Raw genomic sequence first — 287,190 nt, 5'->3', positions numbered from 1 at the left:
AATATAGAATTGTACTTTTTTCAAAAAGGGGGAAAAACAGCCCAAAGAAAATTTGGTCGTTGAGTCCAAATGTGAAGTAACGACCTAGTCCTAACTTGTTTCACAGCACCTGTAAAATCGGGCAGGTGGCGCTCTCTGTGCCATTCTCTAACTGATGCATTTCCACATTTTTGTATGAATCACAAATTCTGCTTGCAGAAATAACCCACTGTTTTGCATCCTCATGCTGATAACATTTCTGAAATTTTGTAAATGTGAAACGCGTTGTCATGCTCAGCGTGTTAAACATCTTATGAACAGACTTGCAACCTGCCCGCCTGTCTGCTTCCCTGTCTGTACGCCACCTCGGGAGACGGGGATTAGAGGCCTTGGAGGACTGACTGTATGGATGGTGTATGAATAAGTTGGAGAGAGGTGACAGACGGGACAGATCGCGTCTCATCACCAGTAAAGCCTCGGGGCTCCCATAGGGGACCGGTGCATCACACAGAGAGCTACATAAAGGGCCGCCGCAGACGAAGGCCTGGTCAAGGCCTAAGCTATAGAAGCCCTGACATCTGGCTTTCTTCTATGTTTCACCGCCAACCTGCTACCCCAGTCTGGCAGCTATATGCACTTCATTATTGTGCCTTAATGCACTCTTGAATCACAGTCAAAATTTAGTCCTGATATGTGTCTTTATTGCCAATAAAAATCTACTTTATATGAAGTATCTACCATAAGATATATGGTGAGTTACAACAGCATGCAGTATATGACATTGGCAGTATCTTTATGCTGCCCATTTATGTACAAATGTGCAATGTGTGTTGCATTTTGGCCAACAAACTGTAAAGACAAAATTATGATGAGACAATAAAGGCAGGCTCAATCATTTTGAAGGGAAGATACACAGCAGGTGGTACGAAAAGCTCTGACAGAACCCCTGATTTGTGCAGAATTGTGTTGCTTAAAGGATATGGCCACCAGATGCCCATTTGGATGAAAATCTAGGTTTCAGTCTAATCTGTCAATTTCAGAAGCCAAAAACGTGTCAGCTTCATGAGCAATGCGAGAAACTTTGCTGTTAACACTGTTCCAGAGCACTTCTTTACTTTACTAGATTGAGAATTGTCAGACATTTGTTTGCAATTTGATGATTACAATTATATTTTATTAATCTTATTTACAAATAACAAGCCATACTTTTTTTTTCTCCTAGCAATACATGACTGCCTTTGTGCTGGGTGCACAGGACCTCAGCAGTCCTAGGAACATAGCCATAGATGGCAGTGTTTTGCCTTATTTTTAACAGCCCACTGAGTTCTGTGGCTGTGCAGAAATTAAATTTTGTTTCTGTGTAATATGCTTCCTGGTGGCAGTATATATATATATATAATACATTTATGTATACACAGAATACTGATCTGTTCCTGAACTGGAGATGAATCTCTAGATTTAAGCAAATCCTTTATGATATAAAGTTCCAGGTGGCATATTGTTACAATCACCTTTAAAATTTGCACTTTGCCTAAAGCTTTTCCCATATTTTTGTTTCTTTTTTTGTTTCCATTTTCTAATGTACTTTTTAAAATGACTGCAACAGTTTTCTTATTTACTGTACATAAACAGAAAAGAGGGAAACACATTATAAAACTCAGCTGTCTGTCTAGAGGTGCCGCATTTTTAATTTTCCCATTTACGGGATTATTGCCTAAATATTTTTATTTTTTTTTACTGTTAAATTACTACTTAAATAATAAAATCACCTATTGTACTTGATGAGGTAATCTCTGCTGCTTTTTGACTGAAACCTCCTGATATTCTTCTCGTATTTGCTGAGTTGAAGAAGATTTGTTGACAAGTTCTACTTGAATAAATTGTGTTTAAACAACAGTAAATTTCCTTGGTCTTTTGCTCCGACTGGGCCAAGGTCGGTTTTATATTCGAGCGAAATCATAAAATGACACTTGAGATAAACAGAATGTTTACCCTCCCCATGTGAGCTGAGGCTGATATGTAAATGCAGCCTTATTCTTTCATCAAATTTGCATTTACCCTCTTAACCAAACACTACAGGGCTCCAATTCAAACAGCACTAATGATGGCTGGCCCTTTATGACCGATTGCCGTATCGGCAAAAAAGGGGAAGAGCAATTTAGCCCGGAATGAAAGGAGTAAAGCATAGTAGCTATCTGTGAGTGGCTGACAATAATTGGATCAACTTTGCAGAGAAATGGATGTGTTTTGATGCTCTAGTGGCTGACTGGCAATCGGCTGGCTTTTCGCCTATTTATCATTCCCCTTTTATCTGCTGCTGCCAGACCTTTCCACTGCCTCCATTCCAGGGCCGGCTAATCAAACAACTTTTTAATAAGACCAAACGGCATCTCCGCAGCCGGAGAACAGAGCGGGGCTTCACAGAACAGCGAGGAGAATCTCGGGATGAATATCAATTAACACTCTGACATGCTGTTTTTCTGCACTGAAAAGTTTGACACAGTATCAAGAGCAGTCAGCTGACTTTGTTTGCTGCTTTCAGATCTGTCAAGCAAGCTGTGACTCACAGGGCCACAGCCTCTTCAAATTGGGCTGCTTACTGCTCATCAGCAAGAAAACATTCAGCTTAGCCGGATTTGACTTTTCGGCTCAAATGACGTCTTCCAGAACTGCTTTATTGGCTGCAGTTGAATTCAGCCTGGTGCTTCGAGGACCACGCTGCTGTCGTGTTTCCACACTGAGTCGGATTGGTCAGAACCTTCCAGTGAACCGTTATCAGCATGTAAGGTTTAGTGCAAATAAATGTCAGTATATTAAGTTGCCCAGGCCGGTGACACTTGTTGTGGTCGTGTGGCACCTTTGCACATCTCTCTGGTCACAAATGTAAGCTGGACTTATCGCTGCATAGAAATCTGGACAGATAGTATTGCAGGGAGGAGGTTCAAGGTCCTGCCTGGCTTGTTTTCTGGCTTTGTCCCACGGGTAAAATTGATGTCTCGCAGCCACTGCAAGATCACCAGCTGCCGCTTGTCCGTGTGGCTATAGAGAAGCTAACAATCTCCCACCAAAAACAAGTGACAAGATGCAACAAAGAACACCAAGGAGTGAACAGGGCTGTCTGTAAGGAGGAGCTCCCTGTTGGTCCCCTACCACCAAAGGAAGGCAGGGTAGAAAAGCAGACCTTGATTCGAGTCCTTGCTAGGTAACTGAGGGTCTCGTGTTTGGAATGTGTCCCCCTGTGCGTGTGATACGCCACCCTGCGAGTCCACTGGCCATAGGTCACACAATTTATCTTTGTTTTCAATGCCTCAATTATGTATTTCCTTTTCGATTTAAAAAGAAAAGATGAGGTGCCCTTGGAAGTGAACAACAAACCTCACATTTTGAGTGTGCCTGTCAAATTGCTATCTAATTGTTGCAGGGCTGCAGGGGGAGCTGATATCTGCTTTTCTCTTGCCGCCGGCTGCCGGCCCTGCCGTTCACAAAGCCAGGGATGCCACACACATTCTGTTTGTTCTACATGAGCAAACAGATTGTAAACTGGCTGATAATTTTTGTTCTGACAATGTCATTTACGGCTGTCAGCCTTTTGTCTGCTCTGTTTGCTTTATTCAAATATGAACCGAGTGGACCTCCCCTTCAGCGCTCACTTCTGCATTAAAATCACATCAATTCACTTCCATTTTGTCTTATCTGAAATTCATTGGAGGCAATCACTTGGTTGAATGCCCTGCCATTGCCATGGAGACCACAGGTCCCGTGTGGACTTCAGTAGGATTAGGAACTTGTAAGATTTAAGTCTTGAAGTACACAGTTGCTTTGTTGTGTTTCTCTTTGATTCGATGGGGAGGAATTTGCCTTTTCTAACTTTGGACTGAGGTGAAATAAATCTGTGTGGATATTAGCATCCTCTGCTAGGATTGATAAATATTCATCTAGTCCCCTTTGGACTGATTTATCTCTACATTTACCAGTCGCTTTAAAGGCACTTCTGTAGTTATTTGCCTGACCCTGATCTGCATTCATATGGCATGGGGACCTCAGCGGTGAACCACTCGGAAAATTACATTTTATTCAGGCACTGCTCAGCTTCATTTGTCAAGCAGCCACCTCTGTGCTGAAACTATGACAGTCCAAGTGGCATGCAGTGCCTGGGTGCCCCAGTGGCACCTCTCTGCCCCGCCGAAGGACAATAAGTCCAACTCAGCGAAACGAGCAGGGGTGCTCACTGGACGCTCGCCTCCCAGGGCGTCGCACTTCACTCCTGAGGCATCCCCCCCCCCCCCTTTGTTCGCCAAGGTCAGGGCACAAAGTGCTGAGTTATTCACATCAAACTGTCTGGTTGGAAGCGGCTGCAGATGTTACTGTTTTTGTGTTTGGTTTTGTCTCCTCGCTCCGTCTTTTCCCTCTCCCCCGCATCTTGTCAGAGCTGGCTGCCAGGGCGCTTGGCGTGTGAGGTTTTAAAAAGCTGAAAAAACGTGGCCCGTGAAAGAGAAGTTGAAGCCTTGGCTCCTGCACCTCATGAATTGTGTTTTTTTTTCTTTGCCAAAAGTACAAAGTAAACAGAGTGAAGTAAATGGATTCATTTTTAGTTGCACCAGGCAGTTTGTGCACAACAGAGAGACGCTTCTTTTTGTCCTCTTTACCACCAATGCTAACATCTATTAGGCCACCCTTTATTGTCAGCCATGACAGGCGGTTTTCAGAACTTAATGCATTCCAAATATTTCCTCCACTTTCTTACAAAGGTTAAGAACAAAAGAAATCTTTTGAATAGTTTGCACATTTTAACTAACAAAGGGATAGTCTAGATCAAACCACTAACAGTCCTAAAATATGCTGTAGATGTATGGAGTAATTTGCATCTAATTTCCTCATTGAATCGCACCGTAAACTCTGTACACTCGGGCCCGTTTAGACATCGGTGATACGTAAAGCAAGAGATGCACAGATAGATATTTTTATTTCAAGTACATCATTTATTTAAACGTTAAAATTTATACATCAAGTGCGCTTGACTCTAATTTTTATTTATCAGCGCAGACACTTTAGCAATATGTCAATAATTTTTTAGTGCCATTTCAACATTCTGTGAAATTTGAGATGTAAACAAAAGTTCTCTCTGCTGGCACGGTGTCACCTAGAGCATCTAAACAATCAATGCACATTTGCAACTTGGTATTTACCTGCTGTTGACATCAATGGCAGCCCTTTAAATTAAGGTCATTTTGTCAGATATTGCATGACATTACACATGGCATTTTGCAAGGATAACTATACACTGAATATAAAATAAAGGCAACCAAAAAAACGAAAGCAATTATATACATTAGTCATTTAGACAAATGCAAACTAGGTTTTCGCAGTAGAGCAAAGATTGCCTACAATTCTGCTTAATTTCACATTTCCTGTGTTCAAAGCCAGGTGGCACATTTACATCACTTGTTTTGTCATTAAAGAGACATTTTTTCAGCCTCCAACATTGCAGATCCTCCAAAGATTCACCCCTCAAAAAGGTTTTGACAGAGTCTTGCCGCTGCCTGTCGAGACACTATTTCATCTATGGAAGGAGGATTATTCTCAAATACCAGCCCCTGTTTGAACAAAAGAAGCTGATGATGGCAAATTAGGCTCAGGCTTTCTGTTGGGGAAAAAGAGGAGAAACCTCTAAAGTCTAACTTGGTGGTCTCCATTTATTCATAATGATATATTCACCTACAGTTTACGTGATTACAGAAGGGAACGATCAAAGCAAAAGCCACGGACAGTTAAGGCTGCGTTTCACTCTGTACGTTATTGCACCGCGAACGGGCCTTTATTGAGTTAAAAGCATCAAAGCAGACATTATATAACGGCGTGGGTTACACTTTAGTCAAGGACACGTCTCGGTGGTTCGTTGACAGTCTTTATTGTGCCAAGAGGCAATGGGAAATCAATGGCACTGACCTGTCCAAGCCAGTGTACCTATAAGCTGACGGAGGTCACTGTTAGGAAAGATCTGGCTCAGCAAAGTACACAGAAAACTTCAGAAGGTCTTCTGGGACGCTTTCGTCTAAATGGCGATATGGTGCGTCGATACTGCACCTCGACTGCAGTGTTTCATATTCAGCGAAACAAATGCGATGAAAAAAGTTCCGTGTGAAGGCAAAGTGCGTGCAAGCAGATCAAAGATCCAGATCAGACAATGTGCCCGATCTTCTCTGTCTTGCAGCTCCTGAGCGGCTGCTGCTGCCACTAGCTGCTGCACAGTTGGCCGCGCTATTGATCTCATTGTGGCTAAAGACACTTCATGTACCCTGAAAGACTGCTACACAAAGCTGTGACATTGATAGGGCCACACTGAGGTGGGTCTTTTTGTTCCTGCCTGTGTGTGGGAGTTGAGCTACAGCTGGGGGTGGGGGCAGTGCTTTGAGCTGACCCGCACAGGACAAAATTTAAACTTCAAGAAGCTGCTTAGGGGTTAAACTGAAATGCTGGGCCGTCTCTTAGTCGTCATGACACTTTTTCTTTTTTACTCATTTAGATTTTACAATGGCTAATCCAGTTAATCTGCTTTGTTGTCTAGACATGCCATCCCAAAATACCAAGCTGCAAATTTGATGTTTTGAAAAATGTAATAGATATTGTTTATTATCAAACACATAAACACAGCGTCTATCTGAAGTTCTGCCAGGTTCAGCTCCCACACTGTCAGCGATGTTTGTACATTTTGTTAGGACTGTTGGTTTAAACCTTTCTTTGTACAGTGAAAGGGAAAGTCGGCTTGCAAAGCAGTGGCTGTCGACAAGGCTGCCTTTGCGTCGTCACACACAAGTATCCTGCATGTAGCCACACGAGGCTCCTGCCTGCACATCTGGCTTTTATTTTCGTAGCTAAGGAGTATCTAAACAGGTCTGAATCCGAAAACGGCTTTGTTGTTTTAGTCCCAGGTGGAAGGGATGTTGGTTGCCGCAAAGAGGAATTTTCATTGCACGCTGATTTCTGTCTTTCCTGCATTCCGTGCGTAACATATCACTGTTGTTAGTGGGCACTTGCTTTTATTGTTTTTCTAAAAGGAGTCCATTTTGATAGGATTAACCATTGCTAGGAGCCTTGTTGTAGTAGACTTAGTTTATCCAAATGTAGGAGCTGTATTGTGCTGTTTTGAAAGCACCGTGGCCACCCAGATTTCTGGAGTTTCAGGGGATGACTTTGCAGGCAAGGCGTGACTGATGCGCCTCCCAGAGGAGAACAACAACTTCCGAAGGGCAAGTGGGTAATTGATTTGGTGCTTTGTTAATAGCTCATGACTAATTAAGCATACTATGAGTGGCAAAATCAAGTACAGAATGCTGAACACTGTCAAGAGGGCCGTTAGTTCAGTTCTTGCCTTTTCACCGCCTTTGCACCAAACTACATGCAAATAAAATACAACCAGTATCAATAAACGTTTTTTCATTTGTAAAACTGCTTGTAAAATATTGCTTGATCTACAATGTTTAACAGGCTTCAAACACACTGGTATTTCCTGGTATTTTTTGTAGGGTCAAACCAAGATGCCCCTTCATCATGTTCAGCCTTTTTCGGTTTGATTTCAGTGCCAACCTTTAGTGTTTACAATGGTCTCCCGTGTCACTTCAGTGGCACATAGGCGTCCCCTAATTAGATCATAAAGCTGATCTGTTGTCCTGATTAGCATTGAATGGACTTTGATCTGCATGTATTATCAGATTACTGTGATAACCCACCTTTGGATTAAGAAAAGGTCCGTGCTCATTGTGCTCTCTTGCTGGGAAGAAAGAAGGGGGTGTGGGTTGCTTGAGGATTAAGCCCGATGCCTCCTTTGTATGCGGGAAATACCACTTTATCAGGGAGGGCTGTGTCGAGCTGCAGGCTCTAGCAATGAGAAAGGGGGAGCGGGTTGCTCTTTCAGGGGAAGCGGTCTTCTGTACCCTGGCCTCTCTTCTAGGCCTCAGCCCCCTTTGTGGAAGCCCAGTGACCAGCAAGGATCACAAGGGATGACACACCCCAATCTGGCCTGTTTACTCAGGGAAATAATCACTAATTTTGGAATAATCATGCCTCCTACTGACCAAGACTAATTGAATGGTGGCATGCCATGGAGGCGCTGGACCAGCTTTACGTTGCGTCTGCCTTGTCAACGGTGTTTGGCTAGGCAGCTCAGAGTGATTGATCCCCACAGAGCTCCGAACACAGAGAGGCGGAGAAGAAAGATATAGAAACATAATTAGTCATGAATATGCCTCCATACCCCTGCTGTGATGATCCTGAGATTTTAGGATTGAGGAATGTTGGATTACCCATCGGCACTATTTGGACAAGTTGGCTGCATTGTGGTGCACAGGGATAGTCCGAAAAAATATGTGACCCAGCCTAACCCTATCGAGAAATCAATATTTCATATACGGGGATTGGCTATTCATAACCACTGAGAGCACTTGCATTTCTTCATTATGACGTGATGCTTCAATCTTACTGCCAGCTTTAGAAAAGAAAGAACCATCCCTTGCCAATAAACGGGTCAGCCCTGTTGACATTTTTCCCAGCGTGAGCCATTTTGATCACCCAAAATATTTCAGTTCCCAAGAAAGGGGATTTAGGAAAATTTTCTTTCATTCTGCTGATCAGTTCATCTCCCGTCATTTTGCCGTCAGGTAATTCACTGAAACTGAAAGAGAAGCTTTGAATGAAGTAATGGAAAATTTCAATCCATCTTTTCTTGCTGACAACCCTTCCCTCCTTTAAATGCAGCTTAATGCAACAAAAGAAGCTCATGCATGTGTTTCATGCTTTGTTTGGTATTTTTCAGAAGACAAAATGCCTCCAGGTTTGGATTACTGTGAGAGCCAAAGTTCAAATTCAGTCTCAGTCCAAGAATGTCATTTTATCTAACTATAGGAGCTTTTTAGGGTTACAAGGCTGCAAAAATAAATTAATAATAAATCAAACTTGTACTCTGCAAGTTGAAGCAGCGAGCAGAAAATATTGATATATGACCTATAATATTATTAGTGATTTAATCTCAGCACTGACAAAAAGGAAGTTTCCACCAAAGCTTGCAAATCATTTTATTTCAAATGAAATGTTGTAAACTGTCAGCCCATCTGCATTCATCTGCACTGCTGATGGAAGGACAAAGACTGTATGGAAAGACTGAAATTGGATGTGAGATATTCTGGATTAACTTCAGGCAAAACAAACACACAAAATATGGTTTTAAATATTTTCCTAAACACAAGAGTTCCAGCTCTAAGAGTACAGACACAGGAAAAGTGAATGGCTGATATCAAGGTTCCCATCTGCTGTCAGATCAATATTTTGTGCAAGCCTTGTAGGCCTGTCTGTTTACCCTAGGCATCTGTGCCTAGCATACCAACCCAGCGCAATGTTTGAGCATGTGACTGTGTAATAATGGCTAGATAGAGGAACTAATAGCCACTGCAATATCTGTAGCTTGACCCAGTGTGCCTCTACCTAATTGATCTATAGATTAACATCAGACACATCAGTCAGGGGTTAACCTTTTCTGTTTCCTGCACTGTCTTTGCTGTGGATTATAAAGCATTTGGAAAGCTGACAGCGGCTTGCAGGAAGGAAGCGATCCCTCTTCTTTGTTTTAACGCATTTCAAGCGAGGGGTGAAGGGAAATGGCACAAGCACTATCAGCATATTAAAAGAGATGTCAAAATACTTTTTTTTAAAAATTCACCCTACACTATATGTGCCACAGATGCTGTGCATACACTTTCCACATCATGCAAGTATTATATTTATAGTCAGCCACCCTTCCTTTTTGACCCACGTTTTTAAGCAATCTTCCTCTTCTGTGGCTTCGGTCACAAAGTGTCTTTTTCCCCAGTCCAGACTCACGGAGGTCAGCCTAGTTCAGTCCCAGTTGGCCCCACAGTTCCCCTGCCCTATATGTACACTTGGTCTGGCTATGTAAACTTTGACATGTGGGTGTCAATCTCTCCCGTATTTACCGTGGGCTTTATCAGACCATGATTAGTTTTCCGAGCAAATTTGGAGGTAAAAAGAAAAACACCACTAGCAGTATGTAAGCCAACACTGCGTGTGCCACTGTTGGGCACTGCATATTTACAAGGGTCCAGCTTGTTTTGTTAAGGCTTTCTCTGTAGGTACATGTCAACCGAGGGCTTCTGGAAGAAGCAGGGGTTTATCAACAAGCAAGAAAGGGTGCTTTCACGCATGCCGTCCACCCCGACAGGTTCGTGTTTGTTAGCTGTGCCGTTCCCTTACTTCTACTACAAATACTTGGAGTGCCGTGGATGTCAACAGCAGTATTTCTGTGAAACAATCACAATGTCATTGACGTGTTTTGCTATACCGGCTCAAACAAGTAGGCAAAAAGACTTCATAACGCACTCAAAAAAAGGAGTTAATTGAACATTAAAACAAGACAGATGGGATTATTTTCATTTATTGCATTAGGAAAACAATGGCACAGGACATCCTAAGATTGAACTTGATAGGATTATATTTGCGGACACCGGTCAATGACATACGAGGGCCCTAAGTGTTTGCCTCAAACAAATGGTCCCCACTAAACGTGTACTCAAGCCAGAGTAAATTTGATTGTGGCGACTGGAGAGAGGAGGGGTGATTTCGGCCATTCCTGTAAACACAGGAGAAAGAGAAACATTTGCTATGACACGGATAAAGCAAAGATGATAATAGCATGCAAATGTTGGCAGATGTAACAAAGCAGTTTGCTTTTACGGACCTTGAAGAGCCCTCATAGAATATTGACACTGACCTTAGCGCTCCTGGTAATCTGCAGTTGTGCAATTTTATTTTTTCAAATTTTCTAGACATCCAAGGCCTGGTAATGCAGAATACTGTGAATAACCCTGACTTTCAGTTTCCAGCTTTACCTCTGATTACACCCGTCTATGAACAGTCCTCTCTGCGCTAATCCAGAGTCGGCTCTCCATCGACACAAATCTTATCAAAAAGTATTCATGTTGAAGTTGTGCTTCCTCACTCCCAAGTTACCATCTAGTCTGGACAAATCCCACTCTGTGCTGCTCGGTGTCATGGCAACCGTGGGAACGCTTGGGCTCTGTTTAATAAACGTGGTCGGACGAGGAGCGAGGGTCCGATATTGACCACTCAAGAAAAGATTAAACGCTGGTGACATTTCCGAGGTGGAATTTGCAATTTCCACAAATATGAGGGCGTCCTCGAGCCCGGCATGACAGCACATAAAATCAATACAAATAACCTGAATCCCTAATACCTTGATCCCTGTTAGTGGAGGGATGCATTACAACTAAGACACTGGGAAGTGGGAGACACAGCTCTCCATAACCCCACCACCAGGCTCACTGCTGATTCCTATCGACTGTCTCCAGGCCAAACACAGACGCAATAACAATTAGGTGGGACACTGGGCCAATTCTCTCACTCACACACACAAACACACACTCGTACAGCACAAAAAAAGAAAAGAAATATAATAAAAATCATATCACTAATTCAAATGTTGTTTTCTGTGGGTCAGGTATATAAATATACACACGAGAGAAGGTGTTCATCCACCATTAGAAACTATTAAATGCCACACAACATGATTCACAAAGCCAACATAAACATTCCTATTGATATTCACACTGTGGAAAAGATATCTTTGGGAACACATTGGACACACCCGTTGTGAGTCATCACACCAAGAAGGATTAGCGGGCTTACCCCAGACTTAGCCGAGGGGAGATACTGAAAAGAAAACAGCTCTCCTTCTTTATATCTTCTTTTCTGTCTCCTGCAAGAGCCAAAATTGGGGGTGGGGGTTTGCTGCGCTGTACAGTAGCTACTAGGCAGGGTCTAGCTGTCACTGCAACTCTGGCGTTTTTTTATTCTCTAAGCTCTCACAGAAGGGCAGGTGAGCGGAGGCAGGTGGCTCTTTTACAGCACGGAGAGCAGTTGGCCTCTCTTCAAAGCAGGCACCCGTAAATGTCACACCACTTTGAGTCTAGGGAGAGCTCATAAACAAAAGGGATACTACAGCCAGGGAACAGGGTTAAGGAAAATTTCCCTTATTGAGAAAGTTAAGTGCCTAGCGTTGGCTTCAAACAGTTCGACGTGGGAGTCGTCTTGTGCGCTATCGATCGCCCCATCGTATGTAGACCCGTGTACATGACTAAAATATTGTTCGGCGCAGCAGAGTAGGCAATCAAGCTCAGCTGTGCCCTTCATTTCCTGCTGATTGTGGTGTGGTTTCATTACCTTTCTATGGAGGTGATAACAGTGCACCTGCTGTCTCTGCTTCCTGTGTCTGACCACAGCAAGGCAAGCCACTCCTAGTCAGCACAGTTGTCTGCCTACAGGTGGTGGTGGAGCTGCTGACCCTGCAGTGGTGCCGGATACACACAATTACCAACAGCTCTCATAATGGCCATGTTCTTTACTCAGGATTAACTGTTTCTATTCCCCTTCCAATCCAAGAATAAGGAACCGATTCCATTTACTGCCTTAAAGGGGAACTCAGCCTGTGAGAACAGTTAAGTAATGCCAGACTTCATGCTCTGGCAAATGACCCTGAAGAGTACGATGAACTCGTCTTGTTTTCTTAAGTGGTGCTCTAAATTAGTTGCCTTTTTTGCTCATTTTGCACAAAAAAATAAATATAAACTGTAAATCCTGAAATGCAATAAAGTAATTGCAGAAAAATAAAATGGATGTAAGAAGGAAAGCTAAACTCAACTGGATAGGTGGAATCTGTGAGAGTTTTAGTTTCCCAATGCGTCATGAAATTTTCCTCACATATTTAGGTGAGCTGTTTGGTGAAGGATCACCGATGGATGTGAGAATCTGAAGCCCGGCGCTAAAGCTCTCCTGTCAGGAGGCATTACTGCTCCGTGTTGTGCAGGAGGACAGTTGGAATCCTTCAACACTGATATCTTAATCTATGTCTTTCAGAAGTGCGACTCCTGATGAAGTGGTCACTAAAGTGGGAGGGAGGAGGTGCAGGGAATCCAGGTGGCCCGTGACGTTCACCGGCAGGTAAATCTGAAGGAAATGGCATGCCTTGACTCCTTTTACTCCCTCCCCATTCCAGGCGAGTGTTTGCAAGAGAGGCGTTTTAAAAGCTGTGCCCCAGCTAAAGCTGCCATCATCATTACACTAAGAGGCTGAACTGTGGTGGCATAATGTGTGTGCCGAGTTACTCTGTCTGTTTGAAGGGCCCTCAGCAGAAGTGTGTCTGCTGTTGACTCTCCCCATTTAATATTGTTTGAATTTTTCATCAAGATCCCAAGCCCTGTTACAAGAGCCCTTTGTTTTCTGACTTGTTTGTACATTCTTTGCGCACGCTTGTGCGCGCACGTGAACGGTAGTGTAAGTGCATGTTTGCAGAGAGGTAACAGACAATCATTTAGCGTTAAATGTAACAAAGTTAGTGCTGCTTTGCATGCCTCTGTACGTAATCGTATGTCACCTATTTATTTTTACTGCAATATTTCCTTGATTTCAAAGTATTGTCCATCCCAGAGGTCTGTGAGGGTCTACTGAGGAATTCCAGACTCAGGACTGGACATCCAGCTGCAGACTCCCCTGTCTCCCAGTGCCTTTTGTTCTGGGGACCCCGACGTAGCCTTGAATGCAGGTCACTGCAGGTTACTGACAAAGCTTGGTGAAAGGGGCGTTTTGTGAGCATGTCTGAAAGAAGTGCATACAATTAAAAATAGCCTGCCCTCCTGTCAATGTATCGCCATTAAAAACAGCTGGGCTGGGCTTCTGCCTGCATTCAGCCACGTGAAAGTTGATTCTCTCATTGTGCGCCGATCTTGTCACAACTCCCCCTTTACTGCCACCCTTTGTTGGCTGCTTTGTGCAAGCACCATCACGGAGGCAAAGTCAGCCTCATAAAAAGAGTTCATTTTGGATTCACTGGCCTCCGATGAACAGTGGGAACTTTCTTTATTGTGCCTTCATCCATAAATCGCTGCTAACTCACTGGGCCGTGTCAGTCTGTCTCAAAAGATTCTTTATGGGGCATTTCCTACTTCTTTCCCTGGATGCGTTTTGTAGGTGATTGTGAAGCTCAAGTTTCTAGGACGGTGCACGGCGGATGCTCCGTGCGTTTCTTTTATTGCAATAACAGGGGAAAGAATAAAAATGCCTTTTTATTTTCGATGGCGGGAATATATTTTGATTAATCAAACTTAATTAACCTCACCTGGCTGCCAGATGATCGTGCAGACCCGTGAGAGTGTTTTCATTTTGCTGTCAGTTATGACACATTGGAGCTATCATTGGCTTTAGGATCAGTCCTCTGAGCCTACAGGTAAAAGTAAACACACAGGATCCCACCCATGGAGCAGCTGTCAGTGGCTTCAATGAATCAGCTCTACCTGTGCAACCAGGCACTCTATGGGTTAATGGAAGTGGAGGCGGACAGTCTTGTCTGTATGGCATAGCCGCCTGTGTTAGATGTGGTGCTTTCAGGAAGACCTCCTTTACCAGGCTTGTCATTTTCCACCAGCCCTTATTGTTCCACCCCCGTCTCCGTCTCCGACTCTCTCTCTCTTTTTCTTTCTCCCCTGGGCCCTCTCTTCACTCTGTCCAAGGCCTTTTCTGATGCCAAGAAAACACACACAAGCAAGCAGCAACATGCACCCTCACACTGACACACTCTCATAAAGACAGAGACAGAAGCAGTCCAAGACACAGAAGACTCACACAAACAGAAAGTCAATAAATGGCCTTCTTATCTTATCAGTACTGTCATCGCTCTATCATCCACAGCCGGTCCTTTTGTCTCATTGCCTAGTGATTCCCAAACAATGGATGCAATTTATACTTAGAAGGTTTGAAATAAGCCAAACCTTTGAAATTTCACTAAATCAAAGATTAGTTTGCAGAAACGAAGAAAACATTTTTTTGTTTGTTTGGGTTTTTTTTTTTTTTCAAAAATGCAGAAGTCACCATTTGTAATCAAAGCAGGCGCACAAGAAGGCCTTTAAGTTGTTTATGAAAGAACAAATCTACAGGAGTGTTTAAACTTATTCTAATGCGCGAGTTTTATTTTTGCTCTACGTTTAGCTGAGGGGTCACCGCAGCGGGTAGCTCTGCATATTTGATTTGGCAGTCCTTACAAATGATACAATATGTAAAAACATGAGTTTATTCTTTTGTGATATGCTGTGAGGCCTGTGGGTTCCCTCCACTACTAAATCATCACATGTGTGAGCAATATACTCATTGGTAATAATAAGACGCATGTTCATTTTGCACAAATTTCTCTTATTGATATCCTCATATTTTTGCATTCATAGTTAAAGCAGATGCCATGGATTTAAAATCCAAGCACCCGTATACAAACATACTGCTGTGATAACATGAGAGGCCACTGTTGGAAAAAAAACCCTTAAATATTCACCCACCTCCCCATAATTAACTATTAGACATAACATTGTGTTGTTTTTGTTGATGTTAAAGCAGCTCTTTTAATGGTTACATAGACGGCGTTTTAAAGATAGGCTTCGCAGAAAATGTAAACTCCTCCTCTCACCCTGCTCATTTTCTCCCTCACGGCTCTCCGCCTCTCTGCTCTTTTGTTCTGTCTCTCTTTCTGCTTCGGCCTCTGCCGCCGCTGCACTGCTGATGGAAGGGATTGTCTAGTTTTATTAATATGACAGGTGAGCCTGCCCAGCTGCTACCTGAGTGCATCTGTTTGTGTGCGTGTGTGCGTATTTGTGTGTCTCTGTGTGTGTGTGTGTGTGTGTGTGTGTGTGTGTGTGTGTGTGTGTGTGTGTGTGTGTGTGTGTGTGTGTGTGAGTGTGCCAAAAAGCAGCAGCTGTCTCATACACGCAATGCACTCTCATGTGAACCCTTTCACTCGGGCATTATTGTGGCATATAGATTTTTATTTTATTGCACTTTTGATTCACAACAGCCGTTTGGAGGATGGTGCAAAGAAACTCGACACAGCCGGTGAAAAGCAACGACTGGCCAGATGCTCTTCATTCTGGATCCATATTTGTGCATTATTACCCTCGTATATGAGTGCTTTGTTTACTTCCTGGGCTGCAAATCACCAGTGTAATTTCCACTTCCCCACTGAGATGGCCATAACATCCCTGTGCTTGTATATACACTTTATGATTTGACTCATATGTTGGGGTTCAATACTTTCGTATTGACTCAGGTAATTGAACACGAGGGACACGATCTGTATTCATAAAAGAAGCAGGGAGACTCGGTGAATCCGGGTTATCCGAACGGTCGTGAGAAGCTCCTGGCAGCGCGATCGACACGCTTTTTTGCTTTGAGAGAAGCGTCAGGTTGTATGTCTGTCATTGACTGCAGTTCAGGCATGACCACGGCAGGACAGAGATCTTCCACCTGAGCAGCATTTTGTTCTGAGTCGCTCCATTACCTGAGCGAGCCTCCTTTGTCTTATAGCTCCATGTGGAAAATGAATACAAGCTGAAACGGTTCAGGTCACCAGGCATCGCGAGCATTGTTTGTATGTGTGCGTTTGGGGGGGGCTAAAAGCTGAGAATGTTTTTAATTTTATCCTTTTAAATCCAACAAACACCTGCTCTGTGGTTTCTGATCCTATCTGAGATGTTACCTGAAAATCATCAACCCACCAAAGATTTCTAAACTATGGTGTATTACAGTGTTTTAACAGACAGATGTCAATAGATTCCCACTCAGTAGAACAGAGCCATCACACTTATATATGTATATATTGTTTTTCTTTCTTTTTTTACTTTAAGGAGTCAGGCTGGCTAATGGGCAGCGTTTGTGCCGTCGTGGCCCTGCATTGCCCTCACTGCTGTTAATTTTTAAGTACTGTGATGTCATTATTAAAGGCTGCCTTCATTTCTATGATGCTTTGTGGCCATCACATTTATTATCAGACCTAAGAAATATTTACAGAAAAGAGTTAAATACATAAAACTTAAAGAACAGACAGAAATGTTGCTATATTGCCAAAAAGTCTAATTTTTCTTCTTTTTCTGCCTATCACTAAGGCAGCAGGTAGAATTAGGAGGTCATTACTCATCAAGTACATCCTCCATAGAGTTGGATATTACGTCTTTCTAGGTGTGGGCTTGTCAAAAGGCAGGAGGTTAATGCAGTGCACTGCTGCTTAAAGCACACTTTGCTCTTTTCAAATTTAGTCATTGTGCCCGGTGAGATCAAAGCGGCCCTTTCAACATGTTGCTGTTGTCAGTGAGCTTTCATGTCTTACCTCATTACTGGAAAACTTTTCTTTGATTGAGCCGAGGTCTGAGCTGAGTTTGGCCAGACAATAGGCCTGGACGACTTTCACCATAATACAATGAGGAGGCAACAAAGATGTTGTCTCAAATCCCTCTTGAGATGCTGGGCCTCCACGCTTTACTGTGGCCAAAAAGCCGGTGAATTACAGTAAGATCCCTAAAAATAAGGATTTGTAACTCCTCTGATCAAACTCAGCTCACGACCAGTAGAGGCTAAATCCCCGCAGGGTACCAGTGTCAGAGAAGAAGATGAGACGAGCTTCTCCAAATGCATCCCCTGCCCATTTCATTTTAAACCCCTTTGTGATAATGTCTGGAAAAATGGCTTGAAGAGGTTAAATGTAACTTTTTAAATATGCAAGCTTTAGCAGGCTTAAATATCCAAAGCACTGTCGGAATGAAAATCCTTTAATAGACAATTATATTTGTAATGAAGCACGACACCTTTCCTTAAAAATATTTTATTCATGCGGTTTCTAAACAGCTCCAACATTTTTTTTTACTTCTAACAAAAATGTCATAGCAGGGCACCAATATTTTTTCCAATCATTTTTTTGAGGAATAGAGCAAACAAAGCCTTGAGTGAATCCTTGAGTATACACGCCCCTCTCTGGCTCTGAGAATTGGGCTGCAAAAGTCAGAAAATACTGACAGAAGTGGCGTTTTATGGATCAGTAGAAAACTACTTTTGACCTTTTTTTATTTATTTTTTTTGCTTTACCCATTATTTCCCTCCTCACACAGACATTAGCACCACGCTTTCCTTTCTCCAATTTCTCTCGATTTCTTTCGCACCTCCTGTCTGACCTTTTTTTTTCCTGTCTGAGCTTCTCACTTTTACAACTTAATTTCCTCTCCTGCTGATTTAAGTGTTTGTTTTAAAATATTTTTATCATCTTTCCAGTGATAACTGCTTTACGGGCTCAGGTAATTGCAGACTGTCAAACCAAAATGCCCATAAGAGACAATATAAATATTTGAGTGATTAAAAAAAGAGCGTTTCCTGTGACCCGGCCTCTGCAGAAAATTGAAAATGAAATAAACTGCGCCTGTTGCAAATTTTCCACTCTGATAATTTTTCCTTTCTTTGGAGGAGCCGGCCAATAAGAGCCAAGCTTTTGTTCCTGTTATCACACGCTGTTCATTTGTCTCCCGGCCGGAAAGCTGTGTTAAGATAACGCCATCCTATCATCTGATTGTCTTATCAAAGTTGAGCGACACAGCACCTCCAGACACTCTGAACAATCAGTCGAGCTGGATGAAAAGGTTAAGTTCTGTAGACACATCTTGTTAAAAAGGCCACAATACTTGGATAGAAAAGCATTTAAAAACACAACTTATTCAAGATGTTTTCTGTTGCTTTTCTCTCCCGCTTTCAGGTACCTCACCACATCAGGCTCGTGTAGGCCAATACTCAAAGCCTGTTTAATTTCTTACAGCCTCCTCTCAAGATTTCAAGTGCAAGAGTGTGCAACCCTTATGCAGCGTTTGACACCAGGGTCAGTGGAATTGCCCCACTTGAACTAAAAGACTTTTAGTTTGGTTTGGAAAGTGAAAACTCGGACACCGTTAATTTGTTTGCTCTCCCACTAGTCATGACCGCAGCAAATGCCATCACCTCAAAGAAGTGGTCGGCCGTCCTCACTTTTATTTGTTTGTTTCTTTGGAGGGTTTCAGAAGTTGTGGAGCCCAGCTGTAGCAGACATTGGACTTGTGCAAGGGGGTGTGGTGACCGTCCAAAAGGAAGCCTTTGCAGGGAGAAAGCTATAGGGAGCTAGCAAACAAGCTAGCGACAGAACAGAGGGGGGTGGTGATGGTGCAGGGAGGAGTGGGGATTCATTTAGCCAGGCATAGCTGCTCTTGTTTGTGGTTGTCCCTGACAGCGTCGGCAACGCTGCTCCAAAGCACCTGTGTTTGCTCACTAGCTTTCCCCCAATCTGCTCGAAAAATGCTGTGAGCATGTCACATGGTGGCCAGATAGCCTGGGCACCATGGGAATACAAAAGCCAGGGCTTTTAGAACAGTTAATCATTAATGGAGGCCTCTCTTTTGTCCCCATTCAGTTCCACGCTGACAGAGGCTTTGATATTACATATAGCAGACAGGTCAGTCGTAGATATCGCCAAGTACATGGACAGGAAAGCGCTTTCAGGCCGCTTGATGACGGTAAGAGTTTCCTTACAAAGAAAAAGGATCTGTAAAGGACAAGGAGAACATATAAGTCAGTTTTATATAACACTGTAGGATTTTTTTTTTACTATTTAATTAACTGCACAGTAATTGTAAAGCAGCTTAGCAAATGCTATTGAGCTCAATTAGTGAGTACTGCCAACAAAAAATCAAGTAAGGGCCACAAGCTTCATGATTACGGCTCTGTCGGTGATCGTCAGGAATGCAATTAATAGAACGGGTCTTTTATAGAACTGAAGGCTGTTTTACCAACCCCACAATTAATTAACATGCCCTAATCTCAGTTTGCTCACCATCTCGAACTGTCAATGAAAAGTCCTGGGCTCATTTCATGCCTGTCAAAGTGGGCTTTAGAATAGAAGAAAAACGCAATGCGTGAACTTGCTTTCACAAAGCAAGGCCAAATTTATCTTGAGGAGAGATTAGGTCTGCACACCCACGTTCTTATAAAGCCCTAAAAGGGTCAGAGACAAACTCTTATCTTCCATTTACCTCAGCATGCCAACAGTCCTTTATTGAAAGTTAGAGCCTACCCCACCTTAACCCCCCCGGTGCTAATAATACTGTATGGGACTTGGAGAGCATAGTGGGGCCACAAACATTTACGGCTGAAAATGCAGCACAAGAGCAGGCAAAGTGGCCACTCAATGCAGGATGCTTGGTGTGCTGAGAGTCAATCATTAACGTGGCACTTTTAGCGATATCTGCTCTCTCTCACAAAGTAGAAGTCAAAAGATAAATGGAGGTGGTGTTTCAGGGAATGATGTAAGGCTCCAGCGTACCAACTTGGGTTGTTTGGCAAACATAGCAGGTTTCTTTTGAGATATTTGTGGATGGTTTTCATGCCTCTCTTAGATAATATGTTCCATAGCTGGCCACCAAAAGCGAAATGACTCAGGTTTATGTTTGTGTTAATATCACTAAAACACTTCCTGAAATCTCTAATGGAAACCTCTCAGCCTTTCCATTATCATGCAGTTTAAACTTCCCTGTTCTGTTATTAATGACCTGCCTGAAACCGTTCTCCGTCTACACAAAAACTATTTGAACTCAGGTGTATGGAACTAGTATGACTGCAGCATGATGCAGAGACGCCAGCAGAAAGTAAAAACAATTCCTTTGGCATGTGTGAGCGTCACGCAGCCATAAATTGTTCCCTTCCTTGGGTGCAGCTTGACCTCACTACAGCGTGTTTATTTGCAAACCCTGGTCACCGGCGATAAGAGGTACTGATGTCCCCAAACTGTAGCTCGCAATCTCTGCTACAAACACAGTAACAACACACCCATGTTTTTAACTCATTTGCACGGCACAACACACAATAAGGAAAAACACAGAGGCGCTAATAAATCCTCTGTCTCAGCTATAAGGAAATAAATCAGGTTGACTACAGTCAAAGGATGGGCTTAACAAGTGCATGTTTCAAACAAAAGTTCCTGTTTTAGGAGGGAAGGTGCACGGCTGATAGATGGCTTGGCAAACATAGTTGACATACCTGGCCAATGCCATGGGCCGGTCAAAACCCAGGACTGAGAGGGACATTGTGCGAGTGTTTGAGTGTGTGAGCGCATCAGTGTAGCTCTTCTACAGCCTTCCCTCTGAGGCTTCCTCTCCCTCCTCTTCTCCTCTCAGGCCGTGGGGATCACTTCAGTCAGCAGAGCCCTGTTTGACAGAGACTCAGCCTCCATATAAATCCCATCCTCCTATTTATTTGATGTGCAGTTCTACTAGGACGCCTTCGATCCGTCCTCAGGGAGCCCGCATCTCAAAACACTCAAATAGTCTGGGTGCACAGATAAGCACGGGGCTGGAATTATACTCCCAAATTCCCAAATCCTTATAGAGCATTGTTTCATCGCATTTTAAAGCACTTACATAGAAAGAAAAACTGCCATATGGTATAGGATCGTGAATGACTGCAACTGCTGTTTTCTGTAATTTAGTGTGTTAGTGTGTGTGATGGGAAAATGTGAAAAAGACCAAAAAAATAAGTAAATAAATAAAAGGAAAAGGGGGGCAAATATTCCAAATCCTTTTTCCATGAGTGCAATTTGGAGCATTGGAAATGGGTCAGTGCAGTCTGGTGGATGAGTGGTGAACCTTTACGGGGAACACCCAGGAATGTTTAGTTAACTCACCCGTCGCATTCAAGCATGTGTGTCAAAGGTGTTTACAGGGTGCTGACATTCACACACTGGAAGAGAAGTGTTGTCAGTGAAACAGCCGTGTGTGGCTGAACTGAATCTTTAACAGAAGTAATAAAAGAGATCTGGAGGAAAAATGTTCCCAAAACAAACAGCTGCATATGAATTAAGAGAGAAAAACAATTATTTTTAATAAAATGAAATACAAATGCAAAGGAACTGCAATCGTTAGCACAGCAGCCTTTTCACCAAAAAGCCTTAAATACAAGTTATTAATTTCATTAAAAAAATCATGAGATTAAATAATAAATTACATTTATATAATGTCATATTTTTATATTTATTTTTGCTCGAAATTCTATCCTGATATTTAATTCATTTATTCTTTCAGATATATTTGAATTAACGCTAAAATTCAGTAAATAAAAACTGACACAGCACTGACTCGATAAGGCAGAAGCACAAAAATGCGACCCCGTTCTCAAAGGTAAAAAATGGTCAGCGCAAAAGATTGTTTTGATCCAGCAGTCCAACATTAATCCAGCATGTAAATATCATCAGCGCGGTGTCACCGCAGCTGCTCGGTACTGGTTCACCCAGTATTGGATCGCACTGACCCCACGCTGGATACATTTTTAACTCAGTGATGCAGTGACACAAAAACATATTTGAATATTTCTCGTGTCATTTTTTAATTTATAGGATAAATTAAATAATTAAATATATTTGTTTAAAATTAAAGATTTTTAGTGCAGCCAAAGATGATGAAACAATTCTCTTTTTTTTTATTTATATTAATATTAGTTGTTCTATTCTACATAATCATAATTAAGCATCATCTTTTTATTCCAAAGTCATGGCATATTAATTTTAATTTTGTTTAATTTATGTTCTTATTGTTTTACATTTGTCTTTTCAAAAGTGGGGGGCAGGGGGCGGGGGGGGGGGGGGGTGTTTTCCATTTTCCATTTAAATTATGTTTTTGTTTGCTTTTTTTTTTAATATGTGTGTGGTTAAAATATGAACAAGGTATAATTACTCTAGTAGTAAATTTTATGATTAAGTAACATGTTGATCTGCTAATAAAACGAACTTGATAATATGTGGTTTAATTTCCCCTTATTTGATTCCCCGGCAATAAAACCCAATTATGCAGTCATATATCCAGCCGCTGTAACACAAGGCAAACACAAGATATGTGAATCTAAATGTTTAGTGATTTAAAACTGTGTGATTATGAATCATATTTCCACAGTTTAAAAAAATGCTATTTATATTTTAACACCAGCTCTTTTAATTAACGTGTTGGTGAGATATGGGTTGTTAACACTTTTATTTATAACAGATAAATGGAGACTGAATGAAGAACAGAGTTTATTTTGAAAATAATAGAAAATTAACTTTTTTTTATTCTTTGTATAATGTTTTGTATTTTTGTCTGACGTCTTTTTGAAAATACTAAATTTGGAAAAGGTCTTTTACTCTGTGTCTCAAATACAAATGTCAAAGACGTGCCCATGAGCAAACACTCAGTAAGTCCTCTCTGTCTGTCCGTGTGACCACCCACCGAGTGCTTTGGGGCATGAAGCGAATGACTTTAACCGTGTCCTACCAGCTCGCCACACTGACCCACAGGTGACAAAATGGCTAACCTGTTATAGTGCCTGTACACCCAATTACTTTAGGTCACATCGCGTCCACGTCTAGTGACTGAACCACACGCGAGAAAGCTGCAGACTTCACTCAGACTGGCATTGTTTAAGGTAATTGGAGGAGTGTTGTAAGTTTCCTATGACTCACAAGGCTCTTTTCTCCACCCATGAATGCTGGAAGATTGTAGGTCGTAGTTAACTTAAAAACGAAGTCCTCTCAACTCATAAATTACACGGTAACGGACAACCTTAAGCAGTGTTGAAATGCCTCGAACAGAGCTTTATTTCAGCGTTGCTGGAGCGTGAAGCTGAGAGCACCACCCCACAAGGAGCCTGGCTCTCACAACCACAAATAAGACAGCTATTTATCTTGCCATACCTGAGGTCTGACATGCTGGCAGAACGCTGGTGGTGCACCAAAGGTGGATGTGAAAACAAGCACTTACTGTTTCTTAATGGTGTTGCTCTTTGAGGTATTGCTTCCGTAACAGGTGATACCATTTTTATTGTTGTGAATAAAGTCAGGTCTTGAATTTAAAATTTCTGGCCTAAACAAAAGGGTTTTCCTTCCTGGGGCCTGTCTTGGCACAGCTACTGGCACTTTGAAATCTGATCTGATAGATTAAGAGCTTATCCATTAGAATAAACCATTGTGGAATCGTCGTGGGCTGGGTTTTCACTCGGCTGAAGAAAAGAACAGTTTTCATGCCATATCTTTGGGTGCAGACTGTATAGAAAGATGCACACACTTGTATAAAAGTGGCCTTACAAACACAGCCAGTGAAAAGCTTTCTTAAACGTTTCCTTCACAATGTCAAATTGTGTTGAAATTATCCTCCGTCTGACCACCCAGGGGGTCCCTGACATCACAACCTTTACAGAGGGGGAGGGGCTCAGTGTGTGTGTGTGTGTTTGTGTTTAGGCAAGTGTCTGCTCACATGCATGAATATGCTGCTTCATCTTATGTGTATTGATCCTCCGGTGACATCCCACTCCTGCTCTTTTCTGTTTGTTTGTTTGTTTGTGTGCGTTTCAGATTCATTTACCATTGTTACTTTATTCCCTGCAGATTCCGCGGGGAAGCACGCTACTTCCATTTCCTGCCACCCCGGCAGCATTACGCGGGCCGAGTGTGTGTGAATACACATTCAGCAGAGAACTGGTCAATGTAAATGCAAACACCAACCGACACACCAAAACAAAGGAGCACAATATGCTTCTCTCTGCCAGAGCCCCTACACTTGCTCTATTTGCCCTCTTTTCTGGTTGGAGTCGCCATTAGGTCATATAATGGCAGCATCAAGTGCCCTCAGCAGCTTCCTGCCTTTGACTGGAAAAGGACTTTTTGTTGGGCGCTACAAGCACGACTCCTGTCTTAGAGCTTTCCTTGCGCCATAAATCTAGATCCCCAAAAATTATTTAAACTAGGCCTCCTGCTAAAACCATCTAAGCGCCGTTATCACAGTCGGTGCTTGACTTGTGCTTCCTTCTCTAATACGAGAAGAGGGGTCACCCGTTATCCCCCTCCCACAGGCCTCAGCTGCCTTTTATGGTAAAGAGAGAGCAAATCGAGGCCAAAATGAGTACACATGCTAAGGTGAACAGAGATACACGAGTGATACCTCATTCAATTAGACAACACCATTAAGGCAGGCAGAATGCGGACAGATAAATGACCATACAGTATGGCGTACAATGGGAATTAAAAGTATAGGGCAGCTGTGCTCTTATCTGGCTGTGGTAGAAGAAACCAGGCAACAAAGGGAGGCCTAAGACTAAGAGGCTTGATGCATGGGAAAGCCATGGGCCAGCCATTGTGGCTGCCCTTCTGCTGAGCAAATAGTCCAAACTGTTCATTCCCCATCTCCCATTCTCTCGCTGGTACATTGTTTGTGTCCTTGCATTTCATTCTGACTGGGGAAGATTGCTCTCAGGGCCAGTGAGCAAACAGTCCAGAAAAGAGCCAGCTATCTCCTGCCGTTCCCAGGAGAACTAGCATTTTTATTTCAGCTCCAAGCTGTCAAAGGATTGGAGAGTTTATGTCAGGATCCTGAATTAATTGCTTTAAGCCTTGGGGCCGACGCCGGCGTTTTTATCACCAAATGTTCGGTAAAATGTTTCCTAGCAAATTATGCGGCCCCCTCCCCACCGTTTCCTCGCTCAGTCGCCAAACATTTGGTATTGGATACATACAGGATGAGTTTCTGCAACACAAATGATGTGTTTAGTTGTTGTGACAGCACAATGGTGTGAATAGTGATGGGCTATAGCACGGCTGTCAAGGATTTGGTGGAATGAAGGCGAACAGAAAACTTTTGTGTGTGTGTGTGTGTGTGTGTGTGTGTGTGTGTGTGTGTGTGTGTGTGTGTGTGTGTGTGTGTGTGTGTGTGTGTGTTTTCTCCCTCTCCATGACGGTAGGTGCACGAGCCAAGCTTGGCAATAAAATTAGTAAGCTTACAGATGCCTCAATAAAACATAGCTGCTCAGACATTTGGTGGACCGAGCTTTAAAGGCTCCAAACTGTCCCATGAACTGCCAAACTGACTTCGGAACCGTCTGTCATCCTCATATCCATCCCATGATACTGCTAGCTAAATAACTGTACACTGTATATCATAGATTTGGAGGTGAAAAACTCCTATGAGTGACCACAAGCCGTATATCCAACCGAGCAGCATGTAGAAACTGCTCATTTCAAAGAACCACTTTTTAAAATGAATTTTGCCTGCAATGAATGCATTCGTAGCTAACACTTGATACAGTTGATACATTTGGCTCCGTTCACTGTTTTAAATCTGGTGTATCTATCTCAATTATCCCAATTATTCTATGCATAATTTTTGGAATTAAAAAAAATGCTGTGGTATTTATGAACACACAATGTTGGCGTATCTGGATGTTGCGTTTTCACTTTTTGGGGCCAAAAACAACACAGCAACGGGAAATCCGACACTTCCAGTCCTTGGAGTTACACACCAATAACTGAACCTGGATCCACTGTGTGCGTGTTGTTTTTCTTTTTACCAGTCGTCACCCACTGTATTTGCGTCCAAAAAGGCATTAGTCCTTTTTCACTTTGCTGCATGATATTAAACTATTTGTATAAATAAGCCCTTTGACAAATTACCTGTCATCTATCCCTCACTGTCTACATCAAGGATTGCGTCGTCTGATCTACATGCTGACAGGGAGCTGTTCCCAAAGAAACATTTGCATATGACGGGATCTCAGTGGGAAATTTGCATCAGCGCATAAATACAGCTGTCTCTGACTCAGTGACCTCAAACAGTGGTTGCTTGTAACAAGTCTGAACCCACAGCAAATTTAACTGTAACCATGGCCCTTCACAAATGCTTTACGACACCTCTTTCTGCTGAGACTCCACCATAATAACCCGACTCTGACCAATAAATCTGCCAGTTGACTCCTTAATCTAAAAGGATATTAAGTGACAAACACCATGATGTTGCTGTCAGCATCAAGCAGGCGAGGGTTAAATAGTGTGTATCAGGGGACTACTCTGCAGTGGGGGAACATACAGGCCTCATCCTTCACAATAATCTGCTCAACAGCCCTATAGACACTTCCCAGCTTTCCTCAATCCTTCAACGGAGCATCCGTCTTTCCATTATAAATAACACAGCCATTTATATGGGATTAAATTGGGGATTAATTTGATTCAAGTCAGGGTATGGGAATTCATTAACGGGCTGACAGTGGCACTATACACGGGGAGAATTTAATTTGAATCCCCCAAGGGAAGCACTGTGAGGCGCTGGAGCTGTGTTGAAATGGAGGTCTGAAAGACAAGGAGGGATATTGTTCTTTAGATTTGGACACTTGTAAGGTGGCACTTTATTGCTGTTGATGGTTTGTTATCAAATTGAGAGCAGCACTGCTGTTAGCTGAGATGGCACTGAAACAGATAGAGCATACTGGACAGCAAGAGACGGGTTTATCTGGAGGAAAGGGCTCAGATTTCACCTTGTCTGTCTGCGTGGATCAAGAGTAGTTTTTGACACTCGCTTGACCGTGAAGAAGAATATAGAGGTTTTCTCACACAGACTTGGCTCTCACTCACATGGTATTAAAATGAGCACATTATTTGAATGTCAGTGATTCTCATGAATGTTGAAATGGCATATCTATAACAGCCATTCCCGACAAGCTATGCAGTGTAAAGTAAAGGCATTAAATTCAACTCGGATGCCCATTACAGAATTCGCCCCTGCAGAACACCATCCTGGCATTCTCTAAATTGGACAAGTCCCATTGTAAGATAGCCTATCAATGTGCACATGTCTGCATAGGAGAACATATGCAGGACAAAATATTCCATAGTTTGTTATTCCGAGGACAGCGCTGGGGGCACACAGGCTTGTTTGCCTTTGCTGGGAGAGGAGATTGGATTGGGGGTTTAAATGAATCGCTGGCGCACCACGTTTATAGGTTTCATTAACTTTTAATGAGTTAGGTGTCCTTCGTTGCGATTGGCTGGCAAAGCTCTGCCTTCACTTCCTGGAACTGGAGCTCAGGGGGAAGTGAGGAGATATTGCAGCATCCTGGCTTCCATGTTATGGCCGTGCGATGGCTAAATATGCCACAGTGTGTGGAAGTGGTTCAGAAAAGGGGATGTAACATGGCACTATATGCGATACCTCCCATCAACACTGCAAGAGCTGGGTCTAAAATATTGAGGTGCATGGTCTCAAGGGGAATAAAGACTCCACACCAGATCAATCACAGCCAAGCAAGCATCCCTTTACCACTGCTGACCGACACATCGCCCATGGCGGCTTTGCCAACAAGGTTTGAGCTAAAAGATCTGCTGGGAAATGTCTGAGGAATTACCAACAAGGGCTAAAAGCACGACTGTGTGCATGTACACAAATACATCAGCAGTCAGCCTGACTGATATCTAACTTCACATTGTAAGCATCTCTAATCTCCAACCAATATGATTTTTTTCTGCCTGGATGATCACACTTCTATTATCTTATGTGGAGGGTTGCTGTTTCTTTTTTCTGTTTCTCTTTGAAAACCTAATCTTCCCCTCCGCTGCTGGGCTGAGCCTCACGTCAGCGCTCAAGAGAAACAAAAGCTTTGATGGTCATCTCAATTTTATCTCGATTCCACCGACATAAGACGGAAAGCTCCTCTTCAGAAATTTACATCACCTTCCACACTCTTGATATTTAGCGGTTCCCATACAAGAACTTGATTGGTTTGGTGAGGTGCGGACTGCTTCTCTTCCATTTTCATGATGACAGACCTGTGCTGCGATACTATTTAAGGATAAACACTGACCATCCATCCACTTCCAGCCTTATAAAAGCAGGAGGGTAGTGAGAGGCACCCCGTTCTGGACTGAATAGATTGCCTTTAGGTCACTGCATGTCCCACCAGCTGCTGCCTCACAGTGCTCAATGGGCATTGTTGACGGACCCCTCTCTCTCTCTCTCCTTCTCTCTGAGAACATGATGGAGTCCTGCGCTGGAATGTCACACAGTCTTGTCAGGAAAGTGCGGACACATCACAGTTAGCGTCCGCATTCTCAGCCTCCATCCCTTCCTCTCTCTTTCTGCCTCTCGCTCGCTCTCACACACCCAGCTCTTCATCATCTTTGTAACAAATCTGCGTTCATCTACAGTCACCAAATAATATCTGCGTCTGTAACTCTGAGACTTTGCAAAAAATTAAGATGAAACATGTCAGCATTACAAATGACAATAAAGTGATTTGTAAATATAGAATAAATCTGCTTTGCCTTATCAAATAATCTGTATACGTAAAGATTTTTTTAAAAAGGGACAGAGCAAAATTAAAGCCAAATTTTAGTCAGAAATGATAAAAGTTGAGGTTTCACTTACATGCACATCTTGTAAATTCCTCATGATATTATTATATTCCAGGTCAGGAGGAGAAAAACAGGCTTTTCTATAAAATAGTTTCTGCCTGCTGTCTCATGCAGTTTGTACGAATTATCCACAACCCCCCAAATTACATAAAGAAACATTTTTAAAAAGCCAATTTTTTTTTTGCTGATATATATATTTTTAAAAATAAGGAACATTTGCAATTATTGAAACTCCATTTACTTTAACTGCACTGTTTTAATAGGAAAATTATTTATAAAAGCCAAATAGTTAATTCCTTGCTTGAAGGTCTGCCTGAGATTCATTTTAGGATTTTACTTTTTAATATTTCAAGTTTGTCTTATTAAAAACAAATATTCCACAGGAAAGAACGAAGCTCAAAAGTCATTTTAGAAAGCCAAACACACAATAAAACAATGTTTTCAACAGCTGCAACGCAAACTTATGTGGAATTAAAATGTAATTTATTAATAAATCATTCTTCCCTGCAGTAATCCTGTTTTCATTTCTACCTTTTTGTGCTAGAAATCCGTAATATGTTTGCAGAAGTGCGTATTTATGTGCAAATATCCTTTTAAATACAAACGTGTGGGCAGCCTATGAAACGGCAACAGAAGGAATGCATTTTCAATTGCAAATTAGCTGGTTAACTGATAGATGTGATTTCGATACATTTTAATATTTCAAATTTCGGACACTCTAAATGTATATTTTGGTTATGAGCTCATTTTAAATTCCTGTTAAATCAAATGTTTAACAACGATAGAAAATAGCAGACGTTCAGAAATGACAATAACGCAAACCGAACCGCAGTGCCGCCTCTGGAAAAAATAAGCCGTAAAATGTTTATTAATTTATCAACATAACAGAATTTATTTTCTACAATTTATTTATTTATTCTTTTATTTAAAGTTGAATTAATATTTAAATCTTCTGGGTTTATTTGCGCAAATTTGTCGAAATCACATAATAAAAAGTTATGATTACAAGTATTAATTTTCTGTAAATAGGCGCTGAGAAAACTGAAGACACGTACAGTGGCTGGCCGGACGGGACGGGACGGGGCAGCGATGCTCACACCGGGATGGGCCGCCTGCTGGGAAACCATGGGTGGCTTTAAGTTTTGACTTTGTGGCCTCTTTAATATACTGAGGGACGGCAGTTTGCCTTGCTAAGATATGGGATTAGGAGTATTTCTGGTGAAAGAGGAGTTAAGTCGGGCTAGTGTGGACGGTCCCTCCCCTGAAAAAGGCTGAGACAGAATTACAGCTTGTTGGACCGGTGTCCCGCCGTCGTCATGGAGACGGATCTACTTGGGTGTTCCAGTCCGCGGGCTGCAGCGCATGGAGAGCCTATAGGTGCGCCAGACACCTTTCTGTGTATATAACACATCTGACTCTTGAAAGAACACTGCTCCAGATTTAATATAGCCTACAGACACAGGCTGATGAACTGGGCAAGAATCGAAGAGGCTGTATTAGAAGGCCGATTGGAGGATTGATCACAAAACTACCCACTCTCACACACACGCGCACACACTTCTTATTGTTCTTCCCTTCCGAGGCCAGTGTTCATACGATAATTCCAATAATTTGTTGATATTATTTCAATTCTTTTATGCGTAAACCGATGGTGTAAATGGAGCCCCATCAGGCTGATATAGCCTATTCAGTTGACGCCCATGGGTGGATGCGCATATGGCTTATAGGGTACTGAGTCATTCATTGAAGACAGAGGCCCAAACTCGCCTAGGCATTAAAATACGTCGCCGTAGGGAAAATGTCTCACTTTGGAGGTCTGGTATTAGACGCTATTTAAAGTGATAAAAAGAAAAGGAGGTAAATCGTCTATTGTTGCAGTAAATATATCCTCCCCCCCCCCCCCCCCCCCAAAAAAAAAAAAGACTGAATTAAACAGCAGAAGACTTTATAGTACAATGATATTTGGTCTATTGTTTCCAGCTACGCTGATTTTTTTTAAAGATATATGATTTCCCATCGACGACCTGCAGTGAGAGTCAGAATGCCTGCCAGAGATGAGTGCCTCTGAGAAAAAGGGGGTCCTGTTTTCAGGCCCTAATCAAGAAATATGCAAATACGCTCACAAAAAAAGCAGAGAAATCAGGTTAGCGGGCTAAGAAAAAAAAAGGATCAACAGGCCGGGCCATCCTTTATTCAGTTGCTATAACAACAGATGTGCTCGTCTATGATGGCGCGGCCAGGAGCTCCAGAGGTATCCTCCCCGATGGAAAAACCTGAATAAAGTTAGGAGATGCATGAGCCCCGGCGCACTTTTGTGTGCCGGTACAGATTGAGGTTGGTTACCTTTGAACCGGCAAAGCTCCACAAGGCCATTCCCGGCTCAGTGCGCGCGAGAGGGGCTTGACTGGGGTTACCGCGCCTTCTGAGGGTCGGAGGAGAGCAGCGTTGGAATATAACTGTTATATATTGGCCGAGGAACAATTTGAAGGGCTCTCCATCTACTTCAGATTTTAAAGAATCAGTATTTTGGATGCAGTGTCTTGAACATCATTATTATTATTATTATTATTATTATTATTATTATTATTATTATTATTATTACATGTTTGTGTTTAATAAAACGGTAAAGATTCTAGCTTTAAAATTAAGACTTCCGGTTTTTGAATCCAGGAAAAAAAGGGGGGGGGGGGAATAAGATAAAGTACGTATTATCCTAATTTTCTTAAAATATTTTATTAAACGCGTTTTATTTTCATATATTACTTTACTTTTGATTAAAACTGGTGCTGGAAAATAAAAATCGATTCAGTGTATTTACATACCGGTACCAAATAATAAAAGCCGTAGAGTCAGTGTTGCAGGAAAGCTCGCTTTCAGGACGTAAGAGCAGCCACACTGATACCAATCAGCCGCACACTGCAAAAAATATCTGCACTCAGTCTCACATGTCTCTGAACAAGGAAAGAGTTCCGCTGGTTTCGTGTGTTTCCTCCAGTTTAAACAGTCGCTTTTCTCTAATGTGCTACAAGTTACAATTGTGGACAGAGTTCATCTATTTGGATGATTTACTTTTGCGAAATAACCACCAATTGAGGCGAGAGAAATTATCTAATCAACTGAAAACTTTTAATTAAAAACAAAAATTACGCAGTTGAAAGAGTAAAGCCAACCTAGTGTGTCCGTGGCAGTTTTTTGCAGTGCGCTAAGGTCTCTCCAACATGCAACTCAGAGACAGGGAAACTTGCAGCAATCACACAACCTGCATATCCTCTCAGCTTTGCACCACCCTGTCGTGAAATCAAATACGTCTCGTTTCGACTGAATTTAGGAAATCAGCCTCTGCCCCCTCCACCCCATGCACCCCCGGGAACGGCTGTCAAACCGTCTATCCCTCCAAGTAAAAGGAAAAAAACGATGTAAGAAGACAGATTTATAAAAATAAAAGCTTCATACCTGCGCAAAATAGCCGCTGCTTGTTGTTGGCAGGCCACACAGGAGCCCATTGTAGAAGCTCGCCTTCTGCCTTCTGCAAAGGGCTCCAGACATCACGGCATTTATTTGAGCTCAAACTCTGTCACTGTTGACTTTAGCACAAAGCAAAGATTTCACTGCCCCGCTAGTTTAAAAAAATGATTATTTTACAGAGATATCGATCAGTGTGCTATAAAAAAATCAGCTTAGCATTATATGTCTAAAATGAATAGAACGAAATTTAATGTCTGTGTAAATTTACAGAGCTGCGGCGTCCTATTCAAAGTTTACACTTGTGCAATTTGGTTTGTGTGTGTACTCTTCCTATATGTGAGCATAGCCTACACTCTATTGTTTACTGGCTTTGTTTATTCGCAGATCACGCTGTTTAAAGTACGATCTGTAAAGAGGGCCTGGAGAATAAACGCACACTTTAGGCCCTACGTGTTCAGAAGTCGAAGGGGTGTCATTTGGTTATAAGAGGAGCAGAAATGCTCCCAAACTCCCTGGCCTTGGATTTGAGCTCAGGAGGGGACTTGGAGTCATTTGGATGACAACTAGCCTATCTTATCTAACAAGTGGGGAGGGTCCCACTACTTTAAAAATAGGCAGAAGACAATGGTCCCCCAGATTGTGGGGAGAAAAGTTAGAGCATCGCATTGAGCCGGCTCTGTTCCCAAATCAGGCCCCTTTTGCAACTATTCTGCTGCGCCACGGGAGGCTGTTTTATGTGACAATGACACTAATCTTATTCAGTGATCCAAACTTTGCACTGTGCGCGTGCGTGCGCGCGCGCCAGTGTATGTGTGTGAGAGAGAGAGTATGTGTATGTGTGGGAATTTAATAGCTGGCATAATGCATGCATGTAGGCTGCATATAATCTCACCAACTGCAGCTGAAGATTGCGAGATTAAATGGGAACGTGTGCATTTCTGCCTTTGGATCGACTGTGTGGGGTCAATTTTGCTAAAAAAAAAAAATTAATTAATTAAAAAAACATTTTAATATATATATTTTTAAATTATCCTGCCGCTTTTTTTCTTTCAAACCTCCTTTTACCTCACTTTAGTTTAAAAATATTATAGAATGTGGCGCACTGGCTACATCTCCTTTTTTCATATAAATATTTGAATTTGTGGTTGGGATTAATGAGCATATATGTGTGTTGTTTACATTTCCTGAATGACAAATTGGGAGCATTGTTCCCGGTTTTATCCAGCAAAGCTATTAATCCAAGCTGACTGTGAGCCTTACGTGGGTAAGAATAAATTCCAGAATTTGAATTAAATAAATAAATACATCGTGAGAAACGTATTTTATGATCCCAAAGATGGATGAATGGATTCGTTTTTGTTATGATAATATAAACCAAAATTGGACTAAATTAATGCCGCCTCAAATTGTATCTTTCTCCTGCAAATTCTCCGTTTGAAGTTCGTTTTTTGGATAAAATCTAATTTTTCCTATAATAATAATAGTAATAATAATAATAATAATAGTAAGAATGATAGTAATAATAAATGGCCCAACACCGTGACATTCAGAAAACAAAACCAATAACACTTTAATATAGATTCTGTTCTTGTCACTACAAGAATACACATATACAAGCCATAAATAGGAATTACACAAATGATTGAACAAATCCAGCGAGGCATTTCGAGTCATTTACGAGTCCAGTTATGCGGACGCAGGCTATTTTACAGCAAGTTGTTGTTGGTTGTCTTTGGGTCCAGTCCTGAAACCAACTTCTGAGCAGATTTCCGTCACATTATCAGTGTTTTTAATCATTAATATCAGCATCCTCTCAAAATAATTAGGCTACTAACAAACTCGACAACTAAAACTGTGGGAAACGTCAAAAATATCTGAAATACATATTGTACACAAAGTCTATACTTTTTCTTTTACAAATGTACAAAGTGAATGGGAAGAAAGTCCACATTACATGAGGGAATAAAAGAGTTTATGAGGAGTTCATAATTGGTCTGGAATAGACACCTTGGTAGTAAGTTGTGTCAGGTATGGATGAAGAATCCAGACCGGCTTTCCCCGCCATGGAGCCCATGGAAAGAGGTCCCGCCATGGGGGAGCCATAGCCGGAGTAATGCATCACCTGCTCGTAAGTCTTTAAGTCCATTTTGTGATGCTGCTGCTCCGAGGACATGAGGTTATTTATGGAGAAAGGGTGGTTGAAGGAGTAGTGGTGCTCCGGCTTCAGGTGGGCTTCGTGCGCAAGAACCGAGTGATGCTGAGACATGAGGTGCTGCCCCTGCGTCACCGGGCTAGCAGCGGTGTGCTCCGGGCTCAGGGCCTGGCTCGTCTTCATGTCCGACAGGGACCTTTTGTGGTCGCTGGAGGAGGAGTTGGAGAGCGGGGACTCGTTGCCGTTGCAGCTCTCCGAGCTGCTGTTGGAGGAGCCGCCGTCCCCTGACTTGCGGCCCGGTTCCTTCATCTTCTTGTCGCACTTAAAGCGTTTCTGCCTCCTCAGGTAGCAGCCGTTCTCGAACATGTTCCCGGAGTCCGGGTGCAGAGTCCAAAACGAGCCTTTCCCCGGTTTATCCGGCGACCTGGGCACTTTGACGAAACAGTCATTGAAAGACAAAGAGTGGCGAATGGAGTTCTGCCAGCGCTGCTGGTTCTGTCGGTAAAACGGGAAGAGGTCCATTATCCACTGGTAGATCTCGGCTAGTGTCAGCATCTTGCTCGGGGACTGCTGGATGGCCATGGTGATAAGAGAAATGTAGGAGTACGGGGGTTTGGCGTGCGTGTAGCTCCTGCGGTAGGTCTTAGGGTCTCTGGACCTGTTGATGTTAGACTGTCCGTATATCGGGCTCATGGCGTTCATGTTTGAGTACGACGTGAGGGCGTTCATAGACGCGGGCTGTGCGGTCATGGGACTCATGCTGGGGCTCAGGGCTGCGCTCATTGCCGTCATCCCTGCGCCCATGCCGTTCATGGCGCCGGTTCCAGGTGACATGCCGGTCATGGAGGGGCTCATGCCCGTGTTGACGTATGACATATTCATGGAGTTGGCCGTCATGTTGGCAGTGGTGCTCATGCCGGACATGCTCATGTAGGTATTCATAGAGTTCATTCCCAGGCCCGCGTTCATGTTGCCAACCGAGGTGTAACACTGTCAGTGAGGGAAAGAGGCATTCGTGAGTTTCATCTGGCATTGCAGCGAGGAATAAAGCGGCACAGTGATTTCTAAACACGGCGAATCGTTATTATTTGAGCCTGATAAAAATCGCCTTATTCATCTCCATAAATAATACTTTATATTTTAAAGCTTCCCGGTTTCGTAAGTGTGAAGTGGCATTGTAGGCGTTTGCTCTCGCGCGAAGTATTTCCTAAAAATGAAAAACAGGGGTGTGTATATTTAACAATATATTTAACGCCAGTATTACAACAAAACATAAATAAATAAATAAATAAAATTGAGGTGACTATTCCTCTTAAAATGTGCAGCCTAGATGAAAATACTACTCGGTGTGCGTGTGTCCACTGAAAAATCTCCCCGAAATCAAACAGCACCCGTGTTTATTGGGTGGAAACCTGACCAACAATAACCCGATTTAGTAGAAACACGTAGAGACTTATGAAATTATAATCCGAGCGAAAAGTTTCTTCCCCTACATGTCAAGTAACTTTGTTAGGATAGTGCGCTGCGTGGAGATGGGGGAGGATTTGGAGGCGCCTCAAGTCAATATTTGATCACAAAGTTAATATTATCTCAGGGCTAATATTGAGTTGTATAAAATGGGATCGGCTTTAGACAGAAAAAAATATATATTTAAGGTACCCACCTCGGGCTCTCCGTAGTAGGTGCTCCAGTCGGTGTGTTCGTGTCCTTCCATTTTAACTGCTCCAAGCATCATGGAGGACTTTTACAAAGCGTCTCCCAGCAGAGGGAAAGCCGAAAGTCTCTCTAATAGCAGGTAACTGGGGACCACTGAGTGTATTTAGGTCGTCGGTCTGTCCCTTCGTCGAAGACTGGAGCATGTGTGTCTTATGGAGCCAGCCGTGAAATGCGTCTGTCAGTGACTGGAGTTCAAATGACGCTCCGTGCTGCTTGTTAACGCTGTGATATAGCTCTGTGCTCTAGGCAAGCCTCCAATCCCTACTTCTACGCCTTGGGCCCTATTTGAATAATCTCCTCGCACCTAGGCGTGAGACTCCTCGAGCATCCCCCCACCCCAATTGTACACCTGCGCTAACTGAAAAGAACAGTTTCATATGAAAAGCTTCATTATAAACTAATCTTATTGTATTTTGGTTGGGGCAGAAAAAGGGGGGGGAGAACTATAAAAGGAATGTTTGGCGCTCTTCCTTGGTGCGCTTTTCATTACGCACATACTCCAAAGTGCTTATTCCACTTCAGCTGAGCTCAAATCATAATCCATTTTATTGCGTTGCATTCAAGGAATTTATTGCCTAAGCCTACATATAAATTTTGACTATTTTACACCGAGAACACCAAAGAACACGAAAACGTTTAGAAATGAAGTAAAATCTCGTTTCAGCAAAAATCTCTACAGAGATTTAAGGCAGATTAAACCATTAACTGATACAGGATTAAATATTATTCTGCCATAGCTCTGTTGCTATATAAATCCAAGAACACGTGTTTATGGCTTACATAAATGATAAGACACAGTTTTAAACCTTTCTGATGTTCACCTGAAGAGGATTTCTCTTTCAGCTTTGCTTAGTCCACAGAAAAAGCAGCGAGATCCGTGTAAATGGCCGCAGCATGTTTGATATAATTGGTCATTTTAAACAATATCAAAACTTCCTACAAGCTAAAGTTTACATTTTGTCAGTACTAAAGTCCTTACCTCTTTCCCAACTAATGTAGGTGATATTTGCACAAAGGCACAGTTTAACCTGATTTCTTAACCTGGGAGACCGAATTACTGTTTCTAAATGTTTTAATTAGTGTCGAATACGCCAGGCACAGCTTCAGAGCGCCCTCTCTCGGATGCCACCTCCGACTGGCTCTACTGTCTGTGGCACGTAAAGTCATCCTTTGAACTCAAACGCCCGTTAAAAAAGAAAGCTGCGTGTTTTTTCTTTAGGTTGACTCAAAAGAAGAGATGAAAAATAACCGAAATCAAAAAAAACACGGAAGTGATGACGTTACAGCCCACATTCTTTTATTTAAATAGGTCGTTTGAGAGTGCGCGTGGGTGTATAGGCAGACAGCTTTTTTGATTTTGCTTGTTGGGGGACCTTTAAAGCACGAAACTCCTGTTTTTCATCAGACGTGCAGGCCTGTGTGTTGAGGGCCTCTCATTTTCGCAACCCGTACAGTATTTGTATGACACAAACATCAAGGTGAGGCTGCAGAGCGATGCCAGCCACGTGTCAGTAGTTGTACATCTATTTGACTGCATATTTACGCAAGAGCATAACTATCAGTATAGAGCCCCATTAGTAAAGGCGAGTAAACCTGTCGTGTTGACGAGGGACTAACACAGTCTGCTTAACTTGGAAATGAGATCATGAGAAAAAGCTCTGTGTGTTTGAGGATTTGGGATTGCACCGGCGGAGAGGTGGAAATGGAGAAAGCTGGAGATGGTCAAATCTGCGCTCTCCCGGCTCGACTGAGTTAACAACAATAAGTTTTGTGAAATGTTATTTTTGAAAGGGACAGTCGCTGCAAAATCACAAAACGCTTCAAACAAACAGCCATGTAATATTTGTATATAATAGGGCCTTTATAAAGTGTTGAGGGCGGAAGATTAGGCGCGTTGAATATTTTCGGTGTGAGCTCATTATGGAGTAACTGGATTTCAGAGAAGACATTTTTCGTAGATGTTAAAATATAATTTTTAAAGAGTTTTACAAATATTCTGACGCATTTCTGTTGCATAAATGTGCTAAAAAATCTGATCGTGAATGCTTGCATGGCCAGCAGGTATGTTTGTGTGTGTTACGCAACGATGTGGTGACGCTGAATGTGAAAAATGTTGCATATTTTCTTTAAAAAAGTATGAAAACGGATTTAAAAAGGACCTGGATTGGTTCTGGTACCGCTAAATCCATTATATATGAGTCAAAAATATTATTTCATGAAGTGCTTATTATAAAATTACAGAAACAAAAAACCGTGAGCGTTTTAAAAGGGTCCTTGACCTGTGTAACATTATGTTCCTGAACGAGACGTGAAGCTAAATCCATGGTTAATCATCAACTTTCCAGAGTCCTCTGACATGAGTGAAGGTCACATTTTGGAAAAACAAAAAACTCGTGCAGGGCTTTATGCAGATGTATTTTCTATTCAGTGTATTTTGTTTTTCTTCATTATTCTTTGGTGTAGTGTTTGCATCCTCACCCCAGAACAATAACTGGCCTTTTCACAAAAAAAATGTTACCTCCTCTCCATAGCAGACACTACATATCACTCTGACTCTATCTCACACGCTGTACAACTGCAACATTTTTATTTATGACCCACTCTGACTGTGTCAGTGGAATGAGGTAGCCAAAGAAATCACACGGTAAATTTAATATATGGTGGCTGACTTCAGTTTTTAGAAACAGAACACACAAAAAAAACAAGTAAAGAAAAAGTGTCAGCAAAGTAGTGACAAAATGTGGAGAATTTCAGAAATGTGAGCTCCGAAACAAAGTTTAAATGTTCCAGAGAATCAGAACAAGTTCCTCCCGTGGTAGCTTTAATTTGAATTTTAAAAGCCAGAGTAGTTAATCACTGCCTCTTTATGGTTGGTACAGAAAAGATGATTGAATCACCAAAGACTGAAAATCTTGCGTTGCGTTACACTCGGCTTAAATTCAGAAGGTTAATTACACGTGCATGTATATACTTGTAAGCTGGTCTGTTAGTGAATAAAAAATATGCCAAGTATCCATTCTTCTAGCGTAATTATGTAAAACGGGACTAAAAAAAAGCCGCAATATAAAATGAAAATCTTTATCCAAAGATTTCAGAGTCTTTGTGTTGTTTCACACTCAAATTAAAGTAATGCTGTAATGCATTTTGCTTATGATTGAGGTTCAGACCATGTAAACCTTTGGGTCAAATACAGGCAGTGTGTTCCCTTCAGTTTAACCTCTGGTTTATTCCATTGACACCAGCTTTAAATATGCACTTTAATAGTTCACTTCAACACACTGAGCAGGGAATCTAATGACCTGACGGTCATTGCTGCAATATGTACAAACCGCTGCCGCGTTTCTTGGCAGTTTTTCTGTTCCCAGCTGAAGCTTTCACAATCCGGCGTGCACTGAAAATGAGGCCAGGACTGCATTGACTTGTACTCATGAGATTGAGTCAGAACACAGCTCAGTGTGTTGTTATAAAATTTATATATTTCCAGTGAAAATTTACTTGAGGCACCTGAAGCAGCAGTGTAGCCCTCTTTCTCCTCCAGTTAGATTTGCCACACTCTTGATTAATTAGCCTTTAGAATGATGGGTGTTACATTTCACACATTTGGGTGTTATTCATTTACTCGTTATGATAAGGGAATCCACTAAGTGGTGAAAATAGTAATGACTGAGTTAAAGAGGTGAAAGCAAAGCACACACGTGGCCCCAAAATGACACCAGGAAGTTTTCTTGGGTGCAGGGCAGGGGGATGGAAACGGATAGATCTCTGCTCGGTGAGAGGAAGGTGGAACATTCCTTCAAACACCCAGGAGCTGTTGGCAGTTATGTGCTAGCTTTAGGTTTCGGCTTTCAAAGTAAGGATTTCTTTCTCAACTGAAATTAAAAGCTCTGCTGAAGAATGCACCTTTTTGTGCCTTTCTACCCTCCTGAGTACACCGAGCCACACAAAACGGCACAGGGCAAAGGGTTAAGCATGTGATTCATCAAAATAAAATTAATAACAAGAGAGTCTTCCTCTTGGAAAGTGCTGGAAAAAAAATGTTTGCAGCCAACTTGCCTGTGGTGACAGTAAACATTCCAGAGCCGGGCTGGAGTTTGGACCTGCCATTATCTGCCACAGCTGTGACAACGCCTGTTGGCTGCAGGTTTGTGGCTGGCCACACTGTGTTTACCTGGAAATGAATCTGAAAAGCGGCCGGACTGGGAAGGCACACAACCTAGCTAAATAAAAACTGAGAGTGGTCATTGCAACGAGATGCAGTGGGAGGCAGTCCAAAGTTATTGCACTGGCCCCAGTGGGTCAGGGCGCAAACACAGGCGTAAACGCAGCAAGGCTGTCCTCAAACACGCACCTTTTGATATTGAGAGGAATGCAGTGAGGAATGCCATTCGATATGTTTTATGTTGACTGTATCCAAGGCATTGTAGATGCAATACTTTCCTCTTGTCATGTTAAAAAAAGAACCTATGTTTACCTCTGGCCTTCATCTGTCAAACAAGGTGACAGTTTATCTATTGGACCACAGGAGTAGAATGAGGAAAATGAAATCCTGAGAGATGGAAGGATCCAATGCACTGAAATAGAATTTTGAGTGTTAATGTTGCTGCAGTTTATTCTTTTGACAGGTCTGGAAATTAATTTGACCGAGAAAAAAAGCTGCTTTATTTGTAATTAATACATGATTTGCAAAAACCTTCTAGATTATATTTGGTTTTCAGGTTGTGAGAGCAGCAAAATAATACAAACTTACTGCTGTATTAAGTGTTTTTAGTTCTTATAGCCGCACACTTAGTGGGTCATATAAGACTGAGACACACGTGGGCTTAAATTATGTTATTTAAATGAACCCAATTTAATCTCAACTGAAAGAAGTACAGGCTGAACCCTGTAACACCAAGTATGTCTTTTCAGAGCTTTTCAGACTTCTACATCATCAGTGTGATATTTTATTTTTCCCCAACCAAAATAAATTGATCAAATTATTTTAAGTAATAAACTGACAAACAAAAAGTGCCAGATGAACAAAAATATAATATAGATTAAAACTCATATATGCAAATAGATATTGAATTTGTCAGAAGGTTCAATAAAAACTTAATTTTCAAAATAAATTTGCATTTTTTGGCAATTATTTAATTGCTCAGGCTTTACAGGGTTGCTGGATATAAAGCTGCAGGTTAAAGGCTAAAATACTTATTTTGAGGGGGTAGGGGGGGGGATATATACCCACACTCTGATCAGATGCCACGACTCCTTGTGCCTTCTGAACTTTCTACAAAACGTGGATGGGTTGTGTATTAGAGCCAGAAGATTTAATATCACCAAATCAGCACATTGTTATTCATTAGTGGACCAACTGCAGAGTCAATACACATTTAATCACAGACTGAAGGCAATTAGAACAGGAGGAGAGCCACTGGTGCTATGTTAATTAAAGTGCCAGGCTCCCATGGGAAGCACTGTGTCTAAATATCACTACAATCAAGCCCGTGCAAGAGCTTGCTGTTCACACGCGGCCGCCATGCTGTCAGATCCCTGTCAGTGTGGACAAGAGGGCAAACCTGGCCTCGTGATTAAAAAGTTGCGTATCAGTAATGGTCTTTTTAATCCTAAGTGCCCTCAGCGTCTCACAGGGGACAGACCTCTGGTATCGTCCTTTCCGTGACAGTTAAATGAATTCATCAACTATTTTAATCTCGCGTTGATTTGTGAATGATGTTCAAACCTGCAGCACTGCAGTTGTTGCTGGGAGACCTCTCGAGAAAACACATCTCTGAATCTGAGTGGTCCATTTCCTTTTTCCATCAATCACTCAGTCAGTCAGAGTGAGGTTCAGATCTGCTGCAGTCTTATCTGTATTCCAGGCTGATGGGGAAATTCAAGTTTGGGATTACCTCTGACTGCTGACCCGAACCCATCACAAGCAACCGGCCAGCCGAGCGCTTTCATTATCTTCACGCTCCAAGGCTCCGTACAACAAAATCTTTCTCTCGAGCAAGAAATCGTTACCAGCATATCTAAAACACTGACTGTGCACGCTTTGTTTTGCATACATGAGAAATTAAAAGCTGGCGTTGGGGGGCCGGGGGGTTATTTGTTAGAGAGTCGATATCTTCAGCCTTCTTGCAGGCAGTTGTCTGCTTCCTGTATGGACTAAGGGCCCATCCATATGCAGATGGCTAATTTGTAGTGTTTACAGAGGAGCATAGAGGGGGCTGACAACTCATGAAGAGGTCTGAAAGAGCTGCCTTCGTGTCACCCCAGGAGCCTGGTGTTAAAGCCAGCTCTACCAGAGCAACAGCATAAGTGTCCAATCTGTGTTTGCTTACCCGTGGACACCGATGGCTGAGCCCTGGCCTGGGGCCAATAAATTTTGCCTTTTTTACAGGCTCTGACAGCTAACAGGCCATTGGGAACAGGGCCCCAATGACACAGCCACTCAACAGATTAGCACCTCATCAGCCTCCTGCAGCTTCGAACAAATATGGTGCCTGCCTCCTTAAGGACATAATAAGGCGGCCACATCTGAACAACCCCCCAACAAGAAAGCCCCTTCCCCTCTCCAGCCACAAAACTTCCCGGTCTGGCCACAGCTGCTTCGAGGAGGCCCTGCCCAGCCCCTGAGCCCACCCCTACCCCAATTGCTATGATGTGAGTATTTCAGGTGAGCAAATATTGCCACTTGCCTGAGAGTTCAATGACCGTTCCTTTCAGGGGGGTTGCGTATTGCGCCTGCCTGCTTTGCAACAGGGGCAGCCTACATTTTGCCTCACACAACAACCAGATCTTAGGATGGGTCAGGGGAATTCTCCAGGCACAGCTGGAGTCAGCAAATCAAACATACCTACATAGCTCATCTGCATTTTCCCAGACGAGGAAACCATTCCCGGCTTTCATTTCCTCTCCACAGCTTTTACAACAAAAGGATGACTGGATGTCCTTACAAGCCACCACACACACGGCTTTCACCTCCTTTTTTTTCTCCAATATACAGTCTAAAGTGATGCCAAAGCATTTAATTAACGTATTATACAACCTTTCGGTAAATTTCAATTATTAGTCAAACGGTAAACATGCAGTTGATCTTGTGAAGCACTCCCCACCCGTGTCTCCAATACACACCGGCCTCAAGGTAAAAAGCTCTCTGCGGAGGCATTCATTTACCACCTGGGTCTTAATGTGAAAAGAAGAGGGAAGAGTGCTTTTTGGGAGTGATGCCCTTTACAGAGGACACGGGAAGAAAACCGGAGCAGCGTGGCTAACGTGTGGGTTACAGCCTCTTCCAGGCAGAGTGCACTTGACTGATAATACGACAAAGAACATAATGCAGAAACAGGAAAAGATTTCACTTTAATCAGTTTAATATTAAACACCTATCTTGATCATTTCTTTGGCATTTGTGTTTTAGATTATTTATCACAGTCAACATTTACTTAAAGTTCATTATTTGCTGGCCATGGCTGAAAAACAGCTGTGTGAGGACGAAATGCCACACCAACAAGTCCCTCAGATAAAGGCCAAGACCACAGCTAACGAGTACAGGACCAGCCTAGGTAAAGGCTACAGGCCTGTGGCTGCAGCCAGCTGTGTATTGGATCAGAAGATGATGTGTCAGTGCAGAGTGAAGACCACCTTGATCCCCGTTGGAAGTCAAACACAAGTGTGGGTAGTAGTGTCCTGGGAGGCCTTTTCTGCCATCACAGTGAAATAGAACTGGCCCAGAGAGCAAACAAGAGCCATCCCCATCTCTCCCCCCAAGCCCAGCCCGACCTCATCCGGGTGATGGGTTTTTTCTGTTGTTCTGTTTGTTTGCTTGTTTGGTCTGAAGCTCATGGATACCCAGCATGGAGCGGAGAGGAGAAGCGGAGGAACGGATGACACGGAGCAGAAGCGAGAAGAAGCGGCCGTGGATGGGGGTTGCGAGGGTGCGTGACACGCGGACCTCCCCTCGAGGTGACGAGAGACCTGCCGAGAAGCTACCAGGCAAAGCTGCTCAACAAATACACACAGACGCTAGGATCAAGGCAACAAAGACAGATCGCTGTCTCTGATCCTTCAGCAGATGTTATTTCTGTGAGGGATCTTGTAGCTCGGTCTTCATGTGTAAATTTTATATCAGCCTTTCAGATGTGTGTCATAGTCTCCAAAAGAAGCTTCTATTCAGCTGTGATATGTGACTGATAACACTGTAGTTTTCAGTATATGCAAAGGCAAATTTTTAATGTTATAGACTGTAATACATTGATTATATATTTCTCTCATTTGTAAAGAAATAATAATCTGCTGGTTCCAGGATCATCTGTTTTCAGTAATAGCCACAACCAGCCTTCCTTTCAAATTTGAGTGGATAAACCAACAGAGAGTGACACCTCCTGGCAGCAAAGAGAACAGTTTTCTCTTTGGATACAGACAAAGTAAAAATACTGACACTGCTTAAGACTATCTAACAGTCTTGTTCTTCCATTCTGATAACGTCTCATAACACCGCCCTGTATGATTAGCACTCTATACTCAGTAACGTCATCCACGTAACTTCTGTGTCCTGGAGAAAACCCATCAGAACTGTGCAACTGATGCTAAAATCATCTTACAGTTTCACAATAAATATGACAGCAAGTGTTTAAAGACACTTTATAGGCACGTCGCTCTTGAGTAAATGATTTGTTTCTGGTTTGATTTTTCCAACAAAAATTCAAAAGCACAGTGTAAAACTTTAAAAAAAATCCAGCTTCTGTAAAAAGTTTAATGTACTTTCCTTATTACACCTCTGTAAGCTACACACAGGGCCATGAATGGCTTCTACAAAATAATGAAGTTGAGCTCAGAAAAAGGAGTAACACGGTTAAATGTTAGGGTTGAAAAAGTAAAATGTGTTTAGATAAGAGCAAAGGTTTGCTGGTGCTGCATGGGGCCACGACAGGTTAAAGGAACGCATGAATGACTGAAACCTTTACACCTCTGGGCAACCAGACGAGGGAGACATTGCCTGTTTTTTGCCTGATTCTTCTTACGCTGTATCCTCTAATTTAACGAAGACGAGCTACACTTTATTATGAGGTACGGTATGCGTTTTGAAAGAGAATAGATTTAAACGGTCCTGTTGTATTCGGGCCTGTTCAGCGTATCAGAGCCTCCGTGTCCCCCCCTCAGAGGTTAACGGGGTCATAAGGACTGCAAAGGAAGTGCACATCTTGAAAGCATTCATGCTAATAGATAGAGGTGAGCAGTATCATGTATCCTTAGAGAGAGAGGAAAAAAGAGCTGCAGCAGGGATAGTTGTGATTACTTCACAGTCTATATCCAGTGAAGGAAACTTCAAACACTTTTCTAAATTATTGACAGCTGTCTGTTCCCTGTAGCAGTTTATTGTGGGCCTACCTTACAATAGGCCCATCCATTACACTGGAGCTGATACTCGAAGGGATCTGTGATAGCTTTCATCCCGAGTGTTTTCAGAGTTTTCCACAACCCCCTTCCTCACTACCACCCTCTTTAACTATGTCATTACTCTCTTGTGGCGAGTGGCTGGCTCAGTAAACTGCTCGGTGTGGTGCAACAATCACATCCAGCTGCTGTGAACGGGATCCGACATGTGAAAACACGACGCACGCGCACATCTTGATGAATCACACAGAAAACTACGAGCCACTGCTGCCTCTGCGCACACATCCAAAGCCCGTCTTTATCTTTTATTGCACCTGGAGCCGTGATCTCCAGACAGCAGGTATATAACATAATACACCGCTAAAGAAAGCAGTGTGAACAGAGAGGATTTCAGAAATTTACCAAATGTTTCATTTAGGTTTTTTTTATTTCATTGGTATGTACTGAAATATACAAAACACTGACACCTGCCAATCCAGCGGCAACAAAGACAGAGAAAGGAAACTGGAACATACTCCCAAACACACCGACGGAGCAAATATAAACTCGCTCCCGTGTGAAATGATTGGACAACATAATGAACGTGGAACTCCTGATATTTTGTTCTATTTAAAAGCCAGTTTCGCCCACGTTGGTGATGAAACATTTCAGATAGCTGGGTTGAGGTCGAATAGTCGTTTTTTTCAAGGAGGGTGTGATAAGTGTTGGTTGAATTCTCTGCTGAGGAAAGGTGACGTTTAGGACACACGCTGACCTTCATTTAAGAAATGTGGGGACACGGCGGCTTCCCATAATTCAAAGCGTTGCATCATTAGATCAAAAATCATCTTATGCCATAACATCCTAATATGTTTATATGTTTTGAATCTTTAAGAATATATTAAAGCTAAAGCTGAGAGGTAAAGCACTTTTTAACGTGAGTTTGAAGCGTTTGTTGAAAATAAAGAATAGACTAAAATTATTAACTGTGTATCATCAGACTGAGCGTTAATGCTTTCACAGCTGAAGACAGCTCAGGTAAACTGGAACATCTGTTTAGTTTGAAGAACAAATAAAAAGGAGAACAGGACGAGTAACCGTTCTCAACGTGACAAACGTGTTTTTCACTGCGATGTTTAACTGCGATTTTTTAAAAATATTATTCATCAAATGTGATTTCAGGAGCTGTGTTGTCAGGGGCATTTGGCCCTGGTAGGGTCTCCCAAGGCAAATAGGTTCTTGGTAAGAGCACAGATTTACATTTACCCCTATGAAACAAACATCATGGGACAAGAGCTCAGGCCTGAGCCCATGGGGTCTGGCCGTGTACTCGCCGCCCTGTGAGCCTACCGCCCGAAGGAGGCGCCACAGGGTCGATCTCTGGTTGCTGAAACGGCAGACTGACGTGGTAGCAGCAATGATGAGGACGCTGTACCAATCTGCTGTAACGAACAGAAATCTGAGTGTAAAAGTGAAGCTGTTGATTACGTTTCCTACGCTCACCCATGGCCACGAGCTGGGTAAGAATGAGATCGCAGATGGCAGAAATGAGCTTCCTCCAAAGGGAGGCTGTACTCTCCCTGAGATGGGTGAGGAGTTGGGTCATTCAGGAGCTAGTTGGGGTGGTTTGTGCTTCTAACTAAGATGTTTTCTTAGTGCCTACTAGAAGAGGTGTTTTGGGCACACTGGGGGAAATGTATCTCTCCGCTGGCTTTGGCATGTCTCAGCCCTTACAGGAGCTTGCTGGTGACAGAGAGGTCTGGGCTCTCCTTAGACTGCCCCCCACAACCCAAACTCAGAACAGGAGCAGCCAGTGGGCGGATGGATGGAAAGATTTTCTATGTTTATACAGCCAGCATGAAAGCAAAGGGTGAACTTGATCTTAATCAACATTATTCATCATCGAGTGCTAAACAGCCTAGTGTGGACCCACCAGGTTCTCTGTGAATTCTCGTGCACACCTTTCCTTCACCTTGTGATGTTTTCTTAGAGAAACAAGAACATAGGACATGACTTTTTGACTATTCGACCGCAACCCCAGAGAACATCAAAGAACAGGTCCCAGCACTGGAGCGCTTCAACGGTCACATTCAAGAAAACAGTGAAAGTACAAAAATGTGATGCCGAACCAAAGAGTCCGTTCCTTGTTGTATTGCATTCAACTACACTTCAGGGTTACGGCCTTCACAAAAGATTCACAAAGTCAAAAAAGGAAAACAGTTGAAAGGAAACAGCGAAATGAAATGTAACATATTTGGTCAGGGTTTGTTGGTTTCTCTCTCTGAGAGCAAGCCGATAAAACTTGCACACTACTAGCTGCCATGAACAGATCACACTCTGAACACACGTAGGTTAAAAACACCTGCTGGGATCTGAGACAAAGGAGCTAATACTGCGTGACACCGTTTCTAACTTTGAATATTGACGGGAAATGTAAAAACAGTTTGCGTTCTGTAGCAGTGAATAGTGTTTTCTATTCAGTTGCTATGGAAATTGGTAATATAGTGCAAAAACCTACCACAATTACTAAAATACATTAAAAAACCCAGACAAATCTGCGTGATAGTTCCAGTTTCATGCCACAGGACAGTCTCACAAACAGTTTAGAAATGAGAACAAACTCGTGTGTTTAATTCTCAGGCTGTAAATCCCTTGCGAAAAGTGCCCTTTAATCCCGGCGTAAGCGCTTCACGCGACTCCTCTCTTACATCACGAGCACGGCCTTCATCCAGAACTGTGCGTGTTCATAAACATTGTTCTGCTAGTCCTTAAAAAATGAACCAAGATTGAACAAATTCATGGAATGTTTTCGTATTATTATACACCAAGGAAGAGGGAGCACTCGCCTCCTGTGACAGTGTCTTAATGCGTTTCTGTGACACGCATCTCCGCCTGCTTGTAGCGGTGCTTCACACTACAACCTCTGCTGGGTTTTCCCACTTTTCCAGCCTCTCCACCCGACTGGCTTATCTCTGTTTCGAGAGTTCTGGAGGGAAAACCTGCCACTTTCAAAGCTTCATGAAAACTCTGTGAGATACATGTGGTGTAGCAAGTCTCCCACTCCACTAGGGGTCCTCTTCCATGTCGTCCAGGTTGGGAGCCATGATAAAATGTTTAGGGTAAACAAGACTGTGCTCGTCCGCGTACTCCTCCCAGCGTGCGTCGTCGCTCTCGTGAGTGATATAGCGCTCGCCTCGCCGCGTCTCAAACTCCCTCAGGTCCAACCACGTCTGGTAGTCCTGACCAAAACAGACATGAAACTGTCAGTAAATCTGGCTCATTGTGGAGAAGCGGCTTCACATAAACTGATTCAGAGGTAAATCTGCATTCAGCTCACAGCATTTATACACAGTTTTCACTCCCTTTACTTTTCGGGCTTCCCGGTCCAGGTCTTGGCCACGTAAGCCAAACGCTGTTATTGACACAGTGTACTGATGTGCAGGGACAGCGCTGTTGTGGTTGTTTGACTTCTAGTTCACCACCAGGAAGTTTAATGGTGACATAACCACAAGTGGGCGGAACCTTTAACTCTATTCATGTTTTCCATGCTCTGACTATTAATGTTCACACAACTCATCTGTAGATTATTTTCAATGAAGGGAATTGATGACTTGACAGAATTATGACTCCGAGAATTAGCTCGAATTGCAATTTAAAGAGAGGAAAAAGCAAATGAGTCATACCTGTAACCAGGGATGGCTGAGACACTTGTCCACGCTGTACCTCTTTCTCATTTTGACTTGGAGGAGATTGTTGATCAGATCTGTGGCTGCGGAGGAATTAAGAGTACAAGAAGTGTAAGTGAACAAGATAAGTCAGAGGTGGTTTTGAGTTAAAGGGAACAAGACCTGCAAAAAGATATATCTATCAATATATATATATATTCAGTGTTTTTACCGCATAATATACTATATACAGTGAGTGGGAGGAGGTGCAACTTGGGCAGTTGGGGAGATTTGAAAGTGATTCATTTCAACCACAGACATAAAAAAGCTGACATAAAGTTCAGATGACCCAGACGTGTGGGTGGGGAGGAGCTACATGTGTGAATATCATTTAAGTTACAGGTGCAGCAGGCCGCCAACGGCTCACAGACGAGAAGGTCAGATTAGATCAAACATTTCTGAAAGCAAACAAACAAGTAGCTCTTTGTCTTCATACCCTCTGCAGAGATGTCCTTCCAGGGCGTAGGAGGGTACATGAAGGCCGCATTCTGGATCTGATCATTAATGTCCTCGTCCTCGTTAAACGGGAACGTGCCGCTCAAGCTGACGTACACGATCACTCCCACTGACCACATGTCTAAGGAGCGGTTGTAGCCTTTGCTGCGCAGCACTTCTGGAGCGAGGTAAGCCGGAGTTCCTACCACCGACCGCCGGAAGGACTTCTCCCCAATGATACGGGCAAAGCCAAAATCACACAGCTTCACCTGGAGAAGAAAAGCGGCGTGTTAACGTACACACGCTTGCGGACACACAGCTCCACACATGCAAAACACATAAATATATATGCTCTCACCTGAGGGAAAGGTTCTGCAGAGGCCAGCAGTACATTCTCAGGCTTCAAGTCACAGTGAACAATGTTTTTGAAGTGCAGATGTCTCAAGGCCACAAGGATCTGTTGCAAACACACAAGTCCCATAAGCACAGATTCAGCTAAAAAGATCAAAACACTGTAAAGTCTGTAAACCGTACGCTATGAACAGAGTGCTGTTTGTGTAATGTATGGAGGAGACTCTATGGTGCTGCCATGTGGAAAAATAGTAGCAATATAAACATACTAATGCCCTTAAATACTTGCATCTTTACCAGCACTGCCATATAAGGGACACATGATCTCATCTCATCATCTCATCTATATTCACAAGGCCTATTGTAAGTGAGCGCTGCATGCATGTCTGCCCATGGCCCTGCCCCAAGACCACAGAGGGCCTGGCTCGCCGATCCTGACCCTGGCTTTAGCAGAGGCCCTCCTGGCCACATCTGAGCCGAGCCTGCCGCAGCTAATGGGGTTGTTGTTAATGGCCCCGCTCCCGTTTGGTACCCGAGATCCACGGAGCCTGCTGCTCCTCTAATCAGGCCACAGAGCCACCAGTATACTGAAGGCTGTAATCCACAGCCAGGGAGGAGGCCGTGATGCCATACAGACCAAATCCCGTAAACAATTCCCTCCAATCAGCTCACCACAAGAATAAACAGGCCCCAGAGCTGGAGCACAGACCCATTACACCCCCAAAATAGGGCACAGAGAGAGAAGGGAAGGAAGACACAGCACTAAGAGGACTAAGAGGATGAAACATGCAGCAAAGCTGCTCGATTCTCAGTGACTGTCATTATCTGACTATTTCAGTGTTAGGACAGAATCTTGATTTGAGAACTGAGGGGTGAAGAAGGCTGCGTGAAAGGGCAGAGAGCCGTGTTTCAGCGGTGCAGACCTGCGTCACGAGGAACTTGGTGATTCGTTCAGGCAGTTTGCTCTTCTCGCTCGACAGGATCATCTCCAGCATGTCGCCGTGCAGCTTCTCCATGACGACAAACACCCGCTCAGGCGTCTCAAACATGCACTCCAAGTTAACGATACCCGGGTGATGCAGATTCTACAGAGAAACAGATCAAAGGCTTCAAACGAGGAATACGCTAAGAGTAAATGTAAACCAGTGACAAATGTAATGAGCGGGATTTTCTCTTAACTGTTATCAGTGATTACCTGTAATATGGCGACCTCATTCCGCAGCTGACTCTCCTGCTTGGTAGGAAATCTCATCTTGTCAATAACCTTGATGGCCACATCTCTGCCGCTCTTTCTGTGTTTGCCTGTGTTTGCCAAACAGAAAAAAACATCAATTCACAGCACAGACACTGAATATAAAATGTTCCTTTTAACTAAAGCACAAACATACCTCCATACACAATGCCAAACTGGCCCGATCCCAGCACTTCATCGGAGAATATTTGGTACACCGAGGCAATATCCTACACGGGCGTAATTTACACCGTTAATTTTCCTCTGCTTGTGGAAACATTCAAGTGAACTTTCCATGCTGCAACAGTTACATCATCTTTGGTTTTGGCAGAACTGCTGCCCTTCCAAAATGTTTTTCAGGTATTGCCAAATAGGCAACTTTCACTAAATGCAGAAGTGGAACTGAGACGAAAACTCCATGACCAAAAAATGAGTCTGCAGCTTCCCCATTTCTGCAGCGTAAAAGCTTCCACTGGATGTTTCGGCGACAGGCGCACTAGGATACCGTTTCTGATCTAACCACAGCAACTATTTTAATAGCATATGAATGCATAAATTTGCGAGCTGTGCTGGGAAATTGTGCAACAGCATCTAAGAGAAAAAAGAAGCTCCACTTACCACATTCTCCTGGACCTGGCAGTTGGACACAGATATGCTAATAGACAGCTCTTCTGCAGAGGGAAACACATGATATTTCCACATTCAACAAGTAACACAACATCACTCTGCCAATGCACAAAGCAGACACTAAATTCTTAAGCAACTGTAATCAGAGCTTACTCTACTTTTCTAAAACCTGCAATCTTATCACAGCTGCACGCAATAACTCACAGCCCCACATAATGAAGCATTTTATTACACAATGAATTGGCTATAAAATTGATCTGGAAAGCTATCTGTGACTGAATGCTGAAAGTATGCAATGCATTTCAAAACTGGGGATTCAGACAGCCGCAGAAACTAATTCTGCATACTAGGCATTGGACAGAAAGCCGGAGATAAAAGCCAGCAGAAAACTTTCTGTGAGGTAATGCTCGACACAAAGATGGAATTTCACTCTTAGACAATGCTTTGATTTTTCAATTAACAGAGACAAACACATACAGTACATCACGCTGTCATCTGCAGATTAAACGTTTCATCTACTGATAGTAAAGTGCGGCTTAGTTCATTAGTAAATGAATTCACATCTATGTAGTGAGTTTGAGTTATCTTATCAGGTTGGCTTCTAGCGTCTTTTCTCAGGTTTTCTCATGTCACGCTCGTTATCAGTTAACCTCAAACTGTGCACATTTCTCATTTCTCTCTCTTTTTTCGGCGACTGGGAGATATTATCGCTGCCCTGACCATCAAAAGCTCAGTTTCCATACAGTTATGTCACTTCACTACTTACACTACTGTCATCCCCAAACAGTGACTTCACAGCCCCACTTCCTTTGGCCTACAGACCCTGAGTCAGGGCTTTCCCAGGCTAGCAAAAGTTAACCGAGGACATCAACTTTAAGGTCATCAAAGTAGTTTAAAAATCGCCTACGACGGGGCACAGAGAGCCTTTTTCTTTCTATATGAGCAAACAGTTCTCGTTTGTCACGGCCGCGACAGGTAACAAGCCTGCTTCATGCGCTAACCAAAGACACATGCAAGCTGATTTCATTCCTACAAACACAAGATAAAAAAAACAAACAAGTTTTTCATCCGGAGACATATCAGCAGCATTTTTAGCACAAGAAAGTTCTGATAAATTCTACTTACTGTGATCTTTGCCTTGGCCGGCAGCGCTGGCTACACTGGGCTGAGGCGTGACGGGCATCAGGGCCTGTCTGATGGCCTTCTCCCAGCCTTGAGCCACCTCCATGCCGACTCCAGAGGCGGCCAGAGCAGGGCTGTGGTAGTGACTGCCGTTGTTCTCCCCTACATAGTAGACCATGGTGGCTGTGATGATCTCAAAGCAGTGAGGGTTGCTGCCCTGAGCCAGATTGCTGTAGTCTCTGCACTGCTCTACCTGGAGGATCTCAGACAGAGGGATTTCCTGTGGAAGCAGTGAAGGAGAACTGATAAGAAAAGCAGACGAAACATAAAAGAGCACAATCTGCATTTCTCAATGAAAGCTCGAGCAAGAATCAGAGTCTTCTTTTCTGTCTTTCTTAATGTTTCAGCCAGTAAACAATTTATGCAAGTCCAAGAGCACATGAACTTCTGAAGGAACCAAAACAAACAGATACACTCCCCCTCCACACAGTGCTGCACATATAAAGTGCTGGGATGGAGTGGTGGAGAAATAAAAATCTCTTATAGCCGATGCTGGCTGTAAACTAGAAGAATATGAAAAAATACTTTCTTCAATCAAAAACATATCATGCTACTAAATGAGCAAATCCACAATTAAGCAATGATACACAAAAGGTAAAGACAGAGGAAGTAACACTCACACACACGCCGCACTCAGTCGTCCCCGCTCTAACTTTCTGCCTTCCTCTTCGCTTGACTTGTGAGCACAAACAGAAAGTGGAGCCGCACTACACTTTAAAAGCCCCCCCCTCGCCCGTCTAACTCACTGTCAAATCAAAGGTGGGAGGGAGGGCCGAAATTACAAATACAGACAATTTCCAACCAATGGGGGCTCAAAGAGGCGCACGCCGTCTGCTCTGCGTGGCTCACCACACAGTATCAGATGAAGTGCTTGTGGTTAGCAGGGCCTGGTCACGTGAGCGCGCTCTGCGGCGGCTCAAGCGGTTCCCTGATTACAAGGCAGGGCCAGCAAGAGGCCCCATCTGAGCACGAGGCGCTGGCGCTACCACTAGCCACCAAGACAAAAGACCAAGCAACTACCGTTCCTCCACGGGGTCGTTTGTGAGTGGGCGTGTGTGATACTGTGACAGGGAGAAGCCCCCTCACCCCATGAAAGCTTCTTCAGAGAAAGCCACAAGTACAGGGGTCTCATCTTCAAACGAGGAGCTGTTATGGCTTCCAAATGGTGAAAATGGCTGCCATGCCTGGCGAGCGAGCCACCACGCGACCACCACTAATCAGATTGGAGGTATAAAGAAAAGGGGAGTGGGGAGGACGGCGGCCACACACTGATGAGCAGCAGGCTAGAAACTGGGGAGGAATGAAAGGAAAGAGCTCGAGGCAGACGGCTTTCCGGATACCAGCGGAGCTCATGGAGAAGCAGTGGTTTCGGTAGAAGACCCCCTCCCCCCAAAATACTACAGGAAATAATTTCATGTTATCTGTCCCAGATAAAAATCCTCTGCTCTGAAGCAAGAGGCAAAGACCAAACTTTGGAGCATAAAAAGGAGATTTACAGCAAGCCTTCAATTAGCCTCCTGAAGCTTTTAAACATAGCTGAGTGCCAAGTTGATAATAAAGAACCACATAAAGCTGCCCTGTAAACACACCCGAGGAGTCGGTCCCCGCTGAGGTTTCCTCTCTGAGGATTTAGTGGCCGGGGACGCAGGGTGTGACAGAATAATTGGGAGAGAAGGGGGAAGGAATACAGTTTTTCCAAAACTTGCTTCACAACAAATGCGGACGGAGAAAAAACAAAAAGAAGGCAGGCAGGACAATAAGCAGAGCTGTGAGCGAGACCACCTGTTTGAGACTCGCTCAACCGAAGTGGAAACTCTGCCGCGTCCTACTCAGCGCCCTGTTGCAACATACCTCTGACCACAATTCGAAGAGGTGTTAAAGTCTCAAAACGCACAAAGCGAGAAGAACAATAAGATAATTACACACTCCATCCTACACAGCACACACGACACACATGTGGAAGTCTTTACCTTGCAGCCTGTACTTCCCTCCCCCAGGCCTCACTGTGTAATTACTGTGCTATTAAGCCCCTGTGGCGGCGTAATGACTGACTACGGCGCTGCCACCGAGAGGGAAGTGTCACACATATTCTCCTCAACTCCATTTACACGTTTAAATCTTCACATTTCACTCAAAGTGAACACTGAGGATTAGAAAAAGAATCAAAGCCAGCATTCAACAGCTCGCAGCGTGACTTTTTAGAAATGTTTTCCCTTCCCTAAAATAAGAGCTAATCAAAACTCTTTTGTGTGACAGACGCAGTCTGACATTTTCTTCAAAACCCCATTTAAATGTCCCATCTCTGCTGTTAGTGATACTGAGGATGATGAAACGCAGAAACTCCGAGACTGCGACCCTTTCACTTCAAGCAGCGAAGAGACCAGGCGGCATTGTGAAAAACCACAGGGGGAATTTCAGTGGGACGAAGTGACCACAGGGTAGTTTACAGTTGTGAAGCGGCAGCCTTCAGCTGAGTCACGCGGCTGCCACCGGGTAGATTTTATTTACATATCACTCATAAGCATGACAGACAGCCTTTATACCTGAATATGAAAACAGATCTTTCCTAAATGACACGTTTGAATCATAAGACAGTAGAGCGGGTGAATTCTGTCTAAGCACTGTGGGGATTTTCATGATATAACTCTGCACAGACTGGACGCTGCAGCTTTTCTGATATTCTTATGAATAATAGTTCGTCGCACCAGATCGAGCTGAAGCCGTGGTTTTCCAAGAACACGGCAGAAATAATAGTTTTAATCTTACTTTGTAGAACTTGGCTCCGGTGTCGTTCTGGAAGAGACTCAGGCTTTTGCTGTCCAGCCTCCAGTAATGCCTCTTCCGCTGTTAAATGGAAACCCCGAGTTAGTCCTAGTGGCAAAATATGGACCACCTACCAATATTACGGAAGTTCAAAATTTTATTTCACAAGGAAAATACCTCGTGTGCTGATTTCAGCACATGTGAACAGTTTCCCCAGCATACATTTAGGGCAGAGCCGTTTCAGGCTAAGCTCCTCTGTTGGGCTTTGGGGTTATCAGTCTTACCAGGTTGTCCCTGCTCGTGTAATGAACCATCCAGCCCTCCTTCACCACCGTGGAGCTCCGCCTCTTGGTGTGTTTGATGGACTGGACCACCCGCATCAGAGGGATGTTGGTGCTAGTGGAGGGGCTGCAAACATAAAAGGAGGTTTTTTTTTTATTTAGTGATGATTATCACAATTACCGTAACTCAGAGTTATGATTTCATTAACGAAACACTATTCAGAGCACAGCAGGTACTTCCTGAGACATCCCTCATACGAAGTGAAGCGCTTTTTTTATGTTTTACGTAACACTCTAGGAAACATCCGACTCTGCTGCTGCAGCTGGAGAATAAACAGAGGAGTTGGAGCGTTAGACCTAGTAGTTAAAAAATAACCCCAAATTCCCCAGTTTAGATCAGAGTAGCAACCTTGAATGTCTTCCCCTCCTCTTCTTGTTTCTGATCCCTTTTTACTCAATTGTTCGATTACAGTAGAGTAGAACAAAAATACAAAAATGACAACAGAAACCAGGACTGGGTAGTTTGCATGAACTCTGACATTCATCCCACATCAGCTGATAGATTAGCCACCTGATTGGCCAATCCACCCTAGCTCTTCTTTTTAATCCCGTGTCTGACTTGTCTTCTAGGAATAATCCTTGAAGCTCTTTTCTGAACTGAGCGGTGTCTGTTCTATGTAAGGACTGCCTAGAGAACAAAGAAGTTAGTGAGGCTGATTTCTATCCCTTGAAAAAACCCACAAACTATCCTAACGGTCCCCAAACAACAACTTTACTGACATGAACTCAGGTGGCAAAACTGGTCAGCGTACAGGTGAGGTCGCCAGATGTCGTGTTTATGAAGGAAAGAGTTAAGCAGTCGTCCTTGTCCCTGGTGTCACTGGTGCCTCTTAGTCTCCATGGAACATCAAATGTAAACGACTGCAGTTTTGGGCTACAGCTGGCCTGGATTAACCAGTATGTTCATACCTAATAGTCTTGATGGGCTCTTCATCCTTCTCCCTGTCCAGCAACGGCGAGTCCATTTCAAACATCCTCTCATCCGGAGTGGATGGTTCATCTGGATCATCCATCCCTCTGCCACAATCCATGTAATTACTGTCTACCTCCATTGTATCCATGGTAGTGTCTGAGTCCGGCCCAGGGCTCGCTGGCTCTGCACAAGAACTTTTATTAGAATTACAAATATGAGAAATAAACAACTGTCAGTTTGAAAGATGATGTAGAACTTACCTCCATTGAAGTCCACCTCACCTAAACAGTCTCTTGGTACCTTTGAAGCACAGCGCTTATGGCAGTTGAATCTGCAGTCTAGGAAACAAAATGTTATGATAGTTATGGTAAAGCGCTGCTGTTCCACGTCCTCTGTAGCGGAATCTTCATTGGTCAGCCTACCTTTACACTGCATGCCCTGGCGGAAGAGACCTTTGAGCAGACGCTTGCAGTACTGGCAGATAGTAGGACGAGTGTAGGTGTGAATGGCGAACGTGTGTGGCACCTTAACCCGTGTCTTTTCCATCTTATCCATCCAAATAGGCCGGCCGCTCCAGGACGGGATGCGCTTCCCTGCCTCCTGATGGGACCTCTGCTGCTGGGGTTGGATGGGAAAAGGGGAAGACGGGGGGTATTCGGAAGAATTAAAAACCATATGCAGGAAGGAAGCGAAAGAGGAAAGATAAATAAATAAGATAAAAACAGAGGTAGAAGAGCCTCAGAGGGAGTATGTGAGTGACAGACAAAGAGAGTGAGTAATGACATGTGAGTAAAAGACATCAAAGAAAAAAGTGAGTAGTGTCTGCGCTTCTATTGGTCCAAACAGACGATCAGATTTGTCACTCTTGCCACACATTAGAGTTTAGTTGTGATTTTTTGGTGGATAAATGGAGCAGTCTGGAATCTGTCAGGAATGGAGTTTTCTTCACTTTTTGCCAACAAGTGAGCAGATACATAAACTTGGACTTCTATGGACTTTTAATGTCATTAACATAATTACATTTCCTGGTGACCTTTTGGAGAGACAAAGACAAGAGGGGAATATCTCAGTGTGGGCTTATGCAAAAACGGTTTCGTAAGACCTCGCTGAGGATCTCTCCACAGAGTTCTGTGCAGCACAATTCAATTTTCTGCATCAGTGGTATTCTACAACAGGGCCCAGGAGGTTCACTCGTGGAAAAGAGCCACATTTGATAAGTTTAGAAACATTTAACAGTGGAGGCAGAGCCTGTGAGCTGCATGTGGATTGCCTGCCACACATACTTGCTCCGAATATGTCTCTCTTCCTGCTTCTCCCTCATTTGTCTTCATTTTTTCCATTTAAGACAACGCTTCAGTGAGTTCATTTTACATATGGATAAAACAGTAATCCTCACATTTTCCCTTCTGTTCAGAGAATTCGCAGCTACTAAAATTCCTCTACGCTGCTCTTTCTCTATCCGAGCCCCTTCATCCAGTCACACTCACAGCAATCCGAGCTTACCTCATCCAGGACAACCACTGCATTTTCAGCAGGTAAAGGTCGGGGGACAGAGAGAGATGGTCCAGGCAGTGAAACATTGGACAGTCGCCTCTTCCTCACACCACTACAGTTATTTGGGATCTTGAAGGCACAGCGCTTGTGGTAGTTTAGCCCACATCCTTAATAAAGCAAAAAAACAGATCACATTAGTTACCGAACTCATGGAAAGATGACATCATCGTAAGAAATGCAGTGAAGAAACGTCTCATTTTGCAAATCAGCCACAAGATGGTCCTGCTGATAAACAGGCTTAGTACGAGAATTTATGGCCAGGAATGTTTCACTGGTGAATAAATCTTCTCTCTTTAAACTTAATTCGCTGTCAGCGGAGAACTTGACACGAAAACACAAGAACATATTTCAAGTATGATTCAACAATGTGAAAAAATGTAAGGAAAGCGAGCGCGACATGAGTCCACTGGGATCTGAATGTCAAGCATTTCAACGGCTACTGTGCCTGCGCCACATTGTTCTTGTTTGCCTCTATATCTCCCTGATACAGTTACAAGGTCAGATATGTGGTGTGTTTTTGGATCTGTGTTTGAGTGCGGATGCAATAAAAAGGAAGGTGCAGATAAAGGCCAAGTTCTTGGGAATTTGGTAGAATTGATCCAAGTGTGAGTGCCACTGTGTGCGCGAGCGTCTAACCTTCACATTTAAGCCCCTGCCGAACGAGACCCCATAGCATCTCGCCACAGTAGTCGCAGAAGGTGGGGGCCTTGTAGGAGTGGACGTAAAGGGCATGGGGTCGGATCTGGAAATCTTCAACTGTGGCTTGAGCTAGAAACAAAAAGCAGAGGTTGTTTGAGTAAAGATAGAAAATAGAAAAGTTCACAAAGAAACTTCTAATCTAAAGAAAATCATTAAAGATGAAGAATAAATATTTTTGAATACATTTTTTTAATGTAAGTAAGTAGGTGCATGTGAGCTTGCACAGGGAAGATCTACTCTACACGCTCCACTTTCTGCACATAAACACGGATGCTATGTCTCACTGCTGCAGTAGAGGGCATCACATCTGCACCACACGAGCGTGATCGAGTGATAGGGCACGCCCATAAGACACCAGAGACATGCATTTTATTCCTGTTTGTTATTAAGAACCGAATATCGAATCAGCAGAGCCGTGAATATGTCTCTCTTTCTGTTTCTCTCTTATTTGTCTTCATCTTTTCCACATTTCTGTGTCAAATGAGACACAGTGAGTTTGTCGCAACAAGACTTGGCTAATCACGGCTGTGAATCATCAAAGATGTGAAGATGAGTAAGATAAGGCTCATGCTGCCAAATATCCCTGAGTGTGTGACTGTGCCTCCTCTGTTCCTATGCAGTCACTTATGTGGCAGCAGTGACCAGCGAGGGGACGGTTAATATTTACTCTTGGGTTAAGCAGCAAATGTGCTAACGCCATTTCGTTGTGTTTGCCGATGAAGGCATTTTCAGCTTAAAAAAACAAATGTGAAACGTCCTTTGCTTAAAAGCAGCATCTGATATGAGTAAAGACGGGAGGAAACAAAAAGGCAGTTGGTTAAACGAATCCGATCTCTTAATTTGAGCAAAGAATGCAGGACAGGTCAAATGGGAAAGCAAACATTTTGATGTCATAATCCCTGGAATGGAAAATATTTACAGACATTTGCAGGAATATTAAAGATCTGAGACAATTCGGGGCGGCTGTTGAGAACTACAGCGGCTGGTGGGGTGATGTTGGCAGTTTGGGAAGAAGAGGAGAAAGAGCTCAGCGAGGTCACATGTCGAGAGGCGCGCAGCTTTCTCACACAGACACATGAAAGGCAGCCTTCATGAGCTTTCTGCACACGCGTCTGCAAAACAACTGGCCACTTCTTAGCAGTCACAGTGTTACGTAATGGTTATCGTGCTAATAAGTATCAAACAACTCCAAACATAAACTCGACACGTTGTTTTTCAGAGCGCTTCTCACGAGCGGCGGGGCTCGCATGAATGTGCTATCTGTTCGCTCGGAGGCACCGAGTTTCCATTCGGAGTCAAAAGTTTCCATCTCACAAAAACAAGTTAGTTATATTTATGACAAGCAGAAGGTGTTGTAAAATATCAATTTCACGTGGCCCGTGGCGGTGAATAAGGGGCTTGTGAAAGTGGGTGGGAATTTAGGAGGAGTGAGAAACAGAACAAAGGGACACTCGGTCAGGCCAAACCTCAAACCTCATGGGCCGAGATGGCCTGCGCAGCGTCCGCTGCATAGGGCCGCCCCGCACATCAGAGCGTGTTTACACTCCGCGGGTCTACTACAATCACTTACTGCAGGAAAAACAAGCCTTTTTCTTTGAGCTCGCAGCCAAGAAAAAGCCACTTCTGCCTGCTTCTTGCAGAGAAGGAGATATTCAGACCGTCCTTCTCCCACAGCCGCGCAATCCAAAAACAAGCTCGCCGAGGAAAAACTGAATGGAGACGAGGACGAGAGAGAAACTGCGCGGTGGGAAAAGGTTGTGTTTCACACGCAAAGATCAAGCGTCCGACATGCAAAGCGCCTCTCAAAAAGAAGGTCGCGTTCACAGACTGTGAGATGAAGCATGTGTCCATGTGTAGCAAATCTGAGATCTTCTACAGCCGTTTTCAGCAGGTATGTCTCAGGTTATAAATCGCCTGGCTCCACTGTTGGCGCTAACACCTGCAGACGGATTTGTTCAGGTAGGGGGGGGATTAGAGCGAGAGAAAGCGGGGAGGGAATTGCGAGCCACAGAGACTGACACAAAAGAGAGCACAAGACAAACACAGACAGAAACAAAAAGAAGGAAGTTCTCCAGTCTTTAGTCTACATTCCTCAGCCTGAAGTATCCTCAGATCCTGAAACTATACAATCATCCCCTGACTAAATCCCTGCAAACAATACTGTCAGCCCAGGAGAGAGGGGGGAACTCGGCACAGGTGGTGTCAGGTGCTTCCCAGTGGAGGCAGATGGAGCAGCAGCACAGATTGGAGCAGAACAGATATCCTAAGCCATTTGTTGGTCTCAGCACCGCAGAGGAAGCCGGCTCATTCATCGCAGGAAATAACAAAGAAAAACCGAGCACCTGTGTAGTTTTGCAAAGGTGGAAAATTATGGAAAGAAAAAACTCAAACGTCACACAGAAAGCAAGTGTTTGAGAGGACTGTCTGCTTGTATTCGTTCACTAATGACAGAAAATTGCTCAAGACTAATATTTATTTTGGGAGAGCACAGCGGACGCTCACAACAAGCATCTCAGCCCCAACGGGACCCCCGAACAAGACACAAAAGACCGTGTTTATGAAGGTGTGGCAACGACGGCTGGGCCCAAAATTTAAAAAAAATAAGCTGACTCGAATACTTGAAGCGTATTACTTTCAGACAATTGTTTAGACTTTGCAAACACGTGGTTTATACTGCTCGGAGGAGTTTTATATTCATTTTTCTCCTGTTTTGGAAGTCTAGAAGTCTAAAACAGCAGCAACACTGTGCCAGCAAACACACTGCACTGTATCACAGTTTGTATATAAGAAAAGACTGAAAAAACTGGGCAAATTGGAGGAAGTGCGCTGCCAGATTTAGAAGAATTTGGTTTATAGTATAATCCTCTAAATACATGAACAAGTCTGCTGCTGGGTTTATATTAGGGGAGTCACTGCAGGTAAATGGGTCACAACTTCCAACATATACCACAAGTAAAGCAGTTTATCACGTATGCTAAGACAATCATCCGTCCTATTAAAACCACTCAATACGCTGATGTCTAAGCTGCAAACAAGACACGTTTAGATATTTTTCCTAAAACAGAAATATGAACACTGGATGAAGCCAAGCTCAAAATTTTTTGTTTCCTTTGTTGAATTTAAGATTTAAAAAATCTCATTTTATCGCTCATAAATAAAAAATGATATCAAAAGGCAGGAAAAATAGTTTCCACCATGTTTTTAGGAACAGAATGTTCAGTGAATCCGTCTCTGAATAAAAGCTCTACAAACCCTTCAAAATCCCGAGAATATAAACAGAAATAACGCTGCGGAGCTTGGATGGATGTGAGATATCTGCCTTGGATAATGAGCCTCTGTATTTAGAGTTATGAGCTGTAAAATTACACACATTTTTTCTTAAAAGCAGTATTTAAGGTAAAAAAAAAATGTAAGTAACAGATAGCATCATCGTATTAAGGCTAAATACGATCACTAAATATGCAAATCAGGCACAAGCTCAATAATTATACATTAATTCTGCATAGACAACGAACAGAAGAAGTGCAGTAAAATAATTATGTTTGAGAGCAGAAGTCCAATCATCGAATATCTGTGCTTTTGCATGAAAAAACTGTGTTTGCATAAAGTCATCATCAGTGGCTCAAACTGTAACACTCTTTGTCTGCAGCTGCATTTAATTAAAATCAGTCCACATGTAGCTCTCACCTGAATGTGGCCGTAAGCTAAACTATCTGGATAACTAATCTGAAATGGGAAGTTTTATTTTCTACTCTTCAACAGCGCAGCTCTAGAATGTCTTTTTTTCCTTTACAAATATGCCAACTAACATTTCACTTAATGCTATTTTGACCTCTTAAATTAGAGGATGGAAAATGTGCATACACTGTACAAACACATTTACGGTGAGGTGCGAAATGACATCAGACTGCTTTGCATACCAGAAAGCACCACCTCAATGAGGTCTCCTTCATGGATGTCTTCAGCTGCAGTCAGCCTCTGCAGGATGTTCTCATCGTTTAAGTCGTGGCGGAATAGCAGGATCTTGTCGTACATGCCAAAGAAGCCGCACTCCGGGAACTGGAGAGAAAGGGAGATACAACAAAAAGAAATAAGCAAGTTTAATTGTAGGCATAACGAATACCGGTAAAGTTAAATGTCCCGAGACGCGATGCCCAGTACGTGGACATTTATGGTTATGCTCTGCAGTGGCTCAAATCTAATACAGAGCATTTAAAAAGGTATGGATCAGCCAGCTGTCTTGATTCTTTTTCAAGCACGCACACACTCACATTATGTCAGTTCCAGCAGCTTACATCACCGCTTGTGTGCAGTATTGTGAACCCAGTGGCTCAGGAAGAGAGCCCCTTTCCTCCCTCAGAGTAATCGACACTATATACTTGGAATAATTCAGTACAGACTAATTCAAAACGAGTGGCTTGCATTTAAACCCGTGTGTTCTGCATTGTGCACTTTGAGTGCTTTAGCTGTTGAAGTGTTTCCGCTGGATTTGAGCAGCTTTCTACTATAAGATGAATCACCATTATTCAAGCGTGTCTAAAACGCCCAACAGCAGCTATCACCGCTCACAGCGTGTTGACCAAAACAAACCTTGACAAGCTGGTCGTGAACTGCAGCTGAGTGTGCGACATAAAGTCACATGACCAGGGAAAGGGGCGGGGTAGAGGGTGGGAGAGGTAGACGGGGAGAAGGAGAAGGTAAACATCCTGAGAGGAGTTCAGAAGAATCAGCATACAGGAAGTGCAGCGCCAGTCAATACTGAGTCACTTCCTGTGGTGAGGGCAGCCCATAACCTCTTAGAAAGCCATGTTCTTGTCACAGGGATAGGCCTATAATGAAAATATCCACTGTCCATGCGGCGAAACGGCAGAGTTTGCCCAGTGTTGTCGTGCTGTGGCTCCGCAGCACGTCTGTCGTGTTTAAAAGGAGGAAACGCCATCAAAGGTCAAATCAAAGTGAAACTTACTGAACATCTACTTGGCAAGGATCTCTCCTCTTTGCTCAGACTTTTCAAAGCTCAAAGGAGAAATGCGCTTTGAATACCAGGAACCTGCGCAGCATAACAACACATCTGCACACCTGACACGGCGGAAAAAGTCCAGCGACCCTCAATGAATTTTCAAAGCTGTCCCTACACGGATTGGGAACTGTGACGCTGTAGTTTAACGCCAAGGCAAGAGCCCAGCCTTGATGCCAAGTAGGTTGGTACTGAAGAATCCACCAGCTGTTTCCCCCTGAACCAGGGTCACATTCAATGGGCCACACAGAACAATGCCACTGTGTCCTGGGAGTACCAGGGGTTGGTACAGTGTCTAGGCACAGGACACATAAGACACCTGGTGGCTTATAACTGCCAAGAAACACAGAGAGAGAGAGAAAGCGAGACAGATTGATGGCCTGGGGAAATCACGAGTGTATCACATGACTTGTGTCAACTAAGCCAGAAGGATGAAATGCCTAAAGGTAAAAATGTAAATTCTGCAAAGCAACCGATAACCGATGGTGCTTCAGTCAGCAGTGGAATATAGATGCATTGTAATAAAGGAGCTGGACCCCTGCCCCCAACATGCACTCGGAACTCCCGCTGTGGAGGGGAACAGTGTCCCCCAGGGGAAATTATACGGCAATGGTTTTTTCCACTGAAAGGCCCAACAGTGGGGTGCTTACAAAAGCATTCATGCACTTTCAACAGGCTCATTCCAAGAAAAAATTAAATGTCTTCTAATAACAAAAATTTTCAAATATGGTAGTGTGCAAAAGTCTTGAGCCACCCCTGATTCCCTTTCATTTTATTATGACATTGGCTGCTTTTTCTCCCATTTTCAGTCCATTTTCACAGGAACGTTATGGTTTCCTTGTTAAAGCACCACACAATCATTCGAGCATAAAAAGAGCGCCTAAATCAAGAAATGGACTTAGTACGCATCATTTGTTCTCATGTCTTCATCTGAATCTATGGAAAATGATAAAGATAACACAACTTAAGTCAAACAAATAGTTTTTGGAGCTATTTGCTGAAAACCTGGAGTATCTCAGGATGGTGTGAAATGTGTCCTTAAAAACATGAAAGGAAACAACAAGTGGAGGACAAAAGATGAAACAGCAGGCAGGCTTAAAAACCTACCTACAGCAGCTCAGCAGTATCTGAAGGTCATGTGCTTATGAATAAATAAAAATAAAGCCCAGTAAAGACCAGACACGGGACCTGAGAGATGAGACTTTCATCGGAAACGACTCAGTAGAAGGGGAGGTCAGGAGAGAGCTACAACAGTCAGTTTCTGTAAAGCACGGTGGAGGCGCTGTCATGGTTTCTGGCTGCATTTCATCCCGTGGTGTTGGAGGTGGGCTTATCAGCGTAGAAAAGCACCATTAGATTTTGATCCAGCATGCAGCACCATCTGGAACCTGTCTGATCAAACTGGGAATCATCAGAACAAAAGAAGTTGTAGCATGTGCAGCGACAGCCTGGATGTTCTCTTCCTGTTCTCCAGATGTTCCACTTTTGCACAAAATGCTTGCTGCTCACACGTTAACACTCTCGTTGGCTGACTACCTGTCAGGACAGACGCCTCCCTCCTTATTGCACGCTGGGCTAATTTTCCCCATGACTCCATGAATGACAAATGTATTTCTATTTGTATCCCTACTCCTGCTCAGTCATGACGTAAACCTGTGCACTGACCTCACAACAACAACTACGTGGCAACATAATCCATATATGAAGACTATTTCAGTTATATTCAAACTGCATGAGAAGCTGATTTTGCTCAGTGTAAAAACAAGGCACGCGACTGTAGAACGAAACCTTTCCAGCTCGATGCCTCGGCTGACATATCTACATCCTAATCCTGTCACGCTTTCAGGTGATTAATGCTGTATGGCTCAAACCATCAGCACCAAAGGCGGGAGGAGGGGGGCATCCTTCCTGAGCCGGCTGCAGTGTCACGGTAGGGTTTTCCTCCACCCGCCTGACACGCCTGCACTTGGACACACAAACACACGCACACACAAAAGCTGAGGTTGATGCCCATATCTAGCCAGCTTGAGTCACCTCCTCTTGGCTCCTCGTGCAGCACTTTCCACTGTACAGAATGAGTCCCATTCCAGAGCATCTGCATCTGCAGGCAAGAACATAGCAGCTCCAAGGGCAGAGGACATTACTTTTTTCCATGCCCTACTAAAGTAAGAGGAAGCCTATGGTACAAGAACAATAGACTGGCAGGTTTAGGACAACGTTTTAACAGTTTGTTGTTCTGATCGCAGGCGTAGAGGGAAAGCCGAAGGCCGACCTGCGGGTGGATGAACGTATAAAGCACTGCATTTATACATTCTCTCCTTCCCGCATGTAAAAATAAACCATTCACCTCCAGCGTGTGCCTGTGCACATATACGTCCTTACACACCATCACCCACACATGCTGCTGCATACATTTCCGAAGCCCGTAGTGACTAAGCACGTCTTTTGTCATCTTCGAACGAGAGTCCATTCAGCCGAGCAGCCGCGACCACACACGTACACCAAAGACCCCGGCGAGGAGAAGCTGTGTGAGGTCCACAAGTCAGGCTGGAAAGACAAAGACAAGCTTTTGTTAAACGAACTAATCCGCCATTGATATGCTAAATCCTGCTGTAAGGAAAGAGGGTAAGAGGCAGGAGATGAAGGAAAGAGCAGGACAGATTTGAAATATGGTCCCATTTTATTAGAAGCCAAAAACAAATTATCTCAAGACGGCCAAGAAAAAATGATCTGACTGGAAAAAGAAAAAAGGTGTAGCTTTGAGGAATATTGATGCTTATTCCTATCAGACACAAAATGATAAATGAGTGAAATGAATCACAAGTCGTAGCTCATGTATTCTGTGCGGCTGCTGTACAATTCCTGCACGAGGGCCTCAGTCACAGAGGACAATGAGTTTGTTGTGAAACAGGATGGCGTGCACCTGATTATGTGGTTAAACATTTGTGTTTCGCTGCATGTGAGGGTGAAGCGGCGCTAAGAGCATCGCGCAGGCTCTGACAGATGGCCGCGTGTTCGCAGTAAGGAAAAGCATGCAGCTTGACCTCGGGCTGCCTAACACCTTTATTGGTGTGGCAGCGGGCCAGACAGACGTGGAGGACAGCGACAGTTAAACGTCCAGCTCATCATCGCAGCGCCGGAGATAAAAGTTGGACGATGGAAACAATGCTGCTCGTGTGCAACACGCAGCACTGCACAAGAATGCAGAACTGCAAACCACGGTTATTTTCATCTAGTTGTCATTTTCTTGATTAATCCTTTGATGCTGTGGTTTATGGAAAGTAAGAAAAGTATGGCTAAAGTTTGACAACGCTGACGTGAAACCGCATATTTGTCTCATCGACGCTGCAAAATGTACGGATACTCAGGAAAACTGTAGAACTGTAAAATACGGAATAGCTGACATTATAATTATTATAGCCAATTTCATTCATTCTCATTCCAGCGTTTCAGGGCACCGACACGAGAAGCTTTCTAAATACTCTTCCTGGCAAAAGGATTATAAAATGCCAAAATTTAAAAAAAGGTCCTGTTACATCTGGCATCCCATGGTCATGTGAATATTTCTGGATACTCTGACTCAAACGATTGTGCCATTTTTCCTTATAACACTGCAAATAACTAAATCAGATATGGCCAGAAGCAGGATAGTTTAGAAAAAGCAAACAGAGCCCAGGTCTTCCAGGTGTCCAGATTCTTTCTGCTTTTCTAAAAGTCAAACTTCACCTCCCTACATGAGATATGAGACTGAAGTCGGTTACTATTATTTAGCATTTCAATCAAATGGTCACCTTAAGAGAAACAAAATGCTAGAGCGCACGGAAAACTTTACATCCAGCTTGGAAACTGTAGATGTTTCCTCTGCAATGTCCTTGAGCAGATATGTACTTAAAGGCCAGGGCAGCGTTCTCCGGTGTAAATGTGAAAACTAATGGATTTTCTTATACTGAACCACAGATATGTAAAAACATTACAGAAGCAAAGGGTAAAAGATTATCTAACCTCCAACACAACCTAAAACATTTCATCGGGATCCTTGTGAAACATTTAACCAGAGTCAGGAGGTAAAAGACTCTTGTTTATTTTGCTCGAGGTGGCAAGATAAACACTGTCACAAGATCGGCATGATACAAGGTGCTTTTATTCAGCAGATAAATAAATCTATTGACTGATAACCTTGCTAAGGCACAGATCGCTGTGGCCCAGAGACACCGAACCAGAAGACACAAGACGATGTTTTCTGTTGCTCTGTATCTGAGCGAGCATCATAATGAGAGGCCAATAAGAAAAGACGGCATCTGTTCAAACTGGGTTAACAGCTACAATCCTGACTTGATTCATTCTGATGCGTTGCACATTTAAAAGGCAGCGCGCGCTGTGCCGACGAGCCCCGCAGTCTGTTGTGAAACCGACAGACTGTAGTGAGGATTTCACAAATAGGACAACAGTGTTTTCATGTCAAAACAATGGGGAAACCATTGTTTGACTTTGACGTGCTTTTTAACTCCCACAACAGAGGAAAATACACTTCAATACTTCAACTAGTCCAACGGCTGCATTGGAAAATCCAATTATGTGCTCACACGAATCTTGGAGGAAAGCTGTGTAATTACTTTCTTCGAGTCACATCAAACGCGATGTGGAAACTTTGTTCATTTATTAAAGTCAACAGTGGAATTGTATTTGTTTTCGTTGCACATTATTAATGTAATACCAGGCAATTTTTTTCCACACAGCATGGCGCAAGTCACTCATGCACTGCAAATTACAAGAGCACTAGATGTGGGCAACGACGGCAGCCAAATAATGAATTTGTCACTTGGACGGATGCGTCAGAAGAGGGCATGTTGGAAACACTCTGGCTTTCCACTGTCTTCTGTAACATTATGTGTTTTGGCTCCTCCAGTAACAGTTTCCATTCACTTTAGCTGAATGGATTCACTTTGATGGTGAAGATGTCCTCACAGTATCAAGCTAATTAAGTAACGTGCTTCTTACCAGGTTTATGCAGCAGAGAAAGTCTATCCCACTAAATGCAGGAAGTAAGAAAAGATCTTGCGAGTCAATTCGAGCGTTCCCATAACCACCAATACATAAACAAACAAACACATGAATGAAATTCACATGCTGAACGACACATGTTGCATTGCACCTCTGAGTGATGTCACACACAAGGAGCAAGTGCAGTGGAATGAAAACCCTTTGGCTGCACGAAAGGAGGCGTGACGCTTTTGATATCACGGTATTAAAGGAACAGATCGACAGCCCATCCTGATACTTTCAATACCGGAATCAGGTGGAAAAATCTAGCCTGGATCTGTCCAGGCTGAGCTTCATCTCTTAAAGCTGTAACGTCACTGATTTTCAGGCAACTTCAAAATAAAGCTGGAGACGACCGAGTATAAAGTCGACCGATTTAATAAGGCAAAACATTTTCATATAGGATTATTTCTACATGTTTCAGAGACTCTGTCATCTATACAGAACCAGCATGACTCGACTGAGCTCGAATAAACGGTCCACGATGAATCAGGCGAATGCACAGAAAGTGCTTCGCTTCTGCTCTGCAGCCGGTGCACGAAACCGTCCGAGTGCATGAAACCGTCCGAGTGCACGAAACCGTCCGAGTGCATGCCTGATTTCTATAGCAAAACTGTTTGCTCCTCCGTTTGCATGCACAGGCCAAGAACAACACGCTGCAGCTGGAGGCAGAAGTAAAAGTGGGTTGGAAGGGATTTGAAAGGTACGTGCAGCTGACTGAAGAAGCACTCCCCTCAAATGGTTTACACTCAAGAAGGAATCTTTGCACATTTTTTTCAGATTAAGCAAATGGATCCCACCACTCTCCATAACATGTTCACGATGTGTTGGCGACGTCCGCTCCTTTTCTACTGCAAAAGGAAGACTTCACTGGGGGTAATCGACAGAAGCAGCCGCATGCAACGGAAAGGAAACTCACGTGGTGAATTAGCAGCAAGAGAAGCTGTGACTTTCTCACTCTAGAGGCTGACTAACGTGTTTTCTTCCATGTGGTCGCATACGACTCATGGTTCATTCATAGCTTTTACTGCATGAGGCTGTGTCATCATGGAACACAGCAGCAAGTTTTTCATATTAATAGAAACATGCCTGATTTTGTTTAAATATATCTGACAAATTTCAGCATGCATGACACAGAAACACAGCTCCTTCAAAGCCCTCGCAGCCCCCACTTTGCACAGAAGACAGACTCACTCTGCTTCTTTGTGCGGCCGCAGTTTGACCAGCGTCTCTGGACACTAAACAGCTTTTCACCCTGTGTACTTTCACATAAATCTGCGCCTGGTTTAGCCGTAGCTGACACGCTCTGCAAGATGATGAATGCACGGGTCTGAATTGGTGCCAAACGTACAGATGCAATTAATTCACTGCTGCTTTTCTTGTTTTTGTAGGTGGAAGGCTGTGTGCGTATATCTGTGTATCTATGTGAACATGTGTGCATCTACATTTCTGGTCCGGACTAGGAGGAATTGCAAGTCTAACCACTGAGTTTAGGTCAGCTGCCTGTTCCAGACCACAGCACAGTGGAAAACTCTACACCTGTCATTCTAGACCTCTTTCAATCACCAAGAGACTCTGGGAAAGCTATACCCCTTACCCGATTTACATCAACCACAAAAGCAGAACGTCCTCCTGCTTTTATCAAACGTAGCTGTGAAGCACTCCAAAGAAAATCCTACAGTAATTTCAGCAGGCTCTTCTGGATGTGGAGGAACAATGCCCTTCTATCGTTATTTGGCCTTAAGAACAAAAGCGCTGCAATGAAGTCGAGATAATGGTGGTGAGGTCACTGCTTGGTTACTAGCCACTGTATCCTCGACGAGAGCCAGGCGGCTTCCAACCGAACAACACCAAGTTTTTTTTATACATGCATGACAGAACCTGCCTCATCCCTCTTCAGTGACGCATCTCCAACACGTGTGGGTGTGCGCCAGCAAGCATCTCTGTGTGCGGGTTTTATATGCAACAGCGCCCAGAGGCCAGGCATAGGAGAGGAAGGCTGAGTCACAGGATCTAAGGCCTCGCAGGAAGACAGCAGTGTGATCTAAGACATGCTTGGCCAGGCCCCCGCACGCCACTGATGAGTTATTGCTCCGTTGCGATCCTCAGCCAGCACCTCCACCCCAAAGATATACTGCAGCACATACTCCATCTCCTCTCTGTGACCTGGAGAAGCGAGAGAGGGCCGCCAGATTCACCTCCACAGGGGGCAAATAAACAGGTGAACCTGGGGGGGATTTTTGTGAGATTGATGGCAACTGCACTTTCTCTTGTTCTGCTAGAGCAAAAGGTCAGAAGGTGTGCAATAATGGCAGGATGTAGAAACAGGCTGCTGTTGCTCAACAAAAGCATTAATAATTGCTGTGGGCTCTGCAGCAGAAAGTAGCTCAGGACTAGCTGCATAAGCTTTACTTTATTCCCGAGTAACAGTGAAGAATTGCTTTTACAGACATGCCTTTGTTTCACACAGTTTCGCGTAAATGTACCTCTGAAAAGGGAAAACTAAAGCTAAATAAGCAGTCCGGCCGAATTCCAACACTCTAGCTGTCACCTCCTTCAAAACAGCCACCGAGAGGCAATTTCTCTAAATGTTTAAACACGCAGACAAGAATAATAGCAAGTGCAGGGTAGAGAAAAGCCATTTGAACGCAGGCACACAAAGTGAACGGGCTGTGCTGCTCTGCCGACCACAGCAGATTGGAGAGCAGGAGCAGAGAGAATATGGAAACAGGGAGCGGCTCTGAGGGGAACTAACCAGCAAGCACGGCTGAAGAACGAGACAGAGTGACAAAAGGAGCCCAAATTAAGTGGCTGACTGCTCCCCTTGCATTCAGAAATGTTCAAACAAACCAAACTTTTCTTTCCCTTTTGCCTGGGGTGCTGCTTTTTCATAGATGTGCATTTCTTGAGACGTTTCCCAATTGTAAGTCGGAGAGCTTGTTGTTGTATTCTTGTTGTATCAACATGTAATTTCACTTCCTCTGCCACCTTCCTATCAGTCTGACAGATCACTCTCTGCACTGAGACAGGAAAGGCAAAGAGCGCTGAGAAAACAGCAGCGAACGAGACACTCTGTGACGTGCTCGTGCTGCAGGGATCGATAATAACGCCAAAGTGATACGACTGTACGGCCACTGCATGTCAGTCAGTGACGTGCACACGGTTCTGATGTTAACTGCTAAGGTCACAAACAAGCAACTTTCTGCATTTTCAGTTTACGAGCTCCTCGAGTCAGAGAAGTGACATTAGTGGTTAACTGCGTCGAGCAGACAAATGTGGTGTAGCGCAGAGTCCTCGTCACTACACCGGCTTTATCTGTTTCTCTTCAGCATTTGTCATGCTTGAAGTCCTCTAAGTATGCTGACATTGTCAGCAAGTGCAGTCAAGTTAGAAGCTGGTCAACAGAGGAAGGCCTGTTAATGAATACATGAATAGGTGAAGTAAGACATCCGTTATGCCACGGTAACAAATTTATGAATGGAAACTCGAGGAATCTCTCGGGAAGTGCTCCTAAATCACTTCATGTGGTTGGCTTTGCAAAGACAAAGTCACCAGCATGTACGAGCATTAAATAGCTCTGCGGTGCTCCTGCGTGCCACGTTAATATAATTGCGATGGAGCTCTTTGAGTCCGTATTAGCGGGGATTGGAGCGATGCCACGTTATCTCCCACCACTGGCTAAAATATGATGAAGGACATTTGAGCAACCAAGAAGCACAGACAGCCCAAGGCGAAGCCGTGATTGGTGGCAGAAGTGGCTTCTACTGATGGTTTTGGCACAGAACATCAGCCACGCAGTGCCCACAACCCCCTCTGCACCCCAAGCAGGGACTGCCAAGGGCTGTCCCAGCCTCCCCTGCTCCCTCTCCCCAGAGAGGACCACGCTTCTCCACTCTGTCATTCACTGACTTTTGTGGCCAGGCCCCGTGCTCTGCCTTGCCACTTTACATTTAAAGGAGAGCAAGGCGGTAGAAATGTGCACTGCAGATGGTAGAAATTACTTAGCTCACTTAACTTCAGAGATATTTTTTTTCCTTTTTCTTCTCTCTCTCCCTTTTCCACAAATTACTCCAAGACTGGGGAAATTGATAGATTCCTCGTGCACGTTGGCTTTTGATTTGTACATGGAGGACTTTTGTTCTTCGGCAATCCCATCCTGATATCCATTTAGCTGGCTATATGGCTTTGGAATACGATAGCGTGCCTTCAAACGAACACCAAAATGTTGGGGAAAAGGCTAAAAGCCAAAAGTTTGCTTTACACTGGAGAGACTCGTTTTTCCTTGAGAAGAAGCTCAATGTGCTTTCCAGGAAACGTCTGGCCCTATGCAGATCACACGTGTGATGTCGAGACGTCCTCTGGGGCGAAACATGTCAGCTAGCTTCATAGGAACATTTACATGTGGCCTTATAGCGTCGAAGAAAAGCAGCGAGGGAGACGGTGGTGATTTATTTCCCATGTGTTTCGGTTAGCGCTGGTCGATGTGAACTGCAGCCTCCATTTTCCATCTGTGCACTTCTTTGATGCTGTTTTCACCTCTTATTTCCTTCCCCTTATAACCTGTTTATGTCTCCTCTGCCTTTCTGTCAATGCTTTTCTTCCAGAAGGGGTATTTATGAGTTAGTGATACAAGCAAATAAAATAAACAGGTCTCACATTTGTACTTTATTACTGTAGCTGTAATCCTAAATGTATCAAAGACAGAAAGATACAGAAAGAAAGTGTTTTTTTTTCTTTTCATTTGAAAGTTTTTAAATATGTAACAAACAAGGAAGTAAAAACTGCAGATTAATACGATCGTTTTGTAGCTTCTGTCTAAACCAGCAGTCCCCAACGGACCGGTTTATGTCCGAGATATTTTCACGGACCGGCGTTTAAGGTGTCGCAGAAAAATTCAACAAAGTAAAACCAGTACCAAAAAAAAAGATTTATTCATAACACGGGAAAAGACCCAGGGAAACCGAGTTAACGATAAAACTGATAAAAATGCTGAAAACCATAAATTTCACACCCGTACCGCAACTCTCGCGGCCCGGTACCAAACGACTCACGGAGTGGTACCGGGCCGTGGCCCGGGGTTGGGGACCGCTGACCTAAACAACAGAATTCCTGCTGTTGTCACCAGACCTGCAGTAAACTTCACTGGGCATGTAATGCAGCTAGGCCGGGGTCACAGGGGTCAGCCACATGCAGCTCTTTACTCATTTTCAGCATCTTTTTCAAGCAGTTATGTGAATGTGAATATAGAAATAACCAACGTTGTGGGTTTTTAAATAAAAAAACGCCTAGCTTACTTTAAAATGTTTTCACATGTGCCTTATAGTCTTTTTCATTGATGTGTTAGCTGGATAGCTTCAGTAAAAGTCATATGCACAAACACTGGTAGCGCTCTATGGTGATTCTGTTTCAGTGTTATCAGCCAACATCATCTATTTGGTGATCGATCAGTGTGACTCGAGTCACTCAGAGGCACGCCATAACTTCTCTGTTAGCAACACACGTGTTTGAAATGTTTGTCCAAACCAGCTGATCCGAGTGTAAACGAGTTAAGTGAAAAACATGTTTATGTTCCATCTGTCTGAAAGAAGAAAACTACCAGTTGGTATATCGGAATATCGGATTTTGAAATCAACAAATCAAAAATGCTTCATCGGCTGGGCTCTAAAAGCATGGCATGTTCAAAAAAGTTCTAAATAACAGTGCTAAACAGTGCTGAAAGGTTTGAACTGCAAAGGTGACACACTAATTTACACGTAATCATCTGTTTCACTTTCACCGTGAGGCACAAATATATATTTTTTGGTCAAGAAAAAAAACAGCTCCTTTGGAAAAGGTGTTTTTAAAACAAAAACCACCAAAAAAACAATTATCAAAGCATGATTTATTAAAAAATTCTTAATTATTAATGGCAGTCAAAGAAAAAGTTCAGTATTAACAGGGGGAGCTACATAGACAGCTGTTTGTAGATCTGTGCAGTGCTGACAGGAAGTGCAAGGCAGGAACCTGTTCAGTGTTTTGTCACTGTCATGAGTGCGTCATGTTACGTTCAATAGCTCGGTTTATTGTTTGTAAAGCTCCAGCTCAGTTTGCTGACAGCAGTTTTAGTCATTATTCAAATCTTTCACTGCACAGCATTTTTATAATGTGCCCATGCTTCCTACAGGGCCTCCTGTGCGCTCAGCACAGGACAGATTCTATATCTCGCGGAGCCCGCGGGTATTAAAATGGCTCCATTCCCAGGCCTCGCTGTCCCGTACACGTACGAATGCAGACCAACACAAATCTTCTGCACTGTTGCAACTCAGTCTAATTAATCTTGGAGGAGAATTCTGAGCTGATCTTGTTTTCTCCGCCAGCTGTTACCTTGCATCATGTAAGTGATATTACTCAAAGGTTTAGAGCGATCCAAACCCTTCTGTTTTTATAATACTTTGCTTTTTTCCTGTGTGTTGTCCAACACGGCCCATTTCTGACTCAAAAAGGTCTTTGTCTGGCTAATTACAGAGGCAGCTGCAGAGCTCTGAACCAGAGACTGGGAGTTACAGTGCTGACAAAACCAATGGGGGAACCTGCGGCTGAGGCCTTTCATTGCATTTTCAGCTGTAGTGAAAAAGCATCAACATCCTAAGGGCTAAATTAAAGTATTCATAAAGCTAACATGCTCTCTTTCCATCTCCAGTGCCAAATAAAATCTAATTTCCTTCCTCCTGCTAAACTTTATCGTCGCCTTTGATAGAGAAACTTTTAACTGATGCCAAGTTCCCCTGTAAATTCAAACATATCAAACGTGCTGCTGCCGACATTCATCAGAAAATTCTATTGTTGCACTAAATACAGTTGAACAGGAATGAAAACTAATCTGTGTTAACCGTGAAATCGGCATTACAGCGCTCCTTACAACTTGTCAAATATTCACTCCGACCACAGCAAGAATTTAGCCTCACGCGTCTGAGTTTCATAACACTCGAATCCCACCCATACCCAGGAACATCACATCATCCTCCAAAAATGCCTGGGCAAAGAAGAATGCTCTGTAGCTGACTGGCTCACCAGGCTGACCAGCTGGCTAACTGGGAGTCGTGAACTTTTGTCCCGACGCTGCTCCCTTTGCTGGCTGCTAGAGAGGACTTGGGCGACACCAAACAGGAAGCATTCAACAACTGGACGCTTTGGATGTTTATCTCACGCCATTCATCAAACCCCCAAAACCAGAGGAGTCGGGACCCGGCTGGTGAAACAAGGCTGTGATCAGGGAGCCATCGCGGGGTTAGATCTGGGCTTCTTCGTACCCTGACAGGGGTTGGTCTCCTCCACCCTACGGCTGGCTCCCCTCCTCCTTTCTCACAGTCTTCAAGGAGCCTGGCTTAGGGTTGATGCTCTTGTGCCAAGTGGTGACAATAAAAAAGTTACACTTTTAAGCATTCAGCAGATCGCAAGAGCAGTGACCACAAAAGCTGCTCTAAAAGACTGAACTTATCAGCGTCAGGGTGCGCAAGAATAAGGTTGACCTAACCACTATAAGTTGGTAATTACGAGCCAAACCGCTACTATCAAAACCAACTTCACATCAACACAGAGAACAGAAAGAAAATCTATTCTGTAGAAGCAGCCAAGTCATGTGGTTGGTCGGGTGTTTAGCAGGAAGAAGAATGAGCCGAAGAAAAACTATACAATGCGCAGCTATTATAAAAGGTTGCACGACCCCATGTGAAACAGAGAGACTCATTCAATACTATAAGGATAGTTTACTAAATATTAACCTTTGAGGCATGATTCAGAGCCACAGCTGGACTAGAAATACAGTATATTCCAGATAAAAGTGAGCTCAAAAGGAAAACTATAGCAAAGTAAAGCACTCTGCTGATCAGAAAACAAGTTTTTCATCCTTAAGCTATGATCACAAGCTTTAAGGAGATACCAAAGGAATGTGACTGCAGATTTCACGATACCCTCCTAGAGCAACTGCAGCAGAAGAGTGTTTGTGCAGAGCGATGCGCTGCAAGCATTTTTCTATCTTAAATATTAAAGCACATAACGTACCGATTAGAGACAATATGTGTGTCTAAAGAGGCAGATCACATAAAACCTTCACAACAACCTGTAATAACAGCAATAATTCAAAAGATATTCTGTTAGTGGGACTCATTAAGTCCTGGTTTACTAATCAAGCCGGTCAGTGGGAGATAGGAGCTGGCTGTCTCAAGGGAAAAAACCCTGGCTCAGACAGCAGACAGTAGGGCATCGACTTCTTTATGCTATCTAAACAAAAGAGCTCAAGGACACCGCTGAGAAAGAAAAGTGGATCCAAGTTGCCATCCTGCCCTGCTGGCACAGCGGCCAGACCTGGATGATCAGCACAAAGGTGGACAGACTGTGCAGCCGTTTGAATACAAATGTATCGACTAACAAGACGTCAATGTTATATCCGCTGTGGTTTGTAAGCAACCAGATTCTACACTGAAAGCTCACAACAGCTGACACAGCAGAAAGGCTGACACTGAACTGCACAGATCTGAGTTGGGATAAGCATCCCTGTTTGTTGCATGGCTGAGCGGTGAGTCACTTGGTGAAGCAGGCCAGCTCTCAGCGGAGGAAACGGCACCACAGAGGGGGAATACGCTTCCATCCAAACTCCATCTCCGCGCAGATATTACAACATAAAGTCGAACGCTTTTTCCTGCCTCGGCCGCGCTGACAGACACCTGAAGTTGTGCTGACTGGAGACATCCTGGGACTGCTGTCAACGGCTAGACCGGCTAAGGTCAGAGATCCTCAGCTGGGAAAGTTGGCCGGGATGAGCGGACTCTGTATCGCTCACCGCTGTCATGCATATTCTAGAAAAGAAGGCAGGGATGGACTGAAAGCACACAAGGCCTACAGTCATATTTTCCACTGATATCAAAGCCATATGGCTGGATTTCATGAAATAGTTGAAGCAGTGCACTGCTTCTGGCAGTGTTTAATAGAAGCACTGCACACTAATGTGGATGAACAGACTGGATGTGTTCTGTGGTGATGATGTACAGTATATTATGATGAAAAGATATACAGCGTGGTCAGATGTTTATAGGCTCGCATGACTGCTGGCCATAAATTTTATAATCACCTGGCACATCTTATCAGACTGCCCGCCATCTTTGAATGAACGCATGTGATACAGAGATAAAGCCGGACCTTATCTCGGTTGGATCTCAACTCAAAATGCAGGCGCTGCACTGATTTTCTTTAAGGTGTGTTTCTAAAGCATCGTGTTTCCTCACCTTTTCCTGTTGCACATTCTGCACCAATATGTTACGAGATCCATGCAAATTTGTGCAGCGATGAGATTTTCTGCTCTGTGAACCAGAACTGTTCATAACCAGCTAGCTAGTGAGAATCAGCAGACCTCGTAAAGAACAACAACATTACCCTGCTCCTCTGGAATGTCAACTTGGACAACACGAAGCAAAGGACGCGGGCTCGGCGCACACAGCTCCCGCACAGTCTCCCATTTGTTCCACACAAATTTGCTCCTAATTCCTTTTTTTTTCCTTTTTAATTGTAATTATCATGACTTCAAAGACCAGCGCGGCTCTGACCTACATAAATGTTCAGATTCTAGTGGCTGATGAAAGTGCTTTTTTAATCACCCTCTCTTTTTATGCACTCAATGATAATTACACACACAAATGGAGTAATCATCATTATTTGCAAGAGGTTAAACATGTGCATGCACACAGAAGCCATTTCATTATTCCAATAGGCTTTGCATACTATTAATCCCTCACAACTGTTAAGTACAGCACCTATAAGAGCACCTATAAATGGTTAGAAACACCACACATTTAGCAGATAGATATGAACTACGATTTTTTTCACTGTGCAAATACAGTGTTTAACTTTCCAATTTATACCAAATACTATTTTTGTCCTTTTTGTAATTATTATATGATTATGGACAAGAAAACCACTTCACATGACGGCCATAACATCTGGGGTACTGCGGCTTTGCTGTGCTTATATGAGGTTGTTTCAGATGAAGGAAATTAAAATGTTTAACCCTCATTCTTACTTCACACATTATAAAAAGAGCCCACACACGCACATGCAGTATGACTATAAATTTCTGACCAGTTTCACCACAAAACAACAAGAACATAGAAAGTAAGGCGAGGTAAACGCGCCACAGCACTCGTTTGTTGAAAGATGCAACCTATACTTGTGCTTAAAGCCGGTTCTTCTGCTGAGGCTGAACTCCTTCACCAATACCATGTGAAAAAAAATGCTTCGAGATGCACAGCGGGCACAAAACCACTTCATATATGCGCGTGCATATGAGTTTGTACTTGCACTTGCATCGTGTCCAGTGACCTTACACAGCAGCATAAATAACAGGCGCTAGTAGACCGTAACTGGAGGAGCGTCGATGCTGTTGTGTGCATGCTTCTGCGGCGTTTGACTCATTGGGAGCCACATGGCGCAAATGTCTGCTTTGGAAAACAAAACCAAAACAGATGAATATGGTAGGAGATGGCAAAACACATGCTGGTGCTTCGTCACGTTGGTCCTCTTGAGCCTCTGATATCACGGCTGCACTGTGAAAAACAAGCTCCCTGCAGATAGCGAGCTTGTTTTTGTGCAATACACTTCATTTCAGAAGAGATTAAAGAAAACAATGAAGGTGAAGCACGTCCTTTATGACAGAAAATAGACTGTTAAGTATAATAAAGAATGAATGAAGACGTCCCTACCTTCTGATCCACTATGGAGCACACCAGGTCCTTCACAGCAGACAGCGACAGGTCACTGGCCTCCAGGTTCACCGTCTCTCTGGTCAGTCCGATCTGCAGCAGGAAGGACACCCCATGGAAAGAGCTGCGGGAGCTGGTGGGGCTGGGGGCGTTGTGACTGCCGTTGGACAGCCGTGTGTAGATGGGTCCAGACGGGGTGGATGGCAAGGACGGGTGGTGCAGATGGACAGAGTGGAGGAAGGCTCGAGGTAAGGATGGGGGAGAGGAGGCAGACATTGGGTTTCTTCCAGTTGCAACGTAAACGTCTGAACAGTGGAGGAATCAGTGAGGGCTGGCAGAAAAAAGCACAGCTGGGTTTCTGTGGATGAACTCCTGGTAGGGGGAATCTTTGGTCTTCATCAGTAACAGTCAGTTTATTGTCAAAATGATACTGTCCTTTTCAAACTAACAGCCTATCCACCCGCTGGAGCTCACACCGCCCGAGCTCTGTCACCAGACTGACAGGTGATGGAGGAGAAGTGTCTGAACAATACGCAGGCCTCTGCAGTGAAATCACAGCAACACACTTCATATCCTGGAGTTTTGTTCCTTCTCCTTAGTGAAGTCAGTAATCCACTCTGACCACAGGAAGCCTGTCACCACACACACGCACACACACACACACACTACTTTTTAACGAGAAGCATTCTCATATCTGAAAACAGTTGTGAAAAGCATTCAGGGTGTATGAATGAATCAGCTGCTGTTCTTACAGTGTAAAGACGCTGAGCTGGATTCACTAAGAGGACGTTTCATTTTACGTTTGTCACAAATCTTTATTCAGAGCTTTTTCAAATCAAATATAAAGTCATTTATTATTATCTGCAAGGTTCGGAGCAAAGCACGCCCCCAAAGTTTGGGGCTTGTCTATAATTTCAATTATTTTAAATTTTCTCGCTACATTTCTCGACTTGTGCTAACTGTGAGAAAGTTGTAAGTAGGCGACTGTACGCGAGCGCGTAAAACGCCAAAACAGCAGGCCACAAGACGCGCAAACGTCGATAAAGGGCATCACTTGTGTGTTTGTACGGATTCAAACCCCACAAACATCTGGAACCGAGGCTTCTGAACATCTGCTCCCCTCCCACTTTCGATTGGCTCGCTGGCAGAACACAACCCGAGCCGAGAATGCCAGCAAAACAAGTTATACAAGCCCCGAATCTGCGCTTTCTGAGCCTGGCCGCTGAACACTCTCTCTCCCGGTACAGTCGGGTTAAAGCCAAACGTCGAGTTAAACGTTTCTTACAGGATACTTTACCTTCGCTCTCGGCGCAGGGCGCTTTTCGATCCATTGTGAGAGGGCTGAAGAAACTTTTCGACTCCATCAAGTGAGGGAAGCACAGTCGGAACTTTATTCTTCTGCACTTTGTTACAAGTCACACAGAAAGCACTCCGGCACAGCCCACAGCTCACACATACTAACTTTAGTTTTGCAGCGAGTCTCGCTGAGACGAGCCGCTCCGTGCATTAATTTTCTCTTATCTTTTATTCCAGATTGTAAATTCATGCGCATCTTATTATCCTTCCAGCTGTGACTACTCCCCCTGCTCGACGAGAAAAAGAGCAGCGACCGTCGCTGGGGCTTGGAGTCTTTTTATTATGTCCGCATAACTGACTTTCCATGAGTGGGGAGGAAAACTTGAACTACACACCATGTGAAGCAATGGCGCCTCCGCTCGAGCTCGAACCAGTGCGCATGTGCCTTTTCTTTTCCGTTATTTCAACTTGGTCATGCCAAAAGAAAAAAAAAGAAAAAAAAACTTTACTCCACATGACCCGGATCGAATTGTAATAAATGGCTCTCCCAAGTAGGAAGCAAGAGTCGCAAGGGGACACTGAAGGAGTTCATACAAGTCGAGGTTTATTACCTAAAGTGCGCTCGGCTTAAGATAAAGGGACGTTGTCTATGAATAGATTAACTTTGAAGGGCTAATATGTTATTTAACTAATACTCGGAATATTACAGAACAAATTTCAGGAAATTGTCCAACAGTTCCACTGCATTGTGAGATTTTTCATTTGAGAACATTACAAACAGCCTCTCTCTAATCAGGATGCTCAGTTTAAAGAAAGCCAAGAACAACAGAGAAACAAACAGAAAGCAGCCTTTATTAACAGTAAAAACATAATAAATGCATTAATACTGCGGAAAAGTGCAGTCTATTCCCCTCGCCCAAGCCGTGAGGCCCCCACAGATGTCTTTTACGGTGACACGGTCCACTTCTGATCCACTCATCTTCTCCAGAATCTGCACGGCCTTCTGAGAATCGTTACCCTGCTTGCAGATCACGTAAACTGGAGAGAGAAGTCAAGAGAGACTGGTGGACTCATTACGTTTGATTGGTTGAAACACAACATCAGGTACAAGCAGGTGAATATTTAAAAATCGAGACAGAGTAAAGTCCAGGCTAAATTTATCTCACTGATTAAAGAACGTCACCAAAATAATGTTTTGAATGTTAATTTCTGTAAAGCGGGCCAGCTGCACAGGCTGACTGTACTTGTTTTGGAAAAGGCCTCACATAGCAACCCCATTACAGCCTGTTTCTAGCTGTCCAAAATAAGCCTCTGGCCCAGCAGTGTGAGACTACACAGTGGCCTCTGAATATGCACAAGTGACTGTACGTGCCCGTTCATTTCAAACAACACACCCTAAATGGTGTTTTTGCTGTGTTACCTGGCGGCTGGCAGTCACCTGCCATCTGGTGCTTCAGCTGGCTGATTCTCTCCCGGAGTAACTGGAGATGTTCCCTCTTCCTCTCCTCCAGACTTGAGAGTGGAATATCTGGCAGCAATGTAAGGCGAACAGCCACACAGACACGAGGCTCGCACGAAGAGAAAATACACGATTATGGTGCAGCCAGAACGATTTGTGTCTTAAAGGATACTGAGAGAGGAGGCTAAGTGGCATATATCCACCTCCACCAGAGGGCGTACATCCAACAGGAGATGGGGCTCTTCACTGTCCATTATCGATTTATAGTCCTGGAATCACATTAAAACAGCCCTTAATACACTTAAACTACCAGCTGCTACAATTACAGAGGTGCGGCTTCGCTTTTTGGGGAAAGGCGTGGATTTCTACGTAAGCAGGGAAACCAAAATTACTCATGTGCCTGGACTCGTAATTGTAGAGTAATATGAACGTTTTAACAGTTTTTCCTTAATTCACAGGAAGCAAAACTGTTTCTAACTGCAGCCTCTTGCACAATCTCAGCTGCACCCCAATCAATCATGATCCCCATCTCTGTGCTAAATGACTCAGTGGGTTTCAAAGCAGCAGTTCTGCAGAAACATAAACAGATGCAATCCACGCTCCTGCGCTCGGTGCCAAAGAGAACGTGTTATTCTTTCCCATAGAAAATTTACAGGCGCATTTTAAGTCATTTCCCATTTGGGGCTGGGTCAGCACCGAGATGCAATCAGTTTATGAATGCGCATGAAAACTGAGAAAATTGTGAGTAATCATATAATAAACAGCACTAAATACAGGGAGTCACGCAATGACCGAGCGCTCTGCACTATATAATCCCCACCTGCACTGTGATCCTCTGCTCTTTGGACAGCAGGTTTAGTTTGCGGCACTGAAAAGAGAATTTTCAGAGAATTAGGGATAATTATTTGCACTTTTAAAAATGTCACTTTAATATAAATCAAATTGATTTAGGAAACACGTTTGAAACCTTCAAAAACCAGCATTCCTCCGTAAATGGGCGTGACTGCAGAAAATGAGGAACTCCGTGAGTTTCTCTTATGACCAACCTTGTCTGTGGCAGCAGATCCACAGAAAGCCTCATAGTCCACCAGCCGGGTCACGCTGGGGTTTTCTCCACATACAGCACAGCCGGCCTGCTTTGGCCGCAGCCTGATCGACCTGAACCTGGCATCTTGGGCGTCAAACATCACCAGCTGCTGGCCGCAGGAAGCTGGCACGCCCGGTCAAGGTTACTAACAAGGCTACTTACTTCTGAGAAGCACCGTGTCGCTCGATTCAGAGGTTCAGAGTCTGGCACGTCTCCCACTGGTACATTAAAAGCCATAGCAACATTCGGGGATTTTGCTGGGAATATGGTGCAACACTTTCCCGGCTGACGCATCACGGGAGGTGTTAGCATCAGTACAACAATGCAATACAGAAGGCAGGACGGGGTGCGTCTATTCTCTCCCGTGACTCTCAGTACCAGCACGAGAACATGACAATGGCAAATAAATAGTCAACTCAGAGAATGCAAACAAAAATCTCCCTTCCCCTCCTTATCATTCAGCAGCTCATTGTTAATCAATTCTGGTGACTAAGCAAAAAAGCTCAGATGCAAAGAAGCACAATAACTAAACTATATATAACAAGAAGGTGAAGAAAAAAAGGATACAGCCCTGTCCAGAGGCAATCTTGAGGACTTCCAAAGCTTGGAAGCAGCCCATTATCCCTGGAACTTCAATACAAGCAGGAAATATTATAAAGAACGATCATTTACACCGACTGTGGCCTCTGGGAAGGTGAGGGAACAAGACTCACCCACTCCTAACACTCCTCCATCAGAGCAGTTGGTCACCGTCTCTGGAGGTGGAGGCACTGGATACAGACATCTGTAGCAGGGGCCTCCACGGTAGTTATACACCGTCAACTGCAGACACACAAAAGATACCGCATACTGTACCCACTGCACCGATGAGGAAAACGGGGGTCTGCCTTCTACCTTACCTGCCCTTCCATCCGTAAGGCACTCGCCGACACGAGAGGTTTGCCGCTGAGCACGCAGGCGTCGTTCACCAGATAACGAGTGGGGACGTTGTCTGAGCAATCAGCCACAATGTCATATATGAGGTCAGTGAAGTCAAGGCGTCCTCGCGGTTTATCAGACACGCATTACTTACAGCTTCTTCTGAATTTCTCTTCATGTGCGCTGATAAGTAATCACAGAACGAGACTTGGCAGATAGCAGCTATGTGACATATTCATGATTTTACAAGTAGAGGTCTGTGCAATAGAGGATACTGTTGAATAAGCTGTAAAGCGTTTTCCGGCGAGAGCTGCAGGTGGTAGGGAATGCACTCCACAGTGGAATTTAACCTGCAGAGATAAATGCAGATTCAAGTAATTCCCTATAAAGTCTGTGTCCTGCATAAACAGCACATTTAATACAAACACCTTAACTGTCCTGCAGCAGCACGAGAGCCAAGAAAGCAAAAAAAACGCAACATGTGAGTCCCGACTGTGGCAGCAGACCTGTCGGAAACCTGCTCGTGCTTCCTTCCTTCTCCATCTTTGCCATCTCGACTTCCAACGCAGAGGAAAAACACTGACAAACATTACAGTCGCACGTCATTTGCATCGTGCATGCAAGAAACGATCATTAAAGAGCAATTATTAACAACAAGGCTCAATAAAACTGGGGAACAAGTGCAGCCCAGCATTAAATTGATGTTTCAGTTCTTTGCTAGTCAGCGAACTGACGCCCTCGTGTGGCCGTAGGTTAAAGACGTGTGCGCGAAACCACAGAAGGCCTACTGTGTGGCAAAAAGGCACAAAAACAGCTGTCTCTAAAATAACATGTTTACAAAATATTTGTAGACTGGGGTGAAATACAAAACCAAATATAACCTGTGGTGAGACTGGAAAGCGCCGGTGTGCATTATAACGCAGCCCAATGTTTGCACAAAGCATAAAATACACTAATTATCACAGTTACTGAACATCTACTAATAATATCCAAACAGTAAGGTCTCTGTTTCCAGTTCGGGGCGGGAGGGCATTTTTAGACAGATTAGTAACAGTATACTCAAAAAATCTTTCATACTTGAAGTCCTAGATGATTTTGGTATTCTCTACACATCTGCATACCACGAATTATACGCAGTGTACACAGAGAGCAATCTGGGAAGCCGTCGCCTATCGTGTCAGACTGAGCCTGCAGGGCTGACAGCAAATGTCAAAGTAAGATGTCGTTACTGTTGTTGAATGTAGGAACTAAATGAAGAATAAGAGTTTAAACTGTGCTGGGATGAAGGACGGTGGTTTTGTGGCCACTGCACTATGTTTTAGTCCTTCACGCTTACCTGCATGCAACCAAGGCTTCCTTAAAGTGACCAGGACTAAAAAGAGAAATACCCAGTCTCTGGTTTCTTGCATAGATATTAGCAGTTGTTCACATGCAGACACTTGATTGCAGCAATAAAACAGTACCAAGTCTGTACCTCTGAACTGCACTGGCAGCAGAGAGCGCCTTGGCCTGGCCCTGGTTCTCCTCCCCATGAAGCACCTGTCTGTGCAGGTTACTCAGCTCCACTTCATCGTAGTCTAGCAGGCCGAGGCGACCTGGGGAGGCAAGAAAGGCTTTAAAACTCATCAAACACTGATACCAATGAGTATACTCATAAGGTACAAACTTTTAAATTATGCATCCAAAGTTTGCCTGACACCCCACCTGATAAAACAGGTAGTATAACTCTCTCTTATTTCAATTCACTAAATGTTAAATCTTAAATGTTATACCGTACGTTTTCTTGTCTCTTCAGCTTTAATCGTTTTACTCACCAAAAATTAACTTTTTATGGCTCAACATTATTTTAAGTAAACGCCACTTTTAATGAGCTGATTACTTTGGTGGTGATGTCCTCTAATCAACAAGCGTACCTACCAACACCTGCTGCTGCAAGATACTGCGCCAGGGGGCAGCCCAGTCCTCCACAGCCCACAATCAGCACGGATGTCTTGGACAGATTCAGCTGACCTGCAGATAATCAGTCCTCACTTGGTACGATGCTCTGAACATCAGACGAGTGTAATCTGCAGCCATCCGTACCTTGCACACCAAGCTCGGGCAGGAGGAGCTGTCGACTGTACCGCATGATGTCCTCGTTGGTGAGAGCCGCTTTGCCTGTGAGCGGAGTAAGGGGCGTCACTCTCTGATGTAGCTCCACCGATGCAGCTCGGCTCTGATGTCACACCAAATACATTTGCATAGTTTTTATTCACCAAAGTCTTCCACAGTTTCCCTCTAAAATCAATCCAGATGTGTTTTTTAAGGTTTTGAAGTATTTTGTGTTTTTCGATAAACTCTGATGTACAAATGTATCGCTGCACTCAGATTACAGCTGCACCATGTGACCACTCTCATTGAATTTTTACTTTGATTTTTCCTTATGTTAAAGAGCCAGTACTCAGACATGTTTTATGCATTTATATTAAATTACAGATCCTGGTTCACTTGAACATTTCACTCTTTTTCATGACAGCTTTCCAGCTATTCATGTTCAAAAGATTTCAGTCTATGAAAAAAGGTCAGAAAGTGAGTTGGATGAGTCTTTAAAAAAATCCAGGAAAGTATTTGATCCATGAAGCTGGAATGTCAAAGAAATCATGTCCAAACTTTGGATCATCTGGGCGAACAGAAAATGTTCTTAAAAAATGGATGATTTTGGATTGAATGATATTAACTCAAAACATGTGAAAACAGGAGGAAATAAAAAGGTTTGACCAGCAAAGGTCAAAGATTAAATGTTAGAAAGAGATAATAATTAATAACAGGCAGGCTAAAGTAAAGCACAAATAGGTGACATATTTAGAAGATAAGATAAACGATCAATAAACATGGTTAGATGGAGAAAACAAATTGTAGGCTCACATAAATGAATATATTAGGGATTTTTTTTATTTAAAATAAGGTTTAAAAACGTCAGGTAATAATATAATAATTAGACGCCTACAATGGGGAATCTTATTTTATAAGAATTAATGCAAACTTTTCATCTTAAACTCTGAGATTGTAAGGATCAGGTGAATATGAACTCTTGTCTCAATGATGCATTTAATATTAATTATGCAGCTGGTTGCTGTGGCGACACCTTGTGATAGCCGGATAAACTCTGAGGTGTTGGAGTAACATAACGTCCTTCCCCGATATCGTCACTAAACTAAGCTCCCATTATGCTCACGTTATAACTGCACCGTTAATGCCACACAAGAAATCAGGCACATACACACACCTAAACACACCGATACACAGACGTGAATTCACTTTCGCACCTTTTCCAGTTGCGCCAGTTTGTTCTTCAGAGCTGCGATCTCCTCCTCTTTCTCCCGCAGCTGCGCCTTCAGGCCGCACACCTCCTGCGCCATGGTGCAAAGAAAAAAACCCTACGGTTAGAAAAATGAAGCTCTAAAGCAGGAGACTCCTCTCAGACATGTTGACATGCCAAACACACGGTGCAGGCTTCCGGGTTGGTCACGTGGTAAAGACACCACGTGGTAGATGACGTCTGGAGCGCCGGTCAGAAAAAATATCAAAAAGTAGCTAAATAATAGAACATTTTAAGAAATAATAATACTAATATAATATAAACAGGAAAATCGTCAAATATTTTTGTGTTTATTTGTTTTTGCCAGGGCGTATTCTTAAAAACATTATAGGTGAAAAATTATGCATTTATTTAATTAAAATAAATAGAAACCTATTGGGGAGGGGGGGAGCCTAAGGATCTGTTTTAATGCAGTGAGTGCCAATTTACCGTCATGGTTTGGGTTCACGTGTCCTCTCGAAAGCGAAGGAAAAATAAAATGTAAAGTTGCTATGAGAGCTCACTATGCTAATCCTACACACCCCTGTACCAGTGTGCGGTGACAAGTGGCTGATAACTCATTTCCTATATGTCCCTGAACATACCGGGTTTTCACTGGGGTGCTATTGGGGGGGGGGGGGGGATTATAGAGGGGCTCATAGGAACCCAGGGAATCCTATCTACAAGAGAGAAAACCCAAACACAAGCACGTGAGTTTAACGATTTTAATGCGCACAGAGCTCGTGACTCCATAAACACAGATCAGGAGTTGCACTGGAACAATGCAGCTGCATCTCTAAATGGCAATGCTTTCATAATCCCATCAAAAAACAGAGAGCAACAAAATAATGCATTAAAAAAGATGAAAACGAAAACATCATTTAAGCATCATAAATATACTTCATTGTTATGTGTTTACGATAAATTGTGTGCATAAAACAATAAGGAGGGTGCACCAGAGTAAAGCTCCCGTTCACGTGGCTGGGCTTTACGCTGTGACCTGCAGCTTATGAACATACAGAATGTGCGGTTTGCTGCTCAAAATGAGCACCTATCAAATGACTCTGGGGTCACTGTGTCAGGCACCCATGCGGTTCCTGGGAGTGGAAAAAACACACACACACACACACACACACACACACACACACACACACACACACACAGACGGTGACGCGCTGCGGTTTAGAGTCCTCCCTCCTGCTCTTCACATGATCTGAAAGCTTTCACAGAGGAGAGACAGGAATGTGCAAAGGAGCGACTACATCAGTGGCTGATCGAAGCCACGCTGCCTCCACAATGTCTTTATTTCACACTGTGGCTGTCTGCGTGACCCTCATCCACTACACCAACGGAATCCCATGGACAGAAGAAAAGGTAAATATATTCAAAGGATCTGCTCGCGTTCTGGGCCTGAATGCACCGTGGTACTGCTTCACAGTCATGTGTTTAAACGCTGAGAGAAATCTGCTCCAAATATGAATCCATTAAAATAAGAACTTACCACGTGCTGTGTTTACTCTGACCATCAGTAACCTGCTTTCGACACGAGCATGACTGCTTACTGTCATTATTTCCTGTCTTTGTGATGCTTTTATCATTTAAAAGCATCTGTGCTGAATGATTTGATCGTTTTGGGACTAATAATTAACCATGTAGAAAAAAAATAATAGTAATTTTAGCATGTTAATGTCTTTATATTGTGATTATATTGTTTGTGGTTACCTGCACCGTTACTGCTGTTACATTACTCCATAAGAGAAAAAGAGAGGCTCTCAAGTAATCGGATACATCTTTATAATTAAGTGAAATATGTGTTCATGACGTTAGAACAATCCCCTGCGCTTTTAACACTGTTGTGTAATTCTCCTGAGGTACACCAGGGTATCCCTGGACATAAATCTTCTTCATATTCTTCTTCTCCTCTCCCCTGTGCTTGGTTGCTATGGCAGCACAGCCATCATCATTGATCCTCCAATTGTGGGTCTTGGTATTTATAGACCTTAAGTGGACCCCCTTTTAACCCTCTATGAGCTCAGTGAGCCCCAGCTCTTTGAAGGGCTGTATTCAGTCTGTGTGACCACATAATTATAGTTTTCCCTCTGCAAACACAGGCCTGCTGTATGAGTCAGCCACTATGGGCTTAAGACGTACTGGGAGCAGGTTTTGTAAGTGAATATTTGTGCCTCCGCTGAAATAAACAGACCTGGGGAACGTATCTTCTGTTGTTGTCTGCAAAGAAGAGCAAATGTTGTTGTTGGTTCTGCAGATGTAGCAGTGCCGAAGCAAAGAGTCAGTTAATCTGTCAGTTTGTTGCTTCAGCCATTTATTCCAACTCCAACAAACATAACATAAATATAAATGACTAATTCATTAAGTGAATAATGACCACATCAACTGATAATAACCTTAATATTATTCCTTTAAGCTCTGAATCTATATAAATATTTTATAACCTTGGAGTGCTGCTCGTTTCCACCACATTCCCAATTAAGTACTAGCTGAGGGCCTAATAGAAAAAATGGAGCCGCACACAGATTGGTCTCTGATATTTACTCTCAGCTGTTTCCCCCCCGATTCCCTGTTTATTACCAGGACAACAGTGTTTCTCAGCAGGTGAACTTTGTGACCAAATGAAACAGGACTGATTGGAAGATCAATGCGGTTTTTTAGGCCACGACTGTGAATCAGCAGTCATTGAACTGACTCTTATAGTTTGCACAAAACCGCAAACTGGCATTTTACTAAAGAAGAGTAATTCCATGTTAACAACTATGCTTGTCTTTGCCTCCTGTCTATTCATTAGATGCTTGCTTTTTTAAAGGAGCCACTCTGTAAACTTGTGTCTCTTCTCAAAGCTCTAATTAGCTCTTGTGTCCCGACAGGCTTTTTTCACAGCTTATTAAGGACACTGTCTTTTATTTAACAGCTTTACCATATGATCAAGTTACTCATAGCTCATATTTCCTTTATTTTTTCTGTTAAAAAAGCTACATTTATTCTTTCCTCCCCCAAAGTTCCTGCATATATGAAACATCCAAATTCCCCATGTTTGTAATCTTAGCGCTCTTTCCTGTCACATGACAGGATGAACGTATCATTATGACACAACAGCAGTCTATGCGTCACCCGCACAGTTACTTAACTTGAATCCATCACAGGCTTCTCTGCTACTATTAAACAGCTGCTGAGGAAAAAAGTGGACCATTGCACACGCTGTGTGAAAACAGATGTTTATGAATTGCTTGTTGTGTTCTATGCTCTGCAGTGATGAACAAAAACAAGCCGTAGGACTGCTGAGCAATACTTTTTTGTTGTTTTTCTGACAACCACTTATTTTAAGTATCAGTTGAATCCATTCATTTTATCTCTTGCTTCTTTGGTCCTGTCCAGTTGTACCACACAGCTGTCACGCTAACACAGGATGAGATGCGCGCTGCCCTGTCGCACACTGATGTAGAGCAAATGTGGCAGAGGGACCTGAGACCACTGCTCGTTACCAGGTATCCAGGGTCTGCTGGCAGCCAGGCTGTGCAGGACGTAAGTTGATCTGATACCAGATCTGTGTCTTTAACTAGAGGAACAGTCATCTTTACTATCATCATGTGTGCACACGTCTGGATGGCAGGAAAAATGTAAAAATAATGTTATATTTCCTCCAAAAAACCACAATGTTTTACACCTGGGAGGACACTTTCCACATTTGTAGTAAATGCAATTCCACTGGTAATAATAAAATGCTGTTTAATTCTGCAAAACAGGAATCAGGTCAGTATATTCAGTGGTTTAGCTAAGTAGTAAGGAGATGATAAGATGAAGGAGAGGCTAAATTACATAAAAACCTTTGCGTGTGTGTCCGCAGCACATCAAAACAACCCTCGGTTCGCTCGGAGCACAGTGGGACGTTACAGAGGACAAGTTTGTGTCACAAACACCATATGGACCTCTGCCCTTCACCAGCCTAATTGCCACCCTGAACCCATCAGCCAAACGCCGCCTGGTCCTAGCCTGTCACTACGACTCCAAGTACTACCCACCACAATGGCACGGAAGAGAGTTCCAAGGAGCCACGGATTCTGCCGTTCCCTGTGCCATGATGTTGGAGCTGGCAAGAGCCCTGGATCTGGATCTGAAAGCTCACAAGGTATAATTCTAAGTCATGATTTACAGCTGCAGGGCACAGTAAGCTAAAATGGTACATTATACATTATTAGTAACAGGCGTTTCATTGAAACCCAAGCCTTTTGGTGCTAGTCTGTAATGTGTTTGGTGTTTTAGAGGTTGTGATCAGCACTGACTTGACTGTGGTCATGAATCACGATGAACAACACAACATCACACAACAACAACACAAATGAAAGCTGAAAGGAAACCTGGCCAGAGGTAACAAAACACCAAGAGCATTCAATTTTCCTACCTGCAGCACTTTGATATAATATATTTTTATCTTAAACACCCAGGCTCTGTAGTTATTAGGAAAAGATTTCGCACCACTGTGAAAAACAATTTAAACTACGTCCTCATATAGGAATTAAGAGACAAGTGCTCAGGCGCTGCTAATCAGTCACACTTGATTGGCTGATCATCATCAGCGTGAGCGACTCAGGTGTGCATTAACACAATGCCAGGAATGAATGACATCAGCGATGAGCTTTGAGAAGCAACTGTTGCTGCTCATCAATCTGGGAAGGGTTACAAGGTCATTTCCAAACAGTTGGAAGTCCATCATTCTCCAGAGAGAAACATCAGTGACAAGCGGAAAACATTCAAAACAGCTGCCGGTCCTCCCAGCAGGGAGCATCCCACCGAATTCAAACCGAGGTCAGACCGTGTAATGGCCAGAGAGACCCCAGAGCTTTATCTCAGACTCTACAGGCCTCAGTTATCATGTAAAATGTTAAGGTTCAACCAAAACTAGGGCATACATCAGGACAATGATCCCAAGAACAGCAGCAAATCTATAACAGAACGGCTGAAAACAATCAAGGTTGTGCAACGGCAGAGTCAAAGTCCAGAACTCAGCCTGACTGAAATGCTCCGGTGGGACCATCGGTGAGTTGTGCATAAATGTCCACAGACTTCATGTTATTGCCACCACAGGTGGTGCTATAACCTGTTTCACAGGACTTGACGTAGCTGCCCATCATTGTGTGGTAATACAGCTCCCACCAGTACACCAGTGCATTTTAAACACCAGTTAGGATCTCTTGCAAAAAGGAAAATACGAGAGTTTGGCTCTATGTTTTACACTATGTTTTACACTTATTAAGATCAATTCACTGCTCGTATTGATCCTTACATGATGGAAATATAAGAATTTGCCCAGTGCCGTCTGCTAAGAGCTTTCACAGAGTCAGGGAATAAGAGGATGCAGACGTTTTTCACAGCAGAGATATGACACGTTGAGTTAACCAGCATTGATGAAGGCTGTAATCCATTTAGGTGAGACCAGAGCTATTGGTACTGCTCCAGCACTGCTGGCTTTCTATGCCTGATGTCAAAAAGGCATTTAAATGTTGCTCAAATGTAGCCTACACATTTCAAACACTAAATATTTTTTATATTCATTTGTGAACCTGCAGGCGTCCACACTACAACTCAAGATCGGGATAAGAGCAACATTTCAAGTTACATTCTGGATGTTTTAAATTAATTAGTACATACACGTTTTAATTGTTCTGCTCAGTATTAATGCATTAGAAAAGAAAAAAAACATTAGCATTCATGCAGCTAGCTCCTCTGCCCTTTTCCTGTTCCACAGCTGAGCTCAGCCTCCTGTCTGCTGGGCGGACAGTGACATCGTCTGTGACAGAGAGATCAGCCAGGGGACGTGTTTTCCACACTCAACTGTCTGTCACAGAGGTCACGGTGGAAATAGGAAGCACACTGAATTCAAATGCATTCTGTGGACGAGAGGACACATAATCAATATGAGAGCTGATAAATCGTGTGTTTAAAAAATCTGTTCTAGAAAAGAGCAATGAAGCAAAAGAATAAAATGAATATTTCCCTTGAAAAACATTTTTCTTAGTTTTCTGTCAAGTACTATGAAACAACACTAGATGGCAGCAAAACTCTTGGATAAAAAGTAATTCTACTGGTTTTTGTTTTTACTCTGTTTAGAGCTTAAATTCCAACCTGACCCTGCAGTTACTCTTCTTTGATGGGGAGGAGGCTCTTTTTCAGTGGACCGCCACAGACTCCCTGTATGGCTCTCGCCACCTTGCCCAGAAGATGGAGGCCACCGCGCATCCTCCAGGAGCCGCAGACACCAACCAACTGCACGGCATTGTAAACATCACTTCTCCTAATTCTTCTCTGTCCAAATCACGGAGGATTAGGATAATCACTTAAGCACACTCAAGATCATCCTTTTGTTAGCCAACATCAATTTCAGTACAATCTGCTTAGCCCTGATCTCCTCTTACACACTCGAACAACTGAAGTGCATTTCTTAAATAGTTTTGTATTTGAAAGAATTACACAGCCACTTATTTCATCACCAGGGAGGCTCGGAGGGCTTTATATGGAGCAGAAGTTATTACACGCTCTATAAAAGTATGATGTCACTGTACCCGGTATATATGTCCGTATCCACGCTATAAAGAGATAACTGTTATCCAAAAACTGGGGAGATAAAGTTTCCCAACATTGCTGGTGTGTGAGCGTGTGTGTGCATGCGTGTAGACAGACAGAAAGACAGATTGGTGTGTTTTATGTACAGCACCGTGGAGCACGTGATGTAATCACCTCAAAGCAGCACCGCTGAGGTGTGATTATTATGGGAATGAGCTGCTTAACGGGGAATTACCGCCGGGGTGTGTAGACAGAGTTTCTCATGAGAGATGGGCATCATTCATCCCGTCCTGTCTCTGCTCCTCCAGGATCTGTTTGTGTTGTTGGATTTGATCGGCGCTCCCAGTCCTCGCTTTGGCAACCAGTTTCCAAGCACAACAGCCTGGCTCTCCAGACTTCAGCACATCGGTGAATAATCATTCACTAATGCTTTATGTATAATATGCTGTCTTTGGTGCAGCGAGGTTGAGTGATCACCAAACATTAGCAGCTACATGAGTCTTGTTAGTCATCACCATATAGAAGCTATTCACCTTTGTAACACATTATCCTTTAATTGCAACATTTCAATGAGATTATGAATAAATTAATGTGATAACAGTCATGGGTTTGTGGCTTAAAGGGTTGTTAATGGAAACTAGTTAACCTGCATGGATCCTGTTACGGTCCTGGGCCTGGTGACCCAGTGTTTAGATTTAGAGCTTTCCGGGGTTTAGTCTTTTGTGTTTCTAGCTTCCAAAGTTCTTTGTGATTACAAGTTCTTAGGTTTTGTTTCTTTGCCTTCCACGTCTATAGTTTAGGTTTTGTTCTGTCTCCATGTTTACTCATCTGTCTTCCCTGTCAGCTGTGTCTCCTTAAGTCGTGTCTGTGTGTGTTATATGCTCAGTTTCTAGTCTCTAGTTTTCCATCGCTATGCCTGCCCTGTGTTCCACGTTTAGTTACTCTTGTCTCCATGTTTCATGTCTGATTCCCCTTGTCAGTCATGTCTCCTTGTCACAGTGAAGATCTCATGTTTCCTGTTTTATTTTGATAGTTTCTTGTTCTGTGTTCAGTGTATTCAGTTTTGCTTCCTCCCCGTTCGTTGTGTCTGACTAGTCCCAGCCGTGTTTCCCTCCTGTTTCCCTCATTACTCCCGTGTGTATTTAAGCCCTGTGTTTTCTTCTGTCTTTGTCATGTCATAAATCCTTTTTTCTGCGTGTTGCCGCTGTGCTCCTAGTAAATTCCTAGTTCTCTGGTTTCCAGTTCCTTGTTTTTGGGATGGTTTCTGTAAATGTGTAGAATTATTTCCAGCAATAAAGCTGCCGTTTTCAGTTAACTTCCCGTGTTGTAAATCCTGTGTTTGGGTCCTACATCCTGCCACCACGCAGCCGTACCTTGACAGATACAGCCATGTTGATTGGTGCAGGGAGAGAGGAGTTAGAGACAAAGTTAGAGAGACAAGGCTGAGATGGTTTGGGCATGTGCAGAGGAGAGATAAAAGACAAAGGTTGCTAAATATGGAGCAGGAGGAAAAGAGGAAGACCTGAGAGGAGGTATCGAAGGAGGAGATGCAGAGGGTTGGTGTGATAGGTTGGTGTGATAAGCATATAGTTAGGGCTGGACCAGGTGACCCTGAATCCTCCCTTAGTTATGCTGCAATAGACATAGGCCGCCGGGGGATTCCTATGATGCATTGAGTTATTCCTTTCCAGTCACCTTTCTCACTCACTATGTATTAACAGACCTCTCTGCATTGAATCATATCTGTTATTAACCTCTGTCTCTCTTCCACAGCATGTCTTTTATCCTGTCTTCCTTCTCTCACCCCAACCGGTCGCAGCAGATGGCCGCCCCTCCCTGAGCCTGGTTCTGCCGGAGGTTTCTTCCTGTTAAAAGGGAGTTTTTCCTTCCCACTGTTGCCAAAGTGCTTGCTCATAGGGGGTCATATGATTGTTGGGTTTTTCTCTGTATCTATGAAGCGCCTTGAGGCGACTTATGTTGTGATTTGGCGCTATATAAATAAAATTGAATTGAATTGAATTGAGGAGGAAACAGAGGCAGATGAGTAGCTGAAAGAAGAAAATACAGCAAATTGTTTGTTTATTTATTTATTTATTTATTTTTACTATTAATAATTAACATGTGAGGTGTTTTCACTAACCTTTGAACTTTTTATTTTCTGCTCTGCCTTTTCTAAACTTAGAAAAGCGTCTTCACTCCATGAGCCAGCTGGTGGACCATCCTAACAGCGTGCAGTATTTCTGGCCAAATCACCACGTGGGCCATGTGCTGGATGACCATATACCTTTCCTAAACAGAGGTATGACCCTCAAGCAACACAACAACTAAATCAGCAGTTGCCCTTACTGTGTTGTTCTCTTTGGTGATCCTCATAATGTGCCTCTCTGCCAGGTGTTCGGGTCCTTCACCTTATCCCCTCCCCCTTTCCGTCTGTGTGGCACACGTTTGATGACAACGAGCAAAACCTGGACCGTTCCACTATTGAGAACCTCAATAAGATCCTGCAGGTTTTTGTTTTGGAGTACCTCAGCGCCAGACCCACCGTTCCTTCAAATCCACAGAATGCCCCCTAAAGCTCCCTGTAAACCCTTCATCCTTTGATGTCTCACTGTAGTAAAGATCCTCAGCTGCCACTTTAAAGACACAGAGCATTCACTGCATTAACCTCTATTTATATACTGAGACGCATATGTACTGCTTAACTTAATGACTGAGATAAAAGGGTTAAATTGTGTGCATCAGACGAGTGCTTGTTGTAGAGAACATTTTCCATAGATGATCTTTAGAAATATTGATCTAACCTGCATTTTTATTTTGAAAGTCTGAAAGTTGTATGCGTGTAAAATGAAAGATGAGGCTCATCAGAGAGACTAAGGCTTCATAGCTTCTTCATTTCAAGCCCCCAGCAACAATCCGAGCACAAAGGACCATCAGTGTGTTTCTGCAACACTGCTCTCTTTGTATCAGTCAAAGGCCTTCCTTATACCGCGAGGATTCATCTCAGCGCCAACACTAACATCGAGGATCTTTACCACGCCTCAAAAAGTCGAAATAAGAGCAGCGCTGTGTTAAAAACAGTTTTCATTTTACACACTTTCTCAGTAACAATGAAGTAAATGAAGCCGCTAAGATCTAAATTGGAGATAATTTCATTATGGATTGCTTTTGGAATGCCCTCAAACACTTGCTTATAGTCATTTGATGACATTCAGAATCCCCAGTTGGGCATGCTGTGTGAGAAATATAGTCAGACCACCCACACAGCTGCTACCAAACATATTGAGTATATGGCGACACACATGCCACACTGTGCGAAATTTCCCCTCCTATATTAAACCTGTTCGGTGTTTAGAGAACAAACCTGTCAGTAGCAGGAAGTGTGGTTAATTTGTACTAAAACAACATCTTTAGCCTTTTATATTCTCTCATCTTAGGTGAAGTGGATGACTTCCTGTGCTGGTGTTTCATGTGCCTGTCTTTGTTTATATGACGTTATTAGCTTGGTTTTAATGTAAATGCCAGAATAATATACTCTGCCAAAACTGGACTTCCTGTATTTGGAGACTGAAATAAATGTTGATTCAGAAAACAAAGGAGAGAGTTGGTTTTTTGCGGGATTTTTAATCATTTGACAACTTTGTGTTTAAGCAGATCCAGACTACTGTACGTACTGCAGCTCCTCCTCTAAAGCATTTCTGTATTTCTGACCTGCAACAAGGAAAATTTGACTCTCCTTCCAGTCCAACATCTTTTCAAATCACTTTTTTGATTCCTCGGCTTCACCAGTCTTTCCCCTAATCCTATCAAGAGGCCATTCCCCAAATTCCACACCATCTAAATCCTCTTCAGTCCGGACCACTCGCATGTAACCACTCAAGGAGGTTTTTGTTTGCTGGAGGCAGAAATATTTATGATGCAGAGGTGATGAAGAGGTTTAGTTATATGTGAACCAAAGAGAGGGGTTGGATTCAAACTATATTTTGGAAAGCAGCACGTCTGAACAAAGAACAGAAGACCAGGCAAATCGAGAGTTGTATAACAGTGTATTGTGGCATCCAGTTTATGTGTGACAACAAATTGATGAATGCCCCAGTTTAATAACAGCAGAGCTTTAATCTGAGCTGATTAGAGAGCAGAGTGTGCAGCTGCACAATAGTGGATTGATGGGTAGGGCCCGAACTCTTTCTAGGTGTGTTTGAAACGGTTAGAAAACAAAGAAGCGAGCAGTGCTGTTTTCTTTGTAAGGTCGCTCGCTGGAGTTTGACTGAGAGGTTTTATAAATTTCTAAAAAAAAAAAAATCACAAAAGGGTTACACAACTTCACAACAAAGAAGCAACACTGTACTGCAGCCACCACGATGCTGCACCTTTTTTCCCACGAAAGGTCAAATTTTATATATCCCCTGGCTCATACTTTTAAACATACACATTCCCCATAACGTGACCTTTACGCTTTCTGTGCTGTTGTGCAGTGTCCACCTGTTGCAGCACTGTAAACCCACTGAACCAGCTGCTTTGTCCAATCCCAGTCTGCATCATGTTACCTATTATATGTCCCAGTTCTGTCATGCAAGAAAAAAAATCACAAATAAAGATTTTTAAAGGAAGACCTTCAGCATAGTCCTGATAATATTTTTCTGCATTTAAATTCCCCTTTTAAAAAGTCATTTTCTGCTCTTAAAATAATTTTTGAGAGAAAAAGAACAATATCGCAAGTAACTGATTCCCTCATCAGACCCAACGTAGCCTGCACTTCATTTTCTCTGCACTGCACAAGTGTGTCCATTCTAAATGAGCTAATGGGGAATATTAATTTATATTATTGCGTGTGCATAAAGAGATGCGTGCAGAGTGTACGCTGCAAAGAAGCAAGACACCAGCAGAGAGCAGTGCCGAGTCATGTTCAGGTTCCAGGAAAGCACAAGCAAAGCTCTGCTGCTCCTGTTTGTCTCACGATGTTGTATTTTGACGACTGCTCATTCAAATATAAGAGAACAAATTCAGCTAGTGTCACATTAGGTCAATAGCTTAATCATATCTATGAGGCCTTTCAAGTGCTCAACACAAACGGAGGAAAATGTTCTATTTTAATTATGATTGTTCACATTGTTCTGTATTTTCCTTTTTCTCCTGAAGCAACACAACACAAACCGGTCAGCACTGTTTCACGCCTCCACTTTCAAACGAGGGCGGCGAACACACGGAAACCTGCGTTCAGGTACTCTCCGTAAATTCATATCACCACTCGGGCGTTCTGGTGGTTTTTGGTTAGAAAATTGTAAAATTGGTTTATTACAAGAAAGAAAGAAAGAAAGAAAGAAAGAAAGAAAAACATGATGCAATGGTAACGAAATTCATATCTCGGTATTAGTTTTTGATACGTAAGCACTATTATGAAGGCATCTGCACTATGTGAAAATATAAACTGTGATATTTGTTAAGTGTATCAGTGTTTTATTAATCACCGGGGCTCACTGGGCATTTAAGGAATAATTGTGATTTTTCCGAGTATTCCCGGCAGTACGTGAATGCAGCATCAATCCCAACCCGAGCGGTGAGGACCTGAGGGGGATTTCAGTCCAGCCTCCCGGTCGAGTGTGCGCACAGTTGTTCATTTGGTGAACACAAACAGACGCTGAGAGCGAAGCTGGAGCGAAGAATGTGACAGAAAACAGTTCTCCGAGTTCTTCATCAGCGCCGCCACATTTCGGCTCATTTCTCTTTCTCTGATTTTATTCTGAGCACACCATGGAGCCGATAACCAAGTGGACGCCAAAGCAAGTTGTCGACTGGATGAGAGGTAAGTGAGGCACTTTGAAAAGATTAGATTTTAGTCTGGAAAAAAAAAATCTCATTGACTTCATTAAAAGAGAAGCTGTTCAAAGGCTTCTGTGCCCCAGCGCAGAGTCGCTCCTCGGTTATCTGCTCTTAGTTTCGTAGAAACTGCGTGACAGCATACCTTCACTGAGGCGCATAACAATGGGACTACATTTCTTTGACTCTCACTTACACAAGAAGGACAAAGAAATGACACTTGGCTGTGTAAGCAGTCCCCTGACATGCCAGTCGTACTACTGATAACACTTGATAATGAGATTTATTTTGTCACTGTGCTAACAAAGGAAATGTATTTGATTGGCTCTTAAATACACTGACTGTCCTAAGTTTGGTGTCACAAATCCCGAAGTCAGAAACAAACAGTATCCAAGTGTCTCTCATTATATTTGCTGCTGCTTTTTTATTTGTTTAAAGAAAGTGATATTGATGTGTAACAGTCACTGTACTCTGGACTTTTGGAGCTTTAAAATCTCTAAAGAAAGTCCGAATAATTTGTCTGTAAGTTTGCACTGATCTTTTTTTCTCCATTAAAAAATAAATTCTATTTCTAATTTTCTGAGAGGAATGAGAGGTATGCTAGTGGCATAAATATTCTCTGAACCAGACTTTAGTCACAGCATAGGTATGCATGGCGTGCGGCGCAAGAAGCTACGTAGTGGATGGAGTAGTTGCAGAGATGCCAAACTCAGAAACTGAAGTTTGTGGTCATCAGTCAGGAAAAAGAAGCGCAGGCTCTTCGTGATGGGATCAAAGCGTCTGTCTTTGTTCTGAAGGACATTTGGAAACTTTTTTCATATACTGATTTGTAAGTTTAAGCTAACTTCTGTATTTTTATGGAAGTGTAACAGTTAGTAGGCGGTGGTGTATTAACTGCTGAATGAGGCGTGCCTGCTAGTGCGCATCGATAGTTGGGGGTTAAAGGGGATTGTCAGGGGTTAGTTTCCATGTGTGCTGTGAAAAGAGCCTGACCGGGCATTTGTGGATGGAGGATTAGTTGTGTATATGGGCCCCACTACTGTCAGTGACCTGAAAATCTGACTCAGCAGTTGTCTCTGTAGGTCCCAGCTACTGGATTTGCAGACTCCTGCAAACACATCAGAAGGGAAGAACTGAGTGAAATGCACTGACGCGCTCAGGGAAGTGCTCCCTGCTGAAGCTGGTGCATGAAAAACGGTTGATGAAGTTTTGTTTTTATACTTGAGAGGCTTCCAGGGTCACTGCTCTGGCTTTGCTGAATCACATTTGCACAGAGGTGCTGTCGTCGGTGTAGACAACAATAACTTTGCAAGCAGGTGGATCTGCATTTAAGCAGTCAGAGCTGCAAAAAAATGAAGCGTTGTGATATTGCACTTCTTCCTTTGGTCATTTAAACCTCTCCCTGGGTTGGCTGTGCTCATGCGCCAACATTTTCTTTGTTAAAGAAAAGCAAAGAGCCTTTTTAAAGGAGGGCCAAAAGCCACCACCAGTTTTCACAGAGAAGAAAAGGCCTCTTTCGGTCCTCAGTGACCGCTGCACCGTCCACAGCCATAACACAGCACGTAACCACTCGTGTTGTTTGACTGAAGGAAACCTTGTGTAATCTTTTCATACCAAAGCCAAACGGCGTCAAACTGAAGGAAAGCGCACACCCGGAGCGGGGTCACGGCCGCTTGTTGACCATTCGCACCAACACCGAACACGGCTGTTTGCAGAGTTGCTGTGCGTGTGACAGAAGCCAAATGAAAGTCTCAGGAAGCACTCTGTGCAGACCTTTACTCCCGTTTGCCTCGGGCTGTTTCCCCGAGCTGGACAGGGGCTGCTCTTGTGTATTGAAGCTGTTGTTAAACACCTCCATTGTTGCAGCGGATCAAGTGGTCGCTGGTGGATGTTTATTGTCACTCTTGATCCCTTTCAATTCAAACATTGTTGTTGTTGTTTTCTATGTGTGGGGACTGGAAATGTCCTGAAGCACATTTGCTTCACCACAAGATCTCCCAGCTGGACCTGCAGTGCTCTGTGACTGGTATGCCATATGTCATGTGTGGGATTACGTCCTCCGGGGAACTGACCGCACTTTCCTGAGAACACACCATGTTTTCAGTAAATGCATTTTTAGCTCATTGTGATGATTTTGAAATTAAGGCTTAGACATGCTGCTAGTCATTTTCCAAATATAGTCTTGAATACACAACAGCAGTGTTTTAATGGTGAGGGTGGCATTCAATATATACAAACACCTGAATAGGATGTAATTCAGATTTTTCTTTTCCACCTTGCAGCTGCTGGGAGGAATCAGTGTATCTGTAAATACAGTCTTACTGTGTGGCTTTTTGCTTTTTTGCTTTTGCAATACAGCCGAAATGTCCTGCAGTGTTTTCCATAAATGTATCCTGGCTTATCAAATTTCAAAGCTCTGTGTCTGTAAAGCAGGTTGGACATGTAAACTTCAGTGATGGACTTATTTTACCAAGCTTTGCTCATCTACTCAATAGTAGGTAGAAGAGTAGCAGCAAGTGTGTGTTGATCCAATTTTTTTCCACTTCCAATCCGATCCAGAACCCAAAAATCTGATAACCAGGTTACATTAGTAAGATGTAAATCCTCACTGTGTGGAACAGACCGAGACCAATTCTTTTATGCCTCAGCTCAGCTTCCTTAGCTTCATTCACCTAAATTTCATTACCGGTAGTCTCATTTCAGCTCAGCGTGAGCGTCATTAGGTTGCTGTTAATTGCGTTCACGCTGGTTTGTCCTTTACATCCTCTCAGTCTGAGTGCGCATCCTTTACCTGCTCCTCACACACACTTATCGAGTGTGGATTGGAGCAGACAGGAGACAGCTGAAGTGAAATCAAGTCCAGCAAGAGCTTCCAAAGAAGTGGCGAAGCGAACACAAACCAAGCGAGACCAAGACAGTGAAAGCATCGTCGCTGTGGGAGCTTTTCAGGTGCGTCCGTTCACTTCGACCACAGTGGGTGTAGCTGCAGTGAAACACCACCAACTTAATACTTGGATATCTTATCCAAATATCAGATCAACACGTCCTTAATGACAAGCATGTGCAAGCACTGTTCTGTCTCCCACCAAAGGGCTGAGATGTCGGTTATCTTGTCAGAAAGGTGACAAACGTGCTCAATGTGCTTTTGTCTTTCACCAAATTCGAACCTGGGAAAAATAAAAGGATTGTTGAGTAGCTTCACTGACGGGTGCCTTCAGCAACCTTATCTCTGGAGAGGATAGGAAGGTGAGGGCAATGATGGCTCATGATCCTTATCTGACTGAAACAGAGTTCCTATATGGGAGCAAGAACAGACATTGTCCAGACACCTCACCCTTATTAAGGCATCCTTTACCCCTGTTTTAGTGCCGGCTCTATCAGGAAAGTAGAGTCTATGTTTGGATAGCCACCACAAGCATCATTAATCCATTTTTAGCAAGCCTTACGCTGGAGCAACTGTGTGTATATGCATCAGGAGAACAAGTGTCAGATTAATCCAAACATATTCTGTAAGCTGCAGAAATCTGTCTGCTCCGTCTAACGACCTCACTCAGAAAAGGAAGTAACAGGATGGGATGATGTATTCAAGTGAAACTGTTTAATTCCCGTAAAGTCCAGCCTTTGTTTTTTAACACTTTCTGCATCTTTAAGTTTAACCTGTTGAGTTCTAGTGATGCGCGCATAACAATGTTTCTTTAGAAAAGAGTTTAGGGGAAGTGCTGTAAGAGGATTCCCCCTGGGGAGAGGTTACTCAAAGGCACTGCTGTGGTTTTGTTGCTGTCATGGCCTCTGTGGCCTTTTTGTCACATGAATCCCAGCCTGACAGCATCAGGAGCTCCAACATGGGGGAACACAGTCAGCGTCGGGGTTTTTCACACTCTGATTTGGTCTGAATAAAAGGCAGCTGCATAAATAAAACCTTAAAAATGACTTTCCTCCGCAGCTTCACCAGCAGCCGGCACATTGTGTTTACACGGTATACTTTCTTGCGTATGGCGCTTTATAGGTCAAATGATTGTTATCAGCACACTGATATCAGTTTGCATTTGCATGTAGAGCACATTATAACTAATTCTCACAATGTCAGCAGAGAGGAGCCCGAGTTTGATCCCACGTCCAAGCTAACCCGAAGCTACACCAGTTTGCTTTTCATTCAAATCTAAAATGTGCATTGCAAATCTCCCTGATGAGCTCAGCTTAGTCGGACCTGCAAGCTGTTTGGCCTCAGTCTGCCCTAAGAGCATTGGCCTGTGAAGTGCCATGCTTAAGTCACGGGACTGAAAGCAACAACCTGAGGTGACGCAGCAGGCCAGTGTGTATTTAGGCGTCACATGTTGACCGACCTCTCGTGCAGGGATGTGAAATGCTCCCGTGCACTCGCTGGTATGTGTCACGATTGTTCCCGGTGATGTCTGTAAATGCTACCGGACCTGTGTGCGCTGGTGCAGGAGGGAAAAGGAAGTGTGTGCCTGGGTTGATATTGTTATCAAAGCACCGCTAATGCATTTATGCTCAAATAAACTCCGAACATGAGAGGAATGTAAGTGCTGTGATTTTTTTTTTTTTTTTTTTTTTTTTTTTTTTTTTTTTTCCCTCTCCCTCCTGCTAAACCAAACCAGCGGCTCTGTGAATGAGCAGTCCAAACAGGTCACACATGTCCTTTGTTGCATTTGGGGCCACCAGTTGCTTTTAACGGATTTAAAAATGCCACAGCCTGTCAGGTCGGTCCCCCTCGCTGACCAAATACACACAAAGCTCTTTCATCCTGCCACCTGCTTACACTCTAATGGAGTGTAATGTCATTATGATTATAAAGTGATCTGTAGTTTTATGAACTGTCGCCTACTTTGGGGTTTAGCCGGGCACTTGGGCGAGCGCCAGATCTGTGCATGTTCAGACTAGTCCTCCGTGGAGGCTGAATTCCTGTCTAGCTGTTCCCACAGGATAAAATTGTCATTCCTGTGGGAAATACATTCTTGTGACTAAGCTTTAATTTGCTTACTATCTTTTTTCTGATCCACTGTTGTTTATATATGCACAACAGAGGTGCTAGTATCACCACGCACATTTTTTTAGGTCTCCGTGCTCGTGTTTGTGTTTTCACTCGCCTGTGATGGTTTTTTTTTTAATTTGTCAGCTCTCATTCACTGGTTACGCAAGAGAGCGGCGATAGATGAGGCAGCATTAATGGGCCAGTCTGTGTTTTTAAAGCATTAATGAGCCCCACTATCTGCGTGGCTTCATGGGCTCTGAATGGGTTGATGAACAAAAGGTTCCTCGAAAAACACAAAGTCTTTGTGTTTGTTTATTCGTAATTTTCAGGTCAGATTTCTATTGTTCTATTAAGAAAAGCTCATAATCAGGTGACAAACCTCTGTTTTCGTTTTATCGTGGCTGAAAGTCTCCTCAGGAGTCTTCAAAACATTCCACAAACACATGCTAGTGAAGTCATACATGTTGCACCAGCTGACGAGGACTTTAGTTTCACTTGACGCTGCACATTTTCCCCGGGCTTCCCTATCCCAGAATGGGGGGAAAAACAACTATTTTTGTCACCCAACAGTCATCATACTTCTAACTCATCCTCTTGTGTCCAGTCCACATACTGAACTAACCATTGTTTTTTGTCTGAGACACAAACTCGGAGCGTTGTACAAAAGATTTTAGAGCAAATGTTGGTTCGACTGTTTGGACAGGGAGTGGCGGCTCCTCTTTGAGAGATTTGTGGACCCGAAGAAACAATCAGGGGAGATTCTGTTGATCCTCCCTTTTGTTTCCAGTGGTGCAGCCTACCTGGGAAAACTCTGTCACGTGACCTTCCTCTCTGTTTGTATATGACAACCTATTCCAGCTGTTTCCAGTCAACAGCACATTTATTATTTGTAGGAACAACTCTTTCTGTGAGGAAGATGCACGGCAGGTGCTGGCAAGACTCGAAACAAAGCTCACCGGTTAAGTAGCGTGTGAGTGTGTGTGAGTGTGTGTAAGCTATCATTTATTTCATACAGCAAGAAAACAGAATGTAGGGACAGCAAAGCCAGGACAGCACAGATCACATGCTGTGTGTTCGTGCGTCACGGGTGCCCTGTCCTGGCCTGTGGGTGACACACTGTCATTCAGTGCTATCTTTTCATTGAAGATGACTCACCCTCCCTCTCCCTCACCCCTTGCAGCAGGAAGAACAGGATCAGCTGCCCACTGCCTGTAGGCTGCCTAGTGATGTCTTGCGTTGCATAATTTGTTGAAGTTCTCCTTTCTGTCATAAAGAGAATATTAGTCACGATTAATCCTTTATTTTTAATTGATTTATGGGAAAGCCGATCGCTTCTAATCATGCTTATGTTTCTGTTTCTATTTAAAACGTGTGCCTGCCTGTAACGTCAGACAGACAAATGATGCTCTCGGTCTTTTCGTGTCCTCTTCCACTGACCTGGCCATGAGCCAGGTTTCTCCCTCCCTCAAAACCCTCCCAAATCTCCCACCCTCCACTGTCGCCGACCTCTTCCCACTTCCCCTGTCACTATAGTAACCTTAACTTTATTTACAGCCTCGGCCAGTCTGGTTGTGGCTGAGGGGGCTGACCACCAGCAGCACTTTGCACTGCCGCAGTAAAACGCTGTGCTGTGGAGGGTTGTGGACCTCCAGCTTGTCGGGGCCAGAGATGAACCTCCTGTCAGCTTAGATCGAGTAAACGCTCAGCTTGGCTTTGCAGCAAAGTCGATCTTTTTACTGCTTTGCCCTGTGATAGATTTATGTCAATTAGCAGGTTCTTATCCAAAGATGCTTTCGTCGATCCAAAATTAGGATTGGACTACATTCAACCACATGAGCCACTGGAGCAATATGAAGATATCTTTAGTTTAATTAAAGGCCTCTTTCTGTCTGTCTGTCTGTTTCAGAAAGCATTGTCATGCAACAGAACAGCACAATGGATGCAAAGTTAAATTTGTCTCTGCTAGAAAATATGCCCACATGCAGCGTCAGGAGGACGTCTAGCACAGTATTCCCATGGCAAACTAAATCAGTGGGACTCATTTCCTCCCCCAAACATGGCTCATCTTTATTGTGGTTTCCATAGGCAGCTATTATGGCGCTGGTAAATTGGTCTGTAATCAGCATGGAGGGCCACCCTGGTCATACACCGTACATGTAATGGGAAAACACTAAACCGAGTTCCCTGTTTTTTGCCTGTGTCTTAGTGCATTTGGCTTTGAAGCCGTGTTTCAGGCCTGCTCTGGATGCAGTGTTTTAAAAGTGTTCATTTACAGCTTCTGTCTCTGACATTTGTTCCCTCACGTTTGCCTCTTTCTCTCCATCACTGTCTCTTTGCAGAACACAACAGTCTTTAATTATAGATTTTTTCTTGGGACAGTGATGCTTAGGTTGTAACAAAGTGAGTGTTTTTGAAGTCGCGTTGACACGAAAACAGCGCTTCACGGAGTGAGCGTCCTCGTTTCTGTCTGATTGATCACCTGCTGCGATCAAAACTACAACACTCCGCTCTTAAATGATAAAATCGGCAATTGTGTTGTGACTTTAAAGCTTTGTGACTATGTTTTGATGTTTGTCAACAGGTTAAGCACAACAATATGAGCCTTGGTGGGGCCAGGAAGACGAAATATTGTGGTGGGCGGAGAGGCAGGAACAGGAGAGAGGTGGGGGCGGCTTGAGATATTTCTGAGGTCTTTGTTGCTTTCTTTAGAACGTGTTTATCCTGCGGTAACGAGCTGCAGCGTGGCCAGGCGGCCGACTGGAGAGCGATGGGTATTTATGTTGGCCTGAGAGGTTATTGCTCCAACTCCTTCGCTTACCTGCGTAAACTATTACCTCGTATCTTTTTCTCAAGAGACAAGCAGTTTATCTGCTTTTATAAGCCTGATGAACCTTCTGCCATGCACCCATATTTATTTATTGATTGATTTTGCACCCTTGTTCATTAGCATAGCTCCAAAAGAAATCACCCAGGACAGAAACGCATGTAGCTGATTACTCACAGGAACAAGACGCAGATTTTGTTGCTCCAAATGGTTTTTGTTGCAAACCCAGCAAACAAACAGCAGACTGGGCCAAAACGGATCCCAGCATGAGGACAGGCAGACAGATATGAACACGTTTTCCATGTACGGTGGAGTTACAGTCAGATCGTTTCTTACAAAGCAAGAAAATATTTATGAGATTATTGCAACGACAAAAAAATGAAACGCATGAGTCTGTGGCACAGCCACACGACGTCTTTTCCACGCACACAGACCTGAGCCTTATTAGAATGATAGAAAACTCTTTCCTGATTTATCATCTACTACATTCTGTCTCATGTGTTGCATGATGAATTTAAGGTATCTGGGCTGACGCAGTCCGGTGTCCTCATTCTAAACCTGTGACGTGAGCAGTTTGGTGTGCAGCCCGTTACTTCTGCAGGATAAGAAATGAGCTCTAGAACCAGCGTTTTGTTCATTAATCAATAAAAAGGTCACATAAAATGATTCCTGAACACAAATTTGATCCTCCTAGAAAGTCTCGTGACTTACAAACAACTGCAAAAGTGCATCTAGCAAACATTTGATTAGCTAACTTTTCTGACACGAGCACGATTAAAGATGTCTTGCATGCACTGAAAATTAAAACAGTGTAATACAGCTGAAACACACTGCAATAATACAGGATAGCTTATTGACTCAGAAAGTTGTTGAACACAAGAATGGAGACTTCCATGTTGCTGCCTGTCCTACATGTTCATAATAATGACTGATGGGAAAAATCCACCAATCAGTGACTGCTTACTGTCCTTTCTTAATCACTTAAATATTGCAGAGTAAATCACCAACAGATAATGAACCTGGCCATTCACAGATAGCCAGTCTATTCATCCAATTGCCTGAGCTTAATCGGAATAATCAGGATTAACTGGATAGTCCCCGTCACTTCTCAAAGCTTCAGATCTAAGATGTCTAATCTAATCTAAACCCAAAAATGATGTTCAGCGCAGGTGCAGGTGTAGCTCACTCAAACTGCCCAAGAATCCCTAATATTACCTGCATATAGGCCTACTGTATGCAGCTGTTAGAGGTTCCACGTGTGGCGTTGAGTAACCGTATACAAGGAAGGAATTTTTAGGTTTAAACTCGGTGACCCAGTCAGTTTCAGAGTCTTATCCCACGCCTCTAAATTGGGCAACAAGTGTTTTTGTTGCTGCAGGTTTACAAAGACTCTCGTACTCATGCGCCCGCAGCAGTGTGCTTATCTCTTTGCCCTGTTTCTTGTTCTCTTCTGTCTTCTGATGTCATTGTGACCAGAAGTCATCACATAACAGCCCGACCAAAAATACCTCTCCAAACCTCCTCTTCTCCTCCGCCCAGACCTCCATCACCTCCAGACCTTAGTCGATATTAACTGAGCTGTCCAACATCCTCCTTCCCTTCCAGCTCATTCAACCTTAGAAATCTAAAAAGGTAGCAGTCACGTGACTCGGTCTGCTGTGCTAGAGGTGAGGATTAACTGAACCTAAGGGGGCTGGCACTCGTGCTCGCTGAATGCGCTTCAGCCACGACAGCCCCCTGAACTCTGACCCTTCAGCTCTCATCAGTCATCGTCCATCACCCGGTAAGAGACAGGGCTGCTTTTGTCTTCTGTGGAGGGGCCAGCCTCAGCTGCTTTTCTCCCTTACGAAGCACACTTGGGACATGTAGCTGCCAGTTTGTAGTTGTCTGTCTTTAAGATTAGGGTACATAAAGTGAAACACTCTGTTAGCTGGAGGAAGTGATGATAAGATTAAAGCATGGATTATACCGGCTTGTATAATCGATGCTATCAGAAGATAGGAAATCCCAGGAATGAATTAGCCTGTGAGGTTTTAGCACTGAAGGAAAACGTGCATCTAATATATATTCAGATTAATATTATTATTTATATTAATATTAACATTTTGTACTGTCTGCAGAAGAAGAGACAACAGGCGCAATAGAGATGGAGATCATTGTGTAACTTCTATCCCCAGCTCCCAGTGTGTGTACAGGCTTTGTTGTTGTCCTGTGAAGTCATGCATTACAGGATAGCTTAGCTGTGTAGTCGAGAGGAGCTTTTTCTTTCTTTTTAATTACTGCACGGCCTGGTCCTGCCAGAGACCATTGTGCCAAAGCGCTGCAAGTTCCCACAATGGAGCTGCTCTGCAGAGAACAATGAATCAAATTCCTGACCGTTCCCCACAGGTTCAGAGGCCCGGCTGACAAATAAAGACAGCGGAGTTACAGTGGCTTAGCTATTCTACACCCAGTAGCTTTCCCAGTGGCCACCCCTGTGGGGATACTGGTTTATGTGTGTGTGTGTGTGTGTGTGTGTGTCTGTTACATGGTGGCAAGTGCTCCCACTGGGAGCACAGGGAGGGGTTGAAAGATGGGGGAGGGAGATTGTTTGTTTCTTTCTGTTGGGGGAGAAAGACTGCGTGCTCTTTTACTAATGTAATCAAACCCCTGAGAACGAAAAGTTGGCAACCAAAAGCTGCACTGAAGAGCATTATGGATCTGAACTGATCTGTTTTTTTTTTCCTTGGGACAAAGATGTGAACTTGTTTCAGAAATCCTGTTCAATCCTGTTTGCTGTTGTTTAATGTTGTTCATCACAAATACAGAGTCCTGGGCTCTTTTGTGCTTTAGACAAAAAAACAGCCAATTGTTGAGATTAGGATAAGAATAAACTAACCTTTTGCAAAAGGATGTGCTCTGTTTATATTGCCAGAACTGTGTGCTTACACAGGCTTTAAGTAGGCTGCAGAGCTTAAAGGCCACTAGGCGGGTCTAGTTCCATTTATGTTGTCCAGATTGTCCAGCTCTTGTCCTGCTGTCCTGAAGGTTTATCCATTGTACTGCTAAACCTTTGCTGCTAACCTGTTTGGCACATAATCACTGTTTACCGAAACAGTGTGTGGTGGTGAGACCCCACATTGAACAGCAGGTGCCACATTAGGCACAGCTAGATCCCCTAACCTCTAACCTCTAACCCTGGCATTTGTCAGTCATCTTCTGCACTGTCAGTGATTACAGTCTGTCTTCTCCATTCTTCCTTTTTAAACTCTTTGTGACACTGGTACTCTCACACCTTCTCTCTGATTGTTCCCGGATGAACAGAATCAACTTTTTGGGATTTCCTTACCTGGATGATCGAGCCTCTGTGGGCTGGGAATGAAGCACTTATTTGCAGACTCAGGATGAAGGAGTTCTTAGTGCTGCGAGATTTTGGTTCAGATTTTGAAATGTGAGAACTTTGACAAGCAAACTCAGTTTACTTTTAGAAAAGTGAGATTTATTATTTCACAGCTTAAGCTAAAGTATTCAGAATGCTAAGTTAGCCTGCAAAATGCATTTACACTGATATGAAGTGGAAAACAGCAGATTGTCACATCTCACACTGGACAACTTTGAGCTAAAGAATGATGAAGCACGAACCAGCTGTCAAAATGCACACAGTAATTTAGACTTTTTGATGATGTAAATAGAAGGAGGTAAGTGATTGTCTGGTGTTTTGGTGCTTTGCTTCCCGGTTTACATGCACTCGCTCTGGTTTGAGGACATTTGCCAAGCGGTTCTCAGAGTCCATAAACCTCCACAGCATTTCATCCTGTGCAGGCTTTTCAAAAGCATTCACACACTCCTCCCCTCTGCTTCCCCCTTTACTCAATTCACAATAACGTGACACTCTATCTCTTTTACTGGTTTCTCTGCCCTTTAATGAAAATTGATAGTCTCGCACACACATACACACGCCCTAACAGCCATTGATTGAGGCACAATAAATGTTTTATAAGCCTCACTGTTTTTATTTTTTTAAGTGTCAGAGGGGGGAAATGTCCCCTTTCTGTATTTAGCACAAATAAAAACATTTTAAACCTAAGCCAGAACATCACGGAGTGATTTTCCTGATGCCTACAGCTCTAACTTCTAGGAAAATTCTTGCCAAAGAATGAAAGTGAAAACAAGCTAAAGGAGAGGATAGCCCCTCATCAGTTAGTCAATCAATTAATTCCAGAGTGTTTTCTGATATCTACTCTGTGTTTTTCAAACAGTTAAGATCCTGCAATTGGAGCCCCTTCAACTCTTTTTGTAGCCTAAACCACAACTTTCCCTTGTTGGTGGAAGGACGGTGGCACCATTCCACAGGAAATGCCTTTTTAACACAGCAGGAAAGGGAGACTTTGCCCCGTCCAGACCCACGACTTTGTTTTCATCTAATCGCATTAAGTGACTGGCCCTGTGTTTGTGCTTGGCTTGTGTTCATGTCAGTGTGGGCTCAGGCCAGTGCTCAGCCCCTTTCCTACAATGCGAAGTGGATTCCCTCGCAGAACACCGGCCAGTCGAGGGTTAAGCCTAAAAATTCTCTGAAAGGCTTGCCTAAGATTAGCATGCCGAGGAATGAGAAAAATGTAATGAGCCTAACTGGACCTGACTTGTATGGAGGCTAATGGTTAACGAGTCGTGATGGATTTTCTCTGTGATTCAGTGGAGACGACTTGAGCTCTCACACATGGATTATATTTTCTGAAGGATTAAAATTGCTGTCAGAGGGAACTTTGATACCATAATGAGGTTTTAATGTGTCTGAAAGGTGCTCTTTTATAGGCATGTGAACAGAAAGATTCGCTCTAAAGTCGAATGCTACCATGAAACATGCAATAGGTGTTAAAGAGTTTGACATAACTTAAAAAAAAACATCATGAGAAGTGATTATAAAAATGTCCTGAGGTCTCCTGACAGTATTTACCTCATGGGAACTCTGTGGCTGCAGAGCTCGCTGAGTCACCTGACGACAGTCGTCTGATTGGTGGCTGGAACTTTTTAAACTGAGCCCTGCCCACAACACCAAAATGGTTTAATTTCAGTCTGAGTCCATAACTCTGAAAATATGTTTTATGGCTTTTTTAAACTGTTGTGCTTGTATTCATGCTTTAATGCGTTTTAATGCAGAATGCATGCTACAAGTATTTGCATGCAATTCAGTATTGTTTGGTCAGGAGTGACTGTCACATGCACACCTTTGTCTTTGCTTTATGCAAACTCTCGGCAACAGGTGCACGAACTGAGCCCCACAGGGACATAAACATATGAGGTGCCATTTAAAGACAAAAGCAACCACAGAATAAACCCACAGGACTTCACTCATACCTCTACGTTTGATAAGGACCCATCTGCAGATGTCGCACGTGGCCAGGCTAAAATTGTCAAGTCGCTTTTGAACTTGGATGCCCCACTTAAAATATATCACCTAATCATGCACCACGCTAAGTAATGTCAGTTGTGCTTCGTGCATGTGCTGAGGTCTGAAAGAGTGGGAGAGTCTTGCAGCTGACGGGTCTTTCAGAGGGAATCGGGGCGCAGGGCCATGTAGCTGCAGCTGCCGCCTCTGTGTACGCTCTTTGATGGCGAGAGGCGATGGCGTTTACTTCCACACCCACAGCTACACACACTCACAAAATACACAAAGGCTCATTTTCTCCTCTGTTGTTTGAACTTTACTTTCTGGTCCCCTGAGGGGTGCATTGCATGCATAGGGAGGGCATGTTTTGTGCATTTGTTTATTATAATGCACAGCTTTGAAATCATATGCAGTGTGAGAGGAGGCTGTGTGAGCTGCATCCTTGTAAGTTCAGTGACTGTAGCAGTTGGTGTCACAGTCCAAGTCATTTGTTAGTGGAGTTTGGAATAGAAGCAAGGGGACACCCATGATGCGGACACACTTATTGCAAACACCCACACCCACATAGACCTAACATGCATACACACAAATACAGCCACCCATTGTTTAACCAGTCTAACAGACTGAGCGCTCTCAACCGTTACTCTGTTTATGGTTTGTTTATCTAGCAAAGATAGCCATCCCACCTGCTCCTTATCTGGACAGTGCACACGCACACTTGGAACGTGCTAAAAAACCTGACATCACCTGATTTTTGTGGTTTTGTTTTGCATGGCGACAAAAAGGTTTGTGAATGACATCAACATACTTTGGTAAGATTATCCTCATTTGCTGTTTTTTTTTCCCTTTTCCTTCTTGTGTGTGTTGTAGGTTTGGATGACAGCTTGCAGCAGTACGTTAGCAACTTTGAGCGGGAGAAGATCAGTGGCGAGCAGCTGCTGAAGATCACACATCAGGACCTGGAAGAGCTCGGCGTTGCCAGGATTGGCCACCAGGAGCTGGTGCTGGAGGCTGTCGACCTGCTATGCGCTCTGGTCAGTAGATCTGTTTCTGGTTGAATCTATGTGAGGATTTTATAGGCTGTACCTCAGGAAGGCTCTGTTGGTCCCTGACCCTCCCCCCTCGCTCTCATTCACTAAAAACTCAACTGGTAGTTTCTGGTCTGGCAGCTAAAGGAACTAGCGATGCAGAAGAGCTCATCGTTTCCCACACATCTCAGCAGGGTGTGGACGCATCGCGACACATGAAGCAGCCTGAGGACACTGGAGAAGAGCAGGTCACAGGTGTCACAGCTGTGTGGCAGTTTGTAGATGTGGGAGATAACAGAAGCTGATCCTAATGGGCAACATGTAGCTAGCAGTGGCAGTTAGATGTGTTTGACAGATAAAATAAGAAGCTCCTCCTCCTTTCTCGCTATATGTGCACCAAATACATATGTACTTAAGCTGTTTGTTCATCAGTCTCAAAGGAAATGAAAAGTTGGTTTCGTGCTTACTCCTGCAATCATCTTCACTCCTAATTCCATGCTGAATCTCTCCCGGTTCAGTATCAAAATCCCATGTTTGGCTCCTCTTGCTCACTTTGAGTCACGCTGATCTGCTGTCCGTCACCACAGATCCCAGAACAGCTTCCAGCTAAAATGTGTCTGCCTGAGACCTGCAGGCGAGTAAAGAGTGATGAAACCTTCCGCGCTCCAGCTGAAAGAGAAACAGGTTCTCCAGCAGATGGGATCGATTTGGAGTTTTATCACTTCCTGTGCCATAAAAGTCCAAGCTTGTGGTCCCCGCGTTTTGATCAGTGTCAGCATTTCTGTGCGCTCTTAAAACACTTTACATTAATCATTTGTGGCATGGTTATTTTTGCTCAAAGCTATTTAAATGTTAAATCTTCTACTGCATGAGGCGGAATGGAAAATTGTGGGTAGAATAGATTTGGAGCTACTTTTACTTTTTTTTTTTTTTTTCTTAGCGCACAAAAGCCACATTTGAGTTCTCGTGCATTCTTAATAAAGCAAGTGTACGTGCGCTTAGCTTGGATCTTATTATCGTTCCTTAGCTTCTTTGCATTGGAATAGAGTCACATGAACTGAGCTATTAATATACACAATCTACAGGAAGGACGCTGAAGTATCTAATCTCATGTCCTACCTGTCTATTTATCAGTTTAATTGTGAGTGATATGCAAAATATGTTAATCTCTTCCCTTTGACACAGTTTTTGACAGTTTTTCCATCAATGCACGATAAGCTCCTGCCTCCTATCAGTGCTCTACCTGTAGTCACCGCACTGAACAGATGGAAGCATTCAGCACGTATTCATTGGGGTTTTTTTTTTATTGGATTTATTTATCATAAAATTTGCACCATGTGTTGCACTATCCCAGTAACCAGGCCCAGATTTGGATTCATCCCTGGAATCTTTTGCATTGACAAAGTGGAATCTCAAGTGCTTTTGCTCTAAGATTTACGGTAAAACATGCTGCCAGTTTGTGCTTTGGTAGTTGGTGCACTGTCCTTAACCTTTCACCCCTGATTGAAGCCTTGAAGTATAATGTTTTTTGTCCGTTTGGGGTTTCCCTATTAAGAAGCGGGCCTCAACCTTCCACTGGGCTCATGGGAGGAAGTGAGGCCCCCGATTCAATTAGCTTTTACTCAAGGTCACTGCTACTCACAGGAACGCAGCCCAGCAGCACCCGAAACCCCCACACACTCTCACACTTTCACCCACTTTCTCCCCTTTTTTTTTTTTTTTTTTTTTTAATTTACTGGGAGGTCAGACACTTCCTGTTGACGTAGAGGCCCTTTGCTGCAAGGCTTTGCTCTTGCTTTTTAAATGTTTATGCATGTGTGCACATCTTTGTCTCGTTAATAGTTGCAAACTTAAATCATGATGAAAGATGAGCTAACATACAGCGCTGCAAACCTTTAGGAAGCATTCGTACTCGTCCTCCATCCGTGCAAAGGAGATCAAGACCAAACTGCTGTCTAGAGACAAAGAAAGAACACATCAATTCATTTTACTGGTCTTCTCACGAGCCTTGATGCTTTCTGCAGAGTCGGTGCTGAAAGTCAACACTTCTATCATCACATAAGCATTAGCTGCAGCCATTGAACACGGCTTCATCATGGGCCTGCTGCAAATGTTTGTACTATTGCTTAAAGATATGTCCTTTATAGTCAAGTCTGAGGGGAGGAAGCACCGTGTTGTGATAACCGTTCTTGATTTCTCCTGAGGAGCCTAAAGTCAGCGAATAACGTCTTCAAAGAGCCCCAGAAAGGCCTTACTTCAAAAATAAAATCTGCCATCTTGGTTTTTGTTTAGCTTGGTGTGGTGAAAAAGGACACTGCAAGAATGTAAATTTGACTTGAAATGTTGTGAGGATGAAAAATGGGTTGAGTGAAAACGCAGATTTTGCTCAGACGTGGTTTTTAGCTCAGCGGACATCTGTGGGCCAGTCAGAGCCGCTGCGACGGTGTGATTAGCCTGCTAATGAAAAAGCCACGCTGCCTTGGTGCTAAAGTTACACCGAATGAGAATAAAACCACCAAGTGACTTTTCTCTCTTTTTTCACATATTCCTTGATCATGTTTGCATTTCCTTAATGGTGTTTCAACAAACCATTTCATGCCAAGTGTGGCGTGAATAATGCTGCCTTCAGCTACTGTTTGACTAGTCTGATTATTCCAGTGTGTCCCCGGAGACTAAAACTGGTCAAATATATGTTTTTGAGCCCATGTTGGCGAGGGGCGGTGGAATAAAAGGAGACGCTAACCACTTGCAGATCTCGTTTGTTGGTTGCCAAACACGTGCCGTGTTACTCCTTGCAAAGCATATTTAGCTCCTGGCATGTCACTCAGAGTGCAGCGTTTGCTGGCAGCGATGCAACATCCTGTAAGCTGATATTTACCAGGACAAGAGCCAGGCTGCCCTTCCACTGCGTACATATGGAAAAAACACATTATTCCAATTTCTCAGCTGCAAGAATGCAAAAGTTTAAACACTGCCGACTCTGATAAAAGGTGAATTCTGTTGCTGCCCAGGTTTCCTGCAGCAGCTCACTTCACAGCTGGTTTATAGTGTACTCCCTGATCTTTGAGACCGGCATACATTCCTCTTCTAAATAAGAGGAATGTATGCAGGAAACAGCTTAGACTTAGGAATGAAAACTTCACACCGCTTGATAAGAATCAGGTGATGGCACAAGTACTCACACCCCAGAACAAATCTAGAGCTGGGTGGGAGTGATGTCTTGTTCACGATGTTCACAGACAAGTGAACTCAAAGCATATCTGTCAAATCAATGATTACAGCCTTTCAGTGGACGGGACACAACTTGTTTTGACAGGGTGGGACCATAAGCCTCGCAGGTAGACTATGTAGAAGGATTGATGATGAGTGTGCTCTTAAACCGTTCTGTTATGTTTAATTTGCTGTTTCAGAACTACGGAGTGGAGTCAGATAACTTGAAGAATCTGGTAGTGAGGATGAGAGCTGCCACCAACAGTCTGCACATGGCCACGGCCGACCGCAGGAAAAGCCCCGCCTACGATGGAAGCGCCTCGCGAAAGCCACCTAACGATTTTCTTACCTCCGTGGTGGAGCTGATCGGTGCTGCAAAGAGCCTCCTGGCGTGGCTCGACAGGTAACACTTTGTCACGGCCTTAATGAGAGGCGGAAGTGTCACGTTCGATCACACTAGTTTGAAATAAAGATGCAATTTGATATTCAAAAAACGAGTCTGTTTATGATCAGACATAAGAGTTCGTTTTCAGCATTATAAAGACCTTTTGCATGTCAGCTTATCGTTATATCCAGCTGGCAGAGTGTCCTGTGCGCTCCTGTTGACCTGCTCCAAAACACATTACGCCATAAAAGCCGAGCATATTAAGCAGGTTGCCAGGATTAAGTGTTAGCTGGCTCAAATTAAGCTTCTCCTTTTTATGACAGGCTTGGCTAAAGTGGTGCATTGATGTCATTGTTTAAATGGTTGTTGTGATGCTGAAGTGCAAGCAGAGCCAAAGAAAATTTATGGTTCAGGTTTGTAGGTCATTAGGCTTCTCTGACTCTAATAATAATGTATTTGTACAGCACATTAGCTCAGCAAGCAAGTCTTTGCACATTTGGTATTAGATCTGTTTCTGGTCAGACGGCAGTTTAATGATTTTGCATCAAGTTTCTTGTTTATTAACAATAAAATATATAGAGACGTATTTCTGGCACACAAATAAAGTAATCCTTATTTTTTTGTGCTACTGGCCAGTAAGTGCTATTTGTTTCAAGATTTGTAATATAGTCAGACATATTCCAAGGACTACAAACTGGTTTTTGAAGCACATGTTTCAGATAGAGTGAGGTGAGAAAAAGACAGAAAAGTATAAGCTGGCACCAGAATGGTTGCATACTTGAGAAACGAGTAACAAGCCTGTCGGTGGCCAAACACAGCAATCTGAGCGAGTACAATAAACTTGAGCTCATCTCTGCAGTCCATCGCTTGTTTCCAATGTTCTCTCTTTCCTCCTTTGTCTGCTCGCAGGACGCCTCTTACAGGGATCAGTGACTTCACAGCCACCAAGAACAAGATCATTCAGCTGTGCCTGGAGCTCACCACCACAGTTCAGCAGGTCTGCATGCTAGTTAGTTCAGCAGAAACACACACACACAATAGCTTTTTTCCACTGAGCACATACCAGCTCAGGGGCACAGATGTGTAGGAGAAGAGTGTTATGGGAAATGTGGTCTGGCAGCCATGACATGAGCCTGAAGCCAGCAGTCTGAGCACATTATTGCAAATGCTGCTGTTTTTCTTGGGATCTTTTCCTCCACGTGCTGGCTAATGAGGAGACCCCCTCGGTGTGGGGACGTTTAATGGTAAACGTTGCTTTTGTGCTTCCAGTTTCATAAAACCCACTAGCACTCTTTTAGAGGTGGCTGCCAACATTCCCCGGGCTGCTGTACTCCTTCGGGCCATGTGGTTCCTGTTTTTGCTTCTCCGAGATGCTCCCAGTGGGAGACCAAACCGTCTGGAAGCATTTCCTGTGTGTAGGTTTAGTGGAAGGATTGAGGAGGTGGTCCTTCAGACTGCTGGAAAGATGGCTAACAGATAGCGCAGAGCACCGGCAACCACCCTTTTATATTTCTGCAGAGGGTTGCTCTTGAATTGCATCAGTATAGTTATTCCTGCTTCTGCCAGTTTCATGAAACCAGTAGTGGTTGCTCATGCATATGGGGAAGACTTTATTTGACTGGGTTTTCTTTCCTATCAATTCATCCGCTTGTCTTTTATCCCTCAAGGGTTATCCCGATAAGAAACTCATTTTACGCTGCCAGCGAAAGTGGCTCCTGAGAGTGCAGGTGTCATTTTTTTCAGAGGGTTATTGCATCAAAATAAATTCCTTTCCCAGAGTGCCTATTTCCTCGCCAGAGTCTGGGATTTCAGCGCCTCTGGTGATTTACTGTGGGTGTATCGGTCATGGTCATCCAGGAGGAGTAGGGGTATCCATTTCTCACACTGCCATGTGAAGTGGAGAGGTTATGGTGGAGAATAAACTTCTGATAGGTGCTGAAAGGTTCTTGCAAGGCTTGAGAGATTAGCTTCCTCTCGCAGCTGGAGAGACATGCCGTTCGACTTGCTAGTTTTAAGCCAGCTCGCAGCAGCTGATGAGGATGGGCGATTTCCAACTAATCCCATGATCGAGTTTATAAAAAAGCACACAGGCTCAGAGAAATCCTCGTTTCATTTCCGATTTGTCTGAATCGTTTGGATTCCTTGTTTCTTTAGAGCAAGTGGGCTAGCATGGAAAGCACTGGTTAATAAAATGAGTTGCACAGGAGTCTGCCACGGTGATTAGTTTTATGATGGGGGAGGACGGCGTGAGGTTTGCCCAGAAATCGGGGCTTTTGAGATCGCACTTTATGTGTTCTGCCTGAATGAAGCCTGTGTTTGCACACACAATGGGACAAGGCCATAAAACACTGGATGCATCGTCCTTCTTGGCTAACCCGTCAGCGTGGAGGTCACTCTCTGTCAAAGTATGCATTTTTCATCAATCCCGCGTGTCTTTAGTTTACGCTTCCCGCTGGATGACGAAGGAAGTTCAACTCTCTGCAAACGATAAAGTCCATCGTTGTCATCACGTGAGAAGCCCAGGTGTGACATGCTGCAGTCCGTGGCCTTGGTTTCCTGCAGGTGTGAAGTCAGTCCAGGCTCGGCACCGTGCCAGCGCTCCACTCTCAGCCATGCACCTCACTGCCCGACCATGCAAATCTTCTCTGGTGGCTGATCAAAGGCCCAGAGAGCTGCACCCAGAGAGTCATCTGATCCACACTGGTTGTGAGATCAAGTCCATAATGTCAGGGATCAGTACACCCAGGAAATTGTCCTCAGCCGCAGTGCTTTCTTTCTCATCTCGCCCTCGTCTATTGTGACTACTTTGGTCCTGACAAAGATGTGGGATTACTTTGGAAGCACAAACAGTTCTCAGAAATGAGAAATAAAGCCAGGAGTCTAAGTCTATGATATCGTTTTCTCATGATCTGATACTATGGAGAAGTTCTGTAAATGTTAAAGCTTGATGGGAGTCGTGCCAGCTGATAATGACATGCTGTTTTGTTTCACGACCTCTAAACGTTGAAATATGTATTTTTAGTTCATCCTTCTTGGCTCAGTTAAGAGAGCAGCGATCCAAACATGTCTGTAAAAGAAATATGCAGCTGTTTGTTTATGGAAGAGCAGCTAAATTCTTGCTGAAACCGCCATATATTCCTGGCTGGAATTAGATTGTTTGGAAACATGATTTTTTTGGGGACCAATATATGTCACAGGAAATGTATTATAATTGCATTTATTCCTACCTCGTGTTTATACTGTTTTTTCATTTTCCTCCCCAAAATAAGGGAAACATGGCAGCCGCATGTATGAACCTTCACCGAATGAGTTTCATCCTTCAAACAGACGGTAAAACGCAGATCGAAGGGAATATTTAGGGAGCACTGCATGCATTCTGCTTTGATGCGAAGCCATCGCTCACGGCCACAGACGGTCGCGCAAATCTCGTTAGTGCAAACAAGCCAACGGTTTTGAAAACAAACGCCCCGCTTTATCCCAGTGGAATGTGCAAGCTATGGAAATATGGAAAAACATGGCTGACCCCCCTATTTGCTGTCTGTACAATGCATTTACAAAGAGCAACAGAGCTGGCTTTGTGCACATCACAACAGTTTTCCTTTATTTTCCATCCACAGGTTTGTAGCTTGTGAGCGTTCTGGGGGAACGAGCCTCACACTGATACCTTTGTGCTCTGTGGTTTTGACAGAAGCATGTCACCTGTGATTTGTTGGATGCTATCCCTCGGGGGGTTACTCTAGACTGGACCCCCCCCCTTCTTTCCCCGCCAGCGACACAGTTGTCAGTGGGGCTGTTGCCACAGCTGTGTCCTGTCTAGCTGACACTTGGAGAGGGCCAGTGGACAGTTTCCCAGCTGACTGGACTGACTGGGTGAAGGAGCTGCTGATAAAATCTGCAAAGATCACAGCTTTGTCTTCAGAGGACCTCCCCTCCTCCACTAGCCCACCCAGTCGCAACGAAGAAAGCGGCCGTGCGTCCAAATATTTGCTCTCTGCCAGCAGACTATTTGGAAGAGGGTTTTCTGAGCACGATGACATGTTTTCCCGACTGTTTCTCACCATGTCATCTGCGCATAGTTACTGTATGACTGTTCTTATGGTATTTTCATTCCAGTATAAGTAAACTGAACCACAAAGGGTGTTATGTAATTAAAGCATCCACATAATTTAAGCAAAGCGGTCATTTAAAGCTAAAAGCTGTTTATTTGTGGCTTTTTTCATTTTTCTCAGTTCTATATGTAGGATTCTGATTATATCCCATTTACCCAAACCCTGCTTCATGCTTTTGCTTTTTCGCTCTCGAGCCATCGACTAACTTCTTCCTCTTCCCTGTTTCTATTCTCTGCAACAGGACTGCAGTGTTTATGAGATGGAAGAAAGGATCCTGGAAGTTGTGAGTACTCTGCATCTCTTTGCAAACAAAGAACTGACCTGGAAGTTCCAGTATTGTGGGGAATGGGCCTTTAAGTCTTTTTAATTGGGCATTGTGTCAGACTTGCTTTCAGCAGCAAGGTCAGATTTTTGAGTGAATAGAGCAGGCGGGTGTACAAGAAGACCAGAGGAGGAGGTGGGTCTATTATGGCCCTGCCATCAATCAGTGTTTCCTGTTGTTGACACTCTCCAGACTCTGTGGGCTAACACTGGGCTTCCTCTACCATTTTCTATCTTTCTTTGAAATTCATATTACAGACGTCTTTGTTTAAAAGCTTTTTTCTTCACTTTTCTTTCATTGCTCCTCTTTGTCACCAGCTTTTTTTTCTATTCTTTATTTGGCACGAGTCCGATTTATTTTTATTTCTTGCCTTTATACTCCTCAAGATCAACTCTACATAAAGTATATACGATAAAACCCTCTAATGATGAGAAATTATAGTATTTGCCATTAACCAAGAAAGGAACATAGAAGAGGTGTGTTTAAAGGACTGATTTCAGTCCTATGCGTTGAGGTCGCTCCACTTAAAAGCACACTAATGGCCCCTCGCAGAGCATTAAACCTCACAGTAGTGAGGTTAATGTCAGGCACACAGGTCTTTGCATATAGTATGAATAGGAGGAATGTAACCTAACTGCCAGTTCTAACCTGTAAAACACACAATAACTTGATCTTTGGATGATTAAGTGCAGCACTTGTGATCACAGCGAGAGGTTTATTAAAGTCTTGTGCTTATTATTTTGACCACTGAGGCATTTTGTTTGGCGTTCTCTTCTGCAGTCAAAGATTTTGAACACCATCTGTGATCAGACCGTGAGAACCACCTCTGACCCCCTGATGAGCCAGTCGGCTTGTTTGGAAGAAGTCCAGTTGACCAACATCAATCCAGGCGAGGGTCTGGTGAGGAATGATTCTTGAACATTTTTTTGTTTTCCTCTTTTTTTTGAACCTCGAACTTGTGGTCGGCTTCTTGGGTTGTCTGTCTGGGAATGTATTCGATGTGTGAACTGGTAATACGCTGTTATCCACCATTTTTCTTTTCTTTTTAAACCCAGGGAATGTACATCAAGTCTACTTATGATGGGTTGCATGTCATCACTGGAACCACAGAACATGTAAGTAGGACAGGAGCCAATTTTATCCAGTTTCAGTGCTGAAATTCATTCATTCACTGCCAGTACTCTTAAACAAGCTTTTGTAAGTTTCATCATCCTCCTCTTCATCCTCCTCTCTGAGGGCACCCTGAGTAACATCATGGGAGGGAGTTCAGAGCTGCTCATGTGCAAAGGGGATAGTTTCTTTCTGCACTCCACACAAACAAGTTTTACCTTTTCACCACACTTACACACTCAGTCAGTGACTAACACACGTGCATCACAGCCACCGTTGGATCCTCACGCCTCCAGTCCCCACTCCTGAATCACAACCTGAATCATCGTTTATAATGACCAGTTTATCTCGTTTGGCATCTTCGTGACATGAAAAACAATTCTGCTGATAGTCACACACACTGAGAGGCTTTTTCTCACGATTCTGATCTTTGAGTGTTCATCTGGTGCAGAAATCAGCCACGAGTGGTACCAGAGCGCCGCCCAGTTTCCACAGCATTTTGAGAATAGTTCAATAAAAGCGGTCTATCTGGTTTTGACCTTGGCTGTTTATGTATTATGTTTAGTCGCCCGCAGACCTGACGAGGAAGATCCACGCTGGGGACGAGGTGATCCAGGTCAACCATCAGACTGTGGTAAGAATCCCAGATTGTGTGGGAAGTTAAATACATACTGTAAATCTTTAATCAAAAGCATGAGCATCATGTGCGTTCGCTTCCTGTTAACCAGGTGGGCTGGCAGCTAAAAAACCTGGTTTTTAAACTGAGGGAGGACCCTAAAGGTGTGGTTCTACTCCTGAAGAAGAGGCCCACGGGCACAACAGGTTTCACCCCTGCCCCACTGAAGAACATGCGCTGGAAGCCCCCAGTACCTCAGGTACATGCACACATGCATGCACGCTTCCTTTCATCATTGTCTCGTCTAATCATTGTCAAACAATTACCAGCTTTTTAGGGAGTTGGTTCCAAAGCAGCAAGTCCAGACAGGGCCACCCTGAAAGAGTGCTGCTGGCTCAAGTGAATATAGCATTCAGCTTTTCTTGCACAACAAAAGAGGCAAACAAAGTCCCAAGATGTTATTCAGTCTATGAGATAAAGCTTCCGAGCTTTAGTGTTTCAGAATGGTTAGTTTATTAGACGGCCCAACGTCATGGTTTAAAGCAAACAACAGACACACAATCATTTGTTTGTGTTAAAGAAAGCTTAAAGGGAAATGGGATAAATATCGAGCCTGTGAGGGAATGTGTGAGCTGATTCATAATCAAATGAACACATTACGCTAAATTAGGTGAGTCCCCACTGACAGAGGGGGGAGGCTGCAAGCCTGTCATAAACGTAGATACCAAGACTGAAGCTCTGGCACCGCGTCATCGTGTGCGCAGCCTCTTTTATAGCCGGAGAAGACAGGATGAGATTATATCAGTTAGGAGTGGGTTCCTCAAATCAACGAAAGAGGCTCTGTGCACAAAGGTGACCAATGTCTACACATCCACCAGCATCTTCTTTTAACACGGAGCCAGGCCCATCGGAGCCAGGCCCATCAGAGCCAGGCCCATCAGAGCCAGGCGTCTCAGTTTATTTGCGATAGCAAGGCTCCGAAGAGCCAAACAGAGACAAATCATACGGTGTGACTCGAGAATGAATGACACTGGTTTTGTAATAGTATATAATTTGTACTATTTGAGCTATTTGGAGAAGCGCAGAGAGCAGTGTTTCACGAGATCCCCAGTCGGATGTTTAGTTTGCCATATATCACATTTACAATGCTGTATCAGCAGATGTGTAATTTTTCCCTGATGAGAATAGCAGAGTAACACTCAAGGACGATGTTGGGGAAACATAACTGTGGTAAGTGTCAGGCTATTTTGGACTACACTCAGAATCTTTCCATGCCTCAAACAAGAAGGCCCGACATACAGGAACTTAAATGTCTCACCACATCTGGGAAACTCCTCCCGTTAGCCAGCAAGTCAGATTAAGTCTTAATTTAAGGCTGAGGAAAAAAAACTATTAGCCGAAACAGTAATAAGCAGAAACACAAACTGATCTGTACATGCAGTCAGATAAGGTGGAATGAGAAGACTTTATTCTCCAGATTAGATCAGGCACTCACGCTTGTGTTGTATTCTTTCAGAATAACTCGTCCCTCGTTAGAACCCAGTCTCCTTCCAGTTCAGCTAATGGATCAACCAAAAAGGAGAAGCCGGCTATCCTGGACTTGTACATCCCGCCTCCTCCTCTAATGCCGTACACGCCGCGGTAAGCCATCCTGTTTCATGTGCACCGATTATTAATTTACTGGAAACTTCAGCTCTAAAAGTAGTAAAGTACTAAAACAAGAAGGCTGGAGGCCACCTGCTCCCCCCGCTGTGAGGGATTCAGACACCCCCAGTCAACCTTTGCTACAGCCTAACTCAGAGCTTTAAAGCTGATGAATAATGAGTGTGGTCCCGGCTCGTGATCACTTTACCTCGCACCCCCTCCTGCTGCACTTTCTCTTCTGCTGGTCTTCAGCCCACTCAGCTCCCACCCGTCCGTACACTACGACTGTTTTATCCTCCACCTCCTCATGCTGTGGAGATAAGTTAATGAACATTTGTTCCTCCGTCCAGAGAGGCGAGAACAGACGCCTTCTCCAGCATCAGTAAAAGACCAAAGGGCTCTGAGTCACCTAACTCCTTCCTGGACAAGGAGAGCAGAGGACACTGCACCGATTTTGACAAGCAAAGCGCCGGCTGTCCCATCGAAGCAAAGGTGGTCCAGCCCAGAATGAGGGAGCATAAACCCTCGCGTGGTCAGTACTTTCTCATCGCAGTGGTTTAGAAATATTCCTCTGACAGAAACTCAGAAAATGTGTTTTCAGAACAATTAACAAGCCTGAAACTTTTGTCTACAGGTAAGCCCCGGCCGCTGTCCATGCCTGCAGACACCTGTCTGTCAGTGGTTGATCCTTACGCAAAGCCCTGGGCGCAGGGAAGGAAAGGTGTGTGCAACTTATCATTTAAATTTATTGACTCACAATTGGATGCAGCCTCAAGTGGCCACTAGTGGAACTACACTTTATCGCACATCATTATTTTTTCAGCCCATTAAGTTGCTGCTTAGTTAATTTCAATAAGAAAACAAGTCAAATATTTAAAAAAGATTTGCAAAGCATTTTTAGAGACTTTAGAATAACCTGTCATTGTGTCTTTGCTTTAGGTGAGGATCTCCTGTACAGATACCTGAGTAACGAGAGGATCCCCACCATTGCTGAGGAGGTCCCCTCGGTGTCTCCACCCTACAGGCCTGCAGGGGAACGGCATCTCATCCGAGTGGACCACATCCGGGGCAGCCGCTACTACTCCAACTCAGACCTCCACAACAGTGCCACCATCCCCTACCAGGAAGACACGAAAAAGGCTCCGGTAGCTCCCGTCTCCAAGCGCACGACGGCAGAGCGCTCACTACTGGTCAGTTGGATCACGCGGCTTAAGCTATTGACTCACTGATGATGCGCTTCCTGTCCGGGGCTTCCTGTTCCTGTCTTGTCTTCCTCAGTGCCTTTGACATTTAACGTCCTCGGGCTTTCTCACACTCCTCTCTCCCATACCTCCCTGGTGTTACTACTACTACCAACTACAACTGCTACTCCTCAACCAAACCTGCTTTTGTAGTACTCACTACATTAAGTCATCGCTCCTTTAACACAACCCTCATCTCTGACACAAGCCTCAGCATCAAGAGGACACAGTTGTGTTCAGATTTAGGCTTTTTTGGGCCTCGTTTGCTGTACATGGACATCTCTGTACATATCATGTAATGTTTCGGCTAAGATGTTCTTCACGTCGCTTATTTAATACACTGAAGCTCTCGACCAGTTCGGTTCTCTGTTTATTTGCTTTTCATTTGCATAAATAAGTTATTAAAAAAGAATAAGTTAGACAAGCAGCACATGTCTGTTAGCGAGGCTGTTTTTCTTGTCATGTTGCTTTTTTTCTTTTTTTAAACAAATTCATTTTTGTGATTGCTTACATTAACTTCTGCCAATGGTTGCCTCTTGTAAAGCTATGCATACGATTTTTACTGTCACTTTAGTGGAAAAATGCTGCATTGGTTGTTAAAGGTGTTTATCTTGTCACTAGCAAACATTTGTGCATGATTTAAGGCTATGCACTCAACTCGGTAAACCTTTATAACCTGTGTTTCAGCTCAAGCACCCATCTAAAGGGCCTCTATATACAGCTGGTTGACAGTAAACTGGTCTTTTATGCCAGTGTTTTTGAACAGTGGCAGAATGACGGCATTATTTAAGAAGCCACAGGGAATGAGTGTCTGTTGTTGCTTTATCTGCCTTTTGTAAGATTTGAATAGCGATTTATTAAAAACTGCAGTTTATTTCAGTCAATTTTTGTATTGTCTTTATTTTACTGGTGCGTGTGGAGTGGCTGCTAAACGTCTCACTGTAATATGCATCTTCTCCTGCAACCCTGCTGAGCTCCGTTCAGCCTCAGTTTATACACTTTAAATGGCATGTTTGGTTGTAAAAATATATATATATATATATATATATATATATATATATATATATATATATATATATATATATATATATATATATATATATATATATATATATATATATATATATATATATATATATATATTAATTTCCACGCCAGGACCAAACTGTAGAGCCAGCTGTCTTTCTAACCTGCTTTGACCTTTGAGGTGAACCTGGCCTCAGTGCAACAGGATAGCTAACGTGAAGTTACCTTTTGTTGGTGTCAGATGGCGATGGTTATGTAACCACTTCCCTCTTTGAACTTTTGATTCCAGCTGGGGAGCCATATGGTCAAAGCAGGTTTTTCCACTGGGGCATCTCTTTTCTGGCACATATGTTGCCTTTTAAACATTAAAACGGCAGGTTAGGATTACCTTACTTGATGGCTTTTGCCACTTTCATTGATTTTAAAGCGTTTTCCTGGGACTGATCATCAGCTTTCGTCGTGAAGGTGAAGCTCTGACAGCCACGAAGAACTCCCGCCTCTCTGACCTCTCTCTTTGCCCATGTTTTCACCATGCATGCATTTACTGATTGAGAGGAGCCTGTCTTCTTATCTCTCTTTCACTTCTTCCTCCTAAAATCTTGCTCTGCCCAAGCTTGCTGAGCTGTAGTCGCCTGCGGTCCTCACTAATTTGCACTTTCTGAGACGCTGTGGTCTGCCTAAGTACTACCTGCGCTCTGTTTATCCCACTGCATACGTTTGCTAACCACTAACATTTTATGCCTACACATCACAAATGGTTACAAGGGAACGATGTGCTGAAGTATTTCTAGTTTGTGCATGTCACAAAACAAAAATAAAAATTCTGCCTTTGTTATATAATTGCATTCTTTTTATTAACTCTAAAATCACAATTACTTGTTTTTGTTCTCCGTTTGTTTTTCCTATTCTTGCCAGAATCATTTATTTTACTGCAAAGCTTACCAAGCAAATATTGTAGATTTCCTTAATCCATGCATAATTTAGTGCCCTGCAAGAACGCAGCACACAGATCTTCAGTCACTTTAAAGAAAATCATTAAAGGAATATTAATCAACATAGAGCGTCTCAACATTCAGACTGAGGCTTTGAGAACACATGCGTTAACTTAAAAATCTTTATTTATCACAGGGATCCAGCTGGCACTCTAGCAGTGACTTCCTCAACCGGTGAGTTCCCTTCCCTCTTTCTCCTACACACACACACACACACACACACACACACACACACACACAGTCTGCTGGTCAAAGGTCTGTGACATCTTAAATAAATTAGTTGCAAAGTGAGAGTAAAATACTTCCGTTTTAGTGGAAATGATCATTTTGTGTGGCTCCCTTGTGGTGGACATGTTGTCCTGTACGATGATGCAGTGTATGTGCTGCTACAGCTGTAATAGGACTGGCTTTGCATTTCATACACCATATGTCATTCACACATTATCACAGAAGTGCTTTTATCTTCACCTTTCACATTGATGATACATCTGAGAGCAACTTGGAGCTGCGTGACCTGCTGAGGATACTTTTTTACCAACCTTCTGATTAGTAGATGACCTGCTCCCCTGAGCCACCTAACAATCATGTAGCAGTCACACCTGTCCAGCGTGTCCCCTTCTCTCCCCCAGTGTCAGCCGTGGCAGGCTTCAGCTACTCTTCAGCTCTGAATTGAAAAAGCGATTTAGAAATAAACGTCTGCAGAGACTCTTCCAATCACAGCCATCACAGTTTTACAGACCTTACTTCTTACATTGTTACTGTCACTTTCTTAAAGCAGTCTTGGATAAATGTTAGCCCGTGCTTTATGAAGTGCAGCCCACAATGTGGAATGGTTTGATGGGCACTTCTTACGTCCAACATTTTTCCCACCACAACAGCAAGACTCAGATCCAGAGGCTGTGTTGTGTGCAGGCAGTATACCAGCTGACTGCTCTCTAAATATTTATAACATGTCGTAGGGCAGTGAACAAATTTCCTACATTGTCACTACTAAACTACTCTCCAAATACCCCCAAACCCTCACTTTTGGGGTCTTTTGCCCATCTTAATATTTTCCTTTTTTTGTCCGTCTCTGAAAATTCTTTTCTTTGCAAATCTTCCTGGAAGTTGTTTCTTCACTGTTGGCCTGTGAGCAGACAGTTTCCCAAATCTGAAACTTTGACACACTATTTCTGTCGCTCAGTTGTTCACTGGGCACTCTCACTTCTGTTTTGCGTGCACTTTTGTGTGTTGCACAAACTGTTGCACCCCATAGAATAGCCTTAGTTTCTCAAACCATGAATCATCTGGCTATTTTAAGACAAAAAGCAAGCACACAACAGCTAATGCTCCAGATTTTCAACTAGCCAAATGAATTATTTGGAGGAGAGATGGTTACTGAAAAAGGGACCTCTTCATACTATGTCTATATATGAATATACCCCGGAAATTATTGTCATTTACAAATAAAGGCCAAATTATTAGTCTTCCAATGAAATCTAAAGTTTTCGTCTAACAGAGTAAGGGGTTTTCAGCACAGCATTTCTACACATACTATCTGCAGGCGTGGTACATGGGATGCCATCAACCACTTCCTTTTAGACTATTTGTGTCTATATAGGTTTATATGTTGCAGACCAACTTCTGATTTCTACACATACTAGTTTACTTTAGAAAGCATAGGTAGCATCTTAGCATCCTGTAAAACTGACTTTTTTATTGAGCATCACAAACAAACCATCCACTGCTGAGCAATGATTATAATTATTTTCTAATTTACACACAGTATAAAAACTTCAGTAAGGATTTGATCTGTGTCATGAGAAAGCATCGTAGCAAAACCAGCGAAATCCGTTTAGTTTAGATGCTCACAAAGCAGGAGATGGATATACAAAGTTATCACAGATTTTGCAAGTGTGGACAACTGGAGTGTAAAGTATTATCAAGAGCCACAGAGTGCAGAACAAGCCTCACAGACTTAACCAAGTCGGGAACTGTAGTCACGAGAACCCTGCAGGGAGGGTGAGGTATCAGAGAAATGCCACTTCTGCACAGGAGGCAACGTAAAGCCAGACTGAAAGTGTCTAAGTACAACCTGGAGAACGATTATGCAAACTGGCTCCCCGGTAGAGAACTACCTCCAAAGTGAAGGTTACTGCTGTGGCTGATGGGTAGTTGGTAAAACAGAATGTTAATTACAGAGATTGATAAACGTCCTCTGCAGAGCATTAGTCATTTCTATCGATACAACGTGACTTTTTCCATTATTGAAGTTCCTTAATTAATTTAGAGCTTATAATGAAACTGAAAGAGTATTTGTGGCCTATTTTTTTTTAACATAGTTCTGTCTCAGCACCTCAGCATCCAACATGTCCCACACAGCAATGTGTCCATCCACCCCCAAGATCCCCCAGAGATCTTTAGAAATGTCACTGTTATGACGAATGCTAAATCCGCTTCCAACTATAAATAACTCCATCCCACTACCAAATATGATGACATATGAGGACTGCTGTTCCCTCTCCTCATGCGTTGCCCATAGATCTCTTCTTGTCTTGGACGCAGGGCCTGGGGAAGTGTGACTCCCCACATTAACACCCCAATAGATGACTAAACGCCTTGCACCCCACCCCCAGCCCGGTGCTTCTATTCTAAGAGCCGCACACAAGCGCACTGCATCCGGTCTATTGCACGCTTGATCAAAAACATTACTCACAATTAGGATATATAGACAGATGCTATTGTAAATCTCATAGATACATAGTTGACTCATCGCTGGTGGCGGTTATGAATATGTGCCACTGATGCAGGGAAAGGAATTTGATTGACGGCGGATTTAATCGTGTGTCATATTAATTTTAGGCTGGTCAATCTGTAAAAACAAGAGGGGGGGGGGGGGGGGGGGGTTCTCACGGTGAGGCGAGGAATGTAACGGTGCATCAGATTTCTCTTTGTCATCTATTAAAACCATTTTTTCAAACAATCTTTATCATCATCTTTTTTTAATAATCTGAGAGGGAGGAAAACAAAAATGCAATTAAAGGGGAAGGACAGCAAGCCTTAATCCATTTCACAGCCTACAAAACACACTGGCTTAGGCCCAGCAGAGGGCAATTCAGTATTGAGAACAGTCAGAACATTGGGAGCGACCTTCTTCTCCAGCATGCTCCTGTGACTGGTCTCCAAATGTATTATCAGAAGCACTCACAAATAAATCCCAACCTGTAAGTGTCTGCTTTTGCTTTGCCAAATCAGAGTCAGATTGGAACACAGATAAAGATAATGAGCAGTTAGCTGGGAAGCAATAAGTATGTGTTGGAAATGTTCAAAATACACTGCGGTAATGTGAGATGAATCTCTTTGGTGTATGATATAAGTCTGCTGGAAAGCACTGCTCGACATCAGTGCATGTGGTGTGTTTTCAGTTATTAATGTGTTGGCTTTCGTGTCTCTCGCTTGTTCTTACAGGTATAATCATCCACATTTACGATCGTGGTCCTTTTCTCAAGCAGTAAGTAAATAACAATCAGCTCCTCTCACTGAAAAAATGAAGTGCATGCACCTGAATGATGTGTGTTTGTGAGGAATGGCCTGGAGCTTCAATGATTGACCTGTTACACTGCACACAAAGCTTAGTCTGCACTGCAAAGCTCTTTGTTTTTTTATTAATATGGATGAATCTTTCTAAGTGTCTCGATTTTTCCTGCATCTTAAATTTGACATTTGGGATATGAAATAAAATTCAAAAAGTGTATTTTACGTAAAACTTGGTGAAGACATTTATGTTGGGGATAAATCGTGTCCTTGACAGGTTAATTTTTTTTATTAAACTACAAAATCCTAAATTAAAATTTGTGCTAAATCTCTAAACTAACGTGGTACAGATCATCTTTATGTGTTAGCAGTATCACTTTGCAGAAGACTGCATCTCTTCGTTCTCTGTTGAATGTGCTGTTAGTAGAAAATTGATCGTGCACCTTCTAGCTTTAGCATTTGTGGAAATGAGATGACTGCAGGGGTTAACTGAGGACGCACACAGTGAAACCACACACCCCAGTACCACGGGTTACTGTCAATCCTCCACAGGGGTAAGATGGCTGGACACAGGGAGTCCACGCCGATGCAGGCGTGGTATATGGGAGGCCATCAACCGCTTCCTTTTAGACTATTTGTGTCTATATAGGTTTATATGTTGCAGACCAACTTCTGATTTAAGTTCTTTCAGTCTTGAATTCAGAGCTTTGTGCACCAAAATCAAAATTCAGGACATGATCAGCGGCAACTGCACAGTCAACAACAGCCGGCGAGGGGCATGCAGCGCCATCAAACTGAGCGAGCGAGAATCTGATATCATCTCCAACCACTGCACCCTTCCCCCTTTACACTGTGTGAGAGTCCCCTGGTAAATAATAGCCACTCTGTTTGACCCCCCCCGCCCCCCCTTTCTGTCTCACACACAGTTTCTGGGTGGGGGTAAGTAAGTGCCATGACAATTCTCAGCACGGATCATGATGGGAGATTGAGTTGGTGTGACCAATCAGCACTCCCTTGAATCCTTTGACATGAGTCGCAGGCCAGATTATCTCACTTCCACCAATACATAGCTCCAGTAGAATGCACAGAAATGAGACGGGCGTGAATTATCATGAGCTATTAAGTTTAGTTCAGCACGTTTAATTGAAATATTAAAGGCTTCTGCGAGGTTAAGGGCAAATCGAGGAAGTCACTTGATACAGATGAGAAAGATAGGGTGACAGCGAAGCAAAGAGGAAGCCACAAGCCTGCGCGAATGTGAGCGAGATAAAGAAGGCCTCCTCGTCACTTCACACCACTTTCTACTGTACAATGGCAAGTGGAAAGAAATACGAGGCCCCTGTCTATTTAGGCTTAGTAAAAATGGAGACTATAATAACGCAGGACTCAGGAATGTGTCTGCTGGTTTACCGCCAAACGTGGCCCAGAACATCCAAGCCTCTGCACAGATACAGCTCAGGCAGTGATGCTGTGGCTAAAAACTCGCTCCCCACTGAGGCAGCGAAGGGTGTTGATAGCCATGGAACAGCTTCCCTAAGCAACGAGTGGATGGGTGTAAACTGAACCGCTTATATTTCTCATTCTTCTTGCAGGCGGTTGTTGGTGATTTTTATCAACTTCTCTTAAAGTAATAAAAAAAAATTTTAAAAAAGTGCTTTGTAAGCATCAGTGAGGACTTCCTCTGCATTCACCACATGTGAAATGCTGCTTTTCATACTCAGCGTGAGTTACTGTGAATGTCACAGCTGTTTGAAACAATGATACAATGATGTGTTTTGAATTACACAGGCAAGTCTGTGGAACAGTCCCGTCTACATTTTACGCGTCAAGTACAACAACAGCTGTAAAGACAAATGTGTGTGTTGGGTAAAAATGATGCTTTTATGACGCTCTCACTGAGGTTCCAAGGCTGTTACACAGTTGGGATTTAGCGACACCCTGCGGTCAGGTGGGGTAACTGCGAAAACGAATGGATTTTACTGAATTTAATGAATGAATGAAAGATGCGTGGGGAAAGTGGGGGGAACATGAAATGCGAAAAATTAGCCCTGTAGTTATATCTGAATTATTGGGGGGAGTCAAAAATATTTGTCACTTTGTCAGTTTCAGTTTGGGTGGTGCCTTCTTTGGAGGGTAACGCCCAGACAGGACCTGAACTCACCTGAAACCAGCCGGCGTCTCTTTGAACGTGCTCTTTGGCTTTCTGCGTATGTTCCTGACATGTTTGGCAAAGTTTGGTCAACCTTTGAGCAAAGGTTTCGAGACAGACTACTTTCTCTGAGGTTATGGTGGAAGGTACAGTGTTTGTTTTACTGGCAGCTCGGACTAATTCATTTGTCCGCAGGCTTCTTTGACTTTGTTTCGCCATTAAGCTACTGGACAACAAGCAGTCAGGCTACTGCTGAACTACACTCAGTAGTTACAGTCAGAAAATCGTTATTTAACATTTAACCAAATTTGTCTCAAACTTCGCAAAATAGTCCTAATAGTATGAAAAGTATTTGGTTGTAAACACGTCACATTCCCCTCTATTCTTTGTGAATGTCATTTCATTGTAAGACGCAGATTTTCTTTCGCTCTTTTGAAATTGTAGGTATTTGTTTCAGGTAGTGGTCGAGAAATTGCGTCATTCTTTTTCTCCCGAAAGCTTACTTTCAGAAGAAAAATCTTATTTTCAGGTGAAGTGTCAACTTCCTCCTTTAATGGTGATATAAAAGAGCATCTTACATACAGAGAGAATATTTCATTTTTCATCTCTTGCTGCATCTAACCTCAAAGAATAGTTGCGTAAATCTGCAGATAGGTTTGTTCAGTCTGGATCTTGCCACTAAAATTACACATGGTTCTTAACATGTGCAAAAGAGAAAACTCCAAGAGGAAGTTAGTTACTAAACACAGGCAGGCAGTCACTCTCAGTCAGGTTTGGGCAGTGGTTTGTGTGGTGATAGGCATCTACCTCCTACACTCAGCCTCTCAGCTCTGACACCCGGAAAGCAAAGTGATGATACATTTGTGTTGTGCAAGGCACAAATGTACAGAAGTATTGATGAGAGCTTCTAGTGATGGTTTATTATCACTGTCAGAGGCACAGAGGATACTTAGCTGTTTGGACGAACCTTTTAAAGAACCAGGTATGAGTCTTTCTCTCTTCATTGTTCTAGCTGGGGACTTTGGCGAGCTGTGGTACCGGTAAGTGGCTAAACTTGGACAGCTGCAGCAGGGCTCAGGACCCTGTGAACAACTCGCCGCCTGGTTTTGCCACAGAGTCTAAAAATGCCTGTGGGTTACACGTTTCAGAGTACTCTGAAATGTGTAACCCACAGTGTAGATTCTCATTTTCTCTAACTTCACACCCAGTGGGGCAGCACGGTGCTTAGTTTTGTCTCTGATGTTCTTTCTCTCTAACAGTTTTGGCATTTCAAAAAAAAGGAACTTAACCTAGAGGAAGTTGGTCAATAAAGGCAACTTAGATTTCACAACGTTACTGTCCATTTATGAGCTTGAACTGCAAAGTGAGAAAAATCTTTCTGATTCTTTGTTTGGGAAAAAATAGATTTTTGCACGATGTCGTTTTGCAGAAGAGTCCTTTTCATTTTGCTGTGAGACAACTTTCTGTGTGTGTCACATATTAAACAAATCTGCTGACACTGATCATTGTGACACTTGTGCTGTGACTCAGTGCTGATCATGAGCATTAACTTTTTACGTTTTTAACCTTTCTCTGAGCTTCTGCTTCCACAGAACTTCTGCTGTTTCTGAGCATGTTCGATTCAGTTTTTTCCATCCTCTGAAAAACAAAACAACAATAAGAAAGAGAGAAAAAAAAGCTGATTGGGAAACATTGTCTTTGCTGTACCCGTGACGCCACATCCTTTTGTCACACTGAAGAATTTTTTTTTCTCCTTTTCTGCTCATTTCTGTTTTGTTTTTTTCCAACCTACACATTTTGAATAAGGTGTTTCTTTCAACAGGCTGCTTTCCCCATATCCGTGACTCCTTCAATGGCTGCCGATGACTACAACCCTGTAAGTAGCTCTTTTTTGTCTTTTTCTAACATTTACTCGCTCTCTCTTTAAAGGATTAGAAACTTCTGCTTCCCTATTTATCAGTAACTAATTTGAATGTAAGCAGTATACACCCAGAGTTTAGACACCACCAGGTGGATGTTTTGTTTGACTCACTGGGGAGCAAAGAGAGTTACAAATAAAAGGAGACCAATAAGAAACAAGTCACAGATGCTAATGGAGGTGTTAAACAGCATGTAGAAAGATAGAGAAAATGCACATGACACTCAGTGTGAAAACAGGATGTTTCAGACAGCCTCTTCTTCTCAGTTGTGTGGTCTGAAACTGCTGCTCACCCCCTTGCCTTTTTCTTTTTGACCTCCCCCAACCCCTCCTCTGCACTCCTCTCAAAGGTCTCCCTCCGACACAAATCCAAGAAGAAGAGCCGAGGAGGTGAGTCCTGCCTTATCACCTTGTCACTTATCTCAGCCTACAGCTGCAATTAGAAAGCGTAGTGGGTGGATGCGAAGCAGGGGTGCACTTGGCGTGTGCAGAGGGATTTTAGACGAGTTCAGTTACTTTCACTTCACTTCTTTTATTTCTTGGCTCTGTGTAGCCGTGCCTTTGGGTTCTTCTGAGACTCTAACTAATTTGTATATATACTGTTTTTGCTGACTGACTCATATCGGTAACGGGTAGGATGAAGGTAGAATAGCACTTTTGATTTGACTCTTCCAGGATGCTTCACGCGCTTCTTAGTTTTAGAGGTCCATTTGGTTATCGACCAAACTCCGGGAGCTCTTTAGACTGAAATGGAAACGTTTTGGTTGTTTGTGTTTGGATGTTTAAATCTGTAACGTTCTGCTTCCTCTGATGCTGTGACTAAATGCGCTGTTGTCTGGTTAAGGCAATGGTACGATGAGCAGAAGACGGATCTCGGTCAAAGAGCTCGGCCAGCCAGACCACCAGGGCTGGCTGTACAGGAAGAAAGAAAGCAAAGGCTTTCTGGGTATGAAATGGAAGAAGTACTGGTTTGTGCTGAAGAAGACTGCTCTCTACTGGTATACCAACCAGCTGGTGAGTAAAACACCCTCTGACTAGAAGACTAATGTGGGTTTTAGACTAGCTGGTTGCTATTTAGAGTGTACAATTGCACAATCCCTGATAACAAAAATATTTAACACAGATAAGTCTGCTTCTCTATATCAGTTGCATGCTTTTCAACTTCTTCAATTTATCTTGCAAGATTATAAGATATAATGTAATGATGAGAATTATATCAAAAGAGAGAGGAAAAAATAAGGAAGCTATTAAAGTTGCACCTCTTTCTTTTGGTTTTCCACCACTCTTTGGAATATTTTGTGTGTCATCCTATCTGTGTTGCCCTTTTTAAAGAGTATCTTGCATATCTTCTTTATTTTTGCTAATTTCAGGAAAAGTTACAAAGTACAACAGTGTTACACCCAAGTCATCAAAAAAACGCCTTAAAAGAATCTTAAAACTGTCTGATGATCTTTTTTTTAATCATCATAAAATAGTTAAAAATAATCGGGGTAGTTCTTGAGAACTTGTATCAGCTGCAGATTAAGTGCTGTAATCACTCTTTACAGCAGCAGGATGGTGGCACATACACAATGTGTACTTTAGTTTTTGACTGAACATGTAATCCGGTGATTGATGTGGTTTCATGTGTTTTTATTTGCTTTTATGCTTTTTTGTCTCACGCTAACAATAGCAAAAGATGAAACATGACTAAATTTTATTACAGCTTAAGTAACAGACCACAGAATTAACACTGGGTGAGTCACAGATGTGCGCTAGGCAGTCAGGGCTGCAGGTTAGTCATACTGGTTTCCTCCACAGCTGTCTCCTTGCCAGTCTGTCACTGCAGGAATCAGCGAGCGCTGGTGACACTGCGCTTCCTGAATGTGACCGTGTCACTAATAGCCCGCTGCTACATATATGTCTAATCTACATCTGTTTGACTTACTGGCACGATAACTTCAGTCAGACCTGCTGTACGTCACCACCACTCAGTACGAGGAAATTAAAGAAGTTGCCTGTTGCAATTCAGACGCGCACGTCCGTGTGGGGAAGTGGTTTGAAAGTTGTGTTCTAATACTCACTGTTGTTCAATCTGTGCGTTGCAGGCAGAAAAAGCTGAAGGCTACATCGACCTCACAAACTTCATGATCGACAGAGCCATCGAGTGCAAGAAGAAATAGTGAGTCCTCACAAACAGTGCTGGGTGTGATCTATGAAATCACAGTTATAACAGTAAAACTGTCTTTTTTTTTTTTTTTTTTTTAACCCTCAAAACACTAAACTGCTGTTCGTCTGTCTTTCCCTATTCAGTGCATTCAAAGCTTGTCACCCGCAAGTTATGATGTTTTATTTTGCTGCCGAGAGCTACGAGGACATGAACTTGTGAGTCATGTCAACTAAAACAGTGTTTGGAAATGTATACATTTTATGTGCATTATAATATTTTATCAGAATTGCAATTAAGTTGGATCATTTCTTTGTTTCAGGTGGGTGAATAAGCTTGGGCTGGCCTCCATTCAGTATGAGCAAACAGAAGTAAACGCTTCGGCCGGTGAGCACCTGTTTCAGTTCCCCGCCTCTGTCACTGAAGCTTTCCAACATCTCACTTTGTTTGGGTTTTAGTTTAAGAAATTTACTATTTAAGTTTTTAATCAGCAACGGAATCGTTTGTTTTTAATTGTCATATAGCTCTTCAGTACTTTCCAAGCAAACATGCCCACTTCAGCCCCGTGTGGGGTTACTATGGGCAGACCAATATGAAATGTATGGCACACCTGGGCCCCACAGATTTTTACAGCAGATGCTCATCCTGGCACAACCCTCAGGGGATCTATATCTCTCACTCTCAAACCACTTGATCCTTAGATCAGATAAACTGTACTACACTGTGGATCCACTTGCTCTCAGAGGAGAAAAATGAAACACTAAAGTCTTATTAAACCAAATATGGCCTGTTATAGCTTTCACTCATTGACTTCTTTTGCAGTGTAACCCCAGTTTAACTTCCGTTGTACTGAGGTTTTGAACCAGCCACTTTCTCTCAGCCTCATATTTCTGACAGTGTAATAAAACATGTTCTATGGTTGTCTCTTCTCCACAATATATTTTCTTTTTTGATGCTTCCTTATCATAAATAATGTGTCAGCAAACATGCCCGTGTGGGCCCACAGTGTCTAAATGTGGAGCTGTGTGGGCAAGGCAAGCCCAAACTAATCCCACCTAGATCCTGCTGCAGTTTTGCCGTTCGGGGTCCCTGTAAGACAACTGTTGGTTGCCCACAAAGTTCCCTCTCGGGGGCCCAAAAAGAGCAAAACTGCTGTAAGCCCCACGTGGGCTTACCCACAGAAAACCCATGTAAGGTCCCCAAAGGGCACAACTGCAGCAGGATCTAGGTGGGCACGCCCACTTGGGGTAAGTGTGGGTTTACAGCCCCACAGTTCACCAACAACTACCCACTGTGGGGCCCCACAGGCATTTTTCCTGGGTTACATTTGTTGGTTACATGTTTGAAGTTTTTGTTTCTTGTGTGTCTCCATGTTTCATGTTCAGAGTGTTATAGTGAAGCCAGTGATCACGAAGAAGCTGAAACCACAGAGATACCTCCTCCACCGTACTCTGAACAGACCCTGCGGGACTCCTCGAATGCCTCCGGTCCGCCTGGTAGCACACATCAGGTCAGTAACGGTTCTGGCTGGACGCACATCCATCCATAAGAGCCAACATTTATCTTTTCATTTAATATAAGCTCATTTTGAATTTGATGCACATCTGTGAAGGCATCTGCAAACCTGTACAGGTTCTGGAGAAACATGCTACCATCAAGCATGTTGCTGGATGCTTGCTTATTTCAGCAAGAAGATGCCATGCTACTTTGAGAACATTAGAATGACTCTGTACTAAGTGAGGTCACGGTAATAAACAGCCTGAATGCAGTCAATGCAGCCAAATTCAAAATGAGCATATAACTGCAGTTTAATTGTTAATGTTCAGCAAAGATTTACATTCTGTTTAGATTAAACACACGGTCACAACTTTTGCAAAGGCAGCTGTGTCTTTAAGGGACACTACATGTTTTATTACAAGTAAATAAAACCAAGTGGAACCAAATGGGATTAATTAATAGAAAAAACTCTTAACTTAAATGTATTTGTATTTCAGGGTACCCTTCCTCCCCCTTACTCCTCTGCAGTCCCCAGCGAAGCTAACGGTTCGCTCTCCTCACCTGTCAGTACGATCACATCTCAAAGCTCCGCCTCTTCGCTCACCAAGCAAAGACAGTCCTGGTTGGACCTCGTCTCGCAGGCATCTCCTTCTGCTGGGGAAACAGCAGTGGTGTGCTCAGCCCAGGTCCACTCGCATCAGCCTCCACAAAAGGAGACGGCAGAGGAAACAAGGCTGGAGAACTTGGCCACCCAGGACTCCTCGGGCACTGAATCTAATGAGGAAACGCCTTCAGCTGAGGGGGAAGATCAGAGGGAAGTTTTAAGGACGCAAAATAAAGGTGAATATTTAATATATGCAGTTTTTTCTCGTGGCCCACTTCCAGCTCTAAGAAGCAGAGCACGTTTCCTGTTTCTCAGAACTTTGATTAGCATCAGTGATCAACAGAATATACGACTGTTAACATTCTTATTCCTTTTCTGAGCTTTCTATCTGTGACTAATCTAATTGACTCACCTGCATGCCATTTGAATTAATTTAGCAGGCATTTACTCAATGCAACCACTGCATGTAGGATGATGATGATGATGATGATGAAGTGTGTTGTCTTGTTGCAGGCAATCATGAGAACGGCTCCGATGAGATGGAGAAGCTGTATATTCACCTGAAGGAGGCCAGTCTGTCGCCGATAGGAGAACGTAAACCATCCACGAAAAAGGAATTTAGGACCTCCTTCGTAAGACGCTGCAAAAACCAGGCTGTCAATGACAAGCTGCACCTTATCAGGACACTCAACAGCACATTAAAGGTACATTTCTCACCTCCCTTTTTAGTTTTTAGTTTTTTAGTTTGCGAATAGCAAAAAAATACAGTTAAATAATTTATGCATATTCAGTTTTTCACTTTTTTTGCCCAGGCGAAAGAGGCGGACTTGCAGGCAATAGAACAGATCCTGTCTGACCCGGAGCTTACCTCAGACAAGTTCAGAGAGTGGAAGGAGGCCAACGGACCTCTGGTGCAGGAGATCTGTGTAACACACATCCAGCAGGTGGCGTCAGAGGCCGCAAAGGCTGAAGCGTCGGTCATAGCCGCTCCTGTGGTAGAGACCAGTTTATAAAGACTCTTCATGACTTTTTATGGTGTTCGGACTCTGAGGACCTCACAGTCACATACATCAAATACACGCACACACACACACACACACACACTGCTGTTGGTTATTCACTTGAGAACTCTGTTTATATTCAAGTTCTTTTCAACTAGTAGTTGGATGAATGAACTGTTGTTTTTAGTTCCATGTGGAGACGGTGTATGATAAGCAGCACACATTAAAATGTGAAATGTGTCGTAGTATTATTTTTATTGTTTAATTTGTAGGTTTAGCAATTTTTACAGCTGTTTGTTTTTATAATTTTATGAACCTATGTATAAACTGTATATTTGGAACGGTGGAGTGCATGGAAATAATGTCTCTGTTGTTCTCTGCATGGAAACACTTTGAATTTATCTGTAGTGAATTTTGTTGTTTTTAAACTATTCACAGTCAGTTATTGGTGCCATGCACCTTCAGTGCCTGTTACACATGTGTTACAGAAGCTTTTTCAATAATGTGTGTATGTCGTCGCCCTATATTCATGCTTATTAGGAAGACTTTGCTGACTGAACACTAGGGCCTGCACTAACAGAATAAATGTTGGTCTCAAATCAGAATTTCTTCTTTTTTAATACTCAAAAGTGTCAAATTCATGTGACTGTAATGTAATTTACTGCTGAAATGTAGCGATCGCCTCGTTTTTTGTGGAAGATTTTTTTTTAATCTTCTAAACCAAAACAAACTTTTTAAATTATTTCAGCTACACTGATTTTTTTATTTTTTTTGGTCATTTCTGCCCATGAACATTGACAGTATGAGGCAAAATCTTGTCTAAAATGTGACAGACTTTATAACTGATAACATCTGTGCATACAGTATATTGAAGTAAAGTGGGGATTTAGCAGTATTAAGGATAACTCTCAGGAAAACGCTCCTGGAATCATACAAACAAGTCTGAAAGACCTGGTACAAGTTAGATAAGTGGATGGTTATAAATAAATTCAGACATTATGTGACTGCACAGTAGGTTTGGACACCTCAGGCCGAACAGGATTTTAATATATGACAGGACCTACCAGAATACAGAGGCATTTTCCCCCTTATGTATCATCTGTTGTATAAGTTAAAAAAAATGTAAATAATTGTGAAGGGATGTGTGATGTTTGTTCTTAATTCTGGAATGAATGTGTTTGTTTGTATACAGGGAAATAAAGTCAGAAAAGTGAACTTTACCAGCCTCTTTGTATGGTGCTCTTTTTAAGGGTCGTGTCACAGCTAATCATCTACCTCCATCTCACCCTATCTGCAGCATTCTGTCATACTAAACATGTCCTGCTTCATCCATATATTTTCTCTGTGGTCTTCCTCTTCTCCTCCTGCCTGGCAGCTCCATCCTCGGCATCCTTTGTCCAACTTGACCACTTTCTCTCCTCTTCAAAGCATCATCGGTTGAAACCATTTCAGCCATGCATCCCCAACTTTGTCTCCAAACCGCCCAACCTGTCCCCCTGATGCACTAACCGAATCTTCTCCACTGTGGTCAGTCACAATGAAAATCTTAACACCTCCAGTTCAGCCTCCTGTCTTTCTGTCAGTGCCACCGTCACCACACATATCAGGTCTCATTATACACCAACATTCCGTCTGATACGACTCGTTGACGCTAGGAGTCGCCGGTTTCTCTCCACATTCCCCGCTGAGGTTATGCGCCATATTGGCAGTCTCCTCCATCTCAGCAAGCGTCGGGCATGCACGCCTCTAACCGGTTATCGAGGAGACGTTTGTAAATATTTACTGTGGTCTGCCAGTCGAAATACAACACTATGGAGGCGGTCAAAGCCTTTAACAATGAGGTTTGTAAGAGATTCTCGCTAAAAGATTTGAGTATATTGAGGATATGTTGTCTAATTCACAGTCGCGGTAGCTAGTCGGCTAACGTTAGCATCTTAGTAAAGAAGAGGGTAGTGTTTGGCAAGGCCGCTGTTTCTGCACAGCAGTGCAGCGGTAACGTAAAGTCAGTGAGTGTGTACTTCGTATAAACTGGCCACACATCATGCAAGAAGAGAGTTAATTTGTTAGTACAGCCCTAATCAGGGTTAAATTCTGTGAACAAATATAACCCAGCGGCTGCCAGTAGCGCTAAATAGCTAGCTCGCTAGCTAGCTCCAAATTAGCAAAACCGCTTGAGCTAACTATCTGATGTGACCATGGGCAGAGTAGCGCTCATTCACCTGGGAAAGAAACAACAAATGATTGTGAATCAGTACTTACAGTTAGCTTCCCGGTATATGCAACCTAAACAATGTGAAGTAGCAGCGCATATCCACACTGTTAAGTTTAGCCTTAGCTATCTGAAGCCTCCAAGCGGAGACCGCAGCCGTCATTTGTCTACATAACACGAAGTCTTTGCTTTAGCATGATGATCATTGTAAATAACACCTGCATTTAATCCTAGTAAAAAATCAATCCGCTGTCGACCGCAATCGAATTGTGAGTGTTTGTTTTAATGACGATACTAACGCAAATACCTGAGTCAGAGGCAAGCCCCCGACGTCGCTTTATTGTGAACTTGGGGTCTCTCTGAGCCCCATGACAGCGAAAGCCAAGGTTCTTTAAATTGTTAATAAAAGTTTGTAGTTGGTGAAGGGGGGTACTCATTTAGAAAGCTATTGGGTGGCAGTTTACGGTTCTTATAGGATCACTTCAGTATTTAAACAAGCTGTTCTCTGTCTTTTTCCTTTCATATTTCAGCTGTACTCATTGAATGAATACAAGCCCCCCATCTCCAAGGCCAAGATGACTCAGATCACCAAGTCTGGAATAAAGGCTATAAAAGTAAGTATGCAGTGTTATAGGATGAGGCAGGTAATAGAGGAATAAAGACATGATTATTAAAGAGAACTGTTCCTTGGCTCCCAATGAATATAAACATATGCATGGTCTAGCAACCAACATTATTCTAGTTTTGTTGAGTTGCTCCTACAGTAGAATAGACCTCAAGTAATTTTTAAATCTCAATTTAGGTCACAGCCCACTAGAGTTGTGGTATGTTAATGTTATCCAGTATGAAGATGGTAAAGAAAATGTGGGACCAAAATTGAATTTTTACTCTCAGCTCATCTTCAGTCACATTCTGGTTTGGTCTTTAAATCAAGCATCCAAAACAATATGTGGTTATTGGTATTTAAAGGAATAAAGATGAAAATATAAATGTTGACTTTTACTACAATGGCAGTGCAGGTGGTTGTATGCCCTTTGGCTTAACACACGTAAGACCTCCAATTCTAGACAAAGGGAAACATACGGTAATACATTTGTGCGTAGGAACAGCATGTGGAGTAAAATATACCAAATCAAATATGCTGTAATGACCACGTGTGAATGAGGGAGCAGCCAAAAGAAGCTGCTTTAAAAAAAAAAAAAATCTTATGCTGTTTACTGGATAAACTACAAAGGAATGTAGGGTTATATAAACTCAACAGCAGTGTGTGCAACTCATCTGCTCTGCTGTAAAACTGTGTGGTGTTTGCATAACTTTTAATAATAGAACAGTTTAATAAAAGCCCAGGAAAGCTGAATTACCTAAGAATTAAAAAATATATGAGGTGTTGCTCTTCTGCTACCTTTTATGGTTTCTCATCAGCCTTCAGGCAATAAGCAATTTTTTTTTTTAATTGATTTTTTTTCATGCAATAGAAATGACTTTATTGATTTATATGTGTGGGAAATATGACGATTAGAGGGGTGCAGTGAGACTGAAGTACCTCGCTAGCCAAACATCCCAGTTTAACAGGGAGTTTCAGCAAAGTCGAACACCAATCAAATCTATAGGTTTTTATCAATTTATGTAGTTTTCTTATAGTATATTTCTAATCAGACATTTGTTTGTTATGTGTTGAACATGGTAAAGTTAACATTTTGAGTGTATGAAAAGTAACTGAACCCAGTGATGTTGAGTTATTCTGTTTTCAAAAACAGGTCATGTATCACATCACACTGAGGTTTTTTTGCCTGCTTCAGTTAATGTCTACATATCAACGTTGCCTGTTACTGCACAAAGTTCATTTATGTGCTAGGCTGTTAGTAAATAACATTTTCAAGCTTGAAGAGACATTTTTCACCATCTGTATTTATAAGTCTCTTCGTTTTAGTTATAGAAGTTTTTTTTTAAATAAAACTGACTTTTCGTTGTGTAAAAGGCAAAGATGTTAGTAACAAGTATAACAGTAGCTTCATTCCTGAGCAGTGAGCCAGCGTGCACAGTGCCAGAAACTCGGGAATTAAAGTAACAGTCATTATTTTTATTTATATAAGTCTGCTTTGTAACTCATCAAAGTTATTTTAACATATGAGATAATTGTTTTATTGCTGTTATTTGAAATCATGGCTGAATTCACAAACTGATAACAGATTTCTTTTATACATTGGAAATTCTACACACGTTATTGTGAATACAAAGTTTTTAAAAGGCTGCATTTGATCAGTTTTTACGTATATTAACACATCAGCAGCCAACAGCAGTGCACAGCGGCTTTAGCACTTCTTGTGGTCTGGAAAATATAGATGGGATGCCTTGAGTAAATCGGTTAGAATTCTAAATAAAACAGATGTTAGACATAAAACATTAAGGTAAATGTATTAGGTGCCAACAGCGTATTAAGCCTCATTCAGACTACGGCAGCTTGCCACTGTGACATCATTTAAAATGAGCGTTTTAGCCTTTGTTATCTTACGGGTTTAAAACCCGAAATGATGAATGAGGAGAGCAGGACCTGACTGTGAACCTGTGAACTTTCTCATTGGCCAACAACTTGCCAATCACAAGTTTAGTATACCCTGGTTGTGTCATATAATCTCCAGATTTTACTGATTGTGCTAAATATTCTGGAGCAAATTCGTCCCTTCTGCTGGCTTTGATTGATCTGTGGTCTGATGCATCACTCGGTCAAGGCTCTACAAATGCCTAATCTGACCACTGTAACAGATTTAGACTGATCCCAGTATAAACCAGTCCTATTGGAGTCTTTTGTGTATTTTACACAATTACAACAAACAGAACAATCTTCAGTCAGCAGTTTGTGTTGCGTGAGCATCAAATAAGGTGTGGACGATTTTAAAAAGAATACAGCTTCACATCATCTGCCTTATTAGTTTGGTTTTTGATCATTATTTTCCTATGATGTAGCACCATAACTGCAAATCCTCTGATTAAAAATGATACGCAACCAGTTGTTATTCTGACCTGATTATGTTCAGTGGTACACGTGTAAAAGCTGCAGTACTTGTTTTTTTTTAATTTTTGTTTGCAATATTCACATCTCATAATAACAAGAGCCGAGTGTTATAATTAGGCTGAAATTAAATTTGATAAAGATAGAGCTGGTTATTAATCTGGCTAAATTAAAGGATACATGGCAGTGAATTTGTTTTGGGAGGCGTTTCTGCCCACTGAGACTGAGCTTGAATACTTTTCCATGTGTGGGAAACAGAGTGTAATGTTGTCATGGAAATAGTGAGTTACATTGCGGGATGCAACCAAATTAGCTTTTTAAATATATCTTACTGCTGTCTGATTTTGAATCTATGGACAACTTCCTAGAATGACTTTGATGGAGGAAAGATAAAATCCTACAGTGAGTTCCGACCTCCGCTTTTATTTTGTAGTTTTTTCTGATTTTGAAAATAAAGTGCAGACACATGCGTAGCTGTATAGTTGTTAGCTGTTATAGTGTTGAAAGTAGTTGGCGCCATTTCTGTTCTTGCGAGCTGTTAAATGCTTTAAGCTCTTGTACTTGACTATTATTAGTTTAGCTGAATTTGTAACTAGTTCTAACGTCACAAAATGAACAAATAGCAATAAAAGTCTCACCCTGCTTACTCAACAGTAACTGTGCGTCCTCATGTTGCAGGTGGACCGTTATATTTTAGTAGTTTTGCATGTTGGTTCCTGTTTACAGGTCTGTCAGTGTATCATAAACACATGATGATTCATGGGGATAAATGGGCCTTAACACATGGCATGTAGCCAATACACAGCAAAATCTGTGTGTCTTAAAAACCCAAGCAGAAAATGAGACTCTACATCTGGAGAAATTTTAGAAGTAAAAAAAATCAGTTGAAACCCAAAGAAATGCTGCTGTTTTTTTAAAATTAAATTTTATTACTTAATTTTATATATAGATGATTTATAAAAGGTGAAGGTCATTTTTACTTTTCAAAGTGGGCAAAAAAGTGTTTTCCCAGAACGGTGCTTTTTATTATGCATGCTTGGCTGGTATCCTGCACACTGTGCCTATAATTCGGGGGGTCTTTTGCATCGCTGATCATTAGTCACTAACAAATTCTCCTTAGACTTCATTGCTTAAAGTTGTTCTTATTATGAAATACTCAAGGACCAAAACACAGTTTCCTTCTTTATAAAATGACAGTTATTTTTTTAGTCATTTGAATTCTGGGCCTGACACTTTGAGTTCAGGACACCAGCCTTTAACAAAAGTCCTCTCATGATATATTTCTTTGTCCTGTTTGCACTCTAAAGGAACTGCTCTTCTTGTGGTGTTTCTATGTCTTGTGTTACCTGTGAATAACACCCGTTTCCCCTTCCCTCAGCAGCTCTCCCAGCTCCCCCAAAGCACTGAAAGTGAAGCAGGAGGATGGGGTGGAGAGAGTTACAAAGAGATAAGAGAATCCCTAACCAGCTTAGGTAGGAGTATGGGTTGTTTCACAAGGAAGATGGAAGAAGACTAAAATAATTGAACTGAATTTGTTCCCACACACCCAGAGATGCACAGCTTTTGCTGTTCTGGTTGTCTTGCGTTGGTCGATGTTGGCTTTGAACTCTTGTTTTTCAAATTGAAGTTGCAGTCTTGTTGATTTTCTTCATGAGTTATTTGAAGATATTTGTGTTTGGTGCAGTTAATTAAAGTCAGTCTTCTGTGTTGCTTCATGTTGGATGGAGCTGGAGCGGAAATGTGTTAGCTTTGGGTTTAAGATGCCATCAGTGACTTATTAAATGTTGAGTATACAGTTAACTGCATGAGTCCTTTAACATTAAATATACACGTTTAGTGCTTTTATCTCCAGCAATACTCAGATTTGCATGTCAAGACTAAGTTTTTATTAGAATCTTAGATTTATTTCATTGAAGCTTGAGGTTTGTCTGGTTCACAGTTTAAAAATTGTAAATCCATGCTTTGGCAAAGCAGTCGTAATTGATGTCTTTTGTACACGCAGGAAGTTTGCCTTTTTCATCAATAACTGAGAAATCCAGTTGAATCTACATATTTCAGATGGTGATTTGAATGAAAGGTTGGGGCTGTTGCTTCTTGTTGAGTCGTGCTCAGATGGAGGAGAGCTTAAACTAGATTGATGATGGCGCTTCAGTGCTGGAGCTGATCCGTAGGATAGGACGGCACATGATTTTAGAAGTTTCTCTGTAACGTTGCTGATCATTTCAAAACAGCCAACATACGTGATAAACAAAAATAATAAATGGAAAACGATGCATATGTGACCAGCCGGGATGGTGCAACAAAGCATCTGAGATGTAATGTCAGATGCTTTGTTATCATGTTACCCATTCAGCACAAATTTCTAAGAGACTGATGTCCACAGGCAGCAGTTTTTATGCTGCCATTCAAAATGAATGAAGATTCTAAAAGTAATTTTCATTCATAGCCAGATTAGAAATGGTCTTTTTAGTCACTGCCAGAGTTAGATTACTCTCTGCTATTATTTAGTGTAGATATCTGTAAGAGGAATGAACAGCAGTGCTACAGAAACTTAGCATCTTCCAACCCAGTGCACTTCAAGTGTTTTTGTACAAAGGACTTCACTGTAAAATCGAAACTTCCAGCACAGAAAACTGTTCCTGTGGACACAGCATCGAATCTTTAATTTGGTTTAATGGGCAGTACAGCCTCAGAGTAAGGTTGCATCTGAAGAGCACTTAACCTTACTGGATTGTTACTATTCTCTATATACTGAAATTGGATGAATGATTAAAGACAGGATTTTAGTTTGTCTTTCAGCGTATCTTGAGTTTGGATAAGAAGAGACAGTCTTGCACTTTAAAAAAGGAAAAGTTACCTTAACTCATGATCATCAGCTGCGCTCTAAAATGTTCTCTTGAAGCAGCCTGACAGACTCACACATGTTCAGACAATTATTTTCACAGCCAAGTTATTTAAAAATTGATGAAAGCGTGGCATTAATGTAAAACCGTTAACGCCTGTAAGGTGCACAGCTACCGGCGACTTGCTACAAACCAGCGAATGCTGCGTTTTTGCCACATTCTGCATTTCGTCTGTGACTAGCAACAAGTAGGAGAGAAATACATGGTTTTGAACCAGCCGGGTTCCACTTACACAGTCTGGGTACGCTTGTAGGTTGCCTATATTTTACCCGTGTTGACCCACTTGGCATTGCCCACCAGCAGCTGTAGATGTCTCGCTCTTTTCTTTGTGTTGTTTGTGTGTATCAGTCTGCCTGTACTTCCAGGAAAAGGACAGCTTTCAACACAAAAAATCTCTGAAACATTCCCCTTTAAACCATGCAATAAGTGATACTGATCCCCGTCTGCACAGAATCCGTTAAGACCTAAAATTACCTGTGAAGATTATTGTGAAATGAATTGGTCTCAGTGGATTATTTTAATTCCAAGCGTCTGTGTGGCCCACAGGCAAGTGGTTTCTTTTGCAACAAACTATATTTTTCTCATTCACAGTTCAGTTTGTACTAAAAGGTAGCAATACGAGAACTGTAACAGCAACCTTTAGCACTGGCTTAAACTATAAGTTGGTGCAAAAATTACAGTTGTCACCAAACTACCATTATTTGAACCAAAAAGACATTAAATATTAAAAGTAACCTAACCTGACAGCAGCTATAACAGTGTGTGTCAGGTAATGAATGATCAGGAATAATTAGGAACCTCTCTGCAGTCTGAGGAAACAACACACAGGGTAGGTGATTAGTTATTACAGGATACAACCGATAAAATCCATGCAAATATTTTGTGAGTTTAAAATATTTTTAGACTGACCTAAAATGACCCGATCTTAAGTCATTTTACCGCCACTGACTTCCAGCCTTGTAATTTCACTGGAGGAATTTGCTGCATTTATTTTTGAATCGGGCTTCATCTTTTAGATTTTTCAGATCCAAAACGCCCATCGGGCTATAACCCGACGGGCGGGGCTGAGATCGATTTTGGTCGCCCGACCGGAGATATCGCTAGTTGTGGGACATCGGGCTAGCGATTTTGCGAGCCCTGAGATCTGACCAATTGGATCACTGCATTTCGCAACAGGTGTGCTCGTAACTCAAATCGCGCACTGTTACTGAATACACAATGAGATGGAAATGGTAAAATAGTCCTATTTAACCTCAGGCGCACGGTTAGATGCTGCTCCAGGTCAGTCGGCTCTCTCTTAAATGATTCCTCTCCATTTTCAGATAAGGTCCCAACTCAAACAATTAGTTCATTACCAGACCTCTGGAGAACTTCAAGACATGTTGAGGAGGTAGTTTAGCCATTTAAACCAGCTGTGTTGGATCAAGGACACATCTAAAACCTGCAGCACACTGGCCCTCGAGGCCCCTGATTTAAAATGCTGCTGCTGCTCCTGAGAACTGGATGCAGACAGAATCTGTTTCCTCCTTTTCTTTTTGGAAACATCAAGACCAGCTTATGATCGCTTCATGTCTACTCCTTTATTTATTTGTTTGTTTATTTTTTTAACCAATTTTAGCAAAAATCCGACCGGTTCGGTGTGTATATATGTTACACGACAAGTTTGGATCTGGAAATTTCTGAATTTCGTGTTGTTGTTTTTTCACATCACATTCGGTGTGTAACAGATTTACTCTACAGGATACTTCAGATGTACGTAGCTATGAAAGCTGTAAGATTAATTATTAAACGTGAATTTGTATTGAAAACTTTTATTGGGAATTATTGGCAACTGTTTCGATGCCGTTTTTATTTTCTCCTTTTTTAATGGATGTTTTAAACTTAAACGTGCTGCTTCGTTTATGTTTTTTGCATTTGCTGCAATATCAAACGAGAAATTTAACATCTACTTCATGAAGCTGACGCCATTAGCTGCTAGAGTCACACACAGGGACTCGGATACTTTCTTAGAATATTTATTATTCTTAGAATATTTGTATAATGCCAGGACAGTTTGAGAGTGGACAGGAAGGCTGGGGGAGAGACACAGTAAACAAACAGGGGCAGATTCAGACCCTTAAGCTGCATAGCTCAGTGAGCTGTACCCAGCATGGTTACTTTTATGAGAGCTAATAGAGGACCAGTTATAGAAGCTCTTCCCTTATTCAGGGGCCACCACAGCAGGTAGTTGTGCACGTCTGATTTGGCAGACTTTTACACCGGATGCCCTCACTGACACAAACCTCGAAGGGATTTGTGTCGCCTAATAGGCTCGAAACAGATGTTTTCTACACAGCAGAGAGCCTCATTGACTAAATGTGTAATAGATCCACTGATCTAGGATCAGTTATGGCTTTTAAAAACAATTCTGTTAGACAGTAAAGGAGCAGAGGAAATTTCCTTACCTTATACTTATAAATGTGGCACGATGGTCCTTTGTAACAGTGGATTCTAATGTCCCTTACGTATCATCTCAGGTTAGTGTGGAAATTTAAAGATATTAATCTGAAAAGTCCAGAGTCCAGTTAGAAAATACTGCTGGATATGTAACTTATTTTTAAATGGGTTTTATCTTGTTTATTTACTTAAAGTCTGTTTGAGTCCGACTGCTAAATACAAAGAGATGAAGTTACTCTTTATATGTTGGAAGTATTTGCAGGTTGAGAGAAAATAATTAGGCTGGTTAAGTAGTCTGACAGAAACCCTTTAAATCTGAACACATGTTACACGAATGAAGCAAAAAATTGGCCAAGCAAAGATTTAGTGTTTATTTTAAGAGCTACATGAAAGCATTCATCACATTCCATGTTAAATGCATTATGTTTTAAATCTTGCTGAAAAGTGCGACACTTTGCACTTTGCAATATTTGAGACCCTGCAGTGGCAGAAAAGTCTGCAGAAGTTAAGGTGGTGTTTCTGTGAGGACTGCATGTAGTGGCTGCTGGTGTAATGTAATTACACATTAACAAAATAAACTAATTCAGTTTGTTTTTTTCCGCTGCTACATTTCAGTGCTGTGAAACGTTTGAGCTCAGCCTAAATGATCCTGACTGACATAGAAAATCACAAAGCTCTCTGCTGAGCCGTCGGTTTGAGAGAGACGTTTCATTCAGGAAGTATGAATTGATCATGTCCTGGTTTCTATATCTGCAGTGAAATGCCACACGCGTGCTAGCATGTGGCCGATGCTTGTTTGGTGCCTCGAGTGAAGAACGGCATCTCTGTTAAAAGTGGTGAAGATTGCAGCTTTGCTTAAATGATCCCTCTGTCGCACCACCTTATCACTTTGTCTCATGAAGAAATTTGCCAGATTAAATATAACCTAATCATTTACACTCTTCGTCATCATCATGACATCCGCAGGTTACCAAAGTTACTAATAAATGATAAAACCTTTGTTATAGCAGAGTTACAAAGTGCTTCACAATTATTTATCAAGCTTTACAAACATAAAACGGCTCAGGTAGAACTAGAGGTTTAAAAAAGTGAAGAAAGAACGAGGCAGGCTTTAACGTATCTATCCACTTATGTCCACTGATTATGGATAGTGGTAGACTAGATTATGTGATATGTGGATAAGGTTGAACATGAATGGCAGGGATGAGCTGCACAGTGGGACGTTAACCCTCTGGCTTTTGTCTCAGTCCTTCTCACTCTCACATCATCATGTGCTGTCGAAGAAAAGCTTTTAAAGTAGTTGCTGTAATACTTGTGAAGATGGGTGTAGTCTGATCGCACGATGGTCTGTAATTTGCTCCTTTCAGTTTCTGTCTATTCCATCGAGCATTTTCAAAATGTGCGTGTGGGGGGGTCACAGTATTATGACAGTAGTACATAATTATCTACAGTGTTTGCATACTTGCCTAAATTCATAATCTGTTCATCAGAAACATGCACGTGTGTTTTACTTACTCAGTGCTTTCTAAATGTCTATAGAGGGACACAAACCACCATAATCACAGTGATGCTACTGTGCTGCTCATGTCTTCTGTCTAGAAGTACAAGGATGAGTGCAGTTCGGTAACAGTTGCAGGTAGTGTTGTGCATATCTTTCACACACAGCCTGTGCAGTGTGTGATCAGTTGCCTGGAGACTGGTCCACACTGCAGCAGGTGATGTATGAGCATGTGGGTTTTTTTGTTTTTTTAATTCTTTGGTGTGAAAGTATGTGCTCAGTAGGGTTTCTGGAAAGGGTGGAGAATCTCTGTGAAGAAGACTGTCTGCTAAATGTTCACGACAGTTGTCTTTGCTTTTCATACCCAGACCCAACTTGACTCATTAGTTAAGTTGCTGCTGCTTTTGTTGTTAAAGCTAAATCACAGTTTAAGGGTCACGTAGAGGAAGTGTCTGCCTTTACTGTACAAGGAAGAGACCTTAAAGGAAAGCACAGGGAGAATACAAAAGTAAAAAATATATATAAATACATCGTCAGCAGACGAATGGAGTGAAGATGAAACACCCAGTTAATTTATTCACCAAGCCAAGTTTTCCTTTCTAATGGAATCTTTTAAAGGACTGTTTATGTGTCCTGGTGCCAGTATTCAGTGTTGTTTCAGTTCGTTATGTGTAATTTTCCATTCAGTCTCCCTACGGCGTCACATCACAAAACAAGTCACCTCTAAACAGTTTAAATGGTCCACTCAAGAGCCAACAATTCCTGACAGACAGAGCTGAACACAGCATCTCAGCTTATGATCCTAGTGATCACAGGGAAGAACCATCGCTAGCAGGTTGCTGGATCATTGGAGGAGCTTATTTTATGTATTTAGGTTTTAATTCTTGTAGTAGATAATCGCAAGAGACAGAACTCTGAAGGAGGAAATAGTTGGTCTTTCTGCAGGGCTGATCTAACAGTGGCATCATTTCAAACAGGGCTTGAAGCCCTCTGTTATCCCCAGAAAGCTGTGTGCCCAGTGTTACAATGGCAATAGTAGTTGAGTTACAGTACTCGTAGTTTTACGTGTACTTGCCGTAAGTTGTCGCTCAGTGTGCACATTTATTAATCTAAGATAAACAACAAAGGTGACATGCTTTGTTTCCAGGGTGCAGTTACTTTAATTATTTAATAGTCTGACGATTGCTTTTTAAAGTAAATGAATAAAGTTACTAAAGTTTGTCTGCAAGCTTGAGTCTGTAAATGGCATACTGCAGTTCTCACAGTCACACCATGTTAAGTCTTCATACTTTACAGTTTCTGCTGTAAATTTCTTGTCTTGAAAATTTCTAGTGGACTTATTTCAGCTTCACTTTCCCTTGCATATGTATAATGTGTATATATTGTAGTTTGCAGCTTCATGTGTTGGCAAAATTTCAAAACTACCACCAGCTTTACTTGTTTAGCTTCACTTGTATCATATCTAATGACTTTTAAAAAAAATGCTGGCAGTTTTAGAAAAAGCTCTACATGATATGTTACCTTAGATAAGTTTAACTTTGACTGCAGCTGAACTTATGTAATTGGAATCACTCCTCCACAGTCCTCTCTGTGATAAAGAAACATCATCAGACCAGCTCCTCTGTTGTACTTTGACTCCATCTGCTGGCTGTTTGCAGAATTGCATCATCAACTAGAAATTCTGACTTTTCTTAGCAGGCTGTGTAAATACTTGTGGTGAAGGGCTCCCTTTCATTTGCTTAACCACAACTGCATTGCTGTTGTGCACTTGTACAAATATACAAAAGACTGAGTCAGTAATAGGGCTGCACGATTTTGCATAAAATGAGAATCACGATTTTTTTGGCTTAGAATTGAGATCACGATTCTCTCACGATTTACTTTTCCAGTATAAATATTTATTGCACTTATTAACTGCACATCAACTTCGTAACAGTTGAGACTGAACATAAAAACAACAAATGTCTCACGCTTTGTTGTTGCTGCAAAATGTTGTACTGCTTGAAATTCCGTCTCCACCGTTGCTCGACGCTGCGTGTATAGAGCAGGTAGTGCAACAATAGAAAAATAGTTGCGGGACGGCACTGCGTAGCGTTTGTCTAGGGGTGTTGATCATTTTCCTAAATCCCTCGTTTTGCACCGTGTTGATGGGAGCCATATCTTTGGTCAGGTGATAAGTGATAGCCTCCGTAATTTCTTTGTGCCTGCGGGAGTTCGACGGGTATAGGGAAGCGCTGTATAAAGTTCCCGTTATTGATGTTTGGGTGGTTGACCGGGACGGATTTTCTCCTGTCACTTTCTCGTCATCCTTGACGTGCTCTCCGTTGTTTTTTCCCTGCTAATTTTAGCATCACACGGCACAGCTTCTGTATCACGTGGTATAAGGCTCCGCCCTTGTCATTTGTTGAGCAGGAAGAGTGAGCGCTTGTTTTCATGCAGAGTACTTCCCGGATCAAAATCAAAATGCGGTACAATCGTCGTCGTCTTTTTTTTTTTATTTTTTTAAATTGTTGTCATTTGGAAATGAGATCTCACATAAGTATGAATCGAGATCGCGATTTTCTAACGATTGATCGTGCAGCCCTAGTCAGTAATAAATCTTTGAGCCCCAGCAAAGATCTTCCTGATGGGATTTTGTATTTTAACATGGCACTTGTGTATCTAAACCTCACAAGAAAGCTTAAAAAAAATCTTCAAGTTTAATCTTCGTCAATGCACTTTCATGAGTACAATATTAGCATTAGCAGCTGTCTAGTTAAACTAGATGTCAGTGATATGAAGAGATTTTGCTGCAAATGGGTGCACAAAAGTAATGTCTACCAAAAAGTTCTGTATGAAACTAAGTCACTTTTAGTGCTGCACAGAGTTTCAAAAGTACATTTGAAGGTGCCTAACTGGCAAATATTTTTACTGTCAAAGCGCTGAAATGCTGCCTGTTTAAATGAGAAAAGCCTGTGAGGCTGTTACTTTCAAGTGTAAAGTGCTCAGCCAAAAAATGTCCATGAAAGCAAGTACAATGATTTAATCATAATGATTTAAACAAACTAAACCTAACACTGTAATACCCATCTCTCTTCTCTCAATATTAAGCCTATTTCTGACATTTCTGATTTATTTATGAAATAGTTTTTCTGTGCATGCCATAAGGTTTTTTCCTCTGTGAGATGAAATCACCTTTTCCATTAGTACCTACTCTGCTTAACTCGCCACAGTTTTTGGGGTTTTCCATTAGGTCATAGTACCCGGTACCAGGTACTAAAATAGTACTGCTCGGCCGATCTACCAAGTGATCCGATACTAAAATGTGACGTCATCAGATTGCATGCCACCGATTGGCTGGTCAGTGGTGTCACTTGACGAGTCATGAGTCTCTCGTTTCCGAAAATCAAAACCGCCATTTTTGAAACAACGCTGTGGTCCCCGAGTCTGACGAAAAGCCACAGACCGAGCAGTGATCGACGTCCACCTTTGCTGTAGCGTTCGTATCGCATACTAAATGCGTCACAGGACGCTCAGCAGCGTTGCTATGACGATGACCATTCACATTTAAGCTGTACTCTATTGTAATGGAAAAGCAGTCGATCCAAGTCGAGTCGTGGCGAGTTAATCTGAGTAGGTACTCCAGGGAAAAGGGGCCTAACCCTCACAATGTCCAGGTTAATTTGCGGGGAGGCAAAGAATTTAGTGCTGGTAACGCAGGAAGACATCCCATCAACAGACCAAAACTGTTGGCCTGTATTTAGACTACAAACAAGACTGGCAAACTGTCTTTTAAAAAACATGATCTGAATCCTTTTACTGAAGCCAGGACAGGCTTGTCCTCATCCTGACTAGTTACCAGGGTGCTTTACTGCTTACTCAGGTAAGGTCCTGTAGCTTGAGTTGTTGCTCTTTTGGTCTGAGTTTTTGGGGAATTGAATGCAAGTACATAAACAATGGATTTTAAACAGTTTGGTTCACAGGGGCACAAACCTGGGACATGTCATACAAAAGCAGTACTGGCCATACAAGTCAGGACTGTTGCTGTTCTTGTTGTTATACCTGTGCTGTATACCTGCAGGACTGGTCTGCATACATTTAATTCAAGCAGTGTGCTTTACCTTATTTAACAGAAAACTCTGGATTTTGCTGATATTTCTGACCTGAATTTTGAATTTGGCTAAACTAAATAGCACTTTAAAAAATTGTTACTTTTTTTAGTAAACCCAGAAATCTTTTTTGTTTGGCAAATATTTGTTTATGTGGAGTAAAAACCCCACTCTGGCCTGCATATATAACAGACACTGGCACATCTTTATAGATGTCAGCTGTGCAGGCCAAAATATCTAAGAGTTGCTAAGTGGTGTAAGTTGTAAATAAGGAAGAACCTTTCAGTTTCAGAGTAGTACAAGTATTTGACATTCTGGTGTTTGGATTAGTTTAAGTAATCTAAGTTACTTCTAGCTCTTGATTTATGTTAATTTACAGAAATGTATGTGGGACTTTTGAAGTCTAGCATAGATAATCCACTCTGCCATCCATGGGTGGCAGTGTAAACTAGTAAAGTGTTAAAATAAAGATGGGAGATAAATCCAAAGAAAAATCTCACTAAGCCATCAGAAGCTCTTCAGTGTATCTTGACACACATTTTCCAAAGTAGGATGTCATTCTTCAGTTCATGTTGATCTAGGGCTGGGCGATATGACCCAAAATTCATATCTCGATATTTTTTAGCTGGATGGCGATATAAGATATATATCTCGATTTTTTTTTTTAAAGCCACAAGTTAAGAACAAAAAGAGAGTTCTTAGTCACACTGTGTCCCAGATGTCACACGGGCACTTTTATTTACATACAGCGTAGATGTACATGAAGAAATTACTCAAAAATAAATTATCAGCATTTATTAAATAATCATGGTCCATAAATAAAAGAAAACAATGTTGTTTTTGTGCATAACAAAAAGCTCACAATTGTGCAGTCAAAATGTAAACTAATAGACGCTGAGCATAATAACAAAGACAGATTTCACAGCTGCACCACGTCTCTGAACAGGTGCCGTTTGTGGTCCTTATACACACACAGTACGTATCACTCCGCGAGGCTCCTCCTCGGTAGCTGTAATCCTCCGACAATCCATCAAGTGGTGCAGCTCCGTAGCTTAGCAAAGTCATATTAAAACATTTTTTGACAGATTGCTGAGCGCTGTGTACCACATAAAATCGGTTCGCGGCCAGTAAGCACAACCAGAATTCATACATAAGGCGCACTGTCGATTTTTGAGAAAATGAAAGGATTTTAGGCCGTGCAGCCCCTCCTGGCTGCATGTCGTTAGCGCGGTTAGCTCGTTAGCGCGGTTAGCTCGCTAACACGTTGACGCCGTCCAGCCCCACGCACGGTAACTCGCTAACGGAGATTTTCCGCTTTCATCTTGTCATTGCCTGCAGGTGAAGCTATGGGGGAGGCGGAGTTGTGTTCAGTGAAGGAGAGGCGAGGCAGAGTAACGTTGCGTAGAGACGGAAGTGGACGAAAGAGAGGCAAACCTGCGGCTCCACAAGTATAATTATAACGTAACATAGACTATATCGATATAAACGATATTGTCACATCTCATATCTCGTATGAAAATATATCGATATTTTTTTAAAAAAAAAACTCGATATATCGCCCAGCCCTATGTTGATCCATCGTCATCTAAGAAGAGACCCTTCAACTCAGGATCTAAATGTTCCAACTTAGGATGAGGAGGGGACTCACTAAGAACACATTTGTATAAATTTATAGCTACACTTAAACTTTAACACACCTGTCTAGACAGTCTATATATAGCTCTGCTATAAATCTGTTTCGCACACAGGATCTGCTTGGGCAGTGAAGTGTTTTTATTTTTTTTCACGTATTGGAGACGAAGACAACAGCAGCAGAGATCGATTGCTAGTGGATAGCCTCCTGAGTCTTATTTGAAAGGTTTGGCTGTTTTCAACCCGCTGCAACCGGCTCTTCCCATCCTGCGTTTCCCTACCAGTGTGTGCCTGCCCCAACACCGGCACCGCCAGAAATAGAATTCAAACCTGTGGGAAACATGAGCGATATTCCTCTGTGTGGGTGTTGGAGTGTTTTTGCTGACGCGGTCTTATTTTGCCCTGCACTGACACTCTCCCCTGAGGAAATGTTGCTCTTCTGCTTTTTCTTGCATATCACACTAATGCACAGTCATCAAGGTCATAGAACGTGGAGCTGTTTATGGTTTATGTCTGTGCTGGAAGAAGATGAACCTCTGAAATCACTGAGATGTTTGTCTTTCCAGCGTGACAAAAAAAATCAGTCTTCCTGCTCAGTGTGTTAGTGCCTAATTGTTCCATACGGTGGACTGTGTGAAAGCATCTACATTTGTTGTTACTCTGCTCTTTTAGTCTTTAGGGTTTAATTTGTCACTTTGCCTGTATTTTAATTATAGAAGAATATCTATACTAGTAGTGCTACTAGTTGTCTAACTCCAGAGTGTCCTGCAGGCTGGTGTGATCATTACAGTGTTTAATCTGTATTCATGAGTTTGCTCACTCCCGCCCTCAGCCGTAATTTTGATCTTGTCTGCAAAGCTGTTAAATTTCATGACTTTATATCGTGCAGTAATTGCGATGTTTGTTCACAGACATGAATAATAACAGCCACACTGTTGCAGATAGTAAAATAATTGTTTTTTTTAATTATTTGGCCCTTTTAGTTTTTGAATTCTTGTTTAAATCCACAAGAAAGGGATGATGCTGTCTCCATCTGTCATGTCTGTTGTATCCTCCTTTAACAGAACTAAGCTTTAAAAAAGCAATTATTTATTTATTTTCTTTTTTGTGCATGTCATTAATTTGTAAATCTGAGGAACGGGGAAATAAGACGATTTACTTAAGAGCCTCCATCCAGTCTCTTTTATGTTTTTTTTAACCCTCAGTGCTGTTCCCCTTTTGTTACTGTGCTCTGCGATGTTGTTGCTCAAGTCACTCAAAATATTTTTTTCTCTTTGCTTTACTTTCAGTTCTACAAGCATGTTGTCCAGAGTGTAGAGAAGTTCATACAGAAGGTGAGTTAATGCTTTAATTAGAACCATGAGCCACATCCAGGCAGGTGCAGAGATATTCGTATGTTGCTCTGCTGTTCATATATCTCAACACCAGCTGTCTTTCTTCGACAGTGCAAGCCAGAATACAAAGTCCCAGGGCTGTATGTCATCGACTCGATCGTCAGACAGTCCCGACACCAGTTTGGCACAGAGAAGGACGTATTTGCCCCGCGCTTCAGCAAGAATATCATCTCGACGTTCCAGCACCTCTATCGCTGCCCTTCAGATGATAAGGTTAGACCATTTTTAATAGGTTTTCTGTTCCTCTCTGTGGCTTCTCATTTCTCGGTTTCCCAGGACATTATTGTGACTTACAGGGCGTTCGAATGAGTGCGATCTGTTTTGTGAATGAGTATGAATGTCTCGTGTGTGATCGGTCACAAAAATATTTAAAGATCATGTGTCTGAGAGAAGGTTTTTGAGCAAATAATTTGTCTTATTGTTTTTGTGTCATCCAAATTCCAGAGTAAGATTGTGAGAGTCCTGAATCTGTGGCAAAAGAATGCGGTTTTCAAGAGTGACATCATTCAGCCTCTGTTGGATATGGCAGCGGGGATTCCTCCTCCCAGTGTCACACCCGTCATGCCCAGCAGTGCTGCCCCGGTCAACAACACTACACCCGGTCAGTAGAAGCACATTAAAGTTCAGATTTGCTCTTCTAATCACTGCTACTGTGGTGTTTAACATATCTGAACACGGCAACCTTGTGATTCTCTCTGTGTATCCAGGGACCCCGGCTACACCGGCCACTCCAGCCAACATAGTGCAGGGTCTGCCTGACTGGGCTTCGCAGATTACCAACACCGACACTGTGGCTGCTGTGGCCCAGATCTTGCAGAGTCCCCAGGGACAACAGGTAAGTGAACACATCCTCCCAAAAAGTGTTTACATCAGAGCAGCATGTGTAGCTGTCGGAGTAAGAAGGTGTTTAACTTACTTTGTTGTCGCCTGTTACAGCTCCAGCAGCTGGTGCAGAGTCTGCAGATGCAGCAGCAGAAGCCCCAACCGTCCCTGCTGCAGGCCTTGGATGCTGGCCTAGTGGTGCAGTTGCAAGCTCTGACAGCTCAGCTCACTGCGGCAGCTACTGCCAACAGCCTCAACCCCCTGGAGCAGAGGGTCTCCTCTTTTAATAAGGTAATGCTGCAGTCAGCAGCTGTGAGTTTATTTTTATGCTTCTGTGGCAGCCAGAGCTGGAGGCGTTATGTTTTTGAGTTGGGTCCATGTATATATGCACATCTCGGTTTTATTGGAGTTTTGTATTTGCAAAAACATTTGCATTCATTGAAACAAAAAACACTTTTCTTTTTGTAAGAATTCATTGGCCAGCGAGAAAGAAATGAAACAGAAATCTATAAAAGAGTTAAAACACAAAGTTAGTGGAATTTTGTATGTAAACAGTCAAAGGTCTTGTGTGCATGGATGTTGTTGAAGGCATGCATCCTTGCTTCATTTGAATTCTCTTTACTTCTACTCACATTTTGTTTCTGTTGCAGAAACTTTTGGGTCCTTTTGACTTTGGGAACGATTCAGAGCGTAATGAAGAATCTAAAAAGGACAGCTCAACATCTCAACTGTGAGTTCAGTGTGTTTGACGTTTGTTTTAGTCCTTCATTAATAGTGATTCTGCTGCTTCCACCTGAGAGTTTGTGTCTAATCACGCTGCTGACTGCTTCCAGGCCCATGGTGTCGGAGCCCATTAACAGCTCCCTCTTCCATCAGTTGGCTGAGCAACTTCAACAGCAAAACCTGGAGCAGTTTCAGAAGCAGCTGCTGGAGCATCAGCAGAAGGTAGAGCACACACACACAGAGCGGCCTTCTTGTTCAACATTATGTTTGTTCTGGATTTATGATTTGCTACAACTTGCATTCTGCATTTTTTTGCAGGCAATGAACATAGAAGGGCAGGACTCGATCTTTGGGCAAGAGAACTCCGTTTCGAATGCTCAGAGCAGCAGCCAGCCTCAGCTTCCAGAGCCAGAGAATAAGATCGACGACTCCATAGACAACCAGCAGCAGGTATGCCCGTGGGCCATTACTGCAACTTTACACTAACTTAGAGGTTGGTGTATGCACTTAATATTTGGAAAGAAATGCATGTCTAAAAGCAGGACTACATTAAATGATTAGTTAGCTCTAGAGATGGGCTTTACCTGAAATTACCCATGGGTTTTCTAGGACATGGATCTAGATGAAGGCCCGGATGGGATGGAAGAGGAAATCTTTGAGGCTGAAGAGAAGAAGACCTTGAACACACGGTCTAGAACAAGGTCAAGGTCACGCTCCAGGTTGGTTTGACTTTTGATACATGGGTTTGATGTTTAAAAGGAACATGCTCAGGGTTTAATATTAGCATGACAAAAAGTCAGTATGGAGAGAATTCCCAAAAGGTTTGGCATTGTTTCTCCCCAGGTCTCCAAAGAGGAGACGGTCTAGGTCGCGCTCCGGCTCACGGAAACGGAAGCATCGAAAACGGTCGCGGTCACGCTCTAGAGATCGCAAGAGGAAGTCCTCGCGGTCTTATTCTAGTGAGAGACGCGCCCGAGAACGAGAGAAGGAGCGGCAAAAGAAAGGACTTCCTCCCATACGGTCCAAGACTCTCAGTGGTAAGAGGAAGTCATTGTTCTGTTCTGTTAAATATTTTAAGTTTACCACCTGCAAACCTTTTTTTTCCCCTGATGAGTAAAAGTCCCATTATTTTTTTCCCCATCTCGTTACCTAGTGTGCAGCACAACTCTGTGGGTGGGCCAGGTGGATAAAAAGGCCACTCAGCAAGACCTCACCAATCTGTTTGAAGAGTTTGGCCAGATTGAGTCCATCAATGTAAGCAGACCTCTCCCTCCTTTACCCTCTAATTTTCTTGCAGTGTGTAGTTTTGATCTCTTAACAAGAAACGTAATGACGGTGCCCCAGCCTGTCATTACTGTAGCTGTTCCTAATGATCTGTCCTGTGTGTTTTTTAAATGCCTGTGTTACTATCCTTCTTTCACCAGACACACAAATCTGCCAGTATTCTCCGCTACACTCTTTTGCTCTCTTTAACCTCCCCTGTCCTCGTGTCTCTCTGCAGATGATCCCTCCCAGAGGTTGTGCCTACATCTGTATGGTCCACAGGCAGGATGCATACCGTGCCCGTCAGAAGCTCAGCACCGGCACGTTTAAGATTGGCTCCAAAATCATCAAGGTCCACATTACCTATACAGTTTATTCCATTGTGTTCTTTGTTCGTTCTACACGGTGAAGCTTTAGATTTAGGTGCACATGGTTGTATATTACAGGAAGCTACTATTAAAAAACAATAATAATAATCTGTTATCTTGACCTTTTGTGCGTCTTTGATCCAGATTGCGTGGGCTCTGAACAAAGGTGTAAAGCAGGAGTACAAGCAGTTTTGGGATGTGGACCTGGGTGTCACGTACATACCTTGGGAGAAGGTAAAGCTGGATGACCTGGATGGCTTTGCCGAAGGAGGAATCATCGACCAGGAGACTGTCAATGACGGTAAGAGGAAAGGAGCCTTTCTTTGGCACAGACTCAGGCTCTGTTAATTCTGTGGCGGTGTTTGTTGAAATAAAAGCAGGACAAACATGCGAGTTTGTGCACAAATGATGAAAACAAAACAGTTATCCAGGCAGACAAATCTTGGCATTTCATCATCTAAGTGAATTTACTCTCTGCTCCATTCCCTTTATTTATTATCCACTGGAAAACTCGGTGAGGAATAAGATTGAGTTGGAAAGAAAGAACTGAACTCCTTAATCCAAACAAATAATTGAACAGTATTTGTTTTTTGTTTTTTTTTTGGTCTGTGTCTGCAGAGTGGGAAGCTGCCAAGAATACTGAACAAGCCAAGGAAGCTGCAAGTCAGCCAGTAAGCACTGAGACTACAGCAGCATCTAACACCCAAACCGAGACCTTCAACCAGCAGGTTACCATGATGCCAGTGCAGGTACAGTCTGCCTGTAAACTGTAAAAGGAGTACACCTCCATGATTTGATTCTGATTAGTTTAGCTACACTGTTGTAAACCATTAAGAAACTTTGAGTTGCTGAAATGTGTTAAGGGATTTGTGTATCATAAAACTTGGGAGGTTACACTATTTTTCTTTTAACAGCGTTTTGTTTACACAGTCTTATATCCCTCGTATTCAGCTTCCGGTTGCACAGGCAGTTCCCAGTGCGGTCGGTTTGGTGCCTCCTGCCTTCCCTGTCACCATGGGCATACCTCCGCCAGGTTATGGGCCGCCGCCACCCTTCATAAGGGCAAGCTTCAATGCCTCACAACCTCCGCCAGGTAAATGATGCACGTGTTGTAAAAAGATGAGGCCAAGAAAAATTGACCAGCTTACACAAATGATTCTTTCTTGTCCAGGTTTCATGCAGGCTGCTCAGACAGCAGGAATGGCCTCAGCATCTGCCTGTGAGTATCTATATGCTTCACCTATGACCAGTACATGGATGTGAGTTTGAAAGTGGAGCTCCCTATTAGACTGTCAGGTTTAAATATGTTTTTGTTTTGTTTTTTTTACCTGTAGCTCTGGTTCAGCCTTCAGTGGGCTCCAGCCAAGATGCTGTCAAGGATTCACCATTCGGTGCTATGATTCCTCCAACAAGCACCATCCCAGGTAGCTTCATGCCCTCGGCTATCCCAGGAGCTGGCGTGTTCAACCCAGTGGGAGTGCAAACTCAGCAGGCTGCTAATGAGAAAACACAGTCTGCAGAGGGCATGGATGCTACTGCAGAGCTCACACTGCAAGGTGACACATCGTTAATGTGTTTGAATAGTTTTATTTCTAGTATTCATTTTTATGTCTCCTTTTTTTAACAATTCTGTCTGCACTTGTGTTCATCTCCAGGCATGCAGAATGCTGTCCGCAGTGGAATGGGTCTGCTGGGCATGCACCCTACAGCTTCCCTCACCCACCCCCTGCATCAGTCTGGACTGAGTGGGCAGAGGATGCCCGGCCTGCTGCCTTTGGATGTGCGCCCCAACCTGCTCCAACCCGGAGCCGCTGCTCGCTTCCCGCTGCTCATGCAGCAGGCCCATGCCCAGCAAACCCCTGGCCTCCTAGACAGTCCAATCCAAGCTCAATCCCGCCCCAGGGCTCCCTTCCCTCAACTGGACCCCTTCCACCGGCCCCCCAACATAACCAGTGAAAATGTATCCAAAACAGAAGATGAGTCGTCCTCTGGAGCTGACGAGGGCAAAGACCAGGACTACCGCTTTCCTCCGATGGAAAAGCAGAGCACGGGTCTGCTGCGGACCCCTCCCCCAGAGCATAGGGAGCCCCTTGCAGGATCAGGAGCAGGCGTGAGACCACCTTTGCTCCAGACCCCAGGTACTCAGCCAGCCAGATCAAGCCTCGTAGGCCGTCTGCAGGCCCTTGCAGGGTTTACACCCGATAACCGCTGGAACCAAGCCAGAGGGGACTTTGATGAACGTGATGGCATGCGAGGAGGCCCCCAGGCCCCAGGTGGTCCAAAGGGCTTCCCGGAGGCTGGTCCCACACCTGGGCAGAACTTCCCCAGCCGCTTTGATAACCGTCCCGGGACAGCAGCCGGTGTTTCTGTAAATGCTGGAGCTGTTGGGGGGCCACAGGCTTGGAACCGTAGTGGTAATGCCGCAGCTCCTTTTGAGAGCGAGCTCCATCAAGACCTAGATGAAAGAAGACGCCCATGGGACAGGCAAAGAGATAGAGATGAAAGAGATTTTGACTTCAGGAGGGAGATGAATGGTAACCGCCGCAGCCGCGAGAGGGAGCGCGAGAGAGACAGGGGCCGCGACCGCACCAGAGAACACGAACGCGAGCGAGACCACGACAAAGAGAGAGACCGCGAACGTGGAGGCTCAGCACCCCTTCTCCCTCTGCCCACACCTCTTCTACCAACTCCACCTCTCAATCCTAACCTGACACTGAACCAAGGCAAAGTGCTTGCTCCGCTTAAACTGAACCCTCAGATTCAGCCACGATTCCAGCCCCCGCTTTTGCCTCAAGCTCAGGGCAAGCTCCCTCTGCTGGGTCTTAATCAGGCAGCGCCTCAACTTCAGATCAGGTCTCCTCCTCCATCACAGAACCAAGCAGCCGTGCCCGAGCCTGAGTCAGAAATCCCAACTCCATCCGAGGCCCCCCAGGCACAGCCGACACCCTCGACGCTTTCGCACGACCCGTCATCTGACGGCGAAGGTCAGAGCACATTGACTGAGGCGCCTCCAAAGTCAGAGTCGTCGCCACAACCAGAGACTTCTCCACGCACAGATTCACCATCCCAGCCTATAGCCCAGTCCGCCTCTCAGACCACTGCTTCTTCTGACAGTGAAACCCCTAGCCATGCCTCACCACCTGCTGAGGCATCGTCCCAGGACTCATCCATGGCCTTCACACAAGCTGCCAGCCCCCCCGAAGATACGACTCACTCTGCGGAGGAGCAGAAAAGTGGACAGAAGGATGAGGAGGAGTCACAAGAGAGACCCTCCTCTCCCCAACCGCCGGGGGTCAGTGGACCTGAGCTGGACAATGATCAGAGTGAGCCCGTGGAGGATGCTGCAAGTCTGCCAGTGGTAGACACTGTCACAGACACTGAGGGGACATAATCATCACTCAGTAGGTAAAAGATCATTTTGTAAAGTTGTCTCTTCTTCTCTGTACTCATGTCAGCAAACTACCACCACCACACGGGACATGACGAATACTGACTCACACTGTCTGATAACAAATGATTTTATCCTCACAGAAACCAGTGTACTTAAATAGAAGGCTCATTAGCTGATTTATGGTTAGAGACTTTTGTTTGTATTTTATTTCCTTTTTTCCTTTTTTTTAAGTTGTAATGCCACACCACCCATTTTAATTATGAGCTTGGTGAATTTTATCAAATTGCCTGCCAAAATGTTTCAATTGTATATGGGGAAATTTAGCTTTGACCTTCCTATGGAAGAGAGTAAGAAATCCTGGCTGTTCGACAACGGATTGATATACTTGAAAATGGCAGCTGTTGGCCCAATTTCTGTCTCCTCTTCTTTTAAAATGCTACTGCAAAGTTTTCAATGAATGCTTTTGTGGTGTCTTGCAATGCTTTTTTTTCTTCTTCTTTTTTTTTTCTCCTGAGCAGAACAAATGGCCTCCATACATTAAAACCAGAACAGCTGCTTATAATTGGAAAAAAAAATGAGCATTTTAAATAGAAAACATGAAAATGTTGTATCCCCAAAATAAATGTCTGTAATTTGTTTCTAATTATCCAGTGAACACAAACAGAACATTACATGCCCGGGGGAAGAAAAAGAAAAAGGAGCAGAGGGATGTTCTGATGTCGGCTGCATATTGTTTTAGTTTGAAATAAACATGCTTTGTCTGTTTAAAACACTTGCTTTAGGACTGTTTTCTGACCCAGGACCAGTGGAAAATGCTTTACAGACTCGTGCGCGCACACACACACACACACTGTGTGCTGTCACTTCGGTCGATTTGATGTTCTTGTAACTCAAGTTGCTGCTATACCATCCATCCACAGAGCACTTTGTTGGATGCAACCGTGGGACTTGTAGTTTTTTTAGTCTGAGGACTTCAGCCTGTATGTTTCCCTAAGCTTTTTGCTGGGTGACTGTTGAGGATGGGATTGTGCCTTTTTGACTGGATTTGTCGTTCACGATGCTATCCAACACTACTGTGCGATGTACATCAGACTGTGCGTGCAACTCTGCTTTAGACAGCTCACTGAAAAGAACGCTCCCTGCACAGAATTGACTGACCTACAGTTTGAACGGTGGCTGCGCCGTTTGTGCAGCGCCTACCTAGAGAACAATATATCCTCCATCGTTCTGTGCATGCAGGCCTGTAGCCATGTTTTAACCTTCTGTCTTCTCTTGTTCATTTCATACCTGTAGTGGTTTTCTGTTGAGACGTACCTCTAGATATCCATAGTCTGCTGTTCTCTCAGACCAAATGTCTACTACAGGAGTTGTGATGTTGAATAAAAGTTCAAGGTGCATCAGACTTTCACTCCTTACTGTCATGAATTCCCATTCAGGCTGACCAGAATCATTATTTTGGGATTAATAGTCCAATTCACGGGATTGGATTGCATCTCAATAGTCTGTAACATTTCAAGCACCACCCACCCGCTCTTCATCAAACAGTAGGAACTCACCTGGGTTTGGTCACGTGACCACAACCCGTGATGGATCCAACACGTGCATGAAGCTAAGACAAATAGTTTCATGCGTGTTAGTCATTTAAACTGAGTAAATCATATAAATTGAGTTCTTCACAGCTGTTTTTATCACAAAAATCAGTTTAGAGAACCAAAATACCAAAATAGCATTTTGAGACCCGACAGACTGGACAAAGGCGAATTCCACACTGCAACACAGACATCCAAGCAGACGCCACACGAGACCTGCTGCCCTTTATATTTTTTATAATTTAAAAAAATCCACACAACAAAAGGAAACTAATAAAGAAGGCCGGCTAAAATACCCCCACCCTGCCGGAGAGCTGGCTGCTACATCTGGTCGATGTGCTTACTCAGCACGCACTAGCACCCAGCTCCTCTGCGCTCATTTATGGCCTCACTAGGTTCCGAAAAAACACGAGCTGGAGGATTCATTAAAACAATCGCCTCCATCAGCGTGTCTCCTGGCACCATCTCAGCACTTTTTATTGTTATAGAGAAATGGTGGACAAGAGCAGTGCAGTGTGCTGCTTAATGTCTCTACCTCCACTTAAGCTTAGTCTCTTAGTCCAAACAATAGTCAACAAAAATAGATTGCATGTAGAGACCCGAGTTCTGGTAAGAATATCCAGTTGTGTGTCTATGACTCAGTCCATAAAGTTCTAGCTCCCACCTGCCTCCCAAAGCCTGGGCAGTCAGCCAGGTCCATCTTCCTGCTGACCTCCCGAAAGAAAGATTAGACAGCCTGGAACTTTCAATCAATGGCTATCTGTACTCAAACAGACACACATGTGCACAACAGTTGGCTAGGTCTTCCATTCACAACAATAAAAATAAATATTCGCTGGACGGAGGTCAAGCAGCTTCAGTTACATGTCTATGGCTGGGTAAAGGGCATGCCACAACTGTAGTGTGATTTATTTAGGAACTGCAGCTTTCAAATAGGTCCCGGGTATGATTTAGGATACTAGCCTATGTGAGGTTTCCTTTCTCTGCACGCTGTCCCACCTGCCTCCGATCTGAGTCTAATGCCGTTTACTGTGCCAACCCATGCGCACTTCATACTGCATATAAATTCTTTGCCTGACCTTTACCTTTTAGCCCAGCATGGGCACCAAAACTGTATTTAGTATTTATTTATTTATTGTCATTGTCAAGAACAATGAAATTGCGTTTGGGGCTTCCATACAACCCAAAAAAAAGAAGAAAATAATAAATACCCCTTAAAACCCAAGTGTACATATTTAACCCAGTGTGACTCCAATGCAATAAGACAATCCTTAGCAATAATGTTCGTAGAAATTCAGACAAAGACCTGAGAAACATGACAAAATACAACAATGCAACCCATTCAATATTATTGTACTGTGAGATATGATATCAGATATGATAGTTATCTATTTAAGAAAGAGGGGGGGGCAGGAGGGGGAAGAGAATAAAGATATGATGCACCAATGCAGACCAGTTCATTGCTATTAAGAAGTTGGATATGGTTATTGTCCGTGAGAGGGGGGCAGAGAGTTCAGGAGCCTCACAGCCTGTGGATACAGGCTGTTGGCCAGTCTGGATGTTCTGGCCTGTATAGACCTGTACCTTCTCCCTGAGGGCAGCAGATGGAAAAGTTTAAATACTAAACTGTAATGGCATGGAATAATGGTACATTTCCAGTTTGTACCCTGGCAGAAGCGCTAATGTGTGGTTTTGACTGCAGGTCAGATACACAGAAGTTCCCTGCTGTGAGGAAGTTAATTAGACACAGTGCTAGCTTTTGGCTTGTAAAAGGCTTTTTACTGTGTTGTGGGAGAATCATAAACATTTCCTACCCTAATAATGGCTAAACTTCAAGCCCTAATTTGTTCTATAAAGAGGATTTCTCAGCAATTACGCGATACACTGGGGGTCCATTTTCACAACCGCTATGGTGCTCCTGCTGCCTTAGTATTATAGCAGTGCCATTACTCCGTCTGGCCATTTGGGGTCAGTGTGGTGCTGCAGCACTTGTCAGTGCGCCGGCCTTACTGTGCTCAGTGCAGACCGGATTCTTTGAGTGTGACGGCTCAAAATCTGCAGTGCTCACCTCTCTTACCTTCTGTTCTTCACCATCTCAACAGCACCGTGGCAAAATATCTCTACATAAATCCCCCTCCTTTGAAACAACAGTAACCTTGATGTAAGGATACGGGCGAAGGAAACCACTGATCCATACGGGACCTTCATTGTGCCAGGTCCTTGAAATGAACTCATTCCATACCTTTTTGGGATCAATACAGACGTGTTGTGATAAATGGAATGAGGTCTTTTTAGTGTGAGACTTGGCTGATTTCTGCAGCTTCCCAGTTGCTGCATTCTTAATTGATTAAAGCTATTGATTAGGCCTCCTAAAGCCTCCAGACTAAAATGAGCCTTTATCTGCCATGGCCAGATACCCAGATATCATATTCACTCACTGTGCAGCCTGTGCCAGATGCAGAGAGCCAGAGCGTCTCTGCTGGTGTGACCACTCGCACAAATTCATGAGCACCAGAGATGGAGTCAGAGCAAGAGAGAGAGCCATCTATCTCCCATCCACCTAGTTATGCAGGAGAGGAATCCCCTATCTCAGCTCACAGTCTGCAGCCACAGTAATTACTCAGCTCTGTGGGAGTGCGCATAACTTTTCCTCTGCTTTCAAGAAGCCACTGCCCGCCCGGCTTCCCGTTATCAGGGCCAGCAGACACTCCTAGACTGGGAGGCGTCCAAAGTTCTCCTCACCCAGGAACTTGGGCTCGCTGCAAAAGAGCAAAGTCATACAGCTGTCCCACTGTGCCACAGGAAGTGTGCGTGCAGTTAGAGCAGCACCGGAGCTGGATGTTGGTGAGGAGATTCGCTCAAGGCCACATCAGCAGTGCCTGTACTTGCAGCATACAGGTATAAGCAAAGCTCTTCGGGTTTTAGCTTTCTGTTCTTTTAAGCATGAATTTTAATGTGCAGAGCCACAGGGGAGGTGGGGGTTTGTGTTTTATAGCTTTTAAAGAAGGAAAAGTTGAAAGTACGACGCCGAGGCTGTGATGGAATTCATCATGAGAGAGACAAAACACGGCCTCGGGTGACTGCACGTCAGTACTTTGCAAATTGGATGAACGGTTATGTGTTCGTGCTGTTTACTCGGACACATTTGATGCTGACAGCTCGCGTCGTGATAGAAACGTCTGTGCAATTGTACCCATCAGCCTCACCTGGACTGAGACAGCCTGGAAATAAAAGATATTCAGTAAATTCAGATGTATCACATTTAGATAAGGCTGATGATTCCCTCTCACGGAACATTTTGTCTCATTTTTTGATGAGACTTTTTTGTGTCATTCTCTCGAGATGAACAGAAATTTGATGGCAAGCAGTCTGTTTTTTCCCCCCAAGACTGCTGAGAGGAGGAGAGAGCGCCTGTTTGCGCCAAGTCAGTGTGTATTTGCATACTGAAGAGGTGTGTGTGATGGGGGGGGGTTAAACGCTCGTCACTGAAGACCTTTCTATACTCACATCCTTTGTATGTGTCTGTGTGTGTGCGTGCTGGAGCTGTCAGTGTGACGACTTGGTGCAAACACACCGGGGCAGAGACACGGGCCTCGCCGTTTAGGATGCGAGCAGCTCTTACCTCCGTGCACGCTGTCAGCGGTCCTATCTTTCCTGCCCGTACCCTCACTTCAAAACACACAAATATCAGTAAACATAGGTGCATGTAAACAGATCATGTATCTGCTAAAAGTGGCTGCCTTGAAGCGATTACACGAGCTCTGCTGGTGCTTCTACTTCTCGTCTTCAGCTGTCTCTGCATTTCTCGAAGGGTGAACGTGGGGTCATCGGGGCAGGGGATGTTAAAGGGCGCCACTGTTGGGAACAGAAGGAGGACTATAGGAAAATGAGAGTTGTCATGGAGGCAATTACAATCCACAAACACCTGATTCCCCCTCTCTGTTTTGTTTTTTGTCCAACCATGGCTCACAGCAGGCACAGTGTTGTGCTGGGTGATGGGGAGCTTATTAAATCTGCTAACACAGACAACGAATATGCATATATGTGTGCTTGGGGAGTATGCAATAGGGATGAGGCGGAAGATGCTGAGCAAGCAGGGAGCGGGCTGTTTGACAGCGCAGCACATTGTGCCTGAGAATGGGGGAAACTGGGAGATGTGTATCAGGAAAGACAGGCAGGTACTGGATGCAGCCCCCATCACTCTGACATTAGTGGTGCACACATGAGGGTGAGCCCGTTAAAATGTCGTACGCACTCTTTAACCAAATCCCAGATCGGTTTTCTCATTATGAAGCCGCCTCTCGTTTTTCTGCACTCGTCTGCAGCGACACGAGGTGTGTGACACACACATTCGTGCAGCCTTAACACACTGCAGGCCTTCTGTATTTGTTTTACTCTCATGCGCCGGGTGTTGCCTCCATTCACGGGTCTGTCATCATTTGAGAAAGACGACCTTATAAAAGCTGCTTATTAAAGGCTGACTCAGCTTCTTCCTGCAGATGTGACACCTGCTTCTTAAACCGCCAAAACAAGCTTCATTGTTTCCATTAAGGAGGATAGTGAGTGTGCGTCTACCTGCCCACACATGAATAAACAGTCGCTGTTTGTTCCCCACCCCGGGCCCTTTTAACCCCCACTCTTTTTAACCACCCCTCCTTGCCGTTTCCAAGCAGCAGCTAGCTGGTAATTAGCCCTGAAGGCCTCCTCATTGTCTGCCTGTTTGTTTGGTGAGAAGCAGATTCCCTCCTGAGAGTCGGAGGCGTCACTCACAAGTGTGCACAAGAGACGGAGCAGACGGTGTCAAGTATAAAAAAAGAGGAAATTCCAGACTCACCAGAATGAGGCCGGAGCGAGGGGTGATGGTGGTGGTACGTGGCATGTGATCAAACCTGGTAATGTGTTTCATGGACAGACTGCAGCACTCGTAGATGTTAGAACGTGTAGACCTGATGGAGAGTTTGAAGGCTGAAAGTAGCGCTAGGATCAGTATATTTCAAATTCAACATAAAGTCAAAGCTCCTGAAACAGCTCTGGGATCAGGAATAGCACCTTCTTTGTCTTCTTTCCAAATCCCCCACAGAATACCACACAGTCATAAATCTATTACTTTATAATGTCAAAGTCAAAGGCCTGCTGCAGTTGTACCTTATTATTTATATTCTTTAAAATATCAAATTCTTGTATTTATTCTTGTTTTTATCAAAGAAAGCCGACTTGTTGTACTTTTGAACATTTTTCCAGGTGTGTGAAGTATTCTAGCAATAGACCATTCATGTAGAAATCCCTACCACCTCAGCAGCAAATATCTGAATTAAAAAACAAGGTATCATGGAATATGCTGCAGTCTGATTTCACAATAATAAATACAGCAAATAACATTTTCGTGAAATCGATACAAGCATTTGTGATCAGTTCTTTCGGTTTATTCAGATGTTCATTTTCTTTGTTCCTGTTCACGTACGACAGAAAAAAGAGAAGAAAGTACATCATCTTTTTAATTCTAAGGTTTTGTCCTTGACGACATCATAAAGCACACCTTTACTGCTTCCATGGGAGTTGCGAGGGTGCTGCATCGGTGTGAGCACCTCTGAGCTGTGTGTTAGCTCAGTGCCAAAGGAGGAAAGACATCAGCAATGATCTTAGAGGACCTTCCCATCAATTCTCAAGGCATGTGAAACCATTTCCAAAACAATTTAAAGTTCATCATTCCACAGTGAGAAAGATTATTCACAAGTGTAAACATTAAAAAAGCTGGGGAAATGCATCCCAAGAGCTCCATTTCAGACTTTACAGGCCTCAGATAGCATGTTAAAGGTTCAAGTTAATAATATGATTAAGAAAGGACTGAACATGTTTGGCTTGTTTATAAGGGCTCAATAAAGAACACGGCAGCATGGCTTAGGTTTGCAAAATTACATCTTAAGAAACCAAAAGACCTCTGGAGCAATGTCCTTTGGACAGACGAGAGCGAAGTGGAGACGCTCGTCCATGAAGCACAAAACCAAACTCAGCACAAACACCTCAGACCGGCTGTCAGCACGGTGGTGGAGGGCTGATGATCTGGGCACCCAGCAGTTTGTTGGGTTGACCACAAACTCCTCTGGATACCAAAGTACTCCAGAGTCAAATGTGAAGAAATCCGTCTGACAGCTAAAGCCTGGTGGACACCGGCTCGTGGAGTGAGAACCATGACTTCAAGTTATTGCAGCTGAGAGAGATTCTGCAGGCTACAGAATCACAGGGTGGACTTTTCACTCGTTTTCTTCCTGAATAATGACACGAGGCCCACGTCACCTCTACTTGCAGCCCGGATGTTGATATGAAGAAATAGTTTTAAAAATTATTATTCGAAAAATGATTTAATTAGAAGGCAATATGACCAGCGTGTTACAGACATGGCCCTTTAAGACTGTAGCCCCATGGGCGGTGTAGTCCTCGCTGCAGGGAGAACGTGCGCCCCTCCGTGTGTGAGCGCGAGGAGTTGCTACCGAGCAGAAACGGGAGCTGGAAGCATGTAAATATAATAATAACCACTGCAGCCAAACAGAGAGCCTGACAGCCCAGTTGGAAGTAAGCTATTAAGACTCGACTGTACACTGTGTTCGTGTTTTTCTCCAAAACAATAAAGTTCTGCTGGAGCAGCCTTTCAACGCTTCTTTCTGCCTCTCGCTAGCAAAGTTGACCCAGACAGTAAAGTGAGTTCCCGGCTACGAGCCCGACACGGAACCCGAAGTATTAGCCGGAGGTCTCCTTACCGCGGAGCCGCGGACCTGTCCGAGGTAACAGAGTGCAAACATGTTGAAGGCTGTGTTAGTTCAGTGAGAGATTTATTTGGAAAGAAAACAATTTTCACTTGACTCAAAAACTAATGTGTACGCTTATGTATGGAAGCCCGTTTCCGCCACTAAATAAAAACAAAAAAGCTAGTATCCATAAGTCGATATTTCGAGAAATATAACTCAAAATTTCGAGTTAGCTCTGCCAATCAAAAATATACGTGAATGAGGTCGCTTTCTTGTTACTCGGAAGCATATGGCGCAGAGGAACGCGCACTCAAAAACGGATCCCAACAAATTGGCGCTTTCGCGAGTACGTTTGCTGATAGTAACACCATGTGATTCAGCTAATAACGCAAGGATTTCATCATTTGTGAAGCCAGGCTGAAAACACAAAGCAATCTGTGCATTCACGACTGGATGTAATACTGGTAGCTTAGCTGTAGCATTTGTAGCTGAGGGCTTCAGCTTCCGGGTAACGAGGAAATGACGTCATTCACGTAGATTACTGATTGGCAGCGCTAACTCGAAAATTCGAGTTACTTTATTCAAAATTTTGAGTTAATAAATCGAAATTTCGAGTTAATATGTCGAAATTTTGAGAAAATAACTCGAAATTTTGAGTTATGGATCCTTTTTTTTAGTGGCGGAAACGGGCTTCCATACTTACGCCTGCATATTTGTTAAATACAAACAAAATTATAGCAAAAGTGCTGCCACGTGTCTGGCCAGAAAGAGCTGTTTATTTGGTAGTTCAATGAAAGGCTTCAGGTAGTCAAGAGTGAGAAAAAATTGCGTTCATGTTTGCAGTTTTTTCTTGTTAAACATTATTTGAAATTAAATAGAACAAAGAAAACACTACATTTTAGGAAATATTAGTGGGTGTTTTCTTGTTTGTTTTCTTGTACTACTTGAACACTAAAGTGGCCCTCCAGTGAGATAAGATAAGATAAGATAAGATAGAACTTTATTAATCCCTCGGGTGGGTTCCTCTGGGAAATTCGATTTCCAAAAAAGCACAGCACCGACAGAAGTTACAGAGTTATACACACACACATATATATAAATACAGAGACAATATAAATAAAATATACGAAGGGGATAAATAGAATAAATAGGAATAAAAATAAAAATACAAGTGAATTGCACATTTCAAGTATTGAGTCTATTGCACCGTTGACTATTTACAAAAGTATTGCACAAAAGGTATTGTACAGTGAGGTGAAGAGGCACTACAGCTTAGTTGTTCCCTCCTTTGTCCTCCTGTCTCCCCTCCCTCTCCCCTCCAGAGAGGAGTTAAACAGTCTGATGGCGTGTGGGACAAAGGAGTTTTTAAGTCTGTTAGTTCTTGTCTTTGGGAGAAGCAACCTGTCACTGAACAGACTCTTCTGGTTGTTAATGGCCGTGTGCAGAGGATGCCCAGCATTGTTCATAATGTCCAGCAGTTTCTTTAATGTCCTTTTCTCTGCCACTGTCACCAGAGTGTCCAGCTTCATGCCGACCACAGAGCTAGCCCTCCTGATCAGTTTCTCCAGCCTGGATGAGTCCTTCTTTGCTGTGCTGCTCCCCCAGCACACCACAGCATAGAAAAGTACTCCAGCAACCACCGACTGGTAAAACATCCTCAGGAGCTCCCTGCAGATGTTAAAAGACCTCAGCCTCCTGAGGAAGTACAGTCGGCTTTGGGCTTTTTTATACAGGTACTCTGTGTTGCATGACCAGTCCAGTTTATTGTCCACCCACAGCCCGAGGTACTTGTACTTGTTGACCACCTCCACCTCCTCCCCCTCTATCTGAACCGGCAGTGGACCTGCTCTAGACCTCCCGAAGTCCACAACCAGTTCCTTAGTCTTTGAGGTGTTGAGTTGCAGGTGGTTTGTGTGACTCCATGCGACAAAGTTCCTCACCAGACTTCTGTACTCCTCTTCCTGATCATCCCAGATACACCCCATGATGGCTGTGTCGTCTGCAAACTTCTGAATGTGGCATAATTCAGAGTTGTAGCAGAAGTCAGAGGTGTACAGGGTGAAGAGAAGAGGGGACAGCACAGTTCCCTGTGGTGCTCCTGTGCTGCTGACCACTGTGTCAGACGTGATGTCCTTCAGCCTGACGTACTGTGGTCTGTCGGTCTGTCGGTGCCAGAAGATGACGGTGCCAGAAGGGGCCCCAGGCTCATTTGAGTTTGAGACCCCGGGTGTAAGATGTCACGTGTTGTTGTTTATGGGATCATATTAGAAGCTAGAATCTCCTGATGCGTTAAACCTTTGCACGTCTTTTGAAAAACTAAAAAAGTTCAGATATGGGACACTTTGCGTTACCAAGAGAATTCTTCTCAGTTTAGCTCCTTAGAAGCAAATGGTTTTTTTGTGGGGGGTTTTTAAAAAATGTTTTATTTTTTATGGATTGTTCATACTTCTCAGTTAAACCCAAGATCAAAATGTGCGCGTGTTTCCTCAGGGTGTGGTGCTATTCATCCATCTACATTGGTCTGGTGAGAATTACCCAGGTTTGGAGCTACTGTGTTGCTCAAAGTGCAAAAAATGCATTTGAAACACTATCTGGTTATGTCTCTCTCTACAACTCATGTGGTCATCTGTTTCTATGCAACTCACTCCCCTCCAAAGGTTGGGGTGTGGCCAGCTAACATGAGGGCGGTCACCATCAGTGCTGACGTTCTGTCTCGCTGTCCCACCACAAGCATCTCATCGCAGATAAATGCATGCTCCCTTTGGCACGGTGGTGCAGTTGGCAGGTGTAGTTTCATAAGGAGAAGAAACTGCTCACAACAAGATTTCTGGAAACAGATGTTGTTACTTTCTTTATTCCGATATATTTTTTCATAGGCATAGTGCCACTTAGTTCCATTATATTGAAGAGGAGTCAGACATGTTTACGCCACATGTCTCTGAAACCTTTTAGATGGATAAGCAGCAACTACAGAGGAAAAACATGGAAATCAGAGTTTGCCGTCAATCATTCCTTTGTTTTTTGTTAATATGCATAAAAAAATACTGAAGAGGAAATTCTCCAAACACAGAAAAGTAGATCCTGAGTCCTGAGTGGTTAACCCCGTGTTCAGCGCCTCAAACTTCCCTCCTGCCGTTTGTCCAATCTGCCGAGTCTGTGGGCGTGTGTGCGGCTCTGTCGATATCGCCCGTGACGGTTCCTATGCCGCCCCGCTGATGGGGATTAAACATTCATCATCATGTTTATTAATGACCAGCAGGCATCAGGGGTCTCCAGGCTGTCACACACATGCTGCAGACAAGCTAAAGCTCACGATTTCTGGCACTTTCTCTCAAGAACTTGCACACAGAATAATAAACACACAGCTACCTGCAAAGGTGGCTTAAATATTCATGAACCCCTCCCTTTGTTGTTGCTTGTTTTCAAGCGTTTTTGATGGTTAGAAGTTCTCGTGTGTGCAGCTATCGATCCACTGGCCTGTTAAAGAGTTAAAGAACAGATTTTGTGTCTCTCTGGAGCGCCAGCCTCTCCCATGGGTGGAGGGATGGACTGAGAACATCTGTGATGGCCGACTCCTGCAGAGACACACCAGTGTGTGTGTGCAGGGTTGAGTGGTCTGTTACCTATAGAAGCTTTAGAGGAAGCGCACTCCCAGTTTATTTCTTCCTTTCTCTCTCAAATAGACATGTAGTCATTTCTAAGCAGGCGGCTGCGCAGGCAGAAACCAAGCTGCCATTTTTATTCAATAAAAGCTGTGTGGCTGAAAATCCTTTGAGTTTATTTGCAACTCTGCATTTTAACCATTTTCATCATTCACTCTTCAACTCGGAGACTCGGAGATGTGCCCTCCTCTTAGGTGATACTCATAAAAACGACATACTTTGCACCACAGCCTCTGCAAATGAAATGATAAATGAGTGATGAGCAGAAGCGCACTGATGCTGCACTGCTCACAGCCTGCCGTCTCATTCTGTGTGGTTGAGCGTCTCCCTCCATACCTTCATTATTATTGTGCTCTGCTGCCTCCCCTTATCCTTTTTTTTACTCCTTTGGCCAGTCGTGTCTCATTTTACTTCTCTGCAGCTCCATCTTTGTGCTCCACTCTCCATTCTCCCCAGTGAAGCGTGTCACAGTCTGGTCAGATTTCTTGGTAACGGAGCCTCTCAGTGGGAGATGCTACCCAGATCATAAAACTCGCTTAAAATATAGTTTGTAAAGCTGTGCATTGTGTGAGTGAGGCTGAAGAGCAAACTAAGGAAACTGATCTCAAACAAAGTCAGGCTTTTAGTGGAAAAAATAGCAGTTGGCTGGTTTTTGGACCGGTTTAAATATAAACACAGATTTTAAAATGATTTCATATTCTTAGTAGATCTGAACTGGAAAAACAGAACAGGTAGAAGGCTGGCTTTTAGAAAGAAAATGCTGGCATTAACCAAATATTTGTAGAAACAACAACAAAAACTGATATATACACACTCTGGCCACTTCATTAGGGACACCTTTCTAGGTGTCCCTAATGAACACAAACGATTCCTGAGAATTTGTTGGTTACGTCCAAGATGTGAATCTCCCGTTCCACCACATCCAAAGGGGCTCCGCTGGATTGAGATCTGGTTACTGTGGAGGCCGTTTGAGGACTCGGTGTCATTTTCAAGAAACCAGTTTGAGATTATTTGAGTTTTGTGACGTTATCTTGCTGGATACCTGGTGTGTGTCCTTTTATGACCATACATATGAAGGGATGGACATGGCAAACTTACATACATGCTTCCCTTAGCTAGTATTACTAGAGAACACTGCATACATTTTCATTATTATGCAGATGATATCCATCTTTATTTATCCACGAAGCCAGATGATACAATAAAGAGATTTCCTGCTTCTAAATTCAGATCAAACTGAGGTTGTTGTTCTCGGCTCTAAAACCCTCAGAAATACACAATCCAACCAGATCTACATGCCTAAAGTCAATGAGTTTCTGCTACGTGATTGGCTGATTAGATGTGTAGAAATATCAATGCTATAAAAAAGTAATATCACAATTAATACTCAAAGGCTGTCCTTTAATTTTATAATAACTGCTGTATTTGCTTTCAAAACATTGTAGTTTACTGTGTTATCTTGACTGAAGGGGTTTAATGAATATTAAGTATTAAGAAAAAGTGAAATATATGAAAGCTACCTTTCAGGCTATAGCTCTAACCTCCACCAAACAGAGGAAGGCAACACTTAAAGCAAAGAAGGCACATGAATCCCTGCTTGATCGCTCTCTTGATTGCTTGAGCGTTTTAAAGACGACCGTGGCATTACAAAAACCTTACATAGTCAATATAAAGTAAAAATGTTTCCATTTGCTTTGCTTTTTCTGACTAATTTGCATTTAGTTACTATGCTATACCCTGACTACGTGAATACATGTGAAGATGTGCATCAGATTTTTAGATTTTGTTTCGTCTGTGGGAGTTTACAGGCTTTTCAGTCGAAACAATAAAACCTTTTCTATGTTAAAATGTCTGATTCTTTAATCTAAAGGGGCTTTCTATTCCATTTCCAATGTTTCAGCACAGCACATGTAAAAAAACAAAATAAAAATCAGACAATAGACAAAACAGGAAGTGTCTGTGCAGCATAATGCAGTCCGGCACAACATCCGATGAGGCTTTTATGCAGCTTGAGTCACAAAGATAACTCATGAAACGAATTTAAACTCAGCAGAAAACTGAACGTGGAAACGAAGACGAGAACAGGAACAAACGCGTCAGTGGGAGTCGGCAGAGGAGGGTCACCATGTTTGACAGGGTAACAGAGGGATTTGTTTCTAATGAGTAAACAGACAGCGTACACTACTGCCAACCCCCCCACACACACACACACACACATTCTGTGTTGTTGTGTGGGAGAAAATGAGAAACGTGAAACTTGCACTCGTCTCAAAGAGTTTCTCTGTTAGGAAGAATAAGTGTCAGTGAGGTCTGGCTGTTGGTTTGGGGGGTGGCAAAACCTTAACTGCACAGAGAAAAGAGGGGAACTGGGTATCACATGTACCGTGTAAAGGTTTCCTATCCTTATGAAGTCATATTGAGCAAGTAAGGCTGGCCAAAATAACAGAAACATTACTTATGGGAGGACTTTAGTTTCCATCATCATAATTAACATAGTCAGAAACATCAGCAAAGTGACCTCTGAGCCAGTTAGTGTTTCATGTGTGGGTGAGCTGTGTCGTGGTTTATACTTTATCAGATATGGATTCATAAATTTTCTGCCCAGCTGATACAGTATAGCTGATGTAAGCACAGTTTATATATAGCCACGCCTCGATACTTTCATTACACGTGTTTGTAGGCAGGATCGGAGTACACCGTCACAAATCGACTCAACTCTCCCAAAACCCGATTGCTGAAATGACCCTGTCACTAATGAGTACTTGCAACAAGCTAACTTGTTAAGTAGTAGTTTACCAGCTGCACTGCCATAGATCCACGTGCTTCATAATGATCTTATTTTTGATTAGTGGAGTACAAAAGCAAACCAAACTCTAGCAAAGAGAAGCTGGTTTTAATAGATTTCTAATGACGCTGCTGGACCAATGTGCAAAGAACCTTGGGAGAAGTTGAGCCCACATAAATCTGCCTTGCTTCTTCTCTCCCACGTTTCACACCGGTCCGAGTATATGAACCTAATTACACTTGAACTTAATAGTTGACAAAGCAGTAGCTTTTATCTTTCAAGGCCTCGTTGAGTTATGGGGCCACAAAGAAGTCTGTTCACATGCAAGTATAATCCCAACCTTAGTGTTGCATGTGGGCAACTTCACTAAGATGATAATGCTCTCATAAACGCACCTAAAAATGATTTAAATAACTAAATATGACTGAAAACAAGAATTAAACCAAATGGTTCCCATGACCTCGTGATTCAACAGCACTAAACCTGTCTGGGGTGTCCTGCGTATTCCCTAAGACCTGGAGCGTTTCCCTCCTGCAGATATCCGCTTCATTATCCACTTAGATGTGCTTTAGTATTTTTAACAGCACACAAGAACAAGCGGAGCCAGCTAGAAGCGTTTCTGTGGAGCATGGAGGATTTTCACGTCACGTCATACACACACTGTGCTCAAATCAAACATGTGAGTGTGCACACGCAACACAGCACACAGGAGAACTAATCTGATTTCACAGCCCAAATGAAAAGTGATGCACACATACACACATCCATTAGCTATTATTAGGTAAATAGGCTAATAGGTAAACACACAGAGAGCTGCTACGGAGACCACAAATGTCAGAGGGACAGCAAGAAGCGCTTGATTGTAGTGTTAAGTTCTGGGCGTGCTCACTTAGGGCAAACACCAACAGGCAGAGATGTGACTCCTTTATTGGAAGTCACACCTGGAGGCGAAAACTGCCTGCTAGTCATTTTTATCAGGTTTATTTAGCCAAATGTCAGGAAGTTAATCGATCAGATACTCTAACGACTGGCTTCTCGGTTTGTTCGCAGCTGCTAAACAAAGTGTAGAGCATGGCACTGCACGCAAACACTCTGCACCTGAACACGCTGTAGAAATGTAGTGACAAAATCACACCAGCCCCTCCTTCTCCACTGTAGCTCTGGCTGTCAGTTGTTGGTTATTTAATCTGTATGAGTGGTTCGCCTGACATTGGAAAATGATTTAAAATAGATTTATGTCATAAGATCACCTACCAAACTATTACTGCTCGTCTCTACAGTCCTTCGACGCTCCTATGACCCTAATATTAACAGCCCACGGATGAACTTTAGGTAGCTCGATGTCATTACATAATTACCACTCACCTTTGAGAATTTCGCCTCCTTCTTCTCCCAAATGGCTCACATAACTGACCTGACATTCTCATCCACAATGCTTTCCAAGCTGGACACGGCCAGGTCTGCACACCGCAGCACTTGGGGAGACCTCCAGCTACAAAACAGAAACGTCCTGAGTGCTTTTTTGTTCACGAAGCTCCTGCAAGTCAGAACAGTGGTTGGCCTCACTATAAATAAACATTTCCACCTGGAAAGACTAAGAGAATAATGCTGTAAGACGTTCTAGAATGATCTTTATTATCCCGGTCTCACAGACAAACTGTACCATCTTCAGTGTAAGATTAATACTTTGATTACAGTCCCCAGTTTGATGGTGCTGCTGACGCATCCCGACGGGATGAATGCTAAGAATCTATGGTGATGATAGTGTATAAAAGTGAAGGTCAACCTGATGAAACTTTTTAATGACAACTCAGGAGACAAAAGCTGCAGATCCTAAATATATGGAAAAATGATCCTCAGGAAACACTTTGCTCATTTTGGATCACAGTGAATACAAAACTGATTCCATTTTGGACAATTAAAAGTCCGAGTGGAGGATTATCCTGGGTGTATTTGAAGTCCTTAGCATACATGGCATAAAAGATGGATGAAGCTACCATGACTTCAGCCATTGGTCCTGTTTCCTGTAGTCCAGATAAACATTTCCACCTTCACCACCTGTTTGGCCGTGAAACCGCACATTCATTGGCTAATGACTTGTCACTTAGAGTTCATTCACCACTGAATAAATAATCCTGCTTTGTGAAACGCAGAACGAACCTGCAACCACACAAACTCGCTTAGATAAAGAAGTCTTCTCTGGCACTGGATGAAAGTTACTCCATTAAAAGTTATCGATAAAGGTAACTAGTTAGCTACAAATGCTAACCATTGCAGCAGAATAAATCCAGGCCTCGAACTTGTCTGTACACATCATTTTAAGGTAGAGAATCCAAAGTGTGACTTGTTCGTTGGAGGGATCGGCAAAAGCAAAGCAGTCTTTTCTTCTTTTAGTGAACTTTATCTTCACAGATTTCTCCTCTGAACTAACTGAAGTTTATCCCTGAATGCTCATAAGCTGAAAACAAAGACGCAAACATGCTAACGTAATCTTACAATCACAAAGGATGATCTAAATGTCTCCCTCCACAAGGCCTGTAAACAAACCAGTCCAAGTGGTTTGGAGGAAGGTATCAGCTTTCCAGGTCCTGCTTTGTCTAATGACGAAATGTCAGACAGACCCCTCCCCCCAGCTGCCCTTCCCTTAGCTTTGGTGCCCTCTGTTACAGTGCATCGCACTAGTAGCTAATAATATTGTGCTAAAGACCCAGAGCACTGTATCTGTTTCCAATTAAGAGGTGAAATGAGCAGGTTTTTAACAAGGTGACTGTAACAGCGCCCAGCTTCCCTTCACATGGGTGTGAAAGTATTTGTCAGCAGGGAGTGAGGAGGTTATGGGTGTGGGAACCTTACCATAGTGGGCACGGCAGAGGGACAGTCACAGTCCTAATGATGCAACAACAGTTTGGTTCTCATGCTTTAGACATTGCAGCAGACATCCTCAAAACACACTAATTACTTCATATATTAGCAAAAGACAAATTTTTTGGGTGAGATTTGCTGCGATAAAGATCCATCCTGAGACTTTCTGCTCGATGTTGTTTGCGTCTTGCTTGTTTTCAGCTCGTCTCGTTGCTCTTATTGAGTTTGAGCAAGTTGAATTTAGCCCAATACAAATCACATTACACTTCAGAGTGAATGATTGCATTTAGCTCATTGGAATCAGCCTTTACTGTTTTTTACTGAATGAAGCTTTTGATTTTTAGGCATGTTTGTTGGCTTGTAATGTGTTCGATCATTTGACTCTGTGTAAGCTTGCGATAACTCAATCAAACGTCCCTGCGTTTGCTGTGGATTCCCCTCCACTGGCCTGCAGGACTGTGGCTGCAGGAGTGAAGAGGTTTAAAGCAGCTTAAACTGTCACGCCAGCCCAGAGCTACAGACTGTTTCCTTATTCTCTTTCACTGAGTCTATAAAAGATGAGGCTTGTCCAGTCTTGATCTGTCTTTCATAAAGTAATCTCTCCAAAGTCCCTCAATCATTTATATTCTTTGCTCTCTCGTGTGGGATATATATTCAGCCACTAACATGCTCTTAACTTTGTCAGTGTCGAGTCTGCCCCACATTCAGACAAAGAAAAGGACAGCCGTGTGTACTTTGGTGCATTTTTAGACCAGGGCCTGATGTCACGCTAACCGCACGCCGGGTTGTCCTCCATCAGTCATGCCCTCCATGAGCTTAGACATGGTACGGTGCCACCATGCACCAACTTTGACGTAGCCTGGACGACAAACATGTTTTTGTTTCAGGTCTGATGGTTTTCTTCCGGAGCTGCTGACTGTAAAAGCAAGCGAGAGCTGAATGTTTTGGAGCTGGTGCAGGTGGGCATGGTTACCTGAGAGGAAGTGGTAAACAGGAAAAAAGTCAGTTTAGATCAAACACAGAGGCTTAAAGGGATAAAGAAGATGTTGTATTTCACAAAGTTCTCCTTGTGCAGCACTGCAGCCTCGACGGTCAAACTATGGAGCAGCTTTAAGATGCTCATCAGGTCTGAGACAGGGCCACGCATCCCGTTATACCACACGCTGGATATACTGTACATACAGTATGTTACATCAACAAGTAGTCTGACGAGGGGTTTGTGCACGTTTTACTATGACATGGCCACAACAAATCACTTCCTGTTCTACAGTTTTAAAACTCCCGATTGGCTGATTCCTTTCTTAGTGTTTTATTTTTGTTGCTGCTCATCTGATGCCGTTGTGGGTATTTACCATAACTAGTCATGTGAGTTGTGATGTGCACGAATAACATCAGTTGTGAAATAGTGTCAGGAGGTTTGTTATCTTCATGCTATAATAAGCTGTAAGCTTTTGAAGCAGTTTATGGGCTTTTAAAATGACATAATGTCTTATATGTTTTCAACCTGTAGCTTTGTATTGTGTTGTTTTTTTACATCGTATCATAACCAATCACAGCCGCGTGATTCTCTCATGCATTTCGTATGTGTGCAGAATCCGTAATCATTTCAATGATGACTGATGGATAACATAATGCTGTCTTAATAATCCCTGCTTCAAAGCTCTGGGAGTTGTGGATATCCTTTAACAACTTCGCTGCACTTACCTTGAAATGATTCATTTTGCAGATGGTAATGAGTGCAAGTATAGATGGATGGAGGCAGGCAATCAACCACAGAAAGAAAACTATGCTTTCCCTGAGGCAGTTTTAGGGAAGTTGTATGTGATGACATTCTGCAAACTAATATGGATTAGATCCTTTTTTTAAAAACTGGGTTAACAAGAACCATTTTATTACTTTTTGTTGTTATGCTGGCTTCAGGTGCCGACACTTAGCTCTATACTTATCTTACAGTCCCATCCTGTTTATCACACGGCCGTCTCAATCTTTTCTCACAAGCAGGCAAACAAAAGAGTAATTCAGCTCATCAGTCTGTAGGAGTCTCGTGATAGTTTCTTCACCTACAACTCAAGTGATGAGCAAACACATCCAGCTCCCCTCACTGCTCGGTAATGAACGATCGTGCTGCAGACAGGCAGTCAGACAAACACATGATGCAACGTGTGGAGGACACGTCTGTCAAATATGTCGTTTCCCACACCGCTGAATCCATGCAGCTTTATATATCGTCTGATATCAGCCAAAAAACAGTATATTCATCATCTTCAACTCTGACACATATCTTGCACGTCCACAGTTTGAAAAGCATTTTAAATGATGCTCGACTCAAAAAAAAAATAGAATTACACTAAAAGAACTGAGGGTTTAATAATGTAAGTGCATGTAAATCAGGGGCTTTAAGTGCTGTGTCTGTCCTTTGAAGACCCTAATAACATTGCTGCAAAAGGGTGGCCGCTGTGACACACTTTGCTTGTCTAAGCCATTGATTTCTCATTAGTTAGGCCCTCAGGAGTGTACAAGCTATCACTTGGATCAGCCCTGTTGTATTCAATTAAAAGCCTTTCCAACACACCCTGGCTTTTTTCTACCTTATCTTTAAGTGCATATTTTTTCTGTTGCGTGAGCTGCTGCCATGGCCTCTTTCATTTTGGCTGCCATATTTAGAAACAAGTAAGGAGTTGTTTCAGGGTGTGGCAGTGGTGGCTCTGATTATAGCCCTCCCTTTGTCTCACATGCACCTTATGACATCTCCTTCTTTGTGTTCATGAATGCTGCGCACACAAAAACCGTGTTCCCAGCACCTTCTGCCTAACCCTGCCAGCCTTTCAGACAGCTCTATGAGAAAAATGTCTTCCAGCCACAGCAAACCATTAGGGCTCACATCTCAAATCAGTTTGGTAATTACACATGGACGCTGAACAGGCCAGCTCTCACATCTCAGCACCTCATATAGTGGTAATAATGGCCAGATCACAGCCTACAAAAGGCAGCTATGAGAAGGGTGTGAGCATCGCTTATCGGGGAATCTGCAGCCCCCTCCCTGCGTCTCACGTACAGTAACACACACTCACATAGAAATGCACGAACTGTGACGATCCTATTAGAGAAGCCATAATGGCAGAACAAAGCGATGACAGTCGGAATAGCTGGACCGGGGGTGTTGAGGCGAGGAAGGAGGACTGAGGTGTGGATGTGTGTCACTATGTGTGTTGTGGAAGCCCACATTTCTGGCTGAGCTCAATGCTTTTTGCTCCCCGTTGTGTTTTAAAGCAATAAACTGACAATACCAATATTTCATTTCACCGGCCCTGTCCTCACTCCTCGGTGTGTTCGCAGGAGTGGCAAAGTCAGGACCGTCGTCTTGTGCCAGGCCGACAGACAAACACAGAGGGGATGATGGGCGGCAGGATGACCGTCAGAGCCAATTACGTTTAATGAGATGTGGAGTGACCAGAGCTCCCGAACGCTGCCAGATGACACAGGGAGCTTCCGAATGTATCCAGGATTCTGCCCTGGAAACATTGTGTGCTGGGATTGGTAGCATGTCACTGGAAAGGCTGATAATGGTTGCCCAGTTGATTATTGCACTACGTTTGATTACCAATAAAAAGATGTGAATCAGTTCAAACGCAACAAGTTCCATTTGTAATGATTCACATTCCCTAACAACCTAATTTGTCTCTGAAATCCTTTGACACTCCTGCAGATGCATATTAAGATATGTTGATTTCACAACAACATGCTTGGTTAACTGGAGCTAAAATCCCCAAGGCTATGTACATCCAACCAAGGGGGATGAAAGGCTGCTTGTTGTGATGACAGATCCTGATCAGACTGTGATGAAAGGAGTAGAAATACTGTATCTGCTTCTACGACAGGCACCGTGGCCACAGCTGTAAACTGGCTGATATGGAGACTGGACAGGGCGGGCTGGGCTGGCACACCCGGCCAAAGAGCCACGTTATGAAACTCAAGCTTTGTGCCAGTTGCGAGGGAGTTTTAAGGAAGCAAGGCCGTGACGGTCATGTTATCAGTAATCTGAGACATCTCGACAAAGAAGGGTAGAAAGAAAATGGAACAAAGGACTTAAATTTAGTCCAAGAGAAACAGCGACAGTGGCAGCTACCGCATGATTTCTGAGTTCCTGAGGAAAACAAACCTGTTCCCTATCACACTGCCTATCAGTTCATCAGACCACGTGACAGTCAGGGTTGTCACTGTTATGTAAAAGATGCCTTCTTCACCTTTTCCAAGGCAGGACATGCTTCAGGTGAAGGACTGTCATGGAGAAAAGGCTTTAAACTCAACTACTTGCCCCAAGAAAGTTTCGTTAATGCTGGATTTAAACCTTTGCAGAATGATTGAAGAGTTCAGAGGAAAGAGTGAAATGCTCACGCCTGTTCTGACTGTGGTCATAAATGCAGATGGAAACAAATAGTTTGGTGTCAGTGACCCAATCAGTGCGATTCATATCAGGATGATTCTCACACCGATTGCCTCCCATACCTCCTCTTATATAATAACTAACTAACAACCCATAAGTTAACTTTAAAATATAGTCTACACATTTAATAGCTATTTACATTAAATCTATAATTGCATATGTTTAACTGCAGTATCATTTTCTTCACCTGAAGCCCCGACGAGCCCTCAGCCCCCATTACATCAGCGTTATTCTCAGCTTTCTATGTGTAATTAAATACTGCATTAAGCAAGAAGATGCTTATAAACACACAGTATAAAATATGATCATTTTCACAGATTATATCATAACATCCCCAAACTCATTTTAATCTTGGTGCTGACGATGTTTCCTTCTTTTTTAAAGTCTTTTGATTGATTGATTTTTTTTTATCTGTGTGGTCCTTTACAGTTCTTTTACTTTCACCAACTTTCCATCAAAAGGTTTTAGCAGTCACTTCAAATCAAGCTTAGGCTTTAACCCAGGACACCCAAGAAGTTTTTTTAATTGAAGTTTATTTAACAATCAGAGAACAGCCAGATTAAATAAAGTTCAGCGTCTTTTTCTCTTTTCAGTCTGACTACAGGAAGCTAACTGTCTTCACAGGCTGAGCTGTGCTCATGAATAAAGTGTAAAATCTGTCCTTTTGAATAAAGGGAAAGGAACACTTTTCTGATATTTTTGAGGACCCTAAAGTCCTTCTTCGTGACCCCTAAAAAGTCCACGAACCACAGTTTGAAACACCTTGGTTCGTCACACGGTTAGATTTCCTTCCACGGTACTCCATGTTGTAGTCTATTCATGGCTCTCGGCCATCCCCCCTCTCCATGTCCGTGGGAAGGAGGAGTTTAACCCCACATTGCGAGGAGTCCGCAGTCTCTTGGCGCTCCGACCCGGGATCGTTTGGCGTGGACACGGAGGGATCGTGGAATTAGCTCCGAGAAACGCAGACTTTTTAATGCAGCGCTGGTATATTAAGAGTTTTCAGAGAGGAGGACGCAGGAGTGCTGCGGGGAATGTGTTTCACGGGTGGAAGCATTAGCCGGTAAGTTGTAGACGAACTTATTCCCAGTCACGCTGTTTTAATAGACTGCCGTTCAGCTTAAACGCGTCTCCCACTCTGCGCGAAAAAGTTTAACAATTTAACAAAGAATTTCCAGTAAGTCGACCAGTGACTGAGGCAGCGATGTAATCCAACTGCAGCACGTCCGATTATCCAGTGATTTTAAATTTGAATGATTTCATAGAGATATCTGTTTTATTCTGAGGCTTTCTGCCGTCGTGTAATTATTCATGTTGACAACGGTCTCCCCTTTCTTCCGTCTGTGGATCTGTCACGTATTAAAGCCTTCACTGTGGATGTTGTTGGACTTTCTTACCTGAAAAGCAGTAATCGTTATGTTTTATTGTGCGCTGTGAAGCAGAATTTGGGGTGATAAATAGGAGCACCATAAACACAAACTGTGCCTGGACACGATCTAAAAGTCCCACTAAAGGTATCTGCGTGGCTGTTTCATGCTGTAGCTCGCAGCAGTGTCACAGGCTGCTTATAGCTTTTGAACTTCTTTCTCATTTATAGGCTGGGAGATGTGGGACACACAGGATGTATACTGATGTGAATTACCTGCCACTTGCATTGTTGTTTGGGTTTGTGCTGGGGTGGAAGGGCTCTAGCCACATACAGAGGCAACAAAAGGGCCCCGGGACCCCCGGAGTGAAGGGTCAGCCCAGAGCAAACAGAGTTTTGGATTAAAGGAGGAAGAGCCCGGCATGCCTTTTGGGATGGTCATGGAAACACCCACAGGAAGGTGTCAGTCTTACTGTCCTCCTACCTTTAAATGCCACAGATGAGAATGAAACAGTGGCTAATGTTTGACTCAAACAGCCGCCCGGGTCACTCATTTATCTGTCTGATGGCTTTGGCTGGAGTCTGTCCAGTGTTTTGCAGCAAGACAGATTGGATATGTGCTTGCACTGTAAATGTAAATCATTTACTCCGGTCATTTTTATCCAGGAATTATGCTGAGCCCAACATGCCCAGGAGGAAAAACTTCAGCAAATGCCTTGTGTTTATTTTTCTGCAGGGGGAACATGCTGCGTGCTCTGTTTATATTTCATCAGGCCTATCAGCCCCCCTGCCTCTTTAATGGACTATCCAGAAATAGTTATTTACTTACATAATTGCGTTGATCTCATGTGTGTTCCCTGTTCTTTTTGTGCGAGATCAGTAAGAATAGCGCCGGGTTAGAAGCACCGTGTGCATATTTTGGCTTCTGTGGTTCACATTTTTGCGGCACAGAAGTCCTCCGCCACAAGGAACATATTGTTTTTACTATTCTGTTTTTCCCTGGATTGGAACGGGGTCTTGAACCAGAGCAAAGCTGACCGAGTGTGGCCCTTAATTTCCTTTTAGTGGAAAACATGTGATAGTTTAGCTGGTTCGTTCTGTCCTTCTGTGGCACGAGGGGCGAGTTTCATCTGGCAGGGCCGTCAAAGTTGTTTACAAGTGATAAAAGGGTGAGGCCACGCTGGCTTCTCTTTGGGTGGCACAGAGTCACAGGCTCAGAAACAGCATGACTCTGTGACATAATTACCACTGGAACTGCAGTCAGTACATCAACAGCTGATGCACTTTGTCAAGTAACTTTAAGAACAGCCGTCTAACTGTCGACTGCTCTCGTCTTTGCTTCTTTTTGATGCTCCGTGTGAAAAGCAGCCTTGGTCAGGCACAAAAACTTGGAAGTGTTTTCCCCTGACTGCGCCTGTCATCATTAATTCTCAAAGTGTTCACACACTGGCCGAGAAACGCCAATGTTTCATGTCTTCTCCTCTGCACATTTTTCTCCATATAAGGTGCACGGGTAACATCTGTGCTCATTGTCACACGGGGATGAGGGCCTTTCACTGTCTCTAGGTAGAGAGGCCCTGCAGAGGGAAACCACAGGGACTCCACACGAAGGAGACAAAAGGATTTGAAAGGATCACATTTAAATGAGCAAAAACTTGATTTCTTTTCGGTTCCTCGGCACGTTCGCTTTCTTGATTCCAGTGAAATGCCATTTTGAGGCTTCTGTTCGGGCTGCACAGTCGGGCGAGCATAATGGTGGCCTGCGTGCTTCTATTTCTTGCTGCTGTGGTTGAATTTATATTTGGCTTTCAGAGTGTTTGCTGGTAGCCCGTTGCCAGCAGTGTCTGGAGTGGTTGCTATAAAAAGCAGGTGATCTAAAAGCTGCTGTTGACAGCATCTTGGCCAAGACTTCTCATTTCATACGGCGCTCACCGAGAGGCTGACCAAAAGACACGTGGCTGGCTTTGACCCCTTCTTGGATTCACGCAGCTACAGGTCGAAGAGCTATCACGGACACAACACCGAGGTTATCCTTCTTGGCTTTCAGCGGACGCTTGGACAACAGTAATAACCGAACCCTGTCGCTGAAACGGCAAAAAGAAGCCGCCGAGTACTTTGAGTGCTGCATAATTCAGAGATTCTGAATTTAACTTGTTTTGCAGTGGATACTGGGCTGGTGGTCGCACACACACAAGCGTGCGTGCATCCACTTTGTGAGATGAACCGGCCCATTCATGCTCCTCCTCACACTGGCTCCTCTCTTTGAGGAGATTCATTTAATGCATTGGGCTAAACGGAGCTTCATGCTGTCTGGGTCACCTGCTAAAGGGAGGCAGTACGGTTTTAAATGCAGGCAGGCATGTAAACAATTGGGGTGCAAATGAAGAAGAGGATGGCGTAGCTCTTCACGTGTGATTCAGACTTTCATTAACCCCAAAGAAATAACTGTTAGGCTGTTACTACGCTTTTATTGATGGCCTTATATATCATGCAGCGATTGGTGAACACGAGGGAAAAAGCTCCCATGGCAGCAGTTGAGTAGCAGTGCATGTAATTCTTGTAAGCTTGTTAGACGGCGTGCAATATTTCAGTCTGGTAATGGTGCTGTTTCAGCATTTTGAAAGCGGACCAAGTGATTTAAAGGCCTTGAATATAAAAGCAGTAGTTTGTATTATCTAAATGTGTGAACAATGAAATGACTGACAGTATGGCGGCTACAGAGACCTCAGTCGGAGGGCGTGTGATCGTCTTCGCTCAAAGCATATTCCTCCAGAGCGTAGCTCTCTGTGTAAACCCTGTTTGAGGTCTGGATTGTAAATATTCAGACTGGAAGCAGTCGAGCTGCATCACGTCTCTACTGCGTACACGAGAGAAGTCTGTATTTACATGATGTTTGTGTTTAAAAGATGACGCGTGCTGGCTCATTTGTCAAGCAATCAACAGCCCAGTTTGTATGGAAATAACCCAGTCTGTACACACACACACACACACACACACACACACACACACACACACACTGGCTACAAGCCTGTTTATAACAATAGAAATTGTGATTGATCTGTCCTACCTCAGTCCAGTAGCCATAAGGTCCCACTTACTATCTGGGCCCTATTGGAAAGGCAAACACAGCTGGTGCTACAGGCTAAACGAGTGCCCGGCGCTGGGATGTTCAGCTGACGCTGTGCGTCTTGCATTGTCCTCCATGATGGATGGAGCAAATTCTGGGTACACATTTACAACAACGTCCCAGCTGCTCAACAGCGGGTGGATGTAAACTATTTTTGTTTTAAAGAAAACTAAAAAGCCCTCACCTCTTTTTAAATAGTTTTTTTTATTATTAATTTGTTTTTTATAGTTAATTAAGACACCACATTTCTTGTCATACTCGTCTAACAGGTACCCAACTGCAATGGGATCCTTTCAGAAGATGACAAATGATGAATCTGGGCGATACAAACGTCGGAAATAAAGTTAAGATGCTCATAAATCCATCATCGTGCACACATGGATGCAACTGTATCCGGTAGTCCATTCATCCCAGCCTTACCTTCAGCAGTCAAATATCAATCATCACAATTGCACAACTGCAGTCTTGCAGGATATTGATGTTGCTTCGCTTCGTTCGCTCGCTCAGAAGCTCGCTCCAGTCCATGTCCTTATCTGCACAGTTTCCTGGGCTTTGTGAAACATGCAAAGTGTTTCGAGGGTCTTTGGCAGCCGTTGCATTCATGTTATGTTGAGGAACATTTTCAGGCTCATTAGCACCCCTCTGCCCGTCCAGCCCACTCCCTGCTTTAACAGTTGGCGGTTTGATCTCTGAGATAGATAAGCTCTATTCTTTACTTCTTAGTCTCCAGCCTTTGTCATGTTGGCGTGCGGCCAGTGTAAACACAGACGGGGTCCTGATTGCTTTAGGTAACCAGCAATCCTGACGTCCACTCATGGAACACGCTCAATTAAAGATTCCTTTAAAATCCTGTTTTTTCCGAAGAGGTAAATGTTTTTAAATAACCTGTTTCCTGAGCTGATATCATCATCCAGGCTTGTTCGGCTCACGGGCCTCGTCTGTTCGAAGGAAAAGGATGTAGAAGTGAAGGGCTTCATTGTGCCACAATAAGAGCAATGAAACAGAGTGTGTAAGAACATTTTATCAGGTTAATGTGAAATTGTGGCTAAATGGTGTAAGACAGGCCTCACATCCTCAACCTAAGCCGAGCGGTAAATCAGCCAGGCTGCTGTAGGAGATCCTGTGTGTGCTTATTTTCTATGGCACCCCTTCTCTACCTCAAACTGTAGTTTAGACACTTGGGTTTCCCTCCCAGAAACTTCCAGCTCCACTTTTCTGTGTTCGGCTAGTGCCAGGACACGATCTGAGCTGTTACGTAAGAGGCGTTTAATGCAGGGCTGGGCTTCCCTGGCTGCGAGTGACAAACGTACCCACTGCCCGGCTGGCTCTCTGTGACACTCTGGCTCCACAAGAAACTGCCGGGATGGTTTTTCACACCTGATGGCTGCAGGTGCCCAACACCAAGCGGCTTTATCTACACAGAAAGTACAGACCGTACAGACTCCGTTAGAGGAGAAACACTTGAACCGAGGAGCAGGGCCGCTGTTCGCGTATCTTTACGTCCAACAACACAGGATATTTCCTCATGGATATTTGTGCTACCAAGCATAGTGCTTATCTCACAAATGCATCCTTGGCAAGTTGACATGCACAAAAGACACAACATTTAGATAAAGTCAAGGTTGGTATTGGCTGTTTCTTCCATGGTTAGTCATTCAGATTACAGGGTGCGGTTTGCAGTCCAGCGTGTTGTAATATGGGACAGCTGTGCAGATTTAATACACTTCCCTCCCTCAAAGAAGTCAGAGCAGGCGACACTATACACCCTCATTGCTGCAGCTTCACTCATATCACCAAATCCATAAATCTTCCTTTAAAACTTGATGCGGCGATGGTCTGAGTCTGATGGAAGGAGGTGTGAAGGGGATACCTGAGGCTATTACAGGTATTTGACATTAAGGTGTCACTGGAGCTCCAAACCTGTCTACTGCTCAATCCTCGTGTTATTTAAGGTGCTAGAGCGCCGGGTTTATGGACTGTCATTGATCCTGGTGTCTCTGTTCATGCAGTGCACTTTAAATTAGAAAAGACGTCAGACAGCACAGATAAAGTTGACCCAAAAAACTCTTATCAAAAAAAATTAATTAAACATTGTTTGGGAATATTTTTATTTAGTTTTTTACCTAGTTTAAGTGCACTGATTCCACTTTCACATACAGAAACATTAAAGCAAACCTTTGACCTCTGCAGTGAGGCAATCTTGTGGCTCTTTTATGATTTATAATGAACTCACTGGAGGATATGGAAGGGGAAAAAAAGTCCTTGTGTACAAACTTCTGGAAATCCGGCATGTTTCTTGACTCAATATTCATATGCAGCGGTCCCCACGAATCAGTTTATGCCCGACAATATTTTCATGGACCAGCCTTTAAGGTGTCACGGATAAATACAACAAAATAAAACCAAAAAAAAAGAAGATTTATTCATTACACACGGGAAAAGACCCAGAGAAACCGAGTTAACAATAAAAGCGATAAAAACCCTGAAAACCATACATTTCACACCCGAGCCTCAACTCTCGCGGCCCGGTACCAACGAGTCATGGACCGATACAGGTCCGTGACCCAGGGGTTGGGGACCGCTGTTCATATGGAGTCTTTTTGAATTGCTCTTAGTTTGGCCCCTCGCCCATGAAGCGTTTGCCTTTGGAGACCCTACCAGGGGCAAATTGGCCTGACGATCTAGCTCTTGGATTACGTGGGCATGCAAACCCTTCCACTGTGGGACATTCATGCATGGGGAGGGTTTATGCCGCTTGGCTAGCGTGACAGAAGAGCTAGACGATTACAGTCTAGACTGATGCCCGCGACCCGGATAATTGGCTGAAATTGGATGGATGGGTAGCTGGACCTTTATTAGTCAAAGGAGGGCTTTAAGGCAGGTTCTCGGCTTCCATGCTTCATGCTTAACCAAGTTCCTGTCTTTAAAAGGTAGAGCTCATTGACCCATCTGTCTCTTAGCTCCAGCTTGTGTTGTGACATTTTCATCAATCTTTCCATTTGTCTTGTTTCAAAAAAAGTAAATAAGCTTTAAGGTCAGCTGTTTCTTCTAAATGGGAAATCTCTTGAGTTTCTTGGTGTTTTATTTGCAGAGTTTTCAACGCCGCGGAGTGAAGGCAAACTTGAAAAGGTCATGGCTCTGCCTCTGTTGAGGCCTTTTGAGTCCGGGTTAAAGACACACCGTACCACGGGCAGAGCAGGAGCTTGTATGGGTTATCTCTGACAACCACTCAAACATCCCAGGTGGGTTGTCGCACTCAGCGGGACCGTTGTTGGCCTTTCTGGATGGATCTGACTGGATGTGGAGGCTATGTGTGCTGCAGTTTAGGGGAACGAGTGACTCACAGCTACAGACGATATACAATACACATCCTCTTTATGTGTGTGTGTCTTTTTGAGAATATGACTGCCGAAATATGTGAGGCCAGTGTGGTTCCCATGCTATGCAGCAGCCCTTCTGCCCAAATTCTTCTCAGCTGAATAATGTGAAGTCTGTGTTACTCTGCATAGCTCTCTCAAAGCCTCCAACATCCATGTTGATGGAGTAGCTGCGTACGAAGCGCCTGTTGGTTTTCAGCGGCTGTGAGTTTTGATCTCTATCTCACCTGCTTTCATGGTGGGAATCCTGCTTCCAGCATATCAAAGGAACATAAAAAGTCCTTTTTAAAGATTTTTCTACATCCGCCAAACAGCCTTTTATATCCTCATTGCTATTCCCCTCGCATGTGACAGGATCCGGTGTAAAGTGAATGCGTACAGAGGTGAAGTCATTCATTATAAATCATTTCCACTTTGCAGGGTGAAATCATTTATTCACAGTCTCATGAGGTTAGTGATCCAAGGAGCACACCCTGACTGGTGACTAATATGCGGCTGATGTTGTGTCACTCGGCCCAGCGACATGCAGCAGATACTGTTTGGTCTCCAGGTTACTGCGCTTCATCTCGTCTGTCATTGCAAACAGCTACTAGGAGGCTTCGTTTGCTCAGGCTTTTAGAGGGGACAGGTTTTTGTTGACGAGTCCCAAATGTCTGTTTCTTCCTGGCAGAATAACTTCAAGAACATATCACAGTTATTACAGTAATTTTGTCTCTTTAGGCGCTTGCCCTGCTCCTCTGTAGTAATTTTGTGAGCGAGCGGTTTTGTCTCCAGCGGGAAGCCCTGCGGTCTGCTCGCGTGGAGAAATCGGCTTCACTGGAAACTTGCGGGTACCAGTTTTTTTTATACTAATAACGATATATTACAGCACATGGGTGCACGCTGGCATGCCCGGGCTTAAACTAATAATAACAACATTGAGAAATGCCAGGAACTGGGTTTTCCTGACAGTTAAGATGATTGCTGCAGTTCAAGGAGCTGCGAAAGCTGTACTTACAGTCATATTGTGTTATTAGCCTCGTGCATCCCTTTTTCCTCCCCGTCTGTGTGATTCATATATGCGTTTGTACTTGATCAAATTTAGATTCCAGTAATTGGAAACATATTGTTTTTCATTGTCTTCCACACTCAATTGGCCCTTAAGTAAAACAGAATAGTAAAACAGGCCATTAGTTAGTGGGCAGTGATGATGTGTGTGTTTCTCTCTAATGGGGGTTGTCTTAAGTGTTCATGTTTAATCCCAGACGTGCCTGCTGCTTTTGCTAATTATTCTATCATACAGTGCCACGGGCTTTTCTAAGCCAACAAGTATTTTAACAAGCTGGAAAGCTGCGCTCATTTTTTCCGATCTTTTCCCAGCATCCATACCGTCACGTTTAATGTCTCGAGGTGCAGTAAGCATTCAGCTAACCACTAACTGTACATGGAATAAAAAAACATCGAAGAACTGTTGTATCGCCGTCTTGATGCTGCGTGCAGCCACGCAGCAGAGTCGCTTTGATGTAGCGTGAAGCGAAACAGCTTCACCGGCACTACAGACAAGTCGGATCAGGCCGGAGTGTTTGAAGTGCCTCTGCTGTGTGCCTTTGTGGTCATTACTGCTGCTTAAAGCGGGCTGCAGTGCATCAGTCCTGTCAGAAAAGCTCCTTTTGTTGTTGTTATCATGCATTGATGGCAGCACAGTAAGATCTGAGCAAGTCTGAAGTTTTTGGTTTTCTTTTCATGTCTCACTCTTTTCTTTTTAATACCTTTCTCGTGGTGGGCACGGGCAGAGCGCTCCTTTATCTCCACCAGCAATGAGAGAAACGCTGCATTGTTGGTACTTGGCTATTTGCCTCAAGGGTTAAGTATCCATCTCCATTCCCTCTGAGCCCACGCCAGCTTAGGAGGGAAAGCCTGTGAATAAATGCCACCCTTGTACTCCCATAATGGAACAGCTTGACCTTTCGTGACCTCTGCCGGTCGAAGCATCTGCCTGTCGATTTCTCCGGCCCGTCCCGTGGGACATCGCCGGGCTTTCACATCTGCCTGTGAGCGGTGATTCGATTAGTTGAGGAATTTGTTTTGCTGAATAAAAATTAAGAGTCGGACTGTAATTTTTCAAAGTCAGTAAAAGAATGGCCGCCAGCTGAAACATGCTGTAGATTTGCTGTGTAATCGTGTGAAAGTGCTGGTTTCTTTGTGGGCATTGTGCACGACGACTGCATAATGAGCATGATCCTCATTGACATTCTTGATCCACCCTATATGAATGGGATAATAACGAGTTTGGCAGGAGCCTTAATTTAATCATGTTGGTAAAAGCGGCACATATGCGGCACAGCTGCTGGTGCTTAGCCGAGCCTCGCCGTGCCCTTCGCTGAGGTGGTGTTTGGTGCCCGCTTTGGCTTGTTTTGTGTTATCGGCCTTTCTGAACCACATTCCTCTCTGAAAAGGCTTTGCAGAGAAGGACAAAGGAGTTAGCTTTGCGGAGATTTGCCTCTGACTTTTTCACAGCCATCGAATTGGTTCACGTGCCTGTGCATCGCCGTGACTTGTGAGACTGGTTGCACAGGTCACTCTTTTGTTGTTGCCTTTCTTTAACTTTGCAAGTTAAACACAGGTGCCGCTCGAGTGCTTTGTCCAGCACCTGTTGTGGATTATAGGTCGATAAAGGCTAATTTCTTGAGATAGTTCTGCAGTGAGATCTAATCTGGCCCTCGCCGTTTCAGCGAGCTTTGCAGACCCCACGTCCTGATGTTGGGATTCAAAATCTGTTCCTGCTTAGAGCGAAAAGGAGGCGGAAAATTCACATGTCTGCTCGCATGCATTAGCAGGCACATTTTCACACAGTGTTGTGCTCCAGTGAATCAGGCTAGCCCTTGACACAGTTTTGGACAGAAACTGTGTCATGCACTGGGACATGCTCACCACAGGTGGTAAACCTGTTCGTAGGTGTTGAGCTGCAGGAGCCGGCACTGTGGCCTTAACGCGCGCGCACACACACACACACACACACACACACACACACACACACACACACACACACACACACACACACAAATCATCGTAGCTTCATGTTCTGCTTTTATTCCACCAGGTGTTGCTGTTTATTGGCTGTTTGATTTCCTTTTAATCAAAAAGTCTTTAAATGTAAGCAAATAAAAATCTGACTTTGACTGCATGACTTTGCATTAAGCTCACATTGCATTCCTTCATTTGCAGATACTTAGACTTTCTCAAAGTGTAAGGAAATTCATACTGCCCCCAGTTGCATCTCCTGTAAACATGTAACATCTTACAGTCCCGGCTCGTATGCAAGAATCCATCCACCATATGCAATGTGCAGCTAACAGCATTCGCCGATTGTGGAGGAAGTGGATTGCTGGCATTTTGGGCCATGCAGTCTGTAACGCCCTCAATAAAATATCTGTGTCTGTGTGTGTGTGTGTGCCTGGCTCCTACCAGCTGTCTCACCCATCATCAGTGCTTCCAGGATGTTTAGCAGACAGTCCAGCTCACACTTGTTTCCTCTTATCTGTGCCGTGGACAGTAACAGTTACTGTAAGTTCTCTTTAGCCTGTTTTTGGCCTCCAATAAAACTCCGTGTTCAGGTTGTTAATAACCGGACGACTCGTGGGTCTGCTTTCCCGAACATTCGACCAACTTGGCTTTGATTCATAACTTGTTTATTGTCAGCTCTGTTTGATCAGCAGAGAGTTCAACAGAGATTGTTAGCTCTCCTCTTCAGTAAAGAGTCGGTTTCTGTGAGGAGCATGATGTCAGAGGATGGTTACTTTATGCGGTAATTTACATTTCTTTGCCTGTGAGCTCTGTTTACTAAAGCCGTGCTGTGGGATATGTCCTTATTAGAGGCAGCAGACTGGTTAAGGACGTTTATATGGTGAATAATGTGATTGTGCATAAACTTGCACATGTATAGGGTCTAAATACAGCGAGACATGTCTAAACAGAGCTGATTTCACCTGATGGATGGTTTATATAGCCCTCCAGCCTGTGGTCCTGTGTTTACAGGCCTCTGATGTAGGTCCATGACACGATGCCGACTTCTCCACCACTTTATCAAACCATCTACAGCCGGCCGGCCGACTCCTCTCGGCTCGGGTAGAGGCGAGGATGTGTATTTGAAACACGCTGGCTCGGCAGCGTGACGCGAATACCAAAATCTCTCCGGTGAATCATCACTTTAAACTGAAAGAATTGCATCCCTGCAGTCGTGCATTTGTGATGTGGTCTGGATTTGCATGCTGCTGCTGCAAAGAAAGGTCGGTGCCAAAAAGCAGTGCAGGCCCGAAACTTGTTTCAAACAAGTTAATCCCCCATTCACGAGGAGAGGGATAATCCTGCTTGTTTGGAGTTTGGAGTTCACTTGTTTCCGGGAAAACAGATCAGTGCTGCCGTGTTAAGAAAGGTTTTCTACACGACAGCTAGAGTTGCACTTAATTATGTCACGTCAGCATTTTTGTGGTGAGTCAAATGAGCTGGCATCTCCGCCAGGTAAACAAACAGTCTTTCATACCTGCCACTGTGTTCAAAGAGAGTCTGTAATAAGGACATTAATTACTTCAGGTAATGACTCCCAACAGTTTACTGAGCGGCAGGTCCTTTGTTACCTATGTTAACCTTCACCGCAGTGAGCAAACCAAGCAGACGGGCCCAGGCTAGTCTAACCACCTCTGACAGACTTGGAGCATCGTCTTGGCTTTGGCTTGTCAGTGTGTCGCAGTTTAAGGCTTCAGCAGACATGACGGTGATGTATGAATGGAGGTGAGTGCTGAGCCAGCGCTCACTGTGACCCGGTTGTTGTCTGGTTTTGGTTTTTTTCACCTATTTATCAAAAGTGAGGTCAGTTTCTTGTGCTGTTGCTCAGATGATGTCCTAACCTGTGTGACAAAAGAATAATGCTCGATAACTTGATCAGTGATTCGTGTCCCGTCTGGCCTGACTGCATCTACACTTTAGCCCTTTAATTGCCCATTAAAAGCGAGACGCTGCCAGTTAGAGCACGAGTTCACCCTGAACATATGGCCCAGTTTGGCACAGGGACACAAAGTTTGAATTACGATTTCTTTTTCTGCTTTTTCGAGCTTGAATCGGACACGAGCGATCCAACAGCAACAGATTTTTGAATCGGGGCTTTCCCTTATCCAAAAGTGACTGAGAGAGCCGTGAGTGGTTCTCTAAAACGAGGATGGGGGAGGCCACAGGGGTAAACTCCCTCTGGCGTCAGAGCCCCTCAAGAATGCAGAGGGGGATTAATGCATGCCTGTGGCAGTGATGGATCGGACGAGGCTCCACACGCATTCGCCCAGACATACACCCACAGAGCATCTGGATGCAGATGGTTTGGCCAGCTTAGCAGGTGTGTGTGCGCGGCTTGTGTGTCTGCTGGAACAAGGCCAGCCGTGGTTGTTTGCCCTACTACCCCAGATAGAGCGGTAGCCACCAGCCGCATGTCATTTTGATTTGAAAGCGCATCTTTCATCTTGCCAGCTCACCTCTGGGGCCTTTTAAACAATTCACTTTGTCCTTCTCAGATCGCAGATGAATCGATTGCCGCTCCCTCAATAGCTTCTTCTTTCCTGTTGGGTACGGTGATTGATGCTGAATGTGCGCCGTAGTGATTTCTGCTTTCTATGCGAGAACATCGATTACTGTACGTGCACGCGTCTCTCTTCCCCCCGATCCGCGGCGCCTCATCGTTTCCTGCGTGACCTCCAACAGCTGTGCACCTGAGTCGGTCCTGCAGCGGTCAATGATCTTTGATGGATCACCTTGGGGATCCTGAAGTGTGCCTCACATGACTGCCACAGTACACTACAGTGACCACTGCAGTGCTAATGAGTGAGTGGGTCGCAGGCTGATTGTATTAATCACTAGAGCTTATGAAACGTAGCGTGTGACGGATTATCTCGCCGTGCACAGCGGCAGTTGATTCGAGTGGAGATAATAGAGTTTGCTGGTGGGTTTAATGTCGGTGTTTTATGCAGACATTTGCACTCGGACGTACAAAGTCATTGTGAACTTTGTCTTTATTGATGATGCCTCTGCCCTTCCTGAAGGTTACCACTGAATGCTGCGATGTGATGTGTAGATATCTGTCAGCTGTTGTGCTTCTCCCGCTCTTCATGGGCAGGGCTGGCTGTTTACTCGTCCTCCCAGGAGCCTCAGGGTCTCCTATTTCGCCCTTGTTCCACATGTTTTGCATGCACTGCTGCCACTCATGCTATTACTTCCATTCACCGCCAGGCGTTTTCTCCATAACTTGAAGACAGAGAGTCTCTAATGGTGCTCTGCTGCGAGCCGATCACAAGAGAATCGAGCAGCTCGGCTGAGATGTTCTGCTGCAGCACAGATGTTGAGACGTGTGTGAGAGCATGCTGATTGCACTGGAAAATCAATCCAGCTAAATCGTGAGAATACCAATCAGCCTGAATGCCAGATACTGCAGCTCTGGAAAACGTTCAAGTGCACGCTGTGTGTGCGCATCTCGTGTCTTTTTCCTTTACAGATTCAAACCTCTGAATGACCTTCCTCTTTCCATTAAGCTGCTTAATTAGCAGAGAAGCTGATGGAAAGCTGATTTGCACCTGGAGTCTTCCAGCTGTTTGTTATCTCACACACACACACACACACACACACACACACACACACACACACACACACACACACACACACACACACACACACACACACACACACAGTCTTCTTGATTGAGAGCCTGTAACCTATTCGTCCCTCTGCCATTCCAAGCATGCACATAAAAGTGCGCATTCATGTGAACATGCGCACTCTTGTGCAACAGATGGAAGCTGACACACCCTGGAGGATGTCCTCAGCCCGTGTCCCCTCTAAAGAAAAGGCCCCAAAGATGTTTAAACAACATTTCTCACATTAGATTTTAACACCGTCAGTGTGAACACAGAGCACAGTCCCTCCAGTGTTGTTAGCTGAGAGCCCGGGCGCACACATCCCGGTTTATTTAAAGTTGGTGCCAAACTCTCGGTGCAGAGGCCTGCTTCGTCTGACAGGAGCACCACTGTGCAGAGGAGCTGACAGCAGGGAAGCTGGCGGGAAAAACGGACATCGCAGTTTGGAACAGAGGGATGAGGAACAGATGATTAATAGTGGGAGGGATAACCTTTGAGTCTCTGAATGACACAGAAGCCGAGAGATGAGTTTGAATGCGCTTCATGATATTTTCAGACTTTTACATTTGTGGAAATGAACATAAAAGATACATTTGTTTGTTTCAGTCATAGATTTGTAAAAGCAGCATGTTTTGGGGTGAAACACGGTATTGCACAAAAGACCTGACCTTTCACTCTGGCTTAAAGTATCCCAGCTTAAGTAAATTCCCTCAGTCTACCCCACCTATGTGGGGGGATGTGTGTGAGTGCACATCCCCCAGACACACACAATAAACACACACCCGCCCTGCATCGCCCGGTCCGTCCCACTAGGCTTTATTTTGAAAGCAAATCCAGACTCTTAATATTCCAAATTGATGTTTCAATGTGAGGCTGTGTGCTAATTGCTGCTAAAATGAGCAATTAAGCTCTATTTATTTCCTCCCAGTGGATGTTTTACTCACAAACTGCTGAAGACTGCAGTCCCCAGTGAACGGGATAATCAATGGCATCAAACCATAAACGGCCTCCAGCCACGAGAATGGCTCCAGCATGCTGTTTATGAGAGAGATGACTGATGTCTGATTTTTGTAAAGACACGTTGATAAATAGCAAATCAACAAATCTGTATTTTAAAAATTGATTTTAAAGGTATTTAAAGTCAGTTTTTTTTTTTATAAGGCTCAATTTCTGCTGCAAATTCTGCTCTTTTTAATAATTTATGACACTGCTGGGATGAACTGTCCAAATGTGATATTATAGATGGGCTTTTGAGTGCATCATGTTTTTTTTGTTTTTTTTCCCAGGGAGGGGGGGGGGTTAATTGTTTAAACTTTGATTTTAAATCCGGGGTGAGGGGGTGCAGATTCTCTCACACTCTTATTATTGAGCCCAGTGCCTGAAAGGCCATCCGGGGTCCTCCGGAGCTCGTTCTCAAACTTCTGCTGACTTGTATTCCTGTCAGTTACGTCATTCCCTTGTGTTTCACGACAGCTGCGCTGCTGCGCACATGAGCTGCGTTGGTGCTTTCTTGAGTTACGTCTTCATGTAGAGCAGTGTGACCTACAGTCCCCATGAACTACCTAGTTCAGCTCTTGGAGATGTGAATGGAAATCGTGCAGAGATTTGAGCACGTGTGGGGATTTAATCTGGCTGTGTTGATCGGCGCTTGTCGGAGCCTTAATTCATCGTAATTAGGGGTCAGAGCATTTGGCCGGGAGGAATTAGACCGAGCACCTGCTCTGTATGAATATGCATCACATAGGAGACAGAGGAGGCGGCCCTGCCTGCCTCCTCTGTCTTTCTCGCTGCCTCGCTCTTTTCACGTCTCCCAGTCACTCCAAGTGTGTTGTTGACCAACCTTTTAGCTGCCTCCATCTATAGGCCTTTGAGAGCAGCTCAGACTGGGCCACGAGGACCATTGTGCTGTTAACAATGTTGTTTAGCTCTGGTGAACGCTGCTGATATTGTGTCCCGGAGCTGATGTCTGTGTGTCAAGCAGAAGCAGCTGGCTGATGGAAGCCTATCCACAGCTGCTCGTACAGCGTGCACGGACGTAACTTTGAATCGCCATTCAGACCACAATGATTTTCTGGAGGAGAATCCATCTGAACGTTCTTGTTATATGTGCTATAAGCGCTGATACGTCCCCAAACATCCAGTAATCTTCGCTCGGTTACTCTGAAATAAAGTGAGAGAGCCGTCTGGCACACAGGGTCCAGTTCTGATGTCGTGCTGTGTTCTGGTGTGGCTTTGTTAATGGGTCCAGTTTGACTCTGACCACAGTTATGCGAACCATAGAGAAATGGAGGCATGCGTGTGTTTTTAGCCCGACGGCGGTCTCAAATTTGTCTCCGCTGGGAGACGGCTTAGTCACAACACTTTGAGAAAGTCGAATTCCCGGGAAGTTTTGCTTTTTTGTTGCTTTTTAAATCAACTCCCTTCAAATTAGGACTTCCTTCCCGGCCAACAGAAACGTTCAAAAGGCTCAGGCATGTCGCTGTCCCGCTCTTTTTATATTCTTCTACACTAAACATGCACACATCTCTCTCTTGGGGGTGGTTGGCTGCCTCCTTGGCCTCCTCTTGGGGTCATTGTGGTATTTAGGGTCAGACAAGAGCTCCAGTCATTGCGCCCTCAGCAGTGCCTCCCAGGCAGCGCTGCAGCCATTACACGCCAGCTTGTCTCGGCCAATCCCCTCAGACTGCTATGGAAAACCGCCTGGGCTGCAGCGGACCCTGCATCCTGCTCCTTGCCAACGGAAAAGCTGGATGTAGGAAAAACAACACGTTGGAGTAGTGGAGCCTTTCTGCGCTGGATGAGCGTTATAAAACATCCTCGCCTCTCTTCCTGAGAGAGCTCTTCTGTCGAGGACCTTTCACTTTTTCCTCTCTGGTTTTTCCTCTTGGCGCTCCGTTACCCAGGGTTACCCTCGGAGGATTGTGATTTGCTGCTCCTCCAAAGCCGGGAGGGAGTTTCCACATGTCCTCCATTGTGCCTGGGTGTGTGTGTGTGAGTCAGATGCAGTGTGTGTGAGTGTTGCTTTAAGACTCAACGAGCCTCCCCAGAGTGAATCCAGATCAGAGAACAGCAGCTAGATTTCTCCTTTGCAAGCTCTTCAAAGAGCTTTTAGATTAAAGCCCGGGCCACGGAGGTAAGGTCTGCTCTGGACTGGAGTTTTATCTTTGTCTCCCTTTGTTTCTCCTGCTTACTGGATTAAGAAGAGCCTGGAGTGGAGAGGCTGCATTGTGCTCCCCATTATCAGATGCACAGGTGTGGTTTACACTGTGTGCTTGCATGTGTGAATGCTGTTTAGTTCCCACCTGGATCTGCTAGCTTCGCTTTGTATCTCTTGTATCCGGCCTAACTCTATGTACTTGCTTCCAGCTTGCAGCCTTGTACATGAAGACACAACAAGGTCATCTTTCTCAGTCTGAGACTTTATTGCTTCTGCCGGTTGTCGCGTTCGTCTGACTCACGAGAACAACTTTGTTTGACAGACTTGTTCCTTTGTCTAAACTTTGTGTGAAGTTTCTAGATGTTTGCACGATTGTACAAAAAGTGTTTGGAAACATTTTCATTTTCTTGGCATTAGTCTGGAATGGCGGTGGCATACACGTATAAATCTTTCAGCAGGCTGCCATGACATTTTTGGTCGGCAGCCAGGCTCAGAGCTTCTAAATGTATAATGAAAAAGTCAGAAAGACACTTAACAAGCACTTTGATGGATGTTTGGTGGCTTTGGCTGGATCCACCGCACAGTATTACGGGCTTTCAGCAAGTGATTCATAGATGGACATTTCTGCTCATAAGCAAACAACCGCAGGATACTTTAAATCTGATTCGTATGACAAAAAGTCAGCAGGAGACGGCGTGGTCTTTGGCTTCAACCACCCTGTTTTCTCTTCTTCTTCACTTCCTGTTGTTGTTTTTCTTTGCCCGGAAAGAAACGACGGTGTTTTGCATGACTTTGAATTTAATTTGTGAGTCTGAGAGAGAAGCTTTACGCGTGCTGTTGCTTTAAGAGCCGAGCTGTCGCAGCGCCAGAGGAAAGTGATAAGAGACTAGTCCCACGGGCTGTGATTTGACAGGAGGAAAGCGGTGCGATTGTGTTAACACTCACAACCAATAACAAATGACCTCATAGCTCCTAGTGCACAATAATTCAGAAAGATTGAAACCTTGTTGGTATCCTTTATTATATTTGAGGTTATTTTGTCACTTTCACTGTGATATATTCTTTTCTTCAAACAAAACCTTGCCTGTATTTTCAGCAGGACTCCTGTGTGGTGGCAGAGTGGGTTTAAAGCTGCCCTAGCAGCAGCGTGACGTTACCGTGGGGCTTCAGGGAGTGTGTCACTGCTGTGTCTGGAGTTTTTTCCTGCTGCTCTGTTTCTATAGTTTAGATTCAAGCACACGAAGGGCCAGGTTAGGAAATCCAGACTCTGCACGTGTGGGTTTGAGTTTAGAGGTTGGAGCTTCTCTGCTACAAATGCACGGTGGTCTTGGTGAAAGGAAAAAAAAGGCAGTTACATCCTCGACAATTCACATACCTGCTGTGTTTACACCAAAACGAGGCGTGGCTCATTCCTCACCGTTATCCTGAATCGCAGACCCAAGACACACACGGTGCCAGACTAAACACGGAGCTTACGTAGGAGTCACCCAGGGCCGGGCTGAGAAGAATGCCAGGTCACGGGGTGTGTGCCGAGGAGCAACGGGGTGGCAATGCTCCCTTTGCCCTTGAGCAGATGGCCTGTAGGAAGCCTTTTAACGTGAACAGAGGACTGAAGGGGAAGAAGGGGAAGAGGGAGGGAGAGTTCACGACCGGGTGCAGCGGTTCGCAGCTAAAAAGGAAGACTTGTCTTGTTGTTCTCCGAAAACATTCGCATAATGCTCCGGTTCGGCGCGCAGCAGAAGGCAAACGTGTGCCTTAGTTTGTGTGTTGGCACGCCTTTGAGCCTTTCATACCCACAGCTCTGCTCTCCCCTGAATAAACTTTGCAAGAAAAGCATCAGTGGTAGCATTTAGAAGAAAGCCGTCGTTGTGACAAGTTTGACAACCAGCTTTATGTTGATTCCCGACAGCTGCTTCCTTAGTCTTTTACTCCTGAAAGAGAATAGTTTAGTTGCTCTCCATTCATGTAGAAAGCATCTGAATCAGGCTAACTCTGCTTTTTAGCTCCTTCTGCTCTGCTTGGCTCTTGAACAACAGAAGTTGGGAGGTAACGCGGGCTATCATTGGTCAGATTACTACTGAAGACGAGGGTTTGACCATATACTCCATAAACGCTCCCAGCTTGACTTTTTCCAGGGTTCGTAAGAATAATGGCAGCAATTTTCCCAACTGTGGGATAAATAAAGCATCTCATGATATATCCGGAAATGTATTCCTGGAGAAAAGCTGCTTCAGTAACTCAGGATTATATTTCATGCTTATATTCAACATCTTCTCCTTATAACTCTTGTGAAATGAAGCAAATGTTTAGTTAATACCCTGATCGTGTCAGATTCGCGGTTCGAGTTCATTACCGGGCCTGCTCGTCTCCACAGCCAAGTTTCCACTCTGCTTTCTGCTGCTACTTTTCACACTCGTTCTAAACAGCTGCAGAAGAAGAGAATCACTTCCTCAAGTGGCTTTTATTTTTTCTTTCTATTTAAAATGTTGATGTTTCCTGGAATTCCTTTCTCCCTGTATTAAATGCACTCTTTAACTTTAGTTCACTTACTCCGCCAACACGTCTTAATCTCACCTCGCAGTCAAGGTGCACCCAAGCAGGAGCAGATAAACTCTTAATGCTGCAGATCACTTAATCCTGAGGTGACACTTGGCAGCGAGCTTTGTTTTTACTGTAACCGTACACATGCTGTACACATGCTGTACGTATGCTGCGAGGCTTAGCAGAGTTAGCACCGTTTGAAAGCCCTCTCAGACTGCATTACTGCATGCGTTTAGGCGTGTTGTGTTACATACACGCAAGGCAGTCACATTGCCTGCAGAGACACGTGGTGCACTCGTTCTTCTCCTTTGGATCCTGGCCCCCTGGACGAATTTGGAGATGATGGCTGAAAAAAGGAGCTAGCGAGGATTCAAAGGTTTAAAAATAAACAGATGGGTAAACTGTAGCTGGCTTTGAAATGCTTTCCCAAACCCGATCAAAGACGACGTCATTTACTCGGAGGGAGGTGGAAAAATGCATCAAATGTTTGGTTTGGCTGATGGGGGGGGGGGGGCGCTGTAGCGTCTGTGTGGCACTGCTGGACGTGCTACCTCGTACAGGAAGGAACTTTTCTTGTACTTTGCATTTTCGAGGACACGGTCCTAAATCATTTTTACAAAATGAAAAAACAAACGTGCATGCACCAAATGCTGTCCTCTGCTCATTACACAAAGTAAATTACATTTTTGTGGAAAGCACTAAGCCAACCTCTCCCTGTGTGTTTCAGATGAGCCAGACGACGGAGGAATGAGTTTATTTTGAGAAATGAGGCGGAGAGTGGCGCGAACATAGAAGCTCCAGTCTGAGACGAGGCTTCAGAGGTGAGTGTAAGGAGCCTTCAGACCAGGGTCAGCATTATGCTTTAGTTCAACCCCTCAGCTTTCTGTCTTCTTTATCTGGTCAACTTTCATTTTATTTAATAGCCAGGTCACTCTTGAAAAAGAGATTTTGAATCTTATAAAAGACCTGAAGTGTTGCATCCTTCCCACGCGTCATGCAGGGCTTTATTTTAGTTCCTGATCGTCTCGGTTTGCTAATTCAAAGACTTGAAGGCTGTTAGAAGTGTTTGGCCTTACTTCCACCTGTTATGCAATCACATCATGGGCGACGGCGGACACGGTAATAGTCTTACCGGCAGTGTGGAGTCTTGTCACAGCTCTCTGATGCTAATGTAAGAGAGCTGTGAAGCATCTAAAAGTTTTTAATTGTCAACATAACGACCACGACAGACTAAAGCCTGCTGGTGTCAGTTATCTGCTCCTGCAAGAATATAATAAAGTGAGAGGGAGACATCATTAAGCATCAGTGACCCGATGCAGCAGAATAAGCTATGGAAGACATCAGCGACGTATTAATCCTGCTGCTGTTGTCACTGTAGCTCAGATGACTGTGTGTATCCGTTATTGTTTATGAGTAATAAGTTAAATTTATGCCTCTGATGAATCAGCATTATGTCATACCATGTCTAATGTGTAAGAACCACGGATTTTCCAGTCGTGACATTATGGTTTTGTTTCCTTTTTTCTATGTTTTTTCCAGGGCAGGATGGGAAATTCAGAGAGCCAGTACAGCATTCAGGGTCCCAAAGGCACCAGCTTTATCTTCCCTGGGAAACAGAAGCCATATTCATTAAAGCTAGGCTCAGCCAAAGGTGATGCTCTGTCTCCTCATTCGTGGTGGAAAAATGCTCCGGTAGGCTCAGGGTACAAGACCAGGTGCGTTGGCCGTGGCTGTCTGTCGCCTACTAAAAGCCGACAGCCTTACTCTGCCCGGCTCTGTGACTACGTCTCCAAAGGAGTGAGGGGGAGCCCGGCTCAGCACCGCTGGCATCGGTCCCCTGGATGCGGCATAAGGAAGCGGCACATGTCAGACGATGATAATCCATACGGGGTCGAACTCAACGGGCACGCCCTGAACGGAGATGATGACGAGCACGAGGTTTTAGGGGAACAAAGCAGCCCGCGGGTGGTGATCAAAAAGGACGGCACGCTCAGGGTGGAGTTCACCAACACCTCGGGGAATCCTCTCCACCTGGATGGGGCCACTGGCCCGGTCCAACTCCTCAAGTTCTCCCCCAATGTGGAGTCGGCATCGACTCCCAGTCTGCCTGGGTCCAGTGGCAGCAGGCAGGATGGTCATCACAGCGCTCCGCTTCCAGCCTCTACTTCCTCCACAGCCAGAACCAGCAAAGGCAGCTCACTGAGCTCTGACGGCTCCTGGTATGACTCCCCCTGGGGGCCGAGCACAGAGCTGTGTGAGCAGGACCAGCCTTGCTCTGCCAGCAGAACGTTAGCACACTCCCCCATTCACCAAATTGTCTCCTTTGCAGAACAGTCCCCCCCTTTGTCCATCACAGATCTGTATAAAGACCCCACAATGGCTGCGACTTTCCCCACAGCCAGGGACTTGTCCTCCCAGCTACACGAGCCTCCACCGGGCCAGAGGCCACACCGAGCGTCCTTTGCGTCCGTCCTGGACGTTCCTTTGGAAGAAGAATGCCCAGAGCCCCGCCAGTACTCTTCGTACACCCTGCCCTGTCGCAGGCCCAAATCGCACACCGTCAGCGAGAACCTGGACCAGTACCGTGACCAGGGGCAACGGCAGGAACAGGTGGGGCCGGATTTCATCTTCCAGAAGAAAGACTCCATCAAAAACCGTATCAGACGCTTCAGTGACTGGACGGGCAGCCTCAGCCGCAAGAAGAGGAAGTCTCAGTCTCAGGTGAGCCTGCACAAGATGGGCTTTGGGGTTTAGTCACTACTCTTTAATGAATTACACTCTTTTTATCACTCACAGGATGCATACAGAGCCATGCCTTATATTTTATAGAGATTTTATATTTGAAAATCTTAGTGTATCTTCATATCTAGCCCAAGAAGGGAGTGGTCATCAGACAGTTTCCCTCCTGGCAAGATTTATATGATTGCGGGCCACAGTGGTTGTCCTGGCATGGCTGGGAACCAACCACCGTCCTCTGGTCCTTTAGCAACACAACACCAGCTGTCTGAGGACAGGACGCAGCGGGGTGACACAAAATGAAATCTGTAAAGCAGCCAGGGCTGGGTCTAGTTGTTCTAGTGAGGAGGGAACAAGGATGGGAGTGACTTTTAGCACAATGCCGAAGCATGGACGACGCTCCGACGAAGAGGAGTGTGGGGCTGGTAATCAGATATCACGAATACTTTTACTGGGTGGGTAAATCTAAGTAGTATTATTGCACACTGACTGTTTTCTAGCAACATGCAGGACTTTCTTTTACACATTTAGCTCGTTCGTTTACAAGTCGGATCGATTAATCGTGTTACTGAAGATGTCCGTGGGAGGTGCATTGACTTTTGAGTGGACAGCTGATCTTCGTGTAAGTAAAACGATACCTGTGCTGTGAGGAGAGCAGCCTGTCAGCCCGCTGCCTGCACGTGGACGCAGGAACCGCCTGATTTTGGTTGTACAAACATCAGGTTTTTACAAGCTTTAATTTGACCTAAAACATTTGCTTAAACTGAGCCTGAACTCTCGTCCTTCCCTTCTTTGAGGGCTTGAAAGCAATTGTTCCTGCATTAATTCGTTTAGCTGTGCCTTGTAAAAGTTTTCAGAACGCTGTTTGGGTGCTGCCAAGAGAATAGCTGTAAGCCTTTGAGAGGATCTGTAGAGTGAGGCTAAATCCGAGCTGAAGATTTAACCCCACCCCTCCTCTAACGTTAATGAGTGACTTATGTTTGTTCTGGTTGTTGTGTTCAGATTTTCGGGTCTCCCCTCACGTTCCTCGGAGAATAAATCTGCTAATAGGGATTGGTGTTCAGTCGGTTGAGTCTAGGAGCGAAACAAAGGACAGAGAAGAACAAATGAGAAGGCGTTTTCTTCTTGGAGACTGTGTAAGCTGCTTCTCGTGCTGAAACGTCTTGATTATTTTCAGTGAAATATGCAAGAAGCTTTGCTGTGACGCAGTTTTCTGACCCTGTGCTTACTCGACTCATTTTGAGTGTTTTTAAAAAAATGCCTCCTTCTAAAGCTGCTGCGCTAATTTCTAACCACGTGCTGGTGCAGGATCGATCTGCTCCAGTTTTGTTTCCTCGTCCAGAAGTAAAATTCAAAGAAGTGGACCGAGGTCTGGTAATCAATGCTGATTACGGGTAATTGTGTGAAGCACATAAATACTTACGAAGTCTGCATTTCTGGTGCAGTTTGGTATAAACTAATTGAACCAATCAGGCAAATTCACAAACAAGTCAGTGATTAATGCTCGGGGGTTTCCTTTCTCCGTAATCAACGGGGCATGCAACAAGTTCTCGTTAAATTCATTGAGCTGTTTAAAACTGTATTTCCTCTTTCCTTTGGGAGCCGTTTTGATGCCAAACTTCGGTGTGCAATATCTCTGCGGGCTGGTCACAGTGCCTCCTTTCAGCAGGTCATCAGCTCTGGTTCCCCTGGACTCGTGGGTTTAAAGGTCACATAGCGACCCTGATGCCAAAGACCAAGAATCTGCTTGTAATGAAAAGCAGATGGAGGACGGTGAGGAGAGGCTGGATAGAGTTGGGCTAGAGGAAGCTTGCCCTCTGCACAGTGTGCATCTACAGCTACTAACTAAACAACGGTGCATTTCATGGTTGCTACAAGAGGACGAAATGGTAAACAAAGCCTGTCCTCAAGTGAGCACCGAGTTCACCGGGTTCAGTCCTGCTGTGAAACTTAAACATGAACCCTTTGCTGCCTAGTTACAGGGCGCAGGGAGGCAGAACTGCATGCTAAATATGAAGAAGGGTGAGTGTGGATGCAGCACGAAATGCGCATTAAGGACTGAGACGACGCAGACAGGTTGGAGTGAAACGCATTAATAAACAAAAGATGGAGACAGAGCTCTGTCGTGACGCCGTGCGCGTCTGCACGCTGAGAGCGCTCCGCTCTGTTGCCAGGGGCGGAATCGATGCTCCAATCTAGTGAAGTGTAGGTAGGCTGTCATTAGGCATGAAAGGGTGCAATTCCATCAAGTATTCATTTGGGGAATTGGGAAGCCACAGCAGACCTCAAATGACGTGAAATTGTCTGAGCCTGGAGGGTGCCAACCTCTCAGGTGCCATCACAGGAAATTTGTCCCACTTTTTCAGCCTAGGAAGAATTTCGAGACTGTAATGCAGACTTTGAAGTAGGTTCGAGTGGTTTGCCTCGATTTTTCAAAAGTTTCGCAGTGCCTTGGGGCTAATTGAAAGAAGCAGAGTTGATTTGTGTCCCGCTGTAAGCTCACGGGTACCTATAGAAGTCTGTACACCTGGAGGGCAAACATGCTGTGTTTTGCCTAAATGTGGATGGGAACAATGCAGGTCAGAGCCAAGTTTGTAATCTGCAGCCAGCCCCACACTTCTGATCTTCCTCCAATTGACTTTTCTCACACTCTTCATTCACTTTCTTCACCTTTTGTGCCTCCTCAGGAACCCCGGTACAAGGACCTGAGTGATACGTTTGACAGTGGGGTGGATGGTCTGACTGCAGACACCAGCTCCCCCTCCCAGGTCTCCAGCCTCCTCTGGTTTCCCGGAGCCTCCAGGGCCCAATCTTCAGGAGCCATTCACCAAACGACCAACGATGCCCTTCGCCAGAACATCTATGAAAACTTCATGAGGGAGCTGGAGACGGGTACCGGGCAGGGAGGAGGTGAGAGAAGAGTGCCGTCCACCGGCACCGAGGAAGACGAGAGCAGCAGCGAATCTGCCGAAGGCTCGCTCGAGCAGCTCGACCTGCTGTTTGAAAAAGAGCAGGGGGTGGTTAGACGGGCCGGCTGGCTTTCCTTCAAACCCCTCGTTACTCTGCACAAGGACAGGAAGCTGGAGCTGGTGACGCGGCGCAAGTGGAAGCAGTACTGGGTGACCTTGAAAGGTGAGCTTCGGTGCCCTGTCCTTGAAACTCAGATGAAGAATTCACAGTTTGGGTTAGTTGGAAATATCAGAAGAGAAAATAAAATATATGAAGTGACGCATTCTTGCCATTTTTCTGATTCTGTGCAGGATTTGTGCTTTTATGTCTCAATGTCACAGCAACAACTCCAATTCTGCTGAAGTTCATTGCTTAGATTATTTTTCATGTTGAACAAGGACACAGTGTCTGCAATAATCACACGGTAAAAGCATTTCCTTCCCTTTCCAGGGTGCACATTGCTGTTCTATGAAACTTACAGTAAAGGCTCTCCGGAGCAGGAGCTGTCGCCCCGCTACGCCCTCCTGGCCGAGGACAGCATCGTCCAGGCTGTTCCTGAGCATCCCAAGAAGGAGAACGTGTTCTGCCTCAGCAACTCGTATGGAGACGTCTACCTTTTCCAGGTGAAGAGTCACCTGACTCCTGTGCTTGTGACTCAAGATTTCTCAGAAAGTCTTTGCACACACCCGCTGGTTTCTTTTTTCATATAAAATGACCTTAGAGCCCAAGTCCCATTTAAAAAGGGCTCAACTGATTTCTCATCCAGTCTCCTCTCAGGATGAAAAGAGCACATTAACCTTGATTTAAGCAGGAGTCTTTCAGCTGCCTCCTAATGATCTTTCTGAGATAAATGGTACAGTAACTTTATCGTGCATGTAATGGAAATACTGGTCAGCGGTTTGAGCTCCTCGTTTCTTTATTTCCCTTCCAGGCCAGCAACCAGACCGACCTGGAAAACTGGGTGACGGCGATCCACTCGGCAAGTGCCTCGCTGCTGGCCAAGCGCCAGGGGAAGGAGGATACGGTGCGCCTGCTGCGGAGCCAGGTCCGCGCTCTGCTGCAGAAGATCGACATGGACGGGAAGATGAAGAAGATGGCCGAGCTGCAGCTGACCGTAGTCAGCGATCCAAAGAACCGCAAAGCTATCGAAAACCAGGTGAGCAGGTGGCGATGAGGTCTGCGGGGAGACATTGGCTACGAGGGCTCGCACACTTCCTGCTATTGAGACAAATTCTCAGAGAAAATCTGCTTCGTTCGCAGCGGTGATAAACGGATTCAGTGGCGTAACGTGTGCTCGCTTCATGTTTCAGTTTTTAAACTCATCTGCGTGTCGTTACCCTGCATAATTCATGGTGAAACCACACAATGTGCCCTACTTCATTTTTCTGATTATTTCTTTTTTGGACTGCGGTGACGAGCCTGTGTTTCATTTTCGTCTGCGGGTGGGTGAAGTGGCCTAAATGCTTCAGTCCCAAACGTGTCGCGAGGGGCCCAGAGGAGCAGCTCTCTCCCCAAACATGTGATTGGGATTCCAGATGTTTCCCGGTAATGGGCTCTCAACATGCATTATCCTCTCCCTCCTCCTCGCAGCCGGAGGGAGAATCCGAAGCACCCAGCGCTGTTTTAGCCTACATACAGCAGATCACAAAGGGCTGGAAAAAGCTCCAAACCTGTAGCTTAGCAGGAAGAAAAACACTGTGACGGGAAAACAGTTTGTTTTGCAGCGTCAGGCTGTTGTCGTGGCTGACAGGGTGGTCAGTCCGTTTCATTTTTTGCACCACATTAGACACGAGGACCTGATAAAAGCTCACTGCAGGGCTGATCCGTGGAGATGTCACCGCCCAACTTTGTCCTCAGGTCTGTTTTCAATTAGCTGGTACGCCAAGACAAGAAGACGGACATGGTTGGAGTCAATGATGGGGTCAGGACCGGACTGATAAAGACGCCATGAGGCTGATGATAGATTTAAGGTTCTGGGGGAGTTGTGGAGCACCAACAGGGCACTACTTTGATGTCTCTGCCTACCCCCACCTATGTCTATGGTGCCAGTAGAGCATGTTTGAAGTCTACACACACACACACACACACACACACACACACACACACACAGAGTGCAGTGAAACAGCATTGAAGGATGTGTAGAGAGAGATCAGGCAGATGTTAAAGAGGGAACATAAGAAAAGAGAATCTCTTAACAGAAAAGCTCTGAAATGGAAGTAAGTTGTGCACGCCGGCCAGATGTGACCAAACATGACTCGCTTTCCACTGATGTGCATTTTTTATCCTGCGCTGACTCAAGCCTGCTAGATGCATCAAGCATTAATATAAAAATTCTATTCATCAGTAACGCGCCCCAGCATGACTCATCAAATCGAATTTTCTGCAGGACTATTTTAGGCCGTCCCGGCACAAAGACGTGGATATTTGACTGTTGACAAACCGATCCGTGGCACATCAATCTGGAGCTCGCACAGATCTTGTCAGATGTTATACATAAAAAGGATTTTTCCAAAGCAGCGGCCCTGCAGGTTTTAAGGAAAGAGCTTATCTGATTTCGGCGGCGATGCCTCCCACCCCCTTTTAAAGTCATCTTCAAACCGCTCAGTGGGAATTAAATTACGGTACACTGCGTTTTATACAATGACCCAAGAATAGCAGGATAAAAAAAACCAACTTGTGTTCAAGTAACAGCACGAGCCGCAGCAGACAGGAAGCTGTTTGACGCATCCTTTTAAGGGATGAGTATAGCAAAGCCATCCACAGGTTTCTGGTGTGCTCGCCATAGAAATGGCACCTTCAGCCACTGTTATCTGCACAGAAGTACCCACTTTTTAGTTTAACACTGACTACCGAGTCAAAATGTTTTCCTTTGACTCGACTTTGACTTGATCTCCAGACTTTCTAAGATTCAGACAGGAACCTTTGGCTCTCAGGACGTTAGCCCAGCCGAGCTTTTCACAGAGCGGCGAGTCGGCCTCTCGGCAATTTATGTGCAACCTTTGTGTTTAAGATGTTTGTGAAGTCACAGGGTTCATAAAACACCACCCTCGTGCCCTTTCTCAGTTTGCTCCTAATCCGAAAGAATGCCGTCAATGTGAGCGAGACCTAATGGGAGCGCGCCATAGGGTGCGTTATTGTAAATGAACTCGCAGTGCAGACGAGACCCATTAAAGTCAGTTTGTTATGGAGCGTTGTTTAACTGAGTGTTCTCATTAAAAATGGTCTCCAGCCAACAAAATAAGCACTTTCTTATAGCTTACATAGTGCAAACGGGGACATGGGGACTGTACGTGTGTGTGTGGAGGTTTAACTGGTGGTCTGTGCAACATCATCAGCCTCTCAAGTCGTCCATAAAAAACGGGCATTTGAATTTACTGCACACACACACACTCTCGTCTGCTCCATATGCAGTCATCCTTCACTATCAAACCTCCACAGAACTTATGCCTTTACCCTCCACCAACATCTGCAAGCAATCGCAGCTCCCTGAAAAGCTCCAGACTGACCCTGGATCCCCCTCTTTCATTCCCTCCCCGCCCCTCAACTCCCTCCATTATTATTTCCCCCAGCGCTCTTCTGCTCGCTCACCTACCAAACACCAATTTCAAATTCAGATCTTGTACCAAGCGCGTCTTTCCTTTTCCCTCAGATCCAGCAGTGGGAGCAGAACCTGGAGAGATTCAACCTGGATCTCTTCAGGATGCGCTGCTACCTCGCAAGTCTGCAGGGCGGAGAGCTGCCCAACCCGAAGAGCCTGCTCGCCATTGCCAGCCGCCCCACCAAAACCACCCTGGGACGCCTGGGGATTTTCTCAGTCTCCTCCTTTCACGCACTGGTAAGGAATACATAAAGAGGCGATTCTGACGCTTCTGAATGGGACGTTTGGATTTACTTGATGTCTAGCAGTAACCTTGAAAACTCTTTATTCAGCGTAGTATATTGCAGCGTGCAAACGCTCGTTTTGTGCATCACGGGAGGAAAATGAACTTAATTAAGATGGTTTGATTAGATGGAATTTCTGTTGAGAAATATGATCGTAGTGCTGATAAAGTGTATCTGCTCAGATCTGTTCCAGAGACGAAGCCACAGTCAGGAGGCGCTCCCTGTCCCTGACTCACAGACAGCGCAAAAGAGGCCTGTTCTCCTCCCTGAAAGGCCTCGACAACCTCACGAGGAGAGGCCGTGACAAGAGACCTTCTGTCTCGCAGGTATTCACGAACACACAGACATCTGAAGATGTTTTAATAAGATTCTGTGTTTAAAGAAAGAATTAAACGGGTTAAACATTAATGCACTGATTCTTCTTTTTATCTGAAATTCACTAAAAAACCTCTTAAACGACATGAACGTGCATGATTACAGGCAGTGTTCACGTCTACTGTACATGAGGAGAAAGAGTCCCGATGCTCCCGCCTTCAGTGCACAGTGTGCACGTTCGTTAATGGAGCAACCTGAAAGCATGCTGGCTCGTCGCTCGCTCGCATGTGCAGTGCCTTTGTTAATGTGAAAGAAATAGCTAGAGACTGTTTTAGTCACGCAGCGTTCTCTGCACATTTCCCCTCCTCCCCCAGAGGAGTCTTTATTAAATGAAAAGCGCATAAGCTCACATCCCTCCTGCTTTCCTGTAAGGCTGAGCGCAAACCTCCCATCAACGTAAACACAAGGGAGCATTCCTCACCCAGGTGCATTGGGGGGGCATCTAAATCCTCTCAGGTTAGTAATTAGACTCATGCAAGCTGGTTATTTATTGATACAGAAATCCACCGCTCTGTACCCTGCAGATACGGCCCTGGAGACGAGCCTTGGTGGTCTATTTTAAGCATCACCAAAGGAAACACTTGTGTAATTTTATGGACCCCTGTTCATTAGTCGAGACTCTAATAAAGCAGAGGAATGTAACTTTGTGTTTCTTTGTGCCGTAATGTCAGCGTGGGGTCCAACGTTTCCCGAGCGCGGCTCTCCGGTAGGCGAGCCCCGACTCCTGACTACGAGCAAAACGCCGCCTGTCCTGTTTCGCCTGCTCTCGTCGGGCTCATCTATCCCGCCACCTGCTCTGTGATATTTATGCTCGTGCATTTGCGCACGTCTGTCACCGGCTAGGTATGCGTGTATGTGTTATTATTTTTCTGGGGGGACTCCAGCCAGCCGGCCTAATGAGGCCCAGTTACATTTCACAGTGCAGGAGGCCGAGGTGGCGCTGCAGCACACATGAATTATTAAAAGCCATATGTGGTAGATGGCGTTCTCCACGGTTCCCTCAGCCCCGCAGACACCAGCAGATGGTTGGTGTAAAGACGCTAAATATTAAACAGCCTCCTTTTATTCCCCCCCCCCCCCCCCCCGGTTTCCTCTTGCCCACGAGCTCTTTTTTTAGTGTTTTCTGGTGTTTTCGTCTTTACTTAGAGGCTAATCATGAACAGTTAATGGCTGCTAAGCGCTCTGAGGGATTTTCTGAATGCTGGGGTTTCCTGGACATCTGCTATTTTCCTTAATCTTTTTCCCAGAGCGAGGGGGTCAGTGCGGCACGAGTTTTGGTTTTCTGTGATTCTCTGTGGGAAATTCAACTGTCGCTGTCACAAACATGACATCATCGGCTCTTTGGCTATTTCCGCAAGTTGGGCTGACGAGTGATACGTCTTCATACGCTCCTCAGGTTCTCCCAAACGTGCCATCTCCAAGGGTTTCTCTCCATCTACCAGTTTAAAAACACTCTCCAAGCTCCTTAATTTATTCCATCTCTTAAACTGTGCGGTTCCCTAATTTCTATCACCATTTGTTGTCCCTCTCCCCCCTCCAGCCGCCCCCATTTCTCAGAGCATAAACATCAGAGCTGGCGGTGCTTCTCCCACAGTCTCCATACTGACTCATGTGTGTTGACTAAGCCTAAATCCCATTTACCACTTTGATGGCACACTCCACAACCTTCCCCCAAAGTCATCCCCCCTGCTCTCCCCTTTTCTCTTCTCTCATCCGCCTTAGCGGAGCTCTGGATCATAAGGAGCTGGCCGCCAGTCGTTTGTGGGAAGTAGGCCAGAAAGGTCCGAGGATTTGTGGAAGAGTTGTTAAAGCTTTCTAAAATAAGCCGGCTTTTTTAGTGAAGCGGCACCATTTACGGCTATTTTATAAACGTCCTCATGCTGCGGAGAGACGCAGAGTCTTATTAGCAGAACAAGAGCTGGAAGTTTCTTTGTGATTGTAAAGACATTTTCTTGGTCCTGTAGACCCTCTAAGTCCGCTTGAGCTCTTTAATTTGTGAGCAAAAACAAACACCTTTGACTTCATGTCGGAGCTTTTTGGGGAGCAAAATAGTGAATTGAATTTGCCGGCTGTGCTGCTTGTCATGTCTCTGCTGCCTGCTGACAGACTGTCAGAGCACAGCCTGATAACTGCAGTCCACTTAAACGAGGACTCGAGGCACGCCCTCATAACGGATAGCTCTGTCACAGCCGTATTATAGAGTTGTTGAAATGTTCTGAGGCCGCAGGGTTAGCAACACGCCTCCCAATCACAGACAGGCAGGACGGACTCGAGGAGCCAGAGAACTTTGTAGATGTGGAGACGGATAGGTGGGAGCTGGCCCTCCCCTCTGCTTTCAGACACCCCCCTTTGATCTCTCTGCTACACAGAAAACACTCAGTGTCCACACACACATTTCCTCCACTCACTCACACACTGCACATTTCCACCAATGCACCTTCAAAGGCCACAGACCCTGTTTGGAAGCAGTATCAAAGCGCTGCACTCGCCATGCGTAGTTTTTAATTAACTGCATAAAAGCACCGTGTGTGTTTAATATGTGTGTTGCTGAGATGGCTAGGTGCTAATGGCTCATGAGTCAGTCAGCGTGGTGCCCCTCTGTCTGTACTTCTTACTGTCTGTCTCTGGGTTTCAGGTCTTTGAAAGCGATGCTGGAGGTCAATCGTGCGCCCTGCCTCCCAGGAGCACCGAGGTGAGTCACCGATTTCAGTAACTTATTTTTTAAATAATCTCCTAAAAACTCCCCCGCCATCTGTCGCGGGCATCCTGTTGCACAGTTTCATCTGTACTATTATTAGTTTAAGTTGGAAGTAGCTGCAGTTGAAACGGGTCTGCTGCTACTTTAACCTCTGCCGTCTTTCGCGGCTTTGATGGTTCGCTGTGCAAAGATATTTGAACACGCTGGGCGTGCGTACATTGGGATCACAAGGCGCACGTGTCCGCCTGAGTATATTACACGTCCAGGATCAAAGCAGCGATTCCTTTCATGCTGATCTGCAGGTGTCTGCAAGACAAATGGAGAGCATATCTAACAGGAGGGATGGAGCCCTGTGAAAAACCGGCGTGAACAGGGGTCCAATTCACACCATAATTGAGTTAAAGGATTGTGTCGTATGTGAATGTGTATGTGTGTGTATGGGCGAAGCGTTGGATGACTGACAAGTGTGAATTCAGGCCATCTGAGCAGCCAGACTTTAAAACGCCAGCGTTTGCTGGTTATTGAGGGCTGTAATTGTAAAATAGCAGCGCGAGCTTGAGGTCCTCACCTCGCCGGGCTCCAACTTCCACATGTTCTTCTCTTTTTAATTCCCATTTCAGTTTAAAACTCCCAACATGAATATAAATAGAATCCAAATACGCCACCTATTATAATCCCATTTCTGCATTGTTCACTTTCTATTTCATTGTTTTGTGTCTCAATTTTTTGGACTGCATGTTGTAGTTTTCAGTCAGATACAGGAGCCAGATTTTAAGCTTTTATAAGCTAGGCTAGGCTAAAGTTAGCAAGCAGCTCATTTAGGCCAAAACAGACCTGAAAAACGCAGCTAAACATTCGTGGTCACTGATTGGTGGCGTGGTGACAGTATCAGATTAGTGCAGCAGTAATGAGTCAGTCCATCCTCCTCCTGATGGCTCCAGCAAGCCAAAATATTTCCTGCCTGATGAAATGTGGCACTGACAGATGGGTATAATGGATAGCGTTAGACGGAGGACGAATGGTGTTATAAAGATCAGTGTTTCACAGGATGTAGTGATTCATAGCATTAGTCTGTGGTCAATGTGGCAAGTGTAAAACGGCCCTCATTAAGGGCCTAGAAAGGGACTCTGAGCAGGAAGCGTGTTGGGGAAACAACACTGGCTTTCATGCATGTTGCTGGAAGCTTCTCTGCTCTTTTCACTCAAAGTCTCTCAGGTTTGGACGTAAATGAGGAAAGCGGCTCGTCGCAGGGATCCGTTTTGTTTTTCGGGGGGATTAAGGCTTCACGGTGTGGGAAGTTAGAAAAGAGAGAGGTTTGCGCAGCCGCTTTGATTTTTGTCAACATGCACACTTCTTCATTTCCGTCTTGATGACTTTGCACCTATTGTGCTGCTTTGGACTCAAAGCCCTCGAATTACTCTAATAAGCACTCATCCTGCACTAATCCTTTCAAGTGAAGGGTGTGCGTCGCTCTTGTGCTTCCTTGTGTTGCTGTGTTTGTGCGTGTCGTGTCCTCTCTGTGTGGGTCTTTTCCATCCAGCTTTTTCTGCAGGTCACGTTTAGCTGTTGCCTTCAGTTGGTGAGATAAACATCTGTATGGGCTCGAGCTGCCACTGCTGGAGTTGCCTTGGTATGGTGTGAAGTTAAAACTCACATAGCAGAGCTTGGCTCCTTACATCCTCTGCTTCCAGCAGTGGAAAACGGCACAGGGATGATTTTGTTTTGCTGTGGATTAAGACTCCTCAGCAGAGCGAGCTGATGTGTTTTGACTGCTGGAGGAAAAACTCCTTGCTACTTATTCTTATGTTACTAAAACAGCTTTGCTTTAACTTCATTTATGCATTTTCACACTCCATCCATCCTGACGCTTTATTCGTAAATAAGGTTGGTACCTTCCTCCTGGGGAAACTCCCGAAAGCTGTTTAATCAAACCAAAGCACTTCAGCTGCTGCTTTTTGGAATAAAAAGCTTTCTTGTCCTAGTTTGGGTCACTTCTGTCTGCTAAGTGGTTCTTTATAAAGATTAGGACAGAATCATGAGCCCGCCCACCCCAGCACAGATTATTTATGTTTGCACATAATAAAAGAATTATAATCTGATAAAAACAGAAATTATGATGGTGAATATTATTAGACCTCTGAAAAACTGACCTTTGATTGAGCCACAGCACAAATCATGACTGACCAATGATGTGCTTTCATTTTTTATTACACACAGTGTAAACCTCAGCAAAGATGTGAGCTGACGAAAAGAATTGTTGATGCTGAAAAATCAGGACATAAAAAGTTATCAGTGTGTTTCCAAGTTTAATGTGCAAAGTAAAATAATGTAAATATCTAAAGTAAAACTGGGATGTTTGGAACAGCTGTGTTTAAAACATTGTTGCTCTGTTTTACAGGAAGAACGAAATATAACAAACGTTCATAGCGGGGCTAATATTTCAGTCCTTATTAGCAGAAAGGCTGAAGGTTGGAACAAACATTACCAGGTAAATCAGAAGCGTAAGGTTTGCTTTCCACATCAGCGTCTTCTTCACCTCGCGCTACATTTCTATGTTTCATTTTTCCTGGATGGTGCAGTCCACAAATGAATAGCAAAGAACTGACTTGGAGGCGAATATATCAGGTTGTTCTCACCTGGCTGCAGGCTGCTCCAGTGCATGCTGAAGGTCGCATCGTTATCACGCTAACAGAACCACATTATCTTCAAAACGAGCCCCTCACACCGACTGTGCCTTAAGGTGCTCGCCTGAAATATCACGAACAGCATCGAGGAAAAGGGGCGACCTCGAAAGAGTTTTGTGCTCCCCTGGTCTCATGCTCTCGCCAAACCAAGAGGGAATGTTGAGTTGTTATGTTTTTGGAATTACAGCACTTATTCTTTTCATTCTCTTTGAAATGAATTTGAAAAAGACGCTTTCACATTATTGCAACTTGACCAGAAGAGCTTAGGGCGAACGATGCAGAGCCGTGAGATGATGAAGACTCAGCTAGTCAGCTGCAGCCATGTTTCGTTTATTAGGGAGACTGAGAGGTCTGCTGGTGAAAGAGAGTAAAATGAAACGAGTCTTTGCCTTCTTCAGTTATAAGATTCGGGTTAAGAAACAGTCAGTAGTGTTATGAGTGTGGAAACTGGTGGCATTGCGCTGTAAAGGAGGGGATCGCTGGGTGGAGCTTTAAGGAAATAAGGAGTAATACGCTTTAAATAGACCTGATTGGCAATTTTCAGTCTTTTCCTATCTGTTTGAGGAACTACTGTAATATTTGTGTTACAATGTTGCTAAGTGGAACAGAGATGGTTATTCTTCTGCAGCAGCGGTCATCACTAAACGTTCGTTACTCCACTCTGTTCCATCTTTAGAAGTTCGGGTGGAGGACCGCTCGCTTCGAAATAATTTCCACACTGGAGGGGAAACGTTGAAGCCCTGGCTCGAATGACCTGGCTGAACGCAAACATAAATAGCACGCGCACACTCGCCACAGAGGGCACTTGTTGAAGTGCAGCGCGTGTCTGGCAGCGGCTCACGGAGCGTTGGCCAGGCAACCGTCGGCCCGTTAGAACGCACTCTGACCATGAATGAGTGTTCAGTGTTAGTCTGTCTCTGATCGGGACGACAGAGTTTTTGGTTTTGCAGTCACACCGGGACACAAACGGGACATTTACGCAACCATGTCGGCCTTTTTTTTTCCATCCTCAGGTTGTGAGTGTGACCTGACATCTATAAAGCTGCAGACAGAAGTGGGCGTTGAAGCAGCACCTTGTGTTCCTTCATGCAGACGGAAACATTTTTAGGAGGAACACAGGTGGCTCTTTTTTTTTTTTTTTTTTTGGCTAGTCAAAAGGACATTAAGGTGGAAATGTTTGTGTGTGTGTGTGTGTGTGTGTGTGGAGCAAACTGATGCTCTGAATCAGAGACTGTAGCTCGTCCCTTTAGGCCTTCTGTCTGGCAGGAAAAAAAAGGTCTTTTTCCTCTTGAGGTGATTCATCAGGCAGCTCGACTCTGGAACGGACTGAAAAGCTCACACACATGCAGAGCAGACAGAAAGCCTCAGACAGGCACACACCACGCTTTATTTTATCATGCCATAATGCATCTGAAACTGCGCTTTATATCCCAACCTATTCACTAAAGCAATTATCCCTCTTGGTCTCATGTCTGAGTTTAACCAGCACGTTTCATATCGTCTGTGTCAGAAGTGCTGAATCACAGGCTTCTTCCACCCGCGTGTTTCACTACATTTGCTGCGACTGAGCCGTCGCTCGTGATCCAGAGCTCTGATAATTGTGGTCTCGGGCTGCACCGTGGCGTCTCCCACAGCCCCGCAGCTCCACATCGCAGCTGTGGCGTTTTTCCTCCAGAGACACCGAGTCGCGACCAAAACCCCTAAATGGCCGCCTGTGAGGCCAACCCGCCCCCGCCTTAATACCCCACTCACTCTTAATCCCGCAAATAATGCAGCACATAATTACCTCCTGAAAGTTTGAGTGATTCCGATATAAATTGTCCCCCCCGCACTTCACCTCAGTCCAAATGACTCCTGTGGTTGTTTTAGAAGAAAAAGTCCGGGAGAACTGCGGCGATATCATCGGGACGTCTAGACCCAGCACTCGACGCTTGCCAATCCTGTACACGGTCATTATGATGACTATTATATGGAGCAACTGCCGTCTGTGATGTCAGATGAATTTCTGAAAGGCTAATTGTATGACATCTTTGCTCTGCCACTTGATCCACAGCCAAGCATTTAGACTAATGGACCTGTATTGATTTGTGTGTTGTTGCTCAAAGTCTCCTCTCTCTCTCCTCTCTTTGTTTACCTCCCTCTCCCCCGTATTCTCTTTCCTCTCTGCTCCATCTAACGGTCCTCACCCACCTCTCACTGCATCCTGCCTTCATGCCCCTCTCTGCACCTACACAGAGGCTGGACGTGCTAACGAGTATATACTCCATGTCGCCCCCCGAGGGCGGTCTTTGGGACAGCGTCAGCAGTGCCGCAGATGCGCTGATGTGTGTCTACATGCCAGACGGGCTGACGGTCCAAGTTCCCATCAGAAGAGACCAGGCAGCTGCTGACCTTCTCTGTGCAGCGTGCAAGGTTGAGTTTCAAAGAAATTATGCCATTTGACAAAAATCAGACGATAATATTCCTGTGACTGTTTTAGCAAAAAAACATTTGAATGTTTCATATATGCAAAGCTTCTTAGCTCCATCGAGAACAGCCTCAGTAATGGTCAGATAATCTGGCCTCAAACAGCTGTTGCAGCAGATTTGATTGCATTATGTCCCCGAGGGTTTGAAATGACACCAATTCATTACACACTTCACACAGCCCCCCCTGAATGGCTGCAGATGCATGGGCTCACACATGCAAAAACAACATGCATGCAATTTCTTAGGCGAAACATTTTTTTTGTTTACTGCAAATTTCCCATCACTACATGGAAAGTCTGAGTAATTCCCACCTCGGGCCACACAGCAGCTGTGTGGCGAAGTACTGGTGCGGAAATATGTGGGATGATTTTTGTGCGTGCCGTCTGCTAAGCATTTATAGGCTCCTGTGTAAACAGGTGAAACAGCTGGACCCGGGCGCGCACTGCCTCCGACTGCACAGGCAAGCGGGGCAGCACGTGGAGGTTCGATACGTGGCTCCCGGAGAGCTCCTCCGTGATGTGGTGAGAAGGGGAAACACGCATGATCCCACACGAACACTTCATTTATCCGCTCTTTCTATAATGTGTATCGATTTGTTTAATATTGCCCCGCAGGTCAATGATCAGTTGGAGGTGGTCCCGGCTAATGTGTTTACGCTGCACATGAGCAGGCAGAGCGGCAGCGGCGACTTCGGTGAGTCGGGCACGTTTGGGCGAATCGTGTTTGTAGTTTATGTCGTGATCCTTTATGTAATCCTCCGGTTGAATCCTCCTGGCAGGTTTTGCAGTAACAGGATACGCAGACAGCCAGAAGAACAGCAGGGTTTTTGTCAGCGAAGTGCTCCCTGATGGCCTGGCCTTCAATGAAGGTGCCGATCTAGAAATGACCAATAAGAGCGTCACGTTTGAGATCGGCGTGGCTTTTCTGAAACGAGTTTGCCCGTGTGAGCAGGTCTGCGTCCTGGCGATGAGATCCTGGTCCTGAATGGTCGGTGCGTCCCCGGTCTGGACCTGGCATTGATCCAAATGCTGTTTGCTGAACAAACTGTGCACCTGAGCCTGAGGCGGGAGGGCCCCGTGCTGCCACCTGTGACCTCTGACCATCTGGCTCCTCCCACTAAACACAGCCAGGAAGTTCGAAGTAAACACCACCGAGCCAAGTCGTCCTCAGGTGCTTTAATCAGACGCAAACGTACAGTTGAACACACACACGTTCATGTAGATGGAGTCATTATCGGACATTAGCTTTACTCACTGCAAACAGCTAACAGTAGAATAGAAAGAGACGCTGGTATTGAAACCTTATGTGACACAAATGGTGGCACAAGTTGAAGGGTGACACGTACAGTTTCACTTTCACAGTTCTGAGTATGAATGTGCAAATGTTACTTCTGCTAAAAACATTCGGTGTCATTGTGCAGAACTCAGAAACCGCAAAGTTCCAGTTTTTCTTTCCTCTTTTTCTACAGTCGCTTCTTATCTTTGTAATCCATCATCTAGGCAGCATTATTGTTGTGACATCCGAGAATCCATGCTTCTTTAGAATTTACTGTTTATTTGAACCTCAGAGTTATTAGTGGTGAGCTGTTGCTTGTTGTTACCAGTAAGCGGTGGGAGTGCTGTCACTACGTTTCCGTTTCAGTTAATAGCTCCACTTCCCCGAGTTAAACGAGTAGAAAGGGGGGGGCTCTAGATGATGTTTCACAGCTCTGTGTGTTCTGGAGGAGAGGAAGGGCCGGGAGGGGCTTTTGACCGCAGAGGGCTCATTACTGCTGTGGATGTATAGAGTGCTGTCAGCCTGGTTTAGTCTCACGGTGCAGACGAGGTGTCAGAGCAGAGCAGGGCGTCCGTGTCAGCACAGCTGATCCCCAGCTGGAAGAGAAAAATATCCGATTGTTGTTCAGCTCTTGATTTCAAGGTAAGGAACATAATAAAGAAATAGTATGGCTGATGTTATTTTGAGTCATATGTAATAAAACTGCAGTCATTGCAAGACAAAAGAAGAAGTTGTGTAGCAAAACCTCCTTTAAGATGTGCATATCATTTTGTGTCACTTTTATTGCATTTCATTGCACAAAAACAGTCTTGAGTGTCATCTTAATGATAATAATTCATTAGCGTTTCCTCCACTGCGGCCGTAATTGAACACAAAGGGATTAATGACTTGAAGACCTCATTACTGCAAATGGTGCCATCAAAGCGCCTGCAGTTTTCCCGCTCCGTCTCTAGAGGGCACATGATCCCAGGCAGGCTGATAAGGAGGCAGGGAGGTATGTGCCCTCAGTGGGGGAATTAACACTTGTCTGACATGAATTACAAAAGGATTTCACCATGGCGTTCCTAGAAGGAAGACGTCTGTCATCTGGCGTTCATTTAGCCTGATGCAAATGTACGAGACGAGAGAAGCGACAGCAGATGATTAGATATATTTAGAAATTGCGGCCTAGCTATCAGACATTGGCTGATGATGATTGCCGGCTTAAAAAATGCCAAGTTCGGCTCATTGGGAGGCCCAGAAGTTTTCTTTTGTTTCCCGCCGACACTTTGGCCTGCCTCCCGGTCGACAATCAGAAATCTTGCATGTGCCAGCTGCTAGAGAGCATGTCCTCCAGGCCTTGAATTTTAACCAGAAGGAGGCTGAAAAATTATTTTCAAAACACTGTTTATCTGTTTGTCATGCTGTAATGATGCAAATATTATTTGCAGACATTTTTCAGGCTGGACTAGCAGCAAACTTTATCTCCAGAGTTGTTGTTTTTTTCCCAGTCGAGCAAGGAAAGAGATAACTGAGTCTTTAATTAGGATTTCCAGGCGTGTGCTTTTTTGCTTTTCTGGGTAACTGAATGCCCTTGGTGTTTTTAGTTTGGAGACATATTTAAGTTGTGTACACGACAAAGTCGCCCACAGTGGTTTCAGACCGACTCTCGTCTGCATTGTTTGTGCTTTGTGGGTTAGAAGAAGGATGCGCTTCAAGGGGCGGTATGAGCTTAAAACACCATCAAACACAAATAGACGCATGCTGACTCTCTGTCTCTCCACAATCTCTCTTTCCAGATGTTTGTACTGCAGCTGGCGGTGGCGAATCTCTGTACGTAGGACTGGAGGATGGTCGCTCCCACTGCGCACACAGGCCTGTTCAGCACAGCAAGGTAGGAGGGGCCCGAGTGCGAAAAAAAGACGTGTAAACATCCACACTCTGTGCCCGTCTTTCCTTCCAGGTCTGTGTGAGTGAAATTGTCTGTGCTGTGTTTGTGCCCACTCTCAGCAGAAGCTGCGGGGCTGTCAGAAACCAGACTGGCACCAATCCTCAGCATTTCCATAATTAGGATACTCAATCGTAGCCACCGGTATAAACACAGCTTATTACTGTCACGCAGACGGCATGCAGACTGAGAGGGGAGGCTGTGTCACACTCCCACTGCCTCCTGCACAAACACACACTCACATGTGTCTACATGCACATGAGGACAAGCACGCCTGGGGGCAAAGCCAAATCCTCTGAAGAGAACGCTTCTCCTGTCATTCACTTAACCGTGCACATGCACCATTTTATTAAGAGCTACCCTGCTTGTTACATGCAGACTTTTCCTTCTCGTCATGCATTCGTTAGCCGTAAGAGTCCTGTTTTTGTTCTAAGCACGCTACAGTTAATGCAACACTTCCTTTCAGGCCACTTTAGAGGAATATCTCATATCTGTAAATGTGCCAAACAGTTGTCCCTTCTGAGTTATGGCAGATTGTGCGCCTATTTCTGTCCTATTGGTCGCTCAATATCTACTCAGGTTTTTGATATGCAAACCAACTTTATTGAAGTCATTAAACCGCGAGCCTGTTCCGCTGGGAATTACGCTTCAGTGATGTGATAATGTAATACGGGAAGATTTGTGTGCCGGTGTTTATTGAGGGCAGTAATGAGTGTGTGTGGTCACAGCAAAAAGCCGTGTGTTAATGATGCAGCCATGGCTGGAAGCCTAAACGTATTCGTGCATGTTCACCTCCTCTTGCATCATTCGGCTAATATTTTAATGCCCTTCAAAGCTGTGTATAGTCGTCGCTGCTGCGATTGCGAGTGCATGTTTGGCAAGTTGCTCATTATGTAATGCAGACTAAATGAAAAAGGGAGCAGGCATCATTGATGGCGATACAGGCGACATGTTTGTAAAAAACGTTAATCGTAGCTGCCACGTGTTTGACCCGAGGTCAGCCGGGAGGTGGACTCTTGCTGTCGTTTCCTCTCTGTTCGTCTCTTGTTGTTTGCCCGGCGACGTGAGTCAGTCCTGTTGCTGGGATCTGCACTGCACCACTGCTGCTCAGCTCCCTGCCGTTTCTGTTTTCCCAAGGAACGAATGGAAGATGGGAAGGTGTGCGGCTGTGCGCGAGAGAGGGAGGTTTATGAGTGTGTGCGTGTCCGTGTCACTCGTGCCACTGGATGTGTGCACATTGCCACGAAAAAGGAGAAAAGGGCTCCCCCTCTGCATCGGTGGGAATCAACCACTGTGAAGGAAATTAAAAAGAAATAAAATACAGGGTGAGATATCGGTGCTGGTAAATCAGATTTTTGCTGCTGCGCACAGAAGGATTTAATCAACGCGCAGCCATCAGTTTGTTCTCCAGGGCGTGCAGAAAGAAATCGAGTCACCGGGTAGAAAACCGGCCATGCATCAGCACAGAGCTGCACACGTGCATGCACACGCTGCTCGCACAGTCGATAGAGATTGATGGAAGGGAAGGACCAATTTCAAGCCTCTTGTCACACATGCGATCAGCTGCCTCAACCTGACTGATCGTTTTTGATTAATTAGTCTATTGCAGTCCAATTTGTGCTTATTACGTGTGTGTGTGTGTGTGTGTGTGTGTGTGTGTGTGTGTGTGTGTGTGTGTGTGAGCGAGCTGAAACGCTTACCAGGCAAAGTTAACGGCTTTGTTTACCGTTGAGTTAATGATTGTTTCTATTATTTAATGAAACGTTTGGATGGTGAGCGCCTTTGCAATCGGTTTAACAGTGTTGTTGTACCATAATGAGCTGAGCCACTCAGCAGACGAAGTGAACTAAAGTGGTCTGAAAGACGTGAGCGGAGCCTCGATCGGCAGATTCTCGCACATCGTCCGTTCAGTTTCTTCTGCTTGCAGACGATTGCAGGGGGGAGGCGGAGCCTATCCCAGCTCTCGCAGGACAGGTAGTCAATCTGCCGCAGAAAACCATTGACACCTACAGTCAATAGAGAATGACCTAACCCCACTGGAGAACATCCAAACTCCACACAGAAAGGCCCCGGACTGCATGTGATGCGTCGGCGCTAACCGCCGCGCTGCTGCGCTAGAACATAAGCATCTATAGGATGCTGTGCAATCCCATTAGACAGATGGAAGGACGTGGGAAGTAATCTGGTTTCACCACATGACACCAGTCCGCATGCAAGTGATTGATTAAAATCATTTAAATTCAAGTTTCCCAAGTTTGTTCTGAGGGTTTAATCGACTTCTTTCACTTATTGGGAAAGCTGTGGTTAAAATAATCAATAAGGAAACGGACCAGTCAGTGCAGCTTTGGGCTCAGGTGTATTGTATATGTGTCCTTGTATATGAACGATGACATAATAAATTCTGCGGTTTGTGTTTGATGCAATGCAAAGCAAAGCAGACAGTCATCTTTTGCATTAAACCAAAGGTTAAACAGCGGACAGACATATTAAGCTTCTTTGCATTTGTCCAGACGAGACATTTCACTAAGAGCATTTGAATGGACTTATGAAGAGCGCTATGACTGGAGCCATGCTCTGTCTGGATGTCAGTGCAGCGAGATTTGGCTTGATTCAGGCAGTGATGTTATTAAGTTGAGTAATAAGCAGGCTCGCACCGTTTGTTCACATCTTTACTCTTCAGCTCTCTGGACTCTGGCACCTGTCTGCGGGCTGGACGAGTCTGAGGTGTTTTAATATGTTTTAAAAGCTTGTGAGGAGGATGTTTCAGTTCTCCCCTCTTATCATGGATCCCAAACTTCAAAACGTTGGCACATGCCTGCAGATGTGAGGTTGTATCTTCTTCTTCACAGATGATTTTGTTTTCCTTGAAGCTACCGTCACCCCCCTCTAAACTTGAGCAGACGTGTGTGTGAGGGGTGGGTAGGTGTGGGTAATTTGTGGAAGTGCTTGTGTGTTATGACTAAGCCGCCATCTGGCCACGAGCATACTAATAATCTAGGCTTACTGCTGTCAGCACAGTTAATGCTAGCCTTCCCCTGCTCAGTCCACTCCACAGTAAGAACTTCCAGACGTGGAGATAAAAACTGAGTGACGGAGGAAGCAACGGGGATCCCGATGCACAATGACCCAGCATGGCCATGGCATTAGCAGAAAAGGATGAGGATCCCCGGCCATGCCTTTGCCTCACCATCTTATTTGAGCTGCTTCAGAGGGGTCGGTCGCTGGTTCAGGCCTTGGGCGCAGTCGCAGCCATGTGCTGCTGCTGGTTCTGGCCGTTTGGCTGCAAAGCTGAGGAAAAATCCCCGTTCTTAGGATCTGCGCTTCTCAGGCTGGGACGGCTCCTGAAAGACAAGCTGTCCTGCGTGGTCCAGGACCTGACCGCCTGCTTGTCCTGCCAGAGAGACTCCAAGGAAGGCAAACAGCCGGTAACTGTGGGCGGATGGGCTCGTGGTTTTCTGTGTGGGGCTGGGATGGCTGATAGTACAGACTCTTCACACTTTAAGCTGCAAAGTTTCACACAACCAGCCCACATCCCTCTGTGTGCAGTAAAAATAATCTAACAAATGCAAGCATGGAGTAGTTTTACTGTCAGAGGCTCTTAGCAGTAATGAAACAACGTGTGCTTGCAGCTCTGTTTTAGGCTCGTGGTGACGGCAGGTGGAAGAAGGTAAAGAGTCATAGTGTTGGGATACACTGGGATAGTGTCTTCCCAGCGTTAATGCTATGTTGGGAGTGTACTTGCAGTGTTACTTGTTGATAAGTAGTTGCTGTCTTTGTTGCTGTATCGTGGATCCTTTGCTTCTGATTCACACAGAGTCTTTTCTGGGTCGGATGCGGTCTAGAGAACGACGTTTGCCATTACTGTGAATTATTTGTCATCGAGAGGTGTTTAACATCAGCAACAAGCATCGCCACTTAACCTTTTATTCAGTTGTGGGCATCCCTTTGAGAGGGAACAGCATAGAGTCGTGGCATTACTTTGTCTTCTGGCTTTAATGCAGTGGAGTGCATGTGAATAGCCTCGGGGGCTGAGCAGAACGGGTGTTTTAATGTGAAGCTGGCTTCATTATTAAAACACACTCCTCTCTCAAAGTCCTCGGAGACTTGGCGGAATAATATTTGTTTAGGATGAATAATAAAATAAATGGGCTCGAGCGGAGCGCGACGGGGCCGGCCCTCCCCGCTCGTATTTCTCTCTCCTCCCCTCTGCTCTGTTTGATTTATGAGTGCGCGTCTTCTTTTATTGAGCTTTGAAAAGAAGATGGCATGGTGGCACTATAGCCCACTAACACGGCAAATGAATCACCGGCCTGCCCACCGGCCACAGGCCTCCGCTTTTTCTCGCGCGCTCTCTTTCTCGGCCTCACGGTGTCATGACAAGGCTGTTTCTTTTGAAGGATGCTTGACGCCAGCCCCGGGGACACGCCTGTTTTTCATGCCCTCCTCCTTATCTCCTCTCTCCCCGCATTTGTTTGTTTATTCCTGCAAAGATGGGGCTCCTCCGCCGGTAAAGCGCAAGGCTTCTCCTTTGATTTGAGCAACGTTTCATCTGCAAGGCAGACTGAGCTCTGTACATAATGACTCCATCGGAGCATTAAAAGGGAGATAGAGATGCTGTTTAGTGTTTATCTTGCATCCTCCCACTCTGACAGAGCTCAGCTGTGTTTTCTTTTTCTTTTGCTTTCTCCAAGTGTTTTTGCCCAGAGTTGGAGAAAATAAGTGAGACTTAATTATGCAGCGGCATGCTTTACTAGCTTACTCAATATAAAAAATATTGTACGTGCATGTGGATGTGCACACGAACTGAAAACACTGTCTCTTTAAGGAGACTGAGGACGTAGACGGATGACCGCGGGGTGAGAGGAGTCCAAATTTAAACAGAACTTAATCTCGTTTGGTGCAGTTTGTAAAGTTTAGTCCCGATATGCCAAAGCCGAGGATGCTCCTGCTCAAATCTGGGCTTGGCAGGAAGACGTCTGTTATTATGCATTCACTGAGTCTGGTGCAAATATATAAGACGAGGACTGAAAGCAGGTGATTAGCTGTGTCTAGAAGCTCTGCTCTAGCTGATGATGATTGCCTGCTTAAAAAAACTGGGAAGTTTGGTGTGAAGGCTTTGCAGACAAACTTGCCCAACGAGCAACAGCTGGGGGTTAAGTTGCGAAAGAGGAAGCGCCACAGCCTTGGTTTGCATCAGGCTGCGAACTGTTGTCAGATGCCGTTCCCTTTCTCCTCCACCGCTCCCCTCCCGCTGTGCGCCGCCACCATGAGTCAAAATGAGATGTTCATGTCACGTTTACTACAAAATCATCGAGGACCTGAGAACTGATTGTGATTCCACACACCTACTGGCAGAACTTGAAACGCAGGTCTGCAGTGTTAGATGCAGTTTGGTGTCTTACACGTCTATACTGCATTTACACAGCATTTTACAACCAGGCAGGAAGCTGCAGTGCAAGTAGAAGTAAAAGAACAGTAGCAGGAAGCTATAGGACAATAACTAACCTTCCTAATTGTAATCCCTTACATTTATTTACCCGAGTGAGGTGAGAAAAATGGTTCCATTATAGTTTGTTGTTAAAACCATCCAGCATCTGTTTATTTCTGTCCACATGTAGTAGCCCGCGAGCGAGCGATGCATGTCATGTTTTATTCTTGTACGAGGCCATAGTTAACATTCCTGCACTGTTACCCCCACCCGCTCAGAGCCTCCCAGTTTTGAGTCAGCCATTCCTGTGTGTGTAGAGGTAACAAGCCAGAACAGTCTGCATTGTACTGTCGCTATTGAGAGACTGGACCCAGATACAGCCCCCAGCCTCTCAATTCAGCTCTCTGGAAATCACACCAGCGAGGTCACCTGGAGCCGAACAGGAGAGGAAGAAGCGGAGGAAGAAGAAGGAGGCATATCTGGAGGCAAACGGACAAAAGGAAGTAGGATGGATGGCAGTCTGTGGCGGTAGAGACATCGGAAGAGCAACGCTGATACGCGGCGACAGAGAGTAATAGCTCCTGGAGGAGAAATTCCCCCACAGGCCAAGTGGCCAGACCGTCTGCTACGGACTGATATGCAAAACAAGCAGGCAGCAAGCACTTTTTCTCTGCCTACGCTCACAGACCAGTGGCCACTCCGCCCCAGAGGCTGAGGTGCACTGAAGTCTGAGGGTTCTGACTTGGGCCTGATGGAGAGACGGGCAACGGCGAGCTAAAGAGAAACCGCAGAAGAAGAAGGAGGAGGAAAGTTGATGAGGGTATTTGACTGATCATCAGAGGGAATTAAAAAAAGAATCGAGGCAGGTCAAGTAAACTTCAGAGCTCACTCTCTCCGAGCTGTTATGCCAATGTCCAGAGGAGGCCGGCTACGCAGGAAGAGCTGCTCGCTCGCCCGCAGGACCCAACAGCAGGCCACGGCAGCATGGAGGCTGCTCTACAGACTGCTCGTCATGGTGACTCGCAGACTGGGAGAGGTAGTGGATGTTTAAACCTTAAAATATGAGCTTCAGTAGGAGATTTTAGAGCCATCAGGATTAAACATTTAAACAGATGTAGTCTGGCTTCGCTGGAGAAGGAAACTAGGTGTAGGTTGTGCTTGATTGTTGTGTTTGGGATGTTTGGATTGACAGTAAAGTGTTTTTATTTGACTTGACGTTGGAATTAAAATCTCTGGCTTTGATTTCGGGGATCTAGGAAACGGACAGCTGGCAGACGAGCGGAAATAAAAAGAAATGCAGCTGGAAATGCATCACAGACAAAATAAGAAGAATTCTTCTCCAAATTGGTTTGAGCAGAAGTCGAAACACTATCCCCGGCTGACACCTGTCAGCAAGAAAACCTGATCAGGAATTCACAGCAGCGCTGTCAGATCCGCTTGTTTTCCGTGGCGCTCCCTGGCTTTTCTCCCGCCTCTGCTGGTTCACGTCCTCAGCTCTTAATTGGTTATTTGGGCTAGCTGTCAGGCTGTGTCGGTGGGATTGTTGTGAGGCGAATGCATTTCCCGAGTCATGACTGCGTGGCGTCCACCCACCAGCTTTCCTTCTCTCATCACGCTCCGTCCGTCATTAGCGTTGATGAAAATCTTACTAAGCGACCTGTGTGAGAGCTGAAAGTGTTTTCCCCTCCTCCCCCCACCTCACCCGGCTCCTCCATCATCTCGTTTGTGTGTGTGGGTGTGTAACAAGAATCAAGTCGGCACTTGAATGGAGGTCTCTAAAGACCTGGGAAAACCTCACCTTCGGGTGCCAGAGCTGAAATAAAACACAGTTATCTGTCTGCACAAGGATGCTCTCTCCTGTCTGGAGATACTAGCGGGCTGTTTGATGAATATGTCCTGCTGATATCCTTCAACCTTTGTGTTTCCTTCAGGCAGCCCCCCCACCGTCTGCCTCCATGGTGCATTATGGAGTTCTCCCAAAGCGTGTATCAGTGAATGAAGGCTGACTGGTGCTGTGTGTGTGTGTGTGTGTGGCAGCAGCATCAGTGCTGGAGGTGGATTTTATGATCTTTAAAGGGATAGCCTGTGTCAACAGCTCTACTTATGTTCCAATATCCTCGTGTTTCTTTGAATCGCTTCAGATTTGAAAGCGTTTAAATGCTAAATGACACGCGCACAGTCGCATTAAATGTTTCCTGTCACCTCAAACATGCTCAATATGACATGATGCTAGCTTTAGCTAAAGAAAAATGCTATTTGTGAGCAGCATTACTGCTGCGTTGCTGTGGTTCTCACTGCAAACATTTATACAGGTATGTCTGCAGCATGAGTGCATCTTGTGTTGTGCTCTCCACTAGGAACATTAGTCCCTACATCAGAGCACAGGGAGACTTCAAGTCCCCTCATAATTATCAGCCCACATTCAAAGACCTCCAGAGTGGAGCTACAGTGGGAGGTGGATCACTTGAAAGAGGCTTAGCCCAGACATACATAAAGGGCATGGAGAGGAATTTTTCCCCCTTCCCTTTTTCTTCTCTCTTTTTCAGTCTTTGCGCGCGCACACACACACACACACACACACACACACACACACACACACACACACACACACAGTCTTTGCTGGAGTATTGGAGGGCCGTCTCTGGAGTGACCATGTTATAATGAGCTAGCTGATGAGTCGCAAGCTTATTAATGGCAGACTTTATTATCTGCGGTCTCCCTGGGAATGGGCGGAGGTGGTGCTGGGGGGTTACGGGTCGTACCTCACACACACTGTGAGAAGATGCGTGACTCGGGTGAGCTCTCACACACTTCCTGGCAGCGTATCTGTTCTGTAGTGACAAAATGAAGGTTTTATCGATCCACGTCTGTTACTGCACAGTTTTGAGAGGGAGCTGCGACTGACTGCTTGCTTATGCAATATTTTAAATAGCAGCACATGCACGAGGAGGCAGAGAGTGCTGAGCAGCTGTTTTGTTTGGCGTCTTGGCTGTCCCGCCGTGCTGTGTTGCTGTGCAGCGGACTGGAACCTGCTATTACTGGCATTTATCAGCTCCTGCTGATTTTTTTGTGACTGGCCACAGATTACAATGCTACATCATGCCATTCACTTGGAATAAGGGGGTCTGGGCATCATGAGGCCATTTTTATCACAAGCATCAAAGGTAATTGATAGCAGCAAAGCTTGCTGCAGTTGAAGTGTTTTGCTTGACACGCCTGTCAGGTAAGAAATTAGTAGGTAGGATTTTGATTACTTGAGCATAGTTTGCATGTATTGCAGTGCTTGCTAACTGCAACCCAAACATTGCAACAATGGTGTAAGTTGGAAACAACAGAGAGGGTTTTTTTCCCCCTTTTGCTTCTTGTTTCCGTAGAACAGAGCAGCTCCTAATAGTTCACTTTCTGACACGATTGCTCTGAAAGTCTTACCTGCCACAGGCAAAACTTCACAGCGCGCTGCCGACGGCTGATGTTAAGTTCCCCACCCCGGGCGGTACAGTCCACTAAAATGGGATGCGAGCGATCTGCTTCTGTAGAATATTTTTGTAAATGCTGTGACGCTAAGTTCTTCATGGGGTTCCACCCATCAAAGGTGTAAGCTGGAAGAAATGACTCATTTATGTGTGGAAGGTTGAGACTTCCTCTTCATCAAACACCAAATATTTCACACTAATATACGACCACTTGGGATTTCTTGCCATGTCAGACTGTCTGTAATCGACGTGACACAAAGCTGCATAACTGTCTATTATGGATTATGGAGAATAATGAAATGTGCTGTAATGCTATCTGCTGGGATATCCAGTTGCTAATTCTGTAAAGTCTTTGATGCAAAGCCAATTAGCACAGAGTACATAACTAAATCTCAGTAACACTCTTACTGTACCCAGGGGGATCGTTGACCAAGCGCAGGGTGGAGTGATCCACGTGGTTATTTTACACAGCTTTGGGGCTGCAGTCATTAGCTGTGGATGGTTAAATGAGGGATCTTTAAATGGATCCGTGAGAGTTTGTGTTCAGGCCGTGCGTGTCATCATACAGTGCAATATCTTCTTATTTTATGCAGCTGACTATAATAATCCTGCCTAACCTACATACACCACCTTCTCTCTCTGTCGCCCCCTACAGAGCGTGGACACAGTGTGCACTCTCTACCACTCCTTCCAGGAAGGGTCAGGCTCGGGCAGCGGGGGTCTGATGGATCACGGCGGGGAACCCTCGGTGAGGCAGGGAGGGGATTTGGGCTCGAGCCCTACGGGAGACGCTGCCCTGCTCAGACCTTGCCCCAAGCATATGACGGCCACAGAGAGGTTACGCAAGGTCATCCAGGAGCTGGTGGACACGGAGAAGTCCTACGTGAAGGTGAGACCAGCAAAGAATTTCTAATATTAAACTTCACATCATGATTTAGAAAGCTGTGCCCTTATTGTAAATTGGGTTTTTTTTTTATGTAAGGTTACTTTAATAGATGATGAACAAGAGATCAGGAGCATAAAACAAGCATTCAGAAGAATTTGTTAGCTGTGAGTAGTCGCTCAGCCTGTCTGGCCAGTCATTTTATAACCTTTTTTCCCCCACCTACCATTTTTCATTTAGTCTCCTCCCCCCACACGCCTCCTCTTCAGCCTGCAATTGAGGGAGAGGATTGTCTTCAAAGTGTGGCCTGATTTTAGGCATCTTCACCATGCAACTAGGGGAGGGGAAAGCCCATATATCAACTTAATGAGTACAACAGTCCCCGCAAGGAGTGGGGGAATTAGGGGCTGTGGTGGTGATCTGATAAGAGGTTCAAAGGTTAAGTGCTGACCACTTCTGTTTCAGGACCTGACCTGTTTGTTTGAGATCTACTTGAAACCTCTACAGAACGAAACCTTCCTCACACTGGATGAGGTAGGTGGAGAATTATTTATCCTCCTATCGCACTCAACTATCCTTCTCCTATCACCCCACCCCGATCAGGTGGGGGTGATCTCTCCCCTGACCTGGCGTCCTGGCTCCCCCTTGCCGTGGCATTTATATCATACCTACTTCCTCACTCAGCCTAATCTGATGTAGGCTTGGTTAGCATGGGGGGGGGGGTCTAGCCTTTGGACCCTTACTGGATACAGACACCCCAGGTGGGAATCGAACTTGTGATCCTCCGCTCCAAAGGTGTGTAGTCAAACCACTACGCTATCAAAAATGTCCGGTTATATTTTGGACCTCAGAGGGTTAATCCAACAACGACCAGGACAGAGAGCCCAGGGATTGAACCGGCGACCTTCCGGTTACAGGTGCGATTCCCCAACCCCTGAGCCACGGTCAAAACAGTGAAACTTAAATTAGACGTGTGTTTGTAGATGAACCGCCCCATGTTGTGTAGCTTTCTGGATTTTAGACTTATTTATTATACAGACTATATAGTACATAAAATCAAAACTCACGTTTTTTATGTAACTAAAGTGTTTAATTATGTGGGCTACAGAAAGTAATTAAGTTATAGACTATATGAAAAACATGTATACTTACTGCATTTGAATCATTGTAACCATCTGTAACCACCTGCATGTGGTTTGATTTTGCCACCCTAAGAAAACTTACGTATGCTAACTCTGTTGGACACCTAATATGTGGAGCTTTTATTATCCATCGATGAACTCTGCCGGGCCAAATCTCCCTCATTACTGCTCCAACTGCCTGGAGGACAAATTAACATTCTCGTCCGCCGACCTTCCGGCGTCTCAGAGGGCCACACCAATAAAGGGCTGCTTAAGAGCCAACCCACCTCAGCTTAATATGCCACGGCACGGCTGTCCACTGCACGTACTCTTCATTAAAGAAGGACTGTTTTTCTCCGTTTAACAACTCAACAGCATATATCGTTGCTGTAGCACGCAACTTTCCAGCTCTGTGACCTCAAACGTAGCACATCTCTCCCAAGTATTACCAAGACACACCAGCTGATGGGCCTCTAAGCATCGGGGCAAATTAAGAGGCCATTATTGGACACCGGAATGTGACCGGACACAGGACAGACAAGGGCACGCGAGCTTTTAATGAAAGGAAGTGGCGACCCTGGCTGGATGTGTCAGATAGCGCTTGTTACACAGCTGAAGTTTACTGTGTCCATTTATATGTGCTTTATTTGTGCGCGGCTGTAGCTTGTCCCTAAGTGCCTCTGTCAGAGATGGAGCCATCACAGTGGAGCTGTTATAACACTCTGGGGTGCCGTCTGCTATGAATTACAAGCTATCCTGTCTGTTTTTCCTCGTTGCCACACACTCTCTCACCCTCTGATGTTCTTTCATACGTCCTCACCTGTCACCTGTGTCGCTTCCTTCTCCTCCTCTTTCTAACTATTGTTCTACTTCCCTTTTGCCTCCTCAAAGATGGAGAGTCTGTTTGGCAGCCTGCCTGAGATGCTGGACTTCCAGAGGGTCTTCCTGCAGACCTTGGAGGAGAGAATTGCCTCGTCACCTGACTTTAGCACCCTGGAGACCCCCTCGCAGTTCAAGGTAAGCAGTGTTGGGAGGGTTACTTTTAAAATGTATTCCACTACAGATTACAAAATGTATTTGTAACGTATTCTGAATACTTTCCATTACTTAATTTCCCGTCATTATGTGGGGTGTAGTAGAGGTGACATGGGCTGCGAGATTGAGACACAGACATTAGAGCCTCTTAATGTGCGTTTTGTTTGGGTTTCCACCAAATACCAAAAATAGGGAGGACATAGCCTAACATGAAACAGGAAACGACCACACTGTAATCCATTTATTTCAACAAAGTAACTGTATTCTGAACCTTTTTAAACGGTAACTGTAACAGAATACAGTTACTCATATTTTGTATTTTAAATGCATAACGCTGGTACGTGTATTCCGTTACTCCGTTAGGTAGAGAAACGTCACGCTGTTTGTTAAATATCTAAAGATTCAGTCCCGAATCCACACAGGCTACAGAGAAAAGAGAGATCTTTCAGGTGTTGGGTTTTAAATAATTGAGGTGGTGCAACAGAAGCGTCATCGGCTGATTTATGGCCTCAGTGTGAGGAGGTGTGAGGTCTATCGATCGCGGCGGCGGTTCACTGGTCGGATTGTGAGCTGCTGAAAGCCAGTGTACTGAAGAGGCTGGGTGAGAGGAAGAGGACAGAGGGGGCATTTTGAAGGGAGGGCACGGTGATTCAGTCGTGACTTCACATGTTCACACCCTCCAATCCTCTCTCGTGCTTTGTGTTCACACTGGTGTTTCCCCCCCCCCCATCTCTTCACAGAAGCTGCTGTTTTCCCTCGGGGGTTCATTCCTCTACTACGCCGATCACTTCAAGCTCTACAGCGGCTTCTGTGCCAACCACATCAAGGTCCAAAAGGTCCTAGAGAGAGGTACAACACACATCTTAATATTCTGCATAGTAACGAGAAACAGCATGCAAAAACAAACTAATCCACCTCCGCTAAATTTAGCTTCCGTGCTCCTGTGTTGCGTCAGAGGAAGCTCGGCCGCTCACGGCTGAAGGTTCGGTCTTCTCTTTTGGGAAGCAAATCAATTATGTATGAAAGTAAATGTCCCAGAGTGAGACGGTGGGTGAAAGCGAGGTGAGCGATGCCTCTCCAGTTTAGCACCAGTCCCGCTCCATCTCCAGCACCACGCACGAAGGAGCACACGGCTCTCCACCTTTCAGTTTGTGATCGACACTTTCAAAGCATTATCGCCCTTTTCTCCTCAAACAGATGATGTTTAAACAAATACATGCACATATAAATATTCTGGCTTTGGATAACCTTGTCCTCTAACAGCAGATGTGTGACCGTGACAATAACTCTCGCTTCTCCCACAGCATGTGACGCTGGAGAAATTTTAAAGTTGATTTATGCCTCCTCAGATGTTGGCCTTTCTGCCACTATTTGGGATGAATGCCCAGTAGAGAGAGAGGAGTGTAAGCAGATTGGCTTCTTAGCTGACGGGGCTGTGTGGGAGGCTGTGTGGGATATTCCTCGAAGGAAGCAGCAGGGCTGATCTTTAATAGGATTAGATGGGACAAAATCACTAAAGTACCTTGAGGATGGTTAACCAGCAACACTTGAAAGCGTTTTAGGAACAGTCAAAATGATTTGATCTTGTAAATTATGTTAATGATATGCTTAAAAGCAGGCTATAAAAAGATGTTTTGCTGCAGAGGTAAAGCCTCCTGTTATTTTTTGAAGATGCAGATTATTTTTTTAACCAATTGTTCAGATATGTAGATGTATTAGGTAAAATTTCCCCCCCATAAGCATCTGTGATTTTGGCGTAGTGATTATTCCTGAGTGCTTCAGCATGCGGGCGGTGCTAGCTTGGCACAAAATGGTTCCAAGTGTTTGAGTAAGGGAAATAGATGCCAGATATTCACCGGGTTTGTGCACCCGCTCTTTTAGCCAAAGCTTTAAATGACGGGTTGTGCTGCTCACAATTGACGACTGCAAACTGATATTTGAGCAGGAAGCATAATATTTGCTTAGTACGGATAAAACAGCCGAGTAGAACATAAGTGACGGCGTGCGAGTTTCTAGTTGGCTCAGCAAAACCGAGAACACCCAGCGCACCTCTGGTCACGAGCAGCTGATCCACAACACATCACAGAAATCTGCGGCTGTTGTGAGTCCTTTAAGTAATTATATACTCATCTCTGTCATCTTCATCCCCCCTCCTCTTCTGCCACGCCATGGGGCCCGGGTTGCCTTAGTTTCTGTTTATTTGTCGACTCGTTAATTGCCTGCCAATTACTCTGCGAGGCGTCGACGTGGCTGCACGTCTGTGGCTGGCAGTGCTATAATTAATACTTTAATGGCCCCCCTCGGTAACGCTGTGGAAGCATAGCGCTCGGGGAAAATGTCAGCACCTTTACCGAAGGCCTGCTCTGTCTTATACCTGCTGTTTCACGTTAACCATGCGGCCCCAACTTGGTGTTTTACCAGATTTAATGTTACAGCATCAAAGATTTACACTTTGATACCACAGTGGTCGTAGCAGGTGGAGAAGCTCACACTCCCCCCTGCTGGAGACGCATTATTGCACCGCGATTCTGCACTGACCCACATTTGCTTTAGTAGGTTAGAGCTTAATAACGTAGCCACGGTCCGAAACATAGACCAGAAGCAAAGAGAACAGACGGCTTAAAAAGATCCAGATTAAGTCTGAGTGTTTCTTTCCTTTAGCCAAGACGGATCAGACCTTCAAAGAATTCCTCGATGCCAGGAACCCCACCAAGCAGCACTCTTCCACCCTGGAGTCCTACCTGATTAAACCAGTGCAGAGGGTGCTCAAGTACCCCTTGCTGCTGAGGGAGCTGGTCTCCCTTACCGACGGCGACAGCGAGGAACACTACCACCTCACCGGTAGGAAGGCTGCGTGCAATCAAGCGCTGTGCTATAAACAGGCCGTGCTGACACTCGGCATTTCGGTGTCACGTTAGTCGCACGTGGAAACATTAAGTGATAACCTTTGGCATTTTTCCAGTACAGGGTGAACACAGTCACCCACAGGGTCACGACTTGGTCCTGTTAACACTCTGTTGTGTCTGCAGAGGCCCTGAAAGCCATGGAGAAGGTGGCCAGCCACATCAACGAGATGCAGAAGATCTACGAGGATTACGGCTCCGTGTTCGATCAGCTTGTTGCCGAGCAGACTGGCCACGATAAAGAGGTGAATTAGTGTATTTTTGGTGGAGTTTCCATCAGTACATCAGAGCGCAGCAGTTTAGGTGATGCGCACGCCTCTAGGGTCTGAATACATTTATAAATTGATGTAATATTTACTCAAAGCCAAATCATGTTTTCTATGTTCACGTATGCTTTCAGTGTTTTTAAATTTGCCTGAGCTTTGAGCCTGTGCACAAACCCGAGTGTGCAGTGCAACTCCATTCACAGACACGCTTAGCCTGAGCCGTAAAAAGCTCAGCGCCTGCCTCGACTCTCTCTTAAACTGTCTGCCGTCCCTTACGCCTCTCTCAGGTCACAGAGATCTCTATGGGAGAGTTTCTCATGCATTCCTCTGTGGTCTGGCTCAACCCTCATCCGTCGCTGGGCCGCATGAGAAAAGACCCCGAAATGACAGTGTTCGGTGAGTCAGCCCTTTTTATTTTTCACCATTTCCCTTAATTGTCACTCGTGGATGTTTGCATCAGAGAAAGTGAATCGATATATAAACAAGCTGTATTGGGTTTGCTGCACAGAATAGTGTGCAGGAACAGAATTTTAATATCCACAGCTGTAACGCTGATATATGCTTTAAGGCTTCAAGCTGGCATTTAAAATGCTTCTGTGGTTGCGCTCCCTCAGTCGGCTTTCCCCAAGAGGCATGCACAGTCAAATCCAAGACGCTCATGTGTTCTCTCGCGCTCTCTCACCAGTGTTCAAGAAAGCAGTGATATTGGTCTGCAGGGAAAACAACAAGCTGAAGAAAAAAATGGTATGTTTGTGTCACGTTCCCACATCGAGTGCGTTTGGTGTGAAACGTTACATTTTCTCTCTTACCCCATTTTTCTTTTTTCTTGTAATGCCAGGCCAACCCTCGTTCGGCGCTCTCTCACGGAGATTCGGACCCCTTCAAGTTCCGCTGGCTCATCCCGCTCTCGGCTCTGCAGGTCAGATTGGGAAATACTGCAGGTAAGAGGCCGACACGCTTCCAAATTATCCCCAACAAATCACTCACAAAGTACATCCACTAAATCCACTAAACATTTCTATTCAGCTTCCACCCCTCTTATCTCCCTCTGAAACCATAAACCATACACGCACCACATGATTAAAGGCCTCTCATTTATTTCCCGGCTCTCCTAGGAACAGGTACGCAGAGCAGCTATATCTGGGAGCTGATTCACTCCAGGTCTGAAGTGGAGGGGAGACCAGAGACAGTCTTCCAGCTGTGCAGCAGGTCAGAGATTCAGCGTTTAGGTGAAATCACAGCTTTCTAAAAACGCACCGATTTTAAGTTAATGCTACACTGGGAGCATCGTGACATGGTGCGAAAACGAAGTCAGACAGCAAAAGAAATACGAGCAGTAAAATATTTTGACAGGTCGTCAACACAAAGGAAAACTCTGCAGACTAGTTTAGTCGATACAAACTGTCATGATGTTTGCAATGAGCAGTTTGTAGATCACATTGAATGTCGGCCTCTCGTCCAAAGATGTTTGGATAAACTCTGGTTTTTAGGAGCCGTCACATATTTCACACGACTGTCACATTAATAATGACCCAGAATTCTTAAAGAATATAGTCTATCGGCTGGAAATGGTTAATTAAGTTTTCTATTAATAGAACATTTTATCCATAATGTTAGATAATCAAATAAAGCTACTTCTTCTCTGCCCCCCAAAAAGACCCATTTCATACAAACAGTCTACATGGGAACTGTAGCGAGAGAGCCTGTGACTAAATCGGTGATTCTCATTACATACTATGAAATCGGGATCAGTCCTAATAAATTACATCAGTAATTTCGCCGGGGACACAACGAACCCTTCGCAAATCTTAATCTATATTTAGCTTGTGAAATCAAACTGAGCATGCCCCGTTCTCACGTTACTGCGATACCTCTGGTTTCTTCTCAGTGTGCCTGAGAGCAAGGTCAGCATCATCAAGGTGATCCGCTCCATCCTCAGGGAGAACGTGAGGAGGAACATGAAGGGCGAGGGCACGCTGGAGAGGAGCTGTAAGGAGCACCTGGCTCCTCTGAGGAGCACCCTGCCTTCCTCCGCCAGGCTAGGTGGGTTTCTGAAGCGTTCTTATGGAGATCTTTCATCCAGTTTAGGTTGTATGAAACACTCCACACTCATTTTTAGTACCAGGCACGTCTTCCTGGGAAGGTTTCCTGTAAAAACATCTCTTTATAAAAATAATTCTTGTCGACTGGAATTTGAAGTCATTTGGCCGCCTAACGCTCGGCTGGCACTCGGCTGCTTATGCTGCAAGTGTTCAGCTCAGATAACAGTGGAATTTCCATCCCCACCTTTGTTTCTAGGTTCCTCCAGAGCTTCCTGGTTGTGCAAGCAGCCGCCTGCAGAGCTCTCCACCCAGGGCGAGGCTCCGAAGCTCGGGCCAGACTCTGACGAGGGAAGCCTGAGCAGTGGAACCTACAGTTTGTCCGGGGCTCCTCCAGCCCGCGTGTCCTCCGACTCGCCCATCTTTCCAGTCCAGCAGAACTGGTCTCAGACACACTGCTCCAACTCTCAACCCCGCTCCACCTCTGTGAAAGAGTCTGACATTTTGAGCGACGAGGACGACGACGGCTTTAGCGAGGGGGGGACGAGGAGGGACAGCGGAGACAGCAGCTCCCCAACTAGTGCAATTGAAGCTCAGTTTCTCCAACTTAAACTGTCGGAGGATTCTGCATCAGAAGGTGCACCGGCCCCCCGCGTTCAGCCCGAGGGTGTTGGCGACACCCCGGAGATGCAACCCAAACTAGTGCGAGGCCACTTCACCGCCGTTAAGAGGAAACCGTGCAGTTTCAGGAGGAGCCCGGGAGCCCTGTTGAAGATGAAGGAGCAGAGCAGGTCACTGGACAGCCAGACGGATGCAGCGCTGCCGTGTGGAGCCGTGGACCTCAACACGTTGCTGGAGAGAGAGTTCAGCGTCCAGAGTCTGACCTCAGTAGTGAACGAAGACTGTTTCTATGACCCAGCTGAGAGCGGTGCCACCGGCGCCTCGTCTCAGGTGTCAGCATAGACGGGGCATACAGTACCTGGGCTACTTTAGTGGCCACCGAGGCGATGACTGCGAAGCTGTGCATGAACTTCAATGCCTTACAGATTTAAGTCTCACACTCGCCCACACAAGGTTAGATGCAAACGACGTGTTCTGATGGCAGCTCGTCGGCTGGGACTGTGGCTTTCTTCCCCTAGAGAGGCAAAGCGCAGTGATGATGACTACAATGAATCTGCCAAGCACTGATGTGTGTCTGCATCGTCCTCAGCTCTCTGGGCTCTGCCTCCTCCCCACAAACCATCAGTGCGACGCGTTCCATTCAAGTTTGCCCCGCAGCTGCTGCTGATTGGCAGTTTTTATTCGGTTCTTGACCTTTTTCACGAAGAATGTCCTCGTCTGTCACTCCCAAACGTTGAGAGGCGGTGAAATCCACAGGACGCTGAGTTGAGTTTCTCAGGCAGACACTGGTAATTCGGCAAAGCTTGCCAGGCAACAGGCTTTTGTATCGATTCTGTGAAACCAAAAGAAAACGATTAATACACCGAACGTTGTACGAATTTCACTTTAGTACAAATATGAAAGGAGGCACTGAAGAAGAAAAAGGTGATCACAGACGCACCCACAGAGCTGCAACGGTCAAGTGAGACTTCCTGAGAACAGGAGGCATCAACTACGCCTTTTTTTGCTGTATTTTGTGCACTAAGAGTACACTGTTTGCCTACATATTTGAAATATCTGTACAGGTTGTATTGTTATTACTGCTGTTTTTAATTTATTTCTGGGTTTCATTATGTTTATTTTATCCTCTTTGGGTTAAGGCTTGAACTCGAGGCTACAGATTCGGTCGACTCTTAAATGAGAGAGAACAGTTTGAGAGTTAATCACTTCATTTTTAAATGCAGCTACTGGATTTGGTTGTGTTTCGCTCCAGATTGTAATTTCTTGCATTGGGATGTCCATGTTTTTACTCAGATGACCGATTTAAACTGCAATAACGTTTAAAACCCGATGATTTTAATGTTTGTATGTATCCTGTATATATAATCTTTTCTATCTTTGATACGTTTATGTATACTCATACATACTTGACACTGTACAGAAACGAAACAGGATCTTGCAGTAACACAGTTGATATTTTTGTAAAGAGCGTTTGCCATTACATTAAGTACATGTTTGTACTAAAAAAAGGCAAACCACTACATGCTTTACCCTTTCAGCTGAACTCTACCATGCCTTTAATGCTAGCATACCAATGAATGTGAATGCTCCATTCTGATGGAACTGTTTTATAAATAAAAGTATATCTGTGAAAACCATCTGGGAAAGTGTTTCCAGGCTGCCCTTCAAAGCGTGCCACTTCAGTTTTGCATGTCCTTTATGTTTCATTGACAGGTAAGCGTCTCATCTTAGGCTCAGTCCCAGGGCTGGGCTTGATGGACGGTCCCCGATTAGCTGTCATATGATCCTGACGTTGGAAGCATACGGTGTCTCCTCAGAATACATAATTACTTGACAGAAGTGGGCCACAGCTACACGAAGAAAGACTTGGCAAAAGGCTTCACGCACACCGACAATTAATCTCCGTGATGGGAAAATATTTGTTTGCTCATTATTTAGCATCACCGAAAGCACAATTCATTCGTCTTGTTAATTTCCCCCACGTAGCCCTAAATGCATAGCTCGACAGATCCTTCATTTTTGAGACATTTGCCAAACAAGAGGAGAATGTGGAATTAAATCCAGCAGCTTAAAGCAGACGGAAAGCCTGCTGTGTAACAGCCACCGAGCCTCTAAGTGATAATGATGTGAAAATATTTCACACTGAAGGTGTTAAACTCTGAACCGACTTAAAATGCAAAACTCTAGCTGGAGTTGGCCGATATTAGACACAATAAAAGGTTATTGGTCACACCAGAACAGGTCCAGCAAGAAAATATGAGGTGAAGCAATCTGACATTTCCTGCTTAAAAGTTCCATACTGTTGCTTTAACAGCACCAGGGGAAAAAAGGACGCTGCAAGACTCTTCTAGCACTTTGGCCATTGCAGAGTTTCACTGAGAGTTTTTAATGATACAGCGCACAGCCGATCATTCAAGTAACTGTGCACGGACAACGGTGCTAGAGTAACAGGAAACCTGCTGTGCTCTTTTATTACCTAAGAGTTACTGGAATTTACAGTAGGTGACAAATCACCATGGCATGAATACGTCATGAGGCTGGTTCAGTGGCTGATGGAGCAACAAGGATACAAGGTGTACGGTTCTGGTTGGGCGTGATTTAGGAGAGGCTCTTAAACGGCGTGCTAAAAATGACTGTGGACCAAAATAACGTCATGAATGACTAATGTCAAATATCCTGCAGAGACCTCCTTAATAATGAGGTAAGAAGACTGTACTCCAGCAATGGTAGAAATATTGTGAAGTTATGTTAAACTACACTACAGTCAGTTTATTAAATACATTTCTTTTTGAATTACTCAAGTAAAATGGCCAAATAGACAGCATTTAAAGTGACCCCGCCTCAAGCTGCTGTAATTTGAAGTTATTAATGCATCTGTTGTAACACTGATAGCGGAACATGACTCGGCTCTAATATTTCACTCTTAACACCAGGGCCGTGCAGAGACCTTTAAGTTAAAAAGGGGCACATTGAACCAGGCTGAATAACAACAACACACATTCATCAAGAATCTAATATGGGATCGCATCATACTATATCACTGTTGTGAGGTGGCGACAAGGCAAAGCAAACGTAGCCTATGTTTTACCTGATGGGTACAATGTTGCTGTTGAGGGGTTTCTGCTGCTCCTGCTGCTGATGGTGCTGGAGGGCAGGGTTGTGCTGATCTGAGACTGTAGACATTAAAAAGTCCATAGGAGAGATGGTAGCTGATTCAACAAGTGTCATGAGATAATAACAAAATGCAAAGATTGGTGACAGCGCTTGGAACCATAAGGCAATAAAAAACTGTGAGAAATAATTTAGGCTCTGCCTGTGAATCACTCTTTGCTTCTCTTCTTCCTTCCATCCCATCATTTCATATTTCACTCTCCACTTGCTGTCCATCTGAGAACAAGGCACAACTTGCTATTGCAATAAACTATAATCTAATTATCCACACCTAACAACTCTTGCACTTAATCTAAAATTAAATGATGACAGAAAAATGTTATAGCACTGCCTTTGGTAGCCTCACACAGCTCCTACTGTTTCCTCCTCATGTCCTTACCAGCCATGTCTGCACAATGTTATATCATGAGTAATAATTTAAAATAATCCATATACATAAAACACACACATGCACGCACACACAGTGACATTTTAGACCTTCTTCAGAATACTGTATATACTATGGGCATCATGGTGCTGATCCAGAATCCTTACATTATTATTTATTACTAGAGCTACAATAATAAAGCAATGAGGAGGGGGAAGTAATAAATATGAAATAATGTCATTATGATGATTCTATTTGTTTCACTATCCACTCTGTGCAGGGGGAAGCTTTTTACATTTTTAAACAGATACAATAATTTTACTGCTGTAAAATCCAAATTTTGTCTTATTTAGAATATAAATCTAATATAATCTGTTTCTTAATGTATGTTCTTTAAAATACAGCATGTGTTTTTTTTAAATATTATAATAATGCATAATTATGTGGACATGCATATTAGATCGTTTTTTAGTGAAATATAATCCCTCCAGAAAGGCAGGAAAAGCCCGGAAACTTGCTTTAAAACTAAACATGTTCCCTAAAACGGTGACAGAGCTACAGACCCATGACAGCCTTACACAGTGAGCTAGCAGCTATGACCAGCACTACCTGTGCAGTTAATAACAGGTCAGTTAATGTTTGTTGTTGCACACACAGCACGCTCATTTCTTTCTGTTCGTCAGTTGCCACAAGACAACTTACCAACGTGTACATAATAAGCCAATACTCCTGTGTGCTATACACTACAGTGTACGCTGTACACCTACTTACTGGTTTTGTCGCATCAGTCTGTATGGAAGAAATATAGTAAGTCTGTGTCTCTGAGGTAATTTGCGTTTCTCCTACAGCTCCGGACCGCAAAAAATGCGCGTGCTCTTTGTGAGCTCGTTCCCGGCTCGTAACCAGCGCGTTCTGCCGTCAAGGGCGATCATTGGTTAATAGTGATCATGTGACTGATGCAAGCCAGATCCTTTTATTTAGCAAAACTGTGACTAATAGTATACATTATTGTTGAGGGGCACAGACAGGACTCCGCACGCCCACACACATAAATTTTTTTATAAATATATATATATATTTTTAAAGTTGCCTCAACAAAAGGGCACTTTGGGCACACATCAGGAAAGGGGCGGGTGCTCAAGCCCCCCCCCCCCTTCTGCACGTGCCTGCTTAACACTTCTGCACTTTTACTGAAGTGAAAAATTTCAAACGCAGGACTTTGTCAGTGACCGTGGCTCAGGGGGTTGGGAAGCGTATCTGTAACTGGAAGGTCGCCGGTCCCCGGGCTCTCTGTCCTGGTCGTTGTGTCCTTGGGCAAGACACTTTACCCTATCGCCTACTGGTGTTGGCCAGAGGGGCCGATGGCGCGATATGGCAGCCTCGCTTCTGTCAGTCTGCCCCAGGGCAGCTGTGGCTACAACTGTAGCTCGCCTCCACCAGTGTGTGAATGTGAGAGTGAATGAATAGTGGCATTGTAAAGCGCTTTGGGTGACTTGAAAAGCGCTATATAAATGCAATCCATTATTATTATTATTAATGGTGTCATTACTACTTTAATGTACATTACTATCAGTGGAAAATAGACTCACACTCCAGTTAGCCTCTGTACATCAGTGTAACCCAAGTGCAGACTTTCTGCTTTAAAGTCAAGGAGTTCAACACAAATACTGCATGCTACAAATACTGCATGCTACAAATACTGCATGCTACAAATACTGCATGCTACAAATACTGCATGCTACAAATACTACACCTGGTGAGAGAAGTTCATTTGTTATTTCATGACAAAAGAAGATAAAAGATCTGCAGCTGACTGGTGCTAAACTTTTTTAAGCAGCTTTCATTGGAGCTCTCGAAATGACAACACTAAGCTGAAGAGAAAACTAAATCTTAGAAACAATGACTGCGACACCAAAAGAGCGCAGAGAGCACAGTAGGGAGCTAAAGTGCATGATGACAGAATTATTTCCATGATTAATAAGAACAACTTTACAACATCTAACCAAGACAAAAACACTCTGCAGGAAGCGTATTGAGTCTACAAGAGGAACTTGCTGCACAACTGACCAGACAGAGCTTCACAGTGCACGTGCATAATGAGCCAAAGAAAACCACAAAAGCAACTCAAGATTTTCTCAGTACTTAGGCTGTATCCCAATTCAGGGTCTGCAGCCTTAAAGTACGCAGCCTCAACAATCCTCAAGGGTCGCTACTCAAAGACCGCTAAGGCCGGAAGTGCGAGGCTTGTGTAATGGGACGGTCTAGCCTCCGTTGCGCTGACACTGTTGTTTGTCAATAAAGTAAAAATTTTTTTTTAAAAAAGCCTCCGTTGCGCTGCCCAGTTTGCCTAGCAACCATGATACTAACAGCTGGAAACGTGTCATAGCTCTGACAGAAATGAAGGAGAAACTCTTTTGTTCATTTGTTTGTTTCTACATGATCTTTGATCATTCTCTACGGCGTACATTTTAAAGTAAAGGCTTTAAAACCAAGTTCGTACAAACGTCACTAATGTCACATAACTTTGCCGACATGTGGCCAACAGCAATGTTTAATGTTCTTCGTTATTAAACATTTGCACATAAATAAGTGACATAATATTCAGTACTTAAAGTTTACTCTTCGGGCGCCCCTCATCCGCCCTTTTTTTGTGCAAATTTATCCACACCCATCGCCGCGCTATGCATTCTGGGATATGTTGGGCCACGAAGTCTACACTGCCACAGCCTTAAAATTCAGGGAAATGAAGGACGCATTTGAGGGCCGCATTTCGAGCAGCCTTTGAATTGGGACAGCCTTCGGCGCGCCGCTGTGACGTAATCGGCCTTGAAATGCGTACTTTAAGGCTGCAGACCCTGAATTGGGATACAGCCATAGAAATGAGATATTCTTCAGCATCACCTGATCTCAACCCACAAACAAGCACCTGAAGGCGACTGCAGGACATCTCCAGAAGGAAAAGCAACTGAACTTCAGGCAGGAATTACTTAGTATTAAAAACAATCCTTATATGTAGAATTATTACAATAATCCTGTTTGTCAAATAGGTTTTGAGCCTCTGGAAAAACAAAAAAGCATGCAATTCATGCAAAATGTTTGTTAGACCCGTTGAATTAAAGCTGAAAGTCTGAACTTTAATCACACTGTGATGATGTAACAGTAACAGCACTACAGACACTGTCCAAAAACAAAACCATCGAGTTTATGATCATAACTCATACAGGTGCCCAACACGAGCTCAGCCAGCCCCACATTTAAAAATGAATAATATACACATTTTAAGAACTTTGATAAGCTGGATGCAGAAATTACATAATTTCTTTTTAGATAAATATTTATCTACTTTTACTGTAGCATGATGTTGCAGTACTAAGTTTACTGCAGCCATGCTGACGCTGTGTACTAATTAAAGACCAAATGAAACTAAATTTTTGATCCAAAAATATAACAGGTGACTTTCCTGACCAGCTCATCAAGTTTTCACTCACCTGTAGCTGCGGGATGACGGTCTTCACACAGCTGTGGTGGACACGGTGCCTGATTGGCCGCTTCTGTACATTATTCAGAGTATAATTGACTTTGAGATATGATGCGTACACTAATGCTCAAAGGTATCAGACAAACCAAACAAATGCCTCTACGACCGCAGCCTTGCATCTTGTTAGTGGTTAATTATCTTCCTCCTCTGCGTGATGCAATTCCTCACCCTTCAGTCCTCCTCCACACGCCGTCATCTACCAAAATAAAAGCTTATCGTAAGAGCAGTTTATTTTGGGGTGACTGAGCAGACTGAACGGCGCGCATCACATCACTCCTGCACGTCATGCGGATTGTTGATTGTGGCTGTCGATTATCACCCACCTATCATCAGAACTGAGTGAATTCTAACTCTGGCAACTACTCAGCCCTAGCACGCCATCTGCCATACTGGCAGGAAGCAGCGCTGCCATGTTCTGCTGGTGACAGTCTGCTCATAGAGGAATATTTAAAACTACAATGCTTTCACCGAGAAACACTGCACACGCTGCTATTTATTCATACTTCTGATTAAACAAACAACAGTCACTTGTAAGATTTTATTATTTTGCCTCATTTTCCAGTTATACTACAAGCACATCTTACCCCACCATTAGCCCACAGAACGCAACACAAAAAGTTTTGAACAAAAAAATATTTTAATTGCAGCCATCTTCCTTTTGCATGACGAGTCTTTCTTGAGCTGACAAATTCACAGCACTCTTTGTCCCTTAAAGCGCCGTCTCCCCAGAGACTGAGCAATACACACTGGAAGGAATAAAAGTGGCCTGAATATGGAGCTGCCATGTTCTCCTTGTCTAAATCACCCTGAAATCACTGTTTCTTTCAGTCCCACAGGATGAGGTGTTATGTGAGATGGATAAGAAGTAAGAACTGGGACATAAAGAGATGCTTTCTCTTAAAAAGCTTCTGTGGGGAACGAACTAGCCGCCTTTCTTCATCCTCCCTAAAACACGTGACTTGCTGGTAGCTGTTGGATCCCAGGAAATGGTTAAGGGGCTGAGCCAAAGCCTGTGTGGATCCTGTGTGTGAGTCCCAGTATTTCCTGTATACCAAATTGCCGTGTGTGTGCAGGGGAAATGCTTTAAAAATGCATGGTTATGCCAGGTGGAAATGTCACAGCTAAGAGCAGACTGTTGTCTCCCTGTGCTAACAGAAGCTATTAGTCCCCTTCTCTTGGTGTCCATGCTTTTTATTTTTTCAGCGGGGTTGCAGAGGACTCTGCCACGCCGCTCGGTGCGTCCGTAAGTGTAGGCGATGATGCCGTGTTGCTTTTTCTGGCAACGTGCTTCAGCCTGAGCTCCTCTCTGAACTCGTAGGTGAGAAGAGCGGGCTCGTGAGCGCAGAGACGAGCGTAGGCATCTGCTAACGCCCTGAACTGGGGTATGGTGAGTTCTGTGGGGCGCAGGATGGGGTCCACGTCGGCCTGCTGCATCATCTCCTGTGTCAGTTCAACACGACGCGCCTCAGGGAACAACTTCCTGTGGGGAAAAAGCGACGACACGAGAGTACAGATTCCTGCGCTTAGTCCGCTTTGATATCTTAACGATCATGCAAGTTTAATGGCATCAGAAAGTTCAAACAGAAAGAAATTATCCCTCAGCAATTATTTCAGATCGGTGAAGTTAATTGAAATCACACAAAGTCCTCATGAATTGTTAATTTACTCCACAGCCACACTGCATAGTCCAGGGCTGCCATTAAACTCACACAAAGTTTCTAAATCAGAAACAGAGCAGCTGTGATTTCAATTGCTAATTTTTATTTATTTTGCCGTCTCCCACCCTGAAAGCTGTCCCTGCCTCAGATGTTGCTGCGGACTCGTTCGCTGCAGGTTAGCGAGTGACAGCCAGCTCCACACAATCTGCAGATGCTTTTTAGGTGCTCGAGTGCTGGTGCCGCCTCCCCAGTTTGGTGCTGCTGCCACCGACCCACGGCAGTTACATAAAATATGCTTCCCCGTTTTCCTATGCTACCTCAGTGACTCATAATTGCTGCTCTCTTTCAAACAGCCAGCGCTCTTTTGTTATCCGGGCCTACATACACTTCCCTAACAGGCACGGGGGCGATGGGCACACGCATGTGGGTGTCTGGCTTTGTTACTAGCTGCTCTGAAGTTACTCGAATGTTCAGATTTGGTTAGAGAAACACTCAAAAGCTGTCTGAATGGTGAATATAAAAAATATATAAAGCCACTCTAATTAACGATGAGATGAAGACGTTGCCGTCAGACATGAAAAATGTAGAGAGAGAATAACTGATGTGAATGACGCATGGATTAAAAAGTAAAAAGAGGGAAAGAGTGGATCGAGGCCCTACAAGCTTCATTAGGTTAACGTGTACTTACTCGACTCCTTTATGGCAGTGCTTCCTACGGAATTGGAAAACGTTCCTGACGACTTTCTCCACCAGCTGAAAGGGCTGCTGGATCTGGGGCTGAACCAAGGGGGTGAAGTGAACTACTCCCACGTCAACCTACAACGAGAGGAAATCCAGACAGCGGGGGGTTAGCACAGACCTTAAAACTAGACTGCAGAGAGTGTGCTCATGGGAATGTGGTGAAAGAAAGTGGCAGAAAAAGAGCAGTCAGGTGTGATCAGAGGGGGAATGTCAAGTGTGCCAAAAAAACAAGCTTTCCTGACAAATGGCACGAGAGATACAAAGCTGGACAAAGAGAGCGAAAGAGGGAAAGGGCTCAACACTCCGGGATAAAAGAAGGAGGGAAGGGAGAAAATAAGATGACGCAGCATGGCTGGTTGGCGAGCTAGTTCCAGTTGCCACAGTAACACCTGTGCAATGGACCATAGAAACTGAGTCTCTGTTGTTGCATCACCACCGAGTTCCTTAATACCTGCAAGCCTGACTCACCGTAGAGCGCATCTCTTTATCCCACTATCTGCCTCTAACATTTCCACTGAGGACCGACCATATATAGATGCAGCGATGCAGGCAGCCATGGATGATTCAGCGGGAACTAAATCGCATATACCTGCTTTCAGCTCACTTAAGAAGGTCCCAGAAAAGTACTCCAGGGCTCGGTGGAGACCAGGAAGGTGGAGATATTTTGGAAATGTTTTTGTTTTTGAAGGTCACATTTGGACAAATGGTCCCACGAGCGTTTCAGGAGAAACTACAGCAACAGTTTGAAACCTTAGGAGCCAATCAGGTTAAATCAACACCAGCCCCATAGTCCCTAATAAACGAATAAGGCCATGTGTTACACCGTAATACATCTGACTATTAATTTATTTTTGTTACTTGTAGCAAAATATCTGAAAACCACAAACATAATAAATAATATCTATAAAATCCATAAATCTGGAACCTCCCAGCACACCGCAGATGCAGGAGAAAGCAGGACCAGCTATACTGGAGGTGATCCAGAGCTGCCCACGGAGAGACCAGGGACGCACTTTTTTATTTCACGTCAGCTGAAGTCTTTACAGTGTTACCACAAACCCCCTTTAGGTACCCCCCGTTCGGGAACCTGAAGTGAACCCCAGTTAAGGACTGGTGGTGGGACTCTCGGCTCCAGTTCCACTCTGGCAGCCTCCTCCTGATCCTTCCTGTGTCAGCTCTAAGCTAACATGACACACTGATGAAGTAATCGCGTCTGAGCCAGCAGAGTGCATCTTTCTCACTCTCAGATCTTTTACTTTCAAGCACCTATACGTACACACGTTCTATTCTAGCACTTCACTTGTTCTCCTGTAAAGCATCCTCTAACTCTCTTTATCTCCTCAATGTCATGATGAGCTCAAAAGAACCAAAATACATTAAAAAGACTATTTCTGAATCTCCAGATCTTTGCTTTAGCAGCGCAAAGAAGGACATCGTTGTTCAAGCACATTTCACATGATGCTGCCAGTTCTGTAAGTTATAGTTAAAGGAGATACTGCACAATCAGGGTGATACTGCACTGCGTGGGGACCTAAAGCTCAGGCAGACTACGGGCAGCAGAGCACAACAGCTGCCTGTCAGTCTTTCCATAGTCAGTAATAGCCTTACTTCCCTCAGGAGGGAGCACTGAGTGGGACTGCTCGAGCACATCGAAAAGGGGAGCTACATAGACACACATCCAGAGTGCTATTCTTAATAATAACACATTTCGTAGTCCTTAAGTGCTTTTATCTGTAATTTCACATGACTTTTTATTCAGGTATACGCTGGGAGGAACCGCAGAGATGGCAAAAGCTGCAAAAGGAGCAAAGCGTGCTGGTGCATGACTGGCAATGTTAATTTAAAGATTCGAGGCAATACAAACATGTGAACCACACATCCCCTAAGGATAAGCGCCCCCTTCTCACGCTTAACGGGGGTAAAATAAAATGACATCTAATTCAACTCCGTTCAAAGTCTTCCTGTGGTGACGACGTGCCCCGCGGAGCTCCTTGTGCACCCATGTGGCTTGTATCTCTGGATTGTGTGATTCACTCTCCTTCTCAGCTGCTTCGTGCTGTCCGGGAGTCGCGGCTGGTGTTGATAATTAGGGGAAGAAAGCTAAAGTGGTCCAAGGGTACCAAAGGATTTTAATTAAGCCATTTAGAGTTGTTGTTTTTCTTTAAAAACAGATGTAGCGTTCAGGAGCGCTTGTAAACCACAGCTCTATCTCATATCAGATCTATAGATCCCTGTGTAGTCCAGAGATGCCTGGTTGCTGCTGAGCATCCTGCCAAAGAGGCTTTTAATGGGACAGCAGCAGTGGAGACTCTTTGTCTCACCAGCCCTGAAGGCTGTGCGCTATAACAGTACGGGAATGCTTCAAACTGGATGCAGCATAAGGAGCAGGGACAAAGGATGTCGTGGGTATAAACAATTAATCTTAAATCTTCTTCAAAATGAGTTTATCATTTACACAGAGAATATTTTACAATCAAAGGCCACGAGCCGTCCCGGGCACCCAGCGGCGGGGCTGCGGTATTTTGTCTGCATCATGAAAGGCGCCGTCTCCACCTGTCGTGTCGACAGAAATTCAGTCAGGACTTTGTATCTGGAATTTGGAAAAACACTTGTATGGGTGCTTTGGTGACGCTAGATCAGACCACCATCTGCTAGGAAGAAGCAATAAAAAGGAACGTCTTTAATTTCACTCTCTGCTGGAATAATTAGGCCATTTATATTCCGCACTTCATGATTTAAGAGAGGAGCAAGGGAAAAGTCGATACTGGGACTATACAGGCAGCAGCATTTCAGCCATCAGCTTGTCCAAGTCACTTTGCCCGTTTGATTTATGTGTGGCCTTGCTACATGACTTCACTAGGTAGCACCACTGTAATATGTCCCACTCCCTGCCATTAATCCATCTTAAATCACGTGCCGTCACCTGGCTCCTGTGCCGAGGCGCTGTGAACATGCCTTCAATGCTCTCTGTGAAGCATATCCCAGACTTACCGACCCCCTCTGAGCCCATTATCCGTCACCCTGTGCTGTACAAAGGTAGCAGTGGGGATCACCTGTGAAGAGCACACAGGCTGGCCAGACTGTGGGAGTCATTTTTTTTAGGAGAAGAAGAAAAATAAACAAGCGACTCATTAGCCCAATTTGAGCTGTTATGTAAGGATCTTTAGTCCAGCTCATGAACATTCCTCTCGCTCTGACTCACTTAATTCAGATAACTTGATTACATTTGGGAAACAACGACTTCAAACATTTACACCAACTCTGAACCTGCTTCTTATTCCAAATATGGCAACTCAAATAATCCGATTAACCAACAATGGCGCCTTTTATGAAGCGTACAGTGATTCGGTTCGAGCGTTCTGAACAGTCACGTCTGCTTTCGTCCTCAACTTCAGACCTTTTTCTGACCCAATAATCGGACATCTGCATGAAAAGATTTGCACTTTACTATATTTCATGTGTTTGACCTTCCAAAAGCAGCACTATTACTTTATACAGCTTCCTTCTCTTGCTCTCCTTTCCCCCCATTTCCATCTCCGATGTGTCTTTCTTGGTGACTTTACCCAATTGCGTGTGAGCAGTAATTTGTCATGTCCCTCTAAGCGTAGCCAAGATGAGATGGCAGGGGCCCTCGGGCTCTAGCCACTACACTACCTGAACCTCCGACACTTACATAATGGCAGGTTTGGAGAAAGAGCTGGGGGATGGAAGAAAGCTATATACAGCCAGGGAATACACGAGACAAAAGCTCACGGAGATCCTGCAACCGAAGAGGGAAGAGCTGCATTAATCATGACAATACCTTGGGAAGACAACCTCCATTACATCAGAGGAGGCAGACAGCCTCTCGGAGAGGAGAAGGCAGCAGTCAATGCCACTGAATATACCAGGCTGATATTGCTTGAGGGGTTTAAGAAGGAAGGGCTTAGGGCTTCCTGTGCAGGCAGCCCAGCATACTTCCCATGAAATTGGCCCTTGGCATGCACACAGGACATTCGAGACACTCCAGCCTAGCCTCTGACAAGATCAGCTCCTTGGAGAGAAACTTTCGTCATAGAAAAGCTTGAACTTTGCCCAAAAATGTGAAATTTACTGTGCCAGTAAATGATGATAGCATGGGAAAAAGAAGTTCATACGGGACACTAAAAGCCTCACACACGTCAGTCCAGGCTCGGCCACTTGCTTCACGGTGTAGCCCGAAGAGAGTCTTTAATATGCTGGTAATTTTACAAAATGTCAGAAATGTTTTGTCTGAGACGGGTTTGCACATATTATGTAGGGTGAAACTAGACTTGGACCCTGCTCTGCAACAAGATTGCAGTGACAGCAACATCACAGCTATCGCAAGACACCTTGCATCGGAACTGTGAACAAATCGCTGTTGCAAGGCGATGAGCCTGAAAACCAATTACGCAAGAGCGGACATAAAACGGGGAAAAAAAAAACGTAAAGTGAACGATAAAAGCCCCTCGCGCGGGCAAAAAGGAGCACGGCTGGGCCGGCAGCGCCTCACAGCTACGCTGCAGAAACGCTGGAGAGCTCTGCTGTAAGGTGATAAAATAAAAAGGGACCACGCTTATAATAGCCCACAAAATCTTCACACATCACAGCGTCACATCTGCACCCACTGGGTATTTGTTGACTGCATTTTGCTCTTCTCCCCCTACATCCATTCCCTCTATAATGCATTTATTTATTTATTTATTTATCTTGCTTCTAAGCGAACAACAGCAGCATCAGCACTTAAGATCTCATCAGTTACCAGGAGACAGGTCACACACGCCATACTGCAGTGTGCGTGTAGAAAACTGGAAAATCTCTCATCTCGCTGCAGGTGCGTCCCACAAGGAATTCTAAGAATGTAGCGCCGAAGGTCGACACCGGCATCACACTGGAGCTAATGTTGTGTGCACCATCCCCACATCTCATTTTAAGACCAGGGTCTCTGAGGGGTAGTTTACAGGAAAAACAGTGGAGGCTGGGTAGAAATAAACAACCGGATCAATAGCTAAACAAATCAATTGCTACCAAACCATCTCCACGTAATGACCACGCATCACCGTCTCCAATACCTGGCCTGTACTGCAGTTGGGAGACTGGCAAAACTATTTCCCACAGCCGGACGTTTTTGTGCCTTTGCAGCAAAATAAGAGCAACGCACATCTGCATTTACAAGGATATCAGGATATCGGCTCTATTAAACCCTGCCTGATTTTCTTCCTCTCTCGCTCTTTTGTCCTCTTTGTCATTCATGAATCAAGGCCGTCCTAGCCAGTAGCCACTCCCCCTGTTGTTCTATGTCCTCTACAGGGAAGGGAGGAAAGACGGGCAAAGACAGGGGAGCAGCTGTGAATTTTAGCATCCTGCTGACTGATGCTGATGAAGATGATGCTCTGGGGAGGGTCAGTTTTGGCATGGCGGGATACACATGCTCCTCTGGCCTCTGGACCTAGAAAAACAAAGCCTCACAATACCAAAGCCTGACCAGCTCATCTGGCCACAATCATAGCAGCTATTTCTTCTGCCTTAATTAGAGTACCCTTCCCCATGGTACCGTCAGGCTATGATTGGAAATCTTATCTAGCCCTCTCAGCCATTACTTAGGCATACATTTTAACAACAGCAGCACTGAATTATGATTAACTAGGAAGCTCAGTGCAACAATGGGATGAATATCATTTTATTTTGTTAGTTAGCAGCATTTTTCCCCATCATGGGGGGGATTTCTGGTATCTTTTAATAAATGCTTGAGCCACGAGCCACACATTTTTTTTGTAACTGGTCTTTAAGTTAATCCTGCACGACACAAAAATCTGCTTATTATACAGCCAGAAACAACGGGAAATGTACAGGTTTCTGTCAAACAAGGCGCTTTTAAAGCCCCAGGCAGTTTATACTGCATAGCACAAGGATTTTTCTCCCTGTTATTGTTTCATAAACTCTTTATATGCCAATATGACCCTTTTGTAAAATAAAAAAACAAAAAACAAATAGCACTCTGTAACAACATGCACTACTGTAATCAGTTCTAAAATATTAACACAAAAACAAATTCACAAAAATAATGTATAAATAAATAACCAGATAAAATCTGATGTTTGGACAGTTTTATTTTACTGAAGCTCTCTCTAGGGGACAAAAGTCATTTTTTGTATATAAACCTAAGACATGTAAATATATAACTTATATATGACTAGTCACGTAATTGTTTAGTGAAATTAATGATAAATAATGTAGAAAATAGTGAAAATGACGCGAAATCAGTAATTAAAGGAGTTCGGTTCGAGTGAAACGGCAGAAGTAGTTCCGGTCCTGTTCTGGCTGCTCGAAGGTGGAGGTGGTGTCGGTAGTACAGTAGCGGCGCGGAGCTGTGAGGTTTGAGCCGTCTTTGAAGTTGGGAGGCAGAGACCGCTCTGCTCCAACGCGCGAGCCCACGCACGCGCAGACACACAAACCGGCGAGGAGCGACTCACAAAGAGAGAGAGAGCGCGCGCGCGAGAGAGCGAGAGAGCTCCGGTTATTCCTCCGGGCTCCGGTCGAGCCTGTGTGGTCTCTCCGCTCTGTTGCTAAGGAAATGGATGGCTCGAACGGCTCCGCGGTCCGGGATGAATCGTGCTCCTCGCCCCCTCAGAAGCCTGCCGTGTTTACCGGAATCACTGCGAACACCGTGACGCGCCAGCTCTGCACCAGCCGGGGTAAGAGATCATTCCCACAGCGCTGCTTTCTTTCAGACTGGACCGGGAAACAAAACGGAAACAAGTGGCCCGCGTTTACTGTTCATTACAAGCTGGAACGAGCCGTGAATGAGAAAAACCGTTATGTCAGGAGGTCCGACTAAAAAATGTGAATAAAATAAAAAAAAAATAAAATAAAATAAAATAAAATAGTAATATAGAGAAAAAAAAGCTTTATTTTCAAAGTTTATTTCTGCGACCGAGTAAATAATAATTGGTGTTCCAGCTTTAGATGAGGCTGTGCAAGTCTTTAAAGGCTAGTCTCAGTTTGTTCGGTAAACAGCGCTGAAATCAAAGTGGTAGAAAATACAGTCGACTGTGTGAGTGGAGTGAAGGCACTGCAGCTCAGAGTCCACATACTGTGACTACTGAGCATGGCAAATACCTCAAACACAAACTCATCTTCCTCACAGACAGTAGCTCTGTAAAAGCAGAGGAGTAGAGCACACATGCACAACGACCGGCGGTGTTTTGCTTACCTACAGTGAGCCTGAGCCAGCTCTTAGCGCCAGTGCTTGATGCTGTCCTTTGTTTCCAGCCAAAAAAGAAAAAAGTCTGCGCTTGTGTGAGGTGAATGAGATGTGAATTTCTCATTTCCGTCTCTCTCCTCCAGCCCAGTGGAGCTGCAGCTGAGGAGCCGGGGAACTGGGGGATTCTGACTGGCAGCTGGTGCACCACCAAAGGAGGGGAGGGAGGCGGCGGGGGTCCACGAGCAGCGGTGCCGGAGCGGGGTGAATGCTGCCCGGAGAGGACAACGGCTGAGGCGGCAGCGGCGTCGACTTGAAAAGCAGCATGGCATCCACGGGCATGCAGATATTTGGATTCGTCCTAGCTCTGCTGGGCATCATGGGCGCCATGGTGGCCACTCTGCTGCCTAACTGGAAGGTGAGCGCAGATGTGGGCTCCAACATCATCACAGCTATCTCCCAGATGCAGGGACTGTGGATGGACTGCACATGGTACAGCACAGGCATGTTTAGTTGCACACTTAAGTATTCAGTGCTTTCACTACCCGCATACTTGCAGACTGCTCGCACCACTATGGTGCTGTGCTGCGTACTGGCTGCCATGGGCCTTTGCCTCGCCTCCCTGGGACTAAAATGCACGCGCTGGGGAGGTGGACGGCGCTCCAAGCGACACGCCGCCATCGCCAGCGGTGGCTGCTTCGTCGCTGCAGGCTTTCTGTGTCTGGTGCCTGCGTCTTGGTTTACCAATGAGGTCATCACCAACTTCCTGGATTCCAGCGTTCCCGAGAGCAATAAGTTTGAGCCTGGAGGTGCCGTGTACGTTGCCTTTGTTTCCGCAGGTTTCCTCTTTGTGGGGGGGTCCATTTTCTGTATGTCCTGCTCGGGAAAGAGACACGGACCCCAGGATCTGGTCCTGCTGCCCCCCCCTGACAAATTGCTTCTCCAGCAGCAGCAACAACAGCTGCTTCAGCAGCAGCAGGAGCTCCAGCACCAGTACTGCTCTCTCTCCCCATTAGACAATAAGACGGGCTACAGCCTGCAGGACTACGTGTAATAACGCAGTGCTGTGCACGCCAAAGGGAGACGAGCCCGAGGGGAAACATCACGGCTACGCACTAGGATCTACTCAAGGATGGAGTTGGAGGGGGGAAAAAAAAAAAAAAAGAGGAGAGCAACAACTTTGAAATCACATTTTTCCTTCTGCTCCATCTTCTTTTTTCTGTTTTGCAAGCACAAGCAGTCGAGGTATTCCCTGAGCAGCGCCTTGGAACAAACGGCGTGAATGTGCAAGGAGCCAGGATACCAGGATAAGGTGCTGCAGAACTGACGGAAGCTGCCAACCAAACGCAGACATCCTTCATCAGTAAATCACACAGAGTTCCCTGCGGAATGAATTAAGCAAATAAGGAAGCCTTGAGTGGAGTTTTTTTTTTCCTCGCCAAAGGTTTAAATTGAAGGAAAAAACATACGATTATTTAGCTGCTATTTACAATCGTTCAGTCCTTCGTCTCATTTGATAAAACAGGCAATATAAAGCCCAAGAGCAGTAGGTGGAAACCCTCACATAGCAAGCCATTGTAGTTTATCCTATGCTTGTCCACTAGAATGCAACATGGAATTGACTAATGAAATAAATGGGCATATTTTTGTTAGCTACTAGAATGACGTTGATATTTTGCCTCTAAAGCATGCTGTGTGGAGCCTGTGTACAAATACAGCGGAATGCCTGGTAGAAGACTGAGACATAGCCACACAATGCCTGTGCCTGAAAAGCTGTAGAAACATTACCCTGCTGTAACTGTTCAAAGAGGACTGTCAGGAGGAGTAGATGTGGGCTGCTGGGCTGGATTTAAGAGAGAAAATGCAGGCAAACAGATGCCTGCGTCTCTCTCTGCAGGTGGAAATATGAGAGAGATGGAGAGAAATTGAAAAGAGCGTGATCCAATACTTCAGCAGCAGAGTGGACCATCTCATATTTCCATCCAAACAAAAACAGTCTGCCTGTAAGTAGCAGCTACCCATCTCGATCCATCCCAGACGATCACGCCCACACATTTACACATGCACTTGTGCGTCTTCTCGTATGCAGTAAACACTCCGACACGCCGGCTTTTTGCATGTGCTTTTCTCTCCTGTCATCCACCTCCACACTGCCATGGAAACCGAATTCAAGCATTGTCTGGGGGTATGTGCGTGTCAATCAGTCAAGTTGTTTTATTTTGAGTGGGCAGGTGGGTAGGGGGCATCTTTTTCTCTTGCCATGGCATTCCATAAGCTTTCATCAGAGCCTCTGCTCACACTACTTTCACTAATCCCCTTTATTAACCAGTGACATGAAGCAGAAGCCCTGGTCGGGGGGGGGGGGGGGGGGGGGGGGGGGGGGGGGCTGGTAAATGGCTCTTCTTTGTAACACACCCCTATATGGTGTCTATGCCGTGCATGCGGTCTCACATGGATGAACACATGTTTAATGGTGCAGTGGCACAGAGGAAAAAACAAAGCAGATAAGAGGAGGAATCCTGAGTCACAGCCAACTGGGTAGTCGTGTGGCAAGAGGCTAAAAATGATTTGAGTCATTCTCCATATGCGACTTGTTTTTCAAGTACGTCAGCAATGCGCATACACTACCAGCCTGCACCTGCAGAAGGGTCTCAGTGTCTTAAATTTCATCCACCAGACTGTCCTCGTTTACCTACCAGTCGCCCTCGTCTTTTTTTACTCCATCTCCCCGTCCTGCTTGTGTCAGGATATGATTCCTGACAAGAGAACACTGATGCATGTTGAAAGCATGTCCTTCTGAGACGCACACAAACACGCACTCGTGTCAGTTTTGCAGCTACGCTTTCACAGTTACCGTGCGCTCTATTTTCTGAGGTAAGAAGATGGGAGGAATATTGTTTTTATGCTTGAGACAGGCCTTGGCAGTGATGTATAGAACTGCACATTCTCTCCTTCTCTCTCATAAGAATGCAGCTTCCTGGGGGAGAGCAGATGGCTAAGCCCAGCTCGCCACCTGCAGGCTGCTGCCGGCACACCACGGGATTCGCTGTGGGAGCTGCCGGTGGCCCCGCGGGGTTGTTTTTTTTTGCCCCGCCCCGGTTTAGCCCTCTTGCCCAGCTCAGACTGCTCCCAAAGGAACTGGCCTCCTGACAACGACTCACTGCCCAGGCACCATTACCAATGCAATAAACAAAGTAAAGAATGTGCCAAGTCATCAAGTAATACTGACACGTTATGTGTTTTGAGAATGTGCCAAATGGTCTCATGATGACACGTTTTAATAATATCGGAAGTTCTTTTTGTTTATTTTTTTAACAACTTGTTTGTACATGAATTCTACATTAGCAAATGTTTTATGGATTTGTGATTCGTCCGAATCAGCTGGATGCTTGTGTACAGTCCGGTGCGGCTTTTGAGGGTTATTTTAAATCCTCTTTATTCCTCATTTCCCAAAGCACAGCGAGACGAAACAGGAGGAAGACGAGTGAAAAGTAAATAACGCTTGTTTCAGGAATTCCGGTTTACTGCAGGTCTGTGACAACTGTACACAAGCGTCTAGATTTTTAATACGTTTAGGTTTCCTACTGAAGGATCGGGATTCCTTCACACTGGTTCAGTATAAGATACACCACGCTCATATCATATCTTCTTTATAAGAAGACTAGTCAGTGCACGTTTACGTTATTTGACAGCAGTTCGGTTCAAATGGCTGAGCATTCAACCTCTCTGGACCAGGACAAGTACATCACACAACTGGCACTCTGGAAAAAAAGGGAAAGTCTTTCGGTCTGATATGATTATGCAGGGAAAAAAATTAGCTAAAAATCTCTCTTTTTTGTGGCTGTGCAGCTTGATCATCAGCACGCGATTTCATTAGCTTATAAATGGCCAGAGTGCAAAGTGACTAGGTCCTAAAAAGAGTTAAGCTCTCCTGCGTATCCTGTACCAAGACGTTGATTTATGGTTTTGATAACTGCAGCTTATTTTTGTGGATGCTTTAGCACTTCTTACTTTGCCAGAGCATATTTGTGATGATAAACAGTTCACAAGTTCTGATACAGTTGTCTCAATGTGCTTGTGCAAGTAGTTCTATTTTTTACCAATAAAACTATTTTGTGAAAGCAGCGCGCCTGCTGGATGTGCTTTTATGTGTGTGGCTGATGGGGACGGCGATAGCATTCATCTTCCTGCCAAATGTACAGATTGCTGGATGGTACAGGCTGCGCAGCGTGCAGGAGGGAAGGCAGGCTGCTCGTATGCAGCACCCACCAGTACAGCAGTGCGTCCAACAACAAGAATAAAAAAAATAAAAAGGATTCTCTGAAAATCGCACTTAAAGAAAGGGTTTTATAAAGCTGCTCCCAATCTCCTCCAGTTATTTCTTAGTGATAACATGAGCGAATACACGAAGGAAGCAATAACGACACTTCTGGGAGTTGAAGGGAACGCGAGTTATCCGAGTTGGCTGGTTTATCTCGCACAAAGCGACGAGTTTAACGACATGTAAACTCTTCTGCCAACTGGTGGAAAGAAGAACATTTTTTGCCACCTCTCTTTTTGGTATTTTATCACATTTTTGCTAGAAAAAAAGGATCCTTAGACCAACTGATCAATCAGATTAACTGAAAATGGACTAGTTTACTCCTCCGCTGCAGACCACACTTCTTTGTCCCAGTTCTTTAATAATTAATCAGTGCTATGAAATGGTATTTACCCCGTTTCTCATTTCTTAATTTGTTGCAGATTTGTCACATTTACACGTTTCAGATCAAACAAATGTTAAAAACGTAATTTCCCTTTAACCTAATAACTGGTTGTGCCACCTTTAATGATAACCAGCAACGAGCCTTTCACATGACTGTGGAGGAATTCGCAGAATTGTTTGCATTCAGCCACACTGGAGGGTTTTCCGACATGAACTTCCCGTTTCAGGCCACGCCAAAGCGTCTTAACTGCATTTGAACCCAGACTGTGATTATTTCACTCCAAAACGTTCATTTTGTTGTTTCTGAGCCGTTCGGATGTGAGTCAGACTGAGAGAAGTGAGGCCTGCAGTTTTTTAAGTGTTGTTTGGGGTTGTTCTCTGCCGTCCTGGACGGGGCGTCGATGCGCTCGTTCAGTAACTTTGGTAGGCCGGTCACTCCTGGGAAGGTTCAGCTCTATTCCAAGGTTTGTGGATAACGTGGATAATCCCTCTCACTGTGGTTCACTGGCATCTCAAAGCTTTAGAAATGGATTTTTAACCCTTTCCAGACTGAGAGATGGCAGTGACCTCGTCTCTCACTTGTTTCTATTTTAGCCTGATTCACTTCACAGGTTCTATTTAATGTTATTCAACAGGTTTGGCTATAATCAGGCCTGAAACTGAAGCTTTCTGTGGTTAATTCATGATTTAACAAGGTACCGTAGCAGCTAGGTTTGGATAGCTTTTCCCCTTCATACAACAAACAAACTCTGTGATCTTTGTCTAATATTAAAATTGAAAATGTCTGTGAAAATGTCTCAGACTTGATGGGAGTTTGGTTCAGATCACAATCCTGCACAGCACGTTCCCTCACGTTCACGCTGGTGTCATATTTAGCCTATACACTTCAGATGGGGTGGTTATTACATTAGAATCCTGGCTCTCATTACAGCTGATTGGAGTCTCATCAACAGAGGGTGAGTGAAAATATGCTTTCCTGAAACAAACATGGATTATTAAAGCCTCTCTCTCTCCCCATCTCATTCTTTCCCTGTGTTTGGTTATGCAATACGAGTGCAGATCAAATAACTACTCCTCTCGTGGGGGAACGCTAATAAGATCTGCTCTTCTGTGTATTTAACCTACATTTTTCATCAAAGGCTTTCACCCCGAGTTGCTGCTATGACAGATCTGGAGTGTGAGCTTTAAATGAGGGGAGGTGAGCACTTGTCAGTTGCAGGCAGGGGTTAATCACGCGCTTTTCTTTCAACTCCGAGCTCACATTTGTTTGTTGACCTTCCTGGTCAGCAAAATGTCTTTCCAGATATCACCAAACAGGAAAAAAAGGAGGAGGAGGCGTGGATGGTAATAAGATGAACAAAAGACTCTGTGCACGTTAGGGAAATGCCATCGCTCACATCCACATTGCTCAAAATTGCACCAACGTGTCACAACCCTTAAAGTGCTGCTCTCTGATTCGGACAGCAGTTATGCTCATGAAGGTTCATACTGGAAATATAATGCGCTCATCAGCGCTGAGGGAGGATGACCTTCCTTTGTCGCTCTCCTCCAGTCCCTGCGCACATGTGAGGCCGGGGAATAACGGCAACGACCTTAGCTGCTCGGTAAATCGCTGACAGAGGCAGTAAAAGCTATGAAGATGACAAAAGGGAAGCTTGTAGAAAAACAATACGCTGTGACAGTTCAAAGGAGGCCCTTTAATATTTTAGCTTTGGAGCGTGCAGAACGACGCGTGCCCGGGAGGATTTGGTAAGCTGAAGGTGAGGGAGGCTAAACGCTTCAAGGGTGCTGAAGGTTTTTGTATTTTTCGATAATCTATATTTCTCCTGACTAAAATGATGATTACTGTAGACAGGCAACAAGGAAAGAAAGAAAAAGAAGCTCCTTTAATCATAAGATGCTGTTCATCACCTCACCAGTGAAACTAGTTAATATAGCCAGTAAATCTTTACCTGGAACTTTAAAATTGGGATCCATCCCACACCTTCAGTCGCCATAAAAAGCCTTAAAGTAAGTCACAAACCGCCGCGTGTGATGTTGAAATTGGACACTCAAGTAAGCCTTCAACTTAATAGCTTATAGATTGATGCCTCCCATCGCAGTGAGGCTTTTCCCCCATGATAAATGTATTGTAATTTGATTTTTCTCATTTGTAGCTGAACTTTCTTTCCTTGGAGGATAGCTGGGTTTTTAAAACACCGCACCCCCTCCGCTGCGTGCTCACTAACCAAACAGAGCTGAATTTGCTAAACTCGGCACAGTTACTTGTTAGGAGGAGGCAGTGGCTCTCTGGAGATGTTCTTAAGCTAGCTCTGCCAACCTTGGCGTTTTGTTTAAGGTGAGCGGAAATGAAGGAAGAGGAGAAGGAAGAAGCAAGGGAGTATTTTTAGATTTCTTTACCTTGGGTCCGTGATGTATTGAGACCAAGCCTTCGGGCATTTTCTGGGCTGGCACGAGTCATTGAAATAACTTTCCCTGATACTCTTGATACCGCGTTTGACCCCGTTTATGGGATAGGAATAGGCTCAGATGAATTGTGAGAGTGGAGGATGTGTGGCGGGAGGTGAGAAAGCAGCACAGCCCCTCTGAGGAGATTCACTCTTGCTGTAGAGACGGGCAGCGAGGCCACATTACATCACAGAGAAGATATTCATCACCACGGTGGTCCGAGCTGGGTCATGCTCCCCAGTGAACCACCTGTTTCAATTCAAAAGGATAAAATTAATTCAACAGAGGAGGAAAAAGTCTCCAAAACTCGGAGCTGTGGAGGAGTACATGTACAGTACCTTTAATTCAAGTCCAATCGCTCTCTGACTACTGCCAGCTACAACCGAAGTTCAATGCGGCATTAACAAATTTAATTTAGCCTCTGCTCATCTGGCCTGTGCTCTTGGTAGACTATTGTGTACAAGGCGAACATCTGTAGGGCGCTCCTCCTGTGAGGCTCGGTTAGTTGGTGGGTGACGGCCATTACTCAGAGCAGGGCTGATGACCGGCCCAGACAACCATCTGTTTGGAGGTACGCCTCGCTCTCCTCTCAGATCCATCTCTGTCATGAATCTGTCTTCTGGTGCTCTCTGGGCTTTGTTTCATTTGACAAATCTCATATTCAGACGATAATCTGCTCTCCAACCCTGCTTCCATTTATTCTGGTTTTCATCACCAATATTTCCTTCCATTTTTGCATCATCACCCACCCTTATTCCCTTATTTCTCAGCTCATTTTCTTTTATTCATTCCATTTCCTGTTATGCCCTACCCCATGCCTCAATTTCATTCTCACCTTATTCAGCAAATACCCGAGTTGTTAGCACAACGTGGAGCCCCCGAGGAGCTCTACAGAGGACACAGCAGGTTGTTTGCGACGGAGCAGCTACTGCACGACTTACAGACCCGCCTGCGATGGAAAGAGGTTGATTTTAATCACATTGTACTAGGGCTGCCACAAACGATTATTTTGATAGTCGACTAGTCACCGATTATTTTTGCGATTAGTCGACTAATCAGATCATCATCCATTGGACGTACAGCGTACAGCTTATTGCACCAGCAGCATCTGGTCTTATATAACCATCATTAGCTTACAGCTTGAAGTGTTTGTGCTAACTAAAAATAAAGACAAGATGGTAGTTTATTAATTTTTAATGAAATTTGCAGATTGTTTCGGTGAAGTTTAATAAACTCCTTGCTTTCTAAAATATAACAGGACACCGGAGTATATTCTCCAGCGTCTCACACTTCTGATAATCAGCTGTCTGCTTGACAGTTTTAGCTGTGCAAAAAACTATAACTTTAATCTCAGCCAAACCGATTTACTCAGGAACAAATAAAATACTAAAGAAAGCCAAACAATAACATTTTTAAGTTATCTAAGTGACTTATATATATGTTTAACCTGACTAGCGAAAGACGGCGGTGGGTTTGAAAACGATTTGCCGGGAGTCCGGTGTTCTCACGGCTCTAGTTAGCCTTGCCCCCGCCTAGCTAACGAGCTAGTGGGTAACAGACGTCTCCGAAAACTTCGGAGCGCTTTTGAAAATATGTGGTGTCTTGATAAACTGAGCAGATATTTGAGGTTTACACAGCTACATTCTCGCCTGAAAACATGTTAAACGTTTATTTTGTGACCCAGAAAGAATAATAAGAGTAAAGTTAAAACTAACTAGCTGCCGCCATTGTTGACAGCTGCGCTATGAATTCTGGGACACAGCTTCTTCTTCTTCGGGGTTTAACGGCAGCTGGCATCCTTGTACATGCAGTGCTGCCATCTTCTGTTTCAGTCCGTTATTACACTCTTAAATCCTACTACTCATTCCTGTGTCCTTTGTGATCTTACAAAGCTTCAAACGATGCGTCGACTATTAAATTAGTCGTCGACGATTTTAATAGTCGACATAATCGTGACTAGTCGACTAATCGTGGCAGCCCTACATTGTACCCAGATGGGGGAGAGGAAAGGGGAAGAGAGATGAGCGAGTCAACGTGTGCTCTTTTCTCTTTTCAAATCAGCTCCTTTGCATGTAAGGAGGCAGTGAGGATGCAGATGCTTGATGTCAGCGTGCACTCAGAAACCCCTTGACCCCTGACCAGAATATGAATTAGAGATGTGTATGAAAGCAAAAGCAAAAACAGAAAGGCAGTTCCTATTTCGGTTTTCTCAGGGAGCCTTCAGATACGTGCATAGCTGTGAACCCCAGAAGCGATGCAAGCATCACTCAGTCTGTCCATCTATGTGAGAATTAACAGGAGGAGAGCGACTAATAAGGAAGAGGAGGCAGGTGTGATCTGCAGTGGGACGGACCTAGGGCACCCTGAGCCTGGGGGAACCCCATCAAAGCAGCCAATCGCCACTCTCGAAACCCTTCAAGGACAATCTCAGTCACTCAATGTGACACAGCAGAGGCGAGAGGGACAAGACTGGCAAATTAAGCAGCGGGGATAAGAGCCTATCTGCCCACCCCGCGTCAATACGGGCCCCCGCAGCCGCTGATGTAAAATGGATTCAACATTTCCTTTCTCATTATCCCATCAGCCTGCAATACTCGGCCTCCTCTACGTTCAAATCAGCCGGCCAATCAACCCACACTCCCCTCCCCCCTTCGCCTTGAAGTGATGCTATTTTCTCATCGTGGTTATTTGGAAAGGTTCACTGCTTTTTCAGCGGCTCTCTGGGACTCGCTTTGTTTGATCTCACAGTATTAAACCACTTCACATGTTTTGTTTTTTTACACTTCACTAATTGCCATGTGTGCACAGCACCTGCTACCGTGTAGTTTGTTTTACTGTCCTGTACAAAGCATTAGCATCGCTGCAGAATAATCCCAACAATGATTGGCACACACGTTCGCAAAAAGGCTCACGCAAAGTGAAGAAAGCAAGAAAGATACAGAGACACAGACCTTTGGTACTTGGCAGTCTAACAGCACCAGTATAATTAGTTCCTCTCTACAAAGGGGGGTATTTAGCCATCGCCATCTTCATAAGGAGCACTGTGAGCAGTGTACAGTACTAACACTCTGCACAGCAACCATAACAATTTATGCACGCAGCATTTTTCTTTCTGTATATTCAACATCTACAATATCTCGGTTACTTCTTCTCTTTAGCAGGAAATCTGTCAATATTCCCATGAGTGACAACCTCAGTCGGTCCCGCTCCTCTCAGCCTCTCTGTCCTGTAAACCATGGAAGGACATTTTTACTCTTCATGCTTTTCTGCGTAATTACTCTGGTGTGCACCAGTAAACAAAGCAGAGCCACTGAGCTTTTTATGAATTATACTACATGACACACTACTACGATAGACTTCATCTACTCTGTGTGCTCTTGTTCCTGGTCTTTTATAGGACACCAGCAGCAGGAGGGCTGCTCATCAAACAGCCATCATCTCTCCTAATGACACCAATTTGACCAAGAGCCCATTAAAACATTTAGTAGGAATAGATGGCCCGTGTGGGCATGTGGGAGGCGCGGATTCATCTGCACGCATGCGTAGCATGAAACTTCCCCTGTTCAAATGTATTCATACCATATGAGCATATTACATCAAAAGATAAAGCCTGCTAAAGCCCATTAAGCTCCACTTTGACATACACACAAAAATAAAATGCTCTAGAGAAACAAATGCACAGAAAGGCAGCTGAGTGCGATGAAATAATCATTGGAATCCATCTCTTCTAAGAGAATGAGCAATCAGCACTGGTCCCATTCACTCGGCTGCATTTTACTCCACATGGGAGATTAAATATTTACTGTCAGTGGGTCTCCTAAAGAGCCAGGACATCTTCGAGGGACCAGCAGTCTATCTCTGACATCCACCTAACACCTATCCTTTAATTCTGGGAAAGAAAAAAAATGGCTTTATTTGTACAAAAGATGCAAGCGAGCTCTTGAGTTTTCTAAAACACTTGAATGTGTGCGATTTAAAATAAACTCCAGCTGCGTATTAGCCAGCATTGATCCTTTTTTTAATGCATCACCTCTGGTCCTACGTTAAACACTGAAGCTGAAGACGAAATGCGCGATCGGCCCTGATGCTCACACACGGGTGGAAAGATGCAGAAAGAGAAACTGGGCCTAAAAAAGAACAAGGCCTTCATTACAAGGCACAGTGTGATCGTGCCACATCTCAAATACCCACCAGGCATCATTACAAGCTAAAAAAAGGGTCCAAAGACAGAAGTGAGACAACACTGATTCAACACAGTCTTAATGAAGCCTTAAAGCAAGAAGAACGAGTGGAGGGATGAGCCAGGGTGACATGATGAGGGTCTGACCGGAGCGTGGCACCGTGAGGTCCCGCTGACGTCATGAAAGCTGGAACGTCACTTGTTCACTGATATTGAAGATTAATATCATTATTATTATTATAATAATAATAATATACTTTACCGTTTCTTTCATTTTGTTCTGAAAGAAGAAATCTTTTCCCAGCATCACCCCCGAGGGTGTGCATGCGGGGATCTGAATGCTCGCTATAGCTTTTCCCAATAAACCGTAACTATCAGCACAAACTTCAACAGCACCTTGAAACAAACCGAAAATATTCCACTACAGTTTGAAGCAGAGCCTAATCCGAGCGGCTGGTACACAAACTGGACGAGGAACAAAGTCAAGAATCAGACGCCATGTGCTTTGCCAAACGCCTACCCAACACCTTTTTCTCCAGCTCTAAAGTAATTAAACTTCAGCAGCACACTGATGAGGTTTTTTCAGTGTCACAAAGTCAAATATTAGTTAAACACTACCTCTGGTTTGGGGACGAAGGCCCGTCCGGGGATGGTGAAGCAGTTGTGGACAGTGCAGAGATACTGAGCCATGATGGAAAGACGACTCCTCTGTTTGCTGCGTGTGCTGGCCGTCAACCTCTGGATGGAAAAAACAACTGCTGAAAGTTACTGAAGCATATTAAACGTGTCCTAAAGATGATTTTTGCATCACAGACAGAGAAGAATTAAGCAAACATCAATAAAGCCTGTTGGCCTGAATCATGAAAGGCCCATCCCAAATCTATTCATCTCAGCTGCAAAGTATTTTTAATTATGAATCAAGGAATCAATATTAAATCACAACAATAAAATAAGAATGAAATGAATAAAAATGTCTGCAGAGTGACGATTGCTCAGGAAATCTGCAAACACGGGTGTTTGACTTTATTTAGGGTCTATGTGGGTCATGTGGAGTTCACCCACCTCTGCCACCTCTTTCTGGAAAGTGAGCGTGAGTCGGGTGCGTCCAAACGTGAAGGGCCCCGTTCTGTTCGCTACGTTTTCCAGCCACTTGATGATCAGCGGGGTTGAGACGCTGAATGGGAGATTCCCTATGATGTGTAGGTTTGGAGGGTCTGTGAAGACACACACACACACACACACGTTTTAGTCACACGTATTTCCCTCAGTTTGATTGCCGTAACAGCTTACGTACGCTCATCCTCTTACCTCCCTCCCATGGCTTAGAGATATTTGTTGGGAATCCTCGATCCAGTCTGTAGGTGAGTATGTCACCGTGGACGATCCTCAGCCTGCCCGGTGCTGCCTCAGACAACAGCTGTGCAAATGGAAATAAACAGGTAACAATCATTTTAAAAAGAATAAAAGGACTCATCAGTCACTCTGCAAGCGGCCACAGCTGCAAAGAGAGGGAGCCGGCTCCTGCAGGTGAGGACGTTTGAGCCGTGTGTGCAGAGTGACCTCGTTCAGCCAGCCTGGATCCGGCCGTTCTGCTCACCTTCAGTCCGGGGATAAAGCGTGTGTCTTTCTCCACAACAAGCAGGTCTGCGGCCCCAGCATTGAGGATGGAACGGGTGAGGCCTCCGGGACCCGGCCCCACCTCACACACGTGGGCATCTCTCAAGCTGCCCGCCTGGCGCACTATTTTGTCTGAGAATACAGAGAGGGAGCACTCAATATTCATTTATAGTAATTTCCTGGGATACATTCTCAATTCGTGCAGCCTATAAATTATAAGATGTTCTTCAATCAAATGTTTTCATCAGAGTCGGGCGTCCAAATTGAGATTAATAGAGTGTGATGCTGCAATATCTGCTCTCCTCTGTGTGATGAAGATGAAAAGCATTAATCTAACAGTCACCTTGTCCAAGGACGAGAGAGCAGATCAAACCTGCACTGCATCGCTGATAATTGTGTTAAGGCTCAGCTCTCAAGGGCTACAACAACTGAGCTGGTCCATTCGCATTAGTAGGAGATCTACATAACCTCACCTACAAAGAAAGCCTGTCGGTTTCGATGCCTTCAAACAAGGCGGTGCAGCACCGTGCAATCAAGTGCATGTAACACGCTACTGTACCCTGAGAAGGACCTCAAGGGTCTTGGTACACTGCAGACGGGGCAAAAGAAGAAGGAGGAATGAAAGAAAGAAAATAAAATGCTGGATGACTAACCTGTGAGCCTCAGGTCCAGCAGAAAGTTCTGGGACAGCTGTTTCTCTGCTCGCAAGTTGTACAGCTTTATGAGCTCACCTACAGTCGGCAGGGGAGGCAGGCGGAAGGAAGCCAGCTTCCCCGAGGCAGCCATCACTGGGGAGAAGGCTGTGAGAAACAAAGGCAGAAAGCTGTGAGACTAAATGTGACTGATGAGCCTCCTCAGCAAAGAAAAACACAATCTCACAGTATTAATAAGAAATTCCTTTGTTACAGCAGCTACAATAAAAAACCCAAAAACAAACATAAAACAACCGACTAGCGGAACAACAAGTGGAATGGTGAATAACTCAATAAAATATGATAAAACTAATATATTAACAGGGTCAAGACCAATCTGGACAAATAAAATAAGAACTAAGTCTAGTCCAACTTAACTGAATGCAACCATCTGGTACAATTATAGCTATTCTGAACTATGCAATTTATGATAACTATGCAGCCCATTCAGCAACTGAAGAATTTGAAAGTAAATTAAAACAAAATATAATTTTACATTAAATAAAAAGTTTTAAACTTAATTAAAATAAAACATGTCTTAAATTAAAATAAGTAAACTGTCATGTTTATTGCTGCCAAAAAAAAAGTTAAACACATTTGGACAGTGAAGGAATGTCAGGATTCTTGCTCAGAAAAAGGATCAACATGCTCTGAAGTTAGGGTTGCCAACTCCCTGAAAAATAAATAAGGGACACCTCGTGGCCAGGGCCGGGCGACCCAGTTGTCTTCACCCTTCCCAGTGTGGTGAATTTTCTAGCTCTTTTTTTGTGTGTGAAATTATTTTTTTAACCATTTGACTTGAATTTGATTTAAGTAGATGTTTATTCTTTGTGATATGAACACATGTGAAACAAATGATCATTTAGCCATTTATTTTTAGCTCAAAATGACAACATTAACACAGTAAAACAGGTCTCCTTCTTAAACAGAAGCCTGTCATGCTTAACTTTTGAGAATATAAGTAAATCTTTCTTTAAAAGAACTCTGTCCTGCTTAACTTGAAATAATAGAAAACAATAGAAAGAAAAACATTCTTGTAACAGTGCTTCAGTTGAGGTATTATTTCAGCTTTTCTAATGCTAATCAGCTGCTCCTGTTTGTAAACCCGCTTGTTCCCATGATTACGCATCTTAACTCATCATCATTATTCATCTATGTATTACTTTTATGTATTAGTCATCTATTTGTTGTAATCATCTATCCTTGCAGTTGTTTATTACACAAAATAAATTATATTATCACACTTCTGGCCACATAGCGCTGATATTCACTGCACATGCCCATATTAACTTTTTCCAGCCAGGTGTTTTCCTTTTCCCATTCTTCCCCTTCTCTGAGGGGAACAAACATTGCTGCTCTAATGCTGGGCTTACACTGTGCGGTTTTAGGCCCATTTTGAGCCGATTTTTGAGTGATCTTCATCGTGCATCGTGTAGTATACGTGGGGTAACTTTGGAAAGCTCATCCGAGCCTTTTCGATGTGGCATCACAAAATTATCACGACCACAACAACCGTGAAAATAGTTGGATCTACACTGCTGCTCAATCACAGCTGCCTGATCAATGTTTTTCATTAGCAATTTAGCAAAGTTGATGGTAGTGGTGTGTCTGTGTGAGTGTAATGCTGGGCTTACACTGTGCGATTTTTGGCCCATTTTGAACCGATTTTTGAGTCGTGCGACCGATTTGGCGATCGGCCCGATTTTGGCCTTCATCGTGCATCGTGTAGTATACGTGGGGTAACGAGACGCGATTAACACCTCACGACCAGCTCCCGATCATCAATCGCTCGTGAGGGTCTCACCACAGCCGCTCACACTGCTCACGCGGAAACACGTAAACGTCGGTGTAAAAGACGGAGCAGCACGGCTGTGCAGCGTGTGATCTGGACACAAGCGATGGAGGCACAACTTGTAGAACTTTGGAAAGCTCATCCGAGTCTTTTCGATGTGGCCTCACAAAATTATCACGACCACAACAACCGTGAAAATAGTTGGATTTACACTGCTGCTCAATCACAGCTGCCTGATCATGTTTTTCATTAGCAATTTAGCAAAGTTGATGGTGGTGGTGGCGTGTCTGTGTGAGTGAAAGACAGAGAGGGAGAGTGAGCGACAGATTTTCTGTTATAACCTTCATTTTATGGAGGCACAGTGTGAGCACTCAGGTCGCATCAGAGCATCGGGCGGTATAGTGTGAGACTCTGCATCGTGACCTGCAAACTTCTAACCCCTGCGAGTCAATTGTGCAGTTTGAGCAGGAGCTGAATAACGTGACTGAAAAAAATCGCACAGTGTCTGCCCAGCTTTAGGTGTACTGTCGTCCGAGACTTGCACCGCAGTGTCGGCGTTTGTTTCCCTGTTGGCCATGCTTCTTGTTGTGGTCATCTGTTGTCTTCCGGTATTTTCTCCGCAAGCGACCTTTCCTCGACCAATGAGATGAGCGGTAATCTGAATTGTCATACTCGAATTGTCATAAGTGTGCTGTCAGCTCATTGGTCACAAAGCAGGAAAGGGGCTGGGAATTATGTTTTCAAACAAAGCGTTAATTCCATTAAAAGTTATAGACTACTTTTGATTCTCACTGTATTACGGGACAAAGTGCGTCCCTTATTAGCTCAATACGGGACGTGTACTTTTGTTTCGAAATACGGGACGATTCCGTATTTTAAGGGACGGTTGGCAACCCTATCTGAAGTCAGAGCACAAAAACCTTTTTTGTAACAAAATATCGATTTCTGCTGTCCCTGTATCGATACATTATTAGCAAACAAAATATCACGATACTACACAGTATCGATTTTTTCCCCCACCCCTAGTCTCAGCTCAACTGAACCATGGACTTATAAACTGCTTCATGACCAGGTGAGACCTGTTTCTTTACAGTTTGGTGGCATGTTTAGCAGATAAAAGACCAGGAGCTGAGTCCTAGTACTGAACTTGTATTTGGTACTTTTTCCACTGGAACTCTGAATATGAAGTACAAAAAGATGTTGATACAAGAGAAGGAGGCAATCGCTGAAAAACCCACATAAACCTGTCACAGAACAAAAAAATAAAATAAAAAGCAACAAAACTAAAAAAAATTAATGCACTGACCAGCTCAGCCAGACCTAAAGGACCTCCTGAGCTACAGCCAACTGGGGGGAGACACGAACACCAGATTCGACTTTTTCCCAAAAAAATAAAAAATAAAAAAATCATCTAAAAGAAAACTCTTTGGACAGATGATACATAGAGTGAATTTTACTAGAATGATGTAGAAGGAAAGAGCATGTATGACAGGTCACTGTTCTGTGATGATCTGACTGCTGACAGAAGCAGCAGAATGAACCGCGCAGTGTTCAAGGCTATACTCTATGCTCAGATTCAGACAGGTGCTGCAGAGTGGATCAGACAGAGCTCCACAGTGCAGGTGGATAATAGCCCAAAGCAAACTGCAAAGTTTCTCAAGGCAAAGAAATGGGGTATTCTACAATCAGCAAGCCAGTCACTTGAGCTCAGCCCAGGAGAGCAGCTTATCAGTCACTGAATACAAAACTAAAAGGCAGAGCGCCTCACAGACAGGCAGCAGCTGAAGGCAGCTGCACTAAAGGCCTGCAGAGCATCTCAAGCAGGAAACACAGCACCTAGTGATGTCCATGATGTCTAGCCTCCAGCACTTTGAACTACTAATATTCACCCTTAACCTTTTTTAGTTTGTCCATTTACTTTAGATCCTCTGAAAATGAGGGACTATGTATAAAACGTCCTTGAATTAAAGCTGAAATCCTGCACTTCAACCACACCGTGATATTATAATTCTTAAAATCCACTGTGCTGGTGGAACAGAGACAAAACTACAGAAACTCTCCAAAAACCTATGGGAGCAGATGCACATCAGGTTTTTTCTCCGTGTCTTGTGTGCGCCTCCTTGTGGCCTTTGAGCAGAAAACTAAATGAAAACACCCGCACACAGTTATGTGCCGTTCTCCACGTTATGAAAACACGTTCACTGTGACAGCCAACGTCACGTAAATCCACGACTTAGGAGGAGAAACTGGAGCTGAATAACTGGACTTATGAACTCCACTCTGAAGCTGACAGCTGACTCTGCTGTGACACTCTTAACACAGGAGCTAACATTTGCAGCTAATGTTAGCTTGCTGTCTAAAATGCAGCTCGCAGAGCTCGTGGGAAAGCCGCCAATTTACACGAAACACGTGACCGTTTTCTCCAAAAATCGAGATAAAAATGACAATGACACACAACGAGTACACGAGACTGATAACACACAGGAGTTTACCCACGTTTGTCACCGGCGGTGCTCTCTTCCTTGAATTTCCTTATTCGTCATCGTATTGACGACCAGATATCCAATAAACTTCGTCGAACACCGGTATCACCCAATCAAATTAAAGTAGGCGGAGCTCCACTGTGCCCTTGACAGGGCGGCTGGTGTTGATGAATGACGCCTCTTCGCCAGAAGGGGGAGACATTTCAGCGCACACAGTGGCACCTGGTGGTTCATGTAGTCCTAATTTTACACCATTTCTTCTCTTAATAAGATCTGAAAGAGAATCTACAACCCTAAAAATCCAAATGTAGCTTTTAAAAGAGCAAAAGATGGGAGAGTCATTCTTAACTTGTTGAATCCTTTCCATTGATGGGCAGGCTATATGCTTCTATTAGAGCTCTGTAGGATATTTATTCATTGTCTGAGTATTTTGTGACACTGAGTGATGCCCAGCTGTTGTCTGGAATGAACCCTGTGGCCCTGCAGTCTCCCTCCTCTGTTCATGAGACACGCTGGCTCATAGGCATCTGAGCCTCATATGGAAATACCCTTCCCCTCCAGAAAGTCTGGCACATGACTGGCAGTCCTGACTCCTGCTGGGGCTGACCTTGAGAGAGAAAACCAGCGGCGGTGTCGGTGGGTGAGAGTCATGCTGCGTTTGCTGCTATGGAAACTACTTTAAACTGGATTGTGCCAGAAAATATCAATCACTTTTTTTAATCGTTTGTGTGAGCTGGACTCAAACTTTATTGAATATTGTTACAGTCTGGGAGCAGGAGGGTGTGTGAGAGAGAATCACCTCCTCAATGCAGCTCTATAGTGTGTGATCAGGACACACAGGAAATGAAACATAAGTAATTAACATTTCTGAGCGGGTAACTCATCACCAGAATGGGAACACGAGAAGAAAAACAAAGGCAGAAATACTTAACAGCATGTAATTTCCCAGCCAATTTAGGCTTTAGACACAGGCTCACATCAATAAACACAAAAACCACAAGAGATGTACAGCAATAACTTCTGTTATGATGATAATTCACAGTTGAGTCAGTATTATTCCCCTATATTTATCTGGATGTGTTACGGGTGATGTAACAAGTTCAGCAGGGTTAAAAGCCCAAAAAGTGAAACCAGATGCACGCTCTTATGAATACCCTGTTTATCATGGCAACACTGGATTCCACTGAGTGCTATGGTCTTACTATTACTTTTTTAATTTAAATTAAAGAGTCGCTTTGGTCTGAGACTGCATGAATGCCAGTTTTTGGCAAAGGTGACGCCTGTGACTGATTTTCTGTTTATGTTGTTTCGTTTTTACTGAGCTGAAATTTGGTGTCAAACATGATCTACGTCCAAGCTTACAGTAAACCACCTTCAAATTGCTCTAGAAGTCTTTTGATGAGTAGTTTGACTCAAACAGCAGCGTGATGTCATTTTCATTGTTCTTATGAAAGAAAAATTATGTTACATTTATCATTTTTATGCCAGGTCACAATTTCTGTGTTTGGAAGCGAAAAATACAAACAGACTTTACACAGACAGACCAAACATCGGCCGTACTGGAATTCCTGTGATACAGCACCACATGAAAGAGGTAGCTGTACTTCAGCAGAGGAATTCCTGTGGTGATGAATGTGATCCTGGGATACATGTGGTGTGGTATTTTTGTGGTATCCTGAGACGTGCTGGCCCTTTCTGGATAATTTACCATAAGATGTTTGGTGAGCAGTCTTACTGTAAAAAGGTTTCCTACGTGAATTCAAATACTGAAAGCTTGCTTGTCATTGCAGGGAAGTTAATCTGATTATATATCCTTTAACAAATAACTGAGGTTTGTCTTTGATTGGTGGCAGTGAGTAAAGCAGCTATTTTGGAAGGTAAATGTATTTGCTTTCTTGTTACATGTACCTACAGCTAAATACCCGTTAGCTTAGAGACAAAGGGGCTCAGCTGGTCTGTCAGACATATTTAGTTTAATCATTTCAAAAACTCAAGGATCAACAATCTGTTATGTTATGAAGGGTTATGTTTTAAACCTTTCAGCAAGTAGCAGCTAACAAAGATTGTCTTCCTAAACCAAACCAATCAAATTGAATTAAAATGAAGATAACACTCAAAGTCAGCTAAACTTCAGGGATGTCAATCTGTTCAGTTAGGAAGCAGAAACCTTCATGTGCTTTGGTGTAAATGAAAGTGGCAACAGGTGCACCAAAGAGGCAGCAACAAGACAACCTGCAGAAAGGGAGGGATTTGGCAGATGGAGGCCACAGACCATAGGAAGCTGCACGGGGCTGTAGAAGGCCATCGACCCGGCAGCATGACTGCTATCTGCTCTTTTGTGTGAGGAGAAACAGGAGGCACTGCCAGAACTCCATGGAATTACCTCTCCGTGCATCCATCTGTGTTGTTGTAAGATTTGTTGTGTCTCACAGCACAGTCACAATAGTGTGGAGGATATCAGGAAGAGAGCTGGACAGGGCCGTAGAAGGCCAATAACCTGGCAACAGGAGGAGCACATGGAACCAGAGCTCCATGAAGTGACCTCCAGCAGCCTACTCATGTGCATGTGTCAGGTAGCAGTACGCTAACAAATATTTTTAATTTTATGCAGAAACACAGTTGGCAAAATATTTTTATTGTAGCTCTGGAAGCTTTCTCTTGGAATTTCACCTGTTCTAAGCGTTCCAGGTTCACTTTTCGTGTTGCCACAGGTCATTCAAATCTTCAGGCAACACTTTTTGGATCATGCAGAAACCATCAGCTTTTTTCTTACACTGTGGTCATTTGAATGCATTCCTGAAAGCTTAAACAAAAAACTATGCAGATTAAAGTTTTGGCATAAATCACATGACTGCCTAAAGTGGAACTCTCGGTCACCTTATACCAGGCAGTGTTGAATAACTGAGCCACAGCTGTGTTACAAAATGTCTTGTAGATTATTTTACAATTTTTCAAAATGCTTTCAAGCAGGACTGGTGCATTTCCCGTCCCTTAGGTTTGCACATCAGTGCCGTTCTCTTTGTCTTTTCATCCCTTCATCTAAAAACATCTTCAGTCCCTTCATGGCTTCAGGCCCAGAATACGACTGTCTCTGTTTTCTCAGTTTAGCCTAATCTCACTTTGCTTGGACAGCTCATCAGCATCCTTCAGCGAGGCCAAACCTAAAAACGACCCGGGAGAGCCGAGGTGACGGCTGATCAGAAGAAGTAGAAGTGAAGAGAGACTCGCTAATGCTGGTG

The 287,190-nt window shown here is 44.1% G+C and overlaps 9 protein-coding genes across 23 annotated transcripts; 5 read left to right on the top strand and 4 right to left on the bottom strand.

Annotated features, from left to right (window-relative positions):
* Positions 1–34,087: 34,087 nt before the first annotated feature.
* On the bottom strand, positions 34,088–36,684 carry foxa2 (forkhead box A2). The gene is made up of 2 exons (XM_085257840.1): positions 36,358–36,684; positions 34,088–35,684 (listed from the first exon to the last, which is right to left on the bottom strand). The coding sequence occupies exons 1-2, from the start codon at positions 36,427–36,429 to the stop codon at positions 34,515–34,517; spliced, it is 1,242 nt and encodes a 413-aa protein (XP_085113966.1). The 5' UTR covers positions 36,430–36,684; the 3' UTR covers positions 34,088–34,514.
* A 9,459-nt stretch (positions 36,685–46,143) lies between these two features.
* On the bottom strand, positions 46,144–81,945 carry prkd3 (protein kinase D3). Of its 5 annotated transcripts, none has more exons than XM_085257257.1 (19): positions 81,676–81,945; positions 80,379–81,010; positions 63,512–63,650; positions 59,529–59,660; positions 58,842–58,999; positions 57,761–57,953; positions 57,599–57,676; positions 57,335–57,521; positions 56,369–56,492; positions 56,088–56,165; positions 53,265–53,541; positions 52,131–52,183; positions 51,670–51,742; positions 51,477–51,583; positions 51,205–51,366; positions 50,289–50,387; positions 49,932–50,199; positions 49,454–49,539; positions 46,144–49,009 (listed from the first exon to the last, which is right to left on the bottom strand). In XM_085257257.1, exons 2-19 carry the CDS (start codon positions 80,652–80,654, stop codon positions 48,836–48,838), a joined length of 2,664 nt encoding a protein of 887 aa, XP_085113383.1. In that variant the 5' UTR covers positions 80,655–81,010; positions 81,676–81,945; the 3' UTR covers positions 46,144–48,835. The 5 variants fall into 5 exon arrangements, with proteins under 5 accessions (XP_085113383.1, XP_085113386.1, XP_085113382.1 ...); XM_085257256.1 differs by having other exon boundaries at positions 46,145–49,009; positions 57,761–57,956; XM_085257258.1 differs by lacking the exon at positions 81,676–81,945 and adding an exon at positions 66,643–67,155 and having other exon boundaries at positions 46,147–49,009; positions 57,761–57,956; positions 80,379–80,494.
* Positions 81,946–82,257: 312 nt separating this feature from the next.
* Positions 82,258–88,636, bottom strand: mocs3 (molybdenum cofactor synthesis 3). The gene is made up of 13 exons (XM_085257924.1): positions 88,444–88,636; positions 87,221–87,353; positions 87,056–87,148; positions 86,613–86,733; positions 85,414–85,488; positions 85,120–85,237; positions 84,934–85,042; positions 84,788–84,850; positions 84,180–84,343; positions 83,954–84,001; positions 83,306–83,402; positions 83,095–83,202; positions 82,258–82,712 (listed from the first exon to the last, which is right to left on the bottom strand). Exons 1-13 carry the CDS (start codon positions 88,534–88,536, stop codon positions 82,555–82,557), a joined length of 1,380 nt encoding a protein of 459 aa, XP_085114050.1. The 5' UTR covers positions 88,537–88,636; the 3' UTR covers positions 82,258–82,554.
* A 1,031-nt stretch (positions 88,637–89,667) lies between these two features.
* qpct (glutaminyl-peptide cyclotransferase) lies at positions 89,668–98,641 on the top strand. 2 transcript variants are annotated; one of them, XM_085257628.1, is made up of 7 exons: positions 89,672–89,849; positions 91,866–92,012; positions 92,335–92,616; positions 94,596–94,763; positions 95,357–95,456; positions 97,231–97,347; positions 97,440–98,641. In XM_085257628.1, the coding sequence occupies exons 1-7, from the start codon at positions 89,718–89,720 to the stop codon at positions 97,619–97,621; spliced, it is 1,128 nt and encodes a 375-aa protein (XP_085113754.1). In that variant the 5' UTR covers positions 89,672–89,717; the 3' UTR covers positions 97,622–98,641. The 2 variants fall into 2 exon arrangements, with proteins under 2 accessions (XP_085113755.1, XP_085113754.1); XM_085257629.1 differs by lacking the exons at positions 97,231–97,347; positions 97,440–98,641 and adding an exon at positions 96,822–97,224 and having other exon boundaries at positions 89,668–89,849.
* A 1,565-nt stretch (positions 98,642–100,206) lies between these two features.
* LOC146551812 (connector enhancer of kinase suppressor of ras 3-like) lies at positions 100,207–143,184 on the top strand. 4 transcript variants are annotated; one of them, XM_085256196.1, is made up of 25 exons: positions 100,207–100,848; positions 114,915–115,078; positions 118,483–118,685; positions 119,577–119,664; positions 123,018–123,059; positions 123,879–123,998; positions 124,154–124,213; positions 124,774–124,842; positions 124,937–125,083; positions 126,341–126,465; positions 126,819–127,000; positions 127,103–127,189; positions 127,408–127,658; positions 129,864–129,901; positions 133,175–133,217; positions 137,212–137,265; positions 137,658–137,697; positions 138,152–138,321; positions 139,395–139,468; positions 139,600–139,671; positions 139,776–139,840; positions 140,839–140,963; positions 141,448–141,790; positions 142,068–142,258; positions 142,367–143,184. In XM_085256196.1, exons 1-25 carry the CDS (start codon positions 100,797–100,799, stop codon positions 142,565–142,567), a joined length of 3,006 nt encoding a protein of 1,001 aa, XP_085112322.1. In that variant the 5' UTR covers positions 100,207–100,796; the 3' UTR covers positions 142,568–143,184. The 4 variants fall into 4 exon arrangements, with proteins under 4 accessions (XP_085112322.1, XP_085112323.1, XP_085112324.1 ...); XM_085256197.1 differs by lacking the exons at positions 100,207–100,848; positions 114,915–115,078; positions 118,483–118,685; ... (10 more) ...; positions 129,864–129,901; positions 133,175–133,217 and adding an exon at positions 133,578–135,535; XM_085256198.1 differs by lacking the exons at positions 100,207–100,848; positions 114,915–115,078; positions 118,483–118,685; ... (10 more) ...; positions 129,864–129,901; positions 133,175–133,217 and adding an exon at positions 135,597–136,371.
* Positions 143,185–144,171: 987 nt separating this feature from the next.
* On the top strand, positions 144,172–212,177 carry scaf8 (SR-related CTD-associated factor 8). 6 transcript variants are annotated; one of them, XR_014889867.1, is made up of 22 exons: positions 144,173–144,396; positions 145,295–145,378; positions 161,621–161,665; positions 161,777–161,938; positions 162,170–162,326; positions 162,433–162,560; positions 162,662–162,838; positions 163,198–163,277; positions 163,381–163,492; positions 163,589–163,720; positions 163,880–163,989; positions 164,114–164,307; positions 164,424–164,524; positions 164,772–164,885; positions 165,046–165,202; positions 165,520–165,650; positions 165,832–165,994; positions 166,073–166,120; positions 166,236–166,457; positions 166,557–168,306; positions 211,323–211,416; positions 212,135–212,177. XR_014889867.1 is itself a non-coding variant. In XM_085256193.1 (21 exons), exons 1-20 carry the CDS (start codon positions 144,367–144,369, stop codon positions 168,290–168,292), a joined length of 4,083 nt encoding a protein of 1,360 aa, XP_085112319.1. In that variant the 5' UTR covers positions 144,172–144,366; the 3' UTR covers positions 168,293–168,306; positions 189,270–189,495. The 6 variants fall into 6 exon arrangements, 5 of the variants coding, with proteins under 5 accessions (XP_085112319.1, XP_085112318.1, XP_085112317.1 ...); XM_085256193.1 differs by lacking the exons at positions 211,323–211,416; positions 212,135–212,177 and adding an exon at positions 189,270–189,495 and having other exon boundaries at positions 144,172–144,396; XM_085256192.1 differs by lacking the exons at positions 211,323–211,416; positions 212,135–212,177 and adding an exon at positions 168,944–169,062 and having other exon boundaries at positions 144,172–144,396.
* tiam2a (TIAM Rac1 associated GEF 2a) lies at positions 191,395–250,995 on the top strand. Its single transcript, XM_085256190.1, has 27 exons — positions 191,395–191,440; positions 211,323–211,416; positions 212,135–213,316; positions 216,019–216,463; positions 216,731–216,903; positions 217,212–217,436; positions 219,930–220,115; positions 220,345–220,488; positions 223,173–223,229; positions 228,155–228,331; positions 228,804–228,908; positions 229,002–229,080; positions 229,166–229,255; positions 229,339–229,557; positions 231,441–231,535; positions 241,146–241,379; positions 241,839–241,907; positions 243,386–243,511; positions 244,270–244,378; positions 246,191–246,370; positions 246,559–246,677; positions 246,986–247,094; positions 247,384–247,442; positions 247,537–247,639; positions 247,814–247,907; positions 248,587–248,741; positions 248,997–250,995. The coding sequence occupies exons 3-27, from the start codon at positions 212,141–212,143 to the stop codon at positions 249,698–249,700; spliced, it is 5,232 nt and encodes a 1,743-aa protein (XP_085112316.1). The 5' UTR covers positions 191,395–191,440; positions 211,323–211,416; positions 212,135–212,140; the 3' UTR covers positions 249,701–250,995.
* On the bottom strand, positions 247,512–284,018 carry tfb1m (transcription factor B1, mitochondrial). Of its 2 annotated transcripts, XR_014889868.1 has the most exons (9): positions 283,965–284,018; positions 279,638–279,784; positions 278,965–279,116; positions 278,676–278,784; positions 278,430–278,581; positions 277,986–278,105; positions 258,781–258,908; positions 256,385–257,914; positions 247,512–247,611 (listed from the first exon to the last, which is right to left on the bottom strand). XR_014889868.1 is itself a non-coding variant. In XM_085256200.1 (8 exons), the coding sequence occupies exons 2-8, from the start codon at positions 279,768–279,770 to the stop codon at positions 257,626–257,628; spliced, it is 1,083 nt and encodes a 360-aa protein (XP_085112326.1). In that variant the 5' UTR covers positions 279,771–279,784; positions 282,775–282,863; the 3' UTR covers positions 257,053–257,625. The 2 variants fall into 2 exon arrangements, 1 of the variants encoding a protein (XP_085112326.1); XM_085256200.1 differs by lacking the exons at positions 247,512–247,611; positions 283,965–284,018 and adding an exon at positions 282,775–282,863 and having other exon boundaries at positions 257,053–257,914.
* Positions 265,197–267,173, top strand: LOC146551809 (claudin-20). Its single transcript, XM_085256202.1, has 2 exons — positions 265,197–265,528; positions 266,181–267,173. The coding sequence occupies exon 2, from the start codon at positions 266,360–266,362 to the stop codon at positions 267,086–267,088; it is 729 nt and encodes a 242-aa protein (XP_085112328.1). The 5' UTR covers positions 265,197–265,528; positions 266,181–266,359; the 3' UTR covers positions 267,089–267,173.
* Positions 284,019–287,190: the final 3,172 nt, after the last annotated feature.

Source organism: Mchenga conophoros, linkage group LG19, assembly GCF_057382185.1.
Source record: "Mchenga conophoros isolate Kocher_MC1m ecotype Shallow Benthic linkage group LG19, M_conophoros_male_GT1.1, whole genome shotgun sequence".
In the NCBI taxonomy this organism is placed as follows: Eukaryota; Metazoa; Chordata; class Actinopteri; order Cichliformes; family Cichlidae; genus Mchenga; species Mchenga conophoros.
Note: the sequence above shows the minus strand (reverse complement) of the source record. Positions and strands in the feature narration are given on the sequence as shown.

Excerpts from the sequence above, each read along its gene's own strand:
- tfb1m (XM_085256200.1), bottom strand. The coding sequence starts at position 279,770 with ATGGCTGCCTCGGGGAAGCTGGCTTCCTTCCGCCTGCCTCCCCTGCCG. Across the intron at positions 279,117-279,637 it reads GCTGGACCTGAGGCTCACAG|ACAAAATAGTGCGCCAGGCG; the intron begins GTTAGTCATCCA and ends CTGTATTCTCAG. Across the intron at positions 278,582-278,675 it reads CTCTAAGCCATGGGAGGGAG|ACCCTCCAAACCTACACATC; the intron begins GTAAGAGGATGA and ends GTGTCTTCACAG.
- tiam2a (XM_085256190.1), top strand. The coding sequence starts at position 212,141 with ATGGGAAATTCAGAGAGCCAGTACAGCATTCAGGGTCCCAAAGGCACC. Across the intron at positions 244,379-246,190 it reads CCAAAAGGTCCTAGAGAGAG|CCAAGACGGATCAGACCTTC; the intron begins GTACAACACACA and ends TCTTTCCTTTAG. Across the intron at positions 246,371-246,558 it reads GGAACACTACCACCTCACCG|AGGCCCTGAAAGCCATGGAG; the intron begins GTAGGAAGGCTG and ends TTGTGTCTGCAG.
- foxa2 (XM_085257840.1), bottom strand. The coding sequence starts at position 36,429 with ATGATGCTTGGAGCAGTTAAAATGGAAGGACACGAACACACCGACTGG. Across the intron at positions 35,685-36,357 it reads CCTACTACGGAGAGCCCGAG|TGTTACACCTCGGTTGGCAA; the intron begins GTGGGTACCTTA and ends CCTCACTGACAG.
- LOC146551809 (XM_085256202.1), top strand. The coding sequence starts at position 266,360 with ATGGCATCCACGGGCATGCAGATATTTGGATTCGTCCTAGCTCTGCTG.
- qpct (XM_085257628.1), top strand. The coding sequence starts at position 89,718 with ATGTGCAAAGGAGCGACTACATCAGTGGCTGATCGAAGCCACGCTGCC. Across the intron at positions 89,850-91,865 it reads TCCCATGGACAGAAGAAAAG|TTGTACCACACAGCTGTCAC; the intron begins GTAAATATATTC and ends GGTCCTGTCCAG. Across the intron at positions 92,013-92,334 it reads GCAGCCAGGCTGTGCAGGAC|CACATCAAAACAACCCTCGG; the intron begins GTAAGTTGATCT and ends GTGTGTCCGCAG.
- scaf8 (XM_085256193.1), top strand. The coding sequence starts at position 144,367 with ATGGAGGCGGTCAAAGCCTTTAACAATGAG. Across the intron at positions 162,561-162,661 it reads AGAGTCCCCAGGGACAACAG|CTCCAGCAGCTGGTGCAGAG; the intron begins GTAAGTGAACAC and ends CGCCTGTTACAG. Across the intron at positions 164,308-164,423 it reads ACGGTCCAAGACTCTCAGTG|TGTGCAGCACAACTCTGTGG; the intron begins GTAAGAGGAAGT and ends CTCGTTACCTAG.
- prkd3 (XM_085257256.1), bottom strand. The coding sequence starts at position 80,654 with ATGTCTGCCTCCTCTCCCCCATCCTTACCTCGAGCCTTCCTCCACTCT. Across the intron at positions 59,661-63,511 it reads CATTGAGGTGGTGCTTTCTG|CTCAAGCCACAGTTGAAGAT; the intron begins GTATGCAAAGCA and ends TTTTGTTTCTAG. Across the intron at positions 56,493-57,334 it reads GAGCCCATCAAGACTATTAG|CCCCTCCACTAGCACCAACA; the intron begins GTATGAACATAC and ends TTATGTTTGCAG.
- mocs3 (XM_085257924.1), bottom strand. The coding sequence starts at position 88,536 with ATGGCGCAGGAGGTGTGCGGCCTGAAGGCGCAGCTGCGGGAGAAAGAG. Across the intron at positions 85,043-85,119 it reads CCTTACGGATGGAAGGGCAG|TTGACGGTGTATAACTACCG; the intron begins GTAAGGTAGAAG and ends GTGTGTCTGCAG. Across the intron at positions 84,851-84,933 it reads TGGAGGAGTGTTAGGAGTGG|TTCCAGGGATAATGGGCTGC; the intron begins GTGAGTCTTGTT and ends CTTGTATTGAAG.
- LOC146551812 (XM_085256196.1), top strand. The coding sequence starts at position 100,797 with ATGGAGCCGATAACCAAGTGGACGCCAAAGCAAGTTGTCGACTGGATG. Across the intron at positions 124,843-124,936 it reads AGGTCAACCATCAGACTGTG|GTGGGCTGGCAGCTAAAAAA; the intron begins GTAAGAATCCCA and ends CCTGTTAACCAG. Across the intron at positions 127,001-127,102 it reads GGAGCATAAACCCTCGCGTG|GTAAGCCCCGGCCGCTGTCC; the intron begins GTCAGTACTTTC and ends TTTTGTCTACAG.